The 274,110-nt window shown below is 45.4% G+C and overlaps 58 protein-coding genes and 5 non-coding genes across 63 annotated transcripts; 33 read left to right on the top strand and 30 right to left on the bottom strand.

Annotated features, from left to right (window-relative positions):
- Positions 1-61,094: 61,094 nt before the first annotated feature.
- B0T23DRAFT_367134 (uncharacterized protein) lies at positions 61,095-63,364 on the top strand (the record flags this gene model as incomplete). The annotated part of the gene is made up of 2 exons (XM_062836410.1): positions 61,095-62,015; positions 62,079-63,364. Exons 1-2 carry the CDS (start codon positions 61,433-61,435, stop codon positions 63,362-63,364), a joined length of 1,869 nt encoding a protein of 622 aa, XP_062688142.1. The 5' UTR covers positions 61,095-61,432.
- Positions 63,365-64,348: 984 nt separating this feature from the next.
- On the top strand, positions 64,349-66,944 carry B0T23DRAFT_415935 (multicopper oxidase-domain-containing protein; the record flags this gene model as incomplete). Its single annotated transcript, XM_062839611.1, has 5 exons — positions 64,349-64,691; positions 64,789-64,823; positions 64,878-65,189; positions 65,257-65,665; positions 65,739-66,944. The coding sequence occupies 5 exons, from the start codon at positions 64,349-64,351 to the stop codon at positions 66,740-66,742; spliced, it is 2,103 nt and encodes a 700-aa protein (XP_062688141.1). The 3' UTR covers positions 66,743-66,944.
- A 1-nt stretch (position 66,945) lies between these two features.
- B0T23DRAFT_367130 (uncharacterized protein) lies at positions 66,946-69,130 on the bottom strand. Its single transcript, XM_062836409.1, has 2 exons — positions 68,767-69,130; positions 66,946-68,546 (listed from the first exon to the last, which is right to left on the bottom strand). Exons 1-2 carry the CDS (start codon positions 69,028-69,030, stop codon positions 67,167-67,169), a joined length of 1,644 nt encoding a protein of 547 aa, XP_062688140.1. The 5' UTR covers positions 69,031-69,130; the 3' UTR covers positions 66,946-67,166.
- Positions 69,131-70,932: 1,802 nt separating this feature from the next.
- Positions 70,933-71,465, bottom strand: B0T23DRAFT_389940 (uncharacterized protein). The gene has a single exon (XM_062837848.1). The coding sequence runs from the start codon at positions 71,432-71,434 to the stop codon at positions 71,117-71,119; it is 318 nt and encodes a 105-aa protein (XP_062688139.1). The 5' UTR covers positions 71,435-71,465; the 3' UTR covers positions 70,933-71,116.
- A 782-nt stretch (positions 71,466-72,247) lies between these two features.
- On the top strand, positions 72,248-72,329 carry B0T23DRAFT_t419. The gene has a single exon. It is a non-coding gene; the product is annotated as a tRNA-Ser (tRNA).
- A 162-nt stretch (positions 72,330-72,491) lies between these two features.
- B0T23DRAFT_347052 (voltage-dependent anion channel-domain-containing protein) lies at positions 72,492-74,619 on the bottom strand. Its single transcript, XM_062835983.1, has 2 exons — positions 74,210-74,619; positions 72,492-74,131 (listed from the first exon to the last, which is right to left on the bottom strand). Exons 1-2 carry the CDS (start codon positions 74,497-74,499, stop codon positions 72,985-72,987), a joined length of 1,437 nt encoding a protein of 478 aa, XP_062688138.1. The 5' UTR covers positions 74,500-74,619; the 3' UTR covers positions 72,492-72,984.
- Positions 74,620-78,234: 3,615 nt separating this feature from the next.
- B0T23DRAFT_408329 (uncharacterized protein) lies at positions 78,235-78,825 on the bottom strand (the record flags this gene model as incomplete). Its single annotated transcript, XM_062839284.1, has 2 exons — positions 78,235-78,258; positions 78,301-78,825. The coding sequence occupies 2 exons, from the start codon at positions 78,823-78,825 to the stop codon at positions 78,235-78,237; spliced, it is 549 nt and encodes a 182-aa protein (XP_062688137.1).
- Positions 78,826-85,443: 6,618 nt separating this feature from the next.
- B0T23DRAFT_389931 (uncharacterized protein) lies at positions 85,444-87,008 on the top strand. The gene is made up of 2 exons (XM_062837847.1): positions 85,444-85,905; positions 85,967-87,008. Exons 1-2 carry the CDS (start codon positions 85,678-85,680, stop codon positions 86,717-86,719), a joined length of 981 nt encoding a protein of 326 aa, XP_062688136.1. The 5' UTR covers positions 85,444-85,677; the 3' UTR covers positions 86,720-87,008.
- A 952-nt stretch (positions 87,009-87,960) lies between these two features.
- B0T23DRAFT_408327 (Clr5 domain-containing protein) lies at positions 87,961-89,354 on the top strand (the record flags this gene model as incomplete). The annotated part of the gene is made up of 2 exons (XM_062839283.1): positions 87,961-88,547; positions 88,613-89,354. The coding sequence occupies 2 exons, from the start codon at positions 87,961-87,963 to the stop codon at positions 89,352-89,354; spliced, it is 1,329 nt and encodes a 442-aa protein (XP_062688135.1).
- Positions 89,355-89,598: 244 nt separating this feature from the next.
- B0T23DRAFT_43730 (ankyrin repeat-containing domain protein) lies at positions 89,599-91,396 on the bottom strand. Its single transcript, XM_062840619.1, has 2 exons — positions 90,853-91,396; positions 89,599-90,665 (listed from the first exon to the last, which is right to left on the bottom strand). Exons 1-2 carry the CDS (start codon positions 91,164-91,166, stop codon positions 89,843-89,845), a joined length of 1,137 nt encoding a protein of 378 aa, XP_062688134.1. The 5' UTR covers positions 91,167-91,396; the 3' UTR covers positions 89,599-89,842.
- On the bottom strand, positions 91,234-94,183 carry B0T23DRAFT_43756 (uncharacterized protein). The gene is made up of 4 exons (XM_062840630.1): positions 93,868-94,183; positions 93,326-93,789; positions 91,787-93,264; positions 91,234-91,695 (listed from the first exon to the last, which is right to left on the bottom strand). The coding sequence occupies exons 1-4, from the start codon at positions 93,982-93,984 to the stop codon at positions 91,628-91,630; spliced, it is 2,127 nt and encodes a 708-aa protein (XP_062688133.1). The 5' UTR covers positions 93,985-94,183; the 3' UTR covers positions 91,234-91,627.
- Positions 94,184-94,888: 705 nt separating this feature from the next.
- On the top strand, positions 94,889-97,041 carry B0T23DRAFT_399823 (ankyrin repeat-containing domain protein; the record flags this gene model as incomplete). The annotated part of the gene is made up of 4 exons (XM_062838445.1): positions 94,889-95,181; positions 95,243-95,725; positions 95,888-96,024; positions 96,089-97,041. 4 exons carry the CDS (start codon positions 94,889-94,891, stop codon positions 97,039-97,041), a joined length of 1,866 nt encoding a protein of 621 aa, XP_062688132.1.
- A 1,029-nt stretch (positions 97,042-98,070) lies between these two features.
- B0T23DRAFT_436146 (uncharacterized protein) lies at positions 98,071-99,925 on the bottom strand (the record flags this gene model as incomplete). The annotated part of the gene is made up of 3 exons (XM_062840564.1): positions 99,544-99,925; positions 98,908-99,481; positions 98,071-98,817 (listed from the first exon to the last, which is right to left on the bottom strand). Exons 1-3 carry the CDS (start codon positions 99,672-99,674, stop codon positions 98,071-98,073), a joined length of 1,452 nt encoding a protein of 483 aa, XP_062688131.1. The 5' UTR covers positions 99,675-99,925.
- A 670-nt stretch (positions 99,926-100,595) lies between these two features.
- Positions 100,596-103,064, bottom strand: B0T23DRAFT_389916 (major facilitator superfamily-domain-containing protein). The gene is made up of 4 exons (XM_062837846.1): positions 102,963-103,064; positions 102,328-102,741; positions 102,195-102,275; positions 100,596-102,138 (listed from the first exon to the last, which is right to left on the bottom strand). Exons 2-4 carry the CDS (start codon positions 102,671-102,673, stop codon positions 100,760-100,762), a joined length of 1,806 nt encoding a protein of 601 aa, XP_062688130.1. The 5' UTR covers positions 102,674-102,741; positions 102,963-103,064; the 3' UTR covers positions 100,596-100,759.
- A 2,083-nt stretch (positions 103,065-105,147) lies between these two features.
- Positions 105,148-107,608, bottom strand: B0T23DRAFT_43549 (uncharacterized protein). Its single transcript, XM_062840532.1, has 3 exons — positions 106,943-107,608; positions 106,678-106,881; positions 105,148-106,613 (listed from the first exon to the last, which is right to left on the bottom strand). The coding sequence occupies exons 1-3, from the start codon at positions 107,298-107,300 to the stop codon at positions 105,244-105,246; spliced, it is 1,932 nt and encodes a 643-aa protein (XP_062688129.1). The 5' UTR covers positions 107,301-107,608; the 3' UTR covers positions 105,148-105,243.
- An 856-nt stretch (positions 107,609-108,464) lies between these two features.
- B0T23DRAFT_399819 (NADH:ubiquinone oxidoreductase 20.1kD subunit) lies at positions 108,465-109,275 on the bottom strand (the record flags this gene model as incomplete). Its single annotated transcript, XM_062838444.1, has 4 exons — positions 108,465-108,494; positions 108,611-108,922; positions 109,010-109,198; positions 109,273-109,275. The coding sequence occupies 4 exons, from the start codon at positions 109,273-109,275 to the stop codon at positions 108,465-108,467; spliced, it is 534 nt and encodes a 177-aa protein (XP_062688128.1).
- Positions 109,276-109,885: 610 nt separating this feature from the next.
- Positions 109,886-115,841, top strand: B0T23DRAFT_389901 (helicase swr-1). Its single transcript, XM_062837845.1, has one exon. It carries the CDS (start codon positions 110,082-110,084, stop codon positions 115,626-115,628), a length of 5,547 nt encoding a protein of 1,848 aa, XP_062688127.1. The 5' UTR covers positions 109,886-110,081; the 3' UTR covers positions 115,629-115,841.
- Positions 115,842-120,159: 4,318 nt separating this feature from the next.
- On the top strand, positions 120,160-121,917 carry B0T23DRAFT_408318 (peptidase S28; the record flags this gene model as incomplete). The annotated part of the gene is made up of 3 exons (XM_062839282.1): positions 120,160-120,983; positions 121,039-121,395; positions 121,455-121,917. 3 exons carry the CDS (start codon positions 120,160-120,162, stop codon positions 121,915-121,917), a joined length of 1,644 nt encoding a protein of 547 aa, XP_062688126.1.
- Positions 121,918-122,179: 262 nt separating this feature from the next.
- Positions 122,180-122,269, top strand: B0T23DRAFT_t420. Its single transcript has one exon. It is a non-coding gene; the product is annotated as a tRNA-Pro (tRNA).
- Positions 122,270-123,808: 1,539 nt separating this feature from the next.
- Positions 123,809-125,126, bottom strand: B0T23DRAFT_347014 (SnoaL-like domain-containing protein; the record flags this gene model as incomplete). The annotated part of the gene is made up of 2 exons (XM_062835982.1): positions 123,809-124,988; positions 125,054-125,126. The coding sequence occupies 2 exons, from the start codon at positions 125,121-125,123 to the stop codon at positions 124,198-124,200; spliced, it is 861 nt and encodes a 286-aa protein (XP_062688125.1). The 3' UTR covers positions 123,809-124,197.
- A 1,333-nt stretch (positions 125,127-126,459) lies between these two features.
- B0T23DRAFT_389895 (uncharacterized protein) lies at positions 126,460-127,650 on the bottom strand. The gene is made up of 3 exons (XM_062837844.1): positions 127,585-127,650; positions 126,766-127,353; positions 126,460-126,696 (listed from the first exon to the last, which is right to left on the bottom strand). The coding sequence occupies exons 1-3, from the start codon at positions 127,606-127,608 to the stop codon at positions 126,658-126,660; spliced, it is 651 nt and encodes a 216-aa protein (XP_062688124.1). The 5' UTR covers positions 127,609-127,650; the 3' UTR covers positions 126,460-126,657.
- Positions 127,651-128,553: 903 nt separating this feature from the next.
- Positions 128,554-129,779, top strand: B0T23DRAFT_457108 (uncharacterized protein). Its single transcript, XM_062841276.1, has 4 exons — positions 128,554-128,798; positions 128,874-128,947; positions 129,027-129,304; positions 129,360-129,779. Exons 3-4 carry the CDS (start codon positions 129,036-129,038, stop codon positions 129,550-129,552), a joined length of 462 nt encoding a protein of 153 aa, XP_062688123.1. The 5' UTR covers positions 128,554-128,798; positions 128,874-128,947; positions 129,027-129,035; the 3' UTR covers positions 129,553-129,779.
- A 1,927-nt stretch (positions 129,780-131,706) lies between these two features.
- On the bottom strand, positions 131,707-133,505 carry B0T23DRAFT_408316 (uncharacterized protein; the record flags this gene model as incomplete). The annotated part of the gene is made up of 7 exons (XM_062839281.1): positions 131,707-131,900; positions 131,999-132,039; positions 132,127-132,244; positions 132,601-132,877; positions 133,044-133,271; positions 133,333-133,375; positions 133,492-133,505. The coding sequence occupies 7 exons, from the start codon at positions 133,503-133,505 to the stop codon at positions 131,707-131,709; spliced, it is 915 nt and encodes a 304-aa protein (XP_062688122.1).
- Positions 133,506-136,393: 2,888 nt separating this feature from the next.
- B0T23DRAFT_399813 (uncharacterized protein) lies at positions 136,394-137,200 on the top strand (the record flags this gene model as incomplete). The annotated part of the gene is made up of 1 exon (XM_062838443.1): positions 136,394-137,200. One exon carries the CDS (start codon positions 136,394-136,396, stop codon positions 137,198-137,200), a length of 807 nt encoding a protein of 268 aa, XP_062688121.1.
- A 2,864-nt stretch (positions 137,201-140,064) lies between these two features.
- B0T23DRAFT_367087 (uncharacterized protein) lies at positions 140,065-141,803 on the bottom strand (the record flags this gene model as incomplete). The annotated part of the gene is made up of 3 exons (XM_062836408.1): positions 141,062-141,803; positions 140,666-140,905; positions 140,065-140,431 (listed from the first exon to the last, which is right to left on the bottom strand). The coding sequence occupies exons 1-3, from the start codon at positions 141,502-141,504 to the stop codon at positions 140,065-140,067; spliced, it is 1,050 nt and encodes a 349-aa protein (XP_062688120.1). The 5' UTR covers positions 141,505-141,803.
- On the bottom strand, positions 141,487-142,087 carry B0T23DRAFT_43474 (uncharacterized protein). The gene has a single exon (XM_062840509.1). The coding sequence runs from the start codon at positions 142,047-142,049 to the stop codon at positions 141,681-141,683; it is 369 nt and encodes a 122-aa protein (XP_062688119.1). The 5' UTR covers positions 142,050-142,087; the 3' UTR covers positions 141,487-141,680.
- Positions 142,088-142,206: 119 nt separating this feature from the next.
- B0T23DRAFT_389890 (26S proteasome regulatory complex, non-ATPase subcomplex, Rpn2/Psmd1 subunit) lies at positions 142,207-146,590 on the bottom strand. The gene is made up of 3 exons (XM_062837843.1): positions 146,199-146,590; positions 143,155-146,098; positions 142,207-143,087 (listed from the first exon to the last, which is right to left on the bottom strand). The coding sequence occupies exons 1-3, from the start codon at positions 146,336-146,338 to the stop codon at positions 142,605-142,607; spliced, it is 3,567 nt and encodes a 1,188-aa protein (XP_062688118.1). The 5' UTR covers positions 146,339-146,590; the 3' UTR covers positions 142,207-142,604.
- A 1,808-nt stretch (positions 146,591-148,398) lies between these two features.
- Positions 148,399-151,593, top strand: B0T23DRAFT_432813 (CYTH-like domain-containing protein; the record flags this gene model as incomplete). The annotated part of the gene is made up of 3 exons (XM_062840399.1): positions 148,399-150,822; positions 150,883-151,380; positions 151,435-151,593. The coding sequence occupies 3 exons, from the start codon at positions 148,399-148,401 to the stop codon at positions 151,591-151,593; spliced, it is 3,081 nt and encodes a 1,026-aa protein (XP_062688117.1).
- Positions 151,594-153,166: 1,573 nt separating this feature from the next.
- B0T23DRAFT_399809 (uncharacterized protein) lies at positions 153,167-153,619 on the bottom strand (the record flags this gene model as incomplete). The annotated part of the gene is made up of 2 exons (XM_062838442.1): positions 153,167-153,364; positions 153,425-153,619. The coding sequence occupies 2 exons, from the start codon at positions 153,617-153,619 to the stop codon at positions 153,167-153,169; spliced, it is 393 nt and encodes a 130-aa protein (XP_062688116.1).
- Positions 153,620-154,820: 1,201 nt separating this feature from the next.
- Positions 154,821-156,883, bottom strand: B0T23DRAFT_389886 (uncharacterized protein). Its single transcript, XM_062837842.1, has one exon. The coding sequence runs from the start codon at positions 156,606-156,608 to the stop codon at positions 155,160-155,162; it is 1,449 nt and encodes a 482-aa protein (XP_062688115.1). The 5' UTR covers positions 156,609-156,883; the 3' UTR covers positions 154,821-155,159.
- Positions 156,884-158,314: 1,431 nt separating this feature from the next.
- Positions 158,315-159,794, top strand: B0T23DRAFT_436128 (uncharacterized protein; the record flags this gene model as incomplete). Its single annotated transcript, XM_062840563.1, has 2 exons — positions 158,315-159,495; positions 159,581-159,794. The coding sequence occupies 2 exons, from the start codon at positions 158,315-158,317 to the stop codon at positions 159,675-159,677; spliced, it is 1,278 nt and encodes a 425-aa protein (XP_062688114.1). The 3' UTR covers positions 159,678-159,794.
- Positions 159,795-160,651: 857 nt separating this feature from the next.
- Positions 160,652-163,442, top strand: B0T23DRAFT_346998 (major facilitator superfamily domain-containing protein). Its single transcript, XM_062835981.1, has 2 exons — positions 160,652-162,875; positions 162,962-163,442. The coding sequence occupies exons 1-2, from the start codon at positions 160,908-160,910 to the stop codon at positions 162,977-162,979; spliced, it is 1,986 nt and encodes a 661-aa protein (XP_062688113.1). The 5' UTR covers positions 160,652-160,907; the 3' UTR covers positions 162,980-163,442.
- Positions 163,443-164,046: 604 nt separating this feature from the next.
- On the top strand, positions 164,047-164,118 carry B0T23DRAFT_t421. Its single transcript has one exon. It is a non-coding gene; the product is annotated as a tRNA-Arg (tRNA).
- A 182-nt stretch (positions 164,119-164,300) lies between these two features.
- B0T23DRAFT_43376 (P-loop containing nucleoside triphosphate hydrolase protein) lies at positions 164,301-169,668 on the bottom strand. Its single transcript, XM_062840463.1, has 2 exons — positions 168,944-169,668; positions 164,301-168,886 (listed from the first exon to the last, which is right to left on the bottom strand). Exons 1-2 carry the CDS (start codon positions 169,423-169,425, stop codon positions 164,515-164,517), a joined length of 4,854 nt encoding a protein of 1,617 aa, XP_062688112.1. The 5' UTR covers positions 169,426-169,668; the 3' UTR covers positions 164,301-164,514.
- Positions 169,669-169,732: 64 nt separating this feature from the next.
- On the bottom strand, positions 169,733-171,047 carry B0T23DRAFT_389880 (polysaccharide biosynthesis-domain-containing protein). Its single transcript, XM_062837841.1, has 4 exons — positions 170,616-171,047; positions 170,154-170,500; positions 169,873-170,098; positions 169,733-169,789 (listed from the first exon to the last, which is right to left on the bottom strand). The coding sequence occupies exons 1-3, from the start codon at positions 170,676-170,678 to the stop codon at positions 170,008-170,010; spliced, it is 501 nt and encodes a 166-aa protein (XP_062688111.1). The 5' UTR covers positions 170,679-171,047; the 3' UTR covers positions 169,733-169,789; positions 169,873-170,007.
- Positions 171,048-171,278: 231 nt separating this feature from the next.
- Positions 171,279-176,350, top strand: B0T23DRAFT_43365 (uncharacterized protein). The gene is made up of 3 exons (XM_062840457.1): positions 171,279-172,807; positions 172,871-175,212; positions 175,267-176,350. The coding sequence occupies exons 1-3, from the start codon at positions 171,694-171,696 to the stop codon at positions 176,113-176,115; spliced, it is 4,305 nt and encodes a 1,434-aa protein (XP_062688110.1). The 5' UTR covers positions 171,279-171,693; the 3' UTR covers positions 176,116-176,350.
- Positions 175,851-177,289, top strand: B0T23DRAFT_43362 (uncharacterized protein). The gene has a single exon (XM_062840455.1). It carries the CDS (start codon positions 176,140-176,142, stop codon positions 177,145-177,147), a length of 1,008 nt encoding a protein of 335 aa, XP_062688109.1. The 5' UTR covers positions 175,851-176,139; the 3' UTR covers positions 177,148-177,289.
- Positions 177,290-178,391: 1,102 nt separating this feature from the next.
- Positions 178,392-179,719, bottom strand: B0T23DRAFT_436122 (uncharacterized protein; the record flags this gene model as incomplete). The annotated part of the gene is made up of 1 exon (XM_062840562.1): positions 178,392-179,719. Exon 1 carries the CDS (start codon positions 179,247-179,249, stop codon positions 178,392-178,394), a length of 858 nt encoding a protein of 285 aa, XP_062688108.1. The 5' UTR covers positions 179,250-179,719.
- A 430-nt stretch (positions 179,720-180,149) lies between these two features.
- On the top strand, positions 180,150-180,223 carry B0T23DRAFT_t422. The gene has a single exon. It is a non-coding gene; the product is annotated as a tRNA-Val (tRNA).
- Positions 180,224-180,584: 361 nt separating this feature from the next.
- Positions 180,585-185,504, bottom strand: B0T23DRAFT_346984 (uncharacterized protein). Its single transcript, XM_062835980.1, has one exon. It carries the CDS (start codon positions 185,254-185,256, stop codon positions 180,922-180,924), a length of 4,335 nt encoding a protein of 1,444 aa, XP_062688107.1. The 5' UTR covers positions 185,257-185,504; the 3' UTR covers positions 180,585-180,921.
- A 275-nt stretch (positions 185,505-185,779) lies between these two features.
- Positions 185,780-189,488, top strand: B0T23DRAFT_389874 (Nrap protein). Its single transcript, XM_062837840.1, has one exon. The coding sequence runs from the start codon at positions 185,872-185,874 to the stop codon at positions 189,268-189,270; it is 3,399 nt and encodes a 1,132-aa protein (XP_062688106.1). The 5' UTR covers positions 185,780-185,871; the 3' UTR covers positions 189,271-189,488.
- Positions 189,489-190,220: 732 nt separating this feature from the next.
- B0T23DRAFT_43335 (histone chaperone asf-1) lies at positions 190,221-191,724 on the bottom strand. Its single transcript, XM_062840438.1, has 3 exons — positions 191,359-191,724; positions 190,922-191,270; positions 190,221-190,732 (listed from the first exon to the last, which is right to left on the bottom strand). Exons 1-3 carry the CDS (start codon positions 191,465-191,467, stop codon positions 190,375-190,377), a joined length of 816 nt encoding a protein of 271 aa, XP_062688105.1. The 5' UTR covers positions 191,468-191,724; the 3' UTR covers positions 190,221-190,374.
- A 1,232-nt stretch (positions 191,725-192,956) lies between these two features.
- B0T23DRAFT_43327 (mRNA 3'-end-processing protein rna-14) lies at positions 192,957-196,682 on the top strand. Its single transcript, XM_062840431.1, has 2 exons — positions 192,957-193,940; positions 193,993-196,682. The coding sequence occupies exons 1-2, from the start codon at positions 193,059-193,061 to the stop codon at positions 196,597-196,599; spliced, it is 3,489 nt and encodes a 1,162-aa protein (XP_062688104.1). The 5' UTR covers positions 192,957-193,058; the 3' UTR covers positions 196,600-196,682.
- Positions 196,683-200,640: 3,958 nt separating this feature from the next.
- Positions 200,641-203,839, top strand: B0T23DRAFT_415906 (Piwi domain-containing protein; the record flags this gene model as incomplete). The annotated part of the gene is made up of 1 exon (XM_062839610.1): positions 200,641-203,839. One exon carries the CDS (start codon positions 200,641-200,643, stop codon positions 203,569-203,571), a length of 2,931 nt encoding a protein of 976 aa, XP_062688103.1. The 3' UTR covers positions 203,572-203,839.
- Positions 203,840-204,803: 964 nt separating this feature from the next.
- On the top strand, positions 204,804-207,137 carry B0T23DRAFT_43314 (uncharacterized protein). Its single transcript, XM_062840415.1, has one exon. The coding sequence runs from the start codon at positions 204,913-204,915 to the stop codon at positions 206,863-206,865; it is 1,953 nt and encodes a 650-aa protein (XP_062688102.1). The 5' UTR covers positions 204,804-204,912; the 3' UTR covers positions 206,866-207,137.
- Positions 207,138-207,373: 236 nt separating this feature from the next.
- On the top strand, positions 207,374-210,714 carry B0T23DRAFT_43300 (lethal giant larvae like, C-terminal-domain-containing protein). The gene is made up of 2 exons (XM_062840407.1): positions 207,374-209,770; positions 209,839-210,714. Exons 1-2 carry the CDS (start codon positions 207,553-207,555, stop codon positions 210,618-210,620), a joined length of 3,000 nt encoding a protein of 999 aa, XP_062688101.1. The 5' UTR covers positions 207,374-207,552; the 3' UTR covers positions 210,621-210,714.
- A 1,330-nt stretch (positions 210,715-212,044) lies between these two features.
- On the top strand, positions 212,045-213,221 carry B0T23DRAFT_436111 (uncharacterized protein; the record flags this gene model as incomplete). Its single annotated transcript, XM_062840561.1, has 2 exons — positions 212,045-212,159; positions 212,248-213,221. The coding sequence occupies 2 exons, from the start codon at positions 212,045-212,047 to the stop codon at positions 213,219-213,221; spliced, it is 1,089 nt and encodes a 362-aa protein (XP_062688100.1).
- An 846-nt stretch (positions 213,222-214,067) lies between these two features.
- B0T23DRAFT_457089 (uncharacterized protein) lies at positions 214,068-214,854 on the top strand (the record flags this gene model as incomplete). Its single annotated transcript, XM_062841275.1, has 3 exons — positions 214,068-214,228; positions 214,306-214,426; positions 214,480-214,854. 3 exons carry the CDS (start codon positions 214,068-214,070, stop codon positions 214,852-214,854), a joined length of 657 nt encoding a protein of 218 aa, XP_062688099.1.
- Positions 214,855-215,068: 214 nt separating this feature from the next.
- Positions 215,069-216,498, bottom strand: B0T23DRAFT_326476 (uncharacterized protein; the record flags this gene model as incomplete). Its single annotated transcript, XM_062835562.1, has 2 exons — positions 215,069-215,178; positions 215,382-216,498. The coding sequence occupies 2 exons, from the start codon at positions 216,496-216,498 to the stop codon at positions 215,069-215,071; spliced, it is 1,227 nt and encodes a 408-aa protein (XP_062688098.1).
- A 2,366-nt stretch (positions 216,499-218,864) lies between these two features.
- Positions 218,865-222,626, bottom strand: B0T23DRAFT_43281 (T-complex protein 11-domain-containing protein). The gene has a single exon (XM_062840398.1). The coding sequence runs from the start codon at positions 222,365-222,367 to the stop codon at positions 219,290-219,292; it is 3,078 nt and encodes a 1,025-aa protein (XP_062688097.1). The 5' UTR covers positions 222,368-222,626; the 3' UTR covers positions 218,865-219,289.
- Positions 222,627-226,523: 3,897 nt separating this feature from the next.
- B0T23DRAFT_432793 (uncharacterized protein) lies at positions 226,524-227,764 on the top strand (the record flags this gene model as incomplete). Its single annotated transcript, XM_062840397.1, has 2 exons — positions 226,524-226,625; positions 226,961-227,764. The coding sequence occupies 2 exons, from the start codon at positions 226,524-226,526 to the stop codon at positions 227,762-227,764; spliced, it is 906 nt and encodes a 301-aa protein (XP_062688096.1).
- Positions 227,765-228,415: 651 nt separating this feature from the next.
- B0T23DRAFT_t386 lies at positions 228,416-228,523 on the bottom strand. The gene has a single exon. It is a non-coding gene; the product is annotated as a tRNA-Met (tRNA).
- Positions 228,524-228,741: 218 nt separating this feature from the next.
- B0T23DRAFT_436094 (uncharacterized protein) lies at positions 228,742-232,153 on the bottom strand (the record flags this gene model as incomplete). The annotated part of the gene is made up of 3 exons (XM_062840560.1): positions 228,742-230,740; positions 230,801-231,081; positions 231,178-232,153. The coding sequence occupies 3 exons, from the start codon at positions 232,151-232,153 to the stop codon at positions 228,773-228,775; spliced, it is 3,225 nt and encodes a 1,074-aa protein (XP_062688095.1). The 3' UTR covers positions 228,742-228,772.
- Positions 232,154-233,811: 1,658 nt separating this feature from the next.
- On the top strand, positions 233,812-235,504 carry B0T23DRAFT_408293 (uncharacterized protein; the record flags this gene model as incomplete). The annotated part of the gene is made up of 3 exons (XM_062839280.1): positions 233,812-234,041; positions 234,106-234,930; positions 235,015-235,504. 3 exons carry the CDS (start codon positions 233,812-233,814, stop codon positions 235,502-235,504), a joined length of 1,545 nt encoding a protein of 514 aa, XP_062688094.1.
- Positions 235,505-237,080: 1,576 nt separating this feature from the next.
- On the top strand, positions 237,081-239,333 carry B0T23DRAFT_43236 (cytochrome P450). Its single transcript, XM_062840376.1, has 4 exons — positions 237,081-237,569; positions 237,630-237,755; positions 237,823-238,681; positions 238,772-239,333. Exons 1-4 carry the CDS (start codon positions 237,276-237,278, stop codon positions 239,191-239,193), a joined length of 1,701 nt encoding a protein of 566 aa, XP_062688093.1. The 5' UTR covers positions 237,081-237,275; the 3' UTR covers positions 239,194-239,333.
- A 1,288-nt stretch (positions 239,334-240,621) lies between these two features.
- B0T23DRAFT_423764 (uncharacterized protein) lies at positions 240,622-243,031 on the top strand (the record flags this gene model as incomplete). The annotated part of the gene is made up of 7 exons (XM_062839840.1): positions 240,622-240,857; positions 240,930-241,438; positions 241,593-241,684; positions 241,884-241,919; positions 241,960-242,065; positions 242,218-242,342; positions 242,410-243,031. The coding sequence occupies exons 1-7, from the start codon at positions 240,722-240,724 to the stop codon at positions 243,029-243,031; spliced, it is 1,626 nt and encodes a 541-aa protein (XP_062688092.1). The 5' UTR covers positions 240,622-240,721.
- Positions 243,032-244,356: 1,325 nt separating this feature from the next.
- B0T23DRAFT_408291 (uncharacterized protein) lies at positions 244,357-245,480 on the top strand (the record flags this gene model as incomplete). The annotated part of the gene is made up of 3 exons (XM_062839279.1): positions 244,357-244,472; positions 244,539-244,844; positions 245,174-245,480. 3 exons carry the CDS (start codon positions 244,357-244,359, stop codon positions 245,478-245,480), a joined length of 729 nt encoding a protein of 242 aa, XP_062688091.1.
- Positions 245,481-246,069: 589 nt separating this feature from the next.
- On the top strand, positions 246,070-246,728 carry B0T23DRAFT_415897 (uncharacterized protein; the record flags this gene model as incomplete). Its single annotated transcript, XM_062839609.1, has 2 exons — positions 246,070-246,421; positions 246,502-246,728. The coding sequence occupies exons 1-2, from the start codon at positions 246,250-246,252 to the stop codon at positions 246,726-246,728; spliced, it is 399 nt and encodes a 132-aa protein (XP_062688090.1). The 5' UTR covers positions 246,070-246,249.
- A 140-nt stretch (positions 246,729-246,868) lies between these two features.
- Positions 246,869-248,022, bottom strand: B0T23DRAFT_415896 (uncharacterized protein; the record flags this gene model as incomplete). The annotated part of the gene is made up of 1 exon (XM_062839608.1): positions 246,869-248,022. Exon 1 carries the CDS (start codon positions 247,811-247,813, stop codon positions 246,869-246,871), a length of 945 nt encoding a protein of 314 aa, XP_062688089.1. The 5' UTR covers positions 247,814-248,022.
- Positions 248,023-248,109: 87 nt separating this feature from the next.
- B0T23DRAFT_43215 (multicopper oxidase-domain-containing protein) lies at positions 248,110-250,900 on the bottom strand. The gene is made up of 7 exons (XM_062840357.1): positions 250,312-250,900; positions 250,182-250,260; positions 250,119-250,130; positions 250,038-250,055; positions 249,930-249,981; positions 249,745-249,882; positions 248,110-249,699 (listed from the first exon to the last, which is right to left on the bottom strand). The coding sequence occupies exons 1-7, from the start codon at positions 250,513-250,515 to the stop codon at positions 248,397-248,399; spliced, it is 1,806 nt and encodes a 601-aa protein (XP_062688088.1). The 5' UTR covers positions 250,516-250,900; the 3' UTR covers positions 248,110-248,396.
- An 892-nt stretch (positions 250,901-251,792) lies between these two features.
- B0T23DRAFT_389843 (uncharacterized protein) lies at positions 251,793-252,731 on the top strand. Its single transcript, XM_062837839.1, has 2 exons — positions 251,793-252,020; positions 252,132-252,731. Exons 1-2 carry the CDS (start codon positions 251,830-251,832, stop codon positions 252,619-252,621), a joined length of 681 nt encoding a protein of 226 aa, XP_062688087.1. The 5' UTR covers positions 251,793-251,829; the 3' UTR covers positions 252,622-252,731.
- Positions 252,732-253,434: 703 nt separating this feature from the next.
- On the top strand, positions 253,435-255,415 carry B0T23DRAFT_43186 (uncharacterized protein). Its single transcript, XM_062840344.1, has 2 exons — positions 253,435-253,860; positions 253,913-255,415. Exons 1-2 carry the CDS (start codon positions 253,763-253,765, stop codon positions 255,165-255,167), a joined length of 1,353 nt encoding a protein of 450 aa, XP_062688086.1. The 5' UTR covers positions 253,435-253,762; the 3' UTR covers positions 255,168-255,415.
- Positions 255,416-257,369: 1,954 nt separating this feature from the next.
- Positions 257,370-260,385, bottom strand: B0T23DRAFT_43174 (glycosyl hydrolases family 31-domain-containing protein). The gene is made up of 2 exons (XM_062840340.1): positions 260,083-260,385; positions 257,370-259,987 (listed from the first exon to the last, which is right to left on the bottom strand). Exons 1-2 carry the CDS (start codon positions 260,291-260,293, stop codon positions 257,589-257,591), a joined length of 2,610 nt encoding a protein of 869 aa, XP_062688085.1. The 5' UTR covers positions 260,294-260,385; the 3' UTR covers positions 257,370-257,588.
- Positions 260,386-274,110: the final 13,725 nt, after the last annotated feature.

Raw genomic sequence — 274,110 nt, 5'->3', positions numbered from 1 at the left:
AAAGACCTAAATATTATAAATACTCGCCAGAGCCTCTTATTCCGCTATTACTACTACCCTCTTTAAATCTATTATTATACCTTCTAGGGAAATAATATATCCCAAGAATAATACTTGCTTTATATAAAATTCGTATTTACCTAAGTTTATATAGAGGTTATAATTTTATAACCGTTGAAAAACTTCCTTAATATAATTAATATAATCTTCTTTATTTTCACTATAAATTAAAATATTATTAAAGTAAATAATATATATAATATCTATTAACCCTATTAATATATTATTAATATACGTTTAAAATATCGCTAGTACGTTCGCTAATCCTATTAATATAATTAAAAATTTATAATACTCGTACTTTATACAAAATACTATCTTTTCTTTATTCCTTTTTCGAATTCGAATTCTATAATATACATCCTTTAAATTTAATTTTATAAAGACTTTAACTAATAATAACCAATCTAAAATCTCTTAAATAAGGGGCAACGCCGTCCGATTCTTCTTTATAACTTTATTTAACGCCCTAAAATTAATATAGAGCCTTAATTTTCTACCCTTCTTTAGAATAAAGATAATAGGAGCGCCCGCTAAGTTAATAGAGGGACGAATCTACCCTTTTTAAAATACTTCTACTAACTATTCGTATAATATTTCTAACTCCTTAATATTTAATATATAAATCAATCCCTAAAACGCCAATTCTCCTTTAATTAAATTAATATAATACTCTAGCCAATTATATTAGGGTAGGGGTATAACCGAAGTTTCGAATACCAACCGGAACTCTTTATATTCTAGCGGGATAATTAGCTCAAGGACGGCGGACTCGCCTTCTATTTCCTCTAATAATTCTAAGGGTTATAATAGCGCTAGCCCCGCGGAGGGTACTAGAATAGGGTAAATACTATTAAATACTATTTAAAAAACTTTTACCGGGGGGGTAGGGACCGGAGATAATTCGGCTAATTCTACTATAATAAGTAGGGTTACGAACTTTAATACTAAGGAAGAGGGAATTTTAAATAGGATATTCGTATATACGGGAAGGTAGAAACCCTCCTTTACCCTTACTATTTCCTAAAAGTCTAATAATAGAATTAAATTTTACTATAACCCCGCTAGGACGGTTGCGGCGTCGTACACTTCCTTCGCCAATACTATACTTAATACGAGATTATTAGCCTCAATACGAAACTAAAACAACTATTACCACTAATTAATATTAGAGTTCTATTTATAAAGCTAAGGGTAACCGAGGATAATTTCTATAATTAGGGATTTAATTATAGTAAAAGTAATTCGCTTTATCCGTTTAGTACTATAGGAATTACTTATTCTAATAAAATAAATAATCGTACTATATATAGGAATAGGCCGAAGGGAGAAATTAATAAAATAATAAAGTACTAAATTAATTTTTACATTCGATAGAAGTAAATACCTACTAATTAGGTTTAATTCTACGCCCAAATTTATTAACCCTTATATATTCTACTAATCTCTATAAATCTTTACTAATAACTTTATTTCTAAATATATTTATAATTTACCTATATTATCCTAGGCGGTTGCAGCTGCCGTTCTAACTATAATCGGTTTAATGTTCGCTCCGTATAAGGGGGTATTTGTAAGGGTAGGGCAATTCTATACTAAATAGCTAACCTAGCTGTAATTATAATAGGTTCGGTTTAAGTACGCTACTACGAAATAACCTATTATATTATACTTATAGTAGGTATTTAGTAACTTCGATTAGGTATACCGGCTATATATATAGTCTTTCTAATAATAAAGGGAATAAATAAAATTAGAATTTATTTAAAAAGTAGTAGGAGGGTAATAGGGAAAATCAAAGGGGTTATTACTATAGGACAATTAAGAAGGGATATTTAAAGAGGAGGTAGGAGGGTACGAAGATAAAGAAGACGATAGATTATACCTTAAAAATACCTAATATTAATAATACAATATAAATAATTCAATACTCTCTAGGCCTTCTAGCTATTCTATATATACTACTACTTTATTTATTATATTAATACCGGCCGTCGAGAGGATACTTTATTTAAAGAGGGGGCGTAATTAGTTAATTTAAATAATAACTTAAATATATTTTAATTAGTTGTACAATAAATTAAATTCTTTAGTATAATAGTAGTTATAGAAGTTACGAACGGTTTCCGAGGCGCCTTATTATATACATTCGAACTTATCGAAAGCGAATTGTTTAATAACCTAAATATTACTATTATATTCAATTTCTAAGAAGGTACGGAGGTCGTTCTACGTAGGTATATTATAAATAATATTATACCCGGGTTTATTATAGAGAGTTAATATATATTTAATCTATATATTCTTAGAATTACTTTTAATATAATTAATAGCGAATAAGAAGGAAGTATAGGGGTATTTTTAAAAATATATATTAATATTATAAAGGTAGTTCTGTAGTTATAAGAAATTTTCGCTAGTGAATTTAATAATATTATATTTAGGATAATACTTAATATAGGCCGGTATAGCCGCGGTTAGTAAAGGGGTAATTATAGCGACGGCCGCTAACGAAGGGGTAGTAAGGGGAGATATAATAGAAATACGAATTTAGTTATAGAAGAAGTAATTTTAATAATAAAACCTAGTAGGGATAAGGGGGTAATTTCCTATTGAATTTTATTTAATAAAGCCTACAAACGCGAATTATTCTTATTAGAATATATATAAAGGGAGGTAATTAAAGAGGAATTTAATTATAGTAAACCGAAATTCGAATAATTATTATTTACGTACGAATTTATTAATTTCTAAAGTTTAAGAATATAAATAGAGAGCCTAGGGCGGCGTAGGGGAGTAATTTTTATTATTATCTTCTTTAATAAATTCTATAGTAAATTAATATTATTATAATAAGGGCGGAGAAGGTTAAATTATTTTAATTATAGTAACTATAGGAATAATAACACAAGAGGGATAAAGAGTAGCCTCGGTAGTATAAGAAATAAATCGGCCGCTACGTGTGTGTATTTTAATAGTGTCGGCTTAATTCCTAAAGGAAGAGTTATTAATTTATTAGGAATATAGGCGAAAGGTAGGCTGAGGTAACTACGGTCGTAGCCATACGTAGGGGATGGTAAATTAGGGGTTAATTTAAAAATATATTAATAATTACCGGCTACAATAAGATACGCTCCGTTAAACCTCTTTTATACCTATATAAACTCTATTTATCCGCTAACGAATATTATAGAGCCTTATACTAGTCTAATGCCTCGGCGCAGTGCCGGATTATCCTTCCTACGAGCCCGACCCGATATAGGCATTATTATAAATGATCTTACGCTTCAGTTAACGAAGGGGAGTAGCAGCTACTAAGGTGCTTCTATGCACGGGCTCTTAGCCTCCTGACAATTAGGGGTAACCAAAAATAATTTCTATAACCAGGGATTTAATTATAATAAAAGTAATTCGCTTTATCTATTTAATATTATAAGAATTATATATTTTAATAAAATAGGTAATTATACTATATATAGGAATAGGTTAAAGAGAGAAATTAATAAAATAATAGGGTATTAAATTAATTTTTATATTCGATAGGAATAAATACCTACTAATCAAATTTAATTCTATACTCGAATTTATTAATCTTCGTATATTCTACTAATCTCCTTAAATCTTTACTAATAATTTCATCTTTAAATATATTTACAATTTACCTATATTATCCTAAATAATTATAATTACCATTCTAATTACAATTAATTCAGCATTCGCTTTATATAAAGGGGTACCTGCGGGGATAGGGCAATTCCGTACTAAATAACCAATTTAACTACAATTATAATAAATTTAATTTGGGTATACTATTACAAAATAATTTATTATACTATACTTATAGTAGGTATTTAGTAGCTTCGACTAAATATATTAATTATATATATAGTCTTTTTAATAATAAAGGGAATAAATAAGATTGGGATTTATTTAAAAAATAGTAAGGGGGCGACGGGGAAAATTAGAAGGGTTATTACTATAGAATAATTAAGAAGGAATATTCAAAGAGGAGGTAAGAGGGTACGAAGACGAAGAAAATAATAAATTATACTTTAAAAATACTTAGTATTAGTAATATAATATAAATAGTTCAATACTTTCTAAACCTTTTAACCGTTCTATATATACTATTACTTTATTTATTATATTAATACTAACTATTAAGAGGATACTTTATTTAAAGAGGGAGCGTAACCAGTTAACTTAAATAATAATCCGAGTATATTCTAGTTAAATGTATAATAAATTGAATTCTTTAATATAATAGCGGTTATAGAAGTTATAAATAATTTCCGAAGTACTTTATTATATATATTTAAATTTATTAAGAACTGTCACAGGGTTAACATTAGCTATATAGTGTACATTACTAGTTCTACCTTACAAGTAGAACATAGTCCATCTTTTAATAGCTTTGGCGACCTCGGCATATGCACCCTTGGCCTGTCATAGTATGTTCTGCTTAACGGTGGGATGCTGCGGGTTCAATTCCCCGTAGTAACATTTGGAAAGGCGGGTTTTTCGAAAACTCCGACCACACAATAGGAAGACAGGAGCGCTTAATAAAAGACGTTACTAACCGCCCGCCTGCGCCGAGGGCGCGGAGCGACCAAATATTACAAGTTACCCTATTAGAACTACTAATTCAAATAGTACTATATAATCGTCGTACGGCGATAAATCCTTCGCGATATTATCGCCCTTTTCCTTAAGCTAGAGAGGGCCTTATCTTAAAATATAAAACTTCGCTTTAAGGGAAGGTAGTATCACAGGGTTAATATTAGCTATATAGTATACATTACTAGTTTTGCCTTATAAGCAGAACATAGTCCATCTTTTAGTAGCTTTGGCGACTTCGGCATATACACCCTTGGCCTGTTATAAGAACGGATTATTTAATAACTTAAGTATTACTATTATATTCAATTTCTAAGAAAGTACGGAAGTCGCTCTATATAAATATATTATAAATAGTATTATACTTAGGCTTATTATAGAGAATTAATATATATTTAATTTATATATTCTTAGAATTACCCTTAATATAATTAATAGTAAATGAAAGGGAAATATAGGGGTATTTTTAAAAATATATATTAATATTATAGAGGTAATTCTATAGTTATAAGAAATTTTCGTTAGTAAATTTAGTAATATTATATTTAAAACGGTATTTAATATAGGCTAGCGTAGCCGTAATTAATAAAAGGGTAATTATAATAACGGCCGCCGATAAAGGGGTAGTAAGGGGAGATATAGTAGAAATATAAATTTAATTATAAAAGAGGTAATTTTAATAATAGAACCTAATAAGAATAGGGGGGTAATTTCCTATTAAATTTTATTCAACGAAGCCTACGAATACGAATTACTCCTACTAGGATATATATAAAAGGAGGTAATTAAGGAGGAGTTTAATTGCAGCGAACTAAAATCTAAATAATTATTATTTATATACGAATTTATTAGCTTCCAAGGTTTAAAAATACGAATAGGAAATTTAGAGTAGCGTAGGGGGGTAATCTTTATTACTATCTTCTTTAATAAATTCTATAGTAAACTAATATTATTATAATAAAAGTAAAGAAAATTAAATTATTTTAATTATAGTAATTACAAAGGTAGTAATACAAAAGGGACGAAGGGTAGCCTCGGTAATATAAGAAATAGACTAGCTACTATATATATATATTTTAATAATATTAATTCAATTCCTAAAAGAAGAATTATTAATTTATTAGGAATATAAACGAAAGATAGGCTAAAGTAATTACGGTCGTAGCTATATATAGGGGATAGTAAATTAAAGGTTAATTTAAAAATATATTAATAATTACTGACTATAATAAATTACGCTCTATTAAGCCTCTTTTATATTTATACAAACTCTATTTATCTGCTAACGAGTATTATAGAGCCCTATACTAATCTAGCGTTTCGGCGCAGTGCCGGATTATCCTTCCCGCGAGCCCGACCTAATATAGGCGTTATCGTTAGTAATCCCACACGTCGGTTAACGAAGGGGAGTAGCAGCCGCTGAGGTATTTCCGTATACGAGCTCTGAGCCTCCTAACATTTAGGTTTTCCTAAGTACTCTTTTATAGAATTCAAATTGAATTTAAATAATATTAAATTTATATATTAATAAATTTAAATTAATTCTATATTTTATTAGGGGGTTGCTAGGGCTTTTGGGCCTAGGTACCCTTGAGTAGAATATTATCTTCGGTTTTAAATTTTAGGTATAGTAATATATAAATTATTAAGATTTTAATTAGTACTTTATAATATATTAGGTATAGGAGGAACGTTTATTTTAATATAAAAATTAATTTATACTATTAAATGATAATAATATTACAATTTCTTCTATTATTTTTAGATAATAGAGTATTCTTATTAAATATTCCGATTTAGTAGCGGTAGGTTAATTTATATAAGAGTATTATAATTTAATTTATTAATTAATTTATATGGGAATTTTTGGGGTTAGCTTATTCAATATTATTTTTAATTGTAATTTAGGGATATTTGGGGGTATAAATATTTAATAAATAGAAGTAAAAATTTAATTTATTAGAAATTAACTATTATAAAAGTATTTACTAAGGATATTTTTATTAATTAAGAATAGTAAATTATTATAGAAATATTTGTTTAAAATATATTTGTTAATAATTAGAGCGACAGGAAATAGTCCAATAGGGAATATAAAGAGTATCCTATAAAAGAAATTTAATTTTATTTTTTAGAGTAATTTAGTACGTAGTTACCCTACGGTCTACCGGGGTATTAATGTTTTATATACTCAAACCCCCTTAGCTTTAATTAGATTCTATTTAATTAATAATTTAAGAAGAATTGTTTTATACTAGGGAGTACCCTATAAATATTAATAGTTGGCCTATTGATTTAGAGTATAATTAATAATTATATTAGACTATTATTAGAGACTATTGTAGTTGGCCTATCGATTTGGAGTATAATTAATAATTATATTAAACTGTTATTGGATTTTTTGGGTAGGATAAAGACTGTTGTTAAATAAAATAAATAGTTATTTTAGAATTTGTAGTTCTAGTCTTATTAATAAATAGATTAGAATTGTAAAATCTAATTTAATTAGGGATTAATTTTTTAAAATTTAAATTTATCGATAGGTAGTAAAGGGTTTAAAAAAATTAATCCCTTAATTTAACCTATTTCTACCTTATTATTTTAAGGGTACTTGTATCCCCAAAATAAATTTCTAACTATTATTTTTATATATTTTACGCTATTAGGTTTTTATCCTATTAAGGGTTCTTTTTAGTAAGGTTTTTTCCTAAATATAATTAACCTATTTCTACTTTATTACTTTAGGGGTATTTATATCCCTAGAATAAATTTTTAATTATTATTTTTATATATTTTGTGTTATTGGGTTTTTATTTTGCTAAGGGTTCTCTCTAATAGAATTTTTTTCTAAATATAGGTAATTTTTTAATAAAAAGCGTATTTTAATTACTACGTTAGTACGTTAAGAAATTTCGAACCCGGAGGGAATAGAGGGGTAGTTCCCCTACGCTATTAAAATAATAATTTGCGAATTGTTACTTAATAGCGTAGGGGGTTACTAATACTCTTATAAAAAGTTAAATATATATATTTATATAAATTATTTTATTTTTATTTTATTATTATTTCTTTATAATTATATTTTTTACTTAAATTTTTTTTACTATTATATTTTTTTACTATAATTATTTTTTTTTATTATCGCTTCTTTATTATTATTTATTTCTATTTATAGTTCTTTATTATTTCTTTATTATTATTTTCTTAATACTCTTTTATATTAAAATTTTTTTCAAATTATATTTTCTTTTCTTTATTATTATTATTCTTACTTTCTCTTATTTAAAAGATTTTAATATTAACGTTTAATATCTATAGGTAATAAAAATATTATATAAAATTTTATTTTAAATTGGGTAGGTAGGATTGGAAGTTTAGAATTAGGGTTAGCCGGGTAGTAAGTAACGGAGCTGCAGCCCGCCGGGTAGTAGGTCGCTAGTTCGAATCCGGTACAGGTTTTTCTTTTCTATATTTTTTCTATTACTATCTTCTAATAATAATTTTATATTTCTTAGAAACAGTTTAATATCTTTTAAAAATAGTAAAGAAAATAAGATTAAGAAATTTAAAAAGAAATTCGGTAAATTTAAAAATTAAAAAGCGAAAATATTATAGCGGATTACAAGGAAATTATAAATAATATAATAATAACCCTATTAATAGCAATAGCGATAGCGACAAATATAGCTCGGATTCCGAAGTATCCGACTTAAACGATAAGGAAAATTCTAACCCTAAAGCCGATAAAGAGAAAAAGTTATTAATAGTGCTAATTATCAACGGAAAAGTATATTTTCTAATACTTCGGGTCTTCGAAACTTTAATACAGAGTTTATTAAACTTATTTATATACTATTAAATACTATTTAAAAGCGAACCTTCTAACGTTATCTTCCTACAGTAACGTCCTAATAAATTTCATTAAATTTATTAAATTATTATTTAAAACCTTCTATAGAAAAGTAATAATTCGAATTTAATAATACGTAAATAATTACTATAGGATTAATATATTATATTAACAATTCTAAATTTATTATTAAAAGGTTTTTAAACTATTCAATATATTAAATACTATTATTCAAAAATAATAAGGTACTAATAATAGCATAATTAATTTAACCGAAACCTAAGCTCGAATTTTATTAGGGTTTAATCCCCCTAAATTCTAATAGTAATTAGGGGAGAATTTAATTAGAAATACACTAAACCTATTAGTACAGGTCTATATACTAATAGTACTAACGTATAAAAAAAACTCGCTAAAGAACGCCTACAAATTCTTAAAGTTATTATTACACCGAAAGTAAATAGGAAGGATATCCAAGTCCTAATTAACGAACTTCTATAAAAAAGGGAATTTATTTTTACTATTTAGATAATTAAAGTTTAGCGAAATATTTACCGAAAATATTTAGAGACTATATAGTAGAATAAAGGAAATAATTTTTATTATATTACTTATACTTAAATTTAATATATTTTTAGTTGAATTCTCCTATACTATTTATATTATATAGAACTTTTACGGATTAAAAAATTCTAATTTATAATAAAATAATATTAAAAATTAAATAAATAAATAATTCAAATTTTAATTTAATTAAATTTGGAAAGTTTTAAACGGATTACTTCGCCTATAGTTAAAACCCTCCCTTATTAATTTAAAGTACTAAATATTAGCCTCTTCTATATATATTAAACTAGTATTATATAATTAAATAATTTATTATTAAAATTCGTAGAAGCGGTTTAATTCTACTTTTATAATTTTACGAACTACTTACCTAATATTTCGTATAAATTGTAGTTCTTTAGGAATAATTAATATCTCTTACCTCTCCCTTATTTTATATATTTCGAAGCTAACTAACTACTATTTATTTAACTACTATATTAACCGGCCCGCTAATAAGGTTCGACTATTATTAAAAAAATAATAATACTAAAAGTATTTATAAAGTAGCTACTACCGACGGTAGAATTTATACTTATATTCGGCTTCCTCCTAATTACATATTTATATATTATTTAATAATTAAATAATAATAACCCTAAATAAATTAAGAAAGCTATAAATTAAATATTCCCCTATAACGTACAACTACTTACTATTACGAACTTTAAGTAATAATAGCCTTTATATTAATTTAGAGAAGTAATTAAAGCCCGGAAAATTAGTAATAATACAAATAGAATAATAAAAGTCGTTCTTCACCTTAACCGCTTTATCAAAATACCGGTTATTAATTATTACTACGTATTTAATAATACTAAATAGTAAAAATTACTGCAAAATAAGCTTATTTTAGTACTTTAAAGTAGAATAATAGCCTTTAAGAGGGTTAGTTATTATTATTTATTATTTAAAAAAGGTTAGTAAAAATATATATTAAAAGAGGCGCTTAAGGGTTAATATTACTTATAATAAGAGAAGCGAATATTTATAAACATAGTTCGCCTATTACTTCTTATACAATACCTAATACTTATTAATATACTCTCGTACAGTATCAATTATAAGTAAATTAGTAAGAACGGTATTTATCGACTTATTACAAATCGTTTTAGATCGCCGATATTTAATAACTTTAAATATATATTATAAATAGGTTTTATACCTATTACTAATTAATTTACGCCTTAATATCCACTTTATATAAATATAGTATAGAAGGTAGTCGATTTCTAAATTAGGAAAGGTTATTCTAATAGCTTTTTATTTAATAATAGAATTATTAGTAAAAAAATAATAAAATAATTATAAACGATCTTCTCCGTAATACTTAATTACTTATTTATATAGTATAAATAATGTAATAACTATAATATTACTATTAGACTTCGCTATTAAAAAATAATTATAAAAAAGTTAATAACTATATTCGTTTTTTATAAAGATTATATATAGAAGCTACCCAAGCTAGTTAGTATAGTGCGTAGTATTTATAAGTATAAAGTAGCCGCACTAATAAAGCATTTCGAATTAGCTTAAGGAAGCAAAAATAAAATTACAAAATATAATTTAATTAACTTTATAATTAACCTTAATTGCCCTATAGAATTAAGAGATATTTTATCCTTTATCCGCTATAATTATAATTCTTTAAATTAAATACTTTAAAATTTCGTCAATCTAACAATTAGGTAAAAAAGTAGTACCAATTCTCTACGGATTAGGGTACTACTACTAATATATTTTATTAATATTAATTATATTTTATTAAATAAATTAATAACCGCCGGTAATACGTACGTTTCTCCTTATATTAATATTATAATTATTATTATTATAAAAGAATTATAGAATTATTATTAAAAGGTAGCTTCGCATAATTTTACTAATAGCTAATCGTATTAGTACTTTAAACTTCTTTATTTAATTGCAAATATTGAAAGTATAAGAATAACGACGCTTAGGGTCTATAAACTTAAAAATAATAGTATTATTAAAGTATTAAATACGTTTTACTATAACCGGGTAATTATAATATTTATACGTCGATTTTATACGTATATTCTTAAATTTATACTTTTATTTCCGTAGTTTTAAAGGCTATAACTAATAATATAAATATTAATAAGAACCCCCGTCCAATTATTTAGTAAAAGGGTTATAATAGTAATATATAATACTATTAGAAGTATAAATATTATTAAAAAAATCGCTATAGCGAAACTATAGATAAGTTTCGTTGAATATTATAATAATAGTAGTATCGAAGAAGAGGCGACGCTTTTCAATTAAATCTACTAGTACTAAGAAGAGGGTAGGCGCTAGTTCTTACGCGTAGGGCTTAGCAGTAACGGGCTTAGTAGTAATAGGTTTAATAGTAATAGGCTTAGTAGTACTAGGCTTAGTGGTAATGGGCTTAGTAGTAACGGGCTTAATAGTAATAGGCTTAACGGTACCGGGCTTAGCGGTACCGGGCTCAGCGGTATTAGGTTTAGCGGCACCGGGTTTAGCGGTACTAGGCTTAATAATACCGGGCTTAGCGGTACTAGGTTTAGCGGTACCGGGTTTAGCGGTATTAAGCTTAGCAATATTAAGTTTAGCGGTAATAGGTTTAGTAGTAATAGGTTTAACAGTAACGGGCTTTATAGTAATAAGAATTTATTAGAATTAGCAAATTCGGAAAATAAGAGTTTATATTGTATTTAAGTCCTAAGGCTTCTATAAATTCCTAAGTATTTTCGATAATTATATTAAATATATCTTTATTATCGATTTGTACTTCGCTAAGAAGCGTATTACTTCCTCTTAATTTATATTCGAATAGGAGTTTATTAAAAAAATCGTTATCGAAGCCATCCTTCTAATTTAATAATACGAATTTAAAAAGCCGGTCGTAGTTATTATTAGTAATATTATTAGCAATATCGATAATAAGATGACTATTATTAATAGGAATATTATTAACGCGGTTAATGACAAAACTTTAATCTTTTTATATAGGATTTATTATAAATTAAAATAATATTAATACCGATAGGGATTATTATAGTTTGTATTAGTGTAGTAGAATACGTCTTCGTATTATAATTAATAAATTAGAAATAAAATTAAATACATTTCTTATATTATAGTAGAAATTAGTTAAATGTATAGTATTCGTATTTATTAATTTAAATAATTCTTTTTTTAATATAGGTACGCTATCGCTATTATTAGATTAATTTATATAGCGTGTCACGGCACTGGCGGACAGGCCTTAGCATAGGGTATAGCCGTGCAGTCTACGGCCAGGCATGTGACCGACCCGTTACCGGGCCGGCACATGGGCTCTGGGCCGGCGTATAGGCTCTGGGTCAAAACCCCAGACCCCGCGTGTACTTTTGTACGTTTCCCTCTTTTCTTCTTTATTTTGTAATTCTATAATAGACTTGGTAATAACGTATTAGTTTGTTTTTCGTAACTACATTACTTGTGATAATTATAAGATTAATTTATATACTTCTAGGGAGGAAATTAAATATCTTATTACTTTAAATAATTGTATTGTATTATTGCGATAGCGTACACCCCAGAGGAAAAGGTAGGCTAGGCTTTGCTTAAGAAATAATTAATATAGTTTAAAGTAATTACTAATGTGAGTGTTTAAATAAACAAAATTTAGAAGTAGGCTATTAAGGCCTAAAAAAATAAGGTTGCCGCTGAGTAAATTATTTTTAATATTAATAACGTTCTAGTTACCCCCAAGTCGGTAGTAGAATAGGATAACGCCTTTTAGCGTTATTCGATTAATATTATTATTATTAAAAATAAGTAGGATGCCTAATTTCAAACTTTTAATATATTTAATTTCAATAATAAAAATACATTTAATAATATTAACGAGGCTATTATATTTTTTAATTAGGAAGTTATTATTAAGATAACTAAAGTGCGTTATACTTTTAAGAAAGAAGATTTGTACGTATTTTTATATACGAAGATTAGTACGATTGTTAAATATTATTCTAAGAAGGGAAATAGACCCTCCTTTACTTTTAAATTCTTTACTACGGCGGGTAAGGAGTATTAGGCTTATTATTTCGAAAGGGATAAAACCTGTTTAGGATTATTATTAATAGATTTATTAATTTTTAAGAATATTTGTAAAGACCCCGCTAATTTCAATACGATTTTCTAAGAGATTAAATTTTACGCTATCCTTACGGAGGTAGCTTTAGCCTAGTAGTATAAGTATTAAATTATTACTATTAATTTAAATACTAATTTTAGTAAAATATATAAATATACTATGAGCTTCCTTAATTATTAGAAGGCTATGGAAAATAATAATTCCGAGTTTTAAAAGAAAATTAGTATTTTAGAAAATATATTGGATAACGCCCGTAGTAGCAGCGAGACCCCGGCTATTAATATAGAAGTTATCTAATTACACTACGAGAATATTGCATTATACGAAAAGGTTTAAAATTTGACCAAAGAAGTTTAGATAGGTATTTAGCGGTTTAATACCGTTATAGGTAGTTATATCCGTGTTGAGAATAAGTATTTGAATAAATAGAATATTTATAAGAATTACGAGGACGCTTAGGAGGTTTACTACTTTAATAATTATAACGACTGCGGCTCTCCCTTCCGCTTTAATTATCAAAGTCCGTCCGATAGTTAGAACCTATTACTAAATTATTATTATAATTAATTATTTACCCCGCCGGACGGTTATTGCAATTATTCTAAATTATTAACCGAATTAAATTAAATTTAGAATAAATTAATTATAATTTAGAAGGAATTAGTAATATCTTTAAATTAGATTGTAGTTATTAAGGTTTAGACGGAGGAGTTAGGTACGGAGGTAGCCTTTAAAGAAAGTAAGATTATTAATCTCTATACTATTATTATTCAATTTACTAAAGAAAATTTTAATTTGTATAAATAAAAGAAGAAGGTTATTATTAATATAATTCTATAGAATTTAGAATAATTCCCCCGCGATTAATTATATTATATTTACGAGGATATTGAGGATTCCAACTGCGAGGATACTCTAGTTACTACGGTTTCTACCGTCTATAATATTAGTTGGTTATTAATAAAAGAGAAGGATTTATTGTATTTCTATAATGAAAAAGATAAGGATATTATTTCCTTCGATATTTAGTATTATTATATTTAAAATAAATTAAAATTAAACGCCGATTATTTTATAGACGATGAAATTAAAAAAATATATATTGAGAATTATATAGCTAGTAAAACTGCTTAGGATTTAGAGCCCTATTTGGGAAATAGCCCTTATTATTTTAAAACCTTCTAATAATTGCTGGACTACTTTAAGAATAAGTATTATAATTATAATTATAAGGAAAAGGCTATTTTTAAATTTAATAAATTGAAATTTAGGATGAATGAGGATTTTTAAAAATTTAGGAACATTTTTATATAATTTGCCGGCGAATATAATTATTTAGTAGAAATTTAAAAGTAGGAATTTAATTAGAAGTTTCTAATTGATATTTAGAACGCCTTCCTTTTCGGATATAGAAAGGATACTATTAATTTTATAGCCTTTATACGTATAGTTGAGAAGTGCGTAGAGAATAGCTAGTATTTATAGAAATTTAAATATAAGGATAATAAGGGTAAGGATAAAAATAAAGATAAGGATAATAAGAATATTTTTAATAAAGTTAGAGGTTTATTATTATTTTTATTTATAATTAAGGGTTCGGGGTTTTAATACCCCCTTAATATATTGAAGGAGGAAGTACGTAAGTTGCTAGAGGAAAATAAGTATTTTGTTTATAAGTAGATTAGTTATTATTTTTAAAATTGCTTTAATAAGCGTAGTAATTCGAATTATATTAATAAATTAATTAAATAGTTTATTTATAAGATTAAAATAGATAAGGCGAAAAATTAATTATTTTGAGAATTGTAGATTCCCTCCTAGGGGTTAAATTAATATACGACTATTTAATTAAATTTATAATAGGAGTGATAAAGGTAGAAAAGGATTTTTTAAATAGTTATTTAGGAGGAGAGGTACTATTTACCTTTTGTATTATAGTAAGTAATAGTAAATTATTATTTATTAGTAATGTACTTATTAATTCGAGAGTAAATGTGTCAGGAGGCTAAGAGCCCGTATACAGAAGCACCTCAGCGGCTGCTATTCCCCTTCGTTAATTAAAGTATAGAATTATTTATAATAATGCCTATATCGGGTCGGGCTCGTAGGAAGGATAATCCGGCACCGCGTTGAGGCGCTAAATTAGTATAAGGCTCTATAATACTCGTTAGTAGATAAATAGAATTTATATAAATATAAAAAAAGTTCAATAAAGTATATTTTATTATAATTAGTAACTATTAATATATTTTTAAATTAACCCCTAACTTATTATCCCCTACGTATAGCCACGACTATAATTACCTCAATTTACCTTTTACCTATATTCCTAACAAATTAATAACTCTTCTTCTAAAAATTAAACTAATATTATTAAAATATATATATATAGTAGCCGGTTTATTTCTTATACTATTAAAATTACTCTTTATTCCTTTCGTATTATTACTTTTATAATTATTATAATTAAAATAATCTAACCTCCTCTACCCTTATTGTAATAACGCTAACCTACTATAAAATTTATTAAAGAAGATAGTAATGAAGATTACCCCCCTATACCGCCCTAAATTCTCTATTTGTATCCCTAAACTTTAAAAATTAATAAATTCGTATATAAATAATAATTATTCGAATTTTAATTCGCTATAATTAAATTCCTCTTTAATTATTTCCCTTCGTATATATTCTAATAAGAATAATTTATATTCGTAGGCCTTACTAAATAAAATTTAGTAGGAAACTACCCCCCTATCCTTACCGGGTTCTATTATTAAAATTACCTCTTCTATAATTAAATTCGTATTTCTATTATATTTCCCTTTACTATCCTTTCATTAGCGGTTATTATTATAATTACCCTTTTATTAATTGCGGTTATACTGGCCTATATTAAGTACTATCTTAAATATAATATTATTAAATTTACTAGCGAAAATTTCTTATAATTATAGAATTATTTCTATAATATTAATATATATTTTTAAGAATACCCCCGTACTTCCTTCTCGTTTACTGTTAATTATATTAAAAATAATTCTAAAAATATATAAATTAAATATATATTAATTCTCTATAATAAATCCGGGTATAATATTATTTATAATATATCTATATAGAACAACCTCCGTACTTTTTTAGAAATTGAATATAATAGTAATATTTAAATTATTAAATAATTTACTTTTAATAAATTTAAATATATATAATAAGGCGCTTTAGAAACTGTTTATAACTTTTATAACCGCTATTATACTAAAGAATTTAATTTATTATACAATTAACTAAAATATATTCGGATTGTTATTTAAATTAATTAATTATATTTCTTTTTTAAATAAAGTATCCTTTTAATAATTAGTATTAATATAATAAATAAAGTAATAGTGTATATAGAATAGTTAGAAGGTCTAAAAAATATTAAACTGTTTATATTGTATTACTAATATTAAGTATTTTTAAAGTATAATCCGTCGTTTTCTTCGTTTTTATACCTTTCTACCTCCTCTTCGAATATCCTTTTTTAATTATTCTATAGTAATAACCCCTCCGATTTTCCTTATTACCCCCCTACCGCTTTTTAAATAAATTCTAATTTTATTTATTCCTTTTATCGTTAAAAAAGCTATATATATAGTTAGTATACCTAATTGAAGCTATTAAATATTTACTACGAATATAGTATAATGGGTTATTTCGTAGTAATATACCCGAATTGAGCTTATTATAATTACGGCTAAATTGGTTATTTAATATAGAATTACCCTATCCCCGCAAATACCCCCTTATATAAAACGAATATTAAATTAATTATAGTTAGAGCGGTAATTGTAATTATTTAAGATAATGTAGGTAAATTGTAAATATACTTAAAAATAAAATTATTAATAAGGATTTATAGAAATTAGTAGAGTATGTAAAGGTTAATAAATTCGAGTGCGGAATTAAATTTAATTAGTAGGTATTTACTCCCGTTGAATGTGAAAATTAATTTAATATTCTATTATTTTATTAATTTCTCCTTTCGGCCTATTCCTATATATAATATAATTATTTATTTTATTAAAATAAATAATTTTTATAGTACTAAATAAACGAAGCGAATTACTTTTATTATAATTAAATCCCTAGTTATAGAAATTATCCTCGGTTATTCCTAATTTTATAGATAGAATTCCAATATTAATTAATAGTAATAATCGTTTTAGTTTCGTATTGAAACTAGTAATTTCGTATTAAATATAGTACTGGTAAAGGAAATATACAATATTATAATTATTTTAGTAAGGTTATAGTAAGATTTAATTCTACTATTAGACCTTTAGGAAATAATAAAGATAAAAGAGGGTTTCCGCCCTCCCATATATATAAATATCCTATTCGAAATCCCTTCTTCTTTAGTGTTGGAATTTGTAACCCTATTTAATATAATAAAATCGGCCGAATTGCCTCCGATCCCTACCCCCCTAATAAAAATTTTTCGAATAGTATTTAATAGCGTTTACCCTATTCTAATACCCCCTATAGAATTAGTACTATTATAACTCTTAGAATTATTAGAAGAAATAGAAAATAAACCTACTATCCCCGAACTAATTATTCTACTAAAATATAAAGAATTCTAATTAATATTTAAAGTTTTAATTATACCCTTACTTTAATATAATTAATTAAAGTATTATATTAATTTAATTGAAGGAGAATTAGCGCTTTAAGGACCGATTTATATATTAAATATTAAAGAATTAAAAGTATTATACGAATAATTAGTAAAAATACTTTAAAAAGGGTAAATTCGTCCTTCTATTAATTTAATAAATATTCTTATCATTTTTATTCTAAAGAAGGGTAGAAAGTTAAGGCTTTATATTAATTTTAAAGTGTTAAATAAGGTTTTAAAGAAGAATTAGATAATATTACCCCTTATTTAAAAAATTCTAAATCGGTTATCGTCGGTTAAAATCTTTATAAAATTAGATTTAAAGAATATATACTATAAAATTCGGATTCGAAAGGGAAATAAAGAAAAAATGGCGTTTCGTACAAAGTACGGGTACTATAAATTCTTAGTTATACTAATAGGATTAGCGAATGCGCTAGCGATATTTTAAACGTATATTAATAATATATTAGCGGGGTTAATAGATACTATATATATTATTTACTTTAATAATATTCTAATTTATAGTAAAAACGAAGAAGATTATATTAATTATATTAAAGAAGTCCTTTAATAGCTATAAAATTATAATTTTTATATAAATTTAAATAAATACGAATTTTATATAAAATGAATATTATTCCTAGGATATATTATTTCCCTGGAAGGTATAATAATAGATTTAAAGAGGGTAATAATAATAGTAGAATAGGAAGTTTTAATAAACGTTTATAATATCCAAATCTTCCTAAAGTTTATAAAATTCTATTAATATTTTATAATATTATATTCCAAAGTAATTACGCCCCTAACGGAATTATTAAAGGGAAATAAACGGAGGCTATTTAAATTTATAAGGGAAGCGGAAGAAGTATTTATAAAATTTAAGAAGTGGTTCTAAGAAATTCTTATATTATACTACTTCGATCCGGTATTACAAATCCGAATAGAGACGGACGTATTAAACTTTATAATTAGGGCAATTCTTATATAGTTATATAATAATAAATAATACTTGGTAGCTTTCTTTTCGAAGAAAAAATCATTGGAGGAAATTAAATATAGAATTAAGGATAGAGAATTATTAATAGTCGTAGGAGCGTTAAAGGTATAAAGGTAATATTTATTGTATACGGATAAACCGTTCTTAATAATTATAAATTATTTAAATTTATAATATTTTTAAGAAAAAGAGCGGGTTAGCGTAAGGTAGAATTGGTAAATATTAGAATTAATAGTATATAATTTTAGGATTAAATATTATTCGGGAAAATTAAATCCGGCGAATAAATTATTAAGGAAATTGTAATTATAAAGAGAAGAATGGAAGGTAGGGGGCGATTACCTATTAGTAAAAGTTATTAAAGGGGGCGAAGAAAAGGGTTGGGTAATAAAAGAAAATTAAATAGTAAAGGTACTAGTAAAATAAATAATTTTAATTAGAAAAGAAATTTAAAGGACGGTAGTAGAAGAGAAGGAATAATAATAAAATATAAGTAAAATAAAAGAAGGTTGGGCATTAGAGGACGAAGGGATTAAATTATAGGAAGAAAAATAAAATTCGTAGGGGGAAGGCGAATTAAATAGGGAAGAGAGGAAGTAAAAGGGAATTGAAAATGATAATAGAGGGGATAGAGTAATAAAGAAGAAAATAAAATTCGCGGATAAAGCTGTTACTAAATTAGAGAGGAAGGACGAAGGTATTATTATAGGAAATATAGGCGGGTATATAGTAGTAACGAAAGTATAAAAGGATAAAGAATAATTACTACTATTAGAATAATAATTATTAGAAGTATAGAAGGAAAACCTATTTTTTATTAAGGAAATATAGAAGAATAGCGAAGGGAGGAGACGGGCGAAGAATTGAAAAATAGGGGAAGACGGAATTTTATAGTATTAATATTAGGTCTACGTTCTAGAATGAATACGGGCCGAATTATTCTATACCTACTATAATATAATAATAACGGGATATCTAGGTTAGAAGAAGATATTAAAGTGTATTAATTAATTCTATTATTAACCTATTATTATAATCAATATTAAATTATACGTTCGCGAATATTTAATATACTAAAAGGTTAAACTTTATAATTATTAATTATATAAATTATTAAGGTTATTACCTATCTTTATTATCCCCTAGTAAAATATTTTATACAATTTTATTACTAGAATACTAAAATTATTTAATTTTATATTTAATCGGACTTATAATATAATCCTTATTATTATTATTTACTTTACTAAATATATTTTATATATCCCTATATAAAAGATAATTAATATTCGGTAATTTATATTCCTCTTCTAATAAAATATTTTCTAATAATTTAATTTCTCGGATTTAATTATATTAAATAAAAATAACCTTTTTATATTATTATTAGTCTTATACACGCTAACTATATACATAGTCCGCCCAGTGGGCACGCGGTGCTGCTTCGTTCGTAGTTGGTGGGAAAAACCGTACCGTAATAGCCGGGTAAAAACCCTCCGTTTTACTGTCGCAACGGCGCTATATTAGCTCCGTACCTTCCCGATTTCCTTCCTCTCAGTATAACCTTACTATTATAACCGAAATTATAAATTTGTATTATATACGTAGCCGACCCGGCTCTAGCCTATAGCCGTCCTTCCTTTATCCTCCTACTATAGTTTCTCTACGGTTAGTAGTCTTTTATCCTATCTTTCCTTAATTATATTATTTTAAGCTACTTAAATATTTCTATAAAGGAAATTTTAACCTAGCTTTCTCCTTCCTTCCCTTTTTTCTTCCTTATATTATATTATTACTTCTACTATATTATATTTATATTTTAATTGAATTCGCTGCCGCTATTTGCTTATATTTAACCTGAATTAGTATTATTACTATTTTATAATATTGTGTAAGAAATTTAATGGTACTATTAAGAAAATATTTATTTTAAAGGTAGTTAAGGCTGTAAAGGCTATAGCTTCTTTTAATAATTTAAAAGGCGGTACTGTCTTAGATATAGTACCTCCTAATATCGGCCCTGCTAATTCGCTATACGACGATACCCTTATTAAACCTATTACTCTTAAGAAAGTTTGGAAATATTTATTAAAGGAGATATTAAAAAAGAAAAATATTATTATAAGGTACTTCTAAATTCCTACGAATTATAAATAGTATAAGGCTTATATTTATAGGTTTTAATGTACCCTCCCTTTAATTTACTAGGATATAGCCGCTTTTAAAATTACTTTCGATTAGGTTTAGTATCTTTAAAATCCTTATAAATATTTATATTATTATTATAATATTTTTATTTTTAATCTATAAAGTAATTTATCCCTTTATTCTTTATTATAAATATTAGTTGTAGAAGAGGATTAAAGAGTACCCGGACGCTAAATTTATTCTTCTAATACGTGCCTTTATTAAAGTTGCTACGGTTCTACGTAGCTATAATACTATTAAAGGCGATTTTAAGGTTTTTATTAGTAAGGTAGAGGTTGTGGCCGCCGTATAGGTTGCGGTGGATTATATTGGCACTGAGCCCTCTTCTATTAGTAACTTCCCGGCTTTTAATTTAATAATTGCGGTTAAATCTCCTATTAAGAAGAGAAAGTTCACTTATACTATTATTAATGAAATGGAGCAAAAACCACACCAACACGAAAAGCACCCTACTATACCTAAATATAGTAAGGAGCAGATCCGGAGTTGAATATAACTTTCGTCCTTAGGAATTAAAATAGAATAGTAAAGTTACAATTTATTAATTACTACCAAAGACTAATGAAAAGGATAAGATTCTCCTTATTAATCTTAGGTTGGCTAAATAGGTCTAAGAGTTAATTCTTTTACAAAAGGGTTACTAAATTTACTATTATAAGAGTATTCGATAGTAATTTTATAGTATAGGAGCGGGATTCTTTAGTCTATTATTAAGGATAAGTATTATTTAATTTAATCTAGAATCCCTACCTTCCTTTCTCTTCTCAATCGGAATCTCCTCCTTATATCCCCTTTCTACTTATTATATTCCTAGGGTCCCGTCCAACCAGTACAACAAATCTACTCTTCAATAAGTAATAAACTAAAGCCCAAATACTTCTACTTATTATTTAAAAGTAAGAGCCTACAATAAAGAAAAGAAGAACACACAAGGAAAACGAAAAAAGAATAAACGAACTACCCTACATTATACTTCCCTTTAAATATTCTTATAATCCTCCTTAAGAATACTTATATACTTAAAATAAAGAGTAAAGAAGGAATATACTAATACCTATAATTAAGCAGGAGATCCGTACTAAAGAAATAATAATAAAAAAAAATAAATTATAGGTTATGCTAATAATAATTTTAAATAAATAATTAAAATAAAAGTTTTTTCCCTTACTCCTATCCTTTTTTCTTACGTTTCTTAATACTTTTAATAACAACCCGCTCTCTCTTCTTTACTTCCTTCTCTCTTTTCTTTCTTTCCTCTACTTCCTTTTTAAATAAATTTTTTATATTTTCTAAATTTATATCTAATAAATTTTAAATTTTATTTATATTAATTACCTTAGGTTAGAATAGTTCCTATTTTATTCTCCTTAAAAGGGTTAAAGCGTATTTCTATTCTATATTCATTATAGAAGCACTCTTAACACATCCAATCTTTAATAGGTCCCTCGCAATTAATCTCTTCATCGGGAATATAAAATAATTAATTAAAAAATAATTATAATTTCTAAATATAATTTTTATTATTTATACTTTATTACGCTTTATTATCCTCTTTTTCCTAAATCTCGAAGGGGTAGAGGGGTTTAGTACTAGTCTTTTCTTTCGTAGAATCTATAATATTTTAAGTTTAGGAGTAGATCCCTCCTTCTCCAACTCGGGTTTAAACTTTAATACTTCGTTAAGTATAAAGGTAGGGTTTCTATCTTTATCCTCGACGCTCCTTTACTTAGATATATCCGTAGTAACGTCCTCCCATTTACTAATAGAAATTAAAATAAATAGTTCAAATCCCTACTAAATTAAATTATAAAAAGCCTTAAGATTTCCTATTACTACCTCTTCTAGTAGATTTCTAATAGTAAGCGGGTATAATTCTTTATTATAATTATACTTATTACCTAACCCGTTATTCAAAATTCGTATTAAATCTTTATATTACTCCTCGTCCAATAATTCCTCCGTATTACTAATTTACTACACTCTAGTACAATTACATACAACACACATCTACTACCTAACCATAATCTCCTCTAACTATTCTACATTATCGATCTACACCTAAAATTTCTAATAATTACCCTCTTTCCAAAAGATAGAATCGACGTAAGGGCACAATATATTAGTAACGTACCAATCTCTACGTTTTATTTCAATAAAAAATAATTTAGCCGCTTCGAATATTTAGAATCTACAATCTTAACCAAATTATTAATAAGGAAATACATATATTAAGGTATTATTCCGAACCTTTTTTTACTTTCCTTCTTTATTCCAATATATATAGTTCTCCTTATATAAGACCTTAAGCGTAATCTTAATCCGTTTTACCCTCTCTATAGTAAAGTCTAAATCGTATAAATATTATATACTATCTATTTAATTAATAATTACTAATAAAAAGTAATTTCCTACCTAAATTAATAAATACTATTATTATATTTTTACTAAAAATTCTTTAAAATTCTCTCTTATTACCTTAAAATATAGATTTGTAATATTTAATAATAATACTATTAGTAAAATATAAATCTAATTACTAAAACTCTTCAATATTTATATTAAAACTACGCACACTTTAATACTATTTAACTATTACTTTTAATTAATATAATACTACAAATTTACCATCCTTAGAACGTACAAATACTATAAAATTCTACCGGGCTAGGTAGATTCTAACTAATCTTCTAAGGGGAGGAGATCTATTCCTATAACTTTCTTATAAGTATCTTTATTTATATCGCTAAATATAAGAATAAATAGTAACTCTACTATATTACTTTAATTCCCTTTCTCTTTGTACTTAGGGAAGCGCTAATTTAAATCTAGTAGTAATTTCCTAAGCAATTCTAATCGTAGGGGGTAGACCTCTCCCAATTATATATCGATTTCTCTCCAATTTCTAATATCCTCCGTCTATACTTATCTTATATTCTTCGTATACTTATTTATCTATAAATTACAACCCTAAAGTACAGGGGTAGGGGGAATTTTTAATTATAATTTAAATTTAGAATCCTTTAAAAGGACAATCGAATCTTTAAAATTATTTTCTTAAAATATAAATTTATCCTTATAAGAGGGGATTTCTTCCAACGCTTACTCTTCCTATTCTATATTCGCAATTTTAATAAATAGGTTACTAAGGATTTCTTTCTTAGTAAATTCTCTTTTCTTTTTCCGTAATTTAAAAGGAAGTTTATTAGGGGAAGGGATTTCTTATACTAATTCCTACGTAGGGCTCGACCCGGCGATATTTAGAGGCAAATTTATAAACAAAGTAAATTCTTTAATAATAATAGGTAATAATATAACAAATTAAATCTCTTTAGCGGGTAACTCTAACAACCAACGAATCTTTATTCTTTATTAATATATAAACTTTTCTTTACCCTCCTTTTCCCAAAAGGCAGAAATCTCCTCGTCGTTATTATTATTACCTTTAAATCTCTAATAACGAACATAAATAATTTATTTTAATTTTATATCGCTAGGCGGATTTTCTTCTATTGCGAATTAAGTAATATTAATTTTATAATATCCTAAGGGGCTAATTACGTCCTTTTTCAATAATATTCTAAATTATTATAATTATTTATATTTAAATATAAACCTAAAGACTATAGGCTATATAGTTAGATTGTATAAATATAGCGTCTTTATAAACTCCTTATTAAAGGGTTTCTCGAATTATAATTCCTCGGGCTAAATCCATAGTACTTCTATCTCTTATACTTACGTAGGTTATTAAATAATAGTTTATAATACCCTAAACTAAATTTATAGTTCCTCTATTTTATATATTTACGTAGGATATTAAATAATAGTTGGTATAGATCCGTTCTTAATAATATAGTAAGGTAATAGTGGTTACCAACGTATACTTTTACTAAAGATTTTTTATTTCTAATATAATTAATAATTTAATCGTATTGTAAGGATTAAAAAGATTATTTAAATATTATTTCATAATCGTAGTTAGAACCTTAAATATTTTTCGAATATAAATCCGCTAGAAGGATATTTAATATTCTATTTATTTACCTCCTAATAATACTTTTATATTTCCCGTCCCTACTTAAAACCTTCCCGCCTTTATTACCTAAGCGACGCGTATTTAATTAAATACGTTTCATTTATTTCTTTCTATTTCTATTAGTAAGTACCTAATTTCTTTTCGCTTCTCTTTATTTATATCTCCATTAGCTTTTCTTTAGTAATCGATTATAAAATATCTTCTAACTCTTTCTCTTTAATAGTATAAATCTACGCTATATTTAGAAATTCTCTTCCTAATACTTCCAACCCTCTTTAAGCAACAATCTAAATAAGGGAAATTCCTTCTAAATTCTAAAGTAAGAATTTTTGGCCGAATACTAATATTCTAGAATTTATTTTTATTATTAGAAAAAGGCTATTAGTTCTTCTTTCAATTAACCCTATCTTTACTTTCCCTTTAAAAATTAAGAATAATCCAAAATATTTTAATAAATACCCTAATAATAAGTACTAACTTCTATTAAAAATTTTTATTAACTTATCTCTAGGTCCGCTCTCCGAAGATAGCTTTTAAGGAATAGTATATAATCCTTACTATAAAGTTTTTATTAAGGAGGTAGGGGTTTTTTCCTTAAAATATTTTACTATAGTTAATTCAATATATTTTAAATAGAAGCTCCTAGAAGATATTAATAATTTCCGCCATTTTATATTAGTTTTTAAAATAGTTAATAGGTACCGCGAAGCGATCCTCTCCTATATTCGAAATTCTAGGGTTAAAAAATATCTTCCCTAAAAAATTTTTATTAAAAAGAAAAACGGTTAGCCCTAGGAGTATTATATTAATTCCCTCCGTATTAAGAAGGAATACATTTTAACTCTATTTATCCAGAAATTTAATATCCCGTATAGATCTACTCCTCCCTAACTAATATCTTCTTTTATACTAACTATTATCCTTTCCCTAAGAACCGATATATTTACTCCTATTGTTTCGAACAGCTTTAAAAAACATTTATTTCCATTTTTACCTCCGTTAGTAAATAGGAGACTCCCAACGTCTAGTCGCCCTTTCTTAATTATATTTCTATATTAGTAAACGTTAAGGGAGGGATTTATAGTAATTATATATAGTTCGGCAAATTTACTATTTAGTATACGTTTTCCGTAACTAATTTAAAGTATTTAAAACTCCTCGCCCAATGCCAATTATAATACGCCGGTTTTTATTGGACATTATTAAATAACCGAAGCTAAGGTAGGGATTTCTTATTCGTTAATAATATTAATTAATTAGATTGGATATCTTTTAAGGATCGGATTCCCTTTAATAGGAAAATATAGTCCGAATACACTACCTACGAACATAAATAATTAAATTTAAAAGGAAAAAGGGCTATTGTACGTAGTAATTATAAAGCGTCGAGATTATCTACCCAAGATAATTCTTTATTTTAATAAAGTTTTAATAATAAATTTAACGACAATTAAAATTTAAGTAATAATTCCTTAATTACTAGAAATTCATCCTTTAGTAGTATAGAAAATAATATTAGAGATAAGGGTATAAATTCGTATAAAGCTAATATACCTATAGTCGAAAATAATATTACTCCTTCTTTAATAATTCTAAAAAAATATAAATTAAATTATTATAGTTAGGAATAGGGCGAGAAGGGTAGTAAGGGAATAGAAATTAATATTGTAAGTAAAGGTAACGGTATAGATTCCTATAATGTAAACGAATTTATAATTAGAATTTAAGTAAATTTCCTTTCGTTAATTTCTAAGGATATTAAATCGGACTATTATAGTAATAAGTAGAATATAGAGGGTAGCAATGAAATAGAGGTTAATAATATCGATTCGAATAGTAGTACGGATTTATATAGTACCGATATATCTCCGATCGAAGTAGAAATAATTCTAACTTCCAAAAAACCTAAAGTAATTAGGTATAAAAGGGATTAAGGCAAAGGGGGTGCTTTAGGCAATCGTACGGATCTCAAAACTCTATTTCCCGAAACTCTACTTCCTAAATCTATAGAATTCCTTCTCAAAAATTAGGTTTTAAATCTGTACGACCTTTTAGATATAAATAATAATATTCGTTTTCCTAAGGATTTTAATAAATTCTTTTTATTTAGTAGTAGAAAATATAATAAGAATAATAATAAGAAATATAATACTAATTCGTAGTTTATTATTATTTATAATATATTTAAAACTCCTTTATTTAATTATATTTCTCCTATTTATACGTATAGTTCTAGGGGTAAAGGGGATTCTATAATTATTTCTTTATCTAAGGATAATAATTTATAAAATAGGGAAAAGGGGTAGAGGGGCGGATTTCTTATTATTTTTTAGGTCGAGATCTTCCTTTATTCTTTTAATATAGTTATAGTATCTAATTTTCCCTTCGAAAATAATAAGAGTCCAATCTACTACTTTCGCCAAAAAATTAAATAAAATAATAATAAAATATAATAATTATATATCTTCTAAATTACTAATCCCTTAATTATATAGTATAAATCCGTTATACCCGTCTCTATAATATTACTATATAGTACTATTATATTAGGGCCGGCTTAATTTAATTCCCTTTATATTATAAGAATTAGTAGGGATTTCCTTTCGTTAGAAAATAGAAAAGCAAAAATATTAAAGTATTCTAAAAATAGAAATATAATTATAAATATATAAATTACAGATTTGTAGAGAAAAATAAATGTTAAAGGAAATATTATAAAGAAAAAGGTTGAGAAAGGGGGCTATATTGTCGTTTTAATTTCCTCATCGTACGTCGGTTATCGGGTACGGATTTACCTATCCCTAAGTACGCAAGCGGGGCGTTAAATTAATCCTTAGAATTTATTTATATTCTTAAGGGTTTCCCCTTAGGGATTGTAACCTCAATCCTAATCCGAGCTAAATCTTTCTATATCCTATCCTTAAAGGTATTCTACTTTATTTTCTTTTTTTCTACGGCTATACCTTCTTTAAATTCGTATTATAATACCCGTCCTAGAGTTTCCTCTACGAATAATCTGTTATTAGCCGGTTTAGGGTCTCTTTGACCTCCTCCATCCTCGGGTAAAATCTACTCCCCACCAAGTATTACACTCGGATTTTCAACGTCCAACATTACTCCATCCCTAATTATAAACTTCTTAATCCTTCTAATATTTATAGGTTTACTAAACTATATTCTATCTAGAATATTAATATAATATACGTTCCTTAAATTGGAAATCCAATATATTTTATAAAGGTTTTACTATTAGTACGAGAATTTCTTTATTAAATTTATATTAATCCTTCTAATACTATTATACTTTAAAACCAAATTACCGACCTTAATTTAAGCGTTTTTAAATCGCATTTTCCGCTAATCTTATTTATTACAGTAATTAGCTATTACTTCCCTTATTATTATAATTTTTTTTACGGCCCATATAAATCTATACTTAAAATCCTTATATATTTAAATAACCGTATTAATTAACTCTTCCCTAATTATTACCCTATTATTATTCTTCTAATTAATAATTTATTAGGAAGGTAGGTTAAATTTAATTGGTAATACCGGATTGTAACTATATATTAATTAGAAGGGAATATACCTATAACTTCCTCTAATAGTAATTTAATTTATAAAAAGGATGTAAAGTAAATATTTTTTCTAATTAACGCTATTCCCTTTAATTATTTTTATAAGTAAAGAAGTAATTATAGTATATCTTTATTTATTTACACTATTAGTTTATAAGTTGTAAGGCGCGATAGATTCCCTAAGGATCCCTAATTAAAATAAGTATTTAGTAATAGCCTTTTAGAACTCCGTACTACTATTAACTAAAATTATTAGAAAGTATCCCTATTTTAAAAATAGGAGTTTAAAAAAGTCCTTTACTTTACTTAATAAAATTGTAAGGAGTAGGATAATTTTTATATAACTTATTAAATTATTTTTAATTTCTAATAGAGGGATTCTCTTATTATTTGTACTTAGGAGGTATTAAATATTTAATATCTATTTTCCAAAGGGGTAAGAGTTTGGGTAAATTTATTAGTAGCTATCTTCAAATTATTTGGGGTTAAATATCTAATAGTTAGGGTATGAGCGGATTAGTTTTTCTATTTAGGTGTATATTCCTTTCTAATAATAGTACTTTATAATATAGCGGTACGTCCCTTCTTAATTTCTATATCCTACTTCGTTATAATAATAGGATATAATTTATTAGTATTCCTTTAAACTATTAATTAATTATTTTAGACTTTAGATCGAAATTATAGAGTATAATTAAAGGATTCTATTGTACACTATAAATTTAATAATATTAGTCTAGAATTAGCGTTTTATAGCAATTCCTTTCAATTTTAAAGGGATTTTGTAAATTAATAGGTACCTAGCAATCTCTTTTAATTTCTTAGACTATTCCCCTTAGAATATTAGCTAAAGGTTGTTTGTGTGTGTGATAAAGATAGAATAAATTTGTATATCTATAAAATCGTTAATATCTTTTTTATATGCCTGTTCGTAGAAGTTAGAAGGTTTAGGGGGTTTGCGAAATAAATTATTAATTATTATATTTTTATTCCCTAAAATATATTTAATATTAAAATTAAAGATTTTTATTTAGGCAATCCACCGTATTAGTAATATACTGGGTATATTGTTTATAATTCTATTCAATTAGTAGACTAGGACTATTATATTAGTTTCAATTACAAAGTGAGTGCCGAATAAGTACCTTCTTAAACGCTTTAAAGTATAGAGAAGGCCCTAAAATTCCTTCTTTATAGTATTATACTTTTTTTCGGTACTGGACTAAATCCTACTCTTAAATTAATATAGGTATCGCTTTCTATTCGGGCCGATCTACTCTAGAATAATTCCCCAACCTTCTAATAATATATTAACTATAAGGAAAATTATCCTATAACAATCGTTATTATATACTAGGGTAATAAGGATTAGTATAGTAGTAACTATGTGTTGTAGGTATTCTATTACGAATTGTTCGTTCTCTATCTATTAAAATTTAATATCCTTCTTTATTAGATTATAGAGGGGGATTATAATAATACCAAATCTTTTAATCTAAATTTTATAGTACCCTACGATACTTAGGAAAGTACGGATTTACTCTAATTCCTTTCCTTTCTTATCGGTTTAGTATTCGTAGTAAGTCTATTTATTAATTTTTATAACTTTATTTATAATTAGCGCTTTTCTATTTAGTATATATAAGTACTTTACTAATATTACTTCTTTTTAGTACTATTAGGATTTTATAGCCGCGATTATCCCTCTTACTAATTCTATATTAATAAATACTTTATTAATATTTATAAGGTATTTTAATATATATTTCCTAATTCCTTTAGTATTAATTTACTCCTTACTATAATCACTTCAGGGTCCTTTAATATAGATATTATTAAGGTAAGGTTAATAGACGTTAGGAATTAAATTATATAATATTCTTATTATTACCCTTATAAATTGTATAATAAAATTCGTACTTCCTTATAGTAGAATGGTTATTTAGAAATAACTAATAAGAGTCGAGAAGGTAGTAAAGTTACGATTTACTTTATTAAGGGGGATTTAATCGTACCCTAAGAAGAAGTCCAATAAAGATATTATTTTATAGCCTCCAAATACTTTATTGAATTTTTCACAGCCTGGGAGTAGATTAGCATTTTAGAGAATTACTTTATTAATCTACTAAGCGTCGTTAATAAAATACAAACCGCCATCCTTCTTTATAACCAAGAATTAATTATTCCTATATACTGTATAACTTTCTTCTAAAATTCCCTTCTTAATTCAATTTTTCAATAGGTTGTATATTTTATTATAGAGGGTTTTCGGGATTGGAATAGTTTTTATCTATTAGGTAAAATAAAGGATAGTACGGATTTCTTAAGGTAGAATAATATTAGAATCTAACTTTCTATATTTAATAAAGTCCTAAATTAAAGTTTATTCCCTATTAAAGAGGATATAGGTAAATAATTCGATTTCTCCTTCGTTTAAAGTATCCTAAACCATTTTCAATAGAATTTAAAATCGTTCTTCCATTAAACGTAACCCTCGAATTAGTTCTATAAACCTTAGCACCACATAGTAATCCCATTCCGAACTACAATTTTTAAACGTAGAGGCGATCCGTTCCTTTATTACTACCAATTTCTTTTCCTTCTAATTAGAATCTCCTCTAAACTTTAACCCATCTAATACAATATTATTAATTAAATTTACTTTTTATACTACTTACTTATATATTATATTAATCTATATAATTATATATTTTAATTTTCCTTTAATATAACCCTCCAATTCCTCCCTTTTCTCCCTATAATCGTCCAGTAGTAATAAATACCCTACTAGTAAATCCTCCGGATTTATATTCTTTAATAATTTTAAAAAGAATTTCTTCCAACGGTAATAAATTTATTAAAAAATATTCAAACCTTACAAACTAATTAAAAAACCCTATTCTTTCTCTAGGAAGACTATTAAATCCTCTACTATCTTATTACTAAGGGGGGTAATTCGTTTATTATCTTCCTCTAGAATATTCTCTAACGGTTATTTTTAATCTACTAACAAAGTAATCTCCTCTATATAATCCTTATTAAACCTACCTCCTTACCCTTTAATATATAAGGCTACTATAATAATAAGGGAATTAAACCTTCTACCCGTTATTTTACTTCCCCTTAAGAATTTCTAAATTAGCAATTAAAGTAATATAAATTACTACCCTATCGAATATTATAACCGTATAGTTCCTTCCGCCTTCTTTATACTTTATATAAACTTTGGCGTTTTAAAAGAATAATAACCCCAAAATAATATTATAATTCGGTAGGGCCTACTCTATAATAAAGAAATAAACTTCCCATCCCTTATCGAATAACCAAACTTTCTCGTAAGTTTTACTAAAAAATCCCTTCCTTCTTCTATTACTATTAATATTAGAGATTTCTATAGTAATACTTTAAAATCCTAACGAATCCGCTAGTACCTTATAAATAGTATTATATTCGGTACCTATATCCAATAGGGCGGCGACTTTCTTTCCTCCCTAAAATTTAATTAATATATAAAATATAAATAAAGGGGTAAGGCGTATAGTATTTCCTTCCGCGAAGGGCAATTTATTAATAAATTTTATCTAATTTATAGTAAGAACTAACGTATCCCAAAGGGAAATAATACGTACTAATATAGATTTATTCTTTCTCCAATCCCTAATATTACACTATTCGAATAAAGAAAAAATATCATCTTCTAAAAACGGCCGGGTAAATATAAGGCTATTATTCTTCAAAACGACCTTAACTAAATTTACGGACATATCCATCTTAAACTCTTATTTTTCTATAAATACAAAGTAAACTTATATTTTATTAAGCCTAATAGGAATAAACTTATTAATTTCCGAATTATTATTAAGAATTGTACTACTATAGTATTTAAATTATATAGTAGGGATCCTATCCTTACTATAAGGAACCCCGGAGAATTATTTAATTTAATTATAAATAATTAAGGTATTAATAGGGTTATTTCGGACAATATCTTTAATAGTAATAATAATTTTAATATTTATAAATTTAATAACTATAAAGTATATTTCCTTTATATCTAAAATATTATTTCGAACCCGGATATCCTTTACGTACGTTTAATTTAATCCTTCTTCCCTTTATACGAATAAAACCTTCTTAAGTTATAATTCTAGCACTTTATTAACAAGGGTAAATAAATATATTCGAATTTTATTATTTAAAATAATCCTAAACTACTTAAAGGCTAATTTAAGTACTTCCGTAGTAAATAAACAAAGGATTAGAATAAAAGGAAGGGTAATTATAAAATTTAATACTGTATTATTAATCTTAGGCCTCTTTAGTTCGCCGGTTACTACTATAACGTTTTAGGAAATAATATAAATCTCTTTTTAATTTATATCTATTTCGGAGAGCCCTTTTAATTTAATAGCCTTATCGGGATTAGCGATAATTATATAAATTTAGGCTACTTATTCCCAAGTAAGAGAGGATATTTTATATAATTCCTTAAATACTTCTATTAAAATACAATTAATAGTAATAGTAAGGGAACTATTTTTAGCTTAAATCTAATCCTAATATTATCTAACCTATTTAAAATCCTAAAGTAAATTAAAGATTAGGATAAATAGTATATTCTACGGGTTATACTATTGCTAAACTTCAAATTCCTATTTTTTAAACTTCTAATAATTAGGGTAGTTAATAGTTAGAATTATAAGAAAGCGGATTATATCCCCTAATTAGCCTAAATTAAATATTTAAAAATATATATTCTTAAGGACTTTATTATTAATTTATTTTAGAGCCTATAAATACTATAGTATTTGTACTTCTTTTTTGATTAGTAGGCTTCTAATTAATAATACTATAATTATAATTAATTTCCTTCTACTTATATTCTTAAATATAGTAACCGAATAGATTATACTAATAATACTACTATTAATACCCTCCTCTATCGTTTCTCCTTGTATTCCGTTTATTCTTAATTCTTTTATATAAAATATTAATTTAGATAGCGTTAATTTAAAGATTTATAAATTGAGTAGGTTAGCGAAGGGCGGGCTATTAAGGGAAAAAGGCTTATTATTAGACTTAAGGAATAAAAGTAGCGCTTCGGATAATTATTAATTATTCTATATAATTAATTAAATTATTTATAGTCTTTTCATTAAGAATTAGGGTAACCTTAGTAGGGATTTACGCCTTTATAATAATTTTCTTAATAGGGATTTTAGAATTAGTATCTTCTTCGGAGGATTCAGAAGAGTTATTTAGGCTAATTATATACTTAGCCTTATATTTACGCTTTTTAATAAATATCTCCTCCTTATTACTATTATTAATATCCAATGAAGTATTAAAATTAATATTATTGAACTATTCTACTATAAATTTATTTAAGAATTAAGAAAATTCAATCTACTCTATAATATAGAATTCCTCCTTTAATTTCTATAAGAAGGTAGTAATTATATACTTTATATTAATATATAACTTCCTATAGAAATTTTTAATAGTATTACAATTAATACTATACTAATCTTATACCTTTTAACGAATAAATAATACTAAATAAATAAAAATAGTATTAATAATTTTATTTATTTAATAAGGGACGTACTTAGTATAAAACTTCTTTAAAGTAATAAATATACTATCCGTTTATTCGGGATCCTTTATTCTATAAATAACTTTAAATCTTTTAATAAACTCCTCCCAAATAATAATATCCTTAATTTTAAAATTATAAAGGAGACTCTTACTAACGTTCCTAAGCTCCTTCTTATACTACTAAAACTAAATATTAATTTTAAACTCATTATTTCTAAAATTATAAATACCGACTTCTTCCTCAAATAATTTAATATACTTAGAAACTCTTTTTCTATCGAACTTTTTCTTTAAGAAAATTTTTCGAATAGAAGTAACATTATTTACAAAGAAGGCAACAATAACATTAAAGGATACTTTACCCGGACGAATAAGAATATCAATCGAAAGAATCTTATTAATAGGGGTATTATTAGTATTAAATATAGTAGTTAATTTAAATTTATAGGGATTTTAATAAAGAATCTATAGTTTATAGTATTAATACTAAAAAGCAATACTTTTTTCTTTCTTCTTTAATAAAAAGCTAATCTAATACTCCTTTTTAATTCTTTCTTCTTTATATAAGTACTTTAATAATTATAATAATTAATTTTCGGGGTTTTATATAGGTACTAATATCTAGGAATTAAATAAATAATATAACCGGCGAGTTAAAATCGCCAATACTACCTCCTCGCCTACTTCGCTAGCCTTATAAAACATTATTTATATTACTTTAAAAATACTAAGTAGGGAACGGAATAATATAACTATTAGTCCTATAGTAATTTTAATAATTCGAAGCGCTAGTTTTATATATAGTGTATAAATATTTAAATACTGAATATTATTTAGTAAAGGGTAAATTTATACCGACCCTCTTCTTGATTATCGTTCTTTATTTAATCTTTCTTCTTAAGTACTATTCGGGATTTTTCTAATCTAATTTTATTTTTTTTTTTTATTATAATCGGTCCTAAAATTACAAAGTAAAAAGTTTCTATCCTAGTCTTATAAATATAACAATTTAAAATATCTATAATTTACTACTAGTAAATTATAAATTAATTAATAAAATGGAGATCCGGATACATTTAAAATTAAGGTCTCTATTAAATCGAGTAAAAGGCTCCTCTACCGGAAGAATTAACTAATTCTTTACTATTTAGTTTTTAGCGTTCGAATTAATATTTTAAAGTTTTTAAAATTAATTTCTATATTTTTAAAAATCCTTTTTTAAGAATTTTTTAAATTCGTATCAACCAATTTAACTAAGAATTTAAAATTTAATCTCATCCTTATTACCATTTAAAATAAAACAAAAACCACACCAACACGAAAAGCACCCTACCACACCTAAATATAGTAAGGAGTAGATCCGGAATTGAATATAGTTTTCGTCCTTAGGAATTAAAATAGAATAGTAAAGTTATAATTTATTAATTACTACTAAAGACCAACGAGAAGGATAAAATTCTCCTTATTAATCTTAAGTTAGTTAAATAGGTCTAAGAGTTAGTTCTTTTACAAAAGGGTTATTAAGTTTACTATTATAAGGGCGTTCGATGGTAATTCTATAGTATAGGAGCGGGATTTTTTAATCTATTATTGAAGATAAGTATTATTTAGTTTAGTCTAGAATCCCTACCTTCCTTTCTCTTCTCAATCAGGATCTCCTCCTTATATCCCCTTTCTATTTATTATATTCCCAGGGTCCCATCCGACTAGTACAACAAATCTGCTCCTCAATAAGCAATAAGCCAAGGCCCAAATACCTCCACCTATCATTTAAAAGCAAGAGCCCACAGCAAGGAAAAGAAGAACACACAAGGAAAACGAAAAAAGAACAAACGAACCACCCCACATCATTAATACTTCTATAGATTTTACTATACTTTGTAATAATATTACTATAATTTATCTCTATATTATAAAAGTCGAGGAATCCGTCCGCCTTCTTTCTAATAAGGTTAATATAGTTATTATTAATATCGTACGTATTAGCGAGGGAATAATAGCGGTCTGTGTTAGGTAGGATAGCTTCGATACCTACCTCTCCGCTATAAATACTTTATATTACTTTTATATTAGTACTTCTACTAACTTCCTTTGTATAGTTTATTAGTATTGAGTAAATTGTTTATAATATTTATAATTGTATTTTAATTATAGGTCCGGTCGACGATTCGACTTCTATCCGGCCCTATTATAATATAAAGATAGTATTTATTAGCGTTATTATTAAGGATTTCGATAAGGATAATAATGGAGGTTCTGATTTGGAGGATAATTATAATCCTAAGGAGGTTGAGGTTTATAGTAATATTAATATAATATTAGATAGTAGCGATATAGAATAGTTAATTCCTTAATTCTTCTAGTTTAATTATAATTTAATTTTTTTCCGGGGTTACCTTCGATATATTTAGTATATGTTTAGTTGGCTTTTTATTGGTTTTAATGTAGTTCTATTCCGGTTTAATAGTTATTAGTTTTGGCCGGGTCTTTTATATATATAATTAAATATATTAATTTATATCCCCGAACGTCTTTTCTATTTCCTTCGCCTTCTTAATTTTAATTACTAATTTATATTTTTATAGCCTCCCTAATCGTAGGGCCTATTTTAGGATCCGTTCTACGTTTATTTCGAATTTATTGTGGAGTTCCTCTTTATTTATTAATTATATAAGTATATTTTCGCCCTAAAATTAGGTTTATTTTATCTCCTAGTATTCTAATATTAAGTATTTGAATATCTCCTTCCCTATATTGTATTAGTAATATAGTATTATTATTTCCGGTACTTTTTTTTCGAAGAGGAATATTCGTAAGCCTATTTTCCTAGTTCTTGTTTATATTAATAGGGAGTTTATTACCTTCGATAGGTAGTACGGCGTAGGATTTTCGTTTATATTAGGCCGTATATAGTACTATAGCGTAGTTCCGTCGAATTATATTTATACTTTTATAATATTAAAGTATTTTCTCTTCTTTATAATTTTTACTATTTTTATATATTATTTTACTATTTATTCCCTCTTTGTTGCTTCTTCTAACTATTTTTCTTTTTCCTTTAATATAAGTTCTTTTACTTCTCTTTGTAGTACTAGTATATTTTTGAGTGGCGCTTATTGTGTAGCTTATTCGGCCTTTGTTTTATTGTTAGTTAGTATTAGGTTCGGTAGATGTTATATTTTTCAATCCTGGATTTTAATTATTATTTATATTAGTATACTTTGTATAAAGGCTGTAGTTGGGGAGCGGGCTAACCGTTCTTTAAATATTTAAATTCTTTTATTAAAGTAGAGGTTAAGGGGGGGGTAGAAGGTTTTTATTTTAAAGTTGAATATTAATATTGCTTTATATATATTAGAAATTACTTGTAAATAATTATTTTAGATTGTAGTTAGGTTTTACGCTAATCTACGGAGTTCCTCTATTAATTCTATCGGGGTATAATAAGTTAATATATTGTAAATTATTACCGCTTTGATTGTTTTAGTGTAGACTTTTCGCGTTTGTATAAGGCTATACCCCTATGTTTTCGCTACGATTCGTACTAGAGTGTATATTTATATTAATATTTTCTTTTTTATTATTTGGAGGTGCGCTTTATAAGTAAATTTGCGGTTAAGTTATACGTTTAGGAATTGTACTATTTCTATGGGTGTTAATTAGTAGCTTCCTAAATTGACCGTCTCTTGCTTAAACTGTTATATTTATATAAAATAAATAAGTTCCGATTTTACTACTTCGAATTTTATTCCTTTTTTTATTACTTATTTGTAGTAGACTTTCTATACAATTGCGAGTTTTTTGTAGTTCTCCCTTATCGACTTTAAAAAGGTTAGAATATTAGTATTATTAGTAAATCCTATTATAATAGTGCCTTTAAACCTTTTTAGTACTTTATATAGTATTATAATAAAGAGGAGGAATAAGATTAGGGAGAGGGGGGAGTTTTATAATATTCCTACGGTTATATAGAATTCCTTTAATATTACTTTATTGAAGTAGAGGTTATTTATTTTATCCGATAAGAAGTTTGCTACTTAGTATAAGAGTTATATTGGCAATCCTTTTTCTTAGAGTATATGTAGGAGTTATTTGTAGTTTATTTAATTGAATGCCCTTTTAAGGTCGAAGAGAAGTAGTAATATAATTGTTTTTAATTTTTACGTTATATATATTATTTCTATTATAATTCTTATTGCGAATTTAATTAACCTTCCTTTTTAATTTTCTATTTAGTTTTTGGGTAGGAGCCTATGCTCCTCTGCTATAAGTGTAAGCCGTTTTATAATTATAGTTTTTAGTACTTTATTTATATAATTTAGTAGGGCGATAGGCTTTTATACGCCCGTAGTCTTTTATTGTACCGCTATTTTACTAGGTTTTTTTAGAATTACTACCTTAGTATGTTATTATTATACCGGGAATAATCTAAGTATGAAGTTCCCCGTTATTACTATTGCTAGAGCTTTTATTAGTTTGTGTTTATATATTTTAAGAAGTTTGTTAAAGATTTAGTCGCTCTTTGGTATTTTGTTGGGTACTATTTATTGTATTATCTTTGCTATATTATTAGTATTAATTATATAGTTTATTATTAATTGGGTTTCTTGTTCTATATATTAATCTAGTAGGTAATCCGTTAGTACGTTAACCGCCGGGAAGAACCTCTTTACTAGAATTTCTACCTTATTTTTATAATTTTTTAATTCCTTATTATTACTTTTGTAGTATAATACCGGTATTTTAGGTAGTTTAGACGGTAGGTAGTTGCGTGTCCTTCCTTATTATTCTAGTACTTATAGTTTTTTCGAGTTCCTAGACGTATCCTTTGCGAATATACGTTACTATTTTATTTATATAAATTATATAACTTTGTTTTATTTCTATTTCGCTTCGTTTAGCTCCTATTTCTTTATTGGTATTTTCTTTAATTTTTATATACGGGCCGTCTTTTTTATATATTTAACTATTTCCTTTACGTTCCTATCCTACTAATTGACTCTTCTATTAATACTTCTCTTCTGTTTCGGAACTGCCTTATTTATAATTTTAATTAATTAGGATATTAGTTAATTCGTTGTTCCTTCTAATTCCTTTATTATTAAAATTGTTTATAGGATTATAATATATTTATTAATAAGTTCTTTAACCTTTCCGGTATTTATAAGTATTTAGCTATATTCTATATCGCCCTCCTTCGGTTCTTTTGCGATTTTAGTATAGACGATTACTAATTGCGCCTAGTAGTCCGACCCGATAAACGCTCTGTTTTTTATTATTTAGTATATAGTATATAGCGATTCTATAATTTAAATATAATTAATCGTACTATAGAATTCGCCTTTTATTGTATTTTTTAATTTTATTAGTTCGTTGCGTAGCGTTACGAAAATTAGTCGGTAGTTAACTATTAGTATTAGGAGTATTTTATTACTTTAATTCTCCCTCCTATAGATATTCTAATTCGGGTAATAGAGGTTTATATTACCTATTATAATATTTTTTCCCTTTAGCTTTAATACGATCTCTTTAAAAGGGGTCTATTAATATATTTCGGGTTTAGCATCTTAAATTAGTAAATATATTAATTATATTCGTACTTCCTCAGTACTTTTTCTTAATTGTATTATTACTTAATCGTCTCCTTATTTATAATCCTATTATTTAATTGCGAATTATTTATTAATATATATTATTGTACGTCCTTAGTTAGCGTTATTTAATACCTAATAGCGAAATACCCTAGTATTAGGTATGCTATTTGTAATTGCACTTCAACCCGGCTCTTATATTATTATAATATTATAGTAGTCTTCTATTTCGAGTGCGATTTTTATTCTATTATATAATTTTACTATATTTTAATAAAGGATTTTTAAATTTATTAGGTAAATAGACAAAATTCGGTAGACTTTTAATATAGTTAGGGATTCGCTCTCCGTATAATATTAATTATATTAGTAATCTATTATTGCCGTTTTGTACACGCTTTATTAAATCGGGCTTTAAGTATTTTATATTCCTTTTTATAGGTATTACGCTTTTTAGAGGAGCGAACTTCTTGCTATTGGGTTTTTAAGTCTTTAAATAAGATATTAGGGATATTGACGTTGTTATTTTTTATATTAGGGTAGGTTTATTGGGGGGTTGTAAGGATAGTTTAAATAGTTTTTCGGCGGTCCTAATTCGAAGCCGGTATATTATTAATAGTAATTAATATAAGTTGTAGGGCGTATTTTCTTAATTATTTTATAAATATTATTAAAGTACAGCCTTTTATAGTTTTTATAAGTAAATACTTATTTAATATTGTAGTATAGCCTTTATGGTTGTAAGGGAGGTATTTCTTAAATTTAGATTATTAATTAAAGGGGTAGTTGGCTTTGGATTTTATTATAATTATATTAGGATATTTCTTTTTAGTATAGCGGAGGTACTATACTTCTTCCTCGTTAAGGTAAAACCGGTTTAAATAACTGAACTTTTAATAATTATAATACTATTAGGGAATTATATTTTATTTAAAGGGTTTATAGTAGAAGGTATTATTTATTTAAAGGAGGGAATCCTTTATTAAGCGTATTCTTTTATTTATTATTAATACTTTAAATAGTAGGGAGCCCCTTTTACTTTTATACTTCCTTTATTATACTTTTACCTAAATAATATTAATACTATTCTTTTCGGATAAACCCTTCGCTAACGCTTCGGGTTTTAAGTTATTAATAAATATTTATAATATATTGCGGGCTATTACTAAGACTATTCTAAAAGTAATTATAACGTTTTAATAGAAGATATATATTATTTAAATTTAGTTTTTAAGATTTTAATATTTACCTTCCTTACTAAATATTACTATATAGTCTCTATTAAAGTGTAGTTTTATTACTACTTTAGTTTCGGCTTTAGGGTATTTTTTATTAATTATATTAATAGTTTCTATTATTATTTATCGTTCTTTATTAGCCGGTAGGGGTTTTTTATTTAATTTTACTATTAAATATTGTTTAGCCCGGAAGGGGATAATAGTTTAGGTATTTATTAGTATAAAATAGGGTTTTTTCGTACTTATAGGGGGGGTGTTCGGGCTTGTAGCGATTGCGGCCTAGGATTTTAGAAGGGGGGATTTTTAAATTTTTATAATTTTAGCGATTATTTTTTTTAATTTATTAATATTATTCCGGAGTTATTTTATATTATTATTAATAATTTAAGGGCTTTAGTTTCAAGTATATAGGGTAGTTACTATAATTTTAAAAAGTTTTTTAACCTATACTATTTAAGTAGTAAGTAGGCTATTAATACTAGGAAAGTTTATAGTCTCCTTTATAAATTTCTTTCGTTCTTCCTAAGATAGGTTTAAGGTTTCTAAGGCTTCTACTAATTTTATACCGGTTTAGGGTATTATTATTATTATATCGGCTTTGGCTGCCCTAAGTATATGTCGGTTCGACGCTAACCCGCCCTTAATGCTTCTAGTCGCCCCGATACCCGCGCTTTCGATGTGCGATTGATGCGATATTGTAGAGGGGGGTAATTGGATGTCCCGAATACGATTCTGATGTCAAAAACGATTTTGTCGTTGTCGTCGACCAAGTACCCGCGTTTCAATGTTTTCGCGAGCTTTTTTATTTATTCTTAACCTTTTTATAAATTAATTTTAAAAAATTTATTATAAATTCCTAAATATTCGTAAACGCCTTAATATAATTTAATACCCCTAAACAGACGGATAAATAGAAAGGTAAAATTAAAATTTAGAATTATACTTCCGAATTTTCTATAATATAGAGTAAATCGATTAGGCCGAAAAAATTATACTAGTATAATAAATGTATAATAATCATTTCTACATTACTATTGGAAAATCCCCTTCGGAACTACTCTTCGGGTATTATCCTCAGGGACTAATAAACTTAAAACGAAGATAAAGGACAGTCCTTTTAATAATAATTACTAATTAAATCGACGAACTACTTTACAGACAGTCAAAAATCGTAATAGCCTTAGAAATTATTAATTAAGGGTATATAAAATAGTATAATAAAATTCGGAAATTAAAGGAATTTAATATTAGAAGTTAGGTTTTACTTAATATAAAATATATTAAATAATACCGCTTAAGTACTAAATTAATAAATAAATTTTTAAAACCCTTTTAAATTACTAAAATCGTTAGGAAAAAGAAGATAGTATACTAATTCGTACTCCCCGTATATTACTAGATTTACCTAATATTCCTTATTACTTCATTAGAACCGTACTATAAAGATCCTGTTACGGCGGTATTGCGAAGGGAAATTGTAAATATTGAGGAAAATAATATTGAGTACGAAGTCGAGGCGATTATAAAGTATTGTAAATCCGGTCGCTAACGTTAATTCTAAATTAAATAAAAAGGGTATTTAGACGACGAAAATTCGTAGGTTTTACAAAAGAATATAAATTACCCAAACCTTCTTAAAGAATATAAAATTAGGGAGATATAGTAATAGTATATTAGTAGTAGGCCGACTACCAAATCGATAAGGGTTAGTTAAATAGTAGGAGGAGAATAGTAATTATTTAAAAATCCAAAGTAAAAATATAAAATATAAATATAAAATGTAAAACGCAAATATAAAATGTAAAATATAAATGCAAGACGTAAATGTAAAATACAAATGTAAAATGCAAAACGCAAACGCAAAACGCAAATATAAAATACAAAACGCAAATATAAAATGTAAATATAAAATGCAAAACGCAAACGCAAGACGCAAATGCAAAATACAAACGCAAAATATAAATATAAAATATAAAATACAAATATAAAATATAAATGTAAAATATAAAATACAAATGTAAAATACAAATATAAAACGCAAATATAAAATATAAAACGCAAATATAAAATACAAATATAAAACGTAAAATGTAAATATAAAACACAAACGCAAAATATAAACGTAAAATATAAAATATAAATATAAAATATAAATATAAAATACAAAATGTAAATATAAAATATAAATGTAAAATATAAATATAAAGCGTAAAGTAGGGATACGAAAATAGAGACGCAAAGTAGAAATGCAAAGTAAAAACGCTAGAGGGGACGAAAAATAGGAAGGGAAAGTAATTTAATTTAATATAGGATATTAATAAAATATTAAATAAAATATAATCCGTATTTTCTATTATCGCCCTAAATAAAAAAATCCTTAATAGCGTCCGTTATTATCGATATAGGATTAAAACCTATAATTTTAAAAGGAATATTCCCGTACGCTACTATACCTATTAATAATATTTGTAAATACTATTTTATACTATTTATTTATAATCCTCTTTTATAAATTCTAATAATTTATTTAATTTCCTATTTATAAACGCTAACCTCCTATTAACCGTTTAATACTAAGGACTTTAATTACAATTAAAGGAGGGGGTAATATAAATAAAAAAATTCGGTATAGAGATATTTATAGGAGAATTATTATTACTAGCAATAAGATTATTAGTAAAGGTTACCGGATTAATATTAATATTAATATCGCTGATACTACGGTAATTAAATTTCAAATAACCTTTACAATTAAAATTCCTAATTCGGAATATACTAAGTAATATTATAGGGAGATTATTATTAATAAAGCACGCTTATATTGTAACCTAAAATACTACTACGGACTAATATAATTACTATAGGAGGGGGGTAGGTAAAGGGCTACTAGTATTAGTAAAATATATAATTTTAGTTACTATATTCTATATATTATTTTAAAAATTATAAATATTATAGAGAATTTCGAGTATATAATAATATAGCGATAGTGAATACTATAATCTCTCATTGAATTTTGGAAGGAGAAGATATTAGTAAAAAAAAAAAAAAAAAAAAAAAAAAAAAAAAAAAAAAAAAAAAAAATAGGGGAGATAATAAAGGGAAAATAGTATACCTTTAATTTAATAAATATACGTACTAATTAAATAGAATACTTTATATAAATTTAAAGCTAGGGCGCTAGCGAACGCTTAGGCTAAAATAATACTATATCCTAAATAAATAAAAGGGCGGACATTACTAAAGAACAGGAAAGGAATAATCGATTAAAAATTAATTACGGGCGTAAAGCGAAAGGAAAGAGAGGATAGAGTAAAAAAGAAAAAAATAGGGAGGAAAAGCGAATATATTAATTAAATTTATAAAAAAAATAAAAATTAATACGTAAGTACATAGTAGAAATATATATATTTATAACGGAGGGTAGTTTAAGCGAGGGGGTAGGCGAGGCGGCCGCGGAATTAAAGGAAGGAGTAATAGATATAGTTATAAAGGTAAGGATAGGAGGAAGAAGAGAGGAGAGGCGAAGAAAGTAAATAAAAAGGATATTATATAAATAAGAGAGAAGGTCCCTATACGAATATAAATCGAAGTAAATAAATATAATTTAAAGCGGGTAAATATAAAATAATATAGGGTAAATAAAACGTTAAATAATTATATAAGTAATAGGAAGGAGTAAATAAAAGGATAAAACGAAGATGATAATTAAAAGAGGAAGGATAGGACGAATAAATAATAGTAACGGCCGTAAAAAAGTAAAAGGGAAAGGCGGAAAATAAGAAAATATATATTTTGGATTATAATAGGGAGAATAGGGGAAATAATTAAAAATTGTACTATTAAAAAAGAGGGAGTAATATAAAAAATAAAGTGAAGGTAATAAAAAAGTAATAAGGAAGGAATAATATAAATAAGGGAAATTTATAGAGGAAGTAATATATAAAATTATAGGAGGTAGGGGACGGAAATAAAGGTTCTAAGGATAGAACCTATAGGGAAGGGAATTGTATTTAAATATTATAGTAAATTGCAATAAATACGAATAATAGAGAATAATCTATAAAAGGAACTTTGGATTTTAATTATATAAATATTCTAAAGTAAGTATAAATAATAGAAGGTACCCTATAAGAGTATTAAATTACGTTATAAGTGCGGATAACGGAGAATATTTGGGGAAAAGAATTACGGAGTATAATTATATTAATATTCTAAGGTATTTATTAATATTTTTAAATTCGGAATAGTATTCCTCGTTAGGTAAAATAAAATTTACTACCTTGTATGCCTATAGAATAACGGTCTTAATAATAGTCGGGAACCTTGCTAATACTTTAAATTTAATATTGGTTTTATATCTGTATTAGAATTTATAAGAATAGATATTACAATATTAATATTCTAGTAGGTAATACGCTAATACTTTAAATTTAATATTAGTTTTATATCTACATTAGAATTTATAAAAATAAATATTATAATACCGATATTCTAGCGGGCAGTACGCCAATGCTTTAAATTTAATGCCGGTTTCGTATCCGTATTAGAATTTATAAGAATAAATATTATAATACTAATATTTTAACGGACAGTACGCTAACGCTTTAAATTTTATACCGGTTTCGTATTTGTATTGGAATTTATAAGAATAGATATTATAATATTAATATTCTAACGGGTAATACGTTAATACTTTAAATTTAATATTAGTTTTGTATTTGTATTAGAATTTATAAGAATAAATATTATAATACCGATATTTTAGTAAGCAGAATACTAATTCTTTAAACCTAATACCGGCTTTAAAACCGTATTAGAATTTATAAGAATAGATATTATAATATTAATACTCTAATAGGCGGCTCGCTAGTAGTAAAGTAGCTATAATCCGGAATATAACGTCGGCGGCTATAGCGAGTAATGTCCAATAATGCTATAATACCCGGCGTTTATTATAGAGGTTCTGAGGATGGAATTTATAAGGGGGGGGTTGTATTAGGAGGCTAAAAGCCCGTATATAGAAGTACTTCAATAACTACTATTCCCCTTTATTAATTAAAGTATAGGATTATTTATAATAACGCCTATATTGGGTTAGGCTTGCGGGAAAGATAATCCGGTACTGCGCCGAGGCGCCAAACTAATATAAGGCTCTATAATACTCGTTAGCGGATAAATAGAATTTATATAGGTATAAAAGAGGTTTAACGGAGCGTATCTTATTGTAATTGGTAATTATTAATATATTTTTGGATTAACCCCTAATTTACCGTCCCCTACGTGTGGCCACGACCGTAGTCACCTCAGCCTACCTTTCGCCTACGTTCCTAATAAAATGGAAATATTTTTATAAATAAAAACTTTATTAATTAATTAATCGATAGGGTCGATATAAAATAGTTATAGGGATTTAAATTATATATTATTAGAGGGTATAATAGTTAATATAGTAAAATAATCGATTAATGTTTATATAGTACCCTTAGAGTTTAGAATTGGATCTTCTCTAACGAAGTTATAATTGTTATTAATTTGGGGTACGACTTTATCCTTGGGAAGTATTGGATATAAAGGTATAGAGTTTTAGTAGACGCTATTAATCGCCGTTTAATCTTTCCTGAGACTTAAGAAGAAGAAGAAGCGGCCGAGAAAATTAAAAAAATATTAGAAAAGATTATACGCTATATCTAGGAATTAAAAGCTTCTCCAGTATTTATAATTAAAGAAGGAGTCCTTTCTATATTTATACGGCCGGTCGACCTATTTAAAGAACCTAGGATTCGCTTAATTAATAAAGGGAAACTTAACGACCTTATAAAGATAGAACGGGCATTTTACAATTAAAAGATTTTATTTGTAGAGGAGGAGGAAAAATTATTTAATTATTGAGAATATTTAGTAATATTGGAAGGCGAACGCTAGGCCGACTCTTATTAAGGAGAGGATTCCTAGGGAAGGTATAAGTTGAAATAAAATAGTATTAGTTAATATAAGTATTATAACAATTTAGCCGTCGTAGGAGTTAAAGTATTCCTTTAATTCGTTAAAAAAGAATATATAGGTGTAATGAATTTATATAAGTTAGACCGATTTATTAATAATTAATAATGAAAGGATTAGTATTTAGCGGAGGATGAGGAAGAATTAAGAGAGAGGGCGAAAAGAGAGGTGCTTAAATATACTTATTAATATTTTAATATTTTTAATAAGAAATAGTTTAATATATTACCCGAATATTATTCGAGCGATTATAAAATTGAGTTGGAGAGCGAGGCCCGTCCGGAGGAATTCGGCTATAATCCTTTTTATAAAATAATAATTAATAAGTTAAAGGTTTATAAGAAATATATTAATAAAACTTTTGTAAAAGGTTTTATTAAAAGTAATTTAATTTTATAGGCGGTATTTATCCTCTTTATACCTAAAGTTAATGGGGGATTTCAATTTTATATAGATTATTAGAAGTTAAATATAATTATTAGGAAGGACCGATATCCCTTACCCTTTATCGAAGAAACTATTATTTATATTAATTAAGTAAAGATCTTTACGAAGATTAATATTTAATAAGTGTTTTATTAAATTAAAATATATTTAGACGATAAGGAATTAATGATATTTCGGATTCGTTATAGCGCTTATAAGTATAAAGTATTACTGTTCGGTCTTATTAATAGGCCTTTAATTTTCTAGCGTTATATTAATAATATTTTTATAGGATATTTCGATAATTTTTGTAGTATATATATCGACGATATTCTAATTTTTTTGAATAATTTGGTAGAATATAAAATATATATAAAGAAGGTATTAGTTTGTTTGGAGGCGGTTGGATTATAGGCGGATTTAAATAAGTGCGAATTCTATATTGAGAAAATTAAATTTCTCGGGTTTATTATTGGTAAAGACGGAGTTGTCGTCGATCCTTAGAAAATTGCTATTGTAAAGGATTAGTAGGTTCTAATAAACGTCCGGGTATATAATCCTTCTTTAGGTTTTATAATTTTTATTGGAAGTTTATAAAAGATTATAGTTGAATTGTGAAGTTGTTAATTGTATTTACTAAGAAAGGCGAGGATTATAGTTAGAATAAAGATTATTGAATAATATTCGAAGAATTAAAAATATATTTACTAAATGTACTTATTTTAGTGTATTTTAAGTATAATCGCCCTACGAGGGTAGAGATAGATGTTTCCGACGGGGTAGTTACTAGTATATTATTCTAAAAAGTTAATAATAAGTAGAAGCCGGTTGGTTTTTTTTTAGAAATTATATATAGTATTGAATATAATTATTTTATTTACAATAAAGAATTTATAGCGATTATTCAAACTTTATAGTATTGGAGGTCGGAATTCGTTAGATTCTAAACCCTTTTCTTAATTATTATTAATTATGAAGCCTTAAAGTATTTTAGTATAAAGCGATTATTTAATTTCCGTTAGGTAGGGTGGGCCGAGTTCTTTACCTAGTATTATTTTATGATTTTGTATCGGCCGGGTAAAAATAATAGGGCGGTTAATACTTTATTTAAAAAATTAGAAGATTTAAAAATTTAGAAGGCTAAATAAGATATTTATTAGATTATTTGTATTTTTAAAACTTTTGAGAATAGGATTATAATTTACGCTGATAATATTCTAATTATTTCGAGTATTAAGGTAGCCTTATTTATTATAGTTATTGATATTAGGATTATAGAAGTTGATTTAAATATTATTTTGGGAGAGGAGCGATTAGAGGGGTACGTCCTACTAGATCGGTTTATTTTAGAGAATAAAATTAATATTAAATTAGAGATTTATTGAGATATAGTTCGTTGGGGGAGAATGGGTACTAGTTTGTCGTATACGATAAAATCTTGACCCGATATAGTAAATTTATAGTGCTACTAAGGACCCTAAGAGTACGAGTAATTTATAAGTTGTATGTAAAGATTACGACCGTATATTTAGGGTATAATAAAATCTAACGATTAGTATTTACTTAATATTAATAGCCCGGTATAATTGGAGATATAGATTATTATATTACTAATTATATAATATATTATATTTCGAAGGTCCTATATAATAAGACCCTAAGCGAATTATACCCTTTACTACTAATTAATTAATTATAGTAATATTTAGTAATAGATTATAAATTAATATTGAAGGATTGTTAAGGTTTTAATAATATATTAGTAATAGTAGACCATTTGAGTAAAGTATTATAGATTATCCTTTATTATATTAATATTACGGCGTATAATGTGGTTAGAATGTATTACAAAGGGTTATACTACGTTTATAGTCTATTTTAGGAGGTGGTTTTAGATTAAGGTCTATAGTTTATAGCCGATTTTACGAATGAGTTTGCGAAAATCCTTAATATTAAATAGAAGTTCGCTTCTTTGGGGTATAGTTAAATAGCTAGTTAAATAGAGATTATGAATGAATATTTGGATTAAAGACTCTACCTATTTATTAATTACTTTTAGGATAATTAGTTAGAAGTTATATTAATAATAGACGTAATTTAAATAGGGATACTATATAATAGCCTAGGTAATATATAATTTTATAAGGTTTTATAAGGATTCTTAATATTCGGTATTTTAGATTAGGAAGTAAGGACGAATTTAGTACGGTTATTAACTTGCGAGAAATTTAACCGCGGAGAGGTTTAGGAATTAGTTAAAAGGATATAAGGTTATATTATTAAAATTAGGGAGTTTATTACTGTATTTTAAAGGCGTATAATAGAATAAATAAACCGATATCAATAGTTGTCCGATTTTAATATAGGGGATAAAGTCTTTATTATTAAATGGAGCGAATTATTTAATAGATTTAATTATAAATTAGATTTTCTTTTTATAAACCGGTAGTTTAGGATTAAGGAGAAATATAAATATTCTTTTTAATTTAAAGTTTTTAAAAGATAATACGGAACTAATGTTTTTTATATAAATTATTTAAAGAAGTACTTAAATAACCCGTTACTTAAATAATATATAAAAGAATTAGCGGGCGAATATATTAGGAATAATATTAAATAGGAAATAGAGGGTATATTATTATTTAGGATATACCGGGGCCGGTTATAGTATTACGCTAATTAGAAGGGATATAATCCGGACCCGAAGTATTACAATACAAATAATTTTAAAAATTTATTATACTACTTTAAATCCTTCTATGATAAATATTTTGAATAATTAAAACCCCCGAAGCGGCTAGATTAATAGTTGTAAGCGGCCGAAACGGACGAATTTAATTTAAATTACGAGGATGATAATATTTTAGTAAGGAAGGGGATAAAATTGACGAGACGATATATAAGTACAAGGAAATAAATTTCGAGGAAGAATAGCGGTTAGAAAGTAATAATATAAATAGTATTAGGAAGTTAGTTATTTAATATATTGTAGTGGATAGTTGGTATAGTTGGGAAAAGCTTGGGGGCTTAGAATTAATTAATTAATTAAAAGTCCGAGGATATTCCCCCTTTATTTGGAAAATAATTATATTCGAGTTAAAGTAATAGTAATTTTTTTTGGACGATTTTAATTGGTGGAAGGGGATGGGGACCCACTTTGTATGTATGATAGCTTTCTTTACGATTCTAGTACGACTCGGGACGAGTTTTTTTGTACTGGGGGGGTAATATTATAGTACTAGCGGATAGGCCTTAGCATAGAGTGTAGCCGTGTAGTCTACGGCCAGGCATGTGACCGACCCGTTACCGGGCCGGTATATAGGCTTTAGGCCGGCGTATAGGTTTTAGGTTAAAACCCTAGACCCCGCGTGCACCTTTGCACGTTTCCCTCTTTTCTTCTTCATTTTATAATTCTACAATAGACCTAGTAATAACGTGTTAGTTTGCCTCTCGTGACCACGTCGCTCGTGACATAGCGTATATTTAATAAAAATAAATATTAGAATTTATAATATCTATAATTATATTAAATTTAAAGTAATTTAATTGTACTTAATACTAATTATATAGTTTGAGTATCTTTTATTCGCAATTAAATTTGTATTAATTTCTATAATAGAATAGTAGTACTGTTATGTTGTGTTTCTAGTAGCCGCAATGTTCTGGTAGTGTATTGTATTTTGGTGCGCGTCGTTAATATAGCGTATGTTATTTAATATTTTTTCGATTTTTTTCTTTCCCCTGGTCCAAGAGCCCCCTTGTCGGAACCCATGCGAGTGTGAGTAGGTTCTAAGCGTAATAAGCGATTCCCATATTAGGAGGCTAAGAGCCTATACACAAAAGCACCTCAGCGGCTGCTACTCCCCTTCGTTAATTAAAGTGTAGGATCATTTACGACAACGCCTATATCGGGTCGGACTCGCGGGAAGGATAATCCGGTACTACGCCAAAACACTAGACTAATATAAAGTTCTATAATACGTATTAACAGATAAATAGAATTTATATAAGTATAAAAGAGGTTTAACGGAGCGTATTTTATTATAATCGGTAATTATTAATATATTTTTAAATTGACCCTTAATTTACTGTCCCCTACGTATAGTTACGACCGTAGTTACTTTAATCTACCTTTTACTTATATTCTTAATAAATTAATAGTTCTTCCTCTAAGAATTAAATTAATATTATTAAAATATATATATATAGTAGCCGGTTTATTTTTCGTACCGCTAAAATTATTCTTCGTCCTTTTTATATTACTACCCCTATAGTTACTATAATTAAAATAACCTAACCTCCTCCATCCTTATTATAATAATACTAACTTACTATAAAATCTATTAAAGAAAATAATAATAAAAATTACCCCCCTACACCGCCCTAAACTCCCTATTTATATTCCTAAATTTTAGAAATTAATAAATTTATATATAAATAATAATTATTCAAATTTTAGTTCGTTATAATTAAATTCCTCCTTAATTACCTCCCTTCGTATATATCCTAGTAGGAGTAATTCGTATTCGTAGGCCTTACTAAATAAAATTCAATAGGAAATTACCCCCCTATCCCTACCGGATTCTATTATTAGGATTACCTCTTCTATAATTAAATTCGTATTTCTACTATATTTCCCCTTACTACCCCTTCGTTAATAGTTATTATTGTAATTACCCCTTTATTAGCCGTAATTATACTAGCCCGTATTAAATACTATTCTAAATATAATATTATTAAATTTACTAGTAAAAATTTCTCGTAGTTATAGAACTACCTTTATAATATTAATATATACTTTCAAAAATACTTCCGCACTTCCCTCTTATTCGCCGTTAATTATATTAAAAGTAATCTCAAAAATATATAAATTAAATATATATTAGCTCTCTATAATAAATTTAAGTATAATATTATTTATAATATATTTATATAGAACGACCTTTGTACTTTCTTAGAGACTAAATATAATAGTAATACTTAGGCTATTAAACGATCCGCTCTCGATAAATTCGAATATATATAGTAAAGCGCTTTGAAAACTATTTATAACTTCTATAACCACTATTATACTAAAAAACTCAATTTATTATACAATTAACTAGAATATACTCGGGTTATTATTTAAACCAACTAATTGTACCCCCTTTTTAAATAAAGTATCCTTTTAATAACTAGTATTAATATAATAAATAAAGTAATAGCGTACACAGAACAGTTAAAAAGTTTAAAAAATATTGAACCATCCGTATTATATTACTAATACTAAATATTTTTAAAGTATAATCTATTATTTTCTTCATTTTCGTACCCTCCTACTTCCTTTTCGAATATTCCTTTTTAATTATCCTATAGTAATAACCCTTCCGATTTTCCCTATCGCCCCCCTACTGCTTTTTAAATAAATTCTAATTTTATTTATTCCCTTTATTATTAAAAAGGTTATACGTATAATTAGTATACTTAATTGAAATTACCGAACACTTACTACAAATATAATATAACGGACTATTTTATAGTAACATACCCGAATTAAACCTATTATAATTACAGTTAAATTGGCCATTTAGCACGGAATTACCCTATCCCCGTAAGTACCCCCTTATACGGAGCGAATATTAAATTGATCGTAGTTAGAGCGGTAGTTATAACTATTTAGAATAATATAAATAAATTGTAAATATATTTAAAAATAAAATTATTAGTAAAGACTTATAGAGATTAATAGAATATATAAAGGTTAATAAATTTAAGCGTAGAATTAAACCTAATTAATAAATATTTATTCCCATCGAACGCGAAAATTAATCTAATACCCTATTATCTTATTAATTTCTCCTTTTAATTTATTCTTATATATAATATAATTACTTATTTTATTAAAATAAATAATTCTTATAATATTAAATAGATAAAGTAAATTACTTTTATTATAATTAAATCCCTAATTATAGAAATTATCTTTAATTACCCCTAACTTTATAAATAGAACCCTAATATTAATTAATAATAATAATCGTTTTAATTTCGTATTAAGGTTAGCAATTTCGTATTAAGTATAATACTAACGAAGGAAATATATAATATTACAATTATCCTAGCGGGGCTATAGTAAGATTTAATTCTATTACTAAACCTTTAGGAAATAGTAAGGATAAAGGAAGGTTTCCGCCCTCCCGTATATATAAATATCCTATTCGAAATCCCCTCTTCTTTAGTATCGGAGTTTATAACCCTATTTAGTATAGTAAAATCGGCCGAATCGCCTTTAATCTCTACCCTCCTAATAAAAGTTTTTTGAATAATATTTAACAGCGTCTATTCTATTTTAATACCCCCTACGGAATTAATACTATTATAACCCTTAAAATTACTAAAAGAAATAGAAGGCGAATCCGCTATCCCCAAACTAATTATTTTACCAGAATACAAAAAATTCTAATTAGTATTCAAAACTTTAATTATACCCCTACCCTAATATAATTGGCTAGAGTATTATATTAATTTAATTAAAGGGGAATTAGTATTTTAAGGATTAATTTATATACTAAATATTAAAGAATTAGAAATATTATATAAATAATTAGCGGAAATACTTTAAAAAGGGTAAATTTATCCCTCTATTAACCTAACAGACGCTCCTATCATCTTCGTTCTAAAGAAGGGTAGAAAATTAAAATTCTATATTAATTTTAGGGCGCTAAATAAAATTATAAAAAAAAATTAAATAGTATTACCCTTTATTTAAAAAATTTTAAATTGGTTATCGTCGGTTAAAGTCTTTATAAAATTAAATTTAAAGGATACGTATTATAAAATTCGGATTCAAAAAGGAAATAAAGAGAAGATAGCGTTTTATACGAAGTATAAGTACTATAAATTCTTAATTATACCAATAGGATTAGTAAATGTACTAACAATATTTTAAGCGTATATTAATAATATATTAACAGGGCTAATAAATACTATATATATTATTTATCTTAATAATATTCTAATTTATAGTAAAAATAAAAAAGATTATATTAATTATATTAAAGAAGTCCTTTAATAGTTATAAAATTGTAATTTCTATATGAATTTAGGTAAGTACGAATTTTATATAAAGTAAATATTATTTTTAGGATATATTATTTTTTTGGAAGGTATAGTAATAGATTTAAAGAGGGTAGTAGTAATAGTGGAATAGGAGGTTCCGGTAAATATTTATAATATCCAAATCTTTTTAAGGTTTATAAAATTCTATTAATATTTTGTAATATTATACTCCAAAGTAATTACACTCTTAACGGAATTATTAAAGGGAAATAAATAGAGGCTGTTCGAATTTATAAAGGAAGTAGAAAAAGTATTCGTAGAATTTAAAAAATAATTCTAGGAAATTCCTATATTATATTATTTTAATTTAACGTTATAGATCCGAATAGAAATAGACGCATTGGACTTTACAATTGGGGTAGTTCTTATATAATTATATAATAATAAATAGTACCCGGTAGTTTTCTTTTCGAGGAAGAAATTGCTAGAGGAAATTAGGTATAAAGTTGGGGATAGAAAATTATTAATAATTATAAGAGTATTAAAAGTATAGAAGTAATATTTATTATATATAGATAAATTATTTTTAATAATTATAAATTACTTAAATTTATAATATTTTTAAAAAAAGGAATAGATTAACGCGAAGTAAAATTAATAAATATTAAAATTAATAATATATAATTTTAGGATTAAATATTATTTAGGAAAATTAAATCCAGCGGATAAGTTATTAAAGAAATTATAATTATAAGGAGAAGAATAGGAGGTAAAGAATAACTACCTATTAATAAAAATTATTAAAAAGGGTAAGGAAAAGGGTTGGGTAATAAAGGAAAGTTAAATAGTAAGGGTATTAATAAAATAGGTAATTTTAATTGAAAAAGAAATTTAAAAAATAGTAATAAAAGAGAAGGAATAATAATAGAATATAAGTGAAATAGAAGAGGGTTAGGTATTAGAGGATGAAGGGGTTGAATTGTAGGAAGAAAAATAGAATTTGTAGAGGGAGGACGAATTAAGTAGGGAAGAAAAGAAATAAAAGGGAATTAAAAGTAATAATAGAAGGGATAGAGTAGTAAGGAAGAGGGTAAAATTCGCAGGCGAGGTTGCCGTTAAATTAGGGAAGGAAAATAAAAATATTATTATAAGAAATATAAATAGGTATATAGTAGTAGCGAAAGTATAAAAGAATAAAGAGTAACTATTATTATTAGGATAGTAATTATTGGAGGTATAGAAGGAGGACCTATTTATTATTAAAAAAATATAAAAAAACAGCGAAAGGAAGAGACGGGCGAAGAATTAAAAGATAGGAGAAAACAGAATTTTATAATATTAATACTAAATCTATATTCTAGAATAAATATGAGCCGAATTACTCTATACCTATTATAATATAATAATAGTAGGACACCCGGGCTAAAGGAAAATATTAAAGTATATTAATCAATTCTACTATTAGCCTACTATTACAATCGACGTCGAATTATATATCTATGAATATCCAATATACTAAAAGGTTAAGTTTTGTAATTACTAATTATATAAATTATTAAGGTCGTTACTTATCCCTATTATCCCCTAGTAAAATATTTTATATAATTTTATTACCGGAATACTAAAATTATTCGACCTTATATTTAATCGGACCTACAATGCAATCCTTATTATTATTAACCGCTTTATTAAGTACGCTTTATATATCCTTATATAGAAGATGATTAACGTTCGGCAATTTATATTCTTTTTTTAATAAAATGTTTTTTAGTAATTTAATTTCCTAAATTCAATTATATTAGATAGAGGTAATTTTTTTACGAATTAATTTTAAAAAATTTATTATAAATTCCTAGATATTTGTAAATGTTTTAGTATGGCCTAGTACCCCTAAATAGACGGATAAATGGAAAAGTAAAATTAGAATTTAGAATTATACTTTTGAATTTTTTATGATATAGAGTAAATCGATTAGGTTAAAAAAATTATATTAGCATAATAAATATATAATAATCATTTCTATACTATTATTAAAAAATCCCTTTCGGAATTACTTTTCGAATATTATCTTTGGGGATTAATAAACTTAGAATAAAGGCGAAGGATAGTCCTTCTAATAATAATTATTAATTAAATTAACGAATTACTTTATAGATAATTAAAAATTGTAATAGCCTTAAAGGTTATTAATTAAGGGTATATAAAATAATATAATAAAGTTCGGAAATTAAAGGAATTTAATATTGGAAATTAAATTTTATTTAATATAAAATATATTAAATAATGCTGCCTAAGCGTTAAATTAGTAAATAAATTTTTAGGACCCTTCTAAATTACTAAGGTTGTTGGAAAAAAGAAGATAGTATATTAACTTACATTCCCCGTATATTATTAAATTTATTTAATATTCCCTATTATTCTATTAGAATTGTACTATAAAGATCCTATTATAATAGTACTATAAAGGGAAATTATAAATATTAAGAAGGATAATATTTAGTACGAAGTTGAAGTAATTGTAAAGTATTGTAGATTTAGTCGCTAATATTAGTTCTAAATTAAATAGAAAGGGTATTTAGACGACGAAAATTTATAAGTTTTATAAAAGGATATAAATTGCCCGGACCTTTTTAAAGAATATAAAATTAAAAAAACGTAATAGCAGTATATTAATAATAGATTAATTATTAAATTAATAAAAATTAATTAAATAATAGAAGGAAAATAGTAATTATTTAAAAATCTAAAATAAAAATATAAAATGTAAATGTAAAATGTAAAATGTAAATGTAAAATGTAAAATATAAATATAAAATGTAAATGTAAAATATAAATGTAAAATGTAAAATATAAATGTAAAATATAAATATAAAATATAAAATGTAAATGCAAAATATAAATGTAAAATGCAAAACGTAAATGTAAAATACAAATATAAAATATAAATATAAAATACAAATATAAAACGTAAAATACAAATGTAAAATACAAATGTAAAATGTAAAATATAAATACAAAATACAAATATAAAATATAAATGTAAAATGTAAAATATAAATATAAAATATAAATATAAAATGTAAAATGCAAACGTAAAATGTAAATACAAAACGTAAATGTAAAATACAAAATATAAATATAAGACGTAAATGTAAAACGTAAAACGCAAACGTAAAATACAAATATAAAATATAAATATAAAGCGTAAAGTAGGGATATAAAAATAGAGATGTAAGGTGGAAATGTAAAGTAGAAATACTAAAAAGGATAAAAAATAAGAAGGGAAGGTAATTTAATTTAATATAGGATATTAATAAGGTACTAAGTAAAATATAATCTATATTTTCTATTATTGCCCTAAATAAAAAAATCTTTAGCGGTATTTATTATTATTAATATAGGATTAGAACCTACAATTTTAAGAGGAATATTCCTATACGCTACTACGCTTATTAATAATATTTATAAATATTACTTTATACTATTTATTTATAGTCCTCCCTTACGAATTCTAATAATTTATTTAATTTCCTATTTATAAACACTAACCTCCTATTAACCGTCTAATATTAAAGACTCTAACTGCAATTAAGGGAGGGGGCAATGCGAATAGGAGAATTCGGCGTAGAAATATTTATAAAAGAATTATTATTATTAGTAATAGGATTATTAATAAGGGTTACCGGATTAATATTAGTATTAATATCGCCGATACTATAGTAATTAAATTTCGAATAACTTTTATAATTAAAATTCTTAGTTCGGAATATATTAAGTAATATTGTAAGGAGATTATTATTAATAAAGCGTGCCTATATTATAATTTAAAACGCTATTGCGGATTAATATAACTACTATAGGAGGGGGGTAGGTAAGGGGTTATTAATATCGGTAAAATATATAATTTCGGCCGCTATATCCTATATATTATTCTAAAGGTTATAAATATTATAGGGGACTTCGAATATATAATAGTGTAGTAATAATGAATATTATAATTTTTTATTAAATTTTGGAAGGAAAAAATGTTAATAAAAAAAAAAAAAAAAAAAAAAAAAAAAAAAAAAAAATAGGGGAAATAATGAAGGGAAAATAATATACCTTTAATTTAATAGATATATATACTAATTAAATAGAATACTTCGTATAAATTTAAAGTTAGGGCGCTAGCGAACGCCTAAACCAAAGTAATATTATATCCTAAATAAGCGAGGGGGCGAATATTATTAAAGGATAGGAAAAGAGTAGTTAATTAAAAATTAATTATAAGTACGAAGTAAGAAGAAGGAAAAGATGGGGCGAAAAAGAAAAAAATAGGGAAGAAAAGCGAATATATTAATTGGACTTATAAAGGAAATAGAAATTAGTATATAAATATATAGTAAAGATATGTATGTTTATAGTAGGGGGTAATTTAAGCGAAGGGGTAAATAAAGTGGTTATAGAATTAAAGGAGGGGGTAACGGATATAATTATAAAGGTAAAGATAGGAAGAAAAAGAAAGGAGAGGCGAAGAGGGTAGGTAGAAGGGACGTTATATAGATGAGGGAGGAGGTCCTTATATAAATATAAATCGAAGTAAGTAAATATAATTTAAAATAAATAAGTATAAAATAATATAAGGTAAATAGAATGTTAGGTAATTATATAAGTAATAAGAGAGGGTAAATGGAAAAATAAAATGAAAGTAATAATTAAAAGGGGAAGAATAGGACGAATAGGTAATAGCGGTGGTTATAAAAAAATAGGAGGGAAAAGTAAAAAATAGGAAAGTATATACTTTAAACTATAATAGAAAGAGTAGGGGAAATAGTTAAAAATTATATTATTAGAAAAGAGGGAGTAATATAAAGAATGAAGTAAAGGTAATAGAAAGGCGATAAATAAGGAATAATATAAATAAAGGAAATTTATAGAAGAAATAATATATAAAGTTATAGGAGGCGGAGGATAAAAATGAAGGTCCTAAGGATAAAATTTATAGGGAAGGGGATTATATTTAAGTATTATAGTAAATTATAGTAAATACAAATAATAGAAAATAGCCTATAAAAGGAATTTCGGGTTTTAATTATATAAATATTTTGAAATAGATATAAATAATAGAGGGTACCCTATAAAAGTATTAAACTGTATTATAAGTATAGATAATGGAGAATATTTAGGGAAAGGAATTATAGAATATAATTATATTAATATTCTAAAGTATTTATTAATACTTTTAAATTCGGAATAGTATTCCTCGTTAGGTAAAATAAAATTTACTACCTTATACGCCTATAGAATAATAATTTTAATAACGGTCGGGAACTCTATTAATACTTTAAATTTAATACTAATTTTATATCCGTATTAAAATTTATAAAAATAAATATTATAATACTAATATTCTAACGGGCAACACGCTAACGCTTTAAATTTAATACTAATTTCGTATTTATATTAGAATTTATAAGAATAAATATTATAATACTAATATTCTAGCAGGCGGTACACTAATACTTTAAATTTAATACCAGTTTCGTATCCGTATTAAAATTTATAAGAATAAATATTATAATACCGATATTCTAGCGGGCGGCACACTAGTACTTTAAATTTAATACCGGTTTCGTATCCGTATTAGAGTTTATAAAAATAAATATTATAATATTAATATTCTAATAGGCGGTATACTAATACTTTAAATTTAATACTAATTTTATATCCGTATTAGAATTTATAAAAATAAATATTATAATACCAATATTCTAGTGGATAGAATGCTAACTCTTTGGATTTAATATTAATTTTAGGGCCGTATTAGAATTTATAAAAATAGATATTATAATACTAATACTTTAGTAAGTAGTTTACTAGTAATAAAGCGGCTATAATCCGGAATATAGTATTAACGGCTATAGCGAATAATACCTAATAATACTATAGTACCTAACGTTCATTATAGAAGTTCTAAGGATGGAATTTATAAGGGGAGGGGTCGTATTAGGAAGTTAAAAACCCGTATATAGAAGTACTTTAACGGCTATTACTCCCCTTTATTAATTAAAGCGTAGGATTATTTATAATAATGCTTATATTAGGTCGGGCTCGTAGGAAGGATAATCCGGCACTACGCCGAAGTATTAAATTAGTATAAGGCTCTATAATATTCGTTAGCGGATGAATAGAGTTTGTATAGGTATAAAAGAGGTTCAACGGAACGTATCTTATTATAATCGGTAATTATTAATACATCTTTAGATTAACCCCTAACTTGCCGTCCCCTACGTGTGGCCACGACCGTAGTCACCTCAGCCTACCTTTCGCCTACGTTCCTGACATCCCATAAGATGCTTTCGATTACCCGAATAAGGTTTCATTGGTCGTCAATCGGTCCATTGGCTGATGCACGGCGAAACTTCAAGAAAGTTAATGTGTAAATGGGGAGAAACGGCCGGCCATGGGTCAAACCATACTACTTTAGTTATACACTGATGGACACCCGAGGAGGCGAATGGACAGTGATTGCAATATCTCGGAAACAAGTGACCAGGCTCGAACCCCTCTCACTATATCGGAACCAGGCCACGCGATTTACCCGCTGCCATGAGTCCTGTGTTGCGCTTAACAAGGTGGTATTCGTCTAGATCCAATCAAGCAGACGCTCATTGTTGAGCTTCATCTATTAATGTTCCCCTTCAACCAATTTCTGGCGATTTGTCCCATCCTCACCTTCATCCTCCGCGGACCCTGGGAGTCTCGCACACTCCTTTCTTTCCCCTTACCACTGTGCTCATCTGCCTGCCATGATGAAGTTCTTCTTTCTCTCCTTCCTCCTCGCCCCTGCTCTAGCAGCCGCCGCGGATGCGGACCCCACTACCACCTACGACTACATCGTCGTGGGCTCCGGTCCGGGCGGCGGTCCCCTTTCCGCCGAGCTCGCCCGCGCCGGCTACTCCACCCTGCTAATCGAAGCCGGTACCGACCAATGGGACAACCCGACCTACGCTGACATCCAGAACTTTAACGAGGCCGCCAACGACGAAACTACGCGCTGGGACTTTTGGGTCAAGCACTCGGACGACGCGGCGAGGGATTTGAAATTCAAGCATACCACCTGGGACACGGGTGACGGGACGTTTTATGTCGGGTTGGATCCGCCCGAGGGGGCCAAACTGTTGGGGATTCAGTACCCGCGTGCTGCGGTCTTGGGCGGGTGCGCGATGCATAATGCGGGCGTGGCGAGCTTGCCGGAAGATGATGATTGGAATCGGATTGTGAATCTGACGGGGGATACCAGCTGGGAGGCCGGGAAGATGAGGGAGTATTTGAAGAAGATTGAGAGGAATGAGTATGCGGATGCTGATGATCCTTCGCATGGACATGATGGTGAGTTTTCTTTGTGACAGTCTTTCGTATAATGAGATGGGAACTGACAACGGACGACGGTAGGCTGGCTAGCAATCTCCAACAGCGACCCCTCCTGGGCCAAAAACGACAGCAACCCGGCCGTCAAAATTATGAAGCGGCTCGCCGAGCTCATCGGCCAAGACCCTTCGCGAGTAGCCGACCTCGCCAACACCGACATCCTCGGCGACTTCCCCAACCGCGACACCATGTCCTCCTTCTTCAACCTGGCCACCCACGCCGACAAGACCGGCAAGCGCTACAGTCCCAACAACTACATCCGCGCCACCCTCGCCGACCCCGCCAAGTATCCTCTAACCGTGAAACTCAACACCCTCGCCACCAAAGTCCTCTTTAACACCACCGGACCCAAGCCCCGCGCCATCGGCGTCGAAGCAATGTCCGGGCCCTCCCTCTACCGCGCCGACCCCAAACACGTTCCCGGCACCACCGCGCCCAAAACCCAATACTTTGCCAGACGCGAAGTCATTCTCTCCAGCGGCGTCTTCAACACCCCCCAACTACTCAAACTCTCCGGCATCGGCCCGGCCACCGAGCTTTCCAAGTTCGGCATTCCCGTGCTCGTCGACCTTCCCGGTGTAGGTGAGCGCTTAACCGATAACTACGAAGGTTCCCTTTTGGGGCTAGGCAAAGTCCCCATCGCAAGCGGTCTCATCACCATTTTGTTCCGAACCCCCAACGCGCCCACCTCCAAACGAAACATCTTTGCCTGGTGCGGTGCTTTTTCCTTTGAAGGATTCTGGCCGGGGTTTCCCACCTACTACGGCCCCAATCAATATTCTTGTGCAATGGTGCATATCAAACCCCGCTCGCAAGACGGGAGCGTTAGGTTACTGTCTGCCGATCCGCAGGATAAACCGGAGATCAACTTTCGGTTCTTTGAACATGGTGGAGACGAGGATCTAGCTGAACTTGTGAGTGCGGCGAATATACTAAGGGAAAGTTGGCAAGCGGCGGGGGAACCGGTCTTGCCTTTTGAGGAACTGCATCCGTGTCCGTCGGCTGAAAAGAAGAATGGAACAACGTGCTCGGATGGGAAACAGGCAGAGTATTTTAAGTTGCAAGCGTATTCGCATCATGCGACGTCGAGTTGCCAGATTGGAGCTGAGGGTGATAGGTTGGCGGTGTTGGATAGTAAGTTCCGCGTGAGGGGGGTGGAGGGATTGAGGGTTGTGGATGCGAGTGCGTTTCCGAATGTGCCGGGGTTTTTCCCAAGTGTGCCGACCATGATGATTAGTGTGAAGGCGGCGGGGGATGTGTTGGCTGCGGCGGCGGCTGCGAAGGGGGCAGATGCTGGGGATGGGAAGTAAAGGGGAGCGGGGATAGGATTGAGGAGTGGTGTGAGGGTTTAGGTTGAGGTTGCTGGTGATGGTGATTTGGTGTCGAGTTGTTGATGTGTGGGTGTTGTGCCAGACCTTTACGTACCTCACCTGAAAACTAGCTTTACTTTCTTCATTCCATCGCAGTGGAACATTCCTCCTTCTTGTCGTTTCTTCCTGGCAAGCATCCAATTTAGCCAATTGCTCCTACGCGCTCTTTAGCGTTTTGTTCTCGCAATAGACTAAGCTTACCAGGTGCCTGGGATTGATTCGGACAACGGAATTGAGGAGGGTTGAGGTCGGTGAGTCGAAGTGCAGGATTGGCGTTGAAAGCATGTCTGCATATGCACGCGGAGCATGAGCGCATTCCATGCATGTTTGACTTGCTTGATGCGATCAAGAGAGCCTCGGGTTGTCAAAGCAGGCCGTCTGACGATGTGGATGTTTGGTTCTTCGAGCTGGTGATGTTGGACGGAACTGCATTTGCACATGGAGATGGCAGCAACATCGAGGGAGACGGATGACAAACCCAGGAAAAGGGTAATGTGTAAGCCATATCGGGATTCGATGAACTTCCAGTGAAGAGATACGGAGGGAAAAGACAATCCGAATGCCGCCAATTCTTGTTCGCCTTCCCCTTTTACTCCTCCTTTTCTGCAGGATCCGTTTCCAACATTATGCACCTTGCAGACTTGGACTGGAACTGACATATACGAGAAGCAGGTTTCGACATTGTTTTGGCAACTCTTCTTGTGCAAATAGAGACGATGTCTTGGTAAGCGTCCTTGTATAGACAGACGGGGCGCGAGCTGGGTATAAGAGCTCGTCTTGGTGGTCCGCCCTTCCCTCATTCTTCTTCACCTTTTCTCTTCTACGTTCCCATCTCCATGCTTTTCTAACCACCCCGTCTCACTGTTATCTCGGCTATCTGCACTTCAGTTGTCAACAGGTCACGATACCCAAAACCCAATAAGCATGGCGTACCGCCTAAACCTATTCCAATCTCTTGTCTCTGTTCTTGTCCTCTGTAAACCTATCTTGGCTCTCGATTTTGGTCAGTGGTACAGCGCTGGCAACTCAGACTTACTCGCGCCTCGTCTGTACACAGAGCATGACCTCAAACGCAAGGGGCTAAGCGATCATGTCAGCTTTCATCCCGAAGGTGCCTCCGAAGGCTTCTACTGCCATTACCCCAACTTAAAATCGAAGGAATGGGAAGCCTGCAACGACGGGGCCGATTCAAGATGGTGCTGGTTGAGACAACTTCAAGCTCAAGAGGGCGAGTCACATCCCAAGGGATACACCGTCACAACCAACTGTACGTGCGCCCGCCGCTTTCATATTCTGTTCATCATGCTACTCCTTTGTATCGGTTTATACTGACCCGGCGACCTTTACGTCCTGTACCTAAACAGATGACAACTTTGCTCCTATTGGAATTCAGAGACATGTACGTATATTCTTACCACCAACACATAGGCCCGTATCTGACAAATCAATCTAGTATCACATGGACATTTCCAAGCAAACCATTGCCCCCGATGGTATCCCTCGAGAGGCCCGTCTCATGAACGGCACGTATCCCGGAGCCATGATCGAAGCCTGCTGGGGCGACACGGTAATCGTCCATGTGACCAACAACCTCGACGACGAAGGGAGCGTCATTCACTGGCACGGTCTTCGTCAGTTCTACAACAATGACCATGACGGCGTGGCCCTGACGCAGTGTCCTATTGCCAGGGGTTCTACGTGGACCTACAACTTCACTATGCTGCAGTATGGGACAACGTGGTATCATAGCCATTACATCTTGCAGGTAAGCAAGCGCTTTGATAGTTCAGAAACTTATATAGTGTTGGAGCTAACAGTTTACTATCAAACAGTATGCCGATGGCGTCCTTGGACCAATCGTAGTCCACGGTCCAGCCAGTGCTCCCTACGACGTTTCCCTCCCGTCGCCCCACTTCATGTCGGACTGGGTGTACAGGAAGGCGGAGGAAGAGTTTGACAACGAGAAGGATCCGGTGGTCCGTGGATCCAAGGCAGACAATATCCTAGTGAATGGTATTGGCAGAAGCAAAGAAGCCGTGGCTGCTTACAATGGCGAAGACATTCGATCGTTGTACCCCATCACTGAGATCCTTCCGGGGCAGAGGGTCCGTTTGCGACTGATCAATGGAGCCGCTGGAACATCGTTTATCTTTTCCATTGACGGACACGCGTTGGAGATTATTGCCAATGATCTGGTGCCTGTCGAGCCAAAGATCGTTGACTCGCTGCTTGTCGCCATTGGTTTGTCGGCCCCCTTATTATTCTCTCCTCTTTCCCTGTCCCTGATCAGTGAGAGACTGACAAACAACTACAGGTCAACGATACGATATCATCATCCACGGCCTTGACAACCCTTCCCCTTCAGGTAACTACTGGATCCGCACACATCCCGCGGACGGGTGCAACACGTTCCGCAACGGTCTCTTCAACAGCACCGACAGCACCAACGAGGACCCCCTCGACCCGCGCACCGGCATCCTGCACTACGGCCACTCCTCCGCCACCTACTTGTCCCTTCCCGACACAACCGCCAACACCATCACCGACTTCTCCTGCGCTCGCATCTCCGAGCAAACCTCTCTCCGGCCCGTCGTCCCCTGGTCCATTTCCACCACCCCTCTCAACAACCTCACCTTATCCACCTTCTACCCCTCCCACCAGACCGAAAACGACGCACCCTACGGCAACTACACCCACTGGCTTCTCCGCCTCGACCCCCTCGTCGAGAAACAAGGCGGTGTCAGCTTCCACAACCCCCTTTTCGCCAACTTCAGCACCCCCTCCCTCCTCGACTTCACCAACATCGGCCAAGCCGAGAACGACAACGTCATTCGCCTTCCGTACTCGTCCAACTCGACCGACTTCATCCACATGGTCATCGACGGATCTCTCCTCCCTTCTACAAACCAAACAGACCTTGACCCGGACGTGATCCCCTTGCTTGCCCACCCGATGCACTGGCACGGCTCGGATGTCGTCTTGCTAGCCCAAAGCGAGCAGCCTTTCGATCCGGCTACGTCGATGGATACGTGGAACTATGAAAACCCCCCGAGAAGGGATACCATCATGGCGCCCGCTGGTGGATACGTGGCGGTGGCGTTCAAGCCGGATAATCCGGGGGTGTGGTTGGTGCATTGCCATATTGCGTGGCATGCGAGCGCGGGGTTGGCGCTGCAGATGGTGATTGATGATGGGCAGGGGCTGGTGGAGAATATGTTGGCGGGCGAGAGGATGAAGCGGTTGGAGGGGGGTTGCGAGGAGTGGAAGGCGGATTTGGGGAAGGTGGTGGATTATCAGAAGGAGGAGTCGGGTGTCTAAATAAGCTTCTTGTTTCGCCTGCTTGCTTGTTTGGATGGGAGAAGCAGGGACGATAGATGTGCGTTGCACGAGATTGTGTTTGGACAGACAGGTGGATGCAATGAAGAGAGACACATGGTAGGTACCTAGGGAAGCAGCGAGTCCTCCAGATTGGTCACATGCACATAAGGACGAGGGGAACCTATATCACATCATTTGAAGGATGGGTCATTGGGACATTATTGGTATCATGATGGTAGACGATAGGAATAAAAGAAAACGTGGTGAATTGACACACCGGGTATCCTTGAATATACATTCAACAGATTGTTGAACACCCCAAACACCAAGCTGACAACAGACAACCACCTTTTTTTGTTGTTGATATTTTGCCTCCTTCCCATTGACTCCCTGATCCCATCATCATCGTCACCGCCCCATGGTGTCATACAATAGCATGAACATGTGCCAAGTCGGCATCGCTCCCCTGGATATAGGTCTGGTAGGCAAGCCATTCCGACATTCTCCGCGTGTGCGAATCCCGGGTTGGTGACCTCTGATCCTGATCATACGCGATTGTCACCTCCATGTCCCGTCCGTTTACACTCCTTCCCGTCGGTGGCGGGTCCGTAACTGCATGTCCCGTCCCAACACCACCACCACCATGGTTTCCACCATTGACACTCGGTTGATGTACCGTGTCATCACTATCCCCTCGTGATAAGCCTTCCGCAGTCTCCACGCTCAACTCTCTGCTCAACCTACTCAGTCTGCTCACCTCCGCCGGCCTCCCATCATCATGTCCGTGTCCATTTGCAGCCTCCTGCCCATCTCTCCTTCCATCACTACTACTTCTGCTCCTATTACTCCCTTTACTCCCCCTCGTCAAACTTGTACTCAAACTCCCAAACAATCCCCTCTTCTTACTACTCCGTCCTGTTTTATCGCTCCCCGTAACAGTCATACTCCCTGTTCCCCCCGTCCCTCCCGTCCCTTGCGTCGTTGTCGTCGTCGTCGTCGTCGTCGTCGTTGTCCCTTGCGCCCGTTCCGTATTCCCACCCCCCTCCTGCCCTTCTTCATGCTGATTCCCACTTTCCAAACTCGTCAAATTATAAAACTCGGCCGGCGGCGGCGGCGGCAATCTGGACCCCCCTCCTCTTGTTGCTTCCTTCAACAACGCTCTCAGTATCGGAATACTCGCCGCCACAATCGTAATCGCCGACTCGGCAATGCCCCAAATCACCAAATTCGTACTATCAAACGTGAAATTCGAGTTTCCAATCGTCGGCAGTTCGCTCGCCTTAATAATCGACGCCACCCCCGCAAACACACCCATGGACATGGCCACCGTGATGCCCACCTTTTCCGGCTTATTCATGGTCAAAATCCAAATAATCTTCCATGGCAGGATCGCCAACACAATGTCCATGGTGCCCGAATAGACAGCCGTGAAGATGTTGTAGTGGATCTGGATGGACTTGTCGATGCAGGTCCCTGGCAGATAAGGTTGCCAGATTTTGGGGATCGGGTCGCATTGGCCCCATGTGAGGCCGACGGCGACGCCGAGCGATAGATTGACGGAGATCATGATGAAGATGATGAGAAAACGGATCCAGTCGTCTTGGGCGATGCGCAGGACGGTGATGGCGAAGGAGGTCTTGGACCAGAGCGCGGCGAGGATGCTAAAAGTGCCGGCGAAGTTGGTGACGAGGAGGTAGTGGTTGAGAAAGGGGATGGAGTTGGTGGGGTTGAAGAGGGAGGTGGGGAGGCCGAAGCCGAGGGTGGTGGAGTAGGAGATGAGTGCTGAGGAGGTGGTTAGGGAGATCTGTAGGTGGTTTTGTTTTGTTAGTTCTTTTTTTTCTTTTTCTTTTTCTTTTTCTTTCTACTGGTATTTTTAGGGGATTTTGCCTGGGGATAATAGAAGGGTGGAGGGAACATTAAAGGAAGGGGAAGAAAAGATGGATAGATGAATGGATGGATGCTAGGTTTGGGGCCGTGGTTAGGTAGGTAGGTAGGTTGCTAGGAGAGAGACATGGAAGACATACCCATGATAGAATCAAAACATAATCATCCCACCACAATCCACGTCCTCGGTATCTCTTGCAGTAGATGCGCAACCCCAAAAACAAGGTGGCGAAAGAAGTCAGGAACCAGCAACTAAAGTTCACTAGGGCCACCCTCGACCTGTGATCTGGAATCACCTGCACGGTGGTGCCACTGGCCCTTCCCTCCAGATGAATGGCGTTAACAGCATGGTGAGCAGCCGCTTCGACAAAAGAGGAAGCGGCTGCTCCTACTGTTGAGGCCATGAGGTTATTGCTGTCTCCGTGTTGGTGAAGCTGTACTCATGCAGTCGATGATGTCGGTACCTGTAAGTTCATCTACCGGCATGAACCCCTTGTTTCTCTCTTCCCTTTCCCTGATCCCCCCCCCCCCTGTGGGTTACGCCAAGAAACGGGTTCGTCGATTTATCAGATGCAGATACTGTAGACTGTAGTGTATGTATGTAGAGATGAATATGGGGATAGGCGAGATGGGATGGGATAGTCAAAGTTCCGTTGGTTCGGGTCCGGTGGTCTGGTTGCAGAAGGGGCGTGGAGCCCAGTTACGACCAACAGCCAACTAGATGGCCAAGGATCAAAATGGCCCAAAGCAAGGTGGCAGCGGTAGTTGATAAGTCGGACCGAGAACCGCCGCAACGATAAGAATAGCAGGTGTGTACTGTGTAACTCTCAGTCAGTGGAGAGGAGACTTGCTTTTTCGTGATACCCCAAGCTGCAGAGGGTAATTTAGACGAGAAGCGGAAAGGAAGGTTGTTGGCATGTGAAGTAGAGAAAAGGTTGGATTCAAGTCAGGAACCAGAAACCCAAAAAAAGAGAGACGGAGACAAGCAGGATGTAAGACGGGAAGGACGGGAAAGGTAGGTAAGACGACGTCCGATCTGTTGGACGACCGGTGGGCTAGACCGAGGCCCGAACCGGTAAAGGATCTGGTGTACAGCAATTTCCACTTCTTTTTTTCTTTTCCCCCCTTCTCCAAGTCCAGAACATCCCAAGAATGTTCAATGTGACGCTGGTTTTACGTGATTGGTAACTGATACTACCGTCGAATAGGAAGGAGAAAGGGTTTGTACGGCCCTATCTCACTTCCATGGCGCCCGTTTTCCCCTGGGGCTACTCCCGCAAAATCTTGTCCCTCACGACGGAGATGCTCTTTTGGGGAAGGCCAAACCTTATGTGAGAGTTTTGAAGCTTGCTCCTGGCTACCATGGGCAGCACGGATTGGCGCCGAATCCTGGTGTGATGCACGGAGCAGGTCTCCGTTATGGGCGAATTGTGCGGTAGGCCAAGGACTGGGACAGGGCACGCAAGCGAGCTCCCCTAATCTGGGGTTTCGATATCCAAGGCTCGTTTATACTGTTGACTATACCCAACATGGAAAGGAAATCGTACGGGATGTAACGTCAACCGTCTGGGCCATTCTTGGCATTGTTTTTGGGAACTTTGCCCTGACACTGGTTTCCCACTAGACTGGTTGATAGAAAAGCCAAAAAAAGACGATACAAAACGAATCGACTTGGATGTTTTGAGATCTCTCTTCGAAGCGACTCTCAAGTCGGGATGGACTCCAGAGTTAGGTACCTAACGCCAAGAACGGCCCAGACGTTTGGCGTTGGGAACGGATGGCGGAGATGATGATTCCGCCCCATCCCGGAACCCCCGGCCGTCCGCCTTTTTACCTGGCCATGTCCATGCTCTCACCAGCATTCGACCGAGGCCCTAAAAAGGAGTGACAGCTCGAGTGTGCCGAGGCTGGGTTACACACAACCGGGTGGCTTCCTCGTGGCTTTTCCCGTTCCATGATGATGGAGTCAATCGCTGTTGCATAAGGACATCAGATCTATTGTTCATGGACAGAAAACAAAGGGATGATGTACTGGTACTTGCCAAGATGTAATTCCACGCCTTTTCCAAGCATCTGGAGATGAAGCAGCCATATCAAGCCACATCCATCCTCCTCGTCACCTTCAGTCAAAAGTCCTCCACCTGCCAAAAAGCAAAGTCGTGAACCTTGAATCAAGGTAGCGGCTTAGCGGCATCGATCGGCGCCATGTCGTACGTAGTGTAGTGTATGTTCTTAGCAGCTACACTAGTGTACGCACCTGAATCATGTTGTTGTTAGTTCATCGAGATCATCACCCAACCCAGCCAATTTCCCCCACCGACCCAATTCCCGGGACTGTCAATACTCATCTCCACAAAAATCTTACTCGAAAAGGCGCAAGATGCTTTCCCCCTTCCCAAATATCAAATCACGCATTCGATCGGGAACTAGAATATCTACCTATGCGCATCCTCAGCAAACACCTCTTTGTCGCGACATAGACGCATTACTTTAAACTGTCCTCTGCCTGCCCTCCCGGTACATATTTATCCATGGATCGTGATCCCCCCTTATACATAAGAGAGGAGATTTGGCCGAGCGCCATGTTCTGGCTGTGGTGAATTCATGGCGGATGGCGTTGGAAGAAGGTTGAGTGATGAATTGGAGCCGGCGCGCCCGTAAGCATGCATGGTTACCTCTGGGGATGAGTAAATAGGTACCTCTACCTAGGTATGGGGGAACATGGGAGATGGGAATAAGAGGAAAGGAAAGGGAGAGGGAAAGTGAAAAGGGCGAAAGAGTGAAAGGACGTACAACCGACCCGAGCATGATCTGGATCTCGGCGAGAGGTTCGTCGTGGGACGCAAGTCGATGAAGGCTTGCGTCATGTGCTTCTCCCTCACGGCGGTGTATTTGTCCTTCCCAAGAGCATCCAGACAACATCAATTCCGGATGCGCTTGCTCGTTATTCTTCCCGCTCGTAAGTCTCTTGTCTTCACCTCGCCCACCGTAACTCCCGGATCACCTACCCGGTACCTCCCTATCGTACTCCATCATCCTCCCAAACCCAGCCTCGTCCCCCCTCGCTCCCTAGCACCCGCATTGAATGACCACGACTTCAACAGCGTGTTGGCAGCAGGAAACGCCATCAGCGTCGGCAACCACCCGACGACACACCTGCTATTGACCTCGATGAACGCTTTTACGTCCCAATTAGGTGACTCCTGTAACCGTTAAAAGTTCCTACCTTCTCAAGCCTTTTAGCGTCTTCTAGTGTACATTACATATCCCACTACGTTACGGCATGACTCGAACGCCGTGAACTGCCCCATTGGCGATGCACACCTAGCTCAGCTGCATGTCTCAGCAAAACCCCCGTCATGCTGTATGTATTGGTGCAGTCCAGTCCTTCAACGTCCGCTTGTGACGCCGACGATGAAATTGCATTGATTGGGCAGAATGGATGATTATATGCGATGCTCTTTCGACAAAACTCTATGCAAAGAAATTTGTAAAGATGAAGAAATATATGAATGATGAAAGAAACAAGCCGGATGGTAGCATGTGCAGACGAAACTCGGGCTGGACGGGGATTTTCCTACATAATTGAAACGCTAAAACCCACTTCCATCAAAATCACTCGGCGTGGTGGCAGAGTGGTCTAATGCGCAAGACTAGAAATCTTGTTCCTTCGGGAGCGTCTGTTCGAATCAGGCCCACGTCGCACGAATGACCATTTCATAACCTTTTTTTTTTTCGTTTTTTTTTTCTACAACTCAACGTTGGGCTTACTGAACGTCGTATCTTTATTTTTTTCTCCTTTTACCCTTTTTTTTTCGTCGATATTTGCCTTAAGAATGATGCATATCACCGTGTCACTAGGCTGCACTTTATAATGCCACACGTTAGGATCCACAATTCCATTTAGTCTACTATTGCTAGCAAAACATATGACGAAAGTGGTATCCTTCATCTGTACTCCTCCCCATTGCAAGCTATGACATGACCCTTTTCCAGTACCGTGAATCGTACATTTACCCCGTTGTTCCATCAACGACTATTCGTTCCATTCATACCCTTACATCTCCCAAACCTCAAGTCAGTCCCAAGTCTCAACCTGAACCCTTTTGTCTGTCCGTCTTTTACATGCATGCGGTATCTAAAACCGAGTCCTCTAAACCCAAGTCTTTCATGAAGCCGAAAACGCCCCTTGAACTCCGTGTGCCATGCCGGTCCTAGTTCCCCAATCCCAAGCCAATGTCATGGACCATTAATAACCCGTGTCGTAACATAAAGTCGTAAGTCGTAACCAGCCAGAACCTCAAAATCCAGCTTGACCTCTCCCCCTCTTCCACTCTTTGAACAGCTTCATTCATGAATCAAGAATCCTCATCATGTCCCGGCCAAACAATCTCCCTCTTCACCACCGCCCTGACACAGCGATACCCTATAAACGCCCACGCCAGAACCAAGGCAACCGTCATCCCGCTTCCCATCCACAACACCCCCTCACTGCCCAATCCGGCTCCAATCTTGATACTCGCAATCGTGAACCCGACATTCGGGAAAACGGTACTCCACCAACTCAAATGGAACCGCTTGTCCTGCATGCCTGCGACACACCCGGCCACGGCACTAATAAAAAACCAGAACCCGAGTCCCCAGAGAAAGACACCCAGCCAGATGGCTCCCAACTTGCATCCCGCCGCCAACGTCTCCATGCTCTCGGGTCCCATGCCGCCAGTAAGGACAGCAACGCGCGCGGGATCCAACTGCGCAAACACCCTGGGGATGTCGCTCGCCATGCTGACAACCGCCGCACCTGTAAAGCTCGGCGGGCCAACGGCGATGAACATGCCTGCGCGCTGGGCGGGTAGACCAAAGGCCATTAATCTACTCAGGTAGCTCGAGAAAAAGAAGAAGCTGACTAGTAGCCCCAAACCCTGTGCCGCTAGACCAGCGCAGATCATGCCGATTGCTGACGAGGGGGATTGGGTCCTGGAAAACGAACCGGCAAGCGTTCCTATCAGCATGACGGGGAAGATGGGCAGGACCCAGGCGGGCGTGATGGTTGTGAGAGACAGGCGACGCTCGGCCTTGACGGTGAAGAGGAGGTGGTATTGGATGACGGAGGCGAGGAAGGTGAGACCGGAGAAAACCCAAAAGGCGACGCAGAGAAAGGTGGCGAAGGAGGTGAGTGAGGCGCGGGGGTCGTCGTCGTCGTCATCGGAGGGGACGCCGTAAGAAATGTCGCCGTTGAAAAGAAAGATGCGGGCGTATTCGGCTACGTTGCAGAGGATGGCGGCGATGGAAAGAAAGAAGGTCGGGACGAAAAGGGCTTCGTGGGGCCGGGTGAAGGCGCGCCGGAAGGTGGACTTGTAGAGAACGAAGCGGAGGGTGATGGAGGTGGTGATCACCAAGAAGAAGAGCAAGTCCAGGAGAAAGATGACGAGGCCGATGGTGGAGAGACCGCGGAAACGGTGGGGGGTGGTGGCCAGGACCAGAGAGACACCGCTGGTGGAAAGTCTGTTATTATGTTAGTGGGTCGTCATTATTGACATGAGACGATCACTCATCAGCAAAGTGAAGAGAGGATAAACTTACGTGACGGTGTACCAGGCAAAGGTAAAGTGCATCAGCCTCTTCCTCCACGGAATGCTAGGCTGGAGAACAGTCGGGATTCTCTCGAGGAGTTGTCTAGGTTCGGGAAGATTGGCATCGTCCGTGTCGGTGTCGACGGCACTGGGTGGCGTTGTTGTGTCGTTGCCCTCAAGCTTGAAGGGGACAAAAGAGCCGATTACAGTCGTGGCGGTTGAGTTGGAGGGAACCGATTGGTGGCCTCTTGCTGACTCATGCGTCGGCGCGGGATGGTGATGTTGGACGTCGGTTGCCATGATGGGCGATAGCGATGTTCGATATGATGATGCTTGATGATGATGTTGTTGTTGTTGTTGTTGTTGTTGTTGTTGTTGTTGTTGTTGTTGTTGTTGTTGTTGTTGTTGTTGTTGTTGTTGGATGTTGATGATGAAAGCAAAGGAAGCAAGTCTTGGGCTGATGAGCTCGAGCTGTGCTGGATGTGGTATTGGGAAGAGTTGGAGGGACAGGAACAGGTCAGCTCGATGTCCTGATAAAGTCGGCTAAGCGACATGTGGTATGGACGACCTGGATGGCGACCGTCGATGTCCAGTCGTTGTCAACATGTTGTAGGGTTGTTGGTATCCACTCAAGGCCACTGTTCAGGGTAAAGTACGACTCTGTTCATGAGCAACCAGAGCTGTTCAAGAACAACGTATCGGCGCCTGGTATGAGTGGTCTGAAAATGGGGATACAGCATCGTTGTCCGGCGAACCAAACATATGGCCGACGGCGTTAAAGTGGCGATGCACCTTCACTCAGGGGAAGTGCATCCATGGCTGTGTTCACGAACAATCGGGTGCGTTGCCGTAGGGATTCGAACAGTCATCCCGCGCAGTGTAGAAGCCTCATCAAGGCCCAACGAGGGTTTTCCTAGGTAGCATCGCGTGTCAATTGTCCGATTCGTCCCTGGGTCCCGACCTGTCACCTCATCGACGATGGACTCGGGCTGTGTAGAAATATCCACTCACCGCGTTTCCAGCTTTTTGTCTGTTACCAAATGACACTCAGTTCTCATATCTCAGCATAGGCCCGAGATGAGGCCACCCGACAGAACGGGTGATGATGTCGTCGATGAAATCAAAGCATCGTTCGAGTCTCGATACATACTCGGTAGCCGCCGAGACTGGACTAAAAGTGAGTGGGAAATAAAACATCGAGACCAGACCTCGACCCGTCATCATCATCATCACCTTACTTTGCGGGCCGTTGTCGTCCGGATTACGGCCGAGGGCGAATGGGGTGAAAGATGGGAAGAAATTCTGCATGGTCCAGAATTGACACGAAGGGGCTCAAGGCCCAGATCACGCCAAAATTCAGGGGGGGCGATCCGCTAACGGCTCACTGCGTGGCAGCTGCGTGGTGGTCCCTGTAAGCATGTCAACAGCCCGAACCGAACCTTCCATCTTTTGAAACATCAGACCAAGCAGTTCTTGGCGCCAAGAATCGGCGATGACTTCGTTCTCTTTGTTTGCAGTGCGCTGGCATTGCCTCGTTACCAAGGATGGTAAAAAGACTTTGGGTCTGTTCACAACTCGAACTGCAGGTGCCACCGGTGGACATCTCTCGACAATGTGCTGGGTGCGCCCATGACAGTAGAGGCGCAGACAAAACCCTAACCTCGATCATCGTTCAACAACATAACAGGATGAATGACACTCACAACTCTCCATCCCTTGATGTCCCCTCCATATCCCCAGACAATCCCTTCATCCTCCACGTGGCTCCCCTCTATCTATCCATCCATCCCATGTTCTGCATCTCATATCTCGGGTCCGAGTCCAACAATGGCCTACCTCCGAGTGGCTCCCCCCTTAGTTCCCCCTTGCTTCCCCCTGGAAATTATCCATGGCTTCGTAACAAAGAAAGATGACCGACCGAACAAACAACAACTACTACTAATCCAGCCATACCACGCGATCCACGCAACGATGGCGCTCAGCCTCTTTCTCTTTCTTTTCCCTCGCCCATCAACGGCGACCTAGGTAGAGTATCAAGATGGAATTTACCGTGCCGTTTTGCGCGCGCGGGTCGGATTGGACTTCTCCAGGTTTTCTAGATAGGTAGTACTAGAGGTAGTATAGTACTAGGTACCTAACTCTTTCATCAAAAACCCTTTGTTGCGTGGCGGTGGAAAAGGGAAGGGGAGTCCGCACGTGGTGAATTACGCGATTAGCCTACCTACCTACAATATCTAAGTATCTATCTATCCTACTTATTCACTTCAATTTTCCATCTGGGTACCTACTTCTAAGTACCCTATGTATGTAGGTAGAGATAGGTAGGTAGGTATGTAAACAAACACTAAAAAAAAAAACTTCATACTTCCGGTTTCTTTTTTTTTTTTTTTTTGGTCTTCATCACTCATCGGACGACTTGCCATAGTTAGAGGTAGGTAGGTTAGGTGGACGGAAGTTCATGTTGTTGTGTTGGACCGTGACGGACTATAATGGACTGCGGCGATGGACGGTGGTGAACAGTGGACGGCACGACAGGGCACAGCATGGCACGGCACGGCAAGTTCCATCATGATGTCTACCAGACCCCAGACGACCCCGACTCGGACTTATACATACATCGTGTCCACTTTCATCTTGAGCCCCCTTAGATCTCCCTTGGAGACCCATTTCCACGTGGCCCACGTGGCATCTGTATATGTAGATGTTGATGCGAATGTGGACGAGCTACTTACCTCTATCCACCTAGCTTCCCGTGCGCCATCTTTCCTCTCTTTCTTCCTCTCTTTCTTTTTTTTTTTTTTCATCTTACTTTCCTCCGTCTTATCTTTCTTTCTATCCAGCCATGCATCCATGCCAAGCCACCAAAAACTTACAGTTTGTTTTTCCCAAAACAAGGGGTCCAGGCTCATTGTTGGTTCAAGTTGCCGGATGCAGGGTAGCAGGGTTGCCATCTCTAGGTCCGACGGCTAGAGTTGCTTAGTTCTTTGTTGCCGACGCAACAAACCTGTCAGGGTATTCAGGGAGGGGGGGGGGTGGTGGCGCAACGGAAGGGAAAGAAGGGTCCAACTCTTTGACTTGACTTACTTGGAGGTAAGTATCTTTGAAGAAGATGGGAGGTTTCAGACTGGGCCGATAGGAAGGAATCACGTCTTCGAGCAATAACGGAAAGGTCTGTGGACAAGAGTACAATGTACGAGCGTAGTGAACATTCACATGCAAATAAACAATGGGCAACTCCAAGCGACAGAGCAAATCCAATCTGGAGAACCGATGTAATAGTGCTGTGATCCCAAGTTCAATTGCTCCAGGCATTGACTACCTCTCTCTACAAGCAGTGATACCATAGTACACTCCAACCGGACATGCCGCCGATATCAGTCCCACATCTCCAGTGAACGACCGTAAACCGCCCGTCCGTCAGTCAGACGCAAAACTCATCCGGCACCGGCTTGCAACGCTCAATATGTAAATGACAACAAAGCATCGCCCCCATAAACTCCTGTAACCCATTCCAAAAGTATGCAATGTGCACCTTTAAACCCGTGGTATCATGTGAACAAACAAGTGAGAGAGAAGAGCGAGAGGGCATGAACCATTATTACCCGCACACCAAACAAAAGAAAAGGTCTGCATTACATCGTTGAACTCTTATAAGGGAAAGGACTGTGCCATGCACCCAAACAGGGTCGATGAGGGCGAGTAGGGTCCGATCGCCAGGACCGGAGTGTAATGGGTATCAAGTATCGTCCTTCGTAACCATATGCCCAAGGTATCCGTACATTCCAAGTCCGGGATAACGAGTTGAGGATCTGTATAAAGGTGCTTCGGTGTCGAATTAAGTAAGGCGAGCCTGTGGAAGCCGAGGTCGGCGATGCAGTGTAACCGACAGTATCTTGGGTGATATTGGACATGGTGATATGGACCGATCCGGTGTCGCATAACATGTGTTGCACACAAGTATGCACCGTGTGACATCAACTATGGATGGCAGAGCCGAGGTGTGATGGCCAGGAAATACAAAATGTACCGGGCTGTTTAGTGCTTGATCTCGCCCGTCTTCTTGGTGGTATGATGAGTATGAGCGACATGTGGGTAATGGACGGTATGATGTTGATAATGGTGATGGTGCTGCAGTTGCGGTTGATGATGGGTGTGTTGGTGTCGATGTTGATGGTGGGCATCGAACCTTACGACGGGGTCGCGCTGTCGGCCTCGAATCTCCTCTTCATCCTCGTTACTAGAGCTCAGTCGTCTGCGATCCTCCTCGTACCATGCGCTCAAGGGCTTGCCGCCAAACATGAGATCATCGTCTTCGATAACGGTGGCTACCATCCATGCGTTGGTGTTGTCAAGCTCTATCTCGTCCACCGTCGGGTCCGGGACGTGCAGATTGGGAACAAGCATGTAGGACTGGCCGACCGGGCCCTGCGGTGAGCCCTGTGGTGAAGACATGTTTTGTGATGTGTGTTGTCGGTAGCAGGTGGATCGTGGTGTTCGTTCAATGGTTGTGGTGGTGGTTGTTGTTGCGATGCTAGCTTGTTCCCTGCTTGAGCGCTTGTTGTAATTTGAGGGTGTTGGTGTTGAGTTTGTGGATGAAGCTAAGGAAGAATCCGGTTTCGAGACCATATATGGCTGTTGTGGTTGTTGTTGTAGGTCAAGGTTGTTGGGTATGTATGGGTGGTGAAAGAGAAACCCAAGACGAAAAAGGGAGGAGGCCAAGTTAATATATCAGACAACGGGTTGCCTGTTCAAGGTATGTGGGTCTCGGTTGTCGGCTTGCCGGGGAGGTGACACACGGACCGGACATCAATCTCTCTTGAGTCAGGTTCTACACTAGGTCTTGTCGCTTCGATTCAATATTTTGGACCACTGTCAGGTGCAAATCGACAGTCGCGATATACCCAGGATTCCAGCAAAAAATGTGTCGCGGGAAAAAGAGAACGAAGCAAGGCGAGGACAAAGCGGGCGATCAGGCCAAATGGTCAGGCTGCTGGGCAAGAAAGATATACCAGAGAAAATAGCCGTTGGTTGCCTGCTGGATATGGGACGGGTCGGTGGCTGGCAAGCTGAGTGCGGAGCGATGTCGTAAGCGTTCAGTCAGGAGTGCCTGGTATAAGTCCGCGCGGGGTACCTGCTTGCTATGTATGTCGAGAGCAGATGACAAGGAGAGCCCGGTCGGGTGTTGTCGCTTGTGTTTTTTTTTGTCGGGTATTCGACTTGGCGATTTTTGTTTTTCAGGATCGGACGGGGGAGTCGTGGGACAACGATCGGATCGGAGTTTTGGTTCTTGTCGCGTGGGCGAAATGTTATATGTACCTTGTGGAATGCGCTATGTATCGATACTGAGGGGTGGAGGGAAAAGATTGGGGTCAACAATGGAGTACTTTTGTAGGTACTTTATATCCCCGTTCGGTTCCGTTCCTTTCAACGGGAGAAAAACAAAAAGAACAGGACGGAGCAGGCAAGAAGCTCGGCGAAGAAGAAAAAGGGTACCTTGCAGTTTTCGATGACGTTGTTGGGAGAAACCAAGCGCTGCCCGTGCGCTTGGCTCCCTCAGGTCTTCCTTGCTGCCCCGACAGCGGGACCCGACGGGATCCCTCCCAGATTCGGTACCTGATTGACCCCCGCCAGCGTGCGCCAGCGGTGTGTTCGGCGACGATTCGGTACCCCCCTGGGACCCGGTTTTAGTGGGCTTCTAGCGCCACCACGACACCCATCCACCCTTGTGTTTTTGCACGGCACCCCGGATTCGCAATCGCACCCGGACCCGGACCTCTTTTCTCGCGTGGAATCTTGTTCGCTCTTGTTCGCTCTCGTTCGCTCTCCAACCATCATCGGACAAAGATCCGACAGGAGCTTCCCTGTTCAGACCTGCCTGCCTTTCTGTTTTGCTTTTTTGCTAGGTAGTCTGCTGCGCCGTGTCCCAATCGCAAAAATTCAGGGTTCACCACGTCTTTGGATTTCTCGTCGATGGTCTTGTGGCACTGACACTGATCGGCGTTTCTTGGCCTGTGGTCCCCTTTTTGCTGCCTTTGCCTCGCAGACAAAAGTCGTCTAGTGTAATCATGTAAAAGGAAACGATTGTGTCGCTCGTCTGACCGCAACTTGAGGAAAAAAAAGGCGAATATATCTTGTGCGGTGGCACAGAGGGCTGAGTTGAGCTGACCACTGCTGACGGAGTATAGTAAGTAGGTGCCCTTGCGATTTGCAAAAGAACGAAGGACCAAAGAGCCGGATCACGGAGGCAAGTTATGTGTGTCTCACGATACTTGTGGTTATCATGTCTTGGTAATCTGCCTGTTGCCTCGATACACTGCAGTCCGTCTCTGAACGATTGAATAATAAAAAAAAAAAAAAAAAAAAAAAAAAAAACAGGAAACTCAACAGAAACATGTGGTCAGGCAGTTGTTTGGATCGTCGCCATCTTGACCTTCCCCTTCTTGCTTGGTGTCGTTTCAGTTTTCTCGGGAGCCGCACAGGCGAGTACATAACCGGTAGGGCTTGGCGGGGCCATCTGGTGACAACACCATGGGCACCACCATCATGATACATCACACCAAGTCTACCTACCTAATTGAGATATATGTTCAGTTTAATGGAGTCCCTGTTTCGACCCAACCGTCCTTCCGTTGTCGGCGGCGACTGTCAAAATGCAAGTTTGGGCATCACAACTCCCGGGCCGAGTGAGTGTCCGTCTGACGCTCCAAGCCAAGCCAAGCCGACTATGCCACGATACGGTTGATATGGCCCAGCATAGTAAGGCTCGCATAAAGGCCAACGCATTTCGCCACTACCATAGACACCGAGGTTGATAAGGCTGAGATGTGTGCAAATCGCTTGACAGATTGGGGCTCTTCGCGCGGCAATATACCATAGGAAGTAGCGTGTAAGCTGACAAAAGTCTCAAAAGAGGTAACGATGGACATGACGGAGCATGACCTTTGCATTCGCGCGTGTAACGTGAGAGACGGCCTGCGCCTTGTGGCCCTCCATCCCAGGCCTCCCTCCTGCAACTGATGATAAGAAGATCGATCACCCGCGACGATTCGATTACCATCAGCAGGACCGCCAATTGGAGAAAAGCGGCCCCGAGATTCCTTCAGGGTCCCGTCGGCTATCTCCCTGTCCGCTGATTAGTTATTGTGCTGATCGGTTGCCACCAACCTTTGTTTTTATGTCGACGAGATGCTGAAGGGTGGCTTCTGAGATTCTCAGTTTTGACCGTTTCTGGATACGCCAGCATTATATGGCAATCATGATAAACTCTGGATTTGATGAAAGGCAATATGCCGCCTCGAAGCAACTCGGCTTAATCCAAGCCAAGAACTGAAATATCGCATCTGCGACTCAAAGCAAAAGTCCAAGCCTCCCGTGCCAACATCAGAACTGAACAGATTGATCAGGCAGAAGTCCTAGCGGAAAAAGACATTCACATGGTCCGTCTCGTGCCCCAGACCTTGTCCACTTGACACCGGTAGTGTAGAGGTCACAGAACACCCCCTTCCCAAAATGCCAGAATGCGGGGGATGACCCACCCCTACTTTTGCTCCTTGAATTTTCCCGTAACGTTCCATCCATCCGTTCCACCAGACGGATCGTCTTCACTTTTGTCAATTTTCCGTCACTCTCTTCAAAAACCAACATCCAACCTCTTTCAGGCATCTTCAATAGTATAATTCCAAATATCAATCCCACCACCGCCAAGTGCACGATCCAAACAATCCGTACGAGCGGTCTTGTTCAAAACTATGTAAATAAGTATGCGATGGGTTCGGTGTCCTGTGTACAATCAATCTCCTCTTCATCCACCATCACCGTGCCACTCTTTCTTTCCCCCTCCCAGCTTTGATAGATCTCCCCGCCTTGGAAAATATCACAAACGAAACGCCCTTGACGACATTATCGCCCTTTTTTCAACGCGGGGAGCTTACAGAGGAATTTCGCACTCTGGATACCTGAGTGAATCTTCATCCCAAATCTGTCCTGATTTCCTCATAAGGGCATCATGCTTACATACCCAATTCATCATTCCCATCTTGACACAGAGGGAGAATCATCAAGGTTGTCGTCGCTGCCGTCGGTGCATGTCGCGAGTACGGCGGCCGATGACCATTATGATGCCTTTCGTTCCGAATATGGACTTCCGGGAGCTTGTCCCGGGCTGGTCCCGGGCGGAGATCCTGGTGACGTCATGAGATCCCCACCCTCACCCTGGCGTGGAATAGGCTCGGCCGAGTTCGGCTCAAAGAAACGAAGAAGTCACTCGAATGACTTCGAGATGGTTCTTGGTTGGTTGATGGTAAAAGTCCACTGGAAATGACTCACGATATTCATGGTGAGTCTCTAGCCTTTGGTCCTTCGACAGTGTCGAAATTAGGTATTGCATGGCCCGGCAAATGCGAACAAGTCAGAGGGTTTTGGAGTTTTTTTTATAGGGTTAACATGAAGGGTTACAGAAATGGCTAACATGAAGATAAGACCACTCGAATGCTCAGAGCTGAAAGAAAGAACAAAACAAAGACAGAGACTTTGGTCCGCTGCTGATGCCATGGTATTACCCTAACATGGCATATATATCTCCTGGCTATTCTTCGGGCTCTTATCACACTACCATTTCTCAGCCTCCTTTTTATCAAAAGCCACGTCCAATGCCTTCGTGTGCTGTCTCGGACCTCAGGTTTCGTTCCTTTTCAGGTTTACCCAGCAGGCATGAAACAAATCCCAGACTCGAATAGTAGACAATCGAGTGATTTTCTTGTGATGCTGGGTACTTTTACAGTAGGTACCCAAGGTACCGTACCCATGATGTTTCTCAGGTGACACTTTTGTAACTGCCGAGCGTAAGCTTTTGGTTGTTGAAGTATACCTCTACCTCAAAAATCCTAGGTAAATCTGGCTTCCGGTTACATTTGCACAATGGGAACATGAACCAGGGGCAAAGGAGGCGACAGTGGCTGGTTACTTGGTTGATTGAGCGGAAACGACATCTCCGCATTCTAGACTGTTGAGACATCAGCCGCCTCCAGGAATTGTTCCATCCCGCGGGAACCAATTCTGTTCGTTCCTTAAGAGTTGCCCGCAAAGGCAAAAAAAAAAAAAAAAAAAAAACCCCATATAACACGCAATCACAAGGCTCTACGTATATTCAAGTGCCAATATGGAGTGTCGTGGTGCTAGGTGAAGAAGAAATAGACAAGACTGGACTCATCGCCTGATATCAGCCAACCACCTCACCTTCCATCGTGCCTCCATCCGCCATTCTTCCATTCCTCCACTCCTTCCCAACGCCTTACCTTTCCCAGCCCTCTTTTTCCGGCATCTTCCTTTTATGCCTCTGCCATTCCCAAACCCACCATTTGTGCTCCTCCGTAAAACACCACCGCACCCAAGAATCAAAATGCGCCTCACAGCAACTTGCCTGCCGCCCTCCCCGCCCTCCTCTTCCTCTCCTTAGCCCTACCTCTAGCCCTCGCAGCAACCCCCCTCTCCCAAACCACCACCCTCTCAATTCCACAAAGCTACCGCCAAGTCCTCCTCACCACAGCATCATATGGAACACCAAGTGCGCCATCAAATACAAGCGCAGACGCCCGTCAGAAGCGGATCAAGCATTGTTCTGTTCAGTGTCGCAGCTAAGACTAATTCGAGGCCGGAGCAGGAGTGGTGGATCAGGGATGACAGAGGGGATGGGAATGGGAATAGAAGTACGAAGGTGCAGTTGGCTGATATGGATACCGGGTTTTGCTTGGATGGTGGGGGTGGTGAGTTTCTGTTGTTGTTATTGTTTTGTCTTGTGGTCTGGTACTGTGGATGTGTACGAGGTACTGGTTGGTATGGTAGAGAGGAAGGGGGAAGATGGAAGGAGGAAGGGGTAGTAATTGGGCAAGAATTGAGGGAAGAGAAAAAAAAAAAAAAAAAAAAAAAAAAAAAAAAAAAAAAAAGGAAAGAACGAAAGAAAAACAACGAGTTGGGGGGAGGGGGGTGGGGGGAAAGGAAAAGGAAATGGAAGAGGGATGGCGATAAGGAGTGTATAGCTGGTGCAATGCAGGTGACAAATCTGGAAAAGGGCCAACAATGGGGCCGTGACAAACGGATTTCATATTGTAGGGCAGCGGGAGATCCATCTACATTTACATAACTCAGAAACCCAACAGGAAGATCCAACAACTCCCCCCCCCCCCCCCTCACCTGCTCACCATCCAAACCTGCGCCTACAACAACACTAAAGCCTCCTCACAAAAGTGGCTGTACCAACAGCCAGAACGGTATCTGGTTCTAGACCAAGCCTCTAGTGGCACAAGTAACTCACCTTCCCATATCTCTCTACCCACTCCAGTTAGACGTGTGTGAAAATGCGGCTACAAATAGACTGGCACGCACAAAAACAAAACAAAACAGAACTCTACGTCGACCTATACACCGGATCGGTAAGTAAGGGATGACACGAAAATTGTGCTGTGGCAGTGCATCACCGGGGACAAGAATCATCAGTGGAAGGCGGTAATTTGACCACTGTGCCACCTCTTAGAATACGTGCGCTTGGGACATAGCGCTCGCTGTGCTTGAGACATGGGTGACTAAAGACTGGAAATATAGGTACCTACCTGTGCAGGTTCTCTTTGCTAAGAGGCGCTGTTGTGGAAATATATAGGGCCATTGTAAGTGTGCTGATTACAAAGAGTGATGGTGATGGTGATGGTGGTGGTGGTGGTGGTGGTGGAGAAAAAAGTGTAAAGAAAAGTTGAGTAGTGTAGTGTGGTGTATACAGTGTTGAAGCCATCACCAGCTCTTGGCATTCCTTGGCACATGTGGATACCTCTATGATCCACACATGGCTATCTTGTACCTCCTTCTTTGGCTAATTCTCTCTCTCTCTTTAATTAGATTGATACATCCACTAGCACTTCGTCCTTCATCCATAATTACCTCTTTCAATTGATTTGACAGATAGCTACCAATGTTATGAGTGTTTCAATGTGTCTCCGAGGTGGGCAGCATCAGGCTGTCAAAGCTGAATCTGCACAACTGCAAGCCACCCGTGTGTGGGGCAAATCACGTTTAACAGCCTATGGCGAGGAGACATGTCACTGCCCGTGCAGGTTAGTGTAGATCCAATGCAAGGACATTGATCTCGAACACCTAACAGAAGGTATGTAATGTCTTTTAGGTTCAAATGCGGCGTGAATGATGTGCAATGAGCGAGGGAACAAGTGGATTTTGATGAATGAGGCTGAAAGACGCCATCCTCCCTTTGGTCCACCTGCATATGTCGCTTGTAGGTAGATAAACATCTCCTTGTGATTGGACTGTATTCGGGCTCTTGGGAGGACTCAACTTTCACAGCACTCCACCTCACATCTGAGTCCTATTTAGCGGGAACCCCCACGCTGGTTGAGGGAGTAAACAAGTGTTTAACTCGCAGCTCACCACTTGTTGTACACCTGTCGCCTTCTCGAAGCACCAAAAGAAGTCTCAACCATGAAGTGGCTCAACAAGGCAGGTACTTCTGTCTTGATTGCGGCCAGGTTCTGGGTCACGCTCCCATACCAGCATATGTTTATCTATTGTACTCTTCGGCCTGCCCAAGAGATCCAGGCTGTTGCCAACCTGGATATAGAAGTACCGGCAAATCGAACGACACTACTGAAGGCCGTCAAGACTTGGAAGACAGGGAAATGGGACGAACTGGGTCGTATAATAGTCGGGGTAAGACTTGTTGGCAACACCACTCAGCCATGACGTTATCGTGTTAATAACGGACATGTAGGCATTTGCCTTGACGGCCATTGTCACTGCATCCCTTTCTTGGGGAAGCATCCAGACTTCACACTGGACCGGCCCAGCTCTGTGGTACGCGTCGCTGGCGCTGTGCATCCTGGGATTCGGTGTCGCGTCGCAACAGCAACTATTACTCCTGTTGCTCGACGAGGAAAAGGCTTTGGACGTGGATAGTCCCGACGCAGACTCGGCAAAGAAGGTCATACTACGACATCTGAATCAGATCCTGGCGCTAAAGAGGTTGACCCAGCAGCATCTTCCTAGTAGGACAGATGTTGAAGCACAAGCTGGCGCATCAGCACAGGGGAGTCAACCAAGCAGCAGCAGCAGCAGCAGCAAAGCAGGTGCTGTAGTACCCGCGGTGGTCGGAACGGCGACAGCTGCTGGGCAATCCTCGCCGCCGTCGCCGCAATGGGTGTTGAGCGCACGAAGAATGTTTTTCTGGCAATGCTCCATCATGGTCATGTCGTGGTCAACCGGCCTTTACCTGATCGGGCTGTCGATTGTCGTGTGCACACCGATTTTGGAGAGGAGGCCGTGGGATTCCGAGTCGTATGTGGCGGTTCCGTACATAATCTCCCTGGGGCTGGCGGCGTTTATGGTGACCTTCATTTCGTACGAGGCATATGACTATGTCCCTGTGCCGGAGGACGCCGACCGAACTTTTGTGCAACAAGTGAGGCGGCGAGTTAAAGATCTTGCAGAGGGGAGAGATCCTTTTCAGCCCAGGGAGAATCGCTAGTAACGAAGCTGGGAACTGGTTGGATACGATGACCGAGTAATGGTCAGGGAACTGTCAAATAAGAAGATACTTGAGAGAAAGTTGGAAACCAGCAGCAGAAATGGAAGATGTGTGTGGGTCGGGTGTGCTTGAAGTCGGTAGATGGAAGTAGAAGACAGTGTCTCCACTCTGCTCTCGCTTGATAAGTGGGGCGGTCCAGGCGGGAAGGGACCTCGCTCGGAACGGGGACTGGGTCACCCTACCATTTGACCCACCATTCAGCTGTCTGGGCGGGGAAGAGCACTGAAGCTCTCGCATCGTCGTCCTCTTGTTTCCACCAGACAACTTTCACTGCAAAAAGAGGAAGAATATCAACACCGGATTGTCCACGGCAAAAATCGCGACGTGGTCAGAATGACAGCATCTCATTTCTCCCTCCTGTCCCGAACTTGCGAACCGACGAAATCCTAGGCGCCAACCCGATACTCGTCAGGAGCTGATATGAACAGACATTGATGTTGCGAATCAACTCCCTTGGGCAGATCCCGGATACTTTATGGGCTGAAAGGTTTCCTGGATGCGGCTTTGGCGGCAACAGGCAGCGAAGCAAAACGGATGGAATAGGTTGCCGAACTTCTCTACCGCCAACCACAGTAAGCAAGACGACAGCGGCACAAGATTGGCAAAGATAAAGATACTTATCTGACCGGCGCAATCTTCCCGGGAATCTAGCCGTCCTACAATCCCTGGACCGTTTCTAGCTTTGTGGTGGACGCCGTCGGGTGGCACAGCACACTGCCTGGTTGCACAAGCTGGCTTACGGGACAAAGGTACGTACCTCCGCTTCCTTTCCCGCTCTCAACAGCCGATAGGTTCTCAACAAACAAGGGATGCTCATCACCCAGCCAGGCTCCCGGGTCGCGACCATTTCAGAAGACTAACTGGACCTCACAGCTACCGTTGCCTTATCCGATCTGCCTTGGACGAGGCACATGTTGGCTGTTGTCCATGTTGACGGCCCATTATCCCAATTTAGATATTTGTCAATTCTCAACTGGAAGAAGATGCCTTCAACCTGCCACCAGCGATTAGAGATTGCACGGAGCCATGGTCGATATAAGAGTGTATGAACATGCTGTGTTCCCTTCCCTCTCCAGACTTTATCTCGTCGTACATAAACACAAAGACTCTGCCTTTTTCTGTCCATTCGCCGCAACACCACAAACCATATTGACAGGTCTTGCTCTCCAACAATCACCAACATGACCACAGACGCCTTTCAAGAGGATACCAACCCGGAATCAACACCCGCGTCTCCAACTCCAGACGATATCATTGCAGCATTTCTCGCAAGGCAAGACGACATAGTCATGTACGGGCAGTGTCAGGAAGACTACCCCGTGCCCGAGCATAGTTTCTCAAGTCCCTCTCTGGATGAAAGTCCCCATGGCCAGCTGGAGTACCTCTTCACCCCCAGCAACACATTCGCCAATGCCCTCCTGAGTCCGCCTTCAATGTCTTTGACAGGGTTCCAACGAGACTTCCAGCTCCCATCTCCTCCGCAATCCCGTTCCGCGAGTCCATCAGGGAGCAAAGTGACTGCGCCTCGTCATCGCCGCACATCCTCCTACCCAAGAAAGACAGGCAGAAACGGCGGAACTCATGTAAGGAGACACACCACATTGAGTACGAGTTCAAAGGGGCACATGGCGCATACTCCCATGGTCCCACGCAAAGCGGAGGATTGGGAGCCTTGGAAAAACGTCATCCACCAACTGTACATTGTGCAAAACCACATCCTCAAGGATATCATTGTCATCATGGAAAATACCTACCATTTCAAAGCAACGTAAGTAGTCCTTGTTCCTGGGATTGACTGTTCAGTAAGGACTGACAAAGCCGGGCTGCACACAGACCAAAGATGTACAAAAACCAGTTTGCCAGATGGAACTTCTTCAAGTATGCCATCAAACGACGATCACGCTCGGGAACAGACACGTGCTCTGGCTCGGATGCTTCTGAAAGCACAGAGCAACCTTGGATGATCGATCAAAACCACAAGCCTGAAGACAGGCAAGCCGACACTCCTATCTTTCGCAACGATTGTGATGGTCCCCTTGACGCATACCCGTCTCACTACCTTGATGATAGTCCCTCTGAGCCACCTTATTGCTTTCCGTCTTCACAGGAGGAGCTGGTCCCGTTCTGTCTTGATTCACAGATCTCCTCGTTCGCCCAACACATCATCATGAACGACCTCGAAGGCAAGGACTTGGCAACGAGATGGAGCAGGGGTGATTTTGGTCCTGACTTTGCTCAGCGCTTACAGGGTCTATACCACAAGGCCACGGCCATGTCAGACTCGGGTCAATCCTCGGAAAAGGTTTCAAAAGCAATCCAACGTGTCTACTGTGGATGGATGAGCGACTACTACGAGTCTACACAACAGTGGTCGGAAGTGTTCGAGTGGAAGAAGAAGGGATTGTCCATGACGTCGAACCAGCAGTATGTGGCCTGCTCGATGCGTCTGGAGGAGATGATGCGCGATCATGGGTCACCGGAAGAGGCAGAAGATTTGAGAAGGGCAAGGATGGATATCGGGTGGTTGCTGAGCGGCGTGTTGCCGAGTTTGTTTGAGTGTCTTTCTGCGAGATGAAGGAGGTTGTGAGGTCTATGATTTGCGTGAATAGACAATATCGTCGCAACTTGTGAAGAAACAATTCACCACAAGTTTTAATCCAGTTCGCATTGCAGTAGAATTTACAGTGCATATCTCAGATCATGGAAGTGACCAAGTCCCAGGATCAGTGTGCTGTGACCTACCCCATCCCTACCACCCACTCTGTACACCGGCAGCGGTTTTGGTGATCTTTTTTTTTTTTTTTTTTTTTTTTTTTTCCCTTCCTTTTCTCTCTTGCCCTTTGTTCTTCCTTTTTCTTTTCTTCCACATTGTCTTTCCACTTGATCAAACTCAACCGCGCCACCGTCTTACTTCAGCGACATCACTCCTCCTCTTAATATCCCCAACCCATGCTATCAATTCGCTCTATGTCACCCACCACGTCAAGTACAACCCTTCCCGCGCCCGTTGCGGAAAAAAAAAAAAAAAAAAAAACCCCGCGAGGGCTTCTAGACTACCTTATTTTAGGTATCATAACCGGACAATGTCAGCTTGATATCCAACGCCCCAAACCCTAGGTACGGTCTATCTCTCCCCATCCCCGTAGAGGTATTTTCACCACATGCACAATTCTCAGCCACTTCCACCCCGTCCTCCTCCACCATCAGCGTACTCTTCCCCTCCCCGACATCCTCCGGTACATCCTCGATCTCCTCCTCCTCCTCCTCCTCCTCCTCCCTACCATCGCGATCCTCCCACCTCCTCCCCGTCAACCACTCCCAGATCCTCTTGGCCTCCTCATGACCTTGACCCTCCATCATCTCCACCCTCCTCCTCGCCGCCTGTATCACCGTCATGCCTCTATACAACGCCGACCCCACCACCACATCCGCCCCTGCCTCAACCAACACCTGCACCGTCTCCAACCTCCGCCACCAAATCGCACAATGCAGCGGCGTGCCCTTTTTCTTAGGGTCAAGATAATTCAAGTACCACTGAACGCCCCCCTTTTTCTTTTCCTTGTCTCCCCCTTTTATTTTTTGTGCAGTAGCTGCATCAATGAGCAATCGAACCCGCTGAGCGCAGGCCTGGTCTTTGCTAGGAACATTCCTCCACCTACAACTAGCCTCGATGGCGCTATGGAGCATGTTGGGCTCTAGGTCCGCGCCGTGAGCCAAAAGGGTGCGAATGGCGTCGGCGCCTGCTTGGCCTTCGGCGACGATGGCGGTGGTGAGTGCCGAGGGAGCGCGGCGAGTTCGGCCTCTCAGGGGGATGGAGAGGAGGTTGGGGTCTGCGTTGCCGTGGGTGAGAAGGAGGTTCATGAGAGGTGGATTCTTGATGGACATCCTGGTTGGTGTGGGGAGTGTTCCGTCAATTGTTAGCTTCTTCTTTTTTTTTTCTTTTTTCTTAAGTGAAAGTGATAGGGTAAGTAGGTACGTGGGTAGGTACCTGGAAACGAGAGACAATGTGGTATATGACGATGGGACACGAGGTTGAGTTACAATGGGCAAAGGTAAGGCAAGTAGATACATACCTAAGCGCCGTCCCCTCCTCAAACTCAGTGGTGTTAACATCCCACCCATTCTTGATAAAGACCTCGAATGTAGTTGGGTCGCCGCGGATGATAGCTGCTTGAAAAGTCCTCCGATTGACCCTGGCTCCTTTAGAGAGCAAGAGGTCTGCTACGGCAAGATGCTCTCCCTGCACAGCTTCTGTGAGACCGTCTTGTAGCTGGGCTGTTGATACTTGTGGAGTCTCGTGATTGAGGATCCTGGTGACGGTTTCGAGATTGCCGCTTCGGCAGGCGGAGAGAAAGTCGGGATGGTACAAGTGCGCGGTGATGGTCATAATTGCGGTTGAAATAATGGTGTTGAACAGTGGAGGATGGAGAACGTGATTGTGGGAAGTACTCTAGAGATTGTTTGGTGATGTTATACCGCACAAGTGATCGAAGCCCAGATATGGATGACACCGAACGGGCATAAGCTTGAGACCTCTCAGCTCGTTGCGATGCTGGAGATGAAGGGCAGGTGAGCGGGGAATGAACAAATACGGGAAGATCTACTTCGTAAACCACTTAACATATAGGAACACTGTGTAGATATGTTCTGTTTTACGGATCGACCTGCGTGCCGTTCAGTCGTTCTCGTGCTTTGTGGGGGCCAAAATCACCAACGCCAAGGGCCGTCATGGTTCCCCGTGACTTCCAACCATCTTACGACCGTCGTCGGTGAAACCAGAAGAACAGAGTTCGAGGTCCGGTCTCTTTCCTGGTGTCCACCTCAAACGTCCCGAGCTCCTAGCACTCATCACTTTGGTGAAAAGGAATACACCAAGCAGCCAGCTTGTCGGTAGCCACCCACACCCCCGTTGTTGCCTATATCGATCAAACGTCAGCAAACGACTTGCTCATAGAGGGCGCTGGACCTCAACCACCAAATGGAGTGGCTGGAAAAGAGAAGACTTACAATTCTTCCAATCGTTGTAAAGTAACTCATAACACCCATCCTTCCCGTCCACACCCCCCGCGCCCAACGGCCTCCTCGGCTCCTGCTCTGCCTCCCCACCCGCCAACACACACCCATCCTTCCACTCGACGCGCATCTTCAACTTCATTCCCGTCCGTCCCCACATGTGCACATCCTCCCACGCTTTACTATCCTTGCTCATCTTCTCCGGCAACTTCAGTTCGCTGCCGCACGCCACCTTGGCAGCCTGCTTGACTGACCCCTCGTGCACGTCAAAGTGCTTCGGCCACTGTGACTCGAGGTAGCATTGCTGCTCCTGGAGGGCCAGGGGCGTACCGCCGCTGTCGGAAGAAGAACCAGGAGGGATGATGTGGTACGAATAAGTGCCACAGGTAACGTCCAGAGAACCGGAGAGGGCCATGACGTTTTGTTCGCCGCCTGTGTGACCGCAGGGAGAGTCGGCGATGGCGCGGTAGGCTTCAGCGCAGCTCATGGGACAGTCGGATTGTGCGGAAGAAGGGGAAGGTCGCCATTGCAGGGAGACGCGGTAGTCTTTGTAAGTGTCTGGGGTTGTGGGTGGTGATCGTTTGTTGGAGATGGAGTAGGAGGGCTTGACTTGTTTCAGCACGGGAATCTTGTTGCCCTTTGTATCGACAATCCAAGAGCGGGAAGAGGCAGGCTGGCGGTCGACTTCGGAACAGAAGTGGCTGACGACATTGTACTCGGAGCCGTCAAAGATGTTCCAGGGCAGGATGCCTGGCTGGTCCATCTGGCATTCGGGATGGGCGGTGGCGGTTGGGACCACAGGTCCTCCTCCTGCGGGTCCTGGCCAGGCAATGGTGGTGACGGTCTGAATCGAGGTCGTCTGAGTGGCGCAGCTTCCACAACTGGTTTTGCAAGCAAAGAACTGGGCACCAACTTCGGTGCAGGTTGCTTGACAAGCCGTTGCGGTGCCGGTGCACGATGTGGCTGTTGTAGTAGGGATCTGCTTGGTATTATCTAGGATGTCCTTGGGAATAATGTTCCTTCCGCTCAGGGGAACGTTATCGATGAGATTGTGGACGCCCAAGGCAAAGACGAGGACAATGATGTCGTCGAAGACTCCCGGTGGCATCTCCAGTAACGGGACATAGTCCTTTGCAATGTCAATCGCCCGTTGGGCTGCAGCCGTCAGAGGGGCTCGCAGCTTGGAGAGGAGGTCCGGGGTGGCGACTCGGATGAGAGTTAGATCGTGCAGAGGTCCACCGGGAGTGGCCATCTCGACGGCTCCCCGAACACCACACACTACGGCGCCATATTTGGTGTCTCGCTTTGATCCCTGCTCTGCGTCAAAGTCGCTGCCTTCTTTGCAGTCTGTTGTTCGGCGCATGATCTCAGACAGGCGGCTAGCCAGGGATGCGTCTAGGGTGATGATGGTGTCTCCAGCAACCGCGTCTTTCTCATTGCCTGTAACGGCGGTGGCGCTGGGGGTGACAAGCCTGAAGGATGGAGTTAGCATGTGGGAGACTATGAAGGTAGTTGGGTACGAGGCCAACATACCCGGTGACTGTGGTCGGATCTGGGGCCATGGTCACCGTCACCACAGCGGTCCCAGCCGCGGATACGGTCAGTGGCACACCATTAGTGATGGCGGTAACCTGAGTAGCCTGGGCTGCAGGAAGAAACTGGGATAAGGGGACTTGGTGCTGCTGACTTAACCTTTCTTGGGCGATGAAAACAGAAGCAATTCCTACAAACAAGCCACCAAGAAGCAAGACAAAGCGCGAAACGATGCGTGAGAAGTCTCGGCGACTGACGCTGCTGTCGACTTCCAAGTCGGCCTCGCGGAGGATTCCCCGTACATATTGGAAGCAAAGGTTGTCGACAGTTGGACAGTCCTTCAGAGCGTCGTTGATCTTTTTCTTGACATCTGGGGAGACGGCAACCAGAAATCCACGTTCATGGTCATTATCCTTGGCGGAAAGCCAGACTGTGTTTGAGGGCAGGGTTGAGGGAGGGTTCCGCTGTGTGATGAGTGTCAGTGGTAGTTCCGAATGTCTGTGTGAAAAGAGGACTTGGAGGATCCGGGTCTGGTGGCTTACAAGGGGTGTGTACTGGTCAAGAGCTCCAAGGTCGAGCACTTGGTTTGCTGTTGCCAGAGTCAAGAGGGAAAGAAGGCCCAATCCACGCTCGAAGGCGTGTCTAGCAAGCCATCGCATCTTGAGTTCGAAAACTGGGGTGGAGGAGACGATGTTATAAGGTGTCAAGCTGCAATGTTGCTGAACTGCGGTATTGGGACGGTATTGTTTGGCTGCTTGAGACTTTATTGAAGATGGACACAGCCATCTTATACATGTTCAGACTGTCGTCTGATGACATACTTGGTGATGTCTCTCTTCACTGTGCCTCTCACAAGCTCAGTAAAGCTGAGATGAAGCTGAGCTGGGTGGCATTGGTGGCATGCCCCTTCACACCTTGCCGGCGACACGCCTACATCATCACGAGATGTCAGGCGAAGTGTCATGTTGAACAGTTGGCGCCTGGTACAGTGTGTGTGTGTGGATGTTGTTGTTTCCTTTGGGAATGTCAGCGTGGCTGATCTTGGCTAAAAGGTCTCGATGGGATCAGATGCAAGAAGACCTACATACCGCTCGTGCCTTGGCATTTCTCTTCTTCTGAATGGAGTCGTGACAGTCGCGGATTGCATGGAACACAAGTTGAGTGGCTTGAAACCTGAGGATTGCTGTGGATCTCGATGTCACCGCCCCCGAAAAGTTACACGGGAGGATCGAATGCAGGTCACATTGACTCATGATGGTTGCCGAATCTAGCAGGAGCCGTCGGCCCGGCCCTTGGCTCTTGTTTGGTGTTCGCGGCCCCCACAAGAGACGAAACTTACTTCTACACTACCCTCAGTCTCCTCACCGTTCGGCTGTTGGTTCTTCAACTCGACACCCCGCCAACTCGAGGTAGCATTCATTCCCACCACAACAACCCGACTGTAGGAAATCGACTTCACTGAGCGCGTGTCCGTAACTGGGGGCCTCTTTTCACACCACAACCTTTACCTGACCATTACTCTTCTCCCATTGAGCATACTTGCGCCTCATCAACACATTGATCATGGCTGCGGAAAGCGACTTCATCACCGCTTGCGAAACCGGCAACGTCGAAGCGGTTACCAGAATTCTCGAAAACGAAGTCGTATCAGACGACCAACTGCAGAAAGGCCTGTCCAAGGCTGCATGGGGTAGTCACCCTGCTGTGGCCGACATCTTGCTTTCCAAAGGCGCAAAGGTTGACCGGTCGAGCTTCGTGGGAAGTGCCACCCGCGGCGATCCGACCATGTTCGAACTCTTCATCAAGTACGGCTTTGACATCAACTCGACCGAGTTTGAAGATGGTACAGCACTTCGGTAGGATCATCTCAACTCCCCAGCATTATATCGAGGAGGCTAACTTCACCATTGGAACCAGAATGTCTGTTGGCAAGGAGAACCTCATGCGCTGGCTCCTCGCGCATGGTGCGGACCCCAACGTTGCTCATGATCAGGCCCCCTCGCCCCTCGTCTCAGCTGTGGTCGCCAAGGAAGGTGGTGATGCCATGCGTCTCCTTTTGGAGCACGGCGCAGCGTTAGAGCCCAACATCCTTCATTATGTCATCGGGTCCAGAGAACGGAACAAGATGTCAGATATCAGAGAAAGGGTGCAACAACTGGTCCGGGCCGGGGCCGACATCAACCACATTGATCCCAAAAGGAAGGGAACACCGCTGCACTGTGCCGCATGGCACTACAGAGGCGACATTGTGGAAGCGCTTATTGAGTTAGGAGCTGATCCCAACGTCGTCTTCAACGGCCGTACGGCAGCGGATGTGGCCAAGGACAAGAGTCAGGAGCACAAGGCTTACCTGACGATTTACGACTTTCTGAAGGGCAAGACCAAGGTTACTCCGGGGGAGTAAGATGGAAAACGTCTCTTCACGGCCATGTATAAAAGATCTAGCCGCTTTTCAGTTCTTCTCGCCAGACAGGCTTCACCCTTCACACTCATCACTGCCCTTATTACAATCCCAACTTCTCAGTCTTTACGCACCTGGACATAACCTGTGTTGTACATTAGATCCACACTTCTCCCGCTCCTACAAGCTCACGAGATGAAGACATCCCTGGTTCCTCTTACGGCGCGGGGCAGCTTAGTGCTGCTTGTGACCCTCATCGTCCTCAGCGCCTCTACGCTCCTGTCTTTATCAGGTAGAGGTAGGTCGAACTTCAAAAGTGATGGCCATTGTCAAGCTCATGAGAGGTGCTAACTGAGTTACAGCCAACTTCGCCGGAGATCAGACTCATTTGTCACTCAAACGGTCTCCCAAGTTCCTCAGTCTGCCACCTCTTCCCTTCAAAAAGCGAGATGGATGCGGGAACACAAGCCAAGGCCAAAAAGCCTGCGGCGCTTGCAGACCCCCTGTGGTGTTCACCATTGCCGACTCTTTCTCTGCGCGGGCGTATCACGTCCAGGTCGGACATGAAGCCATCAATGTCTCCTCCGCTGTTCTAGCAGAGCGAGCAATAACCGAACCGACCCCCGGCCAGGAGGATCAGTTCACGTTCCACGAAATCCCCAAAGCAACCCAAATGGTATGGGAAGTCCCAGAAGGCACCGACGTAAACACGGCCCTGTTCACCCCTTTTGACGGAAATGAAGCCGTCAGCGTCGGCACCAGCCATCTCTGCGGGTGCACCTCTCTGGTGATCATCAGCCAACGCGGCGTCTACACGACGCATTACTGGGAGAACATCTCGTTCGACCCGGATGATGATTTTCGCCTGACAGTCAAGGGGGTCAAGGAAACCAACGAGCAAGTGTTTGTGCGGACCGTGCTTACGCCGCTCCAAAACGGCGCAAGTCGCCGCACCGTCGTCTCCCAGGAGAAGCTGGATCCACGCAAGATTGGGAACGACGAGGGCGATAACATCAGAGCCTTCTTGGTGAGGCCTGATGGGCCAGCTAATGATCAGTATGTGGAGGACTATCAGCAGAAGTGGTCGCGGATCAAGAGTACGGTGGGAGGAATTGTCAGCCTGTTGGACCCTAATACGGAAGCAGGAAGGGCGAGGTGGCAGGAGGTGATTTATGAGCCCACGGATAACCAGCGCGTCCTCGATAATCAAGCGAACGGACGCATTCTCATCAAGTATGACCCGGACCATGAAGGGAAGAAGAAGGTTATCCTGTGGGTGGAGAGGAGAAAGATCTATGAGCATGAATGGAACTAGGCAGGCAGGCAGGTCTTTCTCATACACCCCAGCGTCCCCAGGGATCCCTTCTGAAGCCGAGGAAACATTCGATGCATTTCGGGGACATATCCCAGGAACAAGCTTTCATTACATCTTATAGGTTGGACACGATTCCTCTTTTAAGACATGAAAGACATTCCTGGATGAAAATAGGAAGAGAAATTTACATACATATTCTGTATGCGTAAAACTCTCGCCTCTTTGCATTAGACATCGTAATCTAGCCCCATTCTTCAGTTACCTACCTTAGCAACCGAATCATCTTACTTTAGTCCTTAAGATAGAACGGTAGCGGCATACTCAAAGGATGTATAAGTTGTGACGATGAAACTGAATCAACAAATGCCAGAGAGCAGTCAGGAAAATGCATCGAGAACAGTGTAACAGGATAGGTAGCCAATTCGTACCATATCGGCTTATCACTTATATACCTATATAGGTAGGTAGGTATAACCAGCTACCTACCTCCTAATTCTCCGGCATCGTCCTCTTGGAAATATCCAGCAGTAATATGCTCCTCTCCGTCGGGGTCTGGTATGGTATAATGTGCTATACCGCCACCGACTCTGCCAACCTCACTAACACTCGTCCGATGTCTCCTCGGGAAGGATCACATCCTCCACGGAATCATGTGCGAGGCTAGATGAGGGGAGCATACATGAAAGCGGAAACGGAGTTGTGGGGATTTGAAAGTACAAGACGAGTCAAAAGACGAAAAGGGGAAAGGTCGTGGGTTGATGAAGCTCGAAGCGTCGGTCGTTGAGAGACGATACCCGGGGGCCATATAGCATATCACATTGCTGAAGCGCGGATTATACTAGTGGCTTATGCAGCATCTTCATTTGATTTACACCAAATCCCCGCGCGTATCTGATACCTACCTACCTAGGTAGGCATTGTTACTAGTGTCCCACCCCTTATGTCATATCATCGCCCAACTTTCCTCTTCCCTTTGAAACACCATACATATCCAGCATCGCAATCCCAAAGCACCATCCCACCCCCCCCTCACAACTTCGCCCTCGAAAACTTGTCCTCCTCCCTCGCCTGCTCATTCACCCTCTTCCACATCCTCTTTCGCAAATCATGCCCCTCCATAAACGCTCTGAACCACTCCGGCCTAAACCTAGGCAACTTTCTCCCCACGCCCCTCGCCGTCTCGCCCTCGCCCGCCAACCTCCTCAACGTCTCAAAGTACTCCTCAAACTCGGGATATATCAAACTAAACCTAGGCCCATCGCCTTTCTCCTTGATTCTTTCCTCCTCCCACTCCTGCATCTCCTTCACCGTCGGCACCGCCTGCGCGCGCCCAGCCAGTATCCGCGCAGCATACACCGCTTGCCACTCAAACACCTTGAAAGTCAATCCGGCGCCGACGGCACCGACAAATAAGAGGGACGGATCCTTTTGCCAGACGACATGTTGGTAGAGGTCCGGGACGCGGTTGTTGCGGACGGGTCTCATGTTGTGCGACAGGAAGGGTAAGGTCCAGGTGTACCCCGTGCCAAAAATGATGTGGTCCACGTCGGGGATGGACGAGCCGTCTACGAGATAAACGGTGCGGGTCTTGGGACAGACCCTAGAGATGGACGGGTGGTTCTTGATGCGCGGGTGCTTGAATGCTTCGTCGCCAAAGTATCCGTTGAAGCTATGTCCTACAGTAACAGCGTGCACGGGAGTCTGGGCGGTGCGCGAGTGGGCGAGGTCGTAGGCGATGTCGGCGGCGGAGACGGAGGCGCCTACTATTACTACTTTCTGCGCGTGTCGTGCGTGGTGTCAGTTTTTATTCGATAAAACGAAGCGAGGGAAATGGTAAAGGGATGATGTATGTGCTGTACAACGAACCTTGTCCAGGTAAAGTTCCCTCCCCCGGAACTGTTTACTATGAAGTACACTTCCCGGCCTCTGCCTCTCAAACGCTTCGAGACCTTGGACCGCAGGAATCCACGGCACCCAGTAATGACCACTGGCCACCACCACGGCATCGAACCACTCCGCCCACCAATAATCTTTTTGTTCTCCTTCCTTGCGCAGCGTCAGCTTCCACTCGTCGCCGACCTTTTCCACTTTCTCAACCGTCGTGGAATACGAGACCAAGTCCTGATACCCGTTACGGTTCACTAGTCCTTCAATGTACCCCCGCACGCTCTTCCAGTGGCGGAACGGCGTGTTGGGACCGTGCAAGGTAATGGAGAACTCGCTCTTTTCCGAGGGAAAGGGTTCCTGGCTGAACTCCATAGGGAGGGCGTCGACGTTGGTTTCTAGGTAAGGATAGACGGAGGATTCGGAAAAGCGCTGTTGGTCAAGTTTGGGCGTGAAGGAGGGGAGGACTTCCGGGATGGGAACTGGTGGGTCGGCGGTGCGGTTGGAGAGGGCGACGAAGTCGGTAAGGGGTTGAGGGCGGTTGGTGTCGCCTATCCTGAGGTCTGAGTTAGTGAGATGAACCTAGAGGAGGTGTGAAAGGACGTAAGCAAGACTCACCAGCATCCTCCTGGTCCTTCTCGTCTTTCAAATACGCGGATGAGATCGAATGTCCTTTCCTGGGCGAGGGCATCAATGGTGATGGCGCCGGCGGGGCCCGCGCCGATGACGGCTACCCTCTTGATGGGCATTTTTGTCTATTGTTGCTGTTGTTGTATCCTGGACATGATGCTGACTGTTGTGTGTATGTGAGACTGAGACGAACAATGAGGCGGGACAATGGGACATTTATAAAAGAGAAAGTGGCCGGCACTTGTACCCGTCTACCCGCCAATCCTCACTGTCGTCGGATTTATCCCAATACGCTGCATGCACATGTAAGCACACAATGTAATTAGGTAGCCAGGATAGCGTGGTGATAAAATCTACGAATTGAGTGAATTTCTGCCGGTAGCTGTCGCTATCGGATCTTACACTAGTATGTACCCGAGTTAGACGCCGTAAGCCGGGATTAGCCCTGTTATTTAGCGGATGTCTGTATGATCCTCACCCGGGGTCCGATAGCGTCGGTTGAACCCCGGATTGGCGTTGATTGTGTTATATCACGCCATCCAGACGGCCGATACATCATCGCCAGGTTGGAGATTTCGCCAATTAACACAACATATCTACCCTGGCCTTGGTGGTGATGATTGCTTTAGGAAGGTATCATTTTTGGGAATAGAGGATTTTTCCCAACCTAGATTTTTCAAAGAACACCAGTCGTTTATTGAGTTGCTAACAAGCTACCTAGGTACTAGGTACTACACTTAACAGCCCGTGTAAGTGAATCACGTCCGTAATGGCTTTCGCAATGTTTCATGCTGTCAGTATGCATTTTTGTTTCCAAGATAAACCTACCATACCCACCGTACTGAATCTCTTTAATGCCTTTCATTCAAGCCTGTCGTAGTCAGGTTTGAAACAGTTTGGAAGAGATCTCTCGTTCAGTATATCGAGGATATACCTCCATGTACCGATATGACAAGTAATTTAGCACTAGAATCAATAGTAGCTTCCCTTTTTCGAATCGCAATTTTCCCTCTCACTTTGCTTCTCCTTGCTCGGGAGAATTGGAATGTGATACACTTTTATTTGACACCAAGAGTTGGGAGATATCTAAAACCGATGAACCTGTCTACATATCATTACTGACCCATTAACACCCATCCAAGGGAAGATTACATCCTCCATTCCTACTGCACCCAACCCTCCCAACCTGATCATCATCACCAAATCACGCCAACCCAACCTCCACATTCTTCCCCTTCACACTCTTCCACTCCACTAACAGCGCCCCAAACACGCTCGCCACCGCCATCGCCACAAACACCATAAACACATCCGTCAACGAATTATTATACGCCCTCGTCACTCCCGGCAACACACTCTTATCCACCGTCTTCTGCACGCTCGTCGCGCCCAACAGCAAGATATTCTCCGGATCCCCAAACCCCGGCGCCAGCTCGCCCACATACTGCACCAGCTTATTCGTAAACACATTCTGCGCAATACTCACAAACAGCGCGCCGCCCAGCGTCTGCACAAACACCATCAGCGCCGTACCGACCGATACATCCTTCATTTCCAGCACGGTTTGCACCGCCATGAGACTTTGCTGGAGCCCCATTCCCAGTCCGGCGCCGACGAGGATCTGGTACCCGATCCATTTACCAGAGCTGGTGTCGGGTTCAAAGGTGGTCAGCAGTCCGTAGCCGATGCTGGAAACGACCGAACAGAGAATCATAAAGGGGGCGTAGTAGCCTAGATAGGAGACAAGCGCGCCGGCGACGACGGACAGGATTACCGTCGCGAGAAGCATGGGAAGGTTCATGATGCCTGATTTGACGGCTGTCGCGCCCTTGACGGCTTGGAACCAGATGGGCAGGTAATAAACGGAGCCCATAAAGGCGGCGCCCAGGCAAAAGGTGAAGAGGGCGGATGCCCACACGGAGCGCTGCTTGATGATGCGGGGAGGGACGGTGCCCTCGTCTTGCATCTTGAATTGGATGGCGATGAAGGCGGTGATCAAGACGGCGAAGAGCACAAAGAGAAAGATGATGCGCCAGTTGTTCCATTTGTAGGTGGTGCCGCCCCATTGCAGCGCGAGCAGCAGGCAGATGATGGCAGGCATGAATACCGCAGTGCCAAAGGGGTCGAATTTCATTATGGTCTTGGCCCAGGTCTCCTCCTGGGGTCTCTCGCGGTTCGGGTCGGGGAAGAAGAAGCCGATGACGGCCATGGTGATGCCGCCGATGGGGAGGTTGATGTAGAAACACCAGCGCCAGGTGACTTGGTCTGTAAAGGCGCCTCCGAGAAGCGGGCCCGAGACGGAGGCGATGCCGTACATGGAGCCGATGAAGCCGGTGTATACGGGTCGCTTCTCGAGGGGCACGGCGTAGGCGAGAATGATCAGCGCGCCCGAGAAGATGCCGGCTGAACCAATGCCGGCGATGGCGCGCCCGATAATGAGGGTCTTGGAGGTGTTGGCGACGCCGCAGATCAGGGAGCCGAGCTCGAAGATGCAGATGGCGATCAAAAAGACCCATTTGAGGGAGAAGAAGGTGTAAAAGCGTCCGAACAAAAGTTGGAGCGCCGCGGTGGTGAGGAGGTAGGCTAGGCATAGTGTGTTAGTAACTGTCAATCAGGGAATGAGAGGAAAGAGGACTTACCACTTCCATACCAACCCACATCCGGCAAACTGTGAAACTGATCGGTAATTTTGGGAATAGCTGTCGCAATAATGGAGTTATCTGCTTCCTGTCAGTCTCTCGCGTTACTTCCGACACAAACTGGGAAACTCACCGAGGGCCATCAAGAAAACACTCAAACACAACGCTATCGTGATCAATCCCAGCTTCAGGCCAGTCGGGTACTCGACTCCATCCTCCCGTATCGTACTGGCGTGACTCTTGTGAGTAGCATTAGACCTTTGTTGGCTCAACGTATGTGTGTGTTTCTTTTCTGGATCCGTGGAGTCGATTGTCTGTCCGCCGTCTGTGTCGGAGAGAACATCGTTGTTGTTGGTGTTGTTGTAGCCACGCGCATCTTCACTTTCTGCTATTGTTGGCGCTCTTGATTCGGTGTCGCCGAGGGCTGGAGGGACTGCTAGGTTGCCGCCTTTGGCACCCTTCTTTTTTGTCCCGGCCATGTTGGCGGGTTAAGGTGTTTCCGTCGTGATTTCCTTCCAGGAAGACAAGAAGGGTAGGAGATGTTCGTCTAGGAAGACAGAATTAGTGAACCGAGGAGGTTTTTATGGGACGAGGAAAAAGTTGATGCAAACAGAGAGAGACCGAAGGACAGGAAAGCGACAGAAGCCCAGGGACAAAGGATTGTGATATACACGTCCAACCCATCAAGCCACAAAGCCCCCCTTCATTACCATTGGGTCATTCCCGGGCTGAGCGCCGTCAATGTGCTGTACTTTTGAGATATCTTACCAGACAAGCGGGAATTTGAGCAAAGTGTCAATTGAAGTACCCTGCTGTCAACCTGTCAGAATAGAATAAGGGAGCGCCTCGTCGAGTCATGGCATGGAAGCCTGAGAACAAATCGGGGGAACGTAGCACTCCGAATAAGGTAGGTATCCAGCCCAACTTGACTAGCGACACTACTACTGCAAGTAGGGACGGTTCCAGGTCGTATCATGCCACGCGGCGTATGGTGACTTGGGTACAACGAGACATGCACGATTGCTTGTTACCGGCGTTTTGGTCGTTTGCGGTGCGCTTGGACTGCGTGCATTTAGTAGTATTTCCCACTTGATTGTGTTCTGGCGTTATTACCTGCGTCTACATTAGTTAAGTTGTGTTTGCCAGGCCACCACGGGTGCAGCCATTGCATCGTTTCAGTCACGTATCGTAAGGGAACGTATAATTAATTCATCTTGCCGCGCCACCAAACAACCCATCGCTCTATAATTCCACCGTCCCCGAAAATTGCGAGAACTGTCACTGGGCCGCTCGCATTGTTCTGCTTATCCTGGCGAGCCTGGCTGTCCTGTCCCACCCACCAAACCGTCAGTCGGGTCGGCCAAACCTAACACACCGATCGCATCATGTTGAATCATCTTTCGTCAAAAATAACTAAGCAAGCTCCAGAAGAATCATATCTCCAGGTTTCTCATTTGTTCTAGCGCGTTTTGTCCACGAATTGATTGATCGCGTCCTCGAAATGCGCACTGCCAAAATCAAACACATTTGCTGACAGCGGCCGATCGTCCGCATTTACAATGCACCGCGATTCTAGACTCAATGTCTCCCAACACCGCGGGTCAGTGTTCAACAGGGTTACCTAGGTACCTTCCACTTGCGACTAACCTTATTTCCGAGCCTCATCGGTGTCCAGGTGCCCCAATCCGTTGTTATGACTCCCCACCGCTCCAACTCTCGTCCATCTCAATCCCATTCATCCCATGGGAGAATGGCTGACAACAAGATACGAGGTACCAGATACCAGGTACGTACAGCCCCTTCTTCCCATAACCCGTCCCGCTTCGCCCGTCGCCGCTAACACCGAACGAATTGAATGGGACCCGAACTGAATGAGGCCAGAATGGCTGGATGGCTGGCTGGCTGGCTGGCTGTGAACCAGTGGACCTCCACAGTCCAAAGTCCAACGCTTGAGCTTTAGCTTTATGTACACTAGACTACCTCCTAACACCGAATCCTCCCTCCCTTAGGGCTCTTGGGGGCCAGACTCAGCTAGGGCGAGACAGGATCAGCCAAGGCGGGGGAAGCTGGGATCATAAGCCTAGTGGCCGCTAACACCGAACGTAGGTAGGTATCTTTCGCGAATCCCGTCCCGAAGCCAATCGATGATTGCCTGTAACCTGGACCGTAAGAACTAGGTACCTAATCAAAGGGACTTTTAGGTCCGCTCCATTTCGCAATCCATCCCGCTGGCTCAATCATTAGCCTCCACAATGATAGGTTAATGTTAGTCTCACAATCAGTGTACAGAACCTCTCTCGCCCGAAATAAACAGTGCCAGTGCAACTACCTACAGTACACTAACAACCGTCCGCGGAGATAACAGGGGGTCCGTTGTAAGCTCCATTATCTCCACCCGCTAAGCTTTTAGTGCTTCGTTCCCATCTTTCTTGGCAAGCTTTAATCCAACCGCTTCTCCTTCTTTCGACCTTCAAGCTAGCCTCAAATCGGGTGGCTTTATCGTCCATCCAATACCAAAGCACCCAAGAACAACGCCTGATGTAAAGTTGGCTGACATTCTGACAGATACGTGCTGCAAAGCCCTACGCCCACATCACATGGCACAAAGACTAGCAAATGCAGAAGCAGAGGCCGTGCGACATTGTGTCAAACCAACGGCTTGCTCACATGGAGAAACTGACTGGCAGCAAAGAAACAACGATTGCAAGATTTGTATTTTCTTGACCATTTTACCCATCAATCTCACCATATGATGCTGGACATCGAGAGGACCAGAATACTTGTATAACTTACACCCGCCATTAGAACAAAGGAAGCATGCGCACTCTCCAAGCATTCTGAGAAACAACACAACCATGACTCCAGTCGTAACCCGACATTGACAATGCTAGTGATGAGTTTGATATGTGAAAGAGAAGATAAGAAAATGAAGAAGAGAAAACTAACAAACTTCTCAACGACCAGTATGATAACTCCAACAATCACCGCAGTGATCGAACTAAGGCTACTACTCCTCATGGACCAAATTGTTGAAGACTCTCCTGAAGTGTCAAAGCTCAAGCATGTTTTGCTCCAACCCGTATTCCTTAGCATAGTCCCTAACTCTCATTTGAGGGCTCGCTCGGCGTGGCTCGTCCTCTTCATCAATAGCCTTGGTAGAAGCCGGCGTAAAGTTTCGAGTCCGCTTGACATTTCCGTTTCCATTTCCTACAGCAGTACCACTTCCATTGCCATTTCCATGGCCCTGTACGCTTCCAAGGCCAGCGTTGAGCGAGCTCTCGGTCCGAACGCCAAAGGGGGTCGGACCAGAAGGAGGGTTGGAGCTAGGATTCGTGGAGTGGTTGGAATTCGAATTTGAAGTCAGGTTGGATGAGAAGTTGGAAGTAAGGTTGGAAGGAAGGCTAGGAGGAAAGCCGGCAGGGTTGGGACCTGAAGCATGACCACCATACAGGTTGGAATTGGACACAAACTCGGCCTGTTTCGGACTATCCTGATGGCTGCCTGCGACCGAGAACATGCTTTGCAAACTTGGGGAGTTGCTCGAGCTTCCGGCGCCATCCATGGAGGAAACCATCTGGGACAAGTTGGATGCGATGGGACACTGGGAGAAAACCGGCTGTGAGAAATTGCGTATGTCGCCATGGTCTGCATTAGGGGTTGAGTGAGCTGATGAAAGGTTGGAACCAGAGATGGTGAGGAAGCGGTTCTCCTTACGTGACTTGACATCCGAAGACGGTAGGGGTATCTGATGAGGCTGAAGTGGAAGCGGCATCGGCTGGTTCAAGAGAGTATTGGTGAAGCAGGCGGCCATGTCAGACGGGATGGACGGCATATGGGTAGACATGGAAGGAAAATGGACCCCCGCTGTCATGTCTTCAGCAGGAGGAGGGACTGTTGTCGAAGTATTCGTTGGCACCTTCATGTTCGTAGGATGCTCATCATCCATACTATTTCCGGAAACATGCATAGCCTCAGGCTCGTCGCGGTTGGGACCCCCACCGTAGTCGGGCATGGTTTCATCACTACTCTGCTGCTGGATCCCCTGTCGCATACCAGATTGCCAGGAGCTGTGACCCATTGAGCCCATCCAGTCCATGTAGGAGGGTTCGGTGAATGGATCGGAATGCGGAAACGACGAGCCAGACCCAGTGTTGGAGCCTCGGGGTGCGTATGGCATCTGGAGTGTTTGTGTACCCACGTAGCTAGCGGGAGGCAGGTGAGGCTGAAATACGCCATGTGTCATAATAGGCGTTGGGAAACCTGGACTTTGACTGTTCTTCTTTGGTCGCTGGGGCGAGTGTGCGTGAGAGTTGATGCCATCGTCGGGGTGATATGTTGGTACGGGAACGTTCGAGAGGTAGGTCGGAGTGCGCCACATGGATGGGTTGGGCCAGGCAATGGAGTTGTTTTCAAGCAGTTCTGAACACGTAGATCGCAACGTCAGTTGTTGGTGGCGGACGAGAGAAGTGTTGCAAAGTCTTACCTAGCGGAGCATGTTGGAAAGAAAAGGCGACAATATTCTTGACCCGCTCAAAGGGAACCGTTCGGGAATCGCGTGGAAAGCCTTCGCTGATAAGAACTTTGATGCGGCCAAGGTCGTCGCCAGGACTCCAGTGGCTCTCATAAAGAAGCTCACGGCGAAAGATAGGAAACTTTAGGCGTTCGCGTTCGCCCGTCTTTGTGTACTCTTGATACTTGTCAGCACGTCATGATACTTGATTATATTTCAGAGGATTTTGGCGACTTACCAAAGGTGTCTGCAATCAAATGGGGTCCGTTGACTTTTCGATCAAAGGCAGTGGAAGCAACCAAGCGGCCATCGATGAAGATGCGCGCCTCAAACTTGACAAACTCGGTATGCCTGCTGTATGTCTTTGTAAACAGGCTGATATCGGGGGCTTTCCAGGCGTGCATCGAGATCTGAAACGGACTGCCGGCTGGAAGACTCGGGATGAAGCAGGTCATGACGGGCAAGCCAGCCTGTCCGTGCATGTGAGCGAGCTCCTGGTCTGGGACTACATGGCACTGGACTTTGAACTCCTTGATTGGAATCTTGCCGTCCCTGCCTGTAGGGAACAGGATGACGTCCCAGTCGTCGTAACGCATTGTATGGTATGCCGTCGCAACCCAGCCGATGGTGAGATGGAGAGGAAAAATTGAATGTAGAATCGATTAGTGAGTGTATCGATGTTGCTCGGGGCACGGGCTGGCAAGATATAATGCAACAAGTGAGCAAAGCAGGGAAGCCAAAAGAAGGCAAAACACAACAACAAAAAGTGACGATGGTTGGCGACGAAGTTGGAGCCGAGGATTGCCGTGTGGACAGAGTGGATGATGATGAAAGTTCTCCTCTTCCCCTCCTCCTGCTTCAAGTTGTATTGACCGCTCCCGCTCAAGTACCTACCCGCATATCACCAGGCCGAAAGGCCCACCACAATCTCGGGAGCGATAGTTGGATCCATTTTGGGCTAGTTTTGCGGTTGCTCTTTCCGTGTTTGTGTAAATAACGTCAGACTAGATCTTGACTCTCGGGATGATGAGAATGTACAAATGGCCGGCATCGAAATTTCCATTGACATGATGGGGGGGTTTTGGGGAAGGATATCTCGCAATTCGAGCGTCTGTCATTGCCACGATCCAGATTCGTCCTTGACACTTGGTGGCCATAATGATGGTGAAATCTTCTTGTTCGGTTGTTAGTTGGAGGCCATTGCTTCGGTTACTAGAGGTTGAGCACGATAGGCAAGGGGCTATCGTGAGCGAGAGTTGCCATATGATTGATGCCTACAAGTACTGAGTGAGGGTTAGTTCGGTCCCGAGTCAATGATCCACTTGCGACTTGCACCCGACCCGACAGCAAATGTGGAGTCATTACCCCAGATGGACTTGCACGAGTCATAAAAATGCAGCAACATGCTTCTGTGGAGTTCTCTGCTCGAGATTGTTCCTGCTGGTGCTTTATGGTCAGTTTCCAATGCAAATGGAAGGGCTGGGTTAGTCTATAATTCCATCAAAATGACAGGTTTTCTGGCCTCGAGGGCAAGCAGAACTCGAACATCCTAAACTGAGTGGGTACCCTCCAACATAAGACGAATCAACAGAAATTGGAGGTAGTTGGACCGTGGGATGATTAATGACTGCTTCCCATGACTCAACTCGTATCACTTCCCCGGGTACCGTTCACCCCGTATGGAAGTAGGAGCAGCTACCTCTACCTATGTACACGGCGCATGCTCTGTTCTGTATTTGTTCCCTCGTGTCTGTACTTGATCAAGGGTCAGGATCACCCGCCTGTCTCGCCTGTCAAGTCCAAGGTCAATAGTCAGCACTGTCAGGCCCGGTTCCATGTCTGATCCACATTATGGAGAGGACCTCGAAGCCGTCTCCATCTTTCGGCCTGGGGAAGCTCCACTTACCCTAACAGCTCCCGAACCGCCCAGTTCCTGCAACAAACCGTCCTCGAACTCACGAGGATACGAGACCTTGTCGGGATACGTGAGCTTGACGCCGTAGCAGAGACCGAGGAAGGCAACGATGAAGGCGCCAATCTGGGCAAGACCCTTGCCGGGAGAGACCCAAGTGTATTCGTATGGCGAAAACATGCCCAGGAGATCGTGGTCTTCGTGCACGGGCTCGCCAAAGTTGCGACGCTCCTGAGGGTCCCACCACTTGGCGTAGGGATCGCGAAACTGGCGCTTGATGCGCGGGGGGTTGATGTAGCCGCCGTTCTGCGCACAACCAGTCCGTCAGCTACCGTGTGCTTCCTCTGTCTCGTTTGACAGCCTCCTTATTCCACTGCCTGCCTATTGTCATACCATTTCGGGGTCCTCAGCATCGGTGAGTTGAGGATAATCGGAGTCGGGATACTTTTCTTCCATGAGGCCGCCCCGGCCGGTAAGCTGGTCGGGCAAAAAGGTACGGCGCTGCTGGACAATGGGGGATCGGTTCGCGGCGAGCGCAACGAGACGGGCGGGCGAGGCCCGTACAATTCGGCGGGACAGCATCTGGGTCGGTTTAGTCAGTCGTCAGTCAGTGTTGTTTCGAATTGGGTGCTATCAATCGGCGCATGGGTACCTACCATGGCTTATGAGGGCCGCAATGCAGTCGTGATGCCGAGTTCGAATTGATTCAGTTTGCGATTTGGGATCTTGACGTTGACGACACTGACCAGACACCATGGAATGCAGGCGCAAGTCGTCGGCCGGCCTGCTCAGTGCAAGATGGTCTGTGCACAGAGCTTGTGGAGCTGCTGATTGGCTTACCTAGTTGCAAGGATGGGCCAACCTAAGAAGAAGGGAAGGAGAAGATGACCCGAGGAATGGCTGGCCGCCCCGCATCGATCAGAAGTCTCTTGAGGGTTTTAGTTGCACTAACAATTTCACACAGTCTCGCCCAGCCCAGTGAGCTCCCTCGCTCCCCTTCCCGTCCCGTCCGTCGTGCCCACTCCCGTCTCCCACTGAGCCACTCTCAAGCGCGTTGTGCACAGACCACCAAATGGCTCCTGCACCATGTGGATGGAAACACGGCGGCAGCATCACTATTCGCCATCCACTCAGCCAGGCAGCTCCTCAGAGGCGGCGGGCACTGTGACCTGACGGGCCATCAGGCTGGCCGGCTGTGGTGGTGTCCCGCTCAGTGCCGGTGCCGTTGATGCATTTTTTTTCGTCGGTTGGCAACTTTTTGCGATTTGCGGGAAACAGCTCTTTTCTCGACATTTCCCCGCTGCAGCCAACCCTTCCCGTAGCCTGATCACGGCCAAACCCGGGCATGAGATAGTTCCAAGTCGTGCGGTTTCTCTGACGTTGTTTTGGTCCCCTCAAATGCCCGCTTCGTCGAGATATCCGCCCCCATATCCCCTCGATAGGCGTGGCTGCTGTGACAGTGACCATGACTACTATGATGACCGACTCTGGCACCGCGTCTGATTCTGGTGCGGGACTTGTTGATTCAACACGAAACGACACCACCACCACCACCACCACCACGTCCGCCACCACCACCACTCCCGGTGACAACGACGCCGACGACAACAACAACAACACCAACGGTACTACTGGTCATCACGACAACAACGAGACAGACAACAAAAGTTACAGCAGCACCCACCATGTCCCCGCCATCGATAATACCTCGACGACGACCAACGCCAACGCCAACGCCCAAGATGCTGGCTTCCTCGACCGCGACCAGTCGCCCTTGTCGTCCATCTCGTCCCCGCTGAGCGAACCCGACAACTTTGAGTTTGATACCGAACCGATGTCATCCATTCTATCACCAAAGTCTACGACAAGCGATACTCATGCCCGCGACGGAGAGACGCCCGAGCTCGACGAAGATGGACAACCACCGGCCAAGCGACGCCGAGTGCGCGAGACAACACCTCACAATCACTCGCGCAAACCGAAACCAGAGTCACCACCATGGAAGAAGTTCGAGGCCGAGGGGCCGACTACCATCATCACCGAAGACGGTCGTCGCAAGTCTGGCCGCGTCAATCCCGTCTTGCTAGGCATGAAGCCCAGCGACAAAAAGGTTACGCGCAAAGCTATCCAAACAAGTCCTGTCAGCAATAAAAGTAGTGCCAGTACGTCCAGGAAGCCAGCGCCAGCAAGCAGTAGCAGCAGCAAACATGCTCCCGCAAAGATGCCGCCTCCGCCGCCGCCGAAAGCTCCCGCGCGCAAGTCTGCCACGACTCATGATACCAGACCCTCCGCGTCCCGATCCCGTCGACGATCTCCATCTCCCCGACGTCCTGCTACACCTCCGAAACCTGCCGCGGTCGGTACGCGTCGGTCAACGCGCCAAGCCCTCGCCCATTCTCGAGCATCCTACGATGATGGCCAACTCTCTCCCGGTGCCTCGCGCGCCACTCCCCGTATCAAGCTCAAAGTTCGACCCCCGTTGACCGTAATACCCCTGGTTCATCCAAACCAAGCCAATGTTCGTCCGAAGCTTGGGCCGACCTTTGAGGAGTACTTTGCGCGCGCTCAAGAAATACCGGTGGAGGAGGGTGGGCAACACATCCCCGATGAAGAGCCCAAATACACAGACGAGATGGCCCTCCAGGACGCCAAGGTCATTCTACGGGTTGAAAAAGAGGTGGAGCCAGGGGGCTTGCTCGCCCCTGACAGGTGTTCGGCTTTCGAGCCTGAGGCCGAAGAGGAACCGCCTCGACAGTGGGCTCATCTCGACCACCTCACAAAGGCCATGACCAACTTTCGCAAGTTGATGTATAGAGAGCAGCAGTTGCATATGCAGGCAGCCAAGCGCATCGCCATTGCATGCGAAGCCGAGTGGAGACGCCGAAACCCACAGCCCAAAACTGCCCAAGAAATCGAGCTGGAGGAGATGGAAGCGTCCAAGGCCAAATGGCGCCAGGTTATCAGGGCCTTTGCTGGGACATGGGAGAATGTCAGAGTCGAGGTCAACAGGCGTCGCTTGGTGGAATGGGAGGCGGAGGAACAGCGCCGTGTCAAGGCCGCGCTGAATCAAGCAGTCAATCTTTCGGAACAAAAGCTACAGCAACGACAAGCGCAAGTGGACGGGGACGAAATTACAGACGAGGACGAGGACGAGGACGACGATGACCTGGAAAGTGGCATGCCGTCAGTAATGGGCGACGAGGAGGAAAGTGACGAGCACTCCGACCAAGGATCCAACGAGATGTCTGACGAAAATGACCAAGATGAAGACGAGGATAACATGTCCTCCTCCTCTGAGGACGACGATAAGAAATCGACCGCGTCGGACGAGGGCCTGACTCAGGAAGAATTACGTGCAAAATACGCCAACCTACCCACCTTGGACACGACCGATGGAAATAAAGAAACAACAAAAGACGTGGAGATGGCTGATGCTTCCGCTGCTATGGATGGCAGCGTTGCAAATGGTGACGATACAAGCGATGAGTCGGTAGACATGGACGACGACCTTGGATCTAGCGAGGAGTCAGACGACGACGACGACGAGGACGAAGACGATGAGGAAGAGGAAGAGTCCGATGATGAACCTGCTGGCTTGCTAGGGCTATTCTTTGGAAAGTCAGAGTTGAAGAAGTTGAAGGAGGAGGCTGTAACTGAGGAGCCGTCGGTTGAATCCGCTGGGGATGTGGAGATGACCGATGCTCCGGCGGCCCTTCGTCCCGAGCCCCAAGTTGATGGCCATGCGCATGAGGCTCCGATAACTAATGGTTCCCACACTAATGAGCAGCTGGCATCATCTCAAACTGAGGGTGCAGACGATGAAGTGTCGTTACTGATTATACCCAACGACGAAAAAGCAGCAGAAAATACTCAGACCACAAAAGAGCCTGGCAGCGGAGTGGCAAATAAGGACTTCCTCACCAATGGTAGTTCCTTGAAGCATCATGAAGAGATTGTACAGTCCGAAAACCAGGCACTTCCGGCTAAGGAGTCGGTTGAAGCTGGGGGCGACCTGCCAATGGTTGATGCCCCACCCACAGACGATTTACAAAGGGAAACAGCCGCGGCGCCGTCGTTGGAGCCCCCACCCAACACCCGACATGATAGTCAGGAAACAGTGGCGGCTACTGACATGCAGAGCCAGTCACAAACACAGTCACCAAAAACAACTGATACCAAGCCCACCGATGTCGACACTCCCCACTCAGAGCTGGCCGTCAGCGTGCAAAAGCCAGATAGCCGACAATCCTCACCTCAGCCAACAACCCCAACAGTCAAGACAGAAATCCCGTTTCTCCTGCGTGGAACACTGCGTGAGTATCAGCATCATGGTCTGGACTGGCTTGCTGGGCTGTATGCCAACAACACCAATGGTATCCTGGCCGATGAGATGGGTTTAGGAAAGACCATCCAGACCATTGCTCTGCTGGCGCACCTCGCCTGTCATCATGAAGTTTGGGGTCCCCATCTGGTTATTGTGCCTACGAGTGTAATGCTCAACTGGGAAATGGAGTTCAAGAAGTGGTGTCCTGGATTCAAGATCCTTACGTACTACGGCAACCAGGAAGAACGCAAGCGAAAGCGCCAGGGATGGAACAACGACGATGTTTGGAACGTCTGCATCACCTCCTATCAAATGGTCCTTCAGGATCAGCAGGTGTTCAGGCGAAGACGCTGGCATTACATGATCCTCGACGAGGCTCACAACATCAAGAATTTCAAGTCGCAGCGCTGGCAAACCCTGCTCGGCTTCAACACGCAAGCTCGGTTGCTCTTGACAGGTACTCCGTTGCAGAATAATCTGACCGAGTTGTGGTCGCTTCTCTACTTCTTGGCGCCACCCGAGAACGGCGAAGGCGGGTTCGTTGACCTCACCGAATTCCATAACTGGTTCGCTAGGCCCGAATCTCAGATCTTGGAAAGCGGCCGTGAACAGCTGGACGATGAGGCGCGTGCCATCATTGCCAAGCTGCACAAGGTCCTTAGACCCTACCTTCTCCGTCGACTCAAGGCAGATGTCGAGAAACAGATGCCGGCAAAGTATGAACACGTCGAGTTCTGCCGCCTCTCCAAACGTCAGCGAGAGTTGTATGATGGGTTCCTTTCCCGCGCCGATACACGCGAGACGCTGCAATCGGGCAACTACATGTCCATCATTAACTGTTTGATGCAGCTCCGAAAGGTCTGCAACCATCCCGATCTCTTCGTGGACCGGCCCATTATGACCTCGTTCCGCATGTCGCGGTCAGTCCCGGCCGACTACGAGTGGAAAGAAAAGTTCATTCGGAACAGGCTGTTGGTTACGAAGCCCATGACCACTGTCAATTTGAGCTTCCTCAACATGATTCCAACCGAGTATGAAGATCTGTCCAAGACACACACCGACCGCATCGCCCAGCTCAGCTCCCATCGTATCTTGCTCGACCTGAGGGAGGCCCAGAAGGTGCGCGCCAACAACGCCTACACCGCGCTGGACCCTTCCTCTGTCAAGTCCAACCTTGTATATCTTGAAAGTGCCGCCAGATGGGGTCGGTTCGAAGAGCTGCAACACTGTGTCTACATCAATGCCCTCCGTCGCCAACAACGACCCATCTATGGAAAGCGTCTAACCGAGTTCCTCACCCTTGACACCCATCTACGACCATACAAACCCCGACCCAGAGTCCCGGCCAAGATCATGTCCTGGTTCGAAGAGGATTCCTTCCTGTTACACAATGCCATTCCGACGCTCCAGCAACGCGCCGAATCCATGGAAATGACCATCACCAAGTTCGCCTGCGTCACTCCCGCGGTCGTGACCGGCCCCGAAATGAACCGCTTCCTCCTCGGCGAACGAGGCATCCAACTCTTTGAGGACCTCGACCTCAAGCTCTCTGCTCCCGTCAAATACGCTCCCTACATGCCACCCCAACCTCCTCCGGACCCCTGGCACGAGGCCCGCATGCGCTTGACCATCCAGTTCCCCGACAAGCGGCTCCTCCAATACGACTGCGGCAAGCTCCAAGCGCTCGACAAGCTTCTGCGCAAACTTCAGGCGGGCGGCCACCGTGCCCTGATCTTCACGCAAATGACCAAAGTCCTCGACATCCTCGAACAGTTCCTCAACATCCACGGACACAAGTACCTTCGCCTCGACGGCGCCACCAAGGTCGAACAGCGGCAGATCCTCACAGACCGATTCAACCACGACCCGCGCATCCTCTGCTTCATCCTGTCCACCCGCTCCGGAGGTCTCGGCATCAACCTCACGGGCGCCGACACAGTCATCTTCTACGACCAGGACTGGAACCCAGCCATGGACAAACAATGTCAAGACCGATGCCATCGTATCGGCCAGACGCGCGACGTGCACATCTACCGATTAGTCTCGGAACACACCATCGAAGCGAACATTCTCCGCAAGGCTAGTCAAAAACAAATGTTGGACGACGTGGTCATTCAGGAAGGAGAGTTCACCACCGATTACTTCAATCGGTTGTCGGTGCGAGACGTGCTAGGGTCCAATGGCGAGGTGATCGCCAGCAACGAAGACGACGTAGCCGCCAACCTCGCCATGGATCGCGTGCTCGGTGGACCGTCAACTACCGGCACAGGAGGCGACGACGGCACTGCCGACGGCGGCGGTGCATCCCAACCCCCTGTGCGAAACGTGGGCAGGGTCCTAGAGATGGCAGAAGATAGAGAGGATGTCGACGCGGCCAAGGCAGCAGAAAAGGAAATCATGCAGGACGAAGCAGATTTCGGAGAGGCGGGCAGTACGCGCCCGGGAACGCCGGGTGATGGGCTGGCGGATTTGGATGGCCAACTTTTGGGAGGAGAAGAGACTAAGGAGGTAGAGGAGGAGGTGATTGAGTATAATGCGTGGGGAGAGAGGATGCATACGATTGATGAGTACATGCTGGGGTTCATGGCCAAGGCTTTGGAGGGAACGCCGTTGGAGTTACCGAGGGATCGCAAGAAGGGAAGGGATAGGAATCGGAATCGGAAGGGGAAGGATACTAGGAAGAGGTGATTGATTGACTTGGGAAAAGCCAGAGGGGTGGGTGTATGATAGAAGGGGGGTTGGTGATTAAAGTGCATATCATATCTTTATTTTTGGGTGTTATAACACCTATTCACAAGTAAAGCGAGTTAGTATCGTTGTTGTTGTTGTTGTTGTTGTTGTTGTTGTTGTTGTTGTTGTTGTTGTTGTTGTTGTTGTTGTTGTTGTTGTTGTTGTTGTTGTTGTCGAACAAGACAGTGAGATGTATACAAGGGGAACTGGGAAGTGATTGAGTAAGGCAGTGGTAGAAGGAAAAAGGATTGTGTGTGTGTGTATTATACTAGACGTTTATACCATATTTGACTGTTGGTGAGAAGGTAGAATGGAAGATTAGATACATAATTGTCTTGAGACCTGGCGTAGCCAGATTCCGCTGCTGTTCGGTACAAGTTTTGTTCGATGTCGCTAACAACTGAAGTGTTGGAGGGGGGGGGGGGGGGGGGGGGGTCGAAGCTGACGGGCTGTTAGTGCACTATCCTTTAGGCGGCGAAATCGTGCTCAAGTGCGATAGTGTTGCATCACCTTTCCTTTTTGAATGTTCCCGTCCATGTTGCCCGACAAGGGATGGAAGGTCAGCTGGGAGATGACGGCTCGCGCTTTTTTACGAGCAGGTGTTTAGTCATTTTCTCAACCGTTTGGACTTGTCATTGATAGATAACACCAACCGCCTCGCCGTCCCAGTGCGCATCATTCCCTTCCCTCCACTTGGGGAATGAATGGGTGATGTGATGTGAGGTGAGACAAGCATAAGGCTGCATGGCTGCATCCCGTCCGTCTGCCTCCGCTCGCTATGTGGCTGCATGACGGGCGGGACTGTCATTTTCCCGCCTGGTCGGTCGGTCGGCCTCATGGGTCGCGTTCCATGAGACCGTTTTGCCCCAGGTAGGTGGTCACTTTACACTTTGCCGGGCAATCACCAGTCATGACTTTTACGATGCCAGGCTGTTACCTTTCTGGGTCTATTTTCTAACCTCAAGGGTCAAAGTGTGAATGAGGCTGAATGCCGTGGTGGGATGGGGAGAGGGCCGCCGATATTCGGAACGTATCAAGTGATACCTCCAGGGAGTCTAGGGACATACGCCCACGCGCACGCGGATTGGCTCACTTGACCCTTTCCCTAGAAAAAACCACCACGGGTTATACGACGACTGACGATTTTACACAGCGAGCGTGGTTCGAACATAAGTCTTAGTTAAGGTAGGTATGTTGAAGCACTGTACACACGACGAACCTTTTCAAAATCCAACCTAACCTTGAAGGCGCGGTTTTGTTTTTTTGCTGTCGCACGGCGCCAAAATGCGGCTCGTTTCTTTTCTGGCTGCACCCTACCTACCGAACCGATGTTTGTCCCTTGTCCCTTGTTCCGCGCGCACACACAGGCAACTTCATCCAGGCCGGGCACCTAGGCTGAACTCCATCTCCCGGCCGGCTGGCCGACCGCCTATCTGGTATTACATATTGGCATGAGGACGCAGCAAACCGGACTGGTGTGACTATGGTAGACGGTGAAGGATGGATGGCTTTCGGTGAAAGTGTGTCAGCCAGGACTTACACTAGGACCCAGAAGGGCGTAGTTGTCAAGGCCAGATGCCTGAGTAATGTTTTCCTCGTACAGACAGGCAGGCCTACAGGGTAGGAAAAGCTAAGGTGTTCGGGTGTTGGCGTTTGACCGTTGGCAGCGGCCTCATGACACTTTGGATGACTCTGAGGTCAAGTCTGAGGAGGTCATGACCGGATGGACGCAAATGGTCAAAAGACTTGTTGCGCGAGGGAGGTGGTTATATAAGGTGATGTTGTGTTTTCATCTGTTGTGTCTTTTTGTTTTTCCTTCGATCAGCTTTCACAAGTCAAACGTTCAACGAGAACCAGCAAAGCTCAACCGACCAAGACAATACCCAAACGTTCACTGGCACGAACCAAGACAAACTCAACCACTCCACGACAACAATAACCTTTCCCCAAACAAAGCAAAGCAATGGCCTGGTACACCACAGACTATTGCACCCTCTGCTGCCGGCACATCCCCGTCTACTCATGGTACTACCACTCCTACACCTGTCATCGGCGCACCGTCACCAGCACCAGCACCAGCACCCACGGAACTCGGCGCTCACACTCGCGTCACCGCCGTGAGCATGATCGTGAGCGCGAGTACGAGTACGAAACTACCGTCCGGCGCACGCGGAGCCGAAGCCGTCACGGGTCTACTTCGTACTACTTCTACCTCCCCTGGAGATATCATCGCCCGGCGGCTGCTCCTGCTCCCGCGCCGGTGAGATGTCCTACGCCTGCTCCTCCTGCGTTGCCGGAACCGCTGCCTTGTCGGAGCCGGAGCAGCCGTCGGAGGGGTAGCGAGGATACCTCTCGGGATAAGGATAGGGGGTGGAGGAGGAGGACGGTGGATATTTATATTGAACATTAAGGGGGGGTCATTCCCTGACACCATCGATGCTCTCTTTTTTTTTTTTTTTTTTTTTTTGGATCGACCAATCGTTTCGTCTTTTCCTTGGACAAGAAACCAACCTAATTCGACATACAACCCGCTCGTTACCTACCTACCGTTCGCTACCACTGACCGTGTTGGTCTAAACTTTCGTTTGTCAAACAATTCACAGCACAGCATCTCTCTTCTTTCTTTTGTTCATGTGGGGGGTAGATGTTTTGATGGAACTGGGTACTGAAGATACATCAGACTGGATGATTAAGTAACCATGTGATTGGAATACACTGCTTGGAATTGGGTTGAGGGACAGACGGACAGATTGTAGTGGACAGGATGAATGGTAAATGAGACACGAAGGCATGTAGAACAGTCTAGGTAGCCCTAGCGCTTGGAATAAGACCATATTGCCATTAATTCGTAGCGCTTGTGATGCAGGGACATTGTGACCTTGTCGTCGAATTTGAGGAGGGCCGAGACCTTCGATCAGATGATCACATGTCTCGGGTCAGAGGTTGTTGCGAGAACAGTAGAGACAAAGAACACTCCAACGGCTGTCTGGGAATACACCTGAGAGTGGATTTATGCCGGCTCTGCGAGAGTCCACCGGAAAACAAAAACAGAGTGTCTCCCGACCCTTCCTTTCTCTTCGTCTCTCCTCATCGCAATCCGTCCGTTGTCCACTTTGACGGGGTTAGGGTTCAGTATGGCTCTCGTCAAAATCAATCACGACTTCCCGTCCGGGCCATGGCGTGCCGTGGAAACTCCACTCGTGATCTGCCGTCATCCGAGCGGCCGATATCAATGATGCCCCGATATCGTCTTGTTATTGTCCGTTGCATATCATTTGATCTCATCCCAACCTGAATAAGCTGCCTGTGGTTGTCACTATACAACGTCTGTTCCGTGTCGTTTTCCTACTCTGACATCCATTGCGTTTGAACAAAAGACCCTCGTCAACATGGCCATTATCGGACGCCCGCTCCGCAAAAAAGAACACACTAGGTCTGAATCAACTTTGACCGACAAGTTTTGTTGCGGCGGTCAATATGGCTTCCCACGCGGTCAATCGACAAAAGCGAGGTCATCTTTTTAGGCAATCGAGGTCTCCATCTGCCGAGGCTGCTTTCGCAATTGCAAATCATCGGCTGTCCTTAATAAACTGTCCAAGCAGAGGTCGATGACGACCGAGTTGGTCTATTCCCAATCCAGAAGGTACCTTTCTGGGGAAAGATAGTGCCGGGGCGGGGTGACCAATCGCTTGGCGATCGTTACGGCCCTGCTGTGCTGTGAGCGCACTGAGTGCACCGACAAGCGATCGCCGGGCAGTACGGAAGGAAGAACTTTTCCACTTGGGGGGCCGCTGCTATGCCGCCGCAAGAGAAGAGAGACGATGAGTGTCGGGTCGAGACAGAGTCATGCGGTTATGTTGTAGTGGCTTATCTATTTTTCTCCTTTTTTCCCTCAATTATCGGGTCACAATGCTTGAAAGACACCGCGAGATATCTGTGTTGGAATTGGGGTCTCCATCATCGCGGGGGACCCCGGCCCGATGCTTAATTGAACTTGGCAGGTCGCTTTGCCCCTGCACTGCCCTGGGCTGGTTACCATGACATATCCCGGCTCAAGCCCGGACGGTCAACCATCAAGATGCGGAAGGTGGAGGATGCCCGGTTCTGCAGCCCTTCAGTTCCTTCGCCTTCTCGCGTGCCACCACCTCGCCAATTTCCATCGATTGCTCACAACTCAACCGTGGAAGACTGGCTTCATTGGCTCCAGTCATCGGTTACATTCGCAGCGGCCAATGGCATGACAACCAAGAACGACAAGTAAAAAGTCAGTTCGTGTTCCCGTCCAAACAGCTCCTTCCATGTTCGGAGAATTATACTTGGGCCAAGTGGATCTCTTGAACGAACCACGTCTGTTGGCGACATAAGAGCGTCCGTTGGTCCCGTCACAAGTCATGGCCGCCCTCCCTTCCTCTCCTCTCACCCTCTCTTCACCCTCCCCTTCTTGCCCTCACCTCTTGCTCCCCGCGAGTGAGGCAAGATCACCGGCAACATGAGGTTCTTCTCCGCCGCCACCGCGCTTCTAGCGGCCGCCTCCACCGCCCATGCCGCCTTCTTCAAGACCATCGGCATGGAAATTGGTCCCATCGACGACCACATCGAGTCCCTCAACAAGCGCGCCCAAGTCGAAGGCACTTCTGGCTACGGCACCTTCGACCAGCTGATCGACCACAACACCCCCGAGCTCGGCACCTTCAAGCAGCGTTTCTGGTATGGCTTCCAATACTGGAAGGGCCCCGGCTCGCCCATCATCCTTGTCAACCCCGGCGAGCAGGCCGCCGATGGTTTCAATAAGTCGTACCTCTCCGACCAGCGTCTGGCCGGTTGGATGGCCAAGGACATGGGCGCCGCCGTGGTGATCATGGAGCACAGATACTGGGGCAATTCCAGCCCCTTCGACGAGTTGACGGTCAAGAATCTGCAGTATTTGACGCTGGAGAACTCGCTGAAGGACATCAACTACTTTGCCGAGCACATTGAGCTGCCCTTCGACAAGACCAACGGCAGCAAGCCTGCCAACGCCCCTTGGATCTTCTCCGGTGGTTCTTACTCGGGCGCCCTGGCCGGTTGGCTGGAGGCGCTGTACCCGGGCACCTTCTGGGCGTATCACGGCACTTCTGGTGTGGTCGAAACCGTAGGACACTTTTGGACCTATTTCATCCCTGTCCTGGAAGCGACGCCGCAGAACTGCACCAAGGATTTGACCGCTGTTATTGACTTTGTCGATTCCGTGTTGCTGCATGGTACTCCCAAGGCCAAGCGTGAGCTCAAGTCCAAGTTCAAGCTGCAGGACTTGACTGATGCCGATTTTGCTTCGTAAGTTGTCTTGAACTGTCTGTCAAGCAAATCAATGCTGACCTATTGTCTGCAGTGCCATTGAGAGCGGCCCCTGGAGCTGGCAATCCACCCAGTTCTACTCGGAAAAGACCACCGGTTACACCCCTTACTACCGCTTCTGCGACTACGTGGAGAACGTCTGGCCCAACTCGACCAACAAGGTCCCTGGGCCACTCGGTGTTGGCATCAACAAGGCCCTCGACGGATACGCCAAGTGGTTCGTCGAGGAATCTCTTCCTGGCACCTGCGAGTCTTCTGGCTACGACGCTTTCAAGGGCGAGGATAACGTTCTCTGCTTCCAGAACCAGAACGCTTCCAACCCCATTTTCCACGACTTGTCGGTCAACAACGCCTACAACCGCCAGTGGAATTGGTTCCTCTGCAATGAGCCGTACGTGTTCTTTTCCCCCTCTGGTTTCCCGTTCCTTTATACTGACATGTACGCAACAGCTTCGAATGGTGGCAAGATGGCGCCCCTCTTGGCCGCCCCTCCATCGTCTCTCGCCTCGTCGACGCCGACTACTGGCGCAAGCAGTGTCCGTTGTGGTTCCCCGCCGAGAAGGGCTCCAACGCCACCTATGGCATCAAGCAGGGCAAGCGCGCCGAGGACGTCAACAAGTGGACCGGCGGTTGGAAGCACACCAACGGCACGCGCATCATGCAGGCCAATGGTTCCCTTGATCCCTGGAGAGACGTTACCCTGTCGTCCAAGTTCCGACCCGGTGGTCCCTTCAAGGGCAACAAGAACCACCAGGTTCGCGTCATCGAGGGCGGTACTCACTGCTCCGACTTTTACGGTCCCAACTGGAGCGCCAATGAGGGCATCAAGAAGGTTGTCGAAGAGGAGGTCGCTCAGATGGGACAATGGGTGGCGGACTTTTACAAGAAAAAGGGGATCACTAGGCCACAGTAAAAAAGGGGGTGGATGTTGTTGTTGTTGTACATATGAGTGTTGGGTACCTATGATTGAATGCCTTCATGTACATACCTAATGAGAGTATAAACGTAATGATAGTATTCTTCTCGGCAGCTGGTTGGTATGGATGGTGGATGATGGTTGGTGATACGTGGTGACGATAGTCTGCAATTTCCAACTTATGTACCAAGATGCCTGCAACAAAGTTTAGGGATATGTAGGCCCCAAGTCCGTGCATTTTAACCATCCAATAACAATAGGGCCGCTGGTCTAGTGGTATGATTCTCGCTTAGGGTTCAAACCTGAGCATTCTTGCGAGAGGTCCCGGGTTCAATCCCCGGGTGGCCCCGATTTTTTTCCTTATTTTTTTTTTTTTCTCCTTTCCCTCTTTTTTTTTTTTTTTTTTTTTTTTCTTTTCCTATCACATTTTTTTGCAGGGGGGAGGGAGGGCAGGGGTGTGAACGCTTTTTGCACTCAGGCTTGTCTACTTTCTTTTTCTTATCCCTTACCTTGAAGGCTTTTCCTTTCTCTCTCTTAGTAGTAGTAGTAGTAGTAGTAGTAGTTTCGAGACCGTTAAACAAAGTGATGATTGAAAAGTCGAATGTCATTTCCGTTAGGAGGATCGAAGATGGTATTGTTGCAACTTGCAAGCATTTATTTTCACTCCCATGAGAATAATAGTGTGCATCGATGCCCCTGGAAATGGGGAGGTTAGGTAGGTAGGTAGGTAGGTACGTACCTCTAGGAAACCACGCACGGTGTTTATTATTTATATGGGTGAGGGTGGAATCAGGAAATCTGCGGCGGGCGTTAGTGATTGATTGGATTGAGATTGAAATTGCCGTATGACGACGTAGGTAGGGGGGGGGGGGGGGGGGGGGGGGGTCGAAGATAATTACGATTAGTACTTTTCACTTGGTTTTTCGGTTGCTTCACTTTCATGGTGGTTTCTTTTCTTGATGCTTACTTACACCGGGATTTGCTTTTTGACGTACGTGTGTTGGGGAAGATGTTAAGATGAAGAAGACGTTCAACAGACAGCTGGTGGTGCTGTAATGGATAGTCGTCAACTAAGTTCACGGGTGCCTTGGGATGTTTTTTTTTTTTCTTTTTTGTTTTCCGCCCAACTTAATTCCGGGGTGTAACCACAAACTAGCCCCCTTTCTTTTCTATTCTATCCAAACAAAATAATTTGAATGAATCCAAGGGTCGAACTGGGCACCAGACAGACCCTTCTGCGCTCGGCAAGAACTTGCCACCAAGGGAACTACAAATCGGGTATTGAAACTTGTATTCGTGCTACATTTGCAATCAATGAAGTAAATCCCGTCCCAAGTTTGTATTTCCATGGTTCACTGAACCGTGGTTGATGGTGTGGTGGCTGCCGGGTAATAAGGCAGATGGATGTTCGGGTGCGGGCAAGTGCGGGGCGGGGGGCTCGGAGAGGGAAACAGGAGCCAGAAGGGTGGTCGGACACTCGACAGTGATTCAACCTGCGTGGATTGGAAACATCCGGAACATTGATTTTGGGGGACAATAGATGTCCGAAAATTCATTGAAGATGCTCTGGAGTTTTCTCAACCGTCATGGCTGGATTGATGTGCAAGTGTCCTGACACAGTGCCGAAATGGAAGGGAGGGATCAATGGCGGATCTCGACTGGAACGGCCATACCCACCACCCAACGAGGTTGTGAAACTTCCAGGAAAATCTCACAGCTCGCATCTTCTCTTGTGGTATGACTTTTCGCAATTTGTTACAAGGCTTTAAACGCGCGACGAATCTTCACAGGAACGACGACAGGTCAAACCAAACCCAGGCCTTGACTGCGCTGGTGATTCCGTCTCCAAGTGATCGGGAAACTTTGTTACGGTTTTCAAAGTCACTGTCTGAAATTTACATTGCGTATGGGCCATCATCAGCAAGTTTGACAAGGCCCCAAGTACAGCAACGGCGCTGACATGTGTCAATGCCAGACATGTAGCAGGTATTGCATCGTGCAGGAGTACCTAGGGCATAAAAGGTCCATGTAGGCCGGAGGTTCCCCACCAAAACAGTCATGATAAAAAGTGCACTGCACTGATACACGCCGACAGTTGCATGCTTGCAGGGGGCTGGACCAAATCCCATGAGAAGTTTGAGTCAGTATTTCCTTCACTCAACTCCTCCCGTGAGTGGACTTGCGCCGTACGAGACTGTAAGTGATCAAAGCTTCAGACCCGAATGACGGAACGAAACTGACTGTAGACCGACGGAACCCAGCCCTGTACCGCGCCACTCAATTTAACAGCCTGTCCTGCACCAACTCAGGCAACACCTTCTCCCCCTTCCGACTCTCCCGCTCCTCTGCCCCCTCCCACTTGCTCCCACCTGGCAACTCCAATACCAATGGCTCTTCACATCCCTCCTGCACCCCCTTTCCGTACCTGGGCGCTCTCAAATCATCACTATTGACCCTCTTCCCCGTGACGGGATGCGGATAATGAAACGGCACCACCCTCGTATCTGGCCACAACATCTTTCTCTCGAGAATCTCATCCGGGCCCGTGGGATCCTCTGGAAACGTCCTCGTCGGCCACGGCACATAATTCGGCTTGGTCTTACTCCATCCAGCCTCAAAATCCGCATGCCAAAACGGAAAGTACCTATACCTCCACAGCTTCCACACCCCGTCTTCCTTCACATACTCATTCTCGTACAGACCACCTTCCCACCACTGTCTGTGGCCCAGCGGCAAGTTTTTCTCGATAGAGTGATGAGTGCCGGCCTGCATCAGGGCACGCATGCGACACCAGGCGTGGTCGCCTGAGGGGGAGACGTCGACGATGTCTTGCATCATCATGTGGTCGAGCAGAAAGCCGTGGATGGGACCGTTGCGGCCGGCGACAAAGGTCTCGGCGAAGCGTTTCTTGTAGAGGCGCTCGACGCCGGCTTTGCCGAGGTAGCGCGAGCCGAGGAACTCGACGAAGGTGTCGGGGCGGTTGGAGAAGAGGTCGACTACTTCGTTGTAGAGACATTTGTCGAGGTAGTAGCCGTATTTGTGGTGGGTTTTGCGGATTTCAGCTTCGTCTGGATGATTGTTTGTTAGGAAGTGGAAATGCGATGCGGGTCGTAAATGGTGGTTGGGTGCTTACCGGAGACGCGAGACAGTTCTTTGTGCAAGGTGAGTACCTGCTTTTTGAGTTCTGCGAGTTCCTGCTCCATGATGTTGGGCTACTGGGTGTTGGAGTTGGGTGTTGCTCTGTTTGGTGTTTGCGCGCTGGATCTCCAGGAAGGGATTGAAGTGCGATCGAGACGTGGGAGTTGTCGCTTTGAAAGCTGTATTAGGCGACGATAGAGTGGTGTAATTGCTTGAGTTCCATTCCATCCATGGGTCAATTGAGCCGTCGTTCGATACCCAATTGAGCCTGAATCCACGTGCTGCTGACAACGCGGTGATTGAATGCAGCGTTCATCCCATCATCACACACGGGAGCAACTTTGACAGGTGCTTTTCCCCAATTTGCCTCCGCTACGTCGGATCCGGATGGACGTGGCATCTGTGAGGGGAACATTTCGGGAAGAGACAGAGAGAGCGAGACCCTCCATCCACCAACGGGTTGTATGCAGGGAGCTTTGACCATATCGGAATGGTGATGTTGATTACTTTACCTATGTTGCGAATTGCGAAGAAGAGTAATGGGTCGACATCAGGGTGACTGTCATGATGGTTTCGCTGTCCGCGGCCAAGCCTGGGTGAGGCGACCTGTTTTTGACTATCGAATTGTCAATTAGATACTGTCTTTCGGTTGTTCTGCCGCTGTGTGTGGTTCGTGCCAAAAGAAAAATAAGAATAAAAATAAATAAATAAAAAAAAAAGGAAAGAGGGAGAGGGGGAGAGAGAGAGAGACAGGGAGAGGGATCAGTCTGTGTGCACAGCCGCTCGTGGAATAATAGGGTATCCTGCCCTCTGTGTAGTAGTTTCCCATTGTAAATAGCTGAGAGACGCAGGTGTAGTCAGCTGAACTTGTCTTCCATCAATGCCCAGAATCAGGACATTGATGGTAAACCGGATCAATCTCAGGGCATTTGACAGACGCCTTGGCATGAGTGTTGGCACTAGCGACACTGGGTAGGTAGCCTGATGATGATCCATCCTGATTTTTCTGCTTGAGTTTGAGGATGTCTTCCAGGCCCAGTCTTGGTAATGGCATTGATGTACCAGCTGTAAAAGAGTACCTCTACTTTGCAGGCGTCTTGGCCGCGGCTGACTCAAGTATGTGTCATACCTTTCGAAAGAAAGTACCTAGAGGTAATTTTCACGGGCAATGGCCAGTCACGGCATCCTCCGTATATGTGATCAGAGTGCATGTGGTTGCAGCTCATGATTCGATTGGTGTGAACGTAGGTAGGGACGGAAAGAAGGAAGGAGAGCCACCGCCAAGCATGGAAGGAAGGAAGCGACCATCTCATTCTTCCATTTTCTGTAAAGTAACATTCACACATCTTCATGACTCATCTTTGGCGCCTCATGAGCTCCTGCCGAATTCACATCAGTGCCGCCTAATTACGTACATTTTAAGGTACCTAAGGTAGATCTCGAGACAGACCTTGAAATGTTCATCTGCGGGCAGGCAGCAGGCAGGTCAAGTGCCCCAGCCTCATTGTTAGGGTACGTAGGTCTCAAATTCTTGGTCTGAGCTTTCCTGCACTGCTTGATTCATGCCTCCATGTCCACTGACTATTCTCCCTTTTCCTCTCAACACCTCCCTGCAAGGGAGCTCTCGTGGAAGAACATGTATGTTTGAGGCTACCCCCCTCTTCCCTTCCCCGATTACCACTGCGATCATGTACTAACCGATGCCAGACAGGACTGTGTTATGTGAAGCTTTCGGGCTGTAAATCGAACATCACAGACTGACTCCCGTACGAGAACCAAATATTCTGATACCTCGAACTTAAAGTCATATCCAGGGTAATAAACGCGACATTCCTGTCTTGACTCCTTGGGCCTCCGAGAGTCCGACTCGCCATATTTAAACAGAACCAAAGCGAATCGTCTTGCGAAATGGGACTTCCGACATGTAGGGTTGATGGTGTGTGTCCGACAACCACGTACACGTATATGCCCTTTGACGGGCGCCAAAAAACAATTTGGCAGTGTTGAACCCTGCGTCTTCTGCACGACACCGAATCCCATACGGTACCAGTTCAGAACAAGACAAACATTACCTCCTAAAACCTTCCAGCTACTCATTGTTCCATGCCAGCGTCTTGTGGGGCCATTGAGCTCTAGCGGTCCTGGCAGCGGTAGAGTCCGGTCTTCAGTAGTTGCACCATAGCTTAGCGGGCAAATCCCGGAGACCAACCTTACAACGCAATAACAACAACTACAACAATTGTGCGCCCCTCTACAGATTCCAGCAGGGACCTCTTGCGATGAGCTTCCATTCTTGTAGGTATTCCGTCTTCGGTTTTTTTTTTCTTTTCATTTTTTTTTTCTTGGGGGGTGTTTGTCTATCGACTCCCCGAATGGACTTCATGGCTTCCCGGCTCCAGCTTCAGTGCCAAGTTGCTTTCCATCACCAATAAAGATTCGTCAGCAAACCAGCACGTGAAATCACCTTGACTCAAACATCGTTCGATAAAATTACTAATGCGCCATCTCCCTGCTTGCTGCGCGCAGCGTGTCGCTGGTGTAGCGCACCATCTGTCGGGTTTGAGGGTATCAATGTACCAGCCTCTTTTCACCACCAAAACAAGTTGCGCCAGCTACCATCTGAAGCCCGGAACCGCAGATCCGCAGGCTCCGGGCAGGAGACGCGTTGCTTATCAAGAATACGATGGTCTGTAGCATATCACCTGCGGTCTAAGAAGTATGAAGTCCTTTCCTTTGAGCGGATGAGGAAAACAACTCTAATTGGAGCAAGCTCACGTTTCATTCATGGTGCTCAAATCTCTTGCCGGTTTTGGTCGATGGTAGACTTCACGCATTTTGCTGGCAATGCTGAAGTACTGCCTCCTGGAAGGAAACAGAGAGACACAAGGGGAAGAACGCAAAGCAGAAGACGACTCGGACACTGCTGGGTACCTACCTAGGGCCATATCTCGACATGGTGGTTCAGGCAAACTGAGCTGGAATTTTAGGTGTATTCCGAGAGCTTCCCCGGGGATCTATCCAAACTTCCCTTGGCCTGCCTGCGCCTATGTGCCTACGGACAGAATCAGGACACAAGAAAAGACTATATCGGTATCTACGAGCCCGATTCATGTTTAAAGGGATGCATTCTTTCGACAGCATTACAGTACCGTGTGCCTTTCCTTGGTGGCAGAAAGCCTTTGGGCTAGGGGCAGAAGAGCTTCCCGTACTGCACTAGGTACAGACAGAAAGAAGGCCGCCAAGTCAAAGCTGTTCAAGCTCACAACTGGATCAAGATGTCTAGTTTTCTGCGCATTGCACATATGCGATTGGTACCTTAGCATGTCTTTTTTCATGTTCACTTCGAATGGATTGGTACAGGAAACCCAGCTTGGTCAGAATTGCTGCAGAAACAAGGTTTTTGGGTCTGTTAGTTTTCTTCCAACGGCTTTGAGAAAAACCTATAAATTGGGGCTCTGGACCATCACAACCATTCTCAGAAACTCAAGCTCAAACATCCGACTACTGAGCGCCGTTAGTCACTGTCTTTGTGTGCCAAATCAAAGGTGGTAGAGGTATCCCTTCTACCCAAGCTCACTTGACTTTGGTTCTCTCATCAGAGGCATGACTGCGTGCGTGCTCTTCGTTCCAAGCTTCCAACCTCGGCCCCTGACGTATTTTGGTTCGATATCCATCCCTACGTGCACCTTACCTACCACGCACTTACCTTGTTGATCTCACCGTACTCACTCTGAGTATATGTAAGCATTTCTCGTGGACATTGCTTTCATTGACATCTATGTCATGCTATGCTAACACGAATGGAACCTCCCAAGCCCAGATTAACTGAATCATTCAGTTTCCCCCTTCCTGCAAGGTATCCGCAAAGAAGCATTGAAGCCTTTGCCATGTATGTGTCTTTCATCCTATTGATACCTCCCTCGCGCTTCTTTCTCGAGAATAACATTGACCTTGACATTCCATTATAGCTCGACAACATGGATCGTGACGGTCCTCATACCCCTCCCGACAACCTGTACCGCTCCGGGGTCCCCACTCCGACTTCGAGCAGAGTGGCAGCGGATGCAGCGGACAGGGACCGCCGGGCCCTGAGTCCCAGCCCTTCACCGGGGTCCATCCAGGAGGTGTTTCAGCAGACACCTTCTCCGCCCACCACCCCATCCTCTCCTTCCCGGCAGACGGCCCCGCAAGAACCCGAGGTCCCAATGAGCACATCATTGGAGGCCGCTATGATGGGTCCGCCGCCGTCGCCACACCCCTCGGAGGCTGCTGGAGAGCAGCACAACGACGACCCACGACAGCGACGACGACAACGACGACGACGACACCCCCGAACCCGAGGGCAATGTGGAAGTTTCGGAGAGGAGGGCAGTCGAGAGGGATGAGAACCTTGAAGAAAAGGTTAGGGCGTACCGCCTGAACCAGAGGCAAATTGAGAGGGAAGCTTTGTTTTGCCACTATAGGCAATGCATCTGCCGCCTCTACCGCCGCTAAGGCCTCACCGTCTACACCAACTCAGAGGATACATCTTAGCGGTGCACAAAGAACCGGGCGGGTGGAATGCTAGCACTCACGCAGGCTCTCTTGTGAAACGGGGTGTTCCGGTGGTCATTATTTGGGTTTGCTTGGGGTGTTTACAGCAGGATCGGATACCTGTAGCTTAGGACAGCGGGCAGTGCTCTACAGTCGAGTGTGGGCTCCCGTCGGTTCCCAATTCATCACTGTTCACAATACGTAAATGGACTACCGCCGATTCTCGTGACAATGCCCTGGCCATTGGCGCACTCGTAGAAACATGACAAGTCCAGGTCCTCGTAGAATAAAATGCAGTTTGCCCTGATTGGGGGCATTGAGGAGAGATTGATAAGCGACCCGTAAGGGAGCGGCTCTGCACCCCCGGAAGAAGATCCTGGCAGATATGATGTAGGCCTACCTATACCCCGGTTTGTTTCTTTCCGGTTTCTAGTACAGGAAAATAGTTCAATCTATGTGTACTTCCGATTACCATTCATGTCATTAAACAAGAACAAGCCGCATGAGAGTACAGGTACTTGTATATTTCTTACCCTACACGCTTTTTCTGTGGGGGAACTCCGAAGGTACATGTATCATGAGATTTCCTACGCGTACGTGCGCTACAAACTTTGCGATCTTTCATGATATCTCACCACTTTTCTCAGTCCATGATTTTACAAAACATTATCTGCGTAAGCCGATAGCGTATTTCTCACTGATCATGGGGGTTCTCTTCCTGACAGTGTGTGTTCCCATCAAATCCCATTAATAGCAAATTCTTTTCTTCCCAGTTGCAGTCATCCTGTACACTAGAAGGTCTGGCCCTCACTAGAGGTACCTAACTACCTAGAAAACTTGGAAGGGACGATAAGGGAGAGGAGAAGTGCTGTGGGAGGCCGAGGTGGTGGAAGACAGCGAGAGCACGTGTAAGAAAGCGGACCACACTAAGGTGTACGGTACGGACAGGTCAAGTCCCATTGCACTTCCGGTGACAACTGAACGCAATTGAGGCGCCTGGGCAAGAATTGCTCACCGGGCTTCATCAATGCCCGGCTACAGTACCCACTTGGAGGTGTGACCTACCCGTTTTGGCCACAAAACACCTAAAAAAGCACCCGCAATGCCGACCGACCGCGGACCGGCCAGCTATTCCTCCGATTCACCCACAAATATTCTTGTGTGAAATGTGTCCAGAGATGCCAGATCCAGCTGGAAAACACCAAAGAAGCCTGGCAGAACTCTCCCACCAACAGAAATCGCACATACACGCCGTACGGGCGGCCGCCGTTGCGGAGGGACAGTCACACCGGCGTTCCTTTGCCAAACATGCGGTTATACTTTCAAGAGCGCTCAGAAACGTATCTGTCCTTCGCGCCAATGTGATTTACCAGATCTTGGTTCGTCTGTTTTGGGGAAGGGTGGGAAGGGGGGGGGGGGGGGGGGGAGGGGGACTTGTGGTACGGAACAAGTGACGGCGAGTGTAAATTTTTTTTTTTTTTTTTTTTTCATGCATTTATGCACGAGTACATCAGATGGATGCATCTTGAGATCATCTTTGCACATGTCAGCACGGCCGCTTCTGTCTGCCTACCTATTTGTAGTGGGTGCCCTGCCCTGCTGCGGTCCGTCGCTGCAACATGCCGCGTCTGAACGCTGAAGAAACATGGCAAGGAAATTTGAGCGACGCGGCGTCAAGAGGTGTCGCACAAACAGACACCCGGAAGGTGACTAGGTAGGTAAGCACTCGGATATTTTTCCCTTGGGCTATGAAAGACCATTTATTAATCATCTCGTCTGACCTTGTGGGCCATGAAGCCCTGCCCTCTTTTCAAGTGAATGATGAGGGAATACCAGGGCATCAGATCGATGACTTGATGCATGTGGAGGTACCTGCCCTGTTTACGAAAAATGCGTGCGAGTTGTTCTTGCTACTACGAGGGACGAACAATTCCTTTCATTTCGACCACCGTCGGCACCAAAGACACCTTTCCCGCGCCCATATCAAGTGTCAGAGTTGGCGCTCTCTCTGGTCCCGTCGCCCGGTTTCCAAGTGGGGAAGTACATCACTGCGGGACACTCACCACTGAACTACCTTATTTTTTGTTTGAGCAGTTATTTTTTCGTCGGTTTGGTCTATCCAACAACGGCCCAAATAATCCTGGGTCCTTTTGGCCGTTTTGTTTTCTTTCTGAAAGAGCGGGTGTGGGTTGTCATCGATCGATGGTACTTGCCTCGCGGTGATATGTAGTTGTAAGTGGGTCCATCGCAACTCCCTCCTGTTGCCCGCCGCAGCGTAGCGGGCCTACCCGTTGGGGAGAAAGCGGGAGCTGGGGATACGACAGGAAACAGGAGCCCCTTCCCAACGGGTAGAGGTACCCAAGTTTCGACGAGAGGTACCTAGCCTTACCGTGAGGTGCGTACCTACAGTCTAGGACCGCACCACCGCTCACAAGTACCGGTACTTCCCTATACTCACATTTTTGTACAGCAGATACACATATACAAATACGTCCGGTGCAGAAAGTATGCCGTGAATACTTCACCGGACCTTACCTTACGTTCCGTGTAAGACCAATAATCCTATTGGCTGAACGGGACGCGATGGATGCAAGTGGAACGGGGGTGCAGACCCCCCCGTGCCCCAGTGCCCCAGTGCCCCAGTGCGCCAGTGCTCCCCCCCTGGCGGCCTTCAGTTAGTATGTCTTCAGTTGGAAATCAACTCTCGGGCCAGAGAAGGTACCGTATCATCAGCCCTGACGGCTCGGCCACGACCCTGGCTGTTTCCAATCTAGATCAAAGACGGCTTCATCCCCGGCCACGCCACATGCCTTTGATGATCTGATGATGAGGGCATCGTGCTCCGAACGTTCCGAATTCCCGCTGTCTCGAGAACCCTTCCAGTGTAAAATGAAGAGTCCGTCCCCCTCCCGTAGCGATGGCCCCATCTTAGGTAGCCAGCTACTCAAAGGCCAAGGTGGAAGTGACCGGCAGTTATCTCAGCGCTCAAGCCTATCTTGTCGGGCGCACCTGGACGGGAATTGGGAACACTGGCCTCACTAACCAAAGGAAAGAAAGAAGGAACGTCCGAACGCTGAGATGCCAAAGTAGCTCTCGTCGACGGACTGCCCGCATCTTTGTAAGCGCGTAGTACCTGAAGGATCGCTACTTCCCAGCAAGAATCGTCGTGTCCGTTGACCACTTCCTTCCCGGGCTGTCCGGCAGAGGGAAAGAATGATGAGCGAACTTGTCGGAGCGAAGGTGCCACTAGCTGAACGATCGTCATTTTCTTTGTTTCGTCTTCTGCCTGTGTTCACTTGAGAGTGTTAGCTCAATGTTTCTTGGCGAAAGGGAGGAGGTGCGCTGCTGAATGAATTGATGGAAGCCGACAGAAAAGATGGTGCTTTCTCGCCTCTTTCCGCCTCCCCTTTGGGACGGCTAGCAGACCAACAAAGGCCTTCTACAGCACTCACAGCGACAGCTGTAAAAGCCGCTTCGGAATTTGCTTTCCCCCAATATTCTCCGGCCGTCTCGATAGCTCCTTTGCTCTGGGTACCACCCATTGACTCGACGAGAGTAGTGGTTCGTATCAGGGCTTGGTGAATTCCAGGTCTCCCTCCGTCGTTGAAGCCGTCATGGCCTTCCGTGTGCAGAGCTGAAGGGTAGCTCTTTCCGAGGAGAATTTTTTGCCTGGCTTCTTGCTGGCCGAACCTGCCAACTTCCTGCCAAGTTTACTTAGCTGAAAGAGAAGGAAAGCAGTACGAACAGATCAGTGTCTGTGCGCTTGAATGACGGGGGCGGTAGGCTTCGGTTCAGCAGGAAAGCGTTGTTCGCCAATTCGTTGGGACATGAAAGGGTCGGGGATGTTACAGGAAACGGACCGACGTAGGGTCGAAATTTGCGTATTTACCGTACGCTTACACGCTGAGAGGCATATTTTTCATGGAATTTGGGGAAATTGGGGAAGAACTGGCGTCGTCAGCTCGTAACATCTCCTAGCCCTCTCCTTGGTAGGCGTCGCGGTCGCTTCAATACTTGATGACCTGGGAGTAGTGCTGTTAGGTTTCCTTCTACGGCGCTCATGATGAACACTATAGAGGAAACTCCAGGCCTCTTCCCTTTTTGCTGGGAGTCTCTCCCGTCCCAACTTGACGCATGAAGCTGCCCACAAGGCGGAGCTTTTGTGGACCACCGGGCTCTTCGTTTCCTGATCAGGGACGTAGAAGTGAGGCCCTTGGTTGAAGCGTCATCTTGTCTTGGAACTGCTTCTCGCAGGGCTGCGGTACCTGAGGCTGCTGCCCTCGTCAGCTCCGGTAGGAGGGGCGGCACAGACCCCCTTTCTTGATACCCTCGCAACAGCCCAGCATACACCCACCTGCCAACGGCCCGGGCGCCACCAACATGCTGCTTTAGACGGGAGCTCAGGAGCAGTGCTGCTGGAACCAGATGGCGCGATAATGCAGACTGATCTTGTCTTGTCAGATGCGGATGTGGTTGGTGCAAGGTAAACCAAGCGGCCCTTCCTCGTATGCCGTCGTTGCCCGCAGCTGTCTGGTAAGCAAGATGGCCATCCACCTCGCCTCAGTAGCGTCGACGGAGGACACAGTGTCACGTCCGTCTGCCTCGGCATGCGCCTACTCCCTGATGTGAGTTTTGGCCACGTTCTCTTCTGGCAAGTTCTTGCCTGGAGTGCGCGTCAACATGGTTTTCTCACGTTGGGGCTGTGGATGACACCACCTTCCCACTTACCTTGGTTTGCACATGTAATACTGTCCAGTCGCCAGCCTGCGGACTAGCCTACATCGTCTCCCCAAGATCTTTCAAGTTTTCCCTTGGTTTCTGGATCTGATACACCTCATCGTCGTGAGTTTCGGATCGGCTGTCTCGGGTCTAATGATCCGATTTTCCTCGAATTCTCCAAAGCGTGGCAGCCGTGAGGTCGTAGATATGACTAATCTGCTAAGTTCAAGATGCCGGACCTTGCAGGATCTTTAACTTGCTGGCCTTGTTGCTGGTGGCGTTTTCATGTATCCAGAAGTACTTTCCCGAAGGGAGGGTAGAAAATTATAAGATTCTGACATCAAGAGGAACATGAGCTCTACAAGTAAGTAGAGATATGTAAAACAGAGAAGCCAAAGAAAGAAGCAAAGAGGAAAATTCCTCTTCATTCCAGGTGCGACTATTCTTTCACTTAAATAACTCATGAACTTTATGCATAGAACTCGCTGATCCATTCAGGAAAACCCAGCATTTCTTAATTGCTATCGATTCCGTCATTCGCCTCAGGATGGACAACGTGTCAACTCGGAATCAAGTCAAATCTGACGGCAGCTTTGCAAGTGAGCCAACATTATATACAAAGGGTCCTGATTTGGCTTGTGTAATTCCTTGATCACTCTGCTGTCACAGGCTATCTTTGCCTGCCCGCTTGTCGGGGGTTATAAGGAGCCCAAAGACATCATGTGCGATGAACAGCTTCATGTTGGTTCCTTGATTCTTCATCCATTTCGCAGCTCAGTCTTGAAGAGCTGTCATCGAATACGGGTAAAGGGGCAACACTGGGACTTATATATGTTTTTCTTGTCAACCCTCAGACTAAATGTAGCAGCAGCAAAACGTTCAAGGACATAAACACACTTCAAGCCTGACATCAACCCCCAGAGCGTCATGAAACATAACATGCGGGAAATTCGACGTGCTATGCACATGTACACTACACGATCCAGAAGATGCATGGTTTCCACTTTCTTCTGGGAAAAAGTTGCTCTGTTGCGTCATCTCCCACAGCGGCAGAGCATACGGAATCTGCGATCGAAAGCAAAATGAAACGAACAGAGAGAAAACTTGGCCCATATCAACCTGAAGCGACGACTAACTGTCCCAGGGTGTATATAAAAGGCCTTCGAGTTCCCTTAATCCAGCTCAGGTTTTCTCCTTTTGTCTTCACACTTCATCGAACACAGCATCTTGTGAATCTTACTTCAGACAACACTACACCAGACCAACCTTGGGATTTTGCAGATCTCCCGTCCTCCACAGAACTCGAAGTATCTTTCTCCTTTTTCTAGTTCTGTAAAGGACTCTGCTTCGTCACGCTGCCCGTCACAGAAAATCAACCCGGTGACATTCTGATCGGAATTTCTCGCTCTGTCCACCCTGACCAAAGGTAGAAAGAAGTAGGTAAGTTCCCATCCTCCTATCCTTCTTTGGCTGGTCTTTTAACCCCTCTTTTCCTCCTCTTCAGACAACGACACCGATTCAAACCAGCCTGTCTGTACAAACTACATACAAATCTAGGTACCTTGGAGCTTCGTCAGTCCCTCCTTCCCTCCGGGCTTTTTGAAGGCAATTCAGGCTTCCTTCTCTCCAATTACCGTACGAGAGACCACAACATACGCTGGTCTTCTACCCTTTGACTTCTCGAGCGGACAAAATCTCTCACATCATTACCTAGGTACTGTCGCTTTTACTGTCGCTTTACTTGACCCCTTCCTTCGACACAGTGTGAGAGACCTTCCCCTCAGGTTGGTCTTCAGTCGTTCAACTTTCTTGCACCTGGCACAAGCTGGTGCTAAATTACCCGGGCATCTATCTACCTATCTCAGCTGGTCGGTGCAGGTCGCTTTCACCCTCATCGATCCCCACCAGATTCGGTAGGTCACTCTCCGGCCGTCTCCTTCACCCTTCTCAGGGTTGAAAATCACTTTTCCACCTCTTTGCTCCAAAGCTTTCACCGACATCGCCAGGACCCCACATCATCAACGCATAAACATCCGCTGACCTCTTGACCCACCAACAGTTCCGTTAAGTCAAGGACAACAAGATGGACAGCCATCTTCACGGGCAGAGCGAGGAGGACATGGAGGAGTACCGCGTCATCCTATACGCCGGTCCTAGCAACGACCAATTTGGCCTGACTGCAGATGACGACCTCGAAGCGGATTTCAGAGGCGATCTCTCCGTTGAAGACGTTGAGGAGAGTGTGAGGCGGAGTCTTGAGCGTCGCTCGGCGCGAGAGGAGGAGGAAACAAGGGAGGAAGAGATGGAGAGGGCGACAGAGGAGATAGAGAGAGGCGGAGCTGCTCCCGCCCTCCACATAGAGTTTGAGCCCACTGACGTGAGCGTGTATGTGGGAGAACTCCTCCTTCGCTCTTTTCTCGCCGCAACCTTGGCCTGCCTCTCCGCCCTCCTCTCTACCCTACGCTTCTTCATCATCCTCCTCCTTGTCCTAACTCAATTCTTCGTTGGACTCTCCGTTTCCTACTTCCTCCTTGCTCTCCGCTTCCTTTTCCTCTCTCCTGCTCGGACACTAGAGGCACCCCAGTCACTCCCCATTGCGTTCGTCATAGACGACGCAGAAAACTCCCATGGACCGGAGATGTTCTTTGAGCCCTCTCTCTTTGTGGAGCTAGAGCCTGTACTTGTCCCCACCGAGGCGGCACCACTCGGGCCCGATATCCTTGTCGAGGAAGAGGTCGACATGGAGTGGATTCCATATCCTACTCCCCCTCCAACTTCTTCGGAGGCTTTTACTGCCACTTCAAGTTCTTCCTCGTCTGCCAGCACTACTCCGGGCTTGTCCACTTCCTCCTCCTCCACGCCCTTGACGTCGTTGATGTCCGAAGAATAGTACAGTCAGTGTTGAAAAGTGGTCCGCATACTTCCTCAACCTACCTGGAGACAGGTACCTAGGTACCTTTTCACTCTTCATCCCCTGCTCCCAGAAACATCTTACCGTGGAAGAGGGGTTTGATCACTTTCTAGAGACCTAGGGGCGGGAGAGACAAGGCCAAGGACAGGATGAAAACTGATAGCGAGAAGATTTTGTTTACATTCTAACGCTGAACCTTGAGGTTTGGACGTTGGGCAAATCTACCTATCTTATCTTTATATTTTCTTTCATTTATTCGACATGATTGAGACGAAAAGCACAGCGGAACATGAGGCATAACAGGTACAATTCGAACGGAATGGTTGAAAAGCAAAACAAAAAGAACACAAACTTAGAGGAACGACGTGTCCATCAAGGACGAAGATGACCTGGCTTCATGCAGCAACAATAGCCCCAGTCTGGAGGTGAAATTCCAGGCCAATATCACTCCGTCCAAACCTCGTCTCCCGAACAAGCGGCCACCCCTTTCCGAGACCCCCTTGGAGACACGTACCAGCAAGTCTGGCGACAACGTACCAGTAGCATCTCAAATTACCCAACGCCCCAATGAAGCGCATTCGATGACTTCCCCCATAGGAGGAGAGAAGAACATCTGCCAACGATATAGCGGCACTCATCTTGCAGTCCGGTGGCCTGAACGGGAAGCGCAGCTATATCGTTGGCAGATGTTCTTCTCTCCTCCTAAGGCCAAAGGCATTCGTTGCCGTCCTATCCAATTTAACCAGACAGCCTCGTGCTGTGATTTTGACACACAATGGGGCACTCCGTTTTCAGCAGGCCAAGACACGGGATGGTGGAAAAGTCGAAGACCATCTCCTTCTCATTGACTCCTTCAAATCATACGTCCACCGCCATCCACACAAATTACAGAATTGTCCCACCGCCAACTGCGACTACCAGACGTCTACGTCGTCCCTGAGCCCAGCGACCATCCCAAGCCAACAACAGAAAACATCACCTGTCCCCATTGTCTCACCGATATTTGTCTACGCTGCCACGAAGGCCACGCAGCCAGAGGCATGACCTGCCTCGAGTTCCAAGATCATCTAGCGCATGGGGCAGGGCACACCAGAGCAAAGCATTCAGGGCTGTCCCAAATGCTACCTACCTACCCATTCAAGGTCTGATACCTAAGGTACCTAGTTTCTTCTTGAATTCGGTAAGGTGGAGGTCGACTTTCCAGTCGGGTATGTTGAGGAGAAGAATCCGTCTTGTCTGCGACGGATTCCGCTGCAACTATCATCTTATTCCTGCCCTATGCTGTATCGGGCTGTGACGGGCCGAATTCGGCTCATCACAGCCCAGTGTGCATAGGCCCAGAGGAGCGACCGGGCGGTGTTGATATTTGACATGTCGTCCATCTCGGTGATTGAAGCCCTTGCGGGCCGCCATGAGGATGTTGTTGCTCATGACTTGTGCAACGTTGTCGACGGACTTTAATGTTGTGCCCAACTTCCGACAAGATGCCCTGGCGGTCCTCTTCGGACAGGACCATATATGCCGCCCCAGGGAGCTTTGGGCTGAATGCCGTCCCGGCCACATAGCGAGATGGCAGTTCTTGTTGTTACGACGGTTACATATAACGAACTGATCGTATTAGACATGGACCATGGCCCGGACCCATTGCAGTCGTCAGCAGAGTGACTGCCCCACCATCAAACCCAGACCCTACCGCAAGCACCACGGTCTGGCTGCACCTCCTTTAACTTGTTTGGGGGGCGTGGACCGGATTTGGCCTGTTGGGGGAGTACCTAGGTTCATCGGCCGGTGGCCCCGGTGAACCTAAAGCCGGCTATCAACAGCTGCTGGGCAGCAGCGCGGGGATTGAGGACAGTGGCCTGGCGAGGACACATAAGGGACACTTCGACCTTTACGATAGGGGGTAAGGTCTGTATCTAAACCAACCGAAAGAGAACTGAGGGCAGAGCATAGAGGTAGCATGTGCGACATAAAAGCGAAAAGCGTTCTTCTTCTTCTTTTCTGTTCTTCTTCTTCTCCTTTTTTTTTGTCTCTTTCTTTTCTTTGTCTTTCGCATTTTTCTCTAAGAGTGTCCAGTACACGGAAGGAACTAGAAGCGAAAAGCACAAGTATGGCGTGAGCAAGCGACCAACGAGCAAGCGAAAGGGAAAAAGACATTTGTACTTACAGGACGGATACCCGGTGCCACTTACCTGCACGATACTAGATTATTGGGTTGACTGGTTGGAACGACCAAAGGAAAGCAAGAAGATGGACGGATGGAGGACTGGAATTGGATGTATCAGCGGATTATTAGCACGTTTAGTTTTATGCTGGGTAGATTGGTACTGTGCGATGTACTAGTAATGTGTTTGACGAGGTGTTGTTCACTTTTTTTCGGCACCATCGGGCCAGTCCCGGATGTCGGAGACGGGATGTCACGGTCACACACCTGGCTGCGAATGGTTACAATGTCGAGACGACGGTGAGGTAGTCCCAGTTAAGGGCATCACTAGATATATTATTAGGCATGGATGGTCATACTTCACTTGCGAGAGAGAGAGAGAGAGAAAGAAGGGGGGATCAAGATAAGTCAGTGATTCCATGACTTCATCAAGTAAGGAGCCGCTTTTACCGGGAATTGTGTAGAGTCGGGTGTTGACTATCAAGCTGGTGGATGATGTAGAGCGAGAGGTAGCTCAAGACTCCAACATCAAGTGTATCGTATCAACAATAACACGGGTACAGCTAAAATATAATTCATACCTACCTCTAATGACACCCTGGCTCCAGCTCCAAACCTCACTCAGACTCCAACTCCTACTTCCCCCCACCGACGGACATGGCTACCCACCAACCTGAACTCAATCAACATCATCATCCCCACCGGCAGCCGCGCCAACACCTCCACCTCTCTTTGGACCCTCACCCTCACCCAAGGCAACACCCTCCAACTTGTTCTTGGCCTCCTCAACTGCCTTGTCCGCGTCAAACTTGTCGCCTCCATCCACGGCCCCTTTTTCTCCATAGTTCACCTGCTCGTCTTTCCCACCACCACTAGCCCTAGCAGTTGCTTTCAACGCCTCAGGCTTGAGCGTGCCGTCTTCGTTGATCATGTCGTTCGGGTAGAGGGTGAAGAGGATGACGAGGTAGGGTTTTTTGGTGAGGCGGTTACGGAGGACGTATCTTTTATTGTTAGTGTAAGCATGCATACCTAGAGGCAAATAGTATCTTTCTGACAGAAGAACAAAAGCATGAAAAAAAAAAAAAAAAGAGAGAGAGAGAATCAAAATAAGGAAATGGAAATGGAAGAAAACAAAAGAAAAATGAAGTGGAAAAAGAAAAGAGAAAAGAGGGAAAAGGGAAAAGGGGAAAAGGGAAAAAAAAGGAAGAAGGAAGGAGAAAGGGAGGAGGAAGGGGGAAAAATTAAGAAAAAAAAAAAGAAAAAGAAAAAAAAAAACATACCTCAACCCAGTCTCCCCATCCCAATATCTCAACACATTGACCCCAAAACCCGGTAATTTCAGCTCGCACTTGCCGAAATCAATATACGGATTATAGAAATCCACCGCGTACGTGCGTCCATACTCCCACACCCACTTCTTTTTGGCGTCCTCCTTCAACGCCCACTTTTGGCGTTTCCTGGGATCGTTCCCGACTCCTGAGCCAGCAAGTACCTCTTCTCTCCACTGTTTACCCGATTTCCTCCCATTTCCTTTTTTCTGCTTCTCCTTCTTCTTCTTCTCGTGGCCGTGTCCATGTCCTCCTGCATCCCCAGCTTCCGAGGCCTTGTCATTCTCGTCCCCGTCCCCGTCAACATCAGAATCAGCATCGAACTCAAATTCAGATTCCGAATCGGACGCCCCCTCCTCCACCCACAACCCCCCCTTACTCTCATCTTCCTCCCCCCTGCCCACCCTGACAGCATTAAAACTCGACAGCGCCGGGCCATAAAGATACGGCTGGTCCGCATACGCATCCCCTTCGAGTCCAGGGTCGATCCACCACTTGAGGATGTTCATTGCCGTGTTGACGCCCGGCGGGAGGTAGTTACGGATGGGGTGGTCAAAGTCGTTGCCGAATTGGAGGTCTGTTGCTAGGATTCCTTTTTCTTTTTCGTTCCCATCCCCCTTAGCAGGGTCGGTCGACGTCCGTGGCCGCCGTGGCCTAAACCTCAATCCGATACTATACTGATCCCTATTATACCTATGCGGCTCCCTGTCGAAATAGGGGGAAGTAGAAGGGGAGTTCCTAGGTAAGCCGCGGTGAAAGTTTTGGATGCGCACGGTGAGGTCGATGTCCATCCCTGCTTCCGTGGTTGAAGAAGGAGAAGATATGTGGGTTAGGTGAGGGGAGTTGATGGGAATTTCGACATGGGTGGCGAGGTCGTAGGTTGGACCGGCTGTTACGCGGAGGGTGTAGTCTTGTGGGGTTCGGGGGGTGGCATGGTTGCGATTTGGTCGGGTGTTGTTGTTGGGTATCAATGTTCGCGGTGTAGTTTTGTCGTTGTTGATCTGGTGGGGGTGTTGTTGATGTCTTCGTTGTTGTTTTGCGTTTTCTGGTTTATGAGTCTGACTGATGACTGACTGACTGACTGACTGACTAACCGGCAGGTAGATACAAAGAAAGACCAGGACTGGATATCCGAGTGTAGTAGTGCAAGATGAACGCAATCAATAATTGAGGAAAGAAGGAAGAAGTGAGGAAATCTTTGTGGGAGGACAACAATGCTCAGTAAAGTGGAGTGGATTTTCAGATGGAATTCCATCAGTTTCAGATATGTAACCAAGGAGGTCCCGTCAAAGACAAAGACCACAAACACATGAAAAACAATCAACGACGTCGTCATTGCTGCCAAGAAATCCAAGTCGTCCCACAGGCATCTATCTGGACCTGGACTGGTCGATGACGTCGCGCGCCCCGGGGGAGATCCGCTGGTAGGGCTCTTGCATGTGATTCAGAGACGGCTGCTAGAATCTTAACAGACAGACTACCAAGTAGCCTCGGAATATGTTACTCTGATAACTCATGTGATTCTTGTTTGGATAACCGAGTCTAATGGTCACAAGGGGATCTCACACTTCGCGACATGTTGCTGGATGAATCAGTCCTCAAGTGATATGTACATTCCGAAGTAGTGTATTCGCTGATTTCTAGTATCGCTGATAATGGGCCTTGGTGCAAGATACTCCCTACTGTACATGCTTAACTTGGAATGTAAACACCACCGGGACTTCTATCAAACCATCACCATTCATCTCATTTTCCGTCGCTTTCATTCACCACCATGGCACTGACCAGACACATAACACCGTGACATGATATCAATGCCCGTCTATTCATTCTCTTCACCATTCATTTCACCCCCATCTATTTACTACTTCTTTGGCTTCCGCTTAGACCTCTATTCTTCATCATCCGCCTCCGCATCAGTAAAGTACTCAAACTCCGCCGGCGTCGGCGCCTCCTCATCACCCTCGGCATCTTCATCAACAGCATTCAGCACCGCAGCAGCAGCAGCCGCACCAGCACCGCTACCAGCCGTGGCACCTGCTCCAGTTCCACTTCCCGCCGCAGCACCCCCAGAACCGCGAGCTCTGCTCTCCCCGAGTCCTGCAGAAGCATCTTGCTCCATACGCTGGCCAAGCTGCAGCAGCTCGCTGAGTTCCCGCATGCTGGACCGGTTGAAAGCGCCCGTTCCTTGGAGCTGGCTAAGGAGTGATTGCGCCGCCCCGCCAGAGAGACGGGGGGTTCCGTCGCTGGCACCCGAAGCGCCGGCGCCGGCAACGGGGGCGCGCTCCGTGGTTACCTTGTTGAGCTTTTCCTCTACAAGGGACTTGGCCTCCGAAGGTTGAGTGTCGAAGAGGAGGAGGGGACCACCGGTAGGCTAGAAGCAAAATTAGTTAGTACAGAGGATATGAGTTAGGTAAATTAAGTAATGCAGGGCAACTCACCTTCTTGACTGGCTTATAACGCCCAGCCGGGAAGCTAATGTACTTGAGCTGGCCAGGCAGGATACGAGACATGTTTTCAATCTCGTAGCCAACCTTCTCCTTCTCCGCCTTCTTCTTGGCGTCGGTGGCGCCAGTTGCCTCCTTCTCGCCAGACTCACCCTCCTTCTTCTCCTTGGACTCTTCAGGCTTAGCGGCGGCCTTCTTATCGTCGTCGATATCCATCTTGTCCTCGGCAGCAGGTTGGGAAGCTGTCTTGGAAACAGCCGGCGTGTCAATATCCATGCTCTCACGACGCTGCGCCTTCTCCTTCTTTTGGGCGCGGCGCTTGGCCTGCGCCGTGGTAGACAGAACCGCAGTCGTGACCAAGGCGGGTCCCTCCTCCACCTTGACCTCCTGCTCCGGTGGGTAGTCGAACAAGCTGGGACGGGTAGCGCAGTGGAACTTGACGTTGGGAATAGCCAGATCACTGTCGAGACCAATGATGGACGTGGGCACAAAGCTAAGAGACAAAAAGTGGGTAAAGGGGAACCAGTACCAGTACTGGGTAAACACAGCCATACCAACAATGCCGGCCATGTTGAGGTTGCCCGTCTGGGTTTGAAGACCAATGGTGCAGTTGCGGCCACCGGCATCAATGATACCGAGGGCAAGCGCGGCGCCAAACTTGGTCATCTGCTCCTCGTGACGGTCACTGACCACCTTCTTGAGCGTCTTCCTGATGGCCGCAACCTTGGGGTTCATAACCTCGTTCTGCTGAACCAAGATCATGGACAGAGCAATGAGCGCACCCTGGCGGACAAAGTCGGTAGGGTCCTTCATCATGGGCTCGAGCAGGTCAATCGCTTCGTCCAAACCAGTTCCGGCGCACGCGATACCGAGGGCCATGGCCGAACCGTAGCGCACGTGCGGGTTGTAAGACTCGGCGAGCAACTCGACCATGCGAGGTACGCTGCCGGGCTTGCGGAAGAGAATAAAGCCCAAGCTCATGACGGCAACACGGCGGACATCGTCGTTCACGTCGCTGACGGCAAGGTGAAGCAGCTTGCGGATGGCCTTGTTGCTGCCAGTACCGCAGTAGGCCATGGCGAGCGTGAGAACACCACCATAGCGGAGGATGGGGTCGGGGTTCGCAAGGAGAAGCTGGATCGTCCTGTCGGCACCCTCCTGCTGTCCAAACATGATGAGAGCAATGCCCAAGGCGATACCCCGGACAATCTTCTCGTGCTGGGTCTCATGAGCGTACGTGAACATGGCATCGATAGTGGCGGCATGTCCAGTTCCCAACATGATCAAGCCCATAGCCGCACCAACGGCCTCACCGTTGAGGGCCGAGTCCGAGTAGAGAGCCTCCTTGAGATCCTCAATGATCTTTTGGTCGCCAGTGCCCATGCCGGCAATACCCAGACCCAAAGCGCCACCGTGCTGGATGACCTCCTGATCGGCGTCCTTGAACTGTTGGTGGAGGTAGTCCAGAGCATCAGCGCCGTGGTTGGCGTGAATCAGACCGTAAGCGTAAAGGGCGCCGGCCTGACTATAGACGGAACCCGTGCTGACGCCAGAGGGGCGGGGAAGGTAGGGCTCGAGGAGCTTGCGAGACTGGGTGACGTTGCCACGGTGCAGGACACCGAGCGCGGCAGTGGCCGTGAACTTGGACCAGTTGACGGCCCTTCCTAGCCACTCGAGGTTGTCTCTGAAGAATCTGTCGTTTGTCGTGCCAGCGTTCATAAAGGCATTGCAGAAGGTGACGGCGCTGTGGAAGATGGAGTTGCGACCGTCCAAGCTGTCGCGCACCTTGTTGAGGATGCTCATGTCGGCGTGGTTGTTGCGGTAGAGGAATTCGAGATTGAGCTTGATGACCTTGCTACCGTCGAGAATGGTGCGGATGTTCTTGTAGACCTTGGCCACCTCCTCGGGCAGTTCCTCCTCAGAGCTCTCCTGGCCTTCCAAAAGAGGCTCACGCTCCGCAGCCGCGTCGTTGCTTCCCTCGGCAGGCTTGGGCTTGGCTGGCTCGCCAGAAGGCAGAGCCTTGATGACCTTGCCCAAAAACTCTTGAGTGCTGTTGTCGTATAGATCAAAGGCGATTTGGTAGGCAATGGCGATGGAGTCCTGTTCGCCCTTGGCAACCAGCTGGCGGAGCATCCGGGACGCCTCCTCGTCCGAATCTAGATAGACCACGCACTTAGCGATGGCAAAGTAATCCGGGTTAGGAATGTCGTTTAGGAGATCGAGGATCAGGCGCAGAATCTCGGTGCGGAAGCCGCGTTCCTGGACAATGTCCATGCAGATGCTCAGGGCATAGTCCATCAGCTCCTCCGCCGGCCCCTGGCTACCTTCCTGTACCTTGGTCTTGCCCGACTTGACGTCTTGGTTGGCGCGCTTGATGACGCGACGCAGAACATCCAGGTTCTTGGCCTCGACAGCAATGCCCACCACCTGTCTGTATTTGCCCTCCTTCAGGCAGCTCTCAAACAGGCGCTCAATGACGTTCTGGAGCGCCACCTGGGTGGCGGTGTCATGAACCTGGGCTATCGAGGCGGAGCGAGTCTCCTTGGTGGGCTGGAAGGTGGGATCCAGGATGGTGTTGTCGTCAGACGATGCGCGCGCAAGCAGGGACTTGGAGGGGACCGAAGACTGCGAAAAGGGCGTGGTGGGGGAGATCAGCGCCGAGCTATCGATGGCACCGCTGCCGAGATCGGTCTCGAGGGCGGGCAGGTCCTTCTTGGAAGGCGTGTGGTGGAGAGACGAGACGGCGATGTACTGGTCGATGCACTTGGAGATGATGGTCTCCTCGAACTCGCTGGGGGCGTCGAGCTTGAAGAGGGGACCGGCAGCCAGGGCAAAGGTCATGCTCTCGTTGTAGGCTTGGAGGTGGAAGTAGACCTTGGCGAGCACAAGGGCAGCGAGTTGGCGCTCGGGGAAGGTCTCGTCTTCGTAGAGGGCCTCACTGGAGAGGGAGACAGACAGACAGATTAGCTCGCGTGCCCAGCTGAGCTTACCAACACTAAACAGCGTAGCTTGGTGTCGGGTGTCAGGGAGCTACTCACATCTGGGTCAAGGCGCCAGCGACCTCGGTCCAAACGGTGTCGATATCATCGTTGAGGGTCTTGAGGGCGAAGACCTTGAGCTCGGGCTCCTCATCGGCGAGGAAGGCCAACACGCCGGTCGCGGTGACGAGGCCGGGCATCTTGGTGATGTTGATAGAAAAAGAAGTGGGATGGCGGCGAGCTTCGCGGTGGCGGTTTCTGGTTGTTGTTTAGATTCGGGGTATTGTAGAAAACAGCCAGCGTCCTCGTGCGCCGCGTGGTGGTTGTGTAATGGGATGGGATATGGACGAGGCGATTTGGGTTGTTTGTTTGCTGAGGAGAGCGAGTGGAATCGAGATAGGTTCCGTTGTTTTGTTGCCGTCAAGGTCGAGATAGTAAGTAGTAAGGTGCAGTGATGGCTTCAGTGGACAGCAGTGGGCAGCGATGGAGCTGGCGGGCGCTGGAATGAGAGGTTCTGGTTGGCTGGTTGGCTGTTCGCAGTGACGAACTGACGGCCGAGGGGAGCATCCACGTCAGGGAGCTCCTGCCTTGAGTGGGTCCATTGCTACCTAGGCTGGATGTACCCAAGTACCTTGACTGCTGACCAATGAAAGAATGAACGGAAGGCGAGATTTTCCATTCGTTTGGACCCAACACTGCAATGCAGCTTCAAGAGCGCACGAGCCATGACAGGCAGCTGAGCTCAACGAGACAGGCTCCAGTCACAGGCTGAAAGCATCCAACTGAACTGAAGCTTCATTGCTTCTCTCCGTCCAGTCCCAACTCAAAAGACGGACTCTCCAAACTCTCAAGACAGTTCCAGTCAAGACCAGTGGAAGATAACTTGACCTCAACATAACACCAACAAGATAGAGATCTCCAATGGTAAGTATGTAGCGCTCCCAGCACAGTTGTTGAAGGAAACTGTACATAGCAATCTACTTGATTCATTTCCAGGAATACACACTGTCATCTATGTCATTGACTTCAAGTTGGATGGACTCAAGGTACAAAGGTACACACATATTCTACACTACTTGAACATGTGCCAGTGGAACAAGTCTGAATATCTCTGCCTGTTCCTGGACTACTCACCCTGGCTTCAACCTGTTTTCGGGCATCATCATGGACAGCCAAGTCTTCTCTCTCCCTTTGTGATCCATATCAATTTCAACCTGATGGTCTTGAACCAACACGACAGGAGTGGATATATAGCCTCCACTAACACTTTCCCACCTTTTCTGTGTGACATGAAGATAGCAACACTACTTATATCCTGACTGACATGGTACTAGCGTTTGTTGCGCGGGACAATGTCATGATGATACTCTAGCCTCTATTTTTTTTCCCCTTCCTTTTGTCCTTTTTTTTCCTTCTCCTGGTGCAACACTGCACGGTCATAAGCTTCAGTTGCCCGTGAACGGCCGTCTGCCCTCTCGTCATTTCTCACCACCAGTCGAGAGTTACCTATCATAATATTCAGCATCCCCACACATTCGCGACATGGGATAGGGAGCTATACTGTAGCTACCTTGTTGTTTATTCTACAATACACTCAATATCAATATCTCGTCTCTGTCACTCGGCTCCGACAACACCAGCATCAGCTCCCGCGACCATCATATTTCTCCAGACTGCGCCTTGGAAGTATTCGACAAAGAAGGATACTGCGAAATCGATTCCTTGTCCAAATTCCCACGACACCCAAGTTCCTTGTGCCGGCGACGGTCCACCATTCGCATCCCCAGACACGCGGTCACTACCTTACTGTCTCTCCTTGTTGCGACCCATCCAGACAGACAACCCATCGAACCCCAATTCCCAGCCTGTCTGCAATCAGTTGTCCCCTCCAAGTCTGCCCGACGACATTCGAGTACTGCGCCATGACGATGTGATGTATCCCAATCGCGACACCAATCCATGACCACGTCCTTCTTCAATCGAGCGCACCGATCGCAATTCCAGCCCCATGCGCGACACTGCCGCTGCCGCTTCCCCATCCGTCCCAAGTCGCCGCGATTTACACAAAGGACACATTGCGAGACATAGACACTCAGCCAACATAGCTACCTAATCCTGAGCCTTTGTCCATGGTCCGCGGTAGAGACAAAGATTCAACAGCCGAAGCAACGTGTGAGAAAGAAAGCGCAGCGCCGGCCAAACAAGAAACCGATCAGGGACGGAATCACAGTAATAGTAACTACGACTAATAATCGCCAACATGGACTTGAGAAACGTCCTCAACGACAGCAGCAGCGGCCCTGTCGCTCCTCGCGCCGCCGTGTCAACGCCTGACCGACCACCGCCGCACCAGCAGCAGCAGCAGCAGCAGCCACCACACCCGCAGTACTCCCAACATCCTCCTCCTCCTCCCCAACATCCTCAACCACTGCTCCAGCGACAACAGTCGTATCATCTTCAGCAGCAGCAGCAACAACAACAACAGCAACAGCAACAGCAACACCACCCCGCATATCCCCAGCCGCCCACTACACCCGGTCAGGCACCACCACACCCACAACAGCACCAGCAGTCGTATATAGACTACAACCACCAGACACGGCCCTCGCCCGTTCGCCACATATCGCAAGACCCAAGCTACGGAACCCAGCGCATGCCCCCGGGCGCGTTCGCGTCTACTTCTCCGTTTTCCGGACCCCCTGTCCCCGGCCCGAACCCCTACGCGAACCGACCTCCGCCGCCGCCTCCGCTACAGCAAGTCTCGGCCCACGATCCCCGCTCGCCCAGCCTTGCATCCGGACCCGGCCCTTCGCCGTACCGTCACACGCCCACTTCGTCGATTAGCGCTCAGAGCGGCGGTTATCCCTTTCCTCCGTCGGCGCAGCACACGCCCACCAGCCCTGTGCAACGACCCTATAATCAATATCCTCCCAGCAGTACAGGAGCCGCATACCCCTCCAGGGAAGGCTATCCTCCAACACCGGGCGGCTCCGTGGGTGTCGCAGGCCCACAACAACAACAACAACCACCACCACCTCCACCACCAGGACCAGGACCAGGACCAGGACCAGGACCAGGAGGCGCTGGACGTGCCCCTTATTTGCAGGGCCCGCCAGTTAGAGTGCCCCAAACACCCCCGATTAGCACAGCGCACAACCCGCATTTCCAGCGATCGCACTCGACGCACTCGTCATCGACGCCAACACCAACGTCGGCGCACTCGCAGGGCCCGCCAGGACATTCACATTCGCATTCGCACCCCCAAGTGTACGGAGGTCCATTTGGCCGAGCAAGTCCTGTAACGGGGCCGCAGACGGGAGGAGGACCTCAGGGTGGCCAATTCCTCGTGGATCCCCAGCAGCGGCAGTCATCCCAACCAGGGACTCCAGTTGCGGGTCCAGGTGGTGGTGGTCCAGGGCCGCTAACAGGAGCTTCCACGGGCCCTGGAACAACAATTGGAACGGCACGTCCACTGCCGCCCCAGGCAACTGTTAGCCAGGCCCAGGCCCAAAACTTCAACCACTACCACAGCCAGCCGCCAAGCCCTTACCGGCAACAACGACTGCCTCCTTCAGGTTCCTCCTCTGCGACAACGCATCATCACCTCAACCTCAACTCTCCCCGGTCCTCTGCTCAACAGCACCAGCACCACCAACAAATTTCTTCTCCCCATTCCCACCACCCTGCCCCTCCACAACCGCCACCACCACCACCACCGCCGCCGCCGCCGCCGCCGCTGCCGCAACAGTCTCTGCCCCGACAACCCAGCGCACAAAGCATTTACGACGCCCGCGAACGTGAACGAGAAGTAATACGCGAAAGAAGCATCAGCATCAGTCCCAAAACCCGGGTCCCAAGTCTGCCAAGCAGTGCAGGTCGTCCTGCCACGGCTACCTCGGTCGTCTCGATTCCCGAGTCGGAACCTCCCCGCCTCAACAACCATACCGCCGCCACCCCAATGGCACGATACAGGGACGAGGTCCGCGACGGTGACCTTGGCCACAATGCCGCCGCCGCCGCCGTCAAGAGAAAACTCGACGACCGAGAATTGAGGCCAGACGAACTCGAGAGGCGAGACGTTCGTCCCCCACCATTCGACAACAGAGCCCGTCCGAGCCACACTCCCAACAAATCAGTCAAGAGGCGAGCATACGATGGCCCGCCTCCCTGGGCACAGCAGGCCACCCGCGGCACCACACTGAAGGAGCCCAACTTTGTCCTCTACAAGCCCGTCCACGCTCCAGGCCAAGGCCCCGTACAAATTAATGGCCATAGCCGTCATGCCTCGCCCGAAGAAAAGCGACCCGTGCCTCGAGCACATGAACCCACTCCCCGCGCGCACGAGATTCGACACAACGAACGATCCGCGACCCCGGGCACACAGGGTCCTCCTCCCGAAGCCCAGGCTAAGTGGGGCCCTCTTGGCCCATGGGAGCCCACTCTCACGGGTGACGTACCCCAGGACACCATGGCCAAAGTCATGGCCGACTTTTTCTTTCACTATATCGTATTGAACGAAAATATGGGCGAGATCCAAAGCCGAGGCATCCAGTTCGAGATCGAGGCCAAATTTGGAGAATTGATTGATCGTAACACCAACCAAAGGATCGACCTTGGAGTGCTGTCCCCTGCGATACTCAAAGAAGACGATTATGTCTATCCTTTCCGGAGCATCATGACCGAGGTAAGCCATGTCCCTGTCTTCTCTACTTGTATCCTACTAACCAATGCCTTCTTTGTTCAGGCACAACACCGATCCTATAACGAGTTTCTCAACCACCAGGTTGTCGTCTCCAAGAACCCCAAGTCCAACATTGGCCGTGAGCGTCCTCGGGTTCCCATATCGTATGAACACAAGTACGAAATCGACCGATTTTACGCGATACCTCCTCAGATCCGTGACAAGCACCTCCCCGTCACCGTCGCCAATCTTCTCGCATCCAAAGGGCGTGACGCCAAGGTCCGCGTTTCCTACAGAGAGAACAAGGACGGCAGCAGGGAGCAGATCGCCAAGATTGTCAAGGCCCGTCTAAAAGACCTCAGCATTCATTTTCCGGAACACCGGCTGGATTGCCGCATCAGCATCAACCTCGAAATGCCCTGGGAGGGCCCTCTTGAGGAGCTAGAGGCGTATGCGACCAGTGCCAACAAGGGACAGTCTCCGGACCGCCGTAAGAATCGACTGAGCTATGGCCATTGTAGCTATCAGTTCGATTTGACGCAGGTAGTGGAGACTGTTAACGTGAGTCGATCTACTGTCTTTGTTTTGGGTGTGAGACTAACCGAGCAATTACAGGGCCGAGACGAAAAGAAGCACGAACTGGAAATCGAACTCGACCCCAAGGCAGTCCTAGACCAAGGCCGTAGGGCAAGAGAGGGTCAGCCCAACCAGTACTTTGATTTGGTGGAAGGGTTCCTGAACAACATCAGGATCATGGCCAAGATGTGCGCCTAAACTGTGCCATTTTGTACTCATTTTTTGTTCCTTGACGCTACCGCACCCATGTACGCAGCAAATGTTGCCCTATCGCAGAGAAGGTTGGAGCGAGCTCCCCTTTGTTGCTCACACAATGGCGGTTCATTTCTTTCACTGTCAGGCAGGAATGTCACCTGGCCGCCGCTTCTGAGCCGTGGTGCAGTTCAATTTCAAGGACGCAAAGGAGATTATTGTGAACAGGGTTGACCAGACGTATGGCCTGGGCAGCCTTAGACTTTTTGGGAACTCTGCGGAAGCATGAATATCTAGAGGCAGAGGTCGAGACGGAAGGAAAGCATGTTATCATCATATGTGTTATATATGGGTGGGAAAATGTCACTTTAGCATTAGCTATGGAGTTTTGGTGGCCACTTCTGTTTTTCCCAGTTTACAGCCAGGTCGAGTGGACAACAAGTTATTGATTGGGAGTTTTCGGTTCCAGACGGTGAAAGAAACCTGTGAGGATGAACATGGATTGATATTGCAGAGCGCACGTTGGTTGTCTGTTTACCTCTCGAGACTTGTTTGAAGAGTAGGTTAGATACCTACTAGTAAGGCTCATTGGACGGGCGTGGTGGTATGGACGGAGCATTCATATTAATGGGGTTGAAGTATCGTTTGGTAGTATCTTCTGTTACACTGATCTGCCCGGCCAGAGTACCCTAACGAACTATCCGTCAGGAACAGAAGCAACGTACCGCCATTAACAAATGTTCATTTTGGGTTCACTTGTCGCTCACCTTCTTCACACGCTTATACGGTATCTGTTGTCACACTCAGTTACCTCTACAAAAAGACGAAGCCAGGCACAGGGAAAGTCTGGTCGGTAATAGGTACCTGGGGATGTTTGACACTCACGAAGGAACGTTAACCACAAGATGAGATTTCGGGTACCTACCTACCTACCTACCTACCTCTAGAATCCTTGGTGGCTTCCCATGTCTTGCTTTTGGAGCTTTGGAGCTTTGGAGCTGCCCGTATCCTCTTCTCCCCGAGGAAAGTCGTCTTCATTAGGTACACTTTTACTTGAAAGTTCAATTGATTCGCACAACTGAATCCCAGGGCACTTTCATCTGACTGACGCTTACTATCATTACACCGACGCATGTCCCAACGTGAGGTACCTACCTAGGTAGAGGTAGGTACAGCTGAGTTGTTCCAGTTTGCTGCATCGCTCGCTCGCTTTCTTCCTTGAATCCCGCGGTTCTTCTCCTAACAGTCCAACTTCCTTTCACACGCTGAATGGACTGTTCAAAGAAATTTGCGCATATCTTCTCTCTTATGCTTACTCCCAACTTTATATTCAAACTCGGTTCCGTCCAAGTTGAGTTCAGTCCCGTCCCGTCCAGTCCGGTTCAGTTCAGTTCACTTCAGTCCAGTCCCTTTCGATTAGGTCATTTCAATTCGCTTTCCTTTCCTTTCCTTTTCTTTTTCGAAAAGCTCATAGTCCCATAGCGTACCCTCCCAATCTTTTTTCCAGATGTACCTATGTGCAGGTCATATCAAGCAAAAAAAGAAAGAAAGAAAAAAAAAAAAAAAAAAAAAAAAAAACCTAGCGACAATGCCCAATTACACTCTCCTGGCCCAACCCCTTGCAACAATCCTTGAACAGCTGTCTGTTTTTGCGGTCGACGCCACAGATCTGTCCTCTGGTCAGACGGTATCCATTCCCCATGTCCAAGTGTTTCAGATATCCTTCTATGTTAAGGACTTGAGGTGGTATGAATTGGGGAACTGGGAAGGTAGGTACCTAGGGGAAGGGGGAGGGCAAGGCATGTAGGGTGTAAGGAAGGACACAAAAAAAACATACACTATTCATCGTCCTGTACCCCAATTGCTTACAGCAAAAGGCCGTTTGGCTGCGTAAAAGAGATCCGTCGGTGGAGAGCATGCAGATGCAATCGTCGGGGTTGAGGTACCATTCGCAGACTTGGGCGAGGGCGCCAGGGGCAGTCACGAGGAGGGTGAGTGGCCAGAGAGGGAAAAGTGTGGTGGTGAGTTTCATTTTTTAATTTTTATTTTTCTGGCTTTGCTTGATCAGGTGGCGCTCTTGTACTGTAGTGTTATGGTTTGGCTTCGTTGTTGTTTAGCAGTTGCTCGTGCGGGTTACGATGCCCTCCAAGGTGCAGTGGTTGGACAGACGGGAATACAACTATGATCAGTCGTGATGGATAGCAAGGTTTCATGGAGGTTATATGAATGGCGAAGAGGATTTATGCACCTAGGTGGTTGGGATTAAAGACTGGAGTCTTGTGTGTTGGACGGGATGTTCGTTATATGTTATTTATATCGATGGTATTTATCGGACAAAGGGACAAAACAGAACAGGAAGCAGACTATCAGTTGCACCACGGGTGAGCGATGACTGGAAGTAAGTATACCATTCCACTAATATTGTGGTAATACCACCGTTCATCGTCATAGCGTCACTTAACTACCATTCAGTGTTTATCCGCAATTTCAATATCGAGGGTATTGGAAGCGAGGATGGGTAGGCAGAGGTAGGTAACATCCCACTCGAGCTACCTCACACTTCCTGCCGAGTGGAGGTACCGTGTTCCCGAGTGGAAGGCAGGTCACTATTCCGTGTTTACCTATGTTTCTAGAACCCTGAACTTGACATCGCCAGGTCAAGTTACTTCCCCGTACGATCGGTGACACTGAGTAGTCCAGAAAGGCAGGTAGATGATGTAACAAGAATCATAAGTGAAAGGTCTAGAACCAGGTCTGTTGGATATCTGGTACTTGGCTCCTAGGTCAATGGATAGGTATCAATTTATTCCTGCTTGGCGGGTTGCCAATTCATGTTTGCATCAATAGCTTTCTGGTTGACATGTGAGAAAAAGGATTCATCGTAGCAATCCAGATCTTTTTCAATTAAATATCATGGTAGGTCACATAAGTATTCATGGGCCACTCTTGAAGACGGTCAACGGTAAAAGGTGGTATGCTTAGGTAGCTACACAAATAAGGGATCAAGCGAACGACTTACACGGTATCTAGGTATTACCTACATACAGGCTAATTTCCGCCTCTGCAGAAAGTAACCCAATATCCTGGTACGTGGGTTGTTTTTGATGTTCTTGTTTTGGAAGCCAGTTCGTGGAATCTCATCGACTCACTCACTCTTTGTGGAAACATGTGCGAGGGAAAACTACCTACCTTGCCTATCAGGTGATGGTAAAGAGTGGTCTGTCCAAACGTTGCTAAAAGGAACGAAGAAAATGTAGTATTAGCTTGTATAGGTATGATCAAGTAGGTAGCGTAGGTAGGTAAGTTACTGAGTGGTGGTGTATCTGTGTGTCTCGCGTGCTGGGTATCTTCAGAGTGTTTGCTCTGCCTGCCCTCTGGTCGTAACCTGAAATGTTCCTGTCGTCCGTCATAACCTGACTTTTTCGAATCCATTACCCCATTGTCCATTACCCCGTTCTTAACGACTCTCCATCATTACCTCTGTTTGTTCTCTAGAATTACTATCATCCACGGTTAAGTATCTACCATCCAGTACCCATTACTCCCGTCTATCACTCCCACATTTCCACATCCTACTTCCACTGGCTTCCTGTAACAGCCGGCTCAACCATATCAACCAGGAAGTTCTTGGCCTTTGCAGTCTTCACCATCAAGCTCGGCACCCCCCACCCCAGAATCTGTCCCACGCCTCCACCGGGGCCAATGGGCACCAACAGCGTTCCAGCCATCTTGTTCTTGAACGTCTTTTGCTTGAGGGCGGCAGGTAACTTGACACTACTAGTCTGGCTCTCACCACCTTCAGAATGGAGGATTTTGGTCGCAAGGTCAACCCCTATGCTAGAGCAGACAACGGGGACCTGGAAGTTGGTGGAGATGAGCGTGTTATCGCTTCCCGAGACGACGTCGCCTACAGCGTAGATGCCGTCCGCCTGATGATCGGTTTCCTCCGAACTGCCGCTGCCGCGCACACGGAAGAAGTCATCTTTGGTGATGACGCGCGAAGAAGCGTCGAGCCAGGTTTGGGGCAAGAAGCCGTCGGCGTTTCCTGAACCGCCCGTGGCGTCAATGTACAAGCCTACGGTGCGGGTGGTGCCGTCGCTGAGTTCCACCGTAGTTTCGGTCTGCTCTCCCCCTTCGATAACAGCATCGGAGGCGGAAACGACCTTGATGCCGTGCTTCACTTCCACCAAGGAGCCAAAGTTCTTCTTAAGGTATGCCTCTGCTTTGCGGCCCAAGCTCTCGTTACAGTTGCGATTGAGCAGGCGATCAGAGCCGGAAAGCAAGGTGATGGTGACACCCTCCGTTTTTCCCATGGCTTTTAGTAGAGTGGCAATCTCTCCAGTGGTTTCCACGCCCACTGGTCCGCCGCCTGCGATCAGGATGGAGTGATGCGGGTGCGTGCTGGCCTGCAAGTTCTTCAACTTGGTCCTGAGCCGTTCCCACTCGCGCTTGGTCGCATCTTCGGCCGCGTGTAACCCCTCCGTTCCCTGGCCGGGCATGGTCCACAGCGCCGAGCGCGCTTTGGTTCCCGTGGCGATAATCAGGACGTCATACCGGACCGCGGAGGTTCCTTCAGAGTCGGATGGTGAATTCGTGTCCACGTGCTTAATCGTAACCTCCTTCTTGGACGTGTCCACGGCGGTGGCATAGGCTTTCACTACGGTTGCCAGGTCGCCATATTGCTTCACAGCGTCGGACAAGTCCCTGAAGATCTGCTCCTCTCCTCCCGGCAAGAGGTCGGGGTGGATCAGCGCGCGAGGCGAGGCGGGCTTGAAGAAGAAGTGGCTGTTGGGGGTTATGAGGGTGATTTTGTATTGCGGCTGAGACGGAAGGCGCTGGAGGGCGGGGATGGTGTGTCGGGCGAGGGTGTGTAGCACGCCCAGGCCGGCGAGGTTGCCGCCGAGAATGACGATGGAGGTTGGGAGGGGTGTGGTGGGTGTGGTGGTGGTGGGAGCCGGGGCAGTAGTGGATTGCGGTTCTGGGACGGCATCCAAGGTTGACTGAGGTTCGGTGGACGCCATTTTGGGGTTGGGTGGTATGGCTGGATTATTGTTGGTCTGAATTGAATTGAAAAATGGTTTGTATGCCTGGTACTAGCTGGCAATCTGAGAGGTAGAGTAGAGGTGGTGACCTAAAACGCGAGACGGACGGTGAGGTCGCACGTGTGGTCGCGAAGAGGGAGGCCGGGGAATGGAGGGAGGAAGATCGGAAGATGCAAGAGGAAGTACAATAGCTTCCTGTTATCGCTCCCTTGCCTTCCAATGTTCCAATGGAAATGAGGTCCTCACCATGCCTGTAATCTCCGGCGTTCCAAGTCAACAAGAGGTCCCGCGCGCATGAGAGACCCGCAAATTGACATCAACCCAAGGGGACGCACCAATCACAGCACTGTTTCAGGCCCATCCACTAACAAATACCCCTAACCCATTGTGTCCAAAATAAGCTTAACGGGGTTTCCCCAACGTGAGCCGATCTCAGCCTTGATAAGCCCAGCTAACAAGATTTATTCACCACTTACTGTATTCTCAAGTGTGAGATTTGATGGGCTCGACCTCAGTCTTACATACCTAGATCTGGTATCATTACAAGAGACGGGATGGGAAGTCTAGATTATCCACCAATGTGTGTCTCCAACCATGACAGACGATCTCTTCGAGATTGGAAGTCAAGATATTATGTAGCTCAATACACCCTTAGGTGGTATCCCGACTTTCTACCTAGGCTACATGCAATTTAGCTAAATGAACATATTTAGTGGGCAGGCGTGTGGTGCATATAGAAGACAGTTACCCGTCAATGGGGCGTTGTCGACATACCCCAGATTTGCCATGTGGTATTGAAGGACCTCCGCCTGGGGTCTGGCTCGCCTCTTCGTTCGGTACTTGTGACAGAGTGCAATCCTCCGCTAGAAAGCGGCGAGGCAAGGGGGGAGAGCTCTACGGGAGTAAAGGCTGCGTTACTATGAGAGGATCGGATTTCTGTGCCGGTCGGGCAAATAGCTCCCCGTGTCTTTTGTACTGGTGTGTTAGTTCCTCGAAATGTGATATGAAAAAGTGATTCCAGATTCGTGACAAGGTTGAAGCTGAGCTGATCCCTCTTTCATAACAGTGTTTCGTAATAAACACTACCCTCCATTTCACCGGACTGTATCGAGCCAATCACGAACCTGCGCCGGATTTCGGGCCTGGTGAAGCCGTGCCTGCATTCGGAAGTATTGTTCCAAATGGCCATATCAGCCTGTTTTGACATTGAGATCACATGCCTGACGATCATCCGAATCGATTCCACGCACTTATCTCATCCATAGTGCCAAGAGGAATCTTTTCATGGCCATGTCCGACGGCCGCCTCAGCAAGCACTCGCTTGAGAGGAAATGCTCAGGGCTATGGTAGTAAGCCTCTTGCTATAGGAGAAAAAACTGCGGGGAAGGTTCCATAGCCACAGAGCTAGATGATTTCGAGACTCGGTAGATTGAACTCGGGGCTGTAGACAACGTTACTGTGCCAACGACGCAGATTACCTTTTTGGTCAAATGAGTATGTGGTCAAATGGGTATGGTTCGGGCAGGAAAAGTGCATCCGAAGGATCTCGCCCAGGACTACGGTAACTTTACCGTCTCCTAACTCGATGGCCTCGGCGGATGAAAAAAAAAAAAAAAAACCATATAAGACGGGAATGAGGTCGGAAACACTCGTCTCCCACCTCCACACCTCATCAAGCAGTCACCATGGTCCACCTTACCCCGGCCCTCTTGCTCGCCAGCGCGGCCTTTGCCGTTGCCGCCCCGGCTTCTCAAATCTTTGAGCGCCAATGTTCCGTGGCCGGCAACTACCCGACCGCAGCCGTCTCCAAGCTTCCCGACCCATTCACCACCGCAGGCGGACAAAAGATCACGACCAAAGCCGACTTTGACTGCCGCAAGGCCGAGATCTCCAAGATTCTCCAACAATACGAACTCGGCACCTACCCCGGCAAGCCCGACAAGGTCGAGGGCTCCCTCTCCGGCAACACCCTAACGGTGCGCATCACCGTAGGCAGCCAAACCGTATCCTTCACAGCCTCCATCAAGAAGCCCTCCTCGGGCAGCGGTCCCTTCCCAGCCATCATCGGCATCGGCGGCATCTCGATCCCGGTCCCCAGCACCGTAGCCACCATCACCTTCCCCAACGACGACTTCGCCCAGCAATCCGGCACTTCCTCACGCGGCAAGGGCAAGTTCTACACGCTGTTCGGCAGCTCGCACTCGGCCGGCGCCCTGACAGCCTGGGCATGGGGGGTAGACCGCCTCGTCGACGCACTTGAACAAGTCCAATCCACTTCAGGCATCGACCCAAAACGCCTCGGCGTCACAGGCTGCAGCCGCAACGGCAAGGGTGCTTTCGTGGCAGGTGCCCTCGTCGACCGCATCGCTCTCACCATCCCGCAGGAATCTGGGGCAGGCGGCGCAGCCTGCTGGCGCATTAGCGACTCGGAGAAGTCCGCGGGGAAGAATATCCAGACGGCGTCGCAGATCGTCACGGAAAACGTGTGGTTCTCGCCCGCTTTCAACGCGTACACGCGGCAGGTGACGAATATCCCTGCGGACCACCACATGCTGGCGGCGCTGACGGTGCCGAGGGGGCTGATTGCATTTGAAAACGATATCGACTGGTTGGGCCCCGTGTCGACGACGGCGTGCATGCAGGCGGGCCGGCTGATCTACAAGGCGTATGGGGTGCCGAATCACATGGGATTTTCGCTGGTCGGGGGACATGGTCATTGTCAGTTCCCGAGTAGTCAGCAGAGCGAGCTGACGAGCTATATTGATTATTTCTTGCTGAAGTCGGGGACGGCGCCGGGAGCGGTGGAGAGGAGCTCGGCCAAGGTGGATTTGAAGAGTTGGGCGCCGTGGGAGGTGCCGGCTTTGTCGTAGGGTGTCTCCCGTCGGCATGTACACACACAGATACATGCCCGACATGATATGCCAAGTCGGAAACGGGATGTCGTGACGCAGGTTGTTGGAAGGTCGGAATGTTCCGCTGACGTTTGCCGGTGTTTCGAGCCGTGATCGGCCCGCTGAGGAGAATTGCTTACAGTGGGCCTGGGAATAATCGGGGTTAACTGATCGGTGGAGAAAATGGGCGGTTACATTGGGTTGGTCTGTTAGTGAGTGAGTGTCCACGTTGCGTTACACCTATCGGGATATTCCCTTTTTCACCACATCTGGCAAACATTGTGAATCAAGATCCATCTTGCTATCTCCCTTGACCCCATCATGTTCCAGATTCAACCCTCCAAAAACAGTGTCACAAGGCCAAAACAACACTACACTAGGTAGCCCCGGGTATTGGCCATCAAATGTCTGTCAGCGATTCCCATCTGGCAACGGGAGGCAGACAAAGACATGCCCGGTAACCCAATCATGGCAGCCAAACGTGTGCCAAGTCAAAGTGGCTTCGGGAATAACCTCACCGGTGGTTCCTCTGGCGATCCGTGACACAGTCGACGTGGTGAAGCCTGTGAATCTCTCTTCGAGGTATGTAGTATCGTCATCTGACTCTATCAAAACGTCGACATTGATTACCAAGTAAAAGAACATTACTAAGTACAAGAGTCAACGAACGGCATCTCGGCCTCGGCCCTCAACAATAACAGACGGTGGATCTAGCTAAACCAGGTCGGACGGGTAACCATGTGGACAGCCAAGCCCAAACAGCCCAGTCCCAGCCTTACATATTACACTCCATACTGTGTATTTTCTCTGTTAGTGTCCACTAGTGATGATAGTGTCCAGTCAACCATGCAGCGTCAAGTTACATGGCGCCAAGCAGCCAAGTCCTTTGCCATATCAAAGTCTTGGCCTCGGGGAATGCCTGCAAGAGAGGCGTCGGTTCCTTCAGTGAAGACGAGAGAGAGGAAAGGATTTTCCCTTTGTTTCCGCTTTTATTGCCGGAATTCGGAGGGGGAGCCGCGATATCGCCATCTTGGATCCATCTTTTTTTCCTTTCTACAATTTTAATTCCATCTCTCTCGGACTGTTTGATCCTATGCCCTGGTCTGGGTTGACCGCCTTTGAAAAAAAAAAAAAAAAAAAAAAGTCTTCACTTTACTTATTTTCCTTCACCTCCTACATATGGAACGCTTCGACGGTTGACGTGTTTTTGTTGACGGTTCCCCTTTCTTTTCTTCTTCTCCTTCTTCTTCTTCTTGTTGGAGTCGGTAAAGGATTGTTGTGACAGCACATCCTGTCTCACTTGGTTGGAAAGAAACAAAAAGGTCGACCTGCCAAACACTCTCAACTCGACACAGCATCAACATCAACATCAGCATCAGCATCCATCATGGCAGATTCAACCCCCGGACACACGGCCCCGGACACAGCACCTCCCTCATGGCGCTCCGAAGACAACCAATCTCCCGTGCTCGCACCACACCCCGCCACCGTCCCGAGTACTACTTTACCACCACCATCCAAAAACACCCAATTACTAGACGCCAACACGGAAATCACCCATCTCTACCTAACCTTTGCCATCCTCCCTCCCTCCGCCAACACCACCCACCAATCCTCCGGTTCAACAACATCCCAAAATGACCCTCCCCCGCCTGCCCCCAACCTCAAACCCTTCACCAACCCCATCCTCTGGCCAACCTCCGTCAAAATCACCATGCTCACCCTGTCCTGCATCGCCACTTTCCTGACCGCCTACACCGCCGGCGCCTACTCCCCTCCTCAAAAACTCCTCCTCCAAGACCTCGCGCACGCACACAGCTCTACCGCCATCCTAGGAGGCATCTCCACTTTCTGTCTCGGCTTCGCTCTGGCCCCCATGTTCCTCGCGCCCTTTTCCGAAATGAACGGTCGCCAACCGGTGTTCGTCGCCGCCGGCATCATGTTTGTCATTTTCCAAGTGGTCTGCGGCGTAGTAGAAACCTTGGAGGGGATGCTGATTGCCCGATTCTTCCTTGGAGTTGGAGCATCGGTTTTCTCGACCATGGTCGGCGGGGTGATTGCGGATATTTGGCCTACAGCAGAAAGGAACACGCCCATGGCGCTGTTTAGTGGCGCCGTGTTGTGCGGCACGGGACTGGGGCCGTTGGTGAGTGCGTACATGACGGAGCGGTGGGGGACGGATGCAAATGGGAATATCGAGGAGGGGAACGGGGCCAAGTGGAAGTGGATCTTTTGGCATCAGGTTATTCTTGGCGGGGCGTTGATGGTGGCGCTGATGGTGTTTTTCAAGGAGAGTAGAGGGAGTGTCTTGTTGAGCAGGAAGGCCAAGGCGCTGAATCGGTGGTATGAGCAGTTGGAGGAAAAGGGGTTTTATGGCGTTTGGGTTGACGAAGAAGAAGAAGGCGACAACGGAAATGCGGATGCGGATGATGAGGAAAAGGGGCCATCATCTCCTGGAACGAAAACACTCCAGCGTATCAGGTGGAAAGTCAAAGAAGACGAAGAACGCGGTTCTCTCACCACCATGATCGGCACCTCCGTCTACCGCCCTTTCCACCTCCTCTTCACCGAGCCCGTCGTCTTCTTCTTCTCCCTCTGGGCCGCCTTTGCCTGGGGCGTGCTTTACCTCACCTTTGGTTCCATCCCGCTTGTCTTTCGCCGACAGTACGGTTGGAACATTGAGCAAGGAGGCCGTATCTTTGTCGCCATGATCGTCGGCGCCATCCTCGCTACCGCTATGGGTATCTGGCAAGAAAAGATGTTGCATCATCCCAAGTGGAGGGCAGCTGCTCCTGTTACCTCCCCATCTTCCACCGAGGAGACCTCGGCCTCCGACACCGAAGGCCCCAACGCCCTTCCCTACTCCTCCGACGAACCAAAGACCCCCTCCGACTCTACCACCACCACAACAGAGAACCCCATCTGGCCCTTCCTCCGCACCCACTTCCCCACTAACTCCCCCGAAGCCCGCCTCTACTTTACCTGCCTGACCGCCACCTTTTTGCCCGTCGGCCTCTTCATCTTTGGCTTCACTGCCCGTCCAGATTATCACTGGATCGCGCCCACCATCGGCATCGGTATTGCCACTATGGGTATTTTGTCTGTTTACTTGGCTGTGTTCAATTACCTGGCTGATACGTATCATCGGTATGCGAGCTCGGCGCTGGCGGCACAGAGTTTCTGCAGGAATATTTTGGGAGGTGTCTTTCCGTTGGTGACGGCGCCCTTGTTTACGAATCTGGGAGAGGGACGGGCGGGCGCCATCTTGGGAGGCGTGGCGGTGGGGTTGACGGCTGTGCCGTGGGTGTTGGTTTGGTGTGGGAGTTGGGTTAGGGGGAGGAGTCGGTTTGCTTTGGTGAGTCTTTTTTTTTTTTTTTTTTTTTTTTTTTGTTATCCGTGAGGTTGCTGTTATGAATGGTTGGCTAACAAGGGTGTGTACAGCAATTGGAAAAGTCATGAAGGATTGGATGGCATGCACATGAGATATGATGGCACGTCGGTGGCTGCCAGAGGAGAAAAGGAGTGTCGAGTGGTGGATATACCCCCAGCTTTTTTACGTGCGGTAATGGGAGATGAAAGGTAATGACTGTCGGAAAAGGGAACCGTGGGGAAAGGGAATGATATGGCTCCTGGACAGCACAACCAGCGGTCATGAAGGATATGAAATCAGTCCTGAACGATGACAAGGGCACCGGAAGCTACCTAGCTTGCTCCTCCGGTATCTAGACCCTGCTAACGGGTCCTAATCATGAAATATAGTCGCAAAAATCATAATAGATCAATGTCAAGTAAATGGCCACTTTGTTCAAAACATCGAACATGTCATAGCCAGTACCCTACACCTTTTGGATAACTCATGCACGCATCCAAGCATCCTTATTATTCTACCGTCCTTTTATCCCAAGCGGGATGTTGTTCGAGTCCTAGATAGAACCATTCCCAATAGACTCTAGCAGACATGTTTCCACGTCACTACATAACACCTCATCAAAGTCCACTTGAAACAGCCGTTCCTAACGCAAATGGTATTCGATTACATACCTACTGATTATGTTCATGATTACGACCATTCACACGTAAAGGTATCTATCGTACTGCGTACACCGGACCTCTTCCGTATCCCATCAGTACCCCATCCGCACCCCATCCGGCTCCGGCACCGAAGTGGGTTCCAAATATCATTACCACCCCGCCGGCCGTGGAGGTACCCTCCAATATCCGGAAGGCCCGCCCGACGCTCGTACTGGACCTGGACCTGTACCTCTAGCGCTTGTCTCCACTGCGGAATTTCAATGTAGTGTAAAAAATATAAAAATTCTTATAGCGCAGATCAGTGGACTCAGTGGACTTGTTCCACTATAACCCCTGCCGAGCACCCCTGCTGATAGAAAAAGACAAGTTCGGGACCGAAAATCGGAAAGAAAAAGTTTTTGTCCAAAAACAGGACATTCTTGCCACTCTCGGGAAAGGATTTGAAACGGGAATATAAGGGATAGGGATGGAAAGGAGAAAGAGATAACAAAAAAGGTCCGCTGGCTCAATGGCAGAGCGTCTGACTACGAATCAGGAGGTTCCAGGTTCGACCCCTGGGTGGATCGAGTGTTATGGACGTTGAGTTCTCTTTTTGTCTTTTTTTTTTTTTTTTGCGTTTCTGGCGATGGATGATGCTTGTGCTTCTCTCTGATTATCAAAGTATATACGTCTGCTCGCCCCTTATATACTTCTTTTGTTTTTGGATCACATGGTAATAAACATTGTTTATAAGATTACTTGGGGTTGAGTCAGAAATGTTCATTGATATCTTCTGCTGTGAAAAGGAGGTGTGATAGAAAAAGGGAACTGTGAAGACTTTAACTATCTGGTTTCCTAAGTAAGATATGTACCAAGAGAATTCTGATGAGACTAAGAAGCGAAGAAGGAGCAAAGAAGCAATCCATAAATACATACATACATCCCATCCTTCTTCCACACGAGCAAGGAACTTGGAAGATTACCTAGTCAAACCTCCAACCCCAAGTACTTCTACCTCCATCCCCACCCCTCTCTGTTCTCCTGCCTCTCTCCGGTGACTGATTCGCAGAAGACAACGAAGTGCTAGACGTAGAATCCGGAGACGTCCCTTCTAGTCTCTGCAACGCCTCTTCGTTCACCCTTACACCCGCACCTGCACCAGCACCAGCATCAGTACCATCACCAGTCCAACGCCCAACCTTCTCTTCATCTCCCAAGTCCAAATCCTCATCACTTACGTCACTGACTCCATCTTGCCCATATCTCCCCCCGTGACGCTCGTACTGGTGGTACTGAGCAGAGCTCGAAGACTCCCCTACCTCTACACTCTGGGATCCACCGAATTCAGAAGAACTGAGTGTTGCGAGAGTTACGTTCCTTCGATGACGATGACTTCGATCTTGTCCCCCCTGTTCCTGTTGATCACGGGCAGACAAAGAAGCAGCACCATGACCACCATCCCAAGCCCCTCCACTAACCAATCCCGCGAACCTCCCCCCTTTTGTTCTCCTCAACTCGTCATACCCGCCTTCCTCAACCACCATCCCTCCCTCGATCATCACCACGCGATCGGCAATCCGCATCATTTCTTTGGAGTGGGTTACTACCACGATTGCCATTTCTTCTTCTTTTTTGCTTTCGTCTTTCCCTTCCTTGGAACTACCGTCAAGTCCGGTCCGATTACCATGAACAAGTCGAGCAAAAACCTCCCTCACGGCCTCTGCACCCTCAGCATCCAAACTAGCAGTCGGTTCATCAGCCACCACCACTTTCGGACTCCTCACTAGTGTGCGCGCGATACTGACACGCTGCGCTTGTCCACCACTTAATTGTAGACCGCTACCCTCGCCGACGACGGTGTCGTACCCTGCGGGAAGGGAGATGATGAAGTCGTGGATGGAAGCTAATTGGCATGCGTGAACTAGACAGTGGAAGTGGGAAGGAAGCCGCAACGGAGAAGAGTCAGGGAGACCATAGAGAATATTCTCGCGGAGGGTGGTGGGTAAAAGGAAGGGGTGTTGTGGGATGTAAGCCACACAAGAGCGGAGAGAGGGGGTGTGTGTTTGGGAGGAGGGGATGGAGTTGAAGGTTAAGGAATTATTGGTGTGGGCAGAAGGGGAAACAGAAGGCGGGTAGAGGTTAAGTAAGAGAGAAGCAATGGTTGATTTGCCGCAGCCGCTGGAACCGACGATTGCTGTGCATGTGCCGGGGTTGATAGTCAAGTTGAGGTTGCGGAGGACGAGAGTATCGGGCGCCGAGGGGTAAGCAAAGCGCAGGTTTTGCATACGGATGGGCAAAGGGTTGGAGATGCGCTGAGAGCCTTGGGATTCGTGGCTTGATGAGTGGGAGAGGTTGGCAAAGTAGAGCATTTGTGTTGCTGTTGCCTTTGCTGCGGCGATCTGCGGGACGTTGGCTAGCATGTTGACGCAGGTTCCCAAACTGAATAAGATGAGGTTGATGACGCGCAGCAAATCAGTCACCGAGGCGCGATCCTGGGATAAGATCTTGGCGCCGTAGTAGAATATCATGGCGGTCAGGTAGTACGCGATGGATTGGTTGAGACCGAAAAAGAGACCGACGTAGGTGGCCCTCCTTAAACCGAGCTGGTACGCTTCGCTTGTCTTGTCTTCGTATTTCCGCGTAAACCACCCCTCGAGCGTCAGAGCGCGGACGACTTTGATGTTGCCAAAGGTCTCGGTGAGGACTTGTCCAGTCCGCAAGGCGGCTTGGTCGCAGCGGGATTCCCATTTGTCGCTGAACAAAGCATTAAGACGGCCGGTGATGACGGCGGCAGGGATACCGGCGAGGGTGACGAGGGTCAAGTCCCATTGGATAGTCAAGGCCCAGACGATGGCGACGGTAATCATTGTGCAGACGATAATCAGAATGGGGAGGAACATGCCGACTAGCTTGCGCATTTCTTCGGCGTTGCGGTCCAAGCAGGCCACGATCTTGGCCGGGCTGTGGGAGCTCTTGTCGAACCAGGCTTTGGGTTGCGCCAAAATGCGAGTCATGGCTTCGGAGCGGAGGGTGGTGACCCATTTTGTTGCTACCTTTTCTAAAAAGTAATAGCTGCCAAAAGTAGCGAGAGCGTCGACACATGCAATGGCGGCGAGGATCCCTGCGTATTTGGAACCGGCGGCGAGTCGGGCGGAAGGAGACGACCAGAAGGAGGAGAGCAGTTGCGCAAAGACGTATGAAAAAAGCGGGTTGGCGGCTGCTACTACCAGACCCAGACAGACACCCAGAAAGAGTTCGAGCTTGGAGCGCAGGTCGAGAGTGGGCCAGACGGTGCGGAGGATTGCCGATAAAGAAGGGAGGCGGTTGTTGACCGAGTGCCGCTGCTTGTTGCTTGGCTGGGCATTGGAAGAGTGGGAAGCAGCCGAAACGACAGACGCCATGCTATTCCTACGCTTCTTGTGGAATCCAGCTCTTTGTTTCTTGTTGGCGAGCTTGTCGAGGAAGAAGAGCTCAAGAGAATCCAGGCTTCCGTTTAGTTGAGCTTCGATCACCTTCGGATCAGGGTGCTGGGCCCGCCGGGCATTAGACACGCGGGTTTTCTTGACTGAGAGGCCGGTTTGGGTGATGAGTTCGATGGAAGAGGTGCTGTGTCTGCGGTCGTCTTGCTTTGAGAAGGGAGAGACATCACGAGTGCGATCGGGGTTTGCGTGGGGGTGGGGGTGGTGGACTGGTACTCTGCCCGCGCCCAACAATCGTGAAAGTGGTCGTGACTGTTGGTTGTCCGCGGAAGAGTAGGGGTCATAACCAAACGTTAACCTGGGAAAGACAATACTTCCCCTCTGGCCACGCAGACTCAGGCCGCGAACTAGCTGGACGTAGGTAGCCTCTTCAATCACCTCCTCCTCTGACTCTTCTTCTTCTTCACGCTCTTGAATATCCTCCAACTCGCTCTCTACCTCCTTCTCCTCCTTCTCACTGTCCTCTGCACCCTCTCCATGATCACCACCGTCATGATCAGCCGAGGCAACAAGCCCAGCAAACAACCCCTCTCTCTCCTCTCTCAACTGCTTTCCATGTCCTTGTTGCACGACTCGTCCGCCCTCCATAACATAAACCATCTCGCCCTCTCCTATACAACCCACCTCGTGCGTGATGATGATTGTTGTTTTACCCCTCCTCCAGATACGGATAGCGTCCATGATCAGTCCCCTCGACACGGGGTCCAAACCAGAGGTAATCTCATCGAGGATCAACACGGGCGGATCGCGGATCTTGGCTCTCGCCAAAGCCAGGCGCTGACGCTGTCCGCCAGAGAGCGAATAACCGCCAGGTCCGATTTGCGTGTCTAGACCTTGAGGCATTCCGGCAACGGTGGTTTGGAGCAAGGCCATGGAGCAGGCTTCTTTGACGTCTTCCACTGTGACGCGGTCGGGCTGATAGCCTCCAAATGCGACGTTCTGGAATAGACTATCGTTGAAGAAAACGCTGGATTGCTGGATCAGGGTAATGTTCTGTCTGACCCATCCTAGGTCGAGTCGTGTGATGGGTTGTCCATCGACAGTGATTTGGCCTGTCAAAGGTTCATAGAAACGGACGAGCAGATTGCCGAGCGTGGACTTGCCAGAGCCGGAACGACCGACGATGAAGGTCAGAGAGCCGGGTGGAAAGTGAAACGATGAAGGCTGGAGGACCAAATTGGAGGGTGAGGACGGGTAGGCGAAGGATATGTTGGAGAGAGTGACGTCGCCTTGACAGGTAGGGGGTCGAAGGCCGCCAGGCTCTTGACAAGTTTTGGTCTGACCGGGATCAGCTTGGCGGACGAGATCTTGAAGAGATTGGCCTGCTGCCATCCCTTTGGCTAGGATAATCCATTGAGGGCCGAGGTTTTGAAGGGACTGGAAGGAGATGAGGGCGCAGTAAAAGGTCGTCAAGGCGTTTCCGGGGGTCAGTTCCTCCCGGTTGACGAGCACGACGGCAAAGTAAAAACCAACAACGAAGAGCGACATCATCCACAGCTTGATGTAACTCATCTGCCCATTGTTGGACAGCACCTGACGGGTGTAGTATTTGGACGAGCGTCGCACAGCCGAAATGAAATGGAAAGACTCATGGTCTGCCGCATTGTAAGCCTTGACGAGGTCGATGGCGGTCGTGGCAGCCGTTGCATGCTTAGCAGCCTCGGCCAGTTCGCGCTTTTGGCCGGCGATGGCAGGGTCGAGAAAGCGGGCGATGAGCCAGAGGATGAGGGCAGACGGCAGAGCGGTGGAGAGCATGACCAGTGTCAGCTTGTAGGAGTAGTACAGGGCGACGATGATGCACGAGAAAAAGACGAGGAGGTCGCAGACTAGAAAGCCGAACACTTGGGAGGTGCCCATTTGGAGTTCGCGGGCTTGTCTGCCGGGGGTGTGTTAAGTAGTGTTTCTCCCAAGAGGGGGGAAAGGGAGGACTCACGTCTGGATGGCAGTCATCAAGCTGGACATGCCATGCTCACGAAGATCAAACCAAGCCGCACTTTTGTTGAGCAGGGTCGAGAATAGAGTCTCTCTGGTCGTCTTTGCGCGCAACTCGCCGGCCATGACCCAAAGTGCAACGTCAAAGCTGCAAACCACCCACATACCGATTCCAAGGAGGAACATGTACAGACACCAGTGAGAGACCTGGTGAAGCAAGTCGGATGCGGCGATGATTCCTGCGCCGTAAGAGGTGCAGACCTCAAAGATCTTGCCCAGAAGAACAGCGTAGGCGGTACGGCCGGCGGCAATGACGGCTGAGCCGCAGAGAGCGGTGACCATGAGTGAGACATGGGCTGGGCGGGTGAAGGCGAAGAGGTTTTTGAAGGACGATCTCACGGGCTTGGGGGCTGGTTGAGCGGGAGCCGCAATGTGGACAGCGATGGACTCGCCCTTTTCCGTTTCGTGCTTTGAGCTGCTCATCTCGACTGTTAATGACAGCAGTTGTTGACTGTCAAATCAATTTGACCAGATCATGGTGGAAAGGGTCCAAGGGGAAAAAGACGGTCGGCCCTTTGGAGGAGGAAGTGGTATTAGCAGTTCGAAAAGGCTGGCGGCAACTGGTGATGGTATAATAGGAGGGCCATTTTTGTAATTCGGGTTTCGGTGGTAATAGGATGCGAAGGGAGAAGCGTCTCTGGTGTAGCTTTGTGAGGGTCTTTGTTTGGCGGTGCTTGCTATTGTTTGTGTCGAGCCATGCACAGTAAAGTGCTGGGTGGGCTCAGGGGTAGCCGAGAACAATAGGAAGCAGTTGTGGCTGAGATGGAATCGATCTAGGTGGCCGGCCCTGGAACAATAAGTACTTTGGGATCAAAATGGTGATGGGATGGAAGACTGCGGCACTTTTAATTCTTTGAAAACGATGCTTACCTCTCTCTCTCTCTCTCTCCTCTTCGATTTCCAAACCTATGTAGAGGCATAACATGTACACCCACGAGGACATGTTTCAAGAACTCGACTGGATTGCAGAGAAATTCACTTTGTATTCGCTCGATGGTTGGTATCCTATGCGCTGCTGCCCTGGGTGTTGCCCTTGGCCTTTTGCCTCTCCTTTTCCGCCTCCTCGTAGATCCAGTCGTTGAGGCCGGCGCGGTTTCTGGGACCTGTCAGTATTTTTTTTTTGCCTATAAGACTCGGACGGTGGTTCATACCTCGCAATCTCGACGGCATAAAACTGCATGCGCGGCACAAAAATGGTCTCCTTCTCGCCGTACTCGGTCTTGGGGGAGGCCCGCAGCAGGGTGCCAAAGTTGTAGTCGTCAATCTTCTTGTCGTAGGCCATCATAAAGGTGCGCCACCTCTCCTTGCCCGTCTTGCTCTTCATCTCGTCCTCGTTGATGGGCTCGGCGGGGTCGAACTCGGGGAAGTCCCTCTTGAGGTGCTCGAAGATGTCGTCGTCCATCTTGGTCAGGCGCAGCTTGGAGCCGGGCACCTTTTCAAGAATGGCCCAGTACGTCGCCATCTGCTGGACGGCCTTGACGGCGAACTGCTTCTCAATCTGGTTGGGTGCTAGTGGTCAGCATGCTGTCAGGGTGTAGGGTGGCGCATTGTGTGTCGCAATGTTCGGCGCAAAAAATAACGAGCGAGGCTGAGGGGGGAGGAAGGCGGCGTACATCCTCAAAGTTGTCCGCATTCTCAGCGTCAAAGTCCTTGGGAACCTGGGTAGTGACAGACATGGTGGGTGGTGTTGTTCGTATTCAAGTTGCTGTGGTGTGGTGACTGTATGTATGGTGGTGTTGGTGGTGATGTTGGTGATGGTGGATGAGAAAGATGCCGCCTGGGAAAAGATTGATGGAGACATGGAAGGGAAGCCAGGGTACAGAAGATGGCCTCCAAGTACCTCACTCAATGAAGGGAAGCGACGAGAACCGCCCAGACGCGTCAAATCCTGGCTATGCGATGCGACAAGCTTTCCACAGAGGTAGTTATAGTGGACATTCTCGCTACAAGCTCCCGCTGAAGGAACTCAGCAGGTACATGTGCGCTAACAGCTGACTTGAGTCTTTGGTACGACGCCCGGACTGTATTGGGAGAGGCGGGGCAATGACATGCTTCTGACGGGGCCTGGCGGAGCATGTGGAGGGGCCAAAGCGCAGAATTTTGATACCGGGGTAGCTTTATCGATAAGAGAAATTGGAAGTGGAAGACGGGATGAACACCCCGATAAGAGAAAATGGTTATCGGCTTATGTAATCTCTATCTTATCACTTACACTGCATATTCCCTGTTTGGATTTAATCGGCCAAATCAGATGAAATCCTGTCTCAACACCATCACCAACATCATCACCGTCACCATCGACATCAGTCAATACATGCCCTCACTGCTTCCAGTTGACTCTCATTACTTTGTGTAACCATTTTCATCTCAAAACGTGCTCTGTTGTTGTTTGCTTTGTACACCTGCCGCCCTGCCGCCCCAGGACGATGACTGTCTGGACCAAGCGGATGGTCAGAGACTGCCGTACCTGCTTCTCGTTCATGGAGAAAGGAATCGCAGAGTTGGAAACGCCAGGTAATTCTCTCCAGAAACAAGAGTTGAGAGCAGTAGCCATCAAGTTTGTTCGAGATGGCACCCTCATCGGCATCTGCGCAGTGTGGGGGAAACATGAAGGAGTCCCGGTGCCAGTCTGGGACCAGAACTTCACTTACCTCTCCTTACCGGTAACGACTGGGCACAACTACCTTGGTTATGTCACTTGGCGATAGTTGGTGCTTCTTCCTGCCCTCAACTGCATCCTTGACTCAGCCGGAAGGAGCTGGGGAAGGCCGAGGGCATGGCCCTGATCAGTGCCATCAACTTGAGTTGAAAGGAACCCAGAGATCCTCTCCTTCAACCCAACCCAACACTCGCTTGACAAGACACCACCATTTACCCCAGTATCCGTATCCGAGAAGCAAGCATACTTTCGCCATGGACAACTTGAACTCCTTCGATGATCTCGACTATGAAAACACTCACAACATCAAGTTCGATTCCGCCGTCCCGCCCCCTTATGATCGGACTCTGAATATCTGTTGGTCCCGCCTCCCCCGCGGCTCCAAGAAGGGAGATGGTGACATTGTTGCGGCCTTGCCCAAAGACACCCGCACCACGACTCAACTACCTCTACCTCTAAGGCCTAGTTCTGCTTGCCATCAGGATCCCTCCGAGTCTTTACGAAAAGCCGGCCACTGGGGCTACTTTAGTCTGCCCTCCAATGTTTCCCTTAAGATCTGCCGCTACATCGTCCAACAACACTCCACTGATAAGCCAATTCGCCTCAGCAGGTGGTCTGTCTACACTGGCCTATATCCCGTCAACAAGGACACAATGCTCGTTCAGGGCTCCGAACAGGAAACCTGGGAAAGCGAGTTCTTCGAGACCCATAACCAAGCATTGCATGCTCTTAGTCCTTACCTCCAAGCCAATCGTCGCTTTAGGGCCGACCTCGTAGCTGCCTTTCTCCTCAATCGTCGATACCATCTTGTCATTTCTCCCTTTGGGCCTACCACAAACATTCCATGGCTTGCCAAGTTTGGCCGATATTTAAAGTACATCACCATGGAATTTGACTGTACCAGGTTCTATGGTGGCAAGCCCAGAACAAGAGAAAAAATCGAAGCTGCTACACACTCTGGCGTGTTCAACGAGCAACAACTGAAAACCGCACTGGCGCCTGGAAAAGATGCCCTAGAATCCGTTAAGCACTACAAATGTGCATTAACTGACGTGTTGAAGTTGCTTACATGCGGTCGGCAATCCCCTGTCAACCGTTTGACCATCATGGTCAGAAAGTATTGGGGATCGCGGGAGAGCATGCCGCGTAAGTCTTTTGACAACCTCCACCCTGTTCTCTGTGGCCATTCGAACTGACAGTTACTCGCAGAAGGGTACCCCTACTTTGATCCGACATGGCTCAACTTCCTCCTGCTTATTCCCAGCGTGCTGCAGTCCAATGTCCTAAACCTGGAGACAATCGGCGTGCCCCCGAGGCTTTTAGGCTTGATGATCACCAAATTCTGGGGAGAGGGAAAACCCCCAACCGAGGATGCTCAGAGGCCACATTTTACATGGAGTCCCTCTCCGTCCACCCTCTGGCCCGAGATGCCGGGGCAGTCCGCAGCCATTTCTATATGCGGCTCCGTCGACCTGACCGCCGATTACCTACTCAGGCTTGATAGCCCGGGCCAAGTTGAGATTTACACCTTTCCAAGCCGGGAAGCACAAAAACAGCAGCAGTCTGCCAAGAAGAGACGGAAGTCAAGACGCAAGAAAACCAAAAAGTCCTCCACTCTTCCCAAACCAGAACCAGAACCCGTGGCAGGACACGAGGAACAACAATCGGGAGAACAGGCGCACTTCCAATCGCCTTCTCGGATCTCGGGCAGCTCAACCGTAGCTGTGGAAGCGGGTTCATCACATCAAATGGAATCCAGAGCAGCAAAAGCCTTGGGTACGTTTGGCTCATTGGGTATGGCAAGGTTCTGGAACGAGCGAAAGAAGACAGAGCTGGATGAGGTATCGATGTCCTCGCCCGAAAAGAAAGCTCTCCACATGCGGCGAGCACAGGAAAAGTTTGCGGAGCTCTCGAAGTTGCTGGAGGAGGCATCTCCACAGGCACCTCCGGATTCCTCTGAACGTTTAACCGTTGTTGACGGTACAGCTGCCCTAAGGACAGGAACTGGGCTAGAGGTACCCCGGGCCACTCTAGCTGGTGGTTTTGATCCCCTTTTGCCACCTTTCTCTCAACCTGCGACACGGCAGCAGCCGCCCTCCCAACTACCAGTCACTCCTGCATCACCTGATACTTCTGCTGTGCCTATCCCAATGCCTGATGGAAAGTGGACGAGGCTTACGGATGAGGACAGCCGGCCCAGCGGTGCCGGTTCTACTGCTCAAAGCGGGAATGGCGCTGGAGACCTGACGGACTCTAGGGACTGTGCCGATACAAGGTCAGGGGATAAAGATGTCTTGGGTATCGAGGAGGAGTGCACCCTGGTTAAGAACAAGAAGAAGAACAAGAGGAAGAAGAGGAAGAATGGGAAACACGCCCATTCACACGCTCAGCACGAGACATCACATGCCGACAAGGTCGAAGCGTCGTTGAAAAGTCTCAAGGATGAATGGTCCGCCACATTGGGGGAATCCTCAAAGATGAAGCAAGATAAGAAGAAAGAGGAAAGCGCTGCTGGTCCAGAACCAGGCTGTTCGAGCAAAAAGGCTGAGAACAAGAAGGCCGGCGAGAATGAGAGTGGGAAGTCTAGGGGTACTCCTACCTCTACCTCTAGCTCAAAGGAGGCTAAGAGCAAGGCTGGACTACCACAATCATCACAAACGGCACAGCCTTCTCTTCCACCACCTTCAGATCTACACATTTCTGGTTCATGTTTGGGCGACTTGGGGAATATGAAGAGTGGGGAGAGACCCGGATCACAATCACCTCCCGAGCTACAGTTACCTCCATCTTCAGAAGCTTCGATACCTTTGCCAACACTATGGCTGTCAATGGAGGTGCCAAGGGTGCGGCTGTTTAAGGTGCGGTTGCCGATGGTGCCAAAGGAAGAAATACCGAACGCATTCGATGAAGATGTAAAGGCTGAAGAGGAAGCTAAAGAGAATAAATCCAGCTTTCCCAGCCAAGACACTCAGGTTGGAGGTATCGCCAGTTCAAAAGCAAGAAACTCCAAGGAAAAAGATAAAGGACGGTGGACTGGAAGCCCAAAGCCGGTCGGTGAGAACAAGAAGGTCGAGAGAAAGTCCACATCACGACCGCAACCACAACCACCTTTGCTCCGGTCCGAAACGCAGATTGTCCAGGTGCCAGAACCGATCAATCAGTGTCAGAGGCCAAATTATCCACGTGTGAGCACAAAAGGGTTCAAACAACGACCGCGAGGACAGCCACAACGCCAACAACCGCATTTCCACCCGAAAGGACTTTCAACATCAGCTTCAAACCCGCCGCCTTCTCAGCAACCTTGCTTGAATGGGCCGGAAGCACCAGCGTTATATCACCGCTATCAAAAGCATAGAATGGACACGCTTGATATGCTACGCACGATGGCTCAAGTCCAACCAATGTCTCAGGCACCATCGATATCCCAGGGCCAAGTGCCTGTGATGCATCCTTTGTATCCGGCATCTCAGATGCCAATAATGACTCAGGTGCCGCCAGTACCCCGGATACCGCCATCATCCCTTTACCCCCAGGCGCCCATGACATACCAGGTATGAACCATATTCCAATTGCTACCAAACTCCCAGGTATTAACTGTATCCAAGGTTCCACCCATGTCCCAGGTTCAGTTGCAACCCATGCCCCAGATGCAACCGTTCATTCACAACCCCTACTATTCTCAGGTACCAGCAACAACAATGTCTGAGGTACCACCGATTTTGCCGGCGCTTTCTTCGCAACAAATGTATCCCTTCCAGCAACAAACATATCAGCCAGCTCACTTCCCATACCCAGGGGACGAGCAATGTAATGCGCAAAGGTGCTATCAAGAGACGCCAGAGCACTTTCACTTTCCAAACGTGCATCAGTTGCCACCACCACCACCACCACCACCACCATCACCACATCCAATGAACCCCGAGCTATCCGGAATGGCAAGAATGCCTCGATATGAGGACCGAAATATGTATTCCAGGGAAATTCTACCAAGTCAACATTTGACGCACATGGCGAACGCTTCGCTTCCAGATACCATGAACGTACCCGGTATGTATCCGGTGGTAAGTGCGAGTGGAAGTGCAATCGGAAGTCGAAATGGAAATGGACGTGCAAGTGGAAGTACTTCTATACCTCACGGAAACGGTATCAGTAACGGCCTCATACAATACCGAGTCCCCATACCGGCACAAGCACCAAACTCAAACGCCGAACGACCACACCGGCAACGGTCCACTACGGCTGGCGATTGTTCACGTTCCGAAACGAGGGTATGTGATGATGATGATGATGATGACGGCCAAGGAAAGGGAGATCCGACGTCTTTCGGAAAGGGAGGTACTAGTGTCTCTGCTCCTGCCTCTGGGCGTCTGAACAGTTGGCATGGTCCGAATGAGAAGAAGGCGAAGGGAAAGGGAAACGGAAAGCAGGTTGAGAACAAGCCCGAGTTCCAGTAGGACGACGACTTGGGGAGACGGAAGATGAAGGATGGCATTTTGTCGTCTGGGGATACTTGGACCTTTGAATCACAGTACCACCAAGTACAAAAGGCTTTGAAAGATGCGTCGCGGCCTTTACAAGTGCTGGAAGACATATCTTCAGAGTCTACACTCCGACAGCAGACATCGACGCAGCCAGAGATGCAGGCACAAACACCGACGCAGCCAGAGACGGAGTTAGCAATACACATGTCCAAGTCTGAGGGACCCAAGGAGACAGAGACGTCGAATGAGGAGCCAGATGGTGCGCCAAAAGAAGAGCTCCAGAAGCAGCCGGGGTACAGTCCAGGCCAAGTCCCAACACATGTCCCAGAGTATGCGCCAGCGTACTACGTGCTAGCGGACGCACCATTGTGTGAGTCGGAGGACATGCTAGATGATCCGCCGTGGTTTGAGCCAAAGTATACATTAACGGACGTGCCGACGGATGGGCCAGTGGACCTCCCACAGAACGTTCCGGAGGAATCTTCGCAGAGTATACCAGAGTATTGTCCTCCAGAAGAAGAAGTCTCAACCACCGTGTCATGGTATGAGCGAGAAGTCCTGTCGAACCTGTCAAAGGGAGAGAAAAATCGGAAAGTCAATGGGCCATGGGCCTACATTGGTGGTGCCACGGAGTCTGACTTCAAGAAGCAAAAGAAGAGGAATCCAAAGTCCAAGGAACGCGAAGCCAAGGAACCCGAAGTCAAGGAACACGGAGTCAAGGACACTGAAACCGAGAAGCCCGCACCTTCGAACCCTGCATCTCCAGATCCTGGAGCAACAAAACTCGAGGAAATCAAAAACAGTGACTGGTGGGATTACCACATTGATGCCGCCAATGAGCCTGACTTTGAGAAAAAGAAGAGAGATCCCAAGTCCAAGGCAACTGAAACCAAGGACACCGACACCAAGAGGTCCGTACCTTCAAAGCTTGCGTCGTCTTCGGATCCTGAAGCAACAAAACTCGAGGAGATTAAGGTCAGTGATTGGTGGGATTACCACAGGTGACACCCACGAGTCTATCTTTGGCCCGACAAAGACAGGGAGATCCGAGACTGAGCCGGGAATTGAAGAGCTCGCAAGCCCGTCTGATGGGATCCTTTTGAAGACCAATGAAAGTGAAAATTCCGGGCTGGCTGAGCTTGAGGCATGTTGAAGATGTTGAGGATATTGGTTACTGGTACGGTAGGTATCACATTGGAACATTGGAACATTGGGGGATGGGATCCGGATATGGACCAGCTGGCTTGTACGAGACCCGACTTTAAGTTGGGCAAGCTGGGCCAGCCAGCTAGGAAAGCGTAGGTAAGCGTATTTGTTTTTGAGCTGATGATGTTTGAACAGAGTGAAGCGAAGCTAGGTAGGTAGGTATGTTAACCTTAGAGTCATAAGCAATAGGTTTGGTTAGGTAGGTATACTGAATACCTCTAGAAGTAGAAAGGAATGATACCTCTGCCATGGACAAGAAAGGTTCATTGGTTATCACAAGCAGGCAGATGGACATGAGATAGATTTAGGGCCATAGCTGGATTAGATGATGCAGAGAACTCGATTAGAGAATGAGAAGCGATTTCCATTGCGACTGTGTTCGTTCGTGCTCCCTTTTGTTTTCTCATGGATGCTATGTGGTGTTTACATCCATGTGATCTTGGGTATTGTGCATGAGAATTCGAAAGCAAGTGCTCACGTATTCCTCTTAGCGTCCGAAGATGCGAAGGCTGCGATTGTCGACAATGGCCGACGTTTGGATAAAGGACAACCACAAGAAGGGCGTCAAAGGTTCACGGAGAACAAGATGCTCACAATAAAATATCCAGCGCTTCATTTGGACTGTTGGTAGTCTGTGCCTTGGGCCGCCTTCACTGACCTTGCCCATTCACTGGTACACCCTTCCGGGTATACCTAGGCTGCCTGCTTGGCTTCCCGTTTTCCCTCTTCCACTAGACGAACTCCAATCAACTCTTTTCGTTGTCGTCTTCCAGCCATCCGATAGCAACTCCATGTCTTTAAGGTGGGAATGGCAGTGTAAACACCAGACAGACAGTCTCCGGCGTCTCTGTCCATGTCCCTCTTTAGTCAGAGGTACCAACACTCCCACCCCTATTCCCATTACCATTCCCATGCCCATTCCCATACCTATCTCTAACCTCATCCCCGTTCCACATCCCCTTTCCCTTCACTTCCCCTCTATAACCTCTTCATCTCCTCCCACCCCCCATTGTTCCCCCCCTTCCTCTCTCCCTCCCTCAGAACTACCTCTGACCATTCACCTCCCCCCTCACCCTCTCCAACCGTCCCCGTTCCCAAACCCTCCCCCACCCCTCCACCCTACCCCCCAACACTTTCACCATCCCCGGCTCCAACAACACCACCCCCCTCGCTACTTTTGTCCCCTTTTTCAACAACAACTTGCACCCTATCGGCGTCCCCCCAACCATTTTTCCATTGACGAACTGCGGCACGGCGATTTCTTCTATTCTTTTGAGTTCCAGAGCAAAAAGTCTTTGGCCTGAGGGATCTTGGAGGGTTAATTTGTGTGTTGCATTTTTGCGTTCTTTTGCTTGGGCCGCTGCTTGTTGTTGCTGGGCTGTTGTTGTGGTTGTGGTGGTAGTGGATTGGGTTTGGGTCCCGCCGTCACCCATATCGACCCCGTCGTCGTTCGGATCATTATTAGGATCGGAGGAATTGGAGGTACTAGGTAACCGAATAACTTCCCTCCCGCGCGTCTGTTCCCCGCGCTCGATGGACTCAAGCTCTTCGACGACTTCCCATTTGGAGCGGGACAGGTTGACGATGTCGAGGACTTGGACTAGGACGTCTTGTGGGAGGGATTGGTCTTTTGGGTAGCCCGTAGTTGGGTACTGACCGGATGTTAAAGAGGCGGGGAAGCTGTGTGAGGAGATGTAGCTGGGGTCGAGGAGACCGGGCGTGGATAGGTCGGAGGAAAGGAGGCGGAGGCGGGCGGTGGCTAGGAGGGAGGGAAGGGGTGGGATGTTGCGAGAGGTGGTGGAGGGGATGAGGGTGGTGAGCCAGGAGAGGGAGGGGATGGGGAGGGAGGTGGTGCGGGAGTCGGTGGTGAGTTGGCGGTGGAGGGTGCGGGCTGTTTCCATTTTGGTGGGTAGAATCTGGTGGTGTGGTTGTGTTGGTGATGATACCAAGGCGACGATGAGTTTTGGTTGTGATGGTGAGAGTGGTTGTTGATTTGGTTGCGATTGCGGTTGCTGGTGGTGATGGGAGTGGTGAGGTTTAGATGAGTTTGCCTATCAGCTTTGTGATGACTTGGTTGAAATCTGGCTGTTTCGTGACGGTGTGTTTACGCTTGCTCGTAAGCTGTGTTGGATGGTAACGGGGTTTGTTTAGGTCGTGATGTTTTTCCTTGCGGAATTCTGGTGTTTTGTCCCCTCCAAATTGAATCTGATGACAAAACTGAGTTCTGCCCAAGATGTCTTCCACTTGTGCATTCGAGTACTGGCGTCTTCCTGCCGCGTCTCAAATATAAGCTGTTTTGCGCCTATCGTGGGAGCTAATCTTTGAGCATTAGAGAAGTCGCAAAAAAAAGAGTTTCGACTGAGTGTTTGTGAAGGTGAGTTGATTGTTAAAGGAAACGAACACGAAATCGCAGGAGCATCAGACAAGATTCTAGAATTCTTCGGGTTCATAGCACTGGCAAACGTAAATGTTAGTACCTCCTAGCTGTTCGTGGTGTTTCACAGCGCTGGCGCTAACTACCCTGCGAGCATCTATTTCCCCTAACTCCCCTGCTCCCCTACCTAGCTCGTCCCCGCCTATACATGGCGGGCGCTAGCCTCAAGACGGACGAGACAACCGGGCAAATTACAATAGTCAACAACATGAATTTATGTTCCTCATAGATTCGTAGTATTTTCATTTGATTTTCATGAACGCCTATTGCTTGTCAAAACGGTAACCGTGCCCAAATGAGGAAATCTGTCAGCCACAACCCATCGATATAGGGCCAGGAATCAAGGCCCACCAATAACAATCACAACGGTCCGATGGTGTAGTTGGTTATCACGTCAGTCTAACACACTGAAGGTCCCCAGATCGAGCCTGGGTCGGATCATCATGTTCATCTTTTTTCTCTTTTTTTTTTGCATCTTCTTTCCCCATTCCCTACCTACTATGGATCTTTGCTTTTCTTTTGTCGGATATTCAACGCTTTTTTTTTTTCTTCTCCCGCTTTCTATCATTTGCTCTTTCGCGATGCTTGCATTCATCTTCCCTTCCGTGCGCATTGCGGCTTTCAATCCCTTGGTTACGGGGTTCCACTGGACTGGACTGCACACGATGAAGACTTACAAAAGGGCAGCTTTCCCCGCTAAGGCCTCTTCGCTCTAGGAAGAGACTAGGGAAGAGGCATGGACGCGCCTAGGGATAGGTAGAAGACAAAGGTCATGTCATGTCATGTCATGGAAGCATGGTAGTTTGAAGCAATAGAAGAATACAAAACAGGTATTCTAGGGGACAAGGTGGATGAGATGGCTTACAGATGTATGAAAAATCTAACACCCGCTGATGTTTCTTAAACCTGGAGACCTTAGAGGTAGAAATATGCAGCGTAGTGTAGGCGTTTTGGATAAGGGCCATCTGACGATACATCGGATACCTTGACCCTATAGCTATACCTGAAGGTATTTAACGTAGATACCGGAACCGCTACACTACACTACTATGGAAATATCTTGTTGAGAGGGGCCGGTGTCGACGGCGGCGGCGACGGAAGGGGTGGAAGCAAGGGGAATAAACATTCCCACCATACTTCTACTGCTTCGCCGCGACAGCCGTAACCGCATCCCCCAAACTCTCCCACCCCCTCCTCTCCCAAGGCGCAACCACACAACCCACCTGCGCATCCGCCGGCCTTCCCGTGCCCGCATACGCCCTCGCCAGATCCTCCGGACTCAATTCTCCCCTAGGCGGAACACCCTTCCTCGCTACTCTCAGCGCCATTTCACTCGCTCCCTCCGCCTCCTCCTCTCCTCCCTGCTGAGCAGCCAAGTGAGCAACCCTCGACCAACCATGCGGCAAGAACGGATGCAACATGACATCCGTCATGGGCTGGGCCTCTCCCGACCCCATCGCAGTGAGGATCGCCCTCAAAACCTCACCCAGCTGCGCCTGCTGCTCCGGGCTAATCCCCTCGTCACTAGAGCGGAGACTTTGGAGTTCGGACACCACGGCATCCATTGACTCTGCGTCGTTATCTAGCAGGGCAATCACGCCTAGCAGCAAAACAGACTGGACATGCTGTTCCTTTCTTTCCTCCGAGTCCGCAATCACGCCAAACAGGAGATCCCGACCGCGTTCGCGAGCGGCTTCTTGGCCCGTGGCCCAGAGGATCTGAGCTAGTAGGCAGGCGACGTCAGGATTGGTGTCGGACTCGGAGAGGGCCTGGTCAAAGGCGGTGACTGCGGCGGTGATGTCGTGGGAGTAGTAGTGCGCTAGACCCAATGTGACGTGCGCGGAGAGACGCAGCTTGCGGCGCTCTTCGGCTGTTAGTTCGTCGGCAGACTCGTCGGAGGAGAGTTGGAGTGCGAGGTCGGCGGAGTCGATTGCTTCGCTGAAGAGACGAGCGGATAGCTGCAGGCGGGCGAGGTCGGATTTGACGATGGCGAAGTGTTTGAGGGCCAGCGGCGATTCGGTGCTTTCGTACTCTTGCTCGAGGGTGGTGGAGAGAGAGTCGAGGATGGAGATGGCCCTCGGAATCTCGCCTGTGCGCTCGAGGAAGAGAGCGAGGAGGTGGGTGTAGGCCAGGTCGGTGGAGGACGAAGCGGAGGAGTGGAGAGATTGCAGTTGGGTGAGGGCGAAGATGGGTTGGATTAGGGACGTGATGGGGAGGGACTCGGAGGAATACGACGAGAGGATGTGATCGAACATGGAGACTGCGTATCTCTGGCTGATGACCCGTGAGGTATCGCCCGAGATCTCCATGGCATGCGTGAACAAGCCCCGAGCATCCTTTTCGTTGCCTGTCAAAAGCGCCACAACACCCTGCCCCAGCCAAGCGAGTGAGTAATCGGGGTCTGTGGACTGGGACCGCGTGAATGCTTCGTTGGCGAGTGCAAGATCGCCCTGCGCCAAAGCCAAAGTGGCCAGGTTGGCCCAGACGTGGGCGCCGCGCTCGTTCAGGAAGAGCGAGCGGCAAAAGGCATGCTGAGCTACGGCTGGGTTGACTTCGGAGGTTACGACACCCAAAGCGTTCCAGAACTCGGAGTTGCCTGCCTCGAGCTCAATGGCGCGCTTGAAGCAGGCCATGGCGGCCTTGATGTAGTTGGTGGGCTTCTTGTGGCTGTTCTTACGGATATCCGGAGGCAGACAGGCGTGAGCGCGGTATTCGGCCCAGCCGAGGTTGTAGTAGGCCACGGACTGCGCGTGGATATCGTTGCTAGCGATATGGATGGAGCGCTTGTGGGCGAGGATGGTGGCCTGGAGGGCTTTGGTCAAGTCTACGCCGACAGTCTCGTCCTTGGGGAAAACGCCATCGGTGGAGACGATGCCAGTACCGACGTTGTCAACGTCCTTGAGGATCTGGTAGGCGGGAAAGTCTCCGTCGGTTCCAAGGAGCGAGGAAACGATTTCAGCCGGAAACTCGGAGATGCGGCCTTGGATGTTGGAGAACAAGGAGCAAGCGTCACCAATGGCCTTCCAGTAGTTGAAGGTCTCCTTGATGGCATCAGGAGCCTTGGTGGCAAAGGTGAGTGTCTCGGTGGCCAGACCGGCAGCCTTGCCAAAGAATCCCTTGTTCAGACTGTCAAACGCGTTGTCGACGAGTGTCTGCATCAAGGCAGTGGCGACGCCTTCTTCGTCCGGCCGCTCCTGGATGACACGTTGATAAAGCTCGATGGACTCATCAAAGTCACCCAACTCGCGCTTAATGTCGGCTAGGATGAACTTTGTGAACCACGTCTCTCCGGTGAGGTTTGCTTCAGAGGATTCCTCTAGCTTCTGTGCGTTCAAGATGGCCTTGGTAGCGGCAATGTAGCGACCAGAGCTGTGGTATGCCTCACCCAAACCCACCCAGGAATGGTAATCATTGGGAGAGATACGCAAAGCCGACTGGAAGGACACAATGGCCTTGTGGAACTCTTGCTTGTTGAGCTCGGCCACACCGAGAGCGGCGAAAGGCCAGCTTATACCCTTGCGCTTGGAGCCAGGTGGGGGCTTGACTTTGCCAGAGTCGACAACTCTTTGGGCAACGAGCTCGACGCGGTCCCAGTCTCCGTCATCGGCAAAGGATCTAGCTAGCCGCTCAGCAGACTCGACCTCGGACGGCGAAAGCTCCACTGCCTTTTGGAAACATCTGCGCGCTCTCTTCTTGTCCTTAGCGTAGTCGGCATAGTAGATACCGAGGATGGTGTAGGCCGGAGCGTGGTTGAGGTTGTTCTTGAGAGACTCCAGGAACAAGGCATAAGCTCCAGACCTGTCCTTCCGGGCAGCCTTGGAGGTGTCGATGTTCCAAATGCAGTAACCAAGACGGTACTGAGTTTGGGATAGGAGTTCCTTGGACTGGCCCTTTTTGGAAAGGATGGGGATGCAGGCCTCCAGCTCGGCTCTGGCCATGTCAAAGTCTCCTTTGAGTGCTTTGACCCAGGCAGCCTCTGTCCTGACTCGGATATTATCGGGGTCACGCTTCAAAGCCCGCTCAAGGAAGCCAATAGCTTCATCGTACTCCTCCTCCTCCTCGTAGATTAGACCAACACCAATCATGGCGGGAGTGGAGGTAGGGTCGTGAGCGAGTACCGCATCGAAAAGAGCCTTGGCTTCCTGGTGGTTACGGGGAGTCTGGTAAAAGACCAAAGCCGTGCCGAGATACAAGGAAAAGGCGTCCTCGGTAAAGCGGAAGTCCAGGCCCGTCTTGGCTCGCTCCTCTTTCAGGAACGTCAACGCCTTGCGCATCAGCTCGACATTGCTCTCCCATTCTTCCAGATGCTGGTAGTATTCGCCCATCAGTCTGAACGCCAACAATGACTCGGCACCGCTGATACCCTCGGTCATCATAAGAAGACGGTCTTCCTCAGTGATGGGAGCATAGATGGTGGCCGCGCCTCCATCCTCGTCGTCCTCGCTCTCTTCCGTGCTGCCCTCACTCTTGGCCGCCGCATCCTCTGTCGTCTGTTCCTGCTTCTCCTGCGGGAAGGGAGAGACGCTGCTGGTCAAGAAACCCATGACCACCCTGTTGAGATCACTATCGGGGAAGAAAGTGCAGTACTGTCTGAGCACCGTGACATCCCACTCCTTGATCTCCTTGTGGTCCTGCCAGTTGATGGCAATATCCCAGGCTAGCTTGTAGGGGTGTTTGATGATGACCATGTCGTTGGCGAGCTTCAGGACATTAGCCAGTTCTCGCTCCTTTTCCTCTCCTGGAGGCCAGGCCATCAGACGGTCGTGGCAGTATTGGATCAGCTTCTCCTCGTACATGCGGCGTACTTCGTCGTCATTGGTCCAGTTGATGAGCTGGGCGTAGGTGTAGCTCAGCCTGCTCTGTCTGTAGACCTCTCTCTTGACCTCCAGGGTGACCTCGCTGATTCTTGCGCCGATGCGCGTCCGCCTCTCGCCGATCAGGGTGTTGATGCGCTTCTTCTCGTTTTGCTCGACCAGTTTGGCCTGTGTCTCGTATGTCCTCCATACATGGCCGAAGCGGCCCTCGATGGCATCGTAGATGGGTGACCCGGGCAATATTAGGTCGAGGGCGTCGACGTATTGGTATGACTCGGCCTTGTTACGGGCATAGGTGATGAAGCTGTCGACGGTCTCGTAGCATTTCTGGAGGTCGTTCGCGTCTCGGAAGATCTCGGCGAGCTTGAGGACGGCATGCTGGTGTTGCTTGAACTTTTTGGAGGTGTCGAGGTTTGGGTAGAGCTTGACGAGGCCCTGCCACGCTTCCTTTTCTTCTGGCTTGAGTCTGGTGGCGGCGAGGTATGTGTTCTCTGCTTCTTCGAGCCTCCCCTTCTTGTCGAGCGCAAAGGCCAGGAGGATGTGTCCCTGGTAGCTCTTGCTGTCCTTGTCGATGATGTTCTTTGCGCCCTCGATGGCGTCGTCCCACTGCTGCTTCTTGATGGCCTCGGCAGCCGCCTTGACGAGCTGTTTGGTGGACATGGTGCCCTGTTAAGTAGGTTACTACCTACTGTATGTTTGTTACGGACAGATGGCAACGAAAATGGAAGTGAAATGGCAAGTAGGAAATGACACGAATAAGAAGAAGAAGAAGAAGAGATGAAGAGTAAACAATTGAATGCTGCGATGTCGAGTGCGGGTGGTGGTGATGTTGGAGTGTTAAGCTTTGTGTTTGGCGACAGCGGGTGGGCTAACAAGTGAACATTGATATCAACTGAAGCAGGCACAATGTGCAGTGCAGTGGGACTCTGTGCATCATAGACGTGGGGCCGCTCACTGTCCAGTCCGTCAGTTGAGCCCCACAATTAACACTGCCCCTGTCTTCCACTGGTTGTGGATTGACCTCTTATCGCTTATCGGAGCTCCAGAGTCTCAAAAAATTTGGGAATTCCCGTCGCAAACTGGAAGGAAACTTCGAATTTGGAGAACTGAATTGGAGGGACGACGCTCGGTCCACTGTTGGCTTTCAGTGCTCTCTCAGTGTCTTGTCACTATCAATTTTCCTTGTCTCCATTCCCAGGACATCCTCCTCCACCGTCACCACCATCACCACCACCACCACCACCACCATTATATACCCATACTACCACATACACAATGGAACCAGGATCAGCCAAACGACGAAAGATTGGTCACTCGCGCGGCGGTGAAAGCGCAGTTGGCAACATCGACGCCGCTGCTTCCTCGGGGCTCTCTCGTGGCCGCGCATTTATCCTCGAAGCTGAGGAACTCGTCGACGAAGTGAAGCTCGACTATGCCACGGCCCTCGAAGGCGTCGACTCCCTCCTCCACAAGATCAAGGGCTCCATCGAAGCCATCGAAGCCCACGATGCCCTCCAGATCGCCGAGGCTGCCACCAAGCTCGAAAAGAAACACAAGATCCAGATCCCGTTCCCCGAACCGCGCCCGTCCGACAAGTCCAACTACAAGGTCGCCTTCGCAAAGCCTTCGCAGTTCAACGTTGTCGGCAGCTATGTGTCCAAGACCATGATCAAGGCCCAAAAGAGCCATGCTGTGGATATGGTGGTTGTGATCCCCGGCGAGACTCTGCAAGAGAAGGACTATCTCGACCTGCGATACTTCTACAAGAGAGCCTACTTCCTCGGTGTTGTGGCTGCTGCCCTACAAAAGGACTTGGCTGAGGATGGAGAGCTTTCATATGAATATTTGAACGGGAACACCCTGTCTCCCATTCTGTCGTTGAAACCAAAGGTGGAAGGAGAAAAGAAGGAGGGCCGACTGGACTACAGAGTGCGCATCATCCCTTGCGCCCCAGACAACTTCTTCCCCAAATCAAAGCTTGACTTGGGCGCTACCCTTGTGCGCAAAGCTGGCGGTGACGAGTCCAAGGCCGCGACCAAGCCTACGCCGTTCTACAACTCGACTGTGGTTTCCGAGTCCTGCTTCTTCCCCTACCTGAAGCTCTTGCGACAAACGGAAAAGAAATGCGCCGCGTTCAAGAAGGCTTGCATCCTGGGTCGGGTGTGGTTGCAACAACGAGGACTGGGAAGTGACATGGCGGATGGTGGTTTTGGTCACTTTGAATGGGCGGTACTTTTGGCGCTTCTGCTCCAAAGCGGCGACAGCACCAAAGGACATGCGCCCTTGTCTACGTCCTTGAGCGCCACCCAGCTGTTCAAGGCCATGGTCCAGTTCCTGTCTGTTACTAACCTGTCCGAGAAGTCGTGTGTGTTGGGTACTGCCGCCGTCGAGTCCGAAACCGCTGGTCCGGTTCTCTTCGACGCTGTTCGTGGTTTGAATATTGCCTTCAAGATGAGCAACTGGTCCGCGGCCAAGCTACACCAACATGCCAAGTGGACGAGGAGCCTTCTCAACGACAGCACTGCCGACCAGTTTACCCCTACTTTCATCCTCAAGGCCGACCTCCCCTGGCAAAACTACGACCTTATTGCCCACCTCAACTACGATGGAAAGCAGGACAAGACAGAGCCGATCGACTGCCGGGGACGGCTATGGGAATACAGCGACAAGGTGCACCGGGTACTCAAGCGGGCTCTTCAGGACGAAGAACTGGGTGAAAGGGCTCGGTCGATTCACATTCAACTACCCAAGAGCTCACCCTGGGATCTCACCAAGAAGCCTTCCACTAAGCAGAACCACACAATCGAAATTGGTGTCCTCTTCAATGCCGCCAACATGACCCGCTCTGTCGACCGTGGTCCGGCCGCTGGACCTAGCAACGAGGAGAAGGAGGAATGCGCCAGGTTCCAGCGGTTTTGGGGTGAGAAGTCGGAACTTCGTCGGTTCGAGGGTGACTCCATCAGAGAGACCTTGATCTGGTCGTCCACCTCCCCCTTTGACCTTTGCGAGGAAATTATGCGCTACATCCTCAAGCTCCATCTTCGGGTTGGCTACCTCGAGGACGAGCTCACCTTCCACGGCGACGGCTTCACCGAGCTGATCCCTATTAAGCCGACCGACACCTCCGTCTTCAACGCCGCTCGCAAGGCCTTTTCCTCCTTCGAGAAGGATATCCGCGACTTGGACGACATGCCGCTGCACGTCAGGCAAATCGCCCCCATCTGCCCCGAACTGCGACACGCCTCCATCAAGGTGCCCTTCTCGACCGTCACCAAATCCGGCCCACGCGCCCTGGAATGCGTCATCTCCTTCGAAGCCTCCGGCAAGTGGCCCGAGTCCATCGTCGCCATCCAACGCACCAAGATCGCCTTCCTGCGCATGATCGGCGACCTCTTGGAGCGTTCCAAACCCGGCGAAGTCCGCAGCTACGTTGGTCTTGAGTCCTCCACCACCACCAACACGGAACTCGAGAACCTCGCCTACCTCGACATCGTCTACGAGTCCGGCCCTACCTTCCGCCTGCGCATCCATTCCGACCTCGAAGAGGCCCTCCTCACGCGCCAATCGCACGACAAGACCATCGACCAACACCACCGCCATCAAGCCTCCGTGCTCCTCTCCAACTTCCGCAGACTCTACTACCACCTCCCTCTGCACACCCAATCCATCAACACCTTCGCCACCCGCTTCCCCGCCTTCTCGCCCACCATCCGCCTGCTCAAGCACTGGTTCTCCTCGCACAAACTCGCCTCCCACTTTACGCCCGACTTCATCGAGCTCGTCGCCCTCCAAACTTTCTTGAGCCCTTACCCCTGGGACGCACCCTCCTCCCCCTCCGTCGGTCTTCTCCGTGCCCTCCTTTTTTTGAGTAGATGGGACTGGCGCTCCGAGCCGCTCATCGTCGACACCAACAGCGACATGCCATCGTCCGAACGCTCCGCCATCGCCACCCGTCTCGAAGCCTGGCGCAAGATCGACCCGCTCATGAACCACACCGTCCTCTTCGTCGCCACAGCGCAGGAATCTTCTGGCGTCGCTTACACCACCGTCAACGGTATCGCGCAGCCCAGCAAAGTCGTCGCAGCACGCATGACCGCCCTCGCCAAGACCGCCTGTCGCGTCATCCGCGAAGAGGGCGTCGAGTTGGACGCTAGACGGCTGTTCGTCCCCAGCACGAAGGAATATGATGTCCTGATGCACCTCTCCCCCAAGGCCATCAAGGCTGTAAGCAAAGTTTATCCGAGCGAGGAGCTTACGTCAATTACTGCTGCCAAGTCCAGTAGCGGAAGCAAGTACAAGAACTTGTCTGCAACTGCGGGTGAAGATCCCTTGCCTTTGCCTTCTGCACCTGTTGATACCTTCTTTGAGAAACTGGAGCAGGTTTACGGATCTGGATCTTCTGCGCCGCTGGTCTTCTTTAGAGGAGGAGAGGAGGAGAAGGTCGTGGGCGCTATTTGGAATCCTACTTTAGGAAGGAGGGGGTTGAAGGTTAATTTGGGGACTTCCTATAAGCCGGTTAAGTCGGCGGGCAAGAGGAAGCTTGATGGTGATGAGAAAGATGGAGAGGAGAAGGCAGAAGAGCAGCTGGTGGAAGTGAATAGGGAGGCTATCCTGAGTGAGATTGCGAGGATAGGAGGGGAGTTGGTGGAGAGGATTGAGGTGCAGAGGGAATGAATAGATAAGAATGTGTTGAGATGTCTGTTGGTGTTGTAGAAATACCGGGATGGGAAAGGATAGAATACTGGATAGTTGCCATGGGGATGGATGTAGTGGGTAATTGTCGATTAGGGGAATTTTGGGGGTTGGGAAAAGCAGCACAATGGATTTTTTTTTGGATTATATCGATGATATCTCGGATGCTAAGTAGAGAGAGGTATTGTATGATGACTATGTGAAGAAGCCTCTTACTGTTGACTTTGTTGCTATGTCCTGTTTTTGATGACAATTTACCTAGTCTCTGACTCTCCGTAACTAGAGAGCATTCCTAGAGCCGACGTTTTGTTCTTTGTTTGTCTCTTTTAAAGAAGAAAAACAATTTTACGCCTTTTCATCGTCGTTCTTCCTTTTCGGTTCCTCTGCTTCTTTTTTCTTTTCTTTTTTTCCCCAAGGCACGAGTAAATAGAAACATTGATACTCGATGAGGCGTGCAGATTTCAAGACACTCAAACATGAAGAGATCACAAGATGTGGACACCAAGTATCAGGGCAGGCAGATATGAACCGATCTCAATCAATTCTCTTTCTTCCATGTTCTTTGCTTTCTAAAAGTAGGGTATGATAACACGCCACCAGCACCAGGCAGCCAGCAACAATGTATGTTTTGCAAAAGCAACAGACAACACAGATTGACACAGCAACACACAGAAAGCAATAAAATAGACATAACTCGTCAGCCTCCACCCACTCACTGCCCGCATCCAAACGAGGGAAGCTGAGCAGTCAGCACAAGACAATAACCGCCGGGACTCCATCTCATCTAGCTAATGACCCTCTCAATCACACCGCTCCCTTGGTTGGGATAGAGACAGACAGGATCCAGTGGGAGTGGAAGAGCCCAGCCGTTTCCCATCCGCTTGCTTGCATCAGCTGTACAGCTTGGCCTCGACCGCAGGATATTGAAGCTCTTGGTATCCCATCCATCGCTCTTCACCCCATGATCACAGACCAATGACCCTTTCTCGCAGAATCTTGCCTTTTATGGTGATTTCTCGCAGTCTCCATCTCCGAACCCGGCGGAGAGCTAATCGACATCTCCCCGTCCTTTTCCATGGTCTTACTCTATTGAGCCATGGCCATGCCCTGCTGCTTTGGGTGGTCATCAATCTCCATCTCATCGCCCATCTCAATGTCCTCATCCTGTCCTTGCTCGAGCTCACCCTCGGCGTCGCCCTCACCGTCCAGCTCGTCCTCGGATTCGTTCTCAAGATCGACACTGCCGTCTTCGGACATCTCGTCTTCCTCGATTACGATGGCGCCATTTGGCTGGCCCTCAACTTCCATGCCGCCGTTGACGGCGGGGTCGGCGATGCTCGATTGTTCAGCGAGTTCATCGGCGCCGTACTCTTCTTCGTCGGCGACCTCGTCGGCTTCGGGCTGTTCAGGAGGGAATTCAGGAGGAGCGGAGGCTTCAGAGTCCCTGTGGTTGATTGTGTTAGCATGGGTATGTGGTAAAGGGAGGAATAGTAGTAGGTAGGGAGATTGTGTTGCTGGGCAACTAAGACCGAAGGGAGGGGCAGTGGGGCGTGCCGCGTCCTTCCGCGCCGTCGCGCCATCGTAGGCAGAGGTAACGAGAAAAACTTTAGTATCGTATCAGGGCAACACATACCACTTGATAGCAAATCGCGTGACTCTTGGCTTCTCGGCCAGAACGTTGCGGCGGATCTTCTCAATAACGGGCTTTGGGGGCGGATCATTAATGAGCTCCTCGCTCTCGTACTCGTTGTTGACGTAGTAGCCAACGCGCACAAACTCGCGACCGTCGTAGGCGCACGTCAACAGTATCACCGTGACGCCTAGAAGCTCGTCGATGGGGATGCGCTTTGTGTCAGGAGGCTCGGCCTCGAAAATGAACTTGTTGACACCAACGGGAATGGGGCCGACGAGGAGAGAGTCGAGTTCCTGGTCGTAGTTATCCGAGGTGGCGGAGCCGACGTAGGTAAGCTTCCATTCGAGGTCTAAAACGCATACGCGACGGTTAGCGCCAAGATCACGACGCGAAGAAATGCGAATGAGGGGCAGGATGAGGGAGGAGGAGAAGCATACCCTTCTCGAGATGCTCAAGGCATTCAAAGGTGATTTCGAAGAGGTACTTGTCGGTGAACTTGGCGGGGTTGTTCATGACATTGACCCCGAGAAGCGAGACGACAGACATCTTGGCGGTGATGGTGTTGCCGCGTGGGCAAACTGACAAAGATGTGAAGATGTCGCAAGGAGTGGTGGTGGTGATGGTGGTGGTATCTAGTCGCGCAGGTATTTATACTTGGTAGAAGGAATGTATCAACTGATGATACAGCAGTACGAAAAGACGACTCCCTGGAGGAGGGAGATAAGAAGAAAAAGGGAAGAAGATGTTTTGGGGCAAGACTTGCTGGTTGCTGGCTTGTCTTGCGTGGATGTGGTGTTTGTTTTGGTGGAGGAGGAGATTGGAGAAGAAAGTGGAGCGTGGTCTGTCAAAGTCAAGTGTCCAGCCAGCTTGATTATGCAAGGAGGGGGACAAGAACTGAAATGCAACGAAATGGAAAGAGGGACAGGACGGCGCCTATCATGGACATTACATAGCACACGCGGGCAGAGCTGTTCCCATTACACTTGATCCTGTACGTATTGATACGTTTGGTGTGTTAAGTTACCAACCGAGAACTATAACAGAGCAGTGCAGTAGTGGTTCAGATGGCTTTGGAGTTTCGTCTCATGGTGTATCTTTCCGTCTTCAGTTCTGCTCCTTCAGTTCTGTTTTGTACTGGTGCCTGATAAGTACGGGCGGGACATGTGCAGTGGTGTGAGTCGCGTAAATTGAAAGAAGTGGACGAACAGGAACGCGTTCAAGTTCCCGCTTGTGGTCCTGCCGCCGGCAATTCAACACCTTGGTGTGGCAGGCATCGGGCCAGAATCTGAGCGAAGAAGCCAGCCACATTATCCCAAGCTGTCAGCCACTTTTTAGCCTCATGGTTTGCTGTTGGACGGGAGTGGATCCTCTGAAGCTTGAAAAAAGTTAAGAACCCATAATTTTGAAAGAATCCGACCACTCAGCGTCGTCCATTGAACTCAGTTGGATTGCGCTCTGGCGTCGCGACGGACGGACTTTTGCTTTCAGTGAGCGACTGCAGTGAGTGCAGTGAGTGCAGCAACAGAACTGTCAAAGCTCGGGCAAGGTGAGTCCCGTCGTTGGTTGCTGCAAGAGGTCAAATGTCCGCTTTCCAACTTTGGCCTTTCTTTTGCATCCAATCTTCCATTCGACGACGGAGAAACGAACAACAACACACTCAAAATACTACAAATCCACACCGACTCCAAGAACCCTACGACATTCGCCCATCCTCTCCGACGAATTCTGGAATACGATAGTATTTGCGCAATATCAACAAGTTTTTTTTCTTCTTCTTTTTTACACCCTTTGGGTGGATTCTTTGTTGGTGTCCAGTCAACTGGTTATCAGCTCTTTTTGACTTTGACCTCTCCTCCCCCATCCAGCCTCAAACTGCGCGACCGCGACCGTGACGGACCCCGACAGCTATACCTGAGCTACATATACAGCTAGCTACAGCCGCAGCACCTACCGTGGCAGCAATATGCAAGCATAGGTCACCCGTCTTCACGGCCCTGATTCCGACTGTTCTCTTTGCCGCCCTGCGATATCGACGCGCCTCGACCACACCCCGTCCACTTCCACGAGAAATACTGCTCTTCCAAAGCTAGATCAAACCGCTTCATCTTTCGTTTCCAACTTGAACTCATAAAAAATCATGTCCGACGACTACGACCCCACAAACATTAACGCTGCCTCGTGGGAGGAGCAAGAGGACTATGGCGAGGCTGATGGCAGCGAACAATACGGGGAGGCTGAGGGCAGCGAGCAACAAGATATTCAGCATAGCTCGGAACATCAAGAAGCAGAATACTCCGTTGAATCAAACCCTAATGACCTAGGTGATCACCCATCGCAAGATGGAAACACCGATGATGTGGGTGACGACTACGATCCTGCCTCTGTCGTCACGTCTTCTGTTCCCGCTCCTTCTGCCCCTGCTCCTCAAGAAGATTCCAAGACCGCTCCCCAGCCTGCCGCCCCTGTGGCCAAGAAACCTCGGACCGCTGGAGGCTTCTTAGTGGGAGACTCTGACGACGAGGATGAAGATGGTGATGATGATGGTGAACCACAACAGCAGCAGCAACAGCAACAACAACCACACCAAGTTGCGCATAAAGAGACGGGCTCTGGTGCTTCATCAAGTGGTGGTTCTGCTCCAGCTCCGGCTCCCGCCTCTGCTACTGCTGCCCCTCAGTCGCATTCTCCTGCTCTCCAGACTGCCACATTGACCGTCCAAGACAATGCTGGTGCTACTACTTTTAATGCACCGCCAGTGCCCCAACAGGTGTCTCACCAATCCGGCGCAACTACCGCAGCTGTTCCGACCACACCGAGTTCCGCTGCCCCTGCCGTCGACCCTACCCCCGTGACCCAGCCGGCTCCTGATAGAGTAGCCATTTACGAAGACCAGATCCGCGATGATCCCCGAGGCGCAATGAATGCTTGGTTGGAGTTGATGAAGGAAAAGAGAGCCAGGAATGACATTGATGGTGCAAGACAGGTCTATGAAAGATTCCTTGCCATCTTTCCCCAAGCCGTGAGTCAGCATATCTATGGCACACAAAACAGTAAAAGCTAACGACAGTCAGGCCGATATTTGGGTCGAGTATCTTGATCTCGAGCTCAGCCTCAATAACTTTCCCCAAGCCGAGGGCATCTTCGCCAAATGTCTTATGACCACTCCCAACGTCAATCTCTGGACCCGGTATCTGGACTACATTCGCCGTCGTAATGACCTGAACGATAGCACCGGCCAGGCTCGCCAAACCGTTTCCCAAGCCTACGAGTTCGTGATTGACAACATTGGTCTGGACAAGGATTCTGGCAAGATCTGGGCAGAATACATTCAGTTTATCAAGTTTGGCCCCGGCACGGTCGGAGGAAGTCAATGGCAGGATCAGCAAAAGATGGACCAGCTCAGGAAAGCCTACCAGCGGGCCATCTGCGTGCCTATCTCCAATGTCAACACTCTCTGGAAGGAGTACGACCAGTTCGAGATGGGCCTCAACAAGTTGACGGGCAGGAAATATCTCAGCGAAAAGTCACCATCCTACATGTCAGCCAAGAGCGCCAACACTGCGCTGGAGCACATCACCAGGGGCTTGAACCGGACCAACCTCCCTCGTCTTCCGCCTGCCCCTGGTTTCGATGGTGATCAGGAGTTCATGGAGCAAGTCGAGATTTGGAAAAAGTGGATTGCTTGGGAAAAGTCCGATCCCTTGGATCTCAAGGATGACAAGGACCAGCCGGGTCTGTACCAAAAGCGCATCCTTTACGTCTATAACCAGGCCTTGATGGCCCTGCGTTTCTGGCCCGAGATGTGGGTTGACGCCGCTCAGTGGTGTTTCGACAACAACATTACCACCGTGGAGAACAAGGTCACCAAGGACGGCAACGCTAACGGGGTCGAGTTTCTTATCCGGGGCATCGAAGCCAACCCCGAAAGTGTGCTTCTCGCCTTCAAGCACGCGGATCACATCGAGTCGACCTACCCCATTGAGGAGAACGACGAGGCCAAGATTCAGCGTGGCGAGGCAGTCAAGGCACCCTACAACAAGGTGTTGGATACACTTTACGCCATGATCAAGAGCCTGAAGGAAAAGGAGGCCGCACAGATCGCCAAGCTTCAGGAGATGACTGCTGCGCAAGAATCCAAGGCAGGCTCGGACAACGAGGATGGCGATGGAGCGGCAGATAACATCAAGAAGGCGCCTATTGAGGCTATCCAGAAGGGTTATGCCGCGCAGACCCAGCTGCTTTCCCGGATGATTTCGTTCGTGTGGATCGCCTTGATCCGCGCCATGCGTCGTGTTCAGGGCAAGGGAGGCTTGAATGTTCCGCTTGGTGGCATGCGCAAGGCATTCCACGATGCTCGCGCTCGCGGCCGTCTTACCAGTGATGTCTATGCGGCTGTTGCTCAGCTAGAATGGACTATTTACAAGGATCCCGCCGGTGGTAAGATCTTTGACCGCGGTGCCAAACTCTTCCCAGAGGACGAGAACTTTACTCTCGAGAACATCAAGTACCTTCACTCGCGGGATGACCACACCAACGCCCGCGTCCTCTTCGAAACCGTCGTCAACAGACTTACCCAAAAACCCGAACTCGTCCACAAGGCCAAGCCCCTTTACCAGTACTTCCACAAATACGAGTCCCAATTTGGCGAGCTCGCCCAAGTCACCAAGCTGGAGAAGCGCATGGCCGAGCTCTTCCCTGAAGACCCTAAACTTGCTGCCTTCACGGCCCGTTATGCCTCGGACAAATTCGACCCTATCACCGCTCGCATAATTGTCAGCCCGACAACCCAGCTTCGGCCCAAGAACATGATTATGCCCTCGATCGAACAACAGCAACCCCAACTTCCCATGTCTCGGCGCGACACCCCCGCCGCGGGCTTCAGCCCCCGTCCCCAGGGCCTCAAGTCTCCCAGCGCCGGTCCCGGTGCTCCCTTCGCCCCCTACGCCGCCAAGCGGCCCCTCGATGACCGCGACTACGATGACCACCCCCGCAAGATTGCGCGCTCCGAACATGACCCCTTCGTTAGAGGCGCCTCTCCCCTCAAAGGCGCAGCCGGCCGCAGACTGGACCAACAACGGCGCATGGGCGGAACAGCCGGCGCGTATAGCGGCTCCGGGGCCGGTTCCCAGGTTGCTCCCATTGCCAGGGACATCACCTTCCTACTTAGCCAGATCCCCCGCGTGGAATTCTATGATAGCCACAGACTGAACCCGTCGCGGATGGTTTCGTTGTTACAGAACGTCAAGGTGCCGGAGTATCTGGACTGGAAGAGGGAGCGGGAAAGGATGCAGCAGATGCAAGGAGATGGATATGGCGGTTACGGTGGTGGTGGTGGTGGTGGTGGTGGTGGTGGCTACCAGGGTGGTGGTCATGCTAGGAACATATCCCAGGATTACGCCTACCGCGAATCACCTGGTCCGCTTGGAGGAAGACCGTTGAGCCCGTTCACGGGTGGTCCGGGAAGTAGACTGGCTAGCGCGACGGCTGCGTATCGCCAGGCTCCTGTGGGCAGGCCGGAGTCCAGCGGGTCTTATGAACCGCCTCCGGCTGCGCAGTACGGTGTTCCGCCCCCAGCTCAGTATGATGGCGGATGGGCCCAGCAGCAGCAGCAGCAGCAGTATGGACAGCCACCGGCGCCGCAGGGATATAGGTATGGAAACCCCCCTCCTCCTTATTAAAACAAGAAAAATGAGGGAGATGGAGACGGAGTACGCGGTTGGAGGAAAGGGACAGGAAAGCGAAAGAAGAGCGTACAGGAATAGGAATTGGGTTCGGCAACTGAAGGAGCAGGAGAAACGTGGAAGAAGTGCATGTGGTGGAGGACAGCGGAAAGAGGGTTAAGTTTAGGTACTTGAACTTTGAGCTTTACTAAGAGGAATTGGAAAGAGAAGAAACCAAATCTTCTTCCTACTCTCTGTGACCGTCCTTGTATTAGTTTTTTGACTTTCTACCTGCCGCTGCACTCCTCGCGAGCAAGGTTTAGCATGAACTAATGATAGGTAAATTATCAAATTTCCAGTTGCTGTCATTGCTAAATATTACTTCTGTTAGCTCGAGCCTACCTCTAGGTGTTGCGTCGTCTAGATACCTCTAGTTGTTCCGGTATCATTCTCCTTTCTTCCTCCCACCTCTGATTTCCCTCGCTGTGCTGTGCTATGCTCTGCTGTGATCTACTCTTGTGCTATTCAGACCTAGATCCAGATCCACGATCATCCTTCGCTACCTTTATGTGTGTGACCCCAAAAAAAAAAAAAAAAAAAAAAAAAAAAAAAAGGGAGTATAATCATGTCTTCACCCAAGATCCTCGGACATATTCCATTGCATCTCAAACTTGCCCCTGGGTAATCTGGGGTAGTCAATCCACATCGCCGCGTACCCAACACAACAACTGAAATCTTGACCTTTCTCTCAACAATTAGGTCCTCAGCTCACCTGGCACTCGGCACTGCGTTGTCTTTGACGTCTCCTGTTCTCTCCTTTCCCTCTCCTGTCCTCTTCTGACCATGCCCTGCCCGCAGCCTGTCTCCAGTGGAAACCACCGTTTGCACTTGGTCAGGTTGCTAGAGGAACCTCAACAACCAGGAAACTGAGACGAACTGGGACCTCGACTCTCGAGATGGGATAATAAGACGATATTGCTAGAGGGAAGTACCAAGATACCTGAGAGATAGTGCAAACATCGATAAAATGGCAAAAGGAAGGCTGTTGAGGTTCGAGGCGGGACAGATGAGAGCGGTGGGGTGTCTGATCAAACTGATTATGTTGACAGATGACAGTTGCGTTCGGTTGCGTGGGGAGAAGGGACGAGAGTGCCCAAACAGCCAAACTTGTTGAGTCTTCTTCTGTACCTAGGTAGTGTAGAGGTTCTCTACGTCATGCAGTTGATGTATGGGATGGCCGTGACAAGACAGAAGCGTTTGGTGCAGTAGAACAACAGGAGATTCAATACTACTTCAAGGGACATGGAGATAAGCCAGAGCCGAGGTTGGGCAGGAGCGAAGAGGCAACAAACGGCGGAGGGTAAGTGATAGATGGCAAGAATTTTACAGCGTTCAGGTGAGCAGGATGGAGTAAACGAGGACTGAATGAAGGCAACATCGAAGTTGGCCGCGCCAACAAAGCGCACGAGCAGAGACAACAGGTCAAGCAGTAGGTATCTAGTAATATTAAATGGTTATTGTGTCAATGTTCATTCCCATCTAGGTAGAACATTCACTCTCCAAAACACCGGGGAGAAGTCTCCAGTCAAGCCGAGTGTCCCCATCCTGCGCGCCTTCTCGGTTCTCACAGGCGAGCTGGTTCTCAAGTGGAAGCAAGCATGCGCCCAATGTCGATGTTGTCCCGCTTCAACTCGGTCATCTACCTTACTTGGGAGGAAATGACCGTCCTCCTGTTTTCTCTACATTCACTCGCTCCTGTCGGCATCGATAGTCCGGACTCCAGACTCCAGACTCGACTGGGCCACCGCGATCACAGACGGGTGGAAGGTTTAAGCGAAAACAACAACCGGACTTGATTGCCAAGGCAAGGGAGGTCATCCGAAAAGATGAAGCGACGTTCACCGGGACAATTGGACCCGGTTTGGACGACATTGAAGCAGCTTTTGGATATCGAGGAGGAGTGGAGGTTTACAAGATGCTTGCTTCCCGCCAACGGGAAGTAACGGTTGCCTTTTGTTGGCAGCTTCTTAGTAACAGTTTTGTATTGGTTCTGGATGCTTTCGGAAGTTGCGGTGGAGATGTGGTCTAGGGGTGTTGTTACCGTTATCGTCGGAGATCAAAGTAGTGCAAATGAGAATGTTTACGATGTCGCCATCTTCAATTTTCGTTACTGCCACGTCTCAAACAACATGGAAAAATTGACAGCTTGATGACTGTATGGATATCGAAGCCCAGGAATGGTTCCTTGATGGACCAGTTGTGATTGTTGGATGTTTGGCTTGAGTGGTTGCTATGTTCACGGCGGGGAATAGACTCCCAGATTGTCTGAGTGGTCACTCCTCCGCCATGACTCTTTCCGTGAACATCTTTGCAAATGATGGCGTTTTCGGTGAGAGATTTGAAGTAGCGGGTGAAGCTCGTCATACGAATAGTCACTGTAGTGTAGAAGCGTCATCGAAATATTATGACGTTCTCCTGATTGCGAATGCCGACAGTCGAAGGCACCATCACCTACCACGAGACGGAGCATTTCACCTGGAAGCGCCTTTCCAATCTACGTGATATGTGACCTCCATTTCTCTGGACGTTGACCCGACAATGTTTTGCACAAAAACTACCTGCCTTAGGTAGTAGGCTACCTTGATGGCCCGTCACTGTGACTGTGAACCGCGACTTCCCAACCGGATTGCCTCCACTTGATGACACTCCCACTGGAAACCCAAACCGTCTTGGCACTTGCCTACCACGACATGATTTCGTGACAACTGTCATTACCAAGTGAAGGTATTTACCTTACGCAAACAGGAAACTTTGTAGTAGCAACCATTTCACTTGCTCTCGTCATTGAAGTATTGTCGCTTGTCTGACAGCAAAGTAGGATTGGAGTCAAGACCACGGTGATAACTGGCCGGGGCAAGTCACAGGTGTTTGATGATCCCAGTGACTGCCCGGACACTCCATCACAACTTTGTCGCTGGTTGTCGTCACAAGAAATCATAGTCAGCGACATTTTTGCAATCACGTAGAGTAACTCTCTTCCAGTTTCCAGGTTCCAAACTTGAGTAATCCCCATCTTGTTGCTGTCACATCTCTGTGACCATGGAATCGCCATCCGCTGAGTGTTTGACTTGAACTCAACCACGACGTAGTAAACAGTTCATATCGCTGTGAATGTGATTCAGTCTGATGGTATATCAGAGACTGAGCGTTGGACTCACCACTCTCGGAGTCCAATCTTTCATGGTGACGAAACTTTCATGTAAACGGTCACCACAGGAAAGGACCGCAACTGGCAAGAGCTGCCGCCGAGTGTCGGACCATACTTGCGCTCCGTGCCGTCCAGTTGACTGTTTCTCGCAAACAGTACTTACCTAGACAGCACTCGTCTGTTGCTGTCCCTCTCATCTCCTTCTCACTTTTCCCTCCCACTCTTTCCACTCCTTCTCTCTCCCACCACACTTTTCTTCCTGGCGAGTCATCCCAACCTTCTACGCGAGGCAAACACTCGCCTTGCTCGCCGTTTCTCCTTCTCATCGCAACCTTCAAACCTTTCATATTACAGTCTCCAGACGAGTCAGAGGCAGTACTCATCCAGACTTACTCTTCTCGTCTGGTCTGGTTGATTGCTCCCCTTCACGCACTTGCATCCAGGTACGTACCCCCCTCTCGCCCCGTGGATTATCCTCCAGAAATCTATAAGAACCCCCCTCCCCCCTCCTCCTAATCCTCTTCCAAACTTCCTCCTCATCACACTCAACCAACAATCATTCGCTTACGCCTTTCTCGATCTCTTTCTCTAGACAGCAACTGCATCAAGCCCAGCAACCGACCAAGACTTTCGTTTTTCGACAGCGACTTGACCTAGACTCCAGTCTACAGTCTTGTGAGTTTTGACACCTCCTCTCCCCTCACTACCCGCGCAACAGACACAACTACCCATCTCACTTCCTCATCATCGTACTGGCACTCACCCACAAAACTGAGCCACCACTGACTCTTGTCTCAACCAGTACCTGCAAAATGTCTGCTCCTGGCTCTCCCGCTGGCTCGAGCCCCAAGATGTCCGGTCGTCAGATGACCTTGCCGGCGCGTCCTGCCGGCCCGCCTCAGCCTTCGACTCACGCTCGTACTCCCTCGGGTGTTTCTGCTGCCTCGGGTGCTGCTCCCGGTCAGGCTCGCTCCAACTTTCCGCCCCCTCTTGGTTACGACCCCGGCAAGATAGACACTCGTCCCCCCTTGAGCCACGAGGAGCGTGTCGGCAAGCGCGTCGACTTGCCTGCTGACGCCTACCTCAAGGCCGACATCAGCAGCACATTTGCCACTCGCAGCGGCTTCAACTCCGAGGGCACCCCTACCAGGCTCTCCGTCAACCAGTATCCTGTCACCAGGATCGCCAACATGGATGTTTTCCAGTACGACGTTGCTCTCAGCCCTGAACCCACCGGCGGCGTCGTTTACGACAAGGTCTGGAAGTCCAAGGCTGTCCAGCAGAAGCTTGCTTCGGTCACCAAGAAGCCCTGGATCTACGACGGGCGCAAGCTGGCCTGGTTGGCCCAGTCGGTTGACGAAATGCGTCTCCTGGTTGACCTGGATGAGGAGCGCGGTCGCAAGCCTGGCGGCGAGAGGAAGAATGCCTTCCACATCACCATCAGGCCCACTGGTAAAGTCCGTCTCCAGTCTCTGAGGGCTTATCTCATGAAGACCGCTCCTTGGGACAACCATGTGCTCGAGTGCATGAGTTTCCTCGATCACCTGCTCCGCCAGGGACCGTCTGAGCGCATGAAAACCATCAAGCGCAGCTTCTTCCACCCCTCCATGCCCGGCCGAGAGCTCGATATGCTCCTCATGGCGTACAAAGGCGTGTACGCTTCGTTTCGCTTGAGCGAGAACGTCAAGCAGATTGGTCTGGGTGTCAATGTTGATGTGAGCAACCAGACCTTCTGGAAGGCCAACCCAGCCGACAAGATGATCAAGTACGTGATCAACACTTACGGCGGTCTGAGAAGAGACCAGCTCCAGAACCTGGATGACCAAATGATCACCAGTGTGTTGAAGCCCCTGGTCACCCAGGGAAGGTACGAGCAGTCTGAGGCCATGAGGGCTCTGCGCCGCCTGAAGGGCTGTCGCTTCACGCTCTCCCATCGCCCCAATGAGACCAAGGAGTACAAGATCAAGGGCTTCGCCTTCGACAAGAAGTACGGCCCGAACGGCGCCAACTCCTACAACGTCAAGTTCAACTGGAGACAGCAGGATGGCACTGAGAAGGAGATCTCCATCAGGGACTACATGAAGGAGAGATACGGCTATGTGGTCCGTCAAGCCGGCTGGCCCGTCATTGAGACGACACGTGCTGGATCTTTTCCTGCCGAGGTATGCAACATCGTTGCCTTCAACCAGTACCAGTACAAGCTGGACCCTCAACAGACTGCCTCCATGATCAAGTTTGCGGTTCAGCGCCCGGACCAGCGCAAGAAGGACATCAGTGCGTCGGTTCAGCGTCTCGACTGGGCCAACGACAAGTACCTCAAGGCCTTTGGTGTCAGCATCTCGCCCGAAATGGCCAAAACTGAGGCCAAGGTGCTCAGGCACCCTGAGGTGTTCTTTGAAAAGAAGACTGCTAGACCCCTGAACACCGGTCGCTGGGACCTTCGCGGCGCCCGGTTCATCGAAGGCAACAAGGAGCCCCTGACCCATTGGGGCTTCATTGGACTCAACATGTGTGTCGACGGGAGGGCGGTGAGCAACTTTGTCCAACAATTCACGAACATCTACAAGGGACATGGCGGCAGAATTGCGAAGAACCCCTACACGACCAACATCAATGCAAACCCAGCTACCCTAGCCGACGAGCTTCACAAGCACGTCCCCCAGATTGTCGCAGGTAGAAAAGACCTGTGCCCGCAGATCGTGTTCATTGCCGTCCCGGACAAGTCTGCTCATTTGTATGAGCGCCTCAAGAAGATTTTCGAGTGCCGCTACGGCATTGTCACTCAAGTCCTGAATTGTGACCACGTCAAGAAGGCACAGGGGCAGTACATTTCCAATGTCTGCATGAAGGTCAACGCAAAGCTGGGCGGACAGACGTCCAGCCTCACTGCCACCAAGGCCAAGTCTCACAATTTCTTCATCAGGCCCACCATGATGATTGGCGTTGATGTGACTCACGCATCGCCGGGCTCAGACATGCCGTCTATTGCTGCCATGTGCGCCTCAGTCGACGTGGAGGGTTATCAGTACCGCGCTGCCGTCCAGACCAACGGCTGGCACAACGAGATCCTGACCGACGAGAACATCAACACCTGGATTCCCACTTTCCTCAAGGCCTACAAGGAGAAGACGGGCAGAGAGGTTGAGGATATCTACTACTTCCGTGACGGTGTCTCCGAGGGCCAGTTTGCCCACGTCATGGAGCAGGAGGTGAAAGCCATCAAGAAGGCCTTCAGGGAGAGGAGCAAGAAGGAGGCCAAGATGACGGTGATTGTGGCCACCAAGCGCCATCACATTCGCTTCTTCCCCGACAAGGGAGACAAGAACGGCAACCCCGAGCCTGGCACGCTGGTGGAGAGGGAGGTCACGCATCCCTTCCACTATGACTTCTTCCTGAACTCGCATTTTGCGCTCCAGGGCACGGCGCGTCCTGTTCATTACCACGTCCTTATGGACGAGATCAAGCCCCAGGTGAACAACTTGCAGAGGATGATTTACCAACAGTGCTACACCTTCTGCCGTGCCACCACGCCCATCTCGTTGCATCCGGCTGTCTACTATGCCCATCTGGCGGGTGCGCGTGCCCGCTGCCACGAGAACCGGGACTATGGTAACAATGCACGGGTTCCTGAGAAGGTCAGGGACCAGGTGAACAACCCGAACAACTTGGTTGCCAAGCACCAAGATCCCACTACTTACAGCAGCGACTGGAAGAAGAATAACCCGCCTCCCAGGCTGATTCCCATGCAAGCCCGCATCCACAACACCATGTGGTGGGTCTAATCTTGGTCGCTTTGGCTGGCCTTTCTTGACGGCACTTGAGTCGGTCATTTCAGGACATTGTTGCCTAGGCGGAACATGTCGACGGTGGAGAGGGGTGTGATTGGTAAGCGGCATGCAAAGGGTTTGGGACTTGTGGAGGTTTTCGTGACCCAATGGGGTCAGATATATTTGGACGACATGAGCGATGGTGGTGGTATAGGATGATCAATGGATCATATAGCGAGATGCTGGTGGCCGTGGAGGGAGTCAATACTTGGGAGGATCTTGGGACCGATGTATGGAAAGGATTCATGGATGGCATTTGCACAAACAGTTTCCGATCCGAGTCTGGGTTTCTTTTCCAGTATTACCAGTTCTACATAAGTCCATAGCATAAGAAAGGTGCCGTTTACTTGAAGCTTGTTTCTCGAATGTGCATAAGTGAATGACTGTGATTCTGTGCAGTGACGTTGGTGCTGTGAATGGGTGAAGCAACCGGGAATGCCAATGTTTGGGAGTCTCTGGGATATGGTTCATGTGGTGATTGATGGCACACGAGTTGGTTTGTATTACCAGCCCGGTAGAAACAACGCGTTGGATTGCATGACATAGCGGTTGAGTGATGATTGATGGGCTTGATGGTGGTTTGGATGAAGGTATAACTTGGTGGTGGTGGTATTGCCCATTGCGTTGAGCGAGTGTGTCATTAACCTTTTTGGTGATCGGATATAAGGCCAAAGCTTGCCTTTTTCTTTTTTTCTTCTTTTGGCTAGTATTCCTTGGTGTATCAACTACAAGATCTTTTTTTCTATCAATGTAAGTTCTTTGGGGTGCAGGAACTTCAATAGGTACTTTTTGGATGCTAATACAAAAGACCTTGACTCGGACGTTGGGAAATTTAAATACGAAGCTTGGACTTGAGGGCGACGCTGGAAGACGAAGTTAAGAGCCGAAAGGTAAGATGGAGTACCCGAGCAGACTTGGATACCCAGCTTCACATTGTTGGACTTCTTTTTTTGTTGGGGAGAAGGCCACCAGTCTCTCTTGAGTAACTGGTGTGTACCAAGATTTGGGTGGGGGGCTGATTGGGGGAGTGATGATTGTAGGTATTTGCCCTGGATTGCTGACTGGAAAAAGATTCATGAAGGCAGAAACGCTAGAAGGCTAAAAGAGGAAGAATATCCAGGTTGGAAGAGCAGAGGAGTTGAGGAAGGAAAAGAACAGAACGCCGGAAAACTAGGAACGCGAAGAAACTCTCGAGGAGCCAGGAGCCAGGAAAGCTAGAAAAGTTAGGAGAGCCACGAAGCCGGGAAAGTCAGGAGCCAGAACAGTGGGCAAAGAGGAAGACGATCAACAAAACCCATGTATCGACACCGAAAAAAACAACTACCTCCACCACCTCCGCCTGCCCATGGAGATGGACGAACCCGTCAAGGCTTACAGAATCCCCTAAGCGAGGGTACTTATTCCCATCCTCGAGCTGCACCGTTACCACCATTACCACCACCACCAGTACAAGCACAAGCACAAGTATCCGATCCAGTCATCACACCAAGTTCAAGTTTTCCACTTGGTGGCGGTGCTCTCCCAGGACTCCCACTTGGCACCGACTATAGAGGTACCTCTACCTCTACCCAACCACAACCGCAATCAGAACCGCGACGACGTCCGTTGCGTCCAGCACCATGGAGGACGCCTACTTCCCCTCAACGACCTCCGCCTGGGCGGTGGTTGGATCGGGCACTTGTAGTATCTTCCACCCCTCAATGGCCTGAGCAGAGAAGGTTCAGGGCTGGGTCTCTTCCTACTATCCACTACGAGCAACGAACATCGCGGGGATCACGGCCAGAGACAGCTCATACTAGAGACGGAGGAGTGCAGATTTCGTCGAGGGAGGGTGCGAGAGTGGTGGTGTCGCCTGTGCTGATAGTTCCTTCAGGATTAGGGGGGATGTCGTCTGCGATGAATGGGGTGGATGGGGTCCAGGGTCGGCATCGACGAGGGCCTTCTGCTTTTGGGATTCCCAACATGAAGCGAAAGATACTAGGCAAATTGCCAACAAGAAAGTTGGTTGCGGACAATGACCACGGTACAGCGGTAGAAAAGGGGAGTATGGTGTCTACAGCTACCTCTAGGAGGGTGGATGATGTCGAGGGACGAGTTTTAGGGCTGAGGGTAGGAAAGGGAAGAAAGAATTCAGGAGGAGTGGGAAGGAGACAAAGCGCGGATTCTGTATACTCTCAAGACATGGAAGGCTCAAAGGAAAGGGAGCCGATCTTCGCGGAGACGTATCATGGGTTTCTGTTTGGGGAGCATGGGGATGGAGAAAAGAGGAGTCCAGGGTGTGTGGATGGCTCGGGGAACAACCGAGAAGACCGGAGATGGAAATGGGTACCACCACGGCTTTTGTCACCTACTACTCCCGGTGCGCCACTTGGAAGCCACTACCGACGCCATAATTCAATTGGGCCTGCCATTGAACCTAAAGATAAATTGGAAGAATGGCATGGAAGTGAACGAGAACGAACTAGTCCGATGCTTATTCGCACCGGGACTACCACTCGCATCTTAAGAAAACCGGGGAGACTGAACCTGAGACCGATAAGTACACAGCAGGTATTGAGAACTCCTTCTCCACTGTCAGCAACGTTGAAAAGACCAGGACCGCATGTGCCGCATGGAGGCCGTTTGGGGTTGACTCCCGCGCCTACTTCCACGAACGATGTTCCTGCTGGTGGTGCAGGGCATGTGGCTCCGATGTTTACTCGGGAGTTGACTGCTAGTCCGGAGGTGATGAGCTCGGTTGCGGCAGAGGAGGATGATAGGAGGGGGATGGTGAGTCGATGGTCGACGGACTCGTCGGACATGGACTCGTCGGATGAGGAGGTGATGAATAGGGAGGGGTTGTCTGTTTCTGGGGGTCGTAGACTTACTCGGGAGGCAGGGCAAGAGGTAGCGCAAGAAATACCATCCGCACAAGACAACAGCAGCAGCAGCAGCAGCAACAACAACAACAGGAGGAAACACTCACCTGCCTCCCAAGAGACACGAAACGAGGGAATCGAGCAACAAAAGAGCGAAGAACCGGGTATCCCATTGGAAAACCTCACCACCCAGCTTGCGATTCTTCAAGCGTCCCTTAACCGCCTCGTGTCTCAGGTCACAGGTGTCGAGACAGCATTCGGGCAAGTGCATGAGATAATGATTGCCTTAGGTAAGCAGGCAACGGAGACGCTTGTTGATATTCGGCAGTTTTCTGAGGAGGTTAAGGGACCGCCGAGCGGACCGGCGCCGGGAGGGGCGGAGTGGGTTTGATGCCGGTTGGGACACCGAGTGTTGATTTCGGGTAATGCTAGAGATGGGAGAGGTGTTGATGACGAGAAGTGACGAGGAGGAAAAGGGGGAATAAACAAAATCAGGCGTAGAATTGACCACTTTGACATGAATGTCGCTTGACAGATGAGGTCCAACTAGTCGTGAACATCACCATCGATGTGGTCCAGGTGAAAGTGTCTCATCTTGTTGACGAGATGCTGTATCATTGACAAAGCATCAACCTCAGCCGACTCGAGGCTGTGATGTTGACGGAGAGGTAGAGAGTGAGTGGTCAGTGGATGACGACGACATGTGAAGTGGACGTCCAAACAGACTTCCGTGCCGTTACGGGCCGCGCGTAGCCGTGTGGGGCTGGGCGCTGTCTCGGCAGTTTCTAGGCGTTTGCTGGATGAGCTTGGCAAATTTACAGGGGACTTTTTTTTTTTTTTTAGCGGATACAGAAAGGTGAGAGCAAGGAAGCCCCGCTTGTCCCGCGGTCACTGCCGAACGTCACCGTGCGTCGGGTCGTTCGTCTCGTTCTCTTCAACCCAACATCATCAGCCGTCATCATCTTCCATCTCAGCTTCAGTGACCCAAGGCCAGAGAACGGGAGATGCTCCCTCTGACTTGACACCACCACCACCACCACCACCACAATTACAGCTGCCATACTAACAGTCAGACAGTATGGCCTCCTTCATCCGCGCAAAACAGGCGGGCGTCCAGACGGACCTGTCGCAGAACATCCAGCCCATGCACTTTATGCCCGACGAACAAGCCCGCTACGGCATCAACTCCCAGATCAGCTGTCTCGCCTACGACCCCGTCCAGTCTCTACTGGCAGTCGGCACCAACGAGTCCAAGTTCGGCCCGGGAAAAATCTACGTCTTTGGCCAACGCCGCGTCCACAAGTTCTTCTGCCCGCCACGCCCATCATCCATCCGAGAGCTTCGCTTTGTCGCCAACCGCCTCATCAGCCTCGACAGCAAGAACGAGCTGGCGATATGGGACCTCGACACGGGCAACCAGGTTGCCAAATACGTGTACTCGGGCGTCGTGTGCCTGGTGACAGACCCCATGCTGGACTGGGCCTTTGTCGGCTTACAGAGTGGTGACATCGCAGCCTACGACCTCGACCGCGAACGCCCCTCGACCTTTCGCATCCCCAACTTTTGGCGCGAGCGAGACCCCAACCCGACCGCAGGCAGACTTGTGTCGATGCAACTACACCCCAGGGATATCGGCAAGATCTTGATTGCCTACACAAACGGAGCCGTCATCTACTCGTTCAAGCAAAACATTGTCCAGAAATACTTTGAATACGAGCTGCCGCCTGATGCTCCCGGCGGAGACGGCCACGGAATCCACATGGCCCGGAAACCAAACATCACCCATGCCGTTTGGCACCCCACGGGCACCTTCATTCTGACTGCGCACCAAGACGGCAGCCTCGCCATCTGGGACACCAAAGAAGGCCGTCTCGTCACGGCCAGGTCACTATACCGCACCCGAGTCAACGAGCCCACCTCCAACCCACCCAGACCCATGCGCCTCGCTCCCTTTGTCCGTATCTCGTGGTGCTGCCAAACCGATCCCGACAACACCGGTCTTCTGATTGCTGGCGGCCACAACATCGACGATCCCACCGCAAGCAACCTCACTTTCCTCGAACTCGGTCCCACCCCGATCTATGCCACCTCCTCGTGGGAAGTTCTTGCTGCCCACTTCGATGGCAAGCGCTCTCTCCCCATCTCCACTCCCCCGGGAGCAAGCGTGGTCAACTACCTTCTCATCCCGCGCTCATCTCCCTACTTTAACGGCGCTCAGGACCCCATCGCTGTTTTGGTCCAGCTTTCCTCGGGGGAACTCATCACCTTGACCTTCCCCTCTGGTTTCCCCATCTCTCCAACCAATATGCTGCACCCCAGTCTCTCGTTTGTCCATCCGTTTGTTCAAACAGTAGCTGTATCGACAGTGCCAAGAGCACGCTGGCTGGGCATGGCGGAGAAGAGGAGCTTGGGAGAGCAGATACTCAGAGGAGGAGTGGAGTACAGTCACAGAACGAGAAAGGAGCAGAGGAATATCGTCCAAGTTCTCCACGCCGATAACATCATCCGCTTGTGGGACGTTGGCCGCGGAGACGAGATTGAGAATGCCATGCAGTGTCAAGTGGACGTTGCCAGGTCGCTCAACCGATTCGAGGGCGGTGTGGAAACGACGGCTATGCACATGGCGCAAGAGACGGGAGAGTTCGCGGCTGGCACAAAGACGGGAGAGGTGATTGTTTGGCGGTGGGGATTCAACAAGAACTTTGGCAAGGAGGAGCCCAGAGCCGAGGAATGTGAAAGGGGAGGCTTGATGGATATTTCCTCCAGGGCGGAACCGAGTTTGAAGGAAGGACTGCAGCCGTTTGTCATGCATAACATGGCTCAGGGGAGGGTGACGGTGGTGGCGGTGTCGGATGTGGGCTTCGTGGCTGCTGGCTCCGAGGGCGGACATCTCTCCATCATTGACCTGCGAGGGCCAAAGGTTATCTACCATGGCTCTGTCACGGAATGGTCAAAGGGAGAGAAGAGGGGTTTGTTCAAGCATTCGTCTAGCTCCAGTCACGGGGGCAAGCCAGAGTGGCCGACAGTCATCGAGTTTGGAGTCATGACGCTCGAAGGCGAGAACTATTCGAGTATCTGCTGCTTCGTGGGAACAAATACGGGGAGGGTGGCTACTTTCAAGTTGCTGCCTTCTGGCCAGGGGTATTCGGTACAGCTGGCCGGTGTTGCGAACATGGACGATAAGGTAGTGGCTATTTGTCCTATTGAGGTGCAGACGGGGCGGGAAGCCGGTGCTACGGGGCCTATTGTTGCTGGGTTGAGAGAGGGCAAACAGGTTGATGGTGTTTTGGTGGCTGGTATGTCCCCTCTCCCTTGTTCTCCATTTTCTTTCGTTTCTGTTCAATACTAACCCATGCCGCAACAGTCACCCAAACAGAATCCAAAATCTTCCGCCCACCTCACGCTCGCGGCGCCTCCAAATCTTTTGACTCCGGCATCCTCTGTGACGCCGCCGCCGTGACGCCCGCCGACACCTCCATGTCGTCTCACGGCTACGCCCTCGTTGCTGTCTTCAACGACCGAACCCTCCGTTCTTACACCCTCCCGGGACTGCGCGAGATCGCCAAGCATCCGTTGCCCATGCTCGACCCTCTACGCACCATATCAACCGTCATCTCCAAAACCGGTGACGTCCTCGGTTTCACCGGCCCTTCCGAAATCACCGTCCTCCCAGTCTGGGGAGGCAGTGGACGTGCTCTCGAAAACACCCTCGACACCATGATCAACATCGCCCAGGAACTCCCTCCCAGACCCACAATCTCCAACGTCCAATGGCTCTCCGGTACACAGTACATCTCCCCCACAGATCTCGACCTCCTCATCGGCGGCCCCGACCGACCTCCTTCCAAGAGAATGATGGCAGCCACAGACGCAGAACGTAATGGTGCCGGAGTCTACAACCCTGCCGCCGCCGGTGCTGCGGGGTCAAGTACCGCAAGGTTGCAGGGACAAGTGAAAGAAACTGAAGGGTGGGGTGATTACCTGACGCGCCAGCTGAACGAGCGTACCGAGAAGTTGAATATCATGGGTGATAGCATGGACAACTTGGCGAATACGACGAGTAAGTGGGCTGAGGATGTGGATGGGTTTGTCAAGAAGCAAAAGAGGGATTTGTTTTTGGGGGGGATCAAGAAGAGTTTCTTTTGAGCGTGTCATGTGGGTTGGGATTTTTGAGTGCTTTTAATTGGAGTTGGGAGTCAGCGCTTGGGATAGATAGACCTTGGTGGTCTGTCATTACTTTGGGCAGATCTTGGGTTGGTTTAAGTGAATGGCATCTTTGTTGTTTCTCTTCAGCCCTGCTTGCACGCAGGTGGGTCTGTGACAGTGTACTATCATGCTATTAGCATTTCGGGGTGGGAGCCCACCCATATCATGCATGGATTTCGAACTCAGGTGCGCATTTCTCTCCCTGTCTCTGTCCCTCCGTCTCTTGCGGGTTATTTACTCTAGTTCATGTCTTGGCTTTTTTACTCTTCTCCAGTCAGGAAAGATGACGGACCGATCACATCTATCGCAATCGAAACGAACGGAAGGAAATAAGTCAGAGGTCCAAATGAGTCCACACAAGGCACCATGACGCAAGAACACCTATCACAGCCGTCGGTCGCTGTTCACGAAGCCAGGCAGACGGAACGCCCAACGCAGCTCCTTTTTTTTTTTGTTTTTTTTTTTTTTTTTTTTCCGTCCTGGCTTCTGCATACGCCCTTGGGTCCCGTGGAATTGAGCAAGCCCCTCTCGCAGGCCCTTCTTGCAGGCCCTCGATGATAAATCCCGGATTTGACCATGCATACTGTATAAACTTCCGGGCGTTCATTTTCAATTTTCTGGGAATTCAAGCATACATGATCTGTACGCATCCTGCCACGTTCATGCCCACCAGAAATTGATTACCATTTTCCTCGGGCATGAATCGTTATTGTTGGCTTCAATCACTCCAGAATGTCAAGTGCGAACAACAAATCGATGTCTCGCAGGTGCGTACAGCCTGCCTCTCTACATATTTCCTGCACATCTAGAGGTACTGTACCATGGATGTCCGATAATAACTAATAGGTATTTACTGCCTACTGCACTTGGAAGGTGCAATGGGGCTTAAGGATTTTGGTGGGCTTTACTGTAGTAGTATTTAACCAGTGGTCACGGTGAGAAACCGTTAGTTAGCCTGATCAACCAACCTACTCTCTTCCATTCCACCCACCAACCTTGAGCAACGCTGAAAACCCCAGTTGCACACTCTTGACCGACCAATTTATTGTCTATTGACACCATCGCCACCGTCACCAACGCCTTCCTCATTGACCACTTGTGCTTCTGTCGGAGACAAAACATGTCATGTCATTCCGCTGCCGTATAAAAGAATTCCGGAATACCACATGTCCGTATTTCTATTTGGGATATAGACGGAGATATCAATCCTCGCCGTGACGAAGAGTACAGTTTAGAGCCCATAAAGCTTCCTCCATCCCACACCTTTCTCTGCTCTCCTTTTCTTCCATCATCACACACATCATCTCATACGACGCACAAAACACAACAATCATCACAAACACATTGAAGCAAAGTCCATTACCATGGCACCCATCACCATTTCCCGCGTCCTTTGTGGGCTGCTCCTCTTTTTGGGCACATTTGCCCTCCTCGCTGACACCACCAAGACTGGAAGTGGTCAGCTTTCCAAGGCCGAGAGTAAGACATAGCTATCTTCCGCCACCCCCAATCCATCTCCATCTGTTTCTCCGTCTTCTAACCAGGACAGACACCACGTTCTCATCAGCACGGAGACTCGCGGCTTCAGCAACGGCCACAGTCTCCGTAGCAACCCCGGCTTCTCTTGTGGTGAGAAGCACACGAACCACCACCGTCTCTACCACCGCCATCGCCACCACAACGGCCCTCGCCCGCGCAGAACCCACCCCGTCCAACGTCGTCATCGTCATCGACGTACCTACTGTCGCTCCCGGAGAATCCACCCCGGTCGTCGTCTTCGTCGCCCCAGCACCGACCACCGTCACCGCAAAACCCGCCCCCTCCCTCCTCCACGCCGCCCCTCTCCCCGACGACCCCTTTCCCCTCTTCCACAACGATGACAACAAGTTGCTCAAGTGCTACCCAATGGGCTGGTGGGACAAGCGCTGGAAGTTCATCGAGTCCATCGAAAACTTTTGCCACGCCATGGACCGCGAATCGTTGTCGTGGTCGTACGGGTCCGGGCCCGACGGCCACCCCAATGATGTTCCCCGCCGCATCCCACTGACGGGCTTCCGCCAGCATTCGTACAATTGGGAGGACCAGCTGCGATTGATAGTGAATTCGCACTACGAGATCTCGCTCGACGTCAAGCCGGGGTGCGAGTGGGAATTTGACGCGCACGAGTGTGGGCGGTACTTGAGGATTCCCGTGGACATGTGTGAGATGGGAACGGAAAACGAAAAGAAGGGCGGGGTGGTGCAAGCGCGGACGGGCTATGGGGACTTGGATGTGCATAAGAATGAGTGGACGGGGGCGTGGGAGAGTGTGTGGAAGGGGGATGAGGAGTTGAAGAAGCATGGGGAAGCGAGGTTGGGGGACTTGGAGAAGAAGGGGATGAGTAGGACGTGTTTGGTCTGGAGGATTGATTTGGAAACGAACCATATTGATGGTGCGGATCTGCTGGAGGGGTTCCCAGATGGGGTTGGCATCGACCCAGGTCCGAGTCATGACAATGACTGGGCTAAAGAGGGTAAAGGGGGTAAAGGGGGGAGGAAGTAAACGGATGGATTATACTTGTAGGTAGGAAAGGATACAGGGAAGGCAAGGGGGAATGAAAGGACCAATGATATTTGGGATGGGGGGAGGCAGGAAATGGATGGTGGTGACTGGAGGCGTTTGGACTTGAAAGTAGTACACGATGCAACTCACATGAATGAAGGAAAGACTGGATGCAGTCGGTGTTTTAAGCAGACGTATTTCAAGTATCGGTCCAATCCTAGATCGGGGAAGTCAGCTCGTCCCTTCCACACTTGACTTGGTCACTTCCCTACCTCTAATTACTGCCAGTATCATGATGTCTACTACATATACCCCTACACGCCCCACGAACTTTCCCCTGCCAAGACTGTCCTTCTTTCTTATCTGTCAGGGAAAGGGAAGACGGGGTGGGGGCAGGCTCAGATCGAGCTCGCTCCTCCTTTGTTCCAGAGATTGCGGAGCGAGCCGGATTGGCAGGAGCAGTCCCGTCACGGTCATGGTCAATGTTCTCCCGCGGTACTTTTCTGCAGATCAACCGACACTCCAACACAGCGAGGGCAGGCAGCCATCGTCTAGGTAGGTGCCCAGGTACTGCGGTGGGATTTCGGCATTTAAAGACCGACCTCTCCAAGACCTTTCTTCTTCTGCTTTTGTTTCTATTTATTCGTCATTCTGCCCCTGCTTGGGCTGCAGTGTTTTGTCCGATCCCAAATCCAGTGCCCCTAACCGACACACCATTCTACAAGAGGCTTTTCCCATTCTCCAGCCCAGCAATTCGATTCGACAACTCCAAACGTTACACGTCCACATTGGCCTCCGAGTTCCCGCTCATTATCGACGGCAAGATACACCCGACTATGTCATCCCATGTTTGCGCTCGCCACTTGCTCATCCCGGTCTCTCCCGGCTCTCAAGAGCCTACAACGGGTCATCTTCCGCTCGCACAATGATGGAGACAGCGTCAAGATTTCCATTCCTTTGGCCTCCGAGTTCCCGCTCAATATCGACGGCAAGATCCACCCGCCCATGTCATCCCATGTTTGCGCTCGCCACTTGCTCATCCCGGTCTCTCCCGGCTCTCAAGTTCCTACAAATTTGGAGACAGCGTCAAGATATCCATTCCTATCAAGAATATCCTTAACATTGAGGAAACTCCAATAGTAGAGTTTGCAGATACTTGCAAGATTCGCGTCATCGACAATGATGACACGTATGCCATTGAGGAGGTAAGACACTGGTGCATTGTGCCTCGTTGGTGCATCTGCTAAAAAAACACTAGTATTTCTTCTCCTTCTTCAGCTTTGGCAAGAAGGCCATCCAGGTTCTCTTGATTCCTCCGATTCCTCCACGAAACAAAGACATAACCAAGTCGCTCCGCCTGGCCCCACCTATAGATATTATCCGAACAGAACCTGACGAGACTCCTCTCATGAGCAGAATGCTCGAGGCACGAACCGAAATGGCAGCCCGGCCCAGTTTCGATCTTCATGACGATGTTCACCATGATGACGCCGGTGGAACTGGACAGCTTGCCAAAAAGCTAAAGGATATCTTCGAGTTTGACACGGCCGAAGAGGAAGAGTTCTTTGATGCGGTCGACGCCGGTACCGTCGAGGTTTCCCAGCTTCCCCCAAGGGATACGAGAACGGCATAAGGACAGAATAGTTGAGACCCTTGACATTATACCTCAGGTATACTCCCACTACGCATCCAAGCATCTTTGTTACACCTCTGATATTGAGTTCTAGGCAATTCCTGGATAGCAATACCCAAATAAGACTTTAGCCGACGTCTTTTCGAATTGTTGTAATCCCTATCACAGTCTTGCAAGGGCCTTTTTTGATCTTGACGAGCGGTAGCGGACTGATTTACTTGACCTGTTGGCTGGTCTCATCTATTTTGTCTCGGACGAGGCCGGTACCGTCGAGGTTTCCGGTAATGAGGGTATATAGGTAGTGGCGAATATGCAACAAGATATCTGATGTACCCTCCCTCCCAATGTTTCCCACATGCATCAAAGCAACCCCTTGTTTCTGTCCAAAAACTCATCCATCGTCGTCAACTTCCCTAACAGCCCCAACTCTCTCGCCGCATCAACACCATACGTTGTATCAAACTCATTCGCCCACCTCTGACTGATGGCAATCGGATACGTGTCAACCGCCGTCATCGCCTCCCCACCCACCTGTTGCTCTTCCGCATACAACACTTTGACCTCCTCACCCATCACCCTCGCCATCTTCTTCGCTAGTTCTCCCACCGTCACAGCCTCCACCGCCAAATCCACCCCCCTATTCCGATACTTCTTCCCATCCCCCTCGCACAAATCTTCCACAACAGCCCTCACCACAACCCCCACATCCTCTGCATCCACCCACGCCACCTTTGTCCCCTTCCTCCAACTTGTCCTGATGGTCTTGACCTCATCCGTCTCCCCAAACCCCAGATAACTCCACCCGCACATCCTCTGCGGCACCAAACAATGCAAGAACCAACCCGGCCTAATGATGGTCCAGCTCGCGAACCCGGCTTCTTTTACTCGCTTCTCAATCTCGCCTTTGGCCCGCCAGTAGCTACCCATAGGATACCACTCGCCGTTCTTGCCCCACCCTTTGAACTCGGAGCGGCGATCGGTTCCCAAGGCGGTGCTGACGATGAAGGAACGGACGGAGCCGCACTGCCGAGCGGCGGAGATGACGTTTTGCGCATAAGTCAAGTCGAGAGCAAAGTCGTCGGAGAGGATGGGCGGGAAGAAGACGGTGGTGGGGAGGAAGGCGGCGAATGCGGCAGAGAGAGTGGCGGGGGAGGAATAGTCGGCTACAAAGAGGGGGATTGGAGGAATTCCAGCGCCGGATTGTGAGGAGGAGGAGATGAGGGAGAGGGAGGCGGCCGAGGTGGGGTTACGGACGAGGGCGGCGAGGTGGAAGTTGGCGAGGTGCAGTTTGGAGGAGGAGAGGAGGGCGTGGACAGTGCCGCGGCCTTGGTTACCGGTTGCGCCGAGGATGAGGATTCGTTCTTGGGGTTGACTTTGGTGGATGGTGCCAGAGGAAGTTGCAGTAGGGAGTTCCAGCAGGTCGGGCGGCTCGATGGGGGAAGAGGGAGCCAGGAAGGGGGATGAGCCCATGGGCGAAGAAGAGGAGGAGGAGGAGGAGGAGGAGGAGGACGTCATAGTAGGCGATGAAGGGGGCTCGACTGTTGACGATGACCCTAAAGAGGCGGATGGGTTCTGGTAGAATGCCGGTGACTCTGAGGGCAGGTCCAAGGAGTCAGAGGAAGAATGCTCGGAGTGAGAAGACATGATGCTCGTTGTGGCTGTTGAGGATCGGAGGATCAAAGGTATGTTTTGCCTTAGCTCCTCTAGGTACCTGCAGGTCATGTATGTAGTCAAAAGCCTAAAAGCTCAGGAAAATCGATTGCTTGCTATCCTGGAGGTGTAGAGGTAAGTATACGACAGACAACCTAAGTTCTTCCATGCCATCTTTATAGCAACAACAATGCCGTATTCCTGCGATCCTTGATCCCCACCTGGTAGGTAAGGTAATGTTAGGTAGAATCAACATCGGCGATGCATCATCACACACTCACCACTCACCTCCACCTCCACCTCCGCCTCCACCTCCCGCCGCCTATGTGCCTTCCACGAACATGAACCCGTCGTCAGCCATCTAGCTCCGAATCGGCATTCGCAACCTCTTCCCAGTTTAGCGTGCTGATATCACATTCTTCAAAAGGTGAGGTGTGTGTGTGTGTGTGAGTGTGATGAAACCCATGGAAGGGGCCCATGCGTGCGGTGTAGTAAACAACCCTCGGACGGCCCCGTCGTCGCCCGTCGATCACTAACTACCTTACCGATCCATCCGCATGAAGATTCCCCACAAAAGCTTATGTACCTACCTACCTCCAAGGTACCTACCTCTAGACTTTAGGTACCTGTACCTTTACCTATACCTGTACCAGTACCTAAAAAGCAACACCACATCCATCCATCTCTCCTTTCTCTCTCAATCACCTTCTTTCTCCCAAAATAACATTTTGAAAGGGGAATCACTCGCACATGAGACATGAAATCACCTAGTCGCACCAGACGCACGCACGCACGTACACTCACACACTCGATGCCGTGATTGACACCCAAGCTACCTACATAGGTACCTAGGTAGGTGTATGGATCTCTTCAATCAGGTCCTCAGCAGGCAGACGTTGTAACATGCCTGCCTGGGAAATGGCGGGACACGCTGTACCTAGTAGTGCAGTTACCTTCTCACTGTGATTGCAACCCGATCCCAGGCCCCAGGTCCTATCGGCGACCTAACAGGCTGCGGCGACCTACCAGGCTGCGGCGACCTACCTGTACACGTACCTAGTGTAGTAGTGTAGGTATTCTACCCAGCGATGAGGATAACTCAAGTTTCCAAGCCAAGTTCAAGCAATCAAACAAATATAATCAATCAATTCGAGGTCCCCCATAGAGTTGACCAAGCAATTAAAGGTCATCAATTTGATTGACATTAATTGGCCGCCCGGCAGAATTCTAGGGTTAGAGTTAAAGCCCATACTTTTCTACCCCTAAAGATCGCTACCCTAACTCGGACCTACCCTATCTCGAAATTTTTAGTGTTTTGCTCTATCGTCAATTACTTGATCAATCAAGCAATCAATCAATTCAAGTTGGTTACTTGACCCACTCAATCAACTTTAAACCCTTATTTGATTGAACTTGAGTTATCCTCATCGCTGATTCTACCTACCTAGCGTATGTAGGACGTACATAGGTAGGTGCCTGCCAATTCTGCAACGGCAGTACATAGGTAGGTACCTACCACCTACCTATACCTAGTTCATGCCGATTGATACCTACCTACCTACATGGCCGTCTGTCTGTCTGTCAGGCTCTCGATCTACTTTGCATGACACCCTCACGGTCTCACCCTCACACCGGCCCCCTCCCGCCCGCGCCACCACCACCCACCCACCCGTCCGCCCGGCCCCCTCCACGTGCTTCCTCCTCCTTTTTTTCTTTCTTCTTCTTCTTCTTTTTGTTCTTCCTTGTTCCAAACTACCTAGCTAATTCGTTCCAATCATATCAGCTTCGGAGTCTTTCTGTGTCAACTACCATAAACTGACCTAACATGCTGGATACCTCGCTCGGGTTTACCAGTTCCATCATATGGATGTCTCTCGCCAGCCGGAACCTTCGCTGAGTTGGACATGATAGTACGTACATACATATTACCTACCCAAACCGGTACCGGCATAACCGCCGGCCTTGCTAGCTGCACGTGTTTACATTCGTCACGTTCTCCCCAGGTGACCCCGGGTGAAACATACCTTAGTTCGAGCCTAGGTAGGTAGGTAACTAAGGGAAGACGTCAATATTTTCTAGAGGACACCAAGGTACCTTACCTTACCTATGCCGTGGGGAACTCGGATTCATTTTAGCGTTTGGTTTACACTAGTAGGTAGTAGTTCAGACTAGGGTGTATGCATGGCCCCCTATACTCCATATCTGCTCGGACTCCTGGCCTATCGCATCACTTCAACTGCACTACAACCTAGTACCTAACTTCATGTTAAATCCGTCATGCCATCAATGTAACGGGCGGAGAGGAGAGCTTGAGAGCTAGGTAGGACTTGTGAACATGAAACTTGGGACTACACGAAGTGATAGGGAGAAAATGATAATCATTCATTTTGCATTCGCTGTCACATCAGCGACGCTGAATACCTAACGTGGACGAAACGCAGATATACTGGTAGTAAATGCCATTCCTGATTCTCTCAAAAAATCAGGGACTGTGAATGCTTTGAATCATCCCGACGAAAACAGAAACCATCACAAACTGACAATATCCGATCCCATGCCATGGAAGCCTATTCCCTTGCGAGAGCCTTATAGCTCATTTGCAAATCCTTAACGCCTAAAACAGATGGAAACCAGAAAAACTCATCGCTGGTGCCATGCCATGGCACAGACAACGATACCCAAACAAAAGACCAAAAACGCCATGGTATATATGCAATCACTCCCCCCCTTCCCTCTTCCAATCAACTCTCTTCGTCGCGCAAATGCCCCCCCATCCACTTTCCCCTTACTGAGCCTCACCCTCCACAGTCTCCGCAACCTGATCCCACCACACTCCATGCGCCCCTCTATCCACCTCCCCGACCCTCCCAAGCATCTCCACCAAATCCCTCACCTTATCCACAAACTCTGCTAGGCCCAAACCCGCCAGCTTCTCTCCAGCGGTACTAGTAGCCTTGACATTTTCCGAAGCCGACGCGCTAGCCGCCAGTCTTTGCAAGACATAGGCCCTCAACCTGCTCAGCAGCAGACGAAGGACGGGATCGCTAGGTTCACGGTTTTCGGCCGTGATGGAAGCGGCCGAGAGGACGAGCTTGGTGACAAAGGCACGTAGGTGAACCTTGGTAGCAGCGGGCATGGACCGGCCGGCTTCGAGAGCGGTGAGGATCCCGTCAACTGTTTGATCGGTAGGGACGGGGTCCGAGGATGATTCGCTCCGCTCGAGTACAGCCAAAATGCGCTGGGATTCAGTTCGCCAAGGCCCGCGGACGTCGCGCTTGAGCAGGTTTTTGCATTGGAGGAGGATGGCACCTGTGGTGATGATCCTCTTGGTAACGCGGCCCGCTTCCACGACACGCTTGTGATCGAGCCGCAGCATTTCGGGCATCTCGTCAATGCTGAGTGGATGCGGCTGGGTGAAGAGGTCGACGAGCATTTGATTGTAGATCTTGTTGGCAGTGGGGCGAGAACGAGGAACGTCAACACCTTCGGGGTCGCGGCGGCTAGCTTCGCCCATCAGCTTCACACGTGCGGCGCGCCAGGCGGCTTTGGCAGCCGAGAGATCGTAGCGTCCGGCTTCGATATCGGCGGCAAAGGCTTTGGCTTCGTACGAGGGCGCTTGCTCAATCAGTTGGGGCGCGGCTTGTTGAAGTAGGTAGTTGGCATAGTCACTAAGCATGACATCGATGAAGGCATTCAATGCCTCGAGACGGTCAACGTACGTGCCTTGGACGAGCTTTTCTTCGGCCAGAATCTTGACTTCGTCGTCGCGGACAGGCGCACAGAGCTTGGGCAGGAGTGTTCCCATAGCTTGGAACAGTTTCTCGTAGGAGAAGCTGCCCATAGCGAACTGGCGCTGGGCCATTTCCGTATCAAGGAGCTCGCCGATCAGCGTGTGCATCGGGTTGCCAGGTCTGACAAGCCGCTGGAGCTTCTCGCGGATCATATCAGCGACCCGCAGCAGAAGCATAAAGTGTACTTCTTGGTTGTCCGCCTGCATCGTTGCCCGCATCTCTTGAAAGAGAGGTGCGAGCAAATGGGCTTGTTGCTCGTGATATTCGCTGGGCTCGGTGCGGAAGTCCCTATTGATGGCCAGCTCGTGCACAACCACCCTGTTTTCTGGCAAGAGGCTCTTGGTGTGTGGCAGCACGACGCTGATCTTGAAGGTCTCGCCCTGTCTGGCCGGAGTGGAGGGGGGCGTGGGAGTCTGGGTCTGTTGACCCTGGTTGCTGCCGTCACCAAGGACGCCCATGCCTGTCTCCGATTCTGACTGCTCTGCCACACGGGGCTTCAAATCACCGCGAGGCTTCTTGACTCTAGCCTTGCGGGCTGCCCTGACAGCTTCAGTTACCAGCTGCTTGCCACGGACGGGTCCGGCAAGTTTCTTGATGCGAACCAATAGTAGCAGCTGGTTTTCTCGAATGCTTTCTCTGTACACCTGGTCAACGGACCCATCTGTACTGTCCTTGACGGACTCCCAAATAGCGTCCAGCTCGACGAACTGCATCACCATGAGCTCAACCAGAGAGCTGGAATCACGGGCCTTCCATGCAATAAAAGCATTGTAAAAGGTAGCGTAGACCTCGGGGAACGAATCCAACAGGGCCGGTGGCGGAGTGTAGTTATTAAACGCGGTCAGTCGGCCTAGAATGTTCTCAAAAGAGATTAGTAGGTCACCAGCCTTGCCAACGAGTTCCTGCAACTGAGGGTTAGCCAGATCATCACGAGGGATTGGTTTCGCCAGGGCGGACCCAACCTGCTCTGGTTCTCCGGTACCCTCCTTATTGCTAAGCACTTGGGACGGGTGGCCGAGGATAAGGAAGGCGCTCAGAAACGAGCGGACAGCCGTCATCTCTTCCACTGACCCAGGCGCACCCTCGTTGAGCCCACAGATGCGGAGCACTCGAGAGGTGGCCACCAAGACGTTCTCCTGCGACAGCAAGCTGGTAACGGTATCAAAGGACGTCTCCCTAACAACGTCGATGGTGAGGCCTAGCGCGCTGAACTCGGCTACGGCCCGTTTACGACTCATGGACTTCCACCACCACTGAATTCTACTGGCGGCGGCCTCGGGCCTCATGGGGCTCGACTCGCGCTCCTTGACTTCCTTGACCTCGGGCATGACCTCGACCAAGGTGGGTTTCCTTGTGACAAGACTCTGACCGCGCTCCCTGCACTTGACCTTGGCAGCGTTGCGGTTACGGAGTTCTTCCCTTCTCCTCTCGGCTTCGGCCAGACGTTCTTCCATCTGCATCTTGAGTTTCTTGTTTTCCTGCTCGCGCTTCTCTTTCATGGTCTCGGCGATCTGCTTGGCCCTCTTGACCTCCTCGGCACAGGCGGCGGCGATCTCGGCTAGGTTGCGTTCGCGAGCCATGGCAGCCGCAATGGCTCTCTCTTCGCTTTGTGTGATATCCTTGACGGTGGCCTTGGCCTTGGCGGCTCGGATGCGGACTTTCTCGGCATGGGCGGCACGGTCGGCCAGGCGGGCCTTTCGGTCTTCGAGGATGGAGGCGCGGCGCAAGTGTTGGGCGACATACTTGCTCTGGGGACCAACGTCGCGACCGCAGCCGTGAGAAGAGCGGGAATGGGCGGACGAGAAGCTGTTGCGCCGCGACGAAGCTGCACTGTCTTTGCGGCGGGTCTGGTTGGTGGGCCGGATGAAGAGGCGGGCGGCAATGTGCGGGGGTGGTGTGACAGTAGCGGGATCAACGTTGACGTCGGCGTCGGCCTGTTGGCTTACTATCTGCTCTTCAGGGGGCGGGAGAGAAAGATCGGTGGTGGGATCGGGGGTAGTTGGCGATGGGGATCCGACTGATTCTTCAAGGTTCCGAGCGGGTTCGGTCAAGCTATCCGACGGTCGTCGCATTGTGGATCCGTGTTGTCGAGAGTATCAGAAATCAACGCGATTCCTGGTACTGGTATGGGTGACAAAGTAAGTGATTGGCGTGGGTGATTGTGATTATCTGGGTAATTGTATGGTATTTCGAAGATGGACTGGACTGGAGATTGCGTAATGAAGCGATAAGATAACGAGGTAAACTCGGCAGCGATGCTGGTCTGGGCGGTGACAAGATGAGACGTCGGGGAAATCGCTCGTAAATGCTGGACTCAGCAGCAGCTTGTGGATTCGAAGTGACGATGCTCTGCGGGAGAATGTGATGATGATGATGATTATTATAATATGGGTCGAGGATAGAAGTGGTGGTGTTGTTGTTGTTGTTAAAGGTTGAAGAATGAAAAGCCGGAGTCGATGGAAGGGAAACGAATGGGTTGGATGCGGTTTGAGGGCTTCTCGTTCGATGACAAAGACGATTTGATTACGCACTAGATAGACCTAGAGACGAGAGAGAGAGCTAATCGGGGGGAGGGAGGGAGGGGTGGTTGATGAATGACGGCGGCGGGATGGTCGGGTGGCAAGCAAGTAAGCAATCCTCAATCGTAAAGATGATGAGATGGATGACTATGCTGCTTCTACCGTACAGCCTATCGTGGTTTCAGTTATATCAGCCGTCGCCAGTGTCATCGGCTGCCGGATGCAAAAGCGGGCGGGCGGGCGAATGTCAAATCAACACAAAAAACGAATGCAAAGCCCGGACTGCAACTCCGCATTTTCAGTGGGCGTCAACTATTGCCTGCCGCTGTGACCTGCTCGAAGCAGCACTCGCTTGCATCACTGCCCGCATTGCAACTGCCGGAGGCATTGCAATTGCAACCAACCACTGCATAGGTAAACGGGCGGTCAGTGCGTCAAGTGGAAAGCTTAGTTTGGCTGATATTAGGGGCTTATCAAAGTTAGTCGACGTTTACCCCAAATCTGTTAGCAGAATATCCTCCGCCCAGGCCCAGCTTTCATTGGGATGCAATCCCGCCCATTTCTCACTTGTCCATGTCGCATTTCAGTTCCTTTCAAGTTCCATCGCATCCATCAACCCTGCCAGTCGGTATGTAGCAGTTCTGTTACACAACGTGTGTACAATCATGAGCGTAGTATCAAAAAAAGTACCGTCATAATATCCAAAACGCGCGTCTCGACAAAAGATCAACGGCGACCGGAGCCTGGTGTCTCAGGAAGGGCATGGCAGAGAGCGGATCATATGATGCCGACAACGACCGCCCTTACTTCCCTTCCGCTTCCCTTCCGTCCGACTGGACCACTTTGATAGCCGGACAATCAATCAAGCTGGTGTTTGAGTAATGGCCCCTATGTTGGAAGGGGACAACGGCGGGAGCTACGGATGGTGAGAATGTGGTGAGCTTGGAGGTGAAGCAGGGCAGCAAGACTAGGAAGCTAGGAACCCATACCCAGCAGCCTTTGGGTGAGCGGTGTGAGGGATCTTGTGGAATTGCCCTGGATAGGTAGCGAGGCCAGTATATATATATATATATATCTGTCTCTCTTTTCCGCCTTTGCCGGCAACATCATGAAGTTTACAGTCCGACTTTGGCAGCAGCGAGGGTAGGTATGTTTACTACCCCTATTTTTACCTGTTTTTAGCGTTCCTTAGCTGCCGTGCTTCCGGGCGCCCAGAGCCGCCCACAGCCGCCCAGTCCGTAAACTCGGGGTTTTCAAACCGAAACGAAACTAAAGATTTGGCCCACAATTTCCTTTTGCGGGAGTTAACACAGACCTCGTCTGTTCTTCTCAAGACATGTCTTTCGGCCAAACGTACTCTGGACCCAAAATGCAGAAATTCACTTGGAAGCGCTCTTTTAAGCCCAACAAGAGTTTCTTGACAGTCTTTGAATGAAGCGTATAGAAAGGGAAGAGTACATACGGAAAGTTTGACGCATTGCCAAGTGTTGAGGCCTTGGGAGAAATACCAAAATTAAATGCTTAAAGTGGGGAATTTGGACTTGGGACTTGGATGCCTCTATGTACTACGCAAGCGGAGCTATGCTCAACATCGGCCATGTGCTGTCATGCCGTGACATGCCGTCAGTCGGGAAGATGCCATTTCCTTTATCTTGGCATCGTCGTTTTCATTCCGAGACATTTGCCAGCACCGAAAGCCAAGGCCTTGGGTTTGCCATGTGTTACCTAAAACCCGACAAAATCCACGACGCAAGCAAGAAGTGGGCTTGGCGAAGCAGTCAGCAGGCGAGCAGTGGACTGTCATTGTTTATCCTTCTGTTTTTTTCCACGATAGTTTTCTTGTCGAGTGTTTGGAGTTGACATCGGATGGCACTCTGACTTCTCAATACAACTGTCAACGTCACAGCACCCATCCATCTTACATACTTGCCTGAAAGGCACAGCATCTGTATCGGCATTGGCATCTCTCATCTCTTGTGTAAACGAATCACAGCCCCCAAACCCCAAGCCGGAGAAACAAGAGGGCGAACATCATCTGCCCAGCATGATACATAACGCCCAGCACACACGCAGGCTGTGGCCAAGAAAGCAACCCTTTACCGCCAAGGAGGCTCGATTGATGGTTGGCAGTCCGCCAAGATCACCGCCAAGGATGCATCAAGGGTGAGCCAAGCAGCTCCGGCGATCTGCCAAAGGGGGAAGGAACAGAGCGAAACAGAGGGGGCCCGTCGTCATTTCCACTTCAAAAAGCCAAGCAACTTGGGTGGAAGTGAAAGGTGAAAAAATAAGAAAAGAAAAAAAAAAACCGCCCAGACAGATGGAGCCCTCGCTCTGTCCTCTGACCTCGTTGAAGCGGGGGACTTTTCCATGTTTCCATCGCTGCGGTTTGTTCTCCATACCTATGAACGCCGCGTGTTCTGCGTGAACAGAAAGCACCCACTTGATCCTCTGGGCGTTTTCTGGGCAGCTGTATCTGATACTCTGCGACTTAGCCTGGGCTGTCCAGTCAGGCGTGTTAGGTTGCGGCACGCATTGTTAGCTCGGTCGTTGCCCGCCTGGGCTTGTTCCAGTAAGTGTCAGTCCCGTCGTTTGCTTTTTTCGTTATTTCCTTGTCCTTCGTTGTTTGTTTCCGCCCGTTTCTTGGGACGGTCTTGGGCGGTCTTGGGCTTTGGGCATGGCAAGCCATGGCAATCCATGGCAAACGGAAAAAGATCGGTGGCAGCATTGGCAACAAATATCGGGCACCTGGTTCAAAAAGGCGGACTGCCCGGCGCCTGCTTCTTTCTCAACTTTCTTTTCCGTGTCGCTTCAAGTTCTGTCTGACATTTTATGGGGTCCATCAGAGTCGCTTTCCGGATTCCCAGAGTTGTTGATCTCCCCCCTTTTGTATCCCACCCATCTTGCAACACAGATTCCTTGAATACAACATCGACATAACAACAAGGCAACATCACACATTAACGACATAACGACAATCAACTTCGAGCATTGCGCATACTGCATTTCTGCATTGGGTTATTGGGGACTTGGGCATAGGCGGGCAAGGGAAACACACCGCTACCGACAAAGGAAATCGAAGCAAAACAGGACAGAGGACCCGAGTAAATCTCAGCTATAATTTGGAGGAGTCTGTCACCCACATCCGATTCGGCGTTTCTCACAAGGGAACGGCGCATTTGAGCATAGGAAAATCGGACAACAAAAAGTCGGACTAGCACCGAACCACCTCCAGTTCCCCGCAGCACACTGCACCGTCCAAAGTCGGGGTCGGTTGCCCGTGTCGACATTGACGTCAGACGTCGGACGGGACCTGGACCTGGCACTGCCCGGGGCCGCCGTCGCCGCCGCACCGTCTCGACCTCCTTAACCTCATCCGGTTCGGCACCGCTTCGGGGTCCACTTTCATCTCGGACATTTTTGACCAATCACACGCACGCATTTATCAACCCGGCACTTTGACCACTTTGACATCAACACATCAAACGGGCATCCATCGACAGTTGGGAAAATGGAAAAGAGGATATCACAAGATAGGGCTGGGAGTAGGGATGTGGAGGAAGGGTTTGAGCAACAGTACCACAGCCAGTCACACACAACGACAACAACACCAACAACGAATGCAAGTAAACAAAGGCAAAGGTCGTCATCGTCGTTATCATCACTCAAAGCAAAGTTATTCACGGCACGGTCGATATTGGGCGTGCTGTCAATGATACTGGCGGTAGCCATCCTTGGAGTCGTCGGTTATATGGTGGGCAAGTATGGGGATCAAGGGTTTGCGCACGTTAGTTTTGTGTTTGTGGGCATTACGGTACGTACTGTTTTTTTTTTTTTTTTTTTTTTCAAAAGTTATCATTATCATTTCTCGTCCTTTGTTTACTTTTCCGCATCACTTCGTCGTCAAGGGTCTTGGCCTTTCATGACCATGGCGGTGGTGACGGCGCAACAGTTTGGCCCTGCTGGTTGATCAACACCCACCAGTTCATCTCATCTCATCCATAACCCCAACCCTGATCTTCCATCTCTGTCCTCTTCCGACCTTTCAACTCCTCCCATCATCATCACTTCATGTTTCCACTCTATTATTACTTTATATCCCACCCTCTTCTCTTCTCCTCAATCATCGTACTAACTCCTCCATCACAGGCATTCGCAACCCTAATCTGGCACTTCATCGACCTCACCACCCTCTGCTGCCTCCGCGACCGCTTCCGCAGCTTCTACCCGGGCGCCTACGTAGGCGTACACATCTGTATCTGCCTCGCTTGCATCGCCACCATGGGTTACGTCGGCATCTGGGTGACCTCGGCCGACGAAGAAATCGACCGCGATCTCAACCTTGAACCCGACGCCGTCGCCGTGCCACCTATCGTCGAAGCGCTGGCGACCAAGTACCACACGGCTGGACGCAAACTGAAAGGGCGAAAGGGGAAGTTGTATTGCTTGGGGGTTGCTCTGCTAGTGATCACGGTCATGATGTTGTTGATCAATTTTGTGCTGTCGATTTTGGCGTGCAAGGAGGTGAGGAGGAAGGATGCGATAAGGGAGTCCGGGGGGAGGATGGACTCGGCTGATCCGGCGAGGTTTCGGATTCCCGGCAACTCTTCGGCGGCAGCCGGACGGAGAGCAGCTCGCGCTTCACAAGGAGCGCGATCACGGGCGGTACATGTACCGGAGAATCAGTTCCCGGGCTATGTGGTAACAGTCAATGATGATGTACTTGTTTCACGACCGCCGCCAGCAGCCATGACTGGGGCTGCTATGCCACCAAGGGGAGTCGACTTGGGCGTGGAGATCTCACCGAGCGGCCACGAGGATTGGAATCACATGCGGAGGGACAGGAGCGGGAGCCCCACGGATATCGATTTGACGCCTGTTAGTCCAGGGGGAAGTAGTGCGATGACAGAGACACTGACAGAAAAGGATAGTGGCATTGGGATTCCCAAGTAGGTACCTAGGTTGCGTGGTAATCGGATTGAAGGGTGGTAATCTTGTCGATACGATGTTATGTTTGTGATGTCCTCCTATTGCTTGGTGGACGGTTGGTAGCATGGAAGTGGCTAGCCGACATCATTGAACTCCTTTGGAATGGCAAATCCCTAATTTACGAAAATATATCGCCAAGATTGGAACTCGAACCTGTACGTAACCCGGCTTTTTAGGCATGGGTGGTCATTCTGCCTCCTCTCCTAAACAGACAAAGCTGGACAAGGATAGGTACCGGAAGTGGCTAACTATCGTCGCCGCGAAACACTGTGTTAAACCATTGTCTTACAAGAAGCAACGAACTTCCAAGGTCTATTTCCCCGCATGTTTCTCCGAATTTCACCCCCCCCCCCCCCCCCCCCCCCCCCCCTTCTCATCGTTGCGAATTAATGACATGCTGTGAGACATTGATGACAGACGACTGACTAGTCCTGCGCAATTTCTAGACAAGCCAAAAACAGAGCGCGAATAGATAGATAGATGAATGGTGGCTTTGCCAACGGTGTGATATTTTCCCACCAGAAAGACCCCCCCAAAACATCCCACGAAAAAAGGAGAAGTAAATAAACCTAGTGAACATTAGCAAATACAACCAAAAAAATGCCGAAAAAAGATTGGGACCTGGGAGGCTCGAACTCCCGACCTCAGGATTACTCTGATGTTATTTCACCAGATCATAGAAAGCTATGAGACCTGCGCGCTAGCCAACTGCGCCAAGGTCCCTGTGACCTTGCGGATTCTTGATGATTTCGCTAAGCAAGAGCCTCGATATGTGTCAAAATAAAATCACGGAAACGAATGCGATTTGTTTACTCGCCCCTTTTAAGGCGTGGAACATCATGATACGACGGGAGCATCAAATGAGGAAATTGACTGAAATTTTTTTTTTTCCCAAAGCTGCGAAGATGCTAAAAGAATAAAAACTATTACAGAAAGATACCTACAAAAACGGAACATCAACCGCTCTACCTACTACCTCTTCACCCCAACCCCAATATCTCGCACCACGTAAATCTGCCCATACAAATCCGTGACATCCACAAACAACTTGACTTTCTCCATCATCTCTCCGTTGCCCACCAACCCTCCCAGCTCTCCCAGTGTCCTTTCCAATCCGCGTCTCTCGTACTCGGCAACCCACATTAGCTCCTCTTTGGCCTTTTTCTTCTTCTCTTCTTCTTCTTCTTCCTCCCCACCATTTTGATTCCCATCGCTGCAGCAGCCCTTTCCAATGCTTCCGTACGCACGCTTTCCAGCACCACCAGCCGTGGCCAAATGAAACTCTGCAAAGTTCACCGAATTCAAATTTCCTTCGCTCGCATCCCTAGCGATTGACCCATAATCGTTATACATCCTGCACAAGCTCGCCAAGCTCCTCACCATCGCTTCGGCGACATAGCTTGTCCTGGCGTCCTGGTTGAACAAGTTCTCGGTCTTGTTGCTGTTGTAAGGGTGAGAGTGGGAAAGGAGGCAGGTGTAAAAAGTAAAAGAGAAGGGGCAGGAGGTGTGGTCGGCGGAGGTGGTGCGAACCCACGAGTAGAAAGTCCTTGAGTCTGTGGGGGCGAAGATCTTGGGTTGCTGCTCTTGTGTTTTGTGTGAAGACGAAGAATAAGAAGAAGATGAGGAAGATGCAAGACGGCGGCGTTTGGATGGTGGTGGGGACGAAGGATCGTGGGGTTCGGTAATGGGAGGAGATGGGAGGCCGGTTTCGCGCTCCCAAGAGTTCAAATTGTCGACTTGACAGGCTTGGTTCGATGCAGCCGCAAAGTGGATGTTATCAGCAGCATGTTGAACATGTGCCAACAAGAACGTATGCATTTCGTTCCTCAACCTAGCCTGTACACTCGCCGGTGCACTTCTGACAGCTGGATGCAGCAAGATGTGTCTGACATAGCGGGAGAGCGTGGATCGAATCTCTTTCAGGTTGGTGGGTGTATGATCCGCGTCTCCCCAGATACTCCTTTTCCTACCCGGAGGAGCAAACTCTTCAAACACCTGCCCGATCGCTTCCCGAACCGCCTCCAAACTTCCCCAGCTTCCGCTGTAGAAACCCAAAAAGTCCCGCTCCACGGCGGTTTCCATGTACTCGTCCACTTGGTAGTTGAGCATGGACAGGACCATCATCTCTTGCAGGACGTAGTTGCTCAAGCCTCCACTGTGGCCGTGGCCATAGCCGGCGGTGGCTTGCACGCGGAGAGCGTTGCTAGCGGTCCAGGTAAGAGGGATGAAAGCCATGTACTTCTCGTCCCCCCCAGTAGCTGGGAAGATGCCGAGCTCCTTGCGTTTCCGCTGCAAGAAGCCAAGAGCATAACAAGCCTGCATCTCTGCCACTCTCAGCAGCTGTGGTGCCAGGTCTCTGAACAAGGGCGTAAGAGACATGAGCTGTCCTGCCTTCAACACGCCCTTGAGCAACCCCTCGGAAACGAAGAGCGACTCCTTGGTTCTGTACACAACCTGGCCATCTACATCACCAGTCAAACCAGTGAAGTCGGGCACAGGAATCACTGCCGCAGCAAGACAATACGCCTCACACAGTACCGGCGAGGCATAGGTGACCTTTTCAATCCAGAGGTATTGCCCCTTCTTCCAATCGTGCTTGTGAGCTTCGAGGAAGGCCTTGCCGCTTTCGATGCTAGCGGTGATGAAGTTGACGCCATGCATGCGACCGAGTTGTTGGATCCAGGGGAGATGGGAGAGCCATGAAAGCGTGAGGATGCCGTATGCCGTGACTTCAGCGATGCCATTTGCCCAAGAGCCATCGAGGCCCTGTGAGCCGAGGACTTTGGTGAGAACGTGGAGGGAAGTCATTGGGATTTGCTCCTGAAGTTCGGGAGCAAGCTGGAAGATGGAAGCCTCGAGGGAGGGGTTGGCGGCCATGGTGTCGAAGAGGGTGGCCAAGGACTGGGAGAGGAGCATCATCCAGTAGAGTTCGTTGATGTGCTGGACCTTCGTGTCAGTGTTTGCCCCTCACGCTCATCAAAAGGGGAAGGAAGCACTTACCCATTTCTCTCTCACACTATCAGTGTACACCTGTTCACAAAGGAACTTTGCTGTCTTGACAATCTGCTGAGCATAAACCGTCGGATCATCCATCATCAGCAGACACGACAAAACATTGCAGTTGGCGCTGATACTCGGATTCCTTTCCCCTTCGTACGTCCTGAAGTGATCATTTGCTTCAAACGTCCTGATGAGCGACTCGACGCCCACCTTGGTACCAAGATGTCTCAACGCCATGATGGCTCTTGCCGTATCATCCGCATCGACAAGGCCGCCGGGAACTGCACACGATCGAGGCAGTTAGCATTTGGTTCTTCCCCTTTCAACCAAAAGCACCAGCCACCGAGGGTAGGTACTGCAGCAAGGAAGGAACTCACAAAAACTAAACAACCCCCCTTGCCTCCTCCACCCCTCCTCCAAATACCCCCTAATCACTTCCCCCTCCCTATCCCCCAACCTCACCCCCGCCTCCGCCAGCGTCGTAACTACCCACGTAACCTCAAATGTCTCGGTCGGCCACGCACACGGCACCCCTCCATCTTCCTTCTCCCCGTCTCCTTCCCCTTCAAACCTCTCTCTATCCAGCACCCCCCTCAAATATGCTTCCGATTCCTCATCCCACATGCAATTTTCCGCCAACCCCATCAAATACGCCGCCGTCGACGCCGGACTAGCCAGCATACTCCCATTTTCCTCCTTCAGATGGCCGACCTTGGAAAAATCAATGTATCCCACCAGCGCCTCAAGCGAATGATGCAGTGTGGAGCGGGCTTGGTAGACGTAATTAGCTGGCAATTTGGCGAGTTTGGCATCGTGCAGGGCTTGCAGGGTAGTAGAGCCAGGGAAGTCAGACAGGCCTTGCACGCCGGCGTCTTGGAGCAAGGACAGAAGACGAGTGACGAGGAGCTCGAAGCCGACTTGGTCGGTGGTGGCGACGTCCCAGGTGAGAAGCATGGATTGGAGGGCTGATTCGGCTTGGGAGATGCGGTGGTGCAGGGGCCAGTTGTCGAGTTCTTGTTGGTGTTGTTGTGTGGGTTGGGCACATGGAGGAGAAGAAAGGAGGCACATGGAGTGGCGCTTGAGAGCGAGGAGGGCGGCGGCGGTGTTGAGGATGCCGTCCACGGGCGTGGCGTACGAGGTCCAGCCGCCAGAGGGAAGTTGCTGCCGGAGGAGGTAGGTGAAGCATTGGGGAAAGAGGAAGTGGCTAGAGTTTGCGGGTTTTTGGATCATGGATAGCCAGGCGGTGTCATAGATGGCTGAGGAGGTGGTGCCTAGGCCTTTGCCGGACGAGCAATGGGAGGCGATGAAGGAGATAAGAGAGTCGATTTGGGATTGGAGTATTGTGGAATCCATGGTTGCGAGTGAATGATGTGTGATGTTGTTGTAGCGAGTTGTGAATAGAAGATCTGTTGATGAACGGGAGAACTGTTGATGAAGTATTATACTTGTCATCATGTCTTGTGGTTGTGGCTCCTCCATCTCGAGTAGTGGTGAGCTCGAAGTTCGATATTGAAGAGTCCGCCATTCGGCTTTACACCAGACCCCAAGGTTCAGCCGGGATCGATTCACATCACGGAGTGATTTGTCCTAGGATCGTCAGGTCCTCTTCAAGTCTCATGAGACTAAGATTCTTCATTTGTGACAAGTGACCAAAGACATGCCTGTGATCAACAAGCTGATGAAGGAGAACTCGATAGCTGGACTTCAAGACTCGAGTAGGTAGGATTCTCAGCTGCAGCCCCATGGGACCCATGAGCAATAGCCGCGTGAAAACATTCGAGTTCCGCTCTTCCGAGAAAGATACTTCTGGTATACAGAGTCAGCGATCCACAGACCATGTTGATGATAGTAAGTCTTTCTTTTTCTTTTTTTTTTCTTTTTTTTCTTTCCGTAGTATTGCAAAGAAAATTACGACTGCGACATGTTCCATCTTGACCCACTAAAGTCAACCGTGCGGGACACCACCTCCGATTCCAAGACTGGAGCCATCAAGACACTCGTCGTTGAAGGATCGATGCTCTGTGGAAAGAGCATGGCTAAGGTTCTCGCACGGCCCCAGGGGCATAACATTGATGGTATCAACATACCGGGCCTGTTCGCCTGAGTTCGCTTCGCGATGTTCGTCAAGACGATCATAGGTAGGTATCTTTCCACGCACGACAAATCGATCCAGATCTCCCACGGGGCCTGGTGGATTGGGATGGGCGGCCCGCGTATTTCCCAGTGCGACTTTGCTATCGGGGCCGTTGTCGTGTAACCCGGACTAGTGTAAGTGTTAAGTGTAGTAGTGTACACAGTAATTCCCCGACTGCTTTTGCGTGTGATAAAATCACATACCTTGATGGCATCTCAGTTTAAAGATGTTTCATTTCGTCACTGTCTCAGTCTAGGGTGTATACGCAATAGTAGCGTCCAGTTGCAGTCTTAGACAGGAAGGTGGGCACTGACCGACACTGTGTGCCATATGTATGTCAGGGAGGTGGTAACAGGCATGGGATGTGCACCGATTGGTGCTGTTAAGTAGCACTATGGCCGGGCCTTCACACCCGATTCTCCAATATCACTTGGGGCCATGTGCCCAGCCCGACAGGGGGCGGATAACGCGCTGCAGCCCTGAACAGTTGGACCCCTGTTAAGGCTGCTGGATCCATGACGGTGATCACCTCAGTGTGTAGGTACCTTGCCTTGAGTAAAACACCAAATCTCCGGGGTCGTGATGGTGATGATATCCCGGGACCCGAGACTGCACGACGGTGGATGCCAGTGATGGTTGTTGATCCTTCAGCTTGACCGGGCCTGTGTGAGAGGTATGCTTACCCTGATCCTTGAGAAACAAAGCAATGACGCTGATGAACCAAAGGCCGAAATCGGTCGGGTTGAAGAAGAGCTTCATGCCCCCAAATCCAGTTGCTTTATTAGTACTGGCCCTGTACCGCTCTCTTGCTTCGCTTTGTGAGATGCCGATCAGTCGACAAGCAAAAACCACTCATAACATACGGCAATCATTCACGATGATGTCCTCAGCCCTTCTCAAGCTCTTCAGATCCACTGGATCTTACCTCTTAGCCATCTCACGGCACTCAATCTTCCGCCCACACTCAGTCAGAGGCATTTCCATCCCAAAGACCGACCATGAACGAGCAGCTGCTGCTCGTGACCTGCTCAAAGCCGCTTTCGGAGAGCGGGTCATTACCGCCGATGACCCTACCTCCAGGCCCATGGTGGCTCTTACAACGCCCTGGTAGTGTTCCTCCATCCATCCTCTCTTCATTCCGGTACTGACCACGTCATGCTTCGGTTTTCAGGTCAACAACCTGCCACCTCCCCTCTGCTGCGTACTTCCAACCTGTTTCCGCAGCCGAGGTCAGCACGGCGCTCTCCATCATTACCAAAACGCAATGCAAATTTGCTGTGCGTGCCACGGGCCACAATCCCAACCCGGGTTTCAGCAGCACTCGTGAAGATGGCGTGATTATTGATTTGCAGTTGTTGAACGATAAGTCCTTTGACCCGGAGACAGGGATAGCGAGCTTGGGGGCGGGAAACACTTGGGGAGAGGTGTATACCTGGCTCGAAGGCAAGGGCAGAAGTGTGATGGGGGGACGATACGAGGAGATTGGTGTGGCGGGCTTTGTGCTGGGAGGGGGGATGCCAGGGTTTGTGAACCTGAGGGGGATGGGGTGTGATCAGGTCCGGGGATTTGAGGTCGTCCTTGGAGATGGACACACTGTCCACTGCTCTGCCGAAGTCCGACCGGACCTTTACCGGGCTCTGAAAGGCGGCGGATCCAACTTTGGAGTCGTTACCACCTTCTACTTGCAGACGTATCCGTTGTTGAAGACGCAGTATACCGTCAGCTTGTACAAGCCGGATGATTACACCAACATCATCGAGGCTTCGGTAGCTGCGCACAAGGAGATGGAGACGGATGCGCAAGCGGCGTACTTTACCAACGTCCACAGGGATTTCGTCGCCATTGGACAGCTCTATGCCGATACGCCCGAGGAAGAACCAAAGGTGTTTGAGCCGTTCCGGAAATTGGAGAGTATGATGGCGCCTGTGGTTCCAAAGACGAATGGCACGCTGTCGACGCTGGCGCAGGCCATTGGCCATCGGCCTCCCAAGGGAAAGTAAGTCATGACTCCTTCCCCCTCTTCATCTCACCCACTACTGCACCCCATGCTAACCACCACCCTCCTCCTTCCTCCCAACAGACGCACCATCTTCACCATCTCCACCAAAGTGGACAAGGACCTCTACCTCGCCATCCACCAAATCTGGCAAGACATAACCGCCACGCTCCCCCCTTCCAGTGACGGCACAGACCTGCACTACACCATCCAGCCCGTCACTGCCTCTGCCGCCCGCGCCGGTCGTGACAATGGCACAGGTGGCAATGCTCTCGGTCTGCAAGAAGTATCGCAGAACTGGTGCGTGTTCACGCTGGAGTACGCGCGGGATGGAGATGACGCGGTACATCAAGCAGCCATGGATCGCCTTTACGAGCAGGTGAAGAAGGCGGCGGAGGAGAGGGGCCTGTTGCTGGACTTTGTTTGCCCGACGTTTGCGGACAAGAGGCAGGATGTGCTGCGGGGGTTTGGAGAGGAGAATGTCGGCTTGATCAAGGAAGTTGCGGCAAAGTATGATGGCGAGGGGTTGTTTCAGAAATTGCAATATGGAGGCTTCTTGGTGAGGGATTTGTGAGAGTTGTGATGGTCGTGAGCGGGAATGACGTGGGAGGGGGAGTGGGGTACAGATAGCAGGTTAGCGCTTCCTAACATTTCAATGTGGAAAAATGTCCTTGTAGAGATAATACACGTTATTATACCACCTCTTATATTGAATGGACGTGCAGCGCAAATTACAGCGTCGGTTTTCCCATCAATTGACATCACATCCTGTATTGTACTTTTATTTTTCCCCCCAACTCACCACCTACCGTCCAGTGTCCATTTACATACAACCTCAGATTCTCGTATCCATCTTCACACTCGCTTCCATACCTCTACAACCTCAATGCCATTTTCGGGTTCTTCGAGCCGTCCTGCCAGAAAGATGTAACCCCGGCTTCGGCCTTTTCACACTTGCAGTGGTTTGTCCCCTGCTTCAGCGTCTAGCGTAGTGATGATCTTCGGCCCAGCTCAACCGCTCCACGATGGGTTCGAATGACATGTTACTACTTCAGGCACAGTGGACGTCTCCTTTCAAATCCCCTTTTATGAGTTCCTCTTCCCGATACGTATCGACCACAGTGGCCGTCCTTCTCATGATCCGGCACAGTAGTATTAGTTGCGAATATCGGACAGAACTGATGGTGTTTACCCAACCCGGGCGCCATTCGTAAGTATCATCGCCACTTACCGGCTTCACAGCATATCCTCCCCTAGCGTTTGGCCCTACAGGAGTGTATCTCTCCCTCCATCCATCCGAGACATGTTCGCAGATCACCACGTGCGGACATTTTGCGATTCCTGCAAATTTGCTTGCCGAACGCAAATCCTATTCAGGTACCTTACCTGCCACCCCTGTCTCAGCGCGTCAAGGGTAAAAGCACAGTGCTCACATACTCCAAAGAAACTCCGAAACATTTCAGCGTCAACACCAATAATGCAATGAGACACACTCATGTCAGTTCCATGTCCTCCCGCACCGCGCTTATGGAAATCCACTGTGCTTGCCGCATCCACTGCGGGATGTACTATGGACATGATGATGTGCTAGGCTGTCTTAGATCAACAACCATTCATCCGGCTGTGATGGCTCAAAGATTTCATCACTCCATCTTCTCCACCCACAGAGGACATGTGATGCTACAGCAGCTGAAAAAAGTGAAAAGTGATCGGAGTAACCACACGAACTGTTAACCCGATCCAACTTGCTTTTTCCTTCCATTATGCACAACATTCGATCTTAGGGGATGGCCGTTGAACATTGCAACATGTATGGTTGCACTGGACTCGATGTTACTGTCCAGGATCACTATCAAGCCGGGTGGCACGGAGCCAAACTCCAGCTGAAAAAAATTTGAAAAAATAAAAAAAAAACACTGAAAGGTGTGTGACGAGCAGAGACATCAAGGGCCATGTGGGGATGAAGGTTTCTGATTTTCCCTTCAAGTGTCGAACCGATACTGGTGAGGATCACATTCACGGACTTGAACTCCAGCCTAGCCTCAGCTCATGTTTTCCAGCTCAGGTGTGATAGCTTCACGATTTTCGGCTTCGTCACGGCCTCCGACTCTCAGACTTTGTGGAAACCAATCAATGAATCAGGACAGTAGGCCGCGAACGAACTGATATCCAGGGGCAGACAAGATACCTCTATCTAGAACTGGCTCGGTCAACAAAAGTCAGAGAGACATAAAACACAACGGCCACTTCCCTTTCTCGTCTCAGTCTCATACCACATCATCTGCTTCATCCTCCACTCAACAACCAAACATCCACCACCCCAAAAGGCACAAGGAAACAGCACAATGAATACACTACACAACACCTCCTCCCCACCGGGGCCTCTGAACCCATATGCTAACCCCTTTCACCTCGCCATCAAAGACAAAATTGAGCATCTGAGCTACCCCAAAACCTTTGCCCTCATCCTCATCACATCCTGGCTCCTCTCTACCACCGCCAAATGGCTTACCAACGGCAAGCGCAAGAAGCTCACGATCCCCACTTGGGGCTATCGTTCATGGTTCGAACCGACGCTCTTGTTGCAGGCCAGGTTCGTCATGGGGGCTAGACAGTTGGTGCATGAGGCTTACACCAAGGTATGTATTTCTGATGAGAAAAGGAAATAGAGGAAACAAATTACTGACAAGAAAAAACAGATGCCCAACATGCCCTTTGTCCTCAAACGCTACGACGCCGATTTTCTGATATTACCCATCCGGTACCTGGATGAATTACGCTTGATTCCGCTGAGCAAGCTGAGTAACAAGGGTGCTAATGTCGCCGTACGTCCTTTCATTCCTTCTTTCTACCAACCCTTTGTATTCTGGACAGGGTCACTAACGTCCATAGAACCTCGTCCCCGAATACCACGGCATCACCTTCCTCCTCACCAACAACCTCCACGTCGAAGTCCTCCGCAAAAAGCTCACTCCCGAGCTCTGGAAATTCATCGACTCGGCCTCCACCGAGCTCTCCCACGGATGGGACATTTCCCTTCCCCACTCCCAACTCTCAGCCAACGGGAACGACTGGGTCAAGATCGACTTTGAGCGCACCGTCCGCGACCTAGTCTCCCGCATGACCGCCAAAGTCTTTTTGGGCGACCCGGCCTGCCGCGACGAGACCTGGCTCGGCATCTCGGTCGCTTTCAGCATCGACCTGTTCACCGCCAGCTTCACCATGAAGATGTTCCCGCCCTGGATGTACCCGGTCGTTGCTCCCTTGATCCCAGCGCGGAGAAGGGTGTTGAAGCAATTGAAGGCTGCGCAGGTGATAGTGGGGGAGCAGATGCGCAAGCATGCGTCCCTCAAGGAGAAGAGGGCGCAGGCGGCACGGGGAGAGGTGAGCCTCACGGCAGAAGAAGCACAGGATACCCTGCTGGATTGGATGCTGGATCACGGAAAGGGGGAGGAAGTCCGAGTGGAGGAGATGAGTGCCCGACAGTGTGTGTTGACGCTGGCGAGTATTCATACTACCGCGAGCCAGGCGGCGAATATGATGTTTGATTTGTGCGAACATGCGCAGTGGTGGGGGGTGTTGCAGGAGGAGGTGGATGAGATTGCAAAGGATCTGGGGCCGCCGGGGTTGGCGGGTGGGATGAAAGAGGAGGGCGGCGGCGGGGGGGTGAGTGTCAAGGAGTGGTGTGTCAGGCTGGAGAAGCTGGATAGTTTCTTTCAGGAGACGCAGAGGAGGGAGCCGCCTATTATGCGTATGTTGCCCTTTCCCTCCATTTTCTCTTTCATTTCTTTCTGATGACGGGACGGGATGTGCTAACGGAAGAATACTTACCTAAACACAGTTGGACCACAACGTCTGGCCCAGCAGGACGTCACTCTCAAAGACGGCACTTTTATCCCCCGCGGCACCCGCGTCGCCTTCCCCATGCTTGAACACCAAATGGACCCCCAGACGTACGAAAAGCCAAACGAGTACGATCCCATGCGCTTCTACCGCAAGAGACACGAGTCTCCAGACCAGATGCACCTGCACATGGCCGGGCAGACGCATCCAAATGTCCTTGGCTTTGGATATGGAAACCAGGCGTGTCCGGGCAGACAGTTTGCCGTGGCGGAGATCAAGCTCATCATGGCCAGGATGTTGTACGAGTTTGAGTTCAAGTTTGCGGATGAAAAGAAGGGAAGGCCGAAGACGGGGTATATCAATGAGATGGCCATGACGGATTGGAATGCGAGGTTGTTGATGAGGAAGAGGGTGAGGTAAGCGGTTGTGGGTGTGATGAATAATGGAAGATGACAGGGAGAAAAGTTGTGGAGGGGGAGTTTTTGACTTGTTGGAGACACTAGGTGGGCCGTTGGTATTTGAGGAACAAAATGACCAGAGTGGGGCGATGGTGAGCAGAAGTGATAGTAGAGCTGGAAGGTGAAGATGTGGGGTCAGACGGATGTACTTTCCAATTCGGTGAACGCTCCTTCTCCGTCAATCTTGTCTCGACAGCCAACTTCGTTCTCTGAAAGAAAAACCTCATTTTCTTGGCAGTTCTCATGACTTTCTTGGTTTTTTTTGTTGTGGAAGAAGGCCGTAGGTCGACTTCCTGTCCAGCTGTTTTCCACCCAAAGCTCTTGGGCCTCTCGCGCAACCACCCTGCCCAAACAAACCAAACACGAGGCAAACAAGGTGGGATTTACTGTGGGTGTTGATAGTCAGTCGTAAATACCACTCTTGATCTCTGCATAATCCCCTGTTCTTAAGGCCTCCAAACCCGCTCTCTCCCGTTTTCTTTGCCCTTGTGGATGGAGCCCGCATTGAAACCTTCCCTGCTTCGAGGACTGCCATCATTAGACATTCAGGTCCGCCTCTCATCTCATCCTTCAGTTTTACCCCTCTAGCCACCATGTTAGACCCCGTACCAGGCTCTAATTCCAGCGCGGACAAACTGGCCACATGGCCGAGCGGTTCTGTGTATGAAAACTGCCGGTGTGCGTGGTACCCAGCGGCTCCATCATTGAAGTCAGGAATCCGAACGTCCGGGGCGGTCGGGCGATGTTCGTCTGTTAGTGTTATGAACCATAGCCCTCGAAATCCAGTGGCTGCACTATCACTAACACATCCCTTTCTTCTCCACTTCTTCTTCCTCCGCAAATTCCGTCGACCACCGACTGTCCGCGCCATTTCTCTACCGATTTGTCAATCTTGTTCACGTCTTCACAATACGTACCACTACCTATATCAACTAGCTCCTAGAATACATGGACCTGTCCTCGATACGAAACATCACGACTGACGTTTGACACAATCTCGGCTCTCTAAGGGCACCACAAGTTCAGCCCGCCCCCAACACTTGACAGTCTGCGACAATGCCAAAATCTCCGGCGGCTTCAAACTCCAGATTGTCAATCGGGTGGAGCGTGTATTCATCCCTATTTCCAGAAACAAATCGTTTCAACTGGTTGGGTCTAGATACACAACCATACCGGTGAGCCAACAACTGGAAAATATCAGGAACACTAGGAATGTTCAATCGTCAATACCTTGAGGCATTCGCTGTGGCTGGTCACGAATAAGCCATTCAGATGATGATAGCATCCTGTAAAGGTTGAACACAGTGTCCTACCTATTGATTGGCCGTTAAAACACGGCGTCTGCTCAAACTTCCAACCCTCATCTTCCTCGCTCGATCGACAATTCGAGAAAAAAAAAAAAAAAAAAACAGCGACATCAGCTATACTGATCTGACACTGTCAACCTTTCGACTTTCAAGCACGCTACTATACCAATCACAGCCACAACAATGCTGAAAATGCTGTCCTCTCACACCAAACGGCTCACCAACTACAGAGTTGGACACATTTCGATCAACCTTCCACCCCACTACCCGGCGCGTCACAGTCTCGATCTGGCGTCGGCTATACTTCCAGGATCTTTCTGTATGTCTGACTCTATGGTACCGCCACTCTCTCGCGCAATGGATTTGTGTCGTACTAACAACACTTCGCTAGACGAGCCCCGCCGTTTTCTCGTTCCGAATCGGATTACTCGTTCAATTCCCCAAACCCGACCGTCCACCACGCCCTTGAGTCAACTCCCCTCGCTGGCTCTCCTGCCTCTACCCCGCTATCAACCCCTTTTGATACGCCTGTGGCCACGCCTGTTCTTGGGCCCGTCAAATCTGTCGAAATGTCTTGGAACGGTTCCCGTCACACCACCTTTGAGTCCACTTAGGGTGCCTCCACTCCCTTTTGTGGCAGCATCATGCCAAGTCGATTACGACCCCGGCTTTTTAGGAGCATTGGATGAAGATATGGGGAGACTTTGGGCTGATAGAGCGGGGAAATTGGAATCCGATATTCAACTTCGACAAGTCGTAATTGCCAGTTATCAGGGGGACATTGCGGAGCTTACAGAGCAGGCCAGGAGGTCGTTGCGGGCAGATTTGCAGAGGAGGGTAGCCTATTGGGGATACACTGAGGATTCCGAAGCGGGCAAAAGACTTGAGGAGAAGGTTGATGTATGAACAGTCCCTTCCTTTTCGTGCGCAACTCTCGGGACTCCTCACCGACATCGTTTTTATGCGAAGCAACTTTTAATCCCCCCAAACCTGCAACAGCTAAGCTGAGATCTTCAAACCTAAAAGAGATAGCTTAACGACTGCATAACTCCAGCAAGCAATGTCTTTACCACAGGCGTCTCTACCTCTCCATGCCCGACGCGGTTCGGTTGATGCCCGCCAGCCAGCAATTCCTCAAGACTATAGGTACATTTACCAACCTAGCGGGCATACCAAGTAGGGAGAGTTGACTGAACCTCGAACCATAGCATTTGCGATCATGCCTGCAGACGTGCGACGGAACACCGACAAATCCTTCGCGTTGGGTAATTCTCTGTACAGGAACAGTAACATGGTTATTCAATTTTATACCCGACGCACTGATTCACCTAGAAATTATTAAAAGTAAAAATGATAATCCCGACGGAGGTCCGATCCTTACGTAGGTAGTAATGATATTTTACAAAAACCAAGTCTTAAAGGGCAACTCCCAACCCCCAATCCAATGTCCAAAACAGTCATCTTCATCTACTGAACACTGCCCGTGAAGAAAGTGGAAGGTTGAATGGTGTCTTAGGTATTGGCGGGGTATTTAGTTGTCTTTCTGGGCCTTTTGGTCTTAGTCTTCCTCTTTCTTCTAATCAACCACCCTCCGACTCTTCCAACGAACCCACTTTGAGCGCCCAGAGTGGCTGCAAAAGTACTTGGAAACACACTCAATCACCTTACCACCAATACAGTCACTTGTCGAGATGCAACAATCACCAGACCTGGACGATGACATCGAACCCAGCATCTCAAACCCGTCTGGTCCTTCCCAGGGCGGGTTTCCACACTTGGACTTGCAGTATCCTCGCACAACCTTGTATGTATAGAACGTTAGCATCAGGATCGCATCTACTGGCTATCAACTAACGAAGAACCGATGCTAGAACTTCCTGGCTTTATTCCGACACGGACATGGAGTCACGTTTCGCATCCTTGTCTCTCCGGGCCCCTAGGTCTGAGACTGAACCTATTGCTCCCATCTCACCTACCGCCCAGACAACGCCTACCTCTACCACCACCCCGGGCGACCCTATGTCTCGCGTGCTCCTTGCAGCTTCGACCGACCAGGAGACAGCGGCATCAAATGCCCAATTACGAGCAGTGGAAGAGCGACGTGAACGCATTCGGACACTCCGGGAGAAATTGGCAAGCACCATGAGCTTACAGTGTGATGTTGCCGACGCGGTCACGCTTTTGAAACGTACGCGTCAAATACAAGAAGAGAGATGTGAATTCAAAAAAGGGATCATTGCAGAGCTTCAACGGAGGGTAGATGCGGGAGAAGGAATGCCGGACATGGAAGGAGAGTTTATGGACATGGAAAGCCAGATACGACATTATGAGAGGGAACAATCCGAGGAGGAAAAGCACATAAGTCAAGATTGGCTGGAACAAGAGTACTATCTGGCCGAGGTGGAGCGGATCAAGGAGAAAGTCAGGCGGATCCAACAGGAACTCCGAGAGTTGGAAGTTGCGAACTGCGAGACCGCGCTTCCACAACCATGAATACAGAGTCATCTGTAGGCCTTCACCTTTACCACACATGTCTAAATGGTACCTGCTTCTACCTCTAGGTACATTACTTCCGGTCTTTACTGGACTCTGTACCTAGAGGCAGTGCTGCAGTGGGGGCAGCAATTATCTGCAATCCCCAAAGAGACGGAACAACACCGCAGCGGGAAATTCTAGGCCCAAGCGTTTCAGGTTGACTAGATGTAGCAGACAAGAAATTTGAAAAAAACAGTAACTGCTTTCCACATATAGATTGTCTTCCATAAAAAGCAGGAGACAACAGTATACGGAGCGGGCTATCACGAAGATGAGTGAGGCAGGGGAACCTCTTGCCTACAAGCCCCTAGAGGTCAAGAATATATAGGGTTAACCTTCCAAAAACCACTACGTAAGGTAAAGGCTGACATTTGGTTTTGCAAAGTCCAAATAGCTTCAAAGATTTGGCCATGAAGGGGAATCGAACAAAGGTTACAAGCAAGAATACAAACGCGACAACCTACATCACTAATCAATGGGCCACTGAGCCAACTGGTTTCGGTTTCTGGAAGAAATAGCTGGTTCTTTCCCTTGATAAAGGCGATGTTGGGCCTCGGGGGGAAGGTGGGACTTTGAGACAACTTTGCGGCATGGAGACATTTCGAAATTCAGATCCGACCCATGTTCAAAACCACCAAAGATGCAATATCACATCGCTTATACTCCTATGAGAGACATGGAATGGCGAGGAAACATTGAACGTGGTCATTGTTCGTGCCGGTGCCCAGACTACAACGCATGTCTGGAAACACGTTTTCCCACTACAGTTTCTTGTTCATTCTTCACCACCAACAACACACGTACCCGAAACAACATCTGCGTCGACGATAAATATCATATATACCTCTACTTATATATGCCCAAGGGTCACTTGTATTCGTCTGTCTGTTCCTCTTGTAAGTCACTCGCTGACCAAAGGAATATCTCTACAGTGAAAGCAACTCCTGTCGAGAACCTGGCGTACCAACCTTTCCCCATCGAGTTGGCCATTCAAGGGTCCGTGGATCGAGAACCTGGAAAAAATTCGACTCACCCATTCACTCATCGAGTGAAGGGTCAAAACAAACCTGAACCTGGAGGAGCCTCTTCATTGTCGCAAGGAAGATTTTAGTGTTTAGGGCTTGTATAAATTTGGTCCTTCCGCCTGATTTGCAAGTCTTATTTGTTTTCCGAAATCATCTTCCCTTCCAAGCGCAAATCCTGATATTTCGATCCAGTCAGAATATCGACCTTCACATCGATACCGATTTAATCCCGACATCGCTACACTATATCTAGATAAAATGTCTACAACAAATACACCCACCTCTATTCAACGGGCCCTCGGCCAAGGTACCCCTAGCGACAGCGCATCCCATTGCTTGCTCGACAACGTCGACATCATGAACAGCATGCCAACGTATGTTTTCCTGGGTTTCCAGCGCCACCGCCTAACCAATGTGCTCCTATGCTAACACCGGATCAGTCTCGGCAACCTTATTGACCATTCAGTCGCTCCCACAATTATCGCCCAGGCATCTGCACCAACTCCCCGCCTGGACAGATATCCGCGCCGGCGGTCAACCCAACAAAAGCCCATCTTGCAACTCCAACTCCGGCCGCAGGTGAAAGCTTTTCGTTCGACTTCGAAGCGGTCCGACAGAAGGCGATCGCGTACCTACTGGCCTGTCTGGTACCAAAAACAGCGCCGGCGGGAATACAAAGAGGCCGTGCGCAACATGAAGTTGGATGAATTACGGCGGCTGGAGTTGATGGAGCTCTGGGAGGAGGAGTGGTTCCAGACCATAATGAATTATCTCACGGACCATCTAAAGAGGGTAGTTCTCACACTGGCGCGGGAGCTCCGGAGGCAGCTAGAACGATTGGACGAGATGGAGCTGGAACGATTGGACGATATGGAGGATTTAGATTGAGCAGCTAGCCTACTATGTACCGTCATCTGGTTGTAATTTGTACTATACCTAGAAGTATGTTAGGTATACATGTACTTTGCCCAACACTACCACTCCCCATCGCAGCTGGCAGTCACTGAAGTCTTCACTGTCCGATTGCAGCATCCGCATCAATCCCGGCCTCTATCAATCGCCGTTGTACTAATAGAGTTTCTACGCTCGCACGTGAGATGAACTCGCTCGCCCAGCTCGGCGGCGCTGGAAACACTATCTCCCTTGTGAAGAGGAAGCGGGATACCAACGACGAAAAGGAGGAGGATGCCGAAGTGGAAGATCAGAGATCTGAGACAATAGCCAGGGCTTCGCCGATGAGAGATAACACCATGCTTGGAGTATGGGCTGGACGACTGCGTTCATGGGCTGTCAAAGAAGAACAGAAGAAGCTAGGAAAAGGAGGAGAAGATCAGAGTGCAAGTGGCGGCCGTTCAAAGAAGGAGGACAGAGACAGGAAGTAGGACGGCTGAGGTTGTGCTGGAGAGACTTCGCTACCTGATAGCACTTGAACTGGGAGATTTGGCTAATACGCTAGGTCGATATACCTATATCGAGAGTTCAAGGATCGCATGGAAACCATACTGTCTGGTGACGCTTTGTCAGCTTTGGGTTCTCCATGAGACTGGATGGAACAACGGAAAGGCATGACATAGGACATTGACATTGTGTCACGAGATGACTTGCTTACCTGGATCAATGAGTGCCCGTGTTTTGAGCGTGACCATCCTCTTTCGCCAAATTTGGCATGGTGTTGACGATACTGGTGCCATTGGTCGAAGACATCGGGGACCATACCTCTGGTGAGGGGTGTGTTACACAGGCGAAACCGTCAACCTCCAGGATTGGCGGTCATCTGCGGCTTCCTCTTTGTTGGTCGTGATTGCTTGAAGTTGACGTCCGGAACAGGGAATTTTGGCGACATCCGGGTATGACGTATACCCTCCATTACGGGCATTTTGCAACAAGATTTGCGAGTATGTCAATGAAAATGTTGAAGTGCCATCAAGGAAAGTGAAGTCCTGTGCCACGAAGGTGATGGTGATGAAAAAACAGATATGAAGGGCTGGAGCAGTCTCCCTTCCAAGCTTGAGTCATGAGAGTAACAGACTGGAGGAAGATTTTGCGACACTAACGTAGCTTCCGTTCTCAACACCAGAACCCCCACATTATCAGATCTTGCAAGGAAACAACGAACCGTCAACTGAAGGCAAAAGCAATCCAAACAACAAGATGTCCGCTCAACATGAAGAGCAGAACCAAATCACCAAGGACCAAAAGCCCACCTGGTCCGAATGGGCCAAGACCCAGTACAACGCCCAATACGAGTCCTGGGTTCCATGGCTAGAAGATCTCTACCTTCGCTACTTCACCAAAGACAACAAAGCGAGTTATGCCACCAAGGGTTTGTGCCGCTCCTTCTTTGATGATTCCCAGTCATGTTGAACCGAGGCCCATGAGACTGACTTCGTCTTTCGTCGACAGACACACTCTCCAAGACCAAGGTCACCAACATCGAACAGGTAGACACCCTTCAAGACGGGGTACATAACCTCGTTGCTGGACAGGTCGGACAAGGAGGACTAGGACAGCCAGTTGGGGATTTGTTGTCCAAGGAAGGAGTGAATAGGATGGAGAGAAAGGGGAAGAATGAGACGGGTGGTTATTTCCCTGACATGAGAGATGTGGGAGGGTTATTGGGAAGGGAGTGAGTAATGCTGACAGCAAGAAAGTAACAATTTGATGCGTGTTATCAAGATACCTCTAGGACCTCTATTGAATCTATTAGGTAGGCTCCCCCACCCCCCTCCCCCAAGTTCCCGCCCTCCGTCTCTTACTCATCCCCCACCCCTTACAACCACCTCCCCAACTCCGCCTCTGTCCACTCCCAAAGCCTCTTAGCCAAAGCCTCATCCCTCGCCGCGGCGGTCAACTCCCCCTCAGGCACCCTCTTCCCAACAGGATCATACAACCCCCCATTCACCAACTCCTTTGCTTCCACGGTAGCAGCCCAAACAGTATTTTCCGCCCCCTCTTCCACCGTCACCATTCCCTTCTGCCCCCGGGCCAATTTAGCTCCCAACTTGGTCATCCAATGATCCACAAAGCCAAAGTTCTTGACCATATCACTCTCCACAAACCCCGGCGTGACCGTCACCGAAACAATCTCCGGGTACTGCTTCGCCAGCTGAGAAGTGTACAGCGTATTAGCCAATTTCGACTCTGTATACCGCCGCCATCTTTGATAGCCCAAGAAATCATCCTTGTCCTTAGCTAAACCATCTCCAGACACGCGCTCGAGATCGACGGTTTTCGCCATGCGGTAGCCGTAGGAGCCTAGGCTGATGATTCTTGCACCCCTAGAGGTATCCTTGCGTAACAGAGGCAAGAGTTTGCGAATGAGTAGAGCGTGGCCGAGGACGTTGGTAGCGAACTGGATCTCGTAGCCATCTTCTGATTTTCCCAGGGGGATGGCGGCGATGCCGGCGTTGCAGATGAGAATGTCGATTTTCTCTTCGGTTTCTAGCAGCTTTTGAGCGGTGGCGGAGACGGAAGCGAGGGAGGCGTTGTCGGTGGGGAGGAAGGTGATGTTTGTGCAGATGTTGTTGCCGTTAGGGTTGGACTCGGCTTCTGAGCGGATTTTGGAGATGAGTGTGTCTGCGGTGGCGGAAGAGGAGGGCCGGCCGGTTATGTAGATCTTGTGTGGACCGAGGCGGGCAAGGGCGAGAGCGGTGACGGCGCCGAGGCCGCGGGTGCCGCCGGTTATGAGGATGGTTTTGCCGGTGAGGGTGGTCATGGTGTTGAGGGATGAAGAAAGGTTTTGGTTTGGAGACTGGACTTGGATATTAGGATCCGATGGGAAGTTGTGTCTTCTTATGTCCCTGTCCCTGTCCCGGCCTTATCAGTTGCTTATAAACCTCAGGTCCTTGTTCCATTTCGTGGTGGTTGCCTGGAAACTGGAGTGTACTAAGCACCTCGCATAACGCCGAATCGAAGATGTCGTGGTGATAGTGCGACTGCCCATGTGCGGCACAGCCCCAAAGAGACAGCGGCTATAAGATAACCCTTTGAATACGTGATCCTACATCGGTTGTCGCGCCTATTGGTCGGTTGCCTCTGATCCCTGAAGGTGTCATATCATCACCTCCATGTCTGTGGTCAACGACGCCTTCCTTCAAGACAGGGTTAGGGTTGTCACACCAATCGCCAGGGACACCAACTCGTACAAGACACTCGAAGATAACAACTGATTACCAATACCCATATGAAAAGTAAGCCCCTGAGTACTCTCTCTAGTCGCTCCAGTTTCTCATTATATCCTCCAAATGTTTCCCTTATCCCCTCCACCTCTTCTCTTACCCCCTCTCTTGACCTCAAGACTACAACCCAGCATCATCCTGCTTCCACGTACTTCCCGGGTACCAACCCGCCCAATTCCCACAATTCTGTTCAACCGTCCCCAAACTTCCCCCACCCCCATCCCTCAAAGCATCCAGCCTCTCCAACACCTGCACCCCCAGCCCCTGACTAACATGCCACCCCACATGACAGTGAAACAGCCACACCCCAGGATTGTTCGTCCTCCAAGCCACCAGCAACCATCCCCAAGCCGGCAACATTGTAGTGTCTCTCCTCGGGGGATTGTTTCCCTTCAAGGTGGACTTATCCGTATTGGGGTTATACTCCCTTATCTGCGTCTCCGCCAGCGGATCGGCTAGGGGCGGGGAGCTACCGAGGATCATGACGTCGTGGCCATGGAGGTGGATAGGATGCGGGATGGGCGAGTTATTTTGCAACAAAAAGTACGTCAAGGTATTAGACCCGGGGATTTGGATCAAGTTGCGAGAGCGCGGGACAGAGGAGAGAGTGTTGTTCGCTACGTAGCGCAGCGTGGGTTCCTGCCAGTTGACGCGCAGGGGCGAGTTGTTGACGGGCCAGAAGACGCGGGCTTGGGAGTTGTCTATCGTCAAATCAACATTGAGGGTGTGGGATGTGGTGGGGGCGAAGGAGTTGACGTCCGCGGAACGGGAGATGATAGGCGAGTAATCTCGTTCGGGTGCGGCGCAGCGGGAGTCTGGAGGGGCGACGCCGCGTTGTGTGGGCAGGGAGGCGGAGGAGGCGCCGGAGTAGGAGAAGATGGCGGCTGGGTAAGGGTTGTCGGATTGGCCGCAGGGTAGGGCGGAGAAGGTCGCGTTGAACCAGTAGTTGGCAGTCGGCTGGTTGGCATTGATGATGACGTCGTAGCGCTGGCCAATGCCGAGGAAGAGATGGTTGCGCGTGATGGGCTTGATGGGGACCATGTCGGTGGCAACAACTTGGAAGGTGTGCCCTACAAGACTGACGGTGAAGGCGTTTTGGAGGGAAGTGTTGATGAGTCGAAGGAGGTGTTTCTTGCCCTTGGTCAGCGTCTTGCGGGTGTAGGTACCACCGGAGCCGTCGGGGTTGATGTTACGGCCATTGAAGAGAACATTGTCGCTGGCAGGAGGGGAGCCGGGAAAGTTGGGAATGAAGGGATTGCTGGGATTGTTGACGCGGTGGGCAATCTCGAAAACGGAACCATAGTACCAGTCCGAGAGAACGAGTGGTCCAAGATCGGTGTCGTAGTCGGCGGATGCGGGTCCCTTGATGACGATGGGTCCAAGAACACCGTTTCCGTACTGGAGCGGGAAGTGAGAATGGTACCTGGTCTGTTAGCAGACATTGATATGTCTTGGGGAGTAGACATACCAAGCTGTGCCGTACTGGTTGGCGAGGAATGTGTAGGTCTTTCTGCTTCCAGGAGGAATGGGGCATTCGGTAACCCCGTTGACACCGTCTTGAGTGTTGGCGTTGAGCATGCGAAGGCCGTGATAGTGGATCGAGGTGCTGGTTAGGTTAGACGTTGTCTGCTGGGGTATGTGGAGGAGCCCTACCCGTTGGATCTCATATTGTTGATGACGGTGATCTGGAGTCGGTCGCCCCAGTCTGGCTAATGTCAGTACGTGGCTCGTCATGGCCTGGAGAAAAAAGGATGTACTCACTTGCGCTAATGGTTGGACCTTCAATGTTTGGAGTTGATTGTAAGTATGGCAACATCGCGCGATATGTCATCGTTCACATACCTGGAAATTGGCCTGGATCATGTTAGCTTGATTCTTATTTCCAGCGCTCTAATTGAGACTCACCATTGACAAGCATTGCACTGTACTTCAACCGCCCATCACCCCCTCTCCAAGTGCTTTGTTCGGTCAAGGTCAAGGTATACTGCTCTTGTCAGCCATGCCAGCTTTGCCGCCAAACGAGACCCGGGCTTACTTGTCTCGTAACACCGGTCTCGGGCACATGTGCTTCATAGTCCGTGGTGATATTGAAGGAGCTCGTCCAGCATTGTCTGTTGGAGGCGGTGTTGCATGACTGCCTAGCCCCCAGGACGTGTGGTTGGGACTCTGCTAGTGGACTACCATGGGCGAGACTGCTCAGAAGTAGACTCCATAGGAGTCCGCCAAGAGGTTTGAACATGGTGTTGAGGCAATCCCGAGAGGCACAATAAGGCGATTGACAAAGACCTAGAACAGGGCAGTTGGGCTGGTGAGCTGTAGTTGACAGGCACTACGATCATTCTGCTCTCGAGGGCGTCGAACATCATATACCAAACAGTGAAATGGCTTGAAAATGGCAAGGTGGGTTCGCGATACAGCTCACGGCTTGGTGCATTCATGGTGTCACGACAACACCATGTGGCGGTCAGTGACACTGGCCAATTTCACGACGTGAAGGAAGTGGGTAGCTCAAGCATCAAGATGGTTTGCTCTTGTTGGCGATGGTCTATCTTGCTGCCGTCGTATACACCACTCTCCTCAGTATTCAGTCCATGTATAAGCATGTTGGATGACTGATGGTGAAGCATGTCCGATGACGAAGCCGCTCCATTACTTCTTCGTCATGAAGACCGGACCGCCGAACTCCAGCCGTGAACTATTCGAGAGTAGGGTCTAGATGATGAAGTCGAACTAAAATCTCCAGGGAATTGAGACATTCATCATCGGCCAATGGGACGTTCGAATGAGGTGACAATCTCGTGAAGATCCAAAACGCGACGATAGGGGGTAAGGTCGATATCGGACTTGGTAGGTAAACAACAACGGTCCATGTTACAACAGAATAGTCCCTCGCATCGCATGGCCATCAGTGAATTTCGGCCTGCTTCTCCTCAACTGGAATGGCGAGCCATGTCAGTAGCCGCTTCAACTCCCGATGAGTCCCGACCTTGGGGACATGGTTCCTGCAGCTCGGGTTTGGGCCAACGCTTGTATGGCGACCCGCATGAGGAACCGCGGCAGTGACTGGCCGGTCGGGACAGCCAAGGTATGCGAACCTCCTGCGTAATATTGGACTGGCAAGCCTTCTGACACTTTGAGGCAGACTGAGCGGAGTTGTAGAAAAGTTTGTTTTCTACTTGGCGGGTGTTGTAACGGAATCCAAATGGCCTGAAAGCGAGCTGACATATGAACAAAAGAGGAAAGGAGAGACAGATCCCCAGCGAGTCACTGGACTACAGAAAGGGGCTGTGAGTTTGAGCTGATGGGACAATTTGCTGTCACAGCTCCCTATCAACGGCCTGTGATAATCAATTGGAAGGACAGAAATACGAGGCATGGCAGGTTGCTTGAACAGGTCACCTGCCACTACAGCTTTGGTCGCAAACAGACCGAAGAAAGCTTTGTCGACGATACGACAGGGCATGTGCCACAGCCTTTGTGCCTGTCGATCCTAGTTTCCCAGTCTTCTCGTTATGTCCTGCTCAGTTTTTATGCTGCAAGTTATCGATCGAGTATGGAAGTCCGAGGGTCGCAAGAGAGGCTGCAGAACCAGGCATTTTGGGACATATCGCGGAGTTATGAGACGTGTCTTGTGGCTGATGGAGGCTGCTGTTTGAGATGTCGGGGTCCGGGGTTGGTCGGATCGTACACACTCCCTCTTCCGATGTCGCCGGTTTTCCCTTCCGGGGAAGTCTTGACGGATGACTAGGAGACACACAGCGCATGTCGGTGTTAGTGTCTCGGAGAGAAGCCTGTCTCGAACAGTCGCGGGATTCGGGCTTGACTTGCTAGCACGACAAAGGGTTTGAGACTTGCCTGCTGTGCGACAGAAGCGGGAGATTTTGCTTGGAATGTCTTGCATACTTGCCGTGTTTCCACGCTCCCACAAAGCCTTGGTAGAACTAAGCTTATTTTCACTGGAGGCACTTATCCGTCCTTCCTGGCTGGGCATCGGGAACGAATCTCTGTTGGGAAATATCGGAACGCTGGGAAGAGTCAAGAGCCCCAGCCGCCCTCTTCCTCCTCTTTCCTCCGCCAATTCCCTGTTGTTCGCCGGGCAGAGAACAATCGTGGAGCCTTGGAATCAGCCTCGTATTTGTCCCTGCCTGTAACTCGGTTCTCTTGGTATGCTTCATTCCTCGTTCGGTTATGGCCATCGCATGATGTGGACGAAAGGCTCCTTGTGAAGGCTTCTATACATACGTGTCGTCTCGTAAGTTCCTCGTTCGCGTTGGATCCCATCGAGCAGGAGGAAGCTCTCTCGGCTCGCGAAAGGGTGACGTTGCTCCGACACCTTGGCAAATGATGGATAACTAGAGATGGCAATCCGCATGGTCGACAGGCGACGCGTGCTGATGTCTCCCTGATTGGGCTAATGGAGGCTGAAGGGAAAAGCTGTCGAGCTCTGGGTGCTTGGAATCTTTGGAAAGTGAAAGATTCGCTGGTGGAAAGTGGAAGGAGTTGGAAGCGGCATACTTACAGTACGTTACGGTCACAAGTGTCGTCACCTGACCAGCCACGGGAAACGAACGGAAAGCGTCGTGCATATAGGTACCTAGGTACTACCTACCGAGCAAACGGCCCGTCACCCTTCCGTGCCTTCGTCGCCAACAACTACAAACAAGACATTGCGCTTCCCTGTCTGTCTCAGCCTGGTCCCTAGAAGGCATGCTGCTCACCAAAGGTGCCACCATCCGGGTCTGGTTCACGCCGGCGAAGAGCCCTTTTCAGTAGAGCCAAGTCCTCGGCGTATCACCTACACCCGGGCACGTACCAGACACAGTTGTTGACTCTTTCATTGCCTAGCATGAATATGAACCTCAAAACCCATTGTCATTGAGTAGAGCATGGCACTAGCAATACCTCGTCCATTGTGGACAGTCCCTGGAACCGGGTTCAAGTTCCCTAGTCAGGATGCCCAGCCAGCTTCAACGATATGACTGCGACTTCGAAGCATCACTTTGTTTTGGACCGCCATCACCAGCCATCACCATGGATATGGGACCCTCCGAGGCACCCCGCGAAGATTACCTAACCGTGGAAGCCACCCGGTCATGCTGACACGGCACTCATCCCACGTGGCTTGCCAAACCACCTCAGCAGACTCAGCCGCGCTCGGGTTTCGGAGCTGTCAAGCGAATATTGGCTAGCAGCAACCAGTCTAAAAGCTTCGCCGTGCCTCAAACACGGCAGTCGGATTATCGTGTCTGCAAGCCATCGTCCTGCTTTCACATTATTTTTGGTCCTCGACACCAAAATAGGAACATGAGACGGCTGAATGTCCATCCGCTGACGGTGCGGTATTTCTTCCAGAGAGAAGTCAAGGAGGGGGTTGAGGGGTCAAGAAGGGATATAAAGATGTCGGTTGGGGCTGTGAGGAGGTGGGAACTTCTGAACATTAACGACATCACCAGCTCTCCTGTCAAGACATTGGCGAAAAAGAGACCATGAAAGATCTGCTGAAGCTCTTCTTCTTCCTGGCCCAGGGACTCCTCGTCCTTGGGACCACCACAACAGGGGGTCCTCCCAAATGTAATGCCGACAAGTAAGTACTCCTTCTCTCCAAGTTTCCCTCGAGCTAACATAGAGGTACTCAGCTGCTATCGCGCCCTCTTCCCCTGTCCATCCCCATCCGCCGTCTCCGTAGCCTCGGCGTTCTGCGCAACCATAACCGCCTCCGGCACCACCGTAACCAACTATCCCACCCGAGCCACCAACGCCTGTGGCTCGACTCCCGATCGCTACATCTCCGCTTGCAAATGTGGCCCAACCTGCTCTTCCACCACCACCACCACCACCGCTACCGTAACCGCCTGTCCCTCGGCTACCCCTTCCAACGGCGGCCTAGTCTACGGTGACTTCGAATGCCCGTCCCCTTCTCCCCCCTGGACCGTCCACATCCTCGATCCCTCTTTCTCCCTCTCCACCACCACGATCAACAGCTTCACCGGTAACCGCTCTCTTCGCGCTTCTCTCACTGGCCCATCTACCTGCTCTGGAGTCTGCACCAATGCGCGCATCATTAGTCCTCCACTCCCGATTACCCCAAACACCGACTACAAACTCACCCTCGCCACCTTCTTCCCCAATAACGCAAACGGCGGCACCGGCTCAACCGGCTTTATCGGCGTCCAGATCAACGGGCGTGCAGGCCTAACCATCGACGCCAACGACAGCCCGGGTCGCGAAAAGTGGCGCTTCACGCAGTCCCCCTGGCGTTCTCTTGCGTCTGAAACCACCGCTGAGATTCGTATCGAGTGGATCGGTCCTCCGTCTTTCCTCGACACCGTCACTTTCGCCCCCGTCTCGGCCTATTCCGGATCAACCCCTCCACCTCTCGGTATCCTTCCCGGCGGCGAGTTCGAGAACGGTCTAGGTTCCTGGACGCAACAAGTCCCCGACCCCGGTGCCACCGCCGGCGTCGTCACCTTGCCCCTTTCCGGGCAAGTCAACCCGGACTACCGCTTCGGTTCGCACGCCTGGCGCGTTGTTTCTCCCCAGAAACCAAATCCTGCAAATCAGGAGTTGCTTGTCTCTGCCCGCCTTATATCCCCAACGGTGTCGGTCATTCCGGGACGAAAGTACTTGATTAGCTTCTCCACGTACTTTGATGCGTTCGGTATTGGGTTCGTGGGGCTGATGGTGAATAACTTGCCGATTTATACGAGGGATCCTGCGGATGCAGGGCAGGGAGGGATCGGCTGGTGGGGACCGAATACGGTTTACTGGGCGGCGCCCGAGAACGTGTCGAGTGCGCAGCTCAAGTTTGAGGCAGTCATGTCGGAGGCGGGGATGATGGGGGTGGATGCGGTGGTTATGGTGGAGGTTAATCCCGCTGCTGTCACTGCTTGAGCATCGAGCACAAGGGGATGTAGATGGTTTGCGTGCTTGTGGTGGTGATGTGGAGTTCGGATCCGGGTTGGTCTCGATGACATAACTGCAAAGGTTCAATGGTGGGCCAAAACCAGCCTATGTTGGCATCAGGACAGATTGTTGTCGAAAGTTCAGGTGGAGTTTGTACTTTGCTTGTTTGACGATGCTACGAACAAAGGATGTGCCTGTCTCTTCCAGTCGTCAAAATACCAAGTTGCTGCTATCCGACAGAGAGATTAACGGGAACCCGTAGGTATATACTATGCATTAGTCGCAAAGTATAAGAAGCGATGTTCCTTTTCCCACGGACCTCACTTCCCATGCCGTAGTGTCTATGGAAGCCGGGTGATTGGGAGCCTAGAATCAATGAAACAAGAAGAGGAGAAGGCAGAAGTATGATACAGGAAGACGTGGTGGATTTGATGGAAGCTGATAGTGGGAAAGTGCCTCGTTGGGACGGCGACTGTGCTTGGGATGCTGCTTGGGTCCTCGATGGGAAAGAGTGCTGATGGCGATGTACTACCTACCCGACGTGAGGAAGGACCGAAGGTTGGCAGTTGCAATACTGTTGATTCGATTGGAGCCACAGTGGCCCGCGGTCTACTTCAGTTCTTTGTCTCTACTCCAATTCAACCAACTCGCTTTGGTTCATCTTCACATATTGGCTTTCGACATTGTTCCTTCACACACTTTTGTCTTGAAATCCAGCATATAGACAAGCACGCCCATTCTCCCACTCCTTTACCAGCGACGTAATATCAACATACAGCGTATTAATTCCGGAATCTGATACGTCACGTTCGATTCCTCAGCCCCGCAAAAAGTCTCCCAACAACAGCCCTCCTTGGCCTCATCCCATCACTCCGGGACCATATGTTCCTGTTATTCTCGTGCCGACGGCACCTCGTCCACCGCCACTGTCTCAGTCACTCCCCGATCTGAGACCTCTGGAGCTTCTTCCGGTTGACTGGGACCAAGTCCTTCAACAACAAAAAAATGGGACTCTCCATTGTCCGCCCTCGTACTTATGAGTCCACTCGTGAACCCTCTGACCGTGACCTTCAACCCTATCACCAGGCTTCATACCACAACGACCAAGAGCCTGGAAATCGACAGGCTTACCGTAACCGCCAACCACTCGTGTAGGAGGCCCCGTATTCCCCCGCTGACAGCAGCGAGATCACATGTTCGTCCGACTCCTCCAACTCCTCCCCTCCCCACAGCCGCCAGCAATCCTACCAAGCCCCTGGGGAGCAGCACGGTCGACGCCAGATTTCCCAAAGCGAGTCTCTCTTCACGCATGGCGAAAGAACATCAGCAATAGAACATCAATATCAGGAAGGGCTTCTATCCTCCCGCCCTTACACGCATCAATCTACTCACCAACCTGCTGAGAAGCCCGAACGCCGCTGGGATGATTGTGGATGTTTTGCCGTTGGTGTTGTTGGTAGAGGTCTCTCAGTTTGTAACAGAATGCGAAGACCGAGCGAAGGTTGCAGACCGAACAAGGGATACACTCGTTTGCTTTTGAAGACTCGAAGCTAAAAACGGGCCGGACCGTCCCGCTATCCACTGTGGGAAAGTGAGAAGACGAAATGATGGGTGCGGAGCGTAGGAGATAGCCAGGTGCGTGGGGGGCCAAGTTCTTATTGTGTACAAGTAGATCGCGTTCATTTTTTTTTTTTTTTTCGTTGTTCTAGGACTCGTTTTGTCCCATTCCATGTCCCAGTCTTCATCATTCAGCAATCATCATACCTGTATCTTCATTTGCCTCGATAAAAGGTGTTTTATACAGCGAGAAAGGTGGATGGAAAGCCAAAGCATGAGGTAGAGAGCTCAGTGTAATCGTCAACGTCAGTCGTGGCTTTTTTTTTAGCTGTTTTTTTTTTTTCTTATTTTTTTTCTTGTTGTTTACCCCACCTGTTTCAATGTCATTGAAATCGTCTTTTCATTTTCTCGATCTTGTGTATTTTTCTGCTCTTTCATCTCACTTTTCCATTTGTTGCACGGACGCAGAAATTAGCTCGAAACTTGGTGGGGGAAAGAACAAGTGAGTTGGAGAAAGGAGGAATCCGAAAACAAGGGCCGAATACTAGTGTACCTACAGGGACCTACCATAGGTTTGTGAATAAGCAAAAAAAACAACCCAAAAGCACTACTGGCAGACGTGTACCATGAATGGAGGAGTCTTAAGGACAAAGAACCAGAAGAATAAGGTATACTCGAGAAGCACTGTATAGGTACGGATATAATTTACTTCAGCAGAGTGATGCGACAATCAACCGTGCTTCCACCGGAAAAGAACAACGATTTCACCCTCGACTTGACCCTCAACGCAACAAAAAAGACAGCACCCTTTCACCAGATAGGTGTATTTCCCACCCCATCATACCATCCGTCCTATATATAAAGATTCGTCGTAAAACCCCCCGTCAACGGCCACCTCCCACTCACCTCCCTCTGCCCATTCCCACTAACCCCATCATCCAAAAGTACTATCCTCTGCACCACCACCCCCTTCGTATCATACCCAAACGTCCCCTTGACCTCTAACTTTGACCCATCCCAGGTAAACTCAATCTCACTCTCCTTCCCACTCGAATCCAAGCTCTCGCCATCATCCAGGTACAGTCTCCCCTTGGCTTTGCCGTTCTGATCAGGGGCGATAATGACCTCAAAGTTGCGCGTGCGGACTTCAGCAGTGGTCATTGCCTGTCCGGTCGTGAAGGAAGTGTCAGAAAGACGAAGGGCCAGGATACTTCCGCCACGAATATACACGGGGATCTGATCCCAACCTACTCCCGAGACCGTAACGGTTCGGCCACCAGCGGAAGTCTGATCAATCCGGTGATGCGTAAAGAAATCGTACCATTTCCCTTGGGGCAAGTAAAAAGTGACGGATTGGGCGTCGTCTTCCACCACGGGCGACAAAAGCAGTGCGTCCCCGAGGAAGAATTGCGTGTCGATGCCGTATGTTGCCGGGTCGGAGGGGAAGAGGAACCAGAGCGGTTTGACTAGTGCCGGTTCACCCGTTTTGCTGGCGTAGTAAAGGCCGGTGTAAATGTAATCCAGCAGTCGATACCTGACACTAATCGCTTTGCGGGCGGCAGCGGCGACAGAAGGCCACCGGTAGAATTCCTGGTCGGGAGCGGAAATGTCGGCGTGGTTGCGGTAAAAGGGCTGCCAAGCGCCGAGAACTGCCCAGCGTGCACACATGTTCTCTTGGGCCTGGCCGTTGAAGCCACAGACGTCGGAGCCCACCATGGGGTAGTTGTGTATGGCGCTGAAGCTGAGGAGCTGCCGGATTGAGGCGCGGTAGTCGGCCCAGGAAGAAAAGTTGTCGCCAAACCAGTGAGCGGCGAAGCGGGAGGATCCCGAAAAGGTGGAACGGGTGAGGAGGAAGGGACGTTTGGTGGGTGAGCGGGAGATGAGGGCGGAGCGAGAGACGGAGGACATGGTGAGGGCGTAGAGATTATGGGTGTCGTACTGCGTTGAGCCATCCGAGTTGGTGATGTTGGTGAACAGAGTGCGGCTGGAAAGGGCGGGGTAGTGGTTCGCTATCTGGTACTTGGGGGTGAAGAGGTCGCGGTTGGGGAGGCCGAGGTGTTGTCCATCGCCTGGGGCGCGTGGATGGATTTTGCCGATTAGGGACTGAGGCAGGGAGCGAGTTTTCTGAGCTGAAGAGAGACAAGTAGTGTCCGCACACATGTTGCTCGCCTCATTCATGTCAACCCACAGCCCATCCGCATTAATCCCGTTATTTGGATCATAAAACGTCAGAATCTCCGTTGTCCACCACTCCTTTGTCTGCGGCGCAATCCAATCCGGCCAGACCACTTCCCCAGGCCACTGCAGACCACGATACCAGGACCCATCAGCCGCCTTGAGAAACACATCCATCTCGGCTCCCCTGGTGAACGGGCCATAGTCGCTCTTGTACCTGATTCCCGGATCCAGAATCTGCACATACCGCATATCTTTCCCGTGCAGTTCGTCCACAAACCCCTTCAGCTGGTCATGAGGATACCGCACTGGATCCGTACTAAAATCCAGCTTGTTGTCCATATAATCGATATCATCCCAAAGCGCCTCCAACGGAATTCCCGCATCGCTATAGTTCTTGACAACCTGCTTGACATGCCCCAGATCCGGCCAGCCGTATTTACACTGGTGAAATCCCAGCGACCAATACGGCATCATTGCCGGGAGACCAACAACTTCGGCATACTGCTTGCTCACTTCGTCTGGACCCGGTCCGGCCAGGAAATAAAAGTCAAGCACTCCCCCAATGGTGTTATACTCGAGGTATTGCTCCCCGGCATCACTCTTCCCAATTACAACGTCCATTCCCGCGGCACTTCTCAAGAAAACTCCATGCGTCCCTCCCGTACCATTGCCACCGCGGTGCTCAAAGTAAACAGGATGACTCCCGTACAAGTTCTGGTTCTGCGGTATGTACGGCGCCTCAGAGTTCCACAACGTTCTCTTGTACCCGTTTGTCGCCAACCGGAAAGAATCCGAGTGTTCTCCCAGCCCGTACAGATTCGGGTTCGGAGGCAGGCGCGTGCGTAAGCGGAGGTATTGCGTCTCAAAGATCAATGGCGATGGAGAAGTATCGAAAAGGACGTCGCCGGTGCTGGCGCGTGTAACCTTGAAGGAGAAGGGGTAGGCTTCGTAGGTAAAGCGAAGATCGGCGGTTTGGGAGGAGGCATTTTGTGAGAGAGGCCGTGGTAGGATGTTGTCTTGGATCTGGTAGACGTTTTGCTCGCGGTCTGCGATCAAGACGTGTAGGCGGGTGTCTGCAAGTGTGTAGTGGTTAGATGTGGGTCCGGGTCGAAGCATCGAGGTTACGGTGACTGGAAGCAAAGAGAAAGAAGGTAGACAATGATCTTACTGGTCTGGTATTCCACTGTCAGGCGCAAGTTGGTGATGTCTTCGCTATAGAGATTGCAGTTGGTGCCGGCGAGAGTTAGGTCAGCGACGAGATACGAAGGCCCGGATCGGGCGTTGGTGGCTCGGTATCCTGGGCAAGTTGCCAGAGGCGCCGCGGATGCTATCGAGAAGAGCGACAGCAGCGCAAGGGCGGGTTTGGGCATCCTGATCATGGTGATTCACTCGCTTTGCACTTGATGCCGTGCGGCGAGTTTGGAACTGGGCGTTCAGGACAGCATCATCTGTTGAAGTAGAAGTGGCAGCACCAGCTAGATAACTGCCTGGTTCAGTTATTGGATGATCTGCCGTTTGCGATGAGGACTGGAAGGAGAGACCGGATGACAGCATCTGTCTTGCATCATTGCATTGCATCCTTCCAACCTTCAGGCGGCTGCACCATGTCCTCAACCTTCAATTCCTTCCATGATACGTTCACATGGTGTACTAGACCCATTCGTTGTCTCGGTAACACGACTAGGGCAACATCCGTGGTGATCATCTGCTGTGTCTGGCGAAGTAGAATCGTCGATGAATGCCATGATGTGGAACACATCTAATGCCATCTGCTACCTAACCTCCCCTTTTTCGGCAATCCGTACCTGTTACGCCGTTGGTCTGTATGTCGTTGGGGAAGCAAATCACAAGGGGTTCGTGACCCGGTCGCCGCATGATCCGGAGGGTATCACCGAGGATGCGGGGGAACCTTGCTTGGATGTCGGATGGAAGTTGGTTGGTGAGAGCACGAGGCATTGCGCACGCCAATCAACGTGCAATGTCTGTCTTTCCCACACTCAATCGCCTGTGCAGTCTTAGCAAGAGGTGTGTGTGCGTGCACACACATACACCGCATTTGACAAATCTGGCCATTTGACATCGCTTTACACGACTCAATTCAATCGTTTAATATCGAAATCTAGCCAAAACTAGTGTAAAAAGTCGATATTTTAATGCTCTACATCGTACAATAATCTATTTTAATATTTATATTATCTTTAAAACTATTATCGATATAGTATATTACCCTAATACCCGCTAGAAGGTATTAATAATAATAATACTAGTAAATAACGAATATCCTAATAATATTATTAAAATTGCTAATATAAATGTAAGGAGTGTGTAGAAATATAAATGTATTTTATTGGATATTAGTAAGGTATTTTTACTATCGCGAACTTCCTAAAATACTAGAAAGCTTCTTATATAGGCGCTTAAAGTACGGTATATATTATATTACTCCTTATACTTTATTAACTATAATTAATATTATAAAGGAAATTATAAACCTCCTCATTTTAAAACCCGATTTATACTTTAATAAGATCTATACTTTTCTGGCCAACAAGTATAACGTATATATTTCGATCGAGACCGTACGGCGGCACCTTCGATAGAATAAGTGGAAGAAGAAGCAACTCTATATAAAAGTATTATAATAATCCCCTATATTAATAGTCGAGTGGATATTAAAGATTTTTTTATTTATTATAAAGATATTCGTATTTTGTAATAAATTTAGTATAAACTAAAGGGATAGCGTTTATTATATTAGTTAAGTACTTTGCAATACTATTATAATAGTATTAAGTAAATTCGTATATAATACGTAGTATTATTTCCTCCTAATTATTATAGTAAATAGGCTATTCGTATTACGGGCAAAGGGTAGGTAGTAAATATAATTATACATAATTGCACGAAGGAGAAAGGAAGAGAAGTGCAGCCGAGTGCCCAAAAGGCTGGCCTTATAAAGGCAACCGCCGGCGGGTCTAATAGACCCGCAGCAAGCAGCGTTCTAACCAATCAACTACCGGCAATAATCAACTTACCGGCGGTAATAACAGCGTACAGCAATCTTAGAAACTACTATACACTAGCACCAAGCACAAGGTACACAGGCTAACCCTATAATACTTCCCTAAACTAAAAAAAGCCATATAACTAACTAATATTATATAAAATAATAGAAATCCCTATTAAACGAATAGTCCGCTCTTAAAAAATCCTTACTACCGCCAATAATTATCGTTATAACTTCCACCGCAGAATTAGAGCCTCCTACTCTACTTCCTTCTCTTTCTCCTTCCGTTTTTTTTTTACCGCTATTTAAACTAATAAATATAATACTTCCGGGTATCTATTATAGAAGGCTCGTACTATATTAGGGGCTATAAATATATCGGCGTATAGTTATTATAATAGTATATACAGGGGTACTTAAACTATAAAGTATTCCTAATAGCCTTTATTATTCTTTTAATATCTATTTATCCTCTTAAATTTATATTCGATAGAATCCTCCCTATTGTCGGTCCTCCTTATAGTCCGGCTATAATTAGCGCGAACGTCCTATTCCTTTAAATTTATTTATTCCGGGAGACCCTTTTTATCCTATAGTCTAATTTTATTAATATAGAATATTGGACTATATTTTATATTAATTAAAAATTTAAATATTACCTAATAATTATTTACTTTAAGGATTTCGAAAGGGCCCTCGAAGAGAAATATAAATTTAGTATAAGGGTAATTAATATTAAAGTTCTTAATATTAAAAAGGACCTTATCTCTTACCTTATATTTTAAAGCGTTTAATTATTGAATATTCATATTACTTTTATAATACTATTATATTTAATAAGTTTAACTAATAACGAAATTTAAAACTCTCTTAAAACAGTCGGCCAATTCATTAACTTTAAAGTACTCTATTTATTATACTACTAATATTTCTAGCGGGTATAACTTTACCGGTTTAATACTTATATAGGGGTAAAATCTATAATTAGTAAAGAAAGGGGAAATACTAATAATTTTAAATATTAAATTATTACTAGCGAATTCCGCAATCAGTAACTAATCTACCTAATTATCCTAAGCCTAATTAATATAAAAACGCAAATATTTTTCTATTTCTATATTAATATACTTAATTTAATTATTAATAGCAGGGTGGAAAGTGGAGGAGGATTTAAAGGTAACCTCTAATTGTAATAATAAAACTCTCTAAAACTACAAAATAAATTGAGTACTACAGTCGGAAATAATAGAATCCGGCAGACTATAAATACTATAGACCTTCTTAATAAAATACTTTATTAATTCTTCTACTATTAAGCCAATAGTAGGGATATAATACCTCATTTTAATTAAACGGTCGATAACGATTATAATATACTTAAATTCTTACCCGCGGCACAAATATAGAATTAACAGAGTAATATAATTAATAGAAATATCCTTCTATAATACGAACAACACTGCTAACGGTTTTAAAAAACTGTAGGGGGCGTATTGTAATAGTTTAAACTTAGCGCATACTAAATACGCCTTATAATACGATTTAACGGTAGCGTATATCCCTAACTAAAAGAAAGATTACAATAGTAATAAATAAGTTTTTTTGCGGCTTAAGTATCCGGCTAATAACGAATTATAAATGTAGTAGAAGAGTAAAAAGTAAAATTCTATATTAGTAAAATTAATAAAAATAATATTATAAAAATACGCCCATCCTTAAATCGCTTAGTATTTAGTAAATAGGACTCTCTTTATATAGTCTTTAACTTCTTTAAATTATATTTAATAATTAGGGTCGGACAAATAAATAATAATATTTTATAAAATAATCGACTTTTTATAGCCTTCTATTATTAAATTATCTATCGACCTCTTATCTAAAGTCTTTAATTTATAAATATATTCAGTACTAATAGGGACCTCTTCGCTTCTATCCTCCAAAATAAAAACTCTATTAATAAAAATATTATAATCGAATAAGACCTTATTCCTAATTAACAATCGTTTATTAACTTCGTTTTTAAACAAATCCTCCGGCTTCCTACTTAATACGTCGGGATGTATTTATAGTAATCTAGGGCGATACTTAATAGTAAAATTAAAATAAGAAAGAAAATAAAATTAATATATATAATAGGGAGTAAATTATTTATTAATTATAAAGGTTTTTAAATTCTTATAATTAGTCAAAATTTAGAAAGGCTCTTAAACTCCTTCTAACTTAAAATACTACTCCTTAAGGGCTTTAATAATAATTAACAATTCCTTATTATAAATATTATAATTATATTCAATTAAAGAATACTGCTAATTAAAATAAATAACCGGGTATAAAATACCCTCTTCGTTATATTAGGATAGAATACTACCGCAAGCCCAATTTAAAGTATCTATTTTAATAATAATCTATTTTAATTAATTATAAATCTAAAATACTAAACTACTATTAAAAACCTTCTTAAAAGCTTTAAAAGACCTTTAATAGTAATTAGTCTACTACTATTCTACTAACTTCTTTATTAATTCGTATAATAAACCAGCAATAATCAAAAAATACTTAATAAATTATCGGTAGAAATTAATGAAACTTAAGAAACGCTATAGTACCCTCTTAATTTCTAGAACCTCCTAAATTATAATAGCGGATACTTTATTAAGATCCATCTCGAATCCTCCTAGGGTAATAATTAAACTAAAATATTTTATCCTTATAATATAGAATTTATATTTATTAATATTAATTTATAGTCCGGTTTAAATTATTTATCGTAAGACCTCCCTAACGTAATTTTTATAATCTTCTTCGTTATTTAAATAAACTAGAACGTTATCGAAATATACTATTATATATATATTGAAGATATTATATAGGACGTTATTAATATAATTTTAAAAAATTCCTAAGGCCCCTTAAAAGCCGAACAGGCAGATAATAAATTTATAAAGACCGAAATAAATAATAAAAGTAATAAACTATTTATACCCTTCCTTTACATAAATCCTATTAAATATAGTAATTATATCGAACTTAATAAAAATCTTTACACAACAAATAACATCGAAAGTCTCCTTAATCAATAAGAACGGGTAACGCATTTTCAACGTCACATTATTAATACTATAATAATTAATATAAATATAGATACTACCGCCGGACTTCTTTATTAAAAGGATAAGAAACGCGGCCGTAAACTACAATAAACAAATAAAATTCTTTCTCAAATTCTCATCAATCCACTTCTTAATAACAACAGTTTCGATCAAGGATATACAGTACAGGCGCGCGTTAGAAGGGGTTATTCCCGGCTAGAACTCAATTTTATAATTATACGAATAATTAAGTAAAACCTCTTTAATTAACAATAGGAGGAAAATTACCACCTCGTTAATATATCGTCGTCCTTCTAATTCCTTTAAAATAGCAAAAATCTCATCCTTTATTTTAATTAGATAATCAACCTTATTGAGAAATTTCTTCGTATCTTTATTAAAAATCTTAATTAGGTATATATAATAAATTATTTCCTCATAAAATAGAATATCTTTATTAAAGTTTCTAATAAAGTAAATCGCCTTAATAAAAACTATAACCTCCTTAAATTCCTCGGAAGAATAAATACTAATTAAATCATCAATAAAATTATAGAGGAGTAGGGGAAGACTTTCCTTAAATTACTATCTATTACCCTCTATTATATTAATAACTATCTCTTTAATTAAATTTATATTCCAAACCTCTATTATAACTACTAACCTTTCAATCTCAATATAATTCGTAACGTACAATTATAATTGCTAGGACTCGTAAATAAAATTAGAAATAACTATATTAAATTCTCTAATATTACTAAATTTAATAGGAGCGGTATCGTCGGGGTTATAGTAATAGTAGGCTCGGGGGTACTTTATACCTATAGAAACGTACTAATTATTAAAATAAATATAGGGTTCGTAGGGCATTAAATTCTTAATTTTAATAAAAAGTACAACTGTACCCGTAATACCAATTTTAAACCCGGCCCTACTAACTATTAATACTTTAATAGGGGTAGAAGTAAATTAATAACTAGCCTTAAAAATTCCTAACGTAGGGTTTAATAATATTAATACTATTTAATTAGGATTAGTAATTTTATTAATTAATATTAATTTTAGTAATACCGGGGCTACCTTAATAGGGGTAGTAACTTTATTCCTCGGGGCTAATTGAGGAATTAGAATTAGTAAAGGAGTAGGAGCGGTCCTACCACAAATAACCACGATTAAAACTCAGTTAGTAAGAATTTTCGAGGCCGCCAACTAATTTTTAATAAAGTTAGTAGGTAAGTAGCAGCCCTTATAAATAAAATTAATAAAATATATTCCGTATTAATCGTAGTCGATTTCGGGCTTATAGTATTATATCTATAAGAAATTTAAAATAACCGGGTATTTCCTCGAAATATCGTAGACTAAAAAGGTAATTATTTTATTATAGTACCTAATACAGAACTTAACTATTATTCCTTTAAAAATAATACTTTTAATAATTCTATTAATAAGAACAAACTTCTTTATATAATAGAGGCGGAAATAGGGAAAGTTATATTTAATAATAAAAGAGCAATCGATAAAAGTAAACGTAAAATAGCCGGTATTAATAAGGGAAATACAATAATCTTTATACAATCCAGTTATAATGTAAAATAATAAAAATATTAAATTTAAGGAAGTAAAATTATTTAACAATTATATCCTAACCTCCTCTAAACCTTCTAACTCCGAGGAGCCTAAAACTTATTTCTATAATAATAACTAGAAGGACCTTTATATACAATTAAATACAAAGGCTAAATATTTTCTAGTTCGTTATAATATTTACTACTAATGGCGGCGGCAGTGGGAATTATAGTAAGAATAGCGGGGGCGGCAATAAGCGCAACCTTAGTACTACAAACTTCCTCTCTATTACAACAGCTTTTACCACGGCCCTTACCCTTATTCTTCTTACCTTTATCGTATTAAGGGCCCTAAATATTATAATTAATAGAAGTAAAATAATTACCAATAATATAACCATCGCCGCTATAACGGCAATACTTACTATTATAAATATACTAATTAAAAATATTTTTATAAATAAAAACAATAAAATTAATAATATTAAAGTCTATCTTATTACTACCCTAACTAACCGGGACGTTGTTAACGTTATAGAAGTTAGAGGCGCCGCCCGTATTAATATTATTATTAGAACTTCTACCGATAGCGGGGGTACTATTACCGAAAAAACGAATATTCATCTTATAGCAATAATCAATATCCTCCAAATTACTTATAATAATACAGCAAATTACAAGCTACTTCTTAAAATCGTTAACCTTAGGAAGGTTGTAATACGCGAAGGCATCGTAAAAATACTTATTAATTTTATTATATAGGTAATAAACCTTTATAGAATTATTAAAGTTATAAAAATTTATTAAATTAATAAATTCCAATTCGAATTTTATAAAAAATATATTCTTTATAAAGAATTCCTCGAAACAACGGCCAACGTCTATCTTCAAATTAATATTCTAAAAATAAATAATTAAATACTCTATAAATTCGATACCGGTTTTCCAACGCTAAGAATCTACATCTCCTCCGTTCTAAATAATATTTAAATTATCTTAAATACCGGATAAAATTTCAAAACTTAATAATATAGTAATATAAATAATTTTAACATCCTCATCAACATAAAAAAGGAGGTCGCACTTCTACTAAAATAAAATATAAAAATACTATACTTTAAAAATCTCATATCTACGGACCGTATTAATATTCTCCTTACCGGTAAAGATCGGCGGGTTCTTTATAATCTACTTTAAAAATAATATCCTACTAATACTAATACCGGTAATTTTATTAAAATTATTAAGTAAGGACTAGATATTAGCGCTATAAAACTTAAAGGCAATGTAATTTATATTAAAATTATTATATTTCTTCTAGAAATTGTTAAATTTAACTGTTAAATTAAAATAGTCGAGGTTCTTCTAATTAAAATTATTTTAAATTCTAATAACTACTTTATAAATAATTTTTAATTCGTCCTCGCTATATTTAAAGTCGATAGTAACATTTTCGTACTAAGTAAGGTTGTTATAGTAAAAGCAATCGAATGGGGTAATAATTAATTGAAAAACGGAATTTTAAATAATAATATTAATTATATTAAAGTAGGCGCGAGGGATAGCTTTCTTCTCCTTATTATTACTAATACCGATAAAAAGGTCGTTAATTACTATTAAAGGAAGGAATTTAACGAATATAACTTAATAAATAGCAATATCAATAATATTAATAACTTCGTTAAATACCTCGTAAATATCATTCAAATCAAATAATATACTCCTAAAAGGGATACTAAAGTTAATAAAATCGTTAATACTACTAATAAAAGAAAAGGATATATAGTCGCTACTCTTATTGTAAGATATAAGAAAGGTAATCGTATAAAACAGTCTTTTATCCCTTAAATAAAGAGTATTTACCTTTATTTACTAAATAAAGGGAGTGAAATTATAATTATAATTATTATAATTTACGACTATCGGTATTTGGGGTACTAGACTCGGTAATTCGACGAACGAGGCGATTCCTATATATACGCTAATTGAGAATTAATAGCGTAATAAAAAAGAATAGGTTTGTATTATAAATATAATAATTAAAAAGTACAATTAACTATTATAGGTAAAGGGTAGGTAATAAATATAATTATACGTAATTATACGAAGGAGAAAGGAAGAGAAGTGTAGCCGAGTGCCTAGAAGGCTGGCCTTATGAAGGCAACCGCCGGCGGGTCTGACAGACCCGCGGCAGGCAGTGTTCTAACCAATCAACTACCGGCAATAGTCGGCTTGCCGGCGGTAATAACAGCGTACGGCAGTCTTAGAAGCTACTGTACGCTGGCACCAGGCACAAGGCACACAGGCTAACCCTATGACAATTCGATATACTAGTATTTAAAAGTATAATAGATTTAACCGGAGTTTAAGACTGGATAGTAAAATATTTACTCCCTAAGATAAATTTATTTCCCGGTTGTAATAGTATTTTGGTAATAAATAATACTAATTAGCACCTCCGTACCGAACTCTAGTATATATATAATTAGAAGGGGGTTCTATTATAGTATTTGCCGCTATACTCTCCCGAATTTAATTCTATTAAAGTATATTTTAGCAATTTTAAACGGTAGTTTAAGAGGGTATATTGTAACGAGGATAGTAATAAAATATTAAACGACAATTTTACTACGTTTTTTAAATAATTAGCGTAAGATATAGGGTATAGAGTATAATAGATCCGTAGCTATTTTAAAAATATAAAACTAATAATAAATTAATTTAATAATATTAATAAAGAGTATAGCGAGTTGTATGCTAACGAGCTGGTCGAGTATAGAGAGACGGGTATTATATTTGGGCGGCGGTAGAGAGTATAGAAGGGAGAGATGGATTTATGTGTGTTAAATTGAATTGTGTATTAAAAATGCTAAAAATATTAGAAATGCTAGAAATATTAAAAGTATTAGAAATGTTAGAAGTGCTAGAAGTATTAGAAATATTAGAAATTATATTTATTTATATAATAATACTAAAATACTAAAAACCCCCCTCTTTTACTATAAATTAATTTGTAATATTATTATCGCTTACTGGGACCGTTAGTAATAGTATTGCCCGCTATAGAAGCGAGAGTTTTAGTAATACTATATTCGAATGTAATATTAAATTACGGGTTTAAAATATATATTAATTAATTAAATTATAGTAATAGGGGTTAGAGGGTATATTTATTATAGTTTAATTACATTACTAATACTATATATTTAATTTTGAGGAAGTTTTTAATATTATCCTTAAATACCGTATAGAAATCGTAATTAAACCCTAGCTTCGTAAATTACTCTACCGGCTACTCTTTAAGCACGAATATATTGGGCGGCGCCTCCTTATTCCGGAGTTTATTCCTCAAAGCGATTAAAATTCTATATATTAATATTATTTTAATTAATAATTTAATATAATAACGTTTATAGAATACTTTAAAGAATTTGGTAATAATTTTTTTAACCGGTTGACTAAGCGGGGTAGGGAGTAGTAATAATAAATAAAGATTAAAAATCGAAAGTACGGGCGAATATAATATAAATAACTCTCTAGCCTCTATTAGAGAATTTCTAATCTCCTCGCCCTTATCCTCCTCGTCCGCTATTAATAGTAGTACGATTAACAGCGGTATTAGTAGTTAAATAAATATTGTAATCGCTATAGAAATAGGAGGAGGGTTAGTGTTAGCGTGTTTAGTAGCAAAAGTCTCGTAGTCGGTCGGGTGCTTATAGAATATAGTAATAAAATATTTTAATAGCGTATACGAATTAATAATTACTATTTTACCTAGTAGGGGGAGAGCGCCCGCTATATTATAATTATAGTTACTAGCGATTGCTAAATTAATAATAGAGCCGCCGGCGGTATAAGGTAATTGGACTTAGGGATATTAAAAGTAGGGAGGGAAATACTGGTATAGTAGCGGGTATAGCGGATATAAGGAAAGAGGGTATAATTAGTATAAACCTCTAAAATTGTCCCTCCTTAGCGTGGTTTATAGTAGATTGTTTATAGTTTCTATATTAGTATTACTATTACTACTATTAATATTATTAATAATATTAATATTAACCGGTAGATTGTTACCTCCTCCCTTATATTTATTACTATTATTACTAATACTAAAGGCGGTTATTACCTTATTACTCAATATATCTCGTATTAATTCAAATAGCGGATTAGTTATTATAATCTTCCTTAGTAATATAGTATATACCTACTTACTTATATTTTTAATATTAAGGTTATAATAAGTTATACTCCTATTTATAATGTAGTATATTTAATATTTAATAGCCTTATTATAATATTTATACTTATAATTAAAACCGTACGCCCATACCTATACCAACTCCTAATATATAATACCGTATAGCTTTACTCCCGTACACTCCTCTTGCTACCAATCCTCTCTAGATTCTTCTCAACTTTTACTAATATAGTATTTATTATAACGCACTTAAACTTTTTAATACCGGTTAGAGTTTATAACCCTCGTAACGACAGTGTATCGATCGTTTGTAGGGTTAGGGTAATAAAAGGATTAATTAAACTACGAAAGGGGGTAGGAATAGAGGGTATACTACTACGGAAGGATAGGGTAGCGGGGATTTTATTAGTAGGCGGGTCGGTTAATTGAAATTTAAATAATATAGTAAAATAGTAGTACTAATTAGTATAGTAGAGGTACGATTTTATAACGGTTTTATACTTAATATTATTATACTTATTATAAAAATCCTTCCCGGGAATAATTTTATTATATATAATAATCTAGGCGCGGCGGTTATTATAGGTGGCGGTAATATATATAACGTTATATAAAGAGACTAATTACTTTATCCCTACGGCTATATTATCGCTAATAATATCTTCTATATAACCTCGCTATATATATAGGATCTTACTAAGTAGTATTATTCTAAACCGCTACTTATAAAATTCGCTATTATTTTATTTAATTTTAACCTTTTTAAATAAATTATATTCTTCGATAGTAGGTAATTTAGTACGGCTAGCGGTAATATATAAACCGACTATATTAAATTAAACCCGTATCGAATAAAGGTATTTAGAATGTAGTAGCGGTGGTACTATAATAACCGGCTTACGGGCAGCGCGGGGCTAGGCCGGTAGCGTTAAAGTAATTAGTTTGGTCGGGGAGGCCACCTCGCTATTATCGTCGTCCGATAAATAAAACGAGGTATTGAGAGCCCGCTTTTTAGGGGTAAGGCGGACAGGGAATTATTATTTAATTTTATTATTATTACTAAAATCCTCTTCGTTATTAGAAATTTCAATAGGTATCGCGGGTTTAGGGGGGGACAACAGCGGCTCTAGGACTAGGACTAGGACTAGCTCTAGGATTAGGACTGGAATTAGCTCTAACTCTAGCGTAGTAGCCTTCCCTTTCTTAACGGCGGTCTTTTTAATAGTAGTCTTTTTAACGGCGGTCTTAATAGGAGTAGCCTTCTTTTTAGGTAGAGTAATTTTAGGGATAACTTTAGTAAATTACTCGATTTTACGGCTCTTCTTTCTAGGGTGGAATAAAGTATATTATAGAGTTATTAGGCTGGGATCTTCTTAATCTTAATCTTTATCGAAGTGGATTATTAGTACGCCGTTTCGAATATAGGATCGTTTTACACCAGCGGGCTTTAAATTAAAGATTGTCTTAGGAGGCATTATTGTAATAGATTTAATTAATTACTAGTATTGTAATTATTTTATACGTTGAAATAGCTTTAAATTAATATAGAAATTATTGTAAAATAATAAATTTTGACGAAGTTGTGTAATACAGAAGTGCGGTGTGTGTGTGTGTGTGCACGCACACACACATACCGTATTTAACAAATCTGGCTATTTGATATTATTTTATACGATTTAACTCAATCGTTTAATATCGAAATCTGGCTAAAACTAGTATAAAAAGTCGATATTTTAATATTCTACATCGTACAATTATTTATTTTAATATTTACATTATCTTTTAAATTATTATTAATATAATATATTATTTTAATACCTGTTAAAAGGTATTAATAATAATAATACTAGTAAATAATAAATATTCTAATAACGTTATTAAGATTGCTAGTATAAGTGTAAAGAGTGCGTAGAAATCTAAACGTACTCTATCGGATATTAGTAAGGTATTTTTATTATTGCAAGCTTTCTAAAATATTAGAAAGCTTCTTATATAAGCGCTTAAGGTACGGCGTATATTATATTGTTCTTTATACTTTATTAATTATAATTAATATTATAAAGGAAATTATGAACCTCTTTGTTTTGAAACCCGATTTATATTTTGATAAAATTTATACTTTTTTAGCTAACGAATATAATATATACATTTCGACCGAAATTATACGGCGGTACCTTCGATAAGATAAATAGAAGAAGAAGCGATTCTATATAAAAGTATTATAATAATCCCTTATATTAGTAGCTGAGTAGATATTAAAGATCTTTTTATTTATTATAGAAATATTTGTATTTTGTAATAAGTTTGGTATAGACCGAAGGGACGGCGTTTATTATATTAGCTAGGCACCCCGTAGTACTATTATAATAATATTAAGTAAATTCGTATATAGTATATAGTATTACTTCCTCTTAATTATTATAGTAGATAGGCTATTCGATATATTGGTATTTAGAGGTGTAATAGATTTAGCCGGGGTTTGGGATTAGATAGTAAAATATTTATTCTTCAAAATAAATTTATTTTCTAGTTGTAATAGTATTTTAGTAATAGATAACGCTAATTGGCACCCCTATATTGAATTTTAGTACGCGTATAATTAGAAGGGGGTTTTATTATAATATTTGTTATTGTATTTTTTTGAATTTAATTCTATCGAGGTATATTTTAGTAATTTTAAATAGTAATTTAAAAGGGTATATTATAATAAGGGTAATAATAAGATATTAAACGACAATTTTACTATATTTTTTAAACAATTAGTATAGAATATAGGGCATAGAGTATAATAAATTTATAGTTATTTTAAAAATGTAAAATTAGTAATAAATTAATTTAATAATATTAATAAAGAGTATAGCTAATTATATATTAATAAGTTAATTGAATATAGAGAAATAGGTATTATATTTAAGCGGCAGTAAAGAGTATAGAAGGGAGAGATGGATTTATATATATTAAATTGAATTGTATATTAAAAATACTAAAAATATTAGAAGTATTAAAAGTATTAGTATCACGGCACTATATAACATAATCCCGTCCCTCTCGGCGTTCCGCCACCGCAACCCAACCGTCCTTTAATTAGCTCTATCGAATCTCTACTTAATTTATATACATAATCTAGGAGCAGAATTTTCGCTACTCTCTTCTAATCTTCTCCCCTTCGTATAATATTATATCTTCTCCAAATTCTTCCTAATCGGCATTATAATAATATATTATACCTTTTTTACTAAATTAATAACCCAACGACCTCTTTATTATTTCATTTCGATTTATTTTAAAATTAGTACTAATTTTTCCTAATCCCCTAGTCCCAACCCTATCACAC

Source organism: Neurospora hispaniola, assembly GCF_033458365.1.
Source record: "Neurospora hispaniola strain FGSC 10403 chromosome Unknown B0T23scaffold_10, whole genome shotgun sequence".
In the NCBI taxonomy this organism is placed as follows: Eukaryota; Fungi; Ascomycota; class Sordariomycetes; order Sordariales; family Sordariaceae; genus Neurospora; species Neurospora hispaniola.
Note: the sequence above shows the minus strand (reverse complement) of the source record. Positions and strands in the feature narration are given on the sequence as shown.

Bases quoted from the DNA above. Each gene is read 5' to 3' on its own strand.
- B0T23DRAFT_367130 (XM_062836409.1), bottom strand. From the start codon at position 69,030: ATGGCCTCAACAGTAGGAGCAGCCGCTTCCTCTTTTGTCGAAGCGGCT. The intron at 68,547-68,766 runs GTATGTCTTCCA...AACCACCTACAG, and splicing joins ATGTTTTGATTCTATCATGG to ATCTCCCTAACCACCTCCTC.
- B0T23DRAFT_389940 (XM_062837848.1), bottom strand. From the start codon at position 71,434: ATGCTCGGGTCGGTTGTACGTCCTTTCACTCTTTCGCCCTTTTCACTT.
- B0T23DRAFT_347052 (XM_062835983.1), bottom strand. From the start codon at position 74,499: ATGGCAACCGACGTCCAACATCACCATCCCGCGCCGACGCATGAGTCA. The intron at 74,132-74,209 runs GTAAGTTTATCC...ACATAATAACAG, and splicing joins TTTGCCTGGTACACCGTCAC to ACTTTCCACCAGCGGTGTCT.
- B0T23DRAFT_389931 (XM_062837847.1), top strand. From the start codon at position 85,678: ATGAAGTGGCTCAACAAGGCAGGTACTTCTGTCTTGATTGCGGCCAGG. The intron at 85,906-85,966 runs GTAAGACTTGTT...ACGGACATGTAG, and splicing joins TGGGTCGTATAATAGTCGGG to GCATTTGCCTTGACGGCCAT.
- B0T23DRAFT_43730 (XM_062840619.1), bottom strand. From the start codon at position 91,166: ATGACCATCACCGCGCACTTGTACCATCCCGACTTTCTCTCCGCCTGC. The intron at 90,666-90,852 runs GTATGTATCTAC...CACACCAACCAG, and splicing joins GAGGAGGGGACGGCGCTTAG to GATGTCCATCAAGAATCCAC.
- B0T23DRAFT_43756 (XM_062840630.1), bottom strand. From the start codon at position 93,984: ATGCGATGGCTTGCTAGACACGCCTTCGAGCGTGGATTGGGCCTTCTT. The intron at 93,790-93,867 runs GTAAGCCACCAG...CTCATCACACAG, and splicing joins TTGACCAGTACACACCCCTT to CGGAACCCTCCCTCAACCCT. The intron at 91,696-91,786 runs GTAAGTCTTCTC...TGATCGATATAG, and splicing joins TTACAACGATTGGAAGAATT to GCAACAACGGGGGTGTGGGT.
- B0T23DRAFT_389916 (XM_062837846.1), bottom strand. From the start codon at position 102,673: ATGGCCGGGACAAAAAAGAAGGGTGCCAAAGGCGGCAACCTAGCAGTC. The intron at 102,276-102,327 runs GTGAGTTTCCCA...GACAGGAAGCAG, and splicing joins TGTTTTCTTGATGGCCCTCG to ATAACTCCATTATTGCGACA. The intron at 102,139-102,194 runs GTAAGTCCTCTT...CACTATGCCTAG, and splicing joins TGTGGGTTGGTATGGAAGTG to CCTACCTCCTCACCACCGCG.
- B0T23DRAFT_43549 (XM_062840532.1), bottom strand. From the start codon at position 107,300: ATGCGTTACGACGACTGGGACGTCATCCTGTTCCCTACAGGCAGGGAC. The intron at 106,882-106,942 runs GTAAGTCGCCAA...ACAAGTATCAAG, and splicing joins TTTGATTGCAGACACCTTTG to AGTACACAAAGACGGGCGAA. The intron at 106,614-106,677 runs GTAAGACTTTGC...CTACGTGTTCAG, and splicing joins TTTCCAACATGCTCCGCTAG to AACTGCTTGAAAACAACTCC.
- B0T23DRAFT_389901 (XM_062837845.1), top strand. From the start codon at position 110,082: ATGACTACTATGATGACCGACTCTGGCACCGCGTCTGATTCTGGTGCG.
- B0T23DRAFT_389895 (XM_062837844.1), bottom strand. From the start codon at position 127,608: ATGGTGCGCTACACCAGCGACACG. The intron at 127,354-127,584 runs CTGCGCGCAGCA...CGGAATACCTAC, and splicing joins TGCGCTACACCAGCGACACG to AAGAATGGAAGCTCATCGCA. The intron at 126,697-126,765 runs CTGGCATCGGTT...CCTCAAACATAC, and splicing joins TTCACATAACACAGTCCTGT to ATGTTCTTCCACGAGAGCTC.
- B0T23DRAFT_457108 (XM_062841276.1), top strand. From the start codon at position 129,036: ATGGATCGTGACGGTCCTCATACCCCTCCCGACAACCTGTACCGCTCC. The intron at 129,305-129,359 runs GTCGCCACACCC...GACCCACGACAG, and splicing joins GCTATGATGGGTCCGCCGCC to CGACGACGACAACGACGACG.
- B0T23DRAFT_43474 (XM_062840509.1), bottom strand. From the start codon at position 142,049: ATGACGACGTCGTTGATTGTTTTTCATGTGTTTGTGGTCTTTGTCTTT.
- B0T23DRAFT_389890 (XM_062837843.1), bottom strand. From the start codon at position 146,338: ATGCCCGGCCTCGTCACCGCGACCGGCGTGTTGGCCTTCCTCGCCGAT. The intron at 146,099-146,198 runs GTGAGTAGCTCC...CTCCCTCTCCAG, and splicing joins GCTGGCGCCTTGACCCAGAT to TGAGGCCCTCTACGAAGACG. The intron at 143,088-143,154 runs GTGAGTTGCCCT...TTTTGCTTCTAG, and splicing joins GTTATAAGCCAGTCAAGAAG to CCTACCGGTGGTCCCCTCCT.
- B0T23DRAFT_389886 (XM_062837842.1), bottom strand. From the start codon at position 156,608: ATGGCGTCCACCGAACCTCAGTCAACCTTGGATGCCGTCCCAGAACCG.
- B0T23DRAFT_346998 (XM_062835981.1), top strand. From the start codon at position 160,908: ATGGCAGATTCAACCCCCGGACACACGGCCCCGGACACAGCACCTCCC.
- B0T23DRAFT_43376 (XM_062840463.1), bottom strand. From the start codon at position 169,425: ATGAGCAGCTCAAAGCACGAAACGGAAAAGGGCGAGTCCATCGCTGTC. The intron at 168,887-168,943 runs GTGAGTCCTCCC...CACCCCCGGCAG, and splicing joins TTGATGACTGCCATCCAGAC to ACAAGCCCGCGAACTCCAAA.
- B0T23DRAFT_389880 (XM_062837841.1), bottom strand. From the start codon at position 170,678: ATGTCTGTCACTACCCAGGTTCCCAAGGACTTTGACGCTGAGAATGCG. The intron at 170,501-170,615 runs GTACGCCGCCTT...GCACCCAACCAG, and splicing joins ATGCGGACAACTTTGAGGAT to ATTGAGAAGCAGTTCGCCGT. The intron at 170,099-170,153 runs GTATGAACCACC...GACAGGTCCCAG, and splicing joins TATGCCGTCGAGATTGCGAG to AAACCGCGCCGGCCTCAACG.
- B0T23DRAFT_43365 (XM_062840457.1), top strand. From the start codon at position 171,694: ATGTCACTTGGCGATAGTTGGTGCTTCTTCCTGCCCTCAACTGCATCC. The intron at 172,808-172,870 runs GTAAGTCTTTTG...AGTTACTCGCAG, and splicing joins ATCGCGGGAGAGCATGCCGC to AAGGGTACCCCTACTTTGAT. The intron at 175,213-175,266 runs GTATGAACCATA...ACTGTATCCAAG, and splicing joins AGGCGCCCATGACATACCAG to GTTCCACCCATGTCCCAGGT.
- B0T23DRAFT_43362 (XM_062840455.1), top strand. From the start codon at position 176,140: ATGAAGGATGGCATTTTGTCGTCTGGGGATACTTGGACCTTTGAATCA.
- B0T23DRAFT_346984 (XM_062835980.1), bottom strand. From the start codon at position 185,256: ATGTCCACCAAACAGCTCGTCAAGGCGGCTGCCGAGGCCATCAAGAAG.
- B0T23DRAFT_389874 (XM_062837840.1), top strand. From the start codon at position 185,872: ATGGAACCAGGATCAGCCAAACGACGAAAGATTGGTCACTCGCGCGGC.
- B0T23DRAFT_43335 (XM_062840438.1), bottom strand. From the start codon at position 191,467: ATGTCTGTCGTCTCGCTTCTCGGGGTCAATGTCATGAACAACCCCGCC. The intron at 191,271-191,358 runs GTATGCTTCTCC...TATGCGTTTTAG, and splicing joins CCTTGAGCATCTCGAGAAGG to ACCTCGAATGGAAGCTTACC. The intron at 190,733-190,921 runs GTATGTGTTGCC...AATCAACCACAG, and splicing joins ACGCGATTTGCTATCAAGTG to GGACTCTGAAGCCTCCGCTC.
- B0T23DRAFT_43327 (XM_062840431.1), top strand. From the start codon at position 193,059: ATGTCCGACGACTACGACCCCACAAACATTAACGCTGCCTCGTGGGAG. The intron at 193,941-193,992 runs GTGAGTCAGCAT...AACGACAGTCAG, and splicing joins TTGCCATCTTTCCCCAAGCC to GCCGATATTTGGGTCGAGTA.
- B0T23DRAFT_43314 (XM_062840415.1), top strand. From the start codon at position 204,913: ATGTATCGACACCGAAAAAAACAACTACCTCCACCACCTCCGCCTGCC.
- B0T23DRAFT_43300 (XM_062840407.1), top strand. From the start codon at position 207,553: ATGGCCTCCTTCATCCGCGCAAAACAGGCGGGCGTCCAGACGGACCTG. The intron at 209,771-209,838 runs GTATGTCCCCTC...ATGCCGCAACAG, and splicing joins TGATGGTGTTTTGGTGGCTG to TCACCCAAACAGAATCCAAA.
- B0T23DRAFT_43281 (XM_062840398.1), bottom strand. From the start codon at position 222,367: ATGCGACGACCGTCGGATAGCTTGACCGAACCCGCTCGGAACCTTGAA.
- B0T23DRAFT_43236 (XM_062840376.1), top strand. From the start codon at position 237,276: ATGAATACACTACACAACACCTCCTCCCCACCGGGGCCTCTGAACCCA. The intron at 237,756-237,822 runs GTACGTCCTTTC...TAACGTCCATAG, and splicing joins ACAAGGGTGCTAATGTCGCC to AACCTCGTCCCCGAATACCA. The intron at 238,682-238,771 runs GTATGTTGCCCT...ACCTAAACACAG, and splicing joins GAGGGAGCCGCCTATTATGC to TTGGACCACAACGTCTGGCC.
- B0T23DRAFT_43215 (XM_062840357.1), bottom strand. From the start codon at position 250,515: ATGTTCAAACCTCTTGGCGGACTCCTATGGAGTCTACTTCTGAGCAGT. The intron at 249,883-249,929 runs GTAGGGCTCCTC...TAACCTAACCAG, and splicing joins AACAATATGAGATCCAACGG to CACCTCGATCCACTATCACG. The intron at 249,700-249,744 runs GTATGTCTACTC...CTAACAGACCAG, and splicing joins AACCAGTACGGCACAGCTTG to GTACCATTCTCACTTCCCGC.
- B0T23DRAFT_389843 (XM_062837839.1), top strand. From the start codon at position 251,830: ATGGAAGTCCGAGGGTCGCAAGAGAGGCTGCAGAACCAGGCATTTTGG. The intron at 252,021-252,131 runs CTAGGAGACACA...TTTGAGACTTGC, and splicing joins GGGGAAGTCTTGACGGATGA to CTGCTGTGCGACAGAAGCGG.
- B0T23DRAFT_43186 (XM_062840344.1), top strand. From the start codon at position 253,763: ATGAAAGATCTGCTGAAGCTCTTCTTCTTCCTGGCCCAGGGACTCCTC. The intron at 253,861-253,912 runs GTAAGTACTCCT...AGAGGTACTCAG, and splicing joins CCCAAATGTAATGCCGACAA to CTGCTATCGCGCCCTCTTCC.
- B0T23DRAFT_43174 (XM_062840340.1), bottom strand. From the start codon at position 260,293: ATGATCAGGATGCCCAAACCCGCCCTTGCGCTGCTGTCGCTCTTCTCG. The intron at 259,988-260,082 runs GTAAGATCATTG...ACACACTTGCAG, and splicing joins GACAGTGGAATACCAGACCA to ACACCCGCCTACACGTCTTG.